At 40.1% G+C, this 267,506-nt stretch overlaps 14 protein-coding genes across 18 annotated transcripts in view; 5 read left to right on the top strand and 9 right to left on the bottom strand.

The window, feature by feature from the left end:
• Window positions 1-5,255: 5,255 nt before the first annotated feature.
• On the bottom strand, window positions 5,256-6,941 carry LOC134878984 (zinc finger MYM-type protein 6-like). The gene is made up of 2 exons (XM_063905187.1): window positions 5,683-6,941; window positions 5,256-5,544 (listed from the first exon to the last, which is right to left on the bottom strand). The coding sequence occupies exon 1, from the start codon at window positions 6,850-6,852 to the stop codon at window positions 5,686-5,688; it is 1,167 nt and encodes a 388-aa protein (XP_063761257.1). The 5' UTR covers window positions 6,853-6,941; the 3' UTR covers window positions 5,256-5,544; window positions 5,683-5,685.
• A 7,188-nt stretch (window positions 6,942-14,129) lies between these two features.
• pah (phenylalanine hydroxylase) lies at window positions 14,130-26,288 on the top strand. The gene is made up of 13 exons (XM_063905833.1): window positions 14,130-14,345; window positions 15,865-15,981; window positions 20,112-20,295; window positions 21,329-21,417; window positions 21,997-22,064; window positions 22,621-22,817; window positions 23,300-23,435; window positions 23,521-23,590; window positions 23,833-23,889; window positions 24,299-24,394; window positions 25,001-25,134; window positions 25,250-25,365; window positions 25,753-26,288. The coding sequence occupies exons 1-13, from the start codon at window positions 14,274-14,276 to the stop codon at window positions 25,797-25,799; spliced, it is 1,383 nt and encodes a 460-aa protein (XP_063761903.1). The 5' UTR covers window positions 14,130-14,273; the 3' UTR covers window positions 25,800-26,288.
• An 844-nt stretch (window positions 26,289-27,132) lies between these two features.
• th2 (tyrosine hydroxylase 2) lies at window positions 27,133-31,466 on the top strand. The gene is made up of 12 exons (XM_063905605.1): window positions 27,133-27,366; window positions 27,914-28,088; window positions 28,259-28,347; window positions 28,443-28,510; window positions 28,593-28,643; window positions 28,724-28,869; window positions 29,391-29,526; window positions 29,613-29,682; window positions 29,768-29,824; window positions 30,335-30,430; window positions 30,635-30,768; window positions 31,002-31,466. The coding sequence occupies exons 1-12, from the start codon at window positions 27,133-27,135 to the stop codon at window positions 31,165-31,167; spliced, it is 1,422 nt and encodes a 473-aa protein (XP_063761675.1). The 3' UTR covers window positions 31,168-31,466.
• Window positions 31,467-36,274: 4,808 nt separating this feature from the next.
• On the bottom strand, window positions 36,275-49,223 carry nup37 (nucleoporin 37). The gene is given in 11 exon segments (XM_063905738.1): window positions 36,275-36,401; window positions 36,403-36,435; window positions 36,527-36,620; window positions 36,845-36,895; window positions 37,009-37,190; window positions 38,314-38,404; window positions 43,523-43,617; window positions 43,859-43,931; window positions 47,412-47,533; window positions 47,618-47,791; window positions 49,140-49,223. Coding segments are annotated over 10 exon segments (978 nt in total). The 5' UTR covers window positions 47,774-47,791; window positions 49,140-49,223; the 3' UTR covers window positions 36,275-36,320.
• Window positions 49,224-49,467: 244 nt separating this feature from the next.
• Window positions 49,468-61,019, top strand: parpbp (PARP1 binding protein). Of its 2 annotated transcripts, none has more exons than XM_063906005.1 (11): window positions 49,468-49,534; window positions 49,857-50,012; window positions 50,712-50,948; window positions 51,049-51,153; window positions 51,826-51,996; window positions 52,132-52,286; window positions 55,115-55,298; window positions 55,417-55,598; window positions 56,269-56,350; window positions 59,538-59,724; window positions 60,250-61,019. In XM_063906005.1, exons 2-11 carry the CDS (start codon window positions 49,863-49,865, stop codon window positions 60,570-60,572), a joined length of 1,776 nt encoding a protein of 591 aa, XP_063762075.1. In that variant the 5' UTR covers window positions 49,468-49,534; window positions 49,857-49,862; the 3' UTR covers window positions 60,573-61,019. The 2 variants fall into 2 exon arrangements, with proteins under 2 accessions (XP_063762075.1, XP_063762074.1); XM_063906004.1 differs by having other exon boundaries at window positions 49,485-49,736.
• On the bottom strand, window positions 60,977-63,213 carry pmch (pro-melanin-concentrating hormone). The gene is made up of 3 exons (XM_063906007.1): window positions 62,908-63,213; window positions 61,514-61,655; window positions 60,977-61,186 (listed from the first exon to the last, which is right to left on the bottom strand). The coding sequence occupies exons 1-3, from the start codon at window positions 63,142-63,144 to the stop codon at window positions 61,137-61,139; spliced, it is 429 nt and encodes a 142-aa protein (XP_063762077.1). The 5' UTR covers window positions 63,145-63,213; the 3' UTR covers window positions 60,977-61,136.
• Window positions 63,214-68,902: 5,689 nt separating this feature from the next.
• Window positions 68,903-83,808, bottom strand: igf1 (insulin-like growth factor 1). Its single transcript, XM_063905568.1, has 5 exons — window positions 83,407-83,808; window positions 81,940-82,099; window positions 73,050-73,306; window positions 72,419-72,454; window positions 68,903-71,554 (listed from the first exon to the last, which is right to left on the bottom strand). The coding sequence occupies exons 1-5, from the start codon at window positions 83,452-83,454 to the stop codon at window positions 71,495-71,497; spliced, it is 561 nt and encodes a 186-aa protein (XP_063761638.1). The 5' UTR covers window positions 83,455-83,808; the 3' UTR covers window positions 68,903-71,494.
• Window positions 83,809-89,675: 5,867 nt separating this feature from the next.
• LOC134879514 (zinc finger protein 665-like) lies at window positions 89,676-91,820 on the bottom strand. The gene has a single exon (XM_063906061.1). It carries the CDS (start codon window positions 91,818-91,820, stop codon window positions 89,676-89,678), a length of 2,145 nt encoding a protein of 714 aa, XP_063762131.1.
• Window positions 91,821-91,993: 173 nt separating this feature from the next.
• On the bottom strand, window positions 91,994-95,944 carry LOC134879474 (TERF1-interacting nuclear factor 2-like). The gene is made up of 7 exons (XM_063906017.1): window positions 95,808-95,944; window positions 94,448-94,650; window positions 93,917-94,018; window positions 93,728-93,823; window positions 93,488-93,598; window positions 92,569-92,692; window positions 91,994-92,259 (listed from the first exon to the last, which is right to left on the bottom strand). The coding sequence occupies exons 1-7, from the start codon at window positions 95,833-95,835 to the stop codon at window positions 91,994-91,996; spliced, it is 930 nt and encodes a 309-aa protein (XP_063762087.1). The 5' UTR covers window positions 95,836-95,944.
• A 1,243-nt stretch (window positions 95,945-97,187) lies between these two features.
• On the bottom strand, window positions 97,188-227,407 carry LOC134879143 (ankyrin repeat and BTB/POZ domain-containing protein 3-A). 3 transcript variants are annotated; one of them, XM_063905483.1, is made up of 17 exons: window positions 226,227-227,407; window positions 138,960-139,109; window positions 122,547-122,757; window positions 118,557-118,709; window positions 117,262-117,427; window positions 114,032-114,121; window positions 111,737-111,838; window positions 110,953-111,046; window positions 109,285-109,420; window positions 106,957-107,189; window positions 104,303-104,481; window positions 103,965-104,070; window positions 102,712-102,814; window positions 102,541-102,622; window positions 101,979-102,047; window positions 101,772-101,885; window positions 97,188-101,255 (listed from the first exon to the last, which is right to left on the bottom strand). In XM_063905483.1, exons 1-17 carry the CDS (start codon window positions 227,089-227,091, stop codon window positions 100,992-100,994), a joined length of 3,117 nt encoding a protein of 1,038 aa, XP_063761553.1. In that variant the 5' UTR covers window positions 227,092-227,407; the 3' UTR covers window positions 97,188-100,991. The 3 variants fall into 3 exon arrangements, with proteins under 3 accessions (XP_063761553.1, XP_063761554.1, XP_063761555.1); XM_063905484.1 differs by having other exon boundaries at window positions 97,188-101,222; XM_063905485.1 differs by lacking the exon at window positions 111,737-111,838.
• Window positions 227,408-230,854: 3,447 nt separating this feature from the next.
• Window positions 230,855-241,824, top strand: LOC134879002 (cryptochrome-1-like). The gene is made up of 14 exons (XM_063905212.1): window positions 230,855-231,764; window positions 236,309-236,417; window positions 236,504-236,646; window positions 236,796-236,980; window positions 237,066-237,154; window positions 237,380-237,520; window positions 238,038-238,349; window positions 238,680-238,831; window positions 238,981-239,183; window positions 239,800-239,907; window positions 240,012-240,110; window positions 240,263-240,325; window positions 240,573-240,675; window positions 241,039-241,824. Exons 1-13 carry the CDS (start codon window positions 231,607-231,609, stop codon window positions 240,671-240,673), a joined length of 1,863 nt encoding a protein of 620 aa, XP_063761282.1. The 5' UTR covers window positions 230,855-231,606; the 3' UTR covers window positions 240,674-240,675; window positions 241,039-241,824.
• A 244-nt stretch (window positions 241,825-242,068) lies between these two features.
• Window positions 242,069-245,272, bottom strand: LOC134879004 (transcription termination factor 2, mitochondrial-like). Its single transcript, XM_063905213.1, has 3 exons — window positions 245,214-245,272; window positions 244,858-244,914; window positions 242,069-243,835 (listed from the first exon to the last, which is right to left on the bottom strand). Exon 3 carries the CDS (start codon window positions 243,826-243,828, stop codon window positions 242,689-242,691), a length of 1,140 nt encoding a protein of 379 aa, XP_063761283.1. The 5' UTR covers window positions 243,829-243,835; window positions 244,858-244,914; window positions 245,214-245,272; the 3' UTR covers window positions 242,069-242,688.
• Window positions 245,273-245,309: 37 nt separating this feature from the next.
• On the top strand, window positions 245,310-250,898 carry tnnt2c (troponin T2c, cardiac). Of its 2 annotated transcripts, none has more exons than XM_063905215.1 (2): window positions 245,310-245,511; window positions 248,473-250,898. In XM_063905215.1, exon 2 carries the CDS (start codon window positions 248,930-248,932, stop codon window positions 249,764-249,766), a length of 837 nt encoding a protein of 278 aa, XP_063761285.1. In that variant the 5' UTR covers window positions 245,310-245,511; window positions 248,473-248,929; the 3' UTR covers window positions 249,767-250,898. The 2 variants fall into 2 exon arrangements, with proteins under 2 accessions (XP_063761285.1, XP_063761284.1); XM_063905214.1 differs by having other exon boundaries at window positions 245,310-245,536.
• A 9,537-nt stretch (window positions 250,899-260,435) lies between these two features.
• Window positions 260,436-267,506, bottom strand: part of syt10 (synaptotagmin X) — an 11,093-nt gene continuing 4,022 nt past the window's right edge. Inside the window, exons 3-7 of the mRNA XM_063905698.1 lie at window positions 267,015-267,506; window positions 265,812-265,932; window positions 265,378-265,549; window positions 264,354-264,483; window positions 260,436-262,458 (exon numbers count right to left, since the gene is read on the bottom strand). The exon at window positions 267,015-267,506 is cut by the window's right edge and continues 70 nt beyond it. Coding sequence (XP_063761768.1) covers window positions 262,387-262,458; window positions 264,354-264,483; window positions 265,378-265,549; window positions 265,812-265,932; window positions 267,015-267,506 — 987 coding nt within the window. The 3' untranslated portion in view covers window positions 260,436-262,386. The remainder of the gene's footprint in view (window positions 262,459-264,353; window positions 264,484-265,377; window positions 265,550-265,811; window positions 265,933-267,014) is intronic.

The raw sequence follows: 267,506 nt of genomic DNA, 5'->3' as shown, positions 1-267,506 counted from the left end.
GTCCCTCTGTGTTTGCTGTGGGACGTCATGAAGGTGTTGTCAGGTATTGTGTGACAAGCGGCACGAATGTCGGTCAGTCACAGAGTTCTCATTAAGTCTCCATGTTCCCCCGCCTACAGTACCAGGGACGGCTGCGTAAACACTGACCTGAGGACAGCTAAGAAGGCAAACGCATAGGAGATGAAACACAGCTGATGACTGAGACTCATGTTCCGGACATCACTGACCGATAGAGTAACACCTTACCAATCTTACTTTTTTGAAATATACAAACTCTTTCTTGCGAATAGTTAGACGAGAAGCTTGATGACATTCCATGTCTGTAAACAAATATGAATATCATCTATAAGGCTACAAAACAATTACAATATGGAACACATTCCTGTATTGTGAACAGAATTGAAAGAGGGCTGAGATAGCGCTGAATTTACACATTTAACCACAAAAATATAGTCCTAACTATTTTTGAATATTAGCAAGACATAGGAAGGTACAAATGACTCCCAAGGTGGTGTAAATGTGTCATAAGACATTCATTGTTGAGTATTGGCCTAAAATACACACACAAGTTTTGATTCAACAGGAGAGTTTAAACTTTACTAAAAGCAGCTTTTTTGCCCTTACTGTAATATCTTACAGCGAGGACAGAGGGCCCTTCAGGAGGAGCCATTAGCCGGCGCTCACCTGGAGCCGCCCTCCACAGAGAAAGTCTGACTGACAGGTGAAAGTGACCACGGCTGCAGGGAGGAAACACCTTTTGTGTTTGGTCAGAGAGCTGGAGAGGGCAGTGAACCAGGTCCCCCTGCTGACGGGTTCATCAGCTTGAGGCCACAGAGGGAGGGTCTGGATCACTCTCTCCTCACATCAACAATACACCCCCTAACCATAGCAACCTTAACATGTCATCCCCCTCAGTTAGGGACCTCCACTCTCTACACCTTAAAACACTCTAATCTAATCTCCATCTTTACCACATGTGTAGGAAACAAGATGGCACTACAGACAGAGTCCACCTGCAGGTAACACTATGCCTCTGTTATCTGTGGCACATCCTGCAGAGGTGAGAAAACAGAGACAAATCAGAGGCATTGATTAAACACAAGGATACTCACAAAAATGTCACAACATATTTGGTATAGTACCTGGGAATATCTCCACCACAGCTTTTTGGATTTTCCAAATTAGATATTTTTAAAATAATGTTGGTTGCCATCACAGAAAAATGGCTATTCAAGAGCCTCCTACACAAACTGACTGGTTTAATGTGATGCACGACATTTTTGTGATGGAAAAACTGACATTTGCTTTAAGACTTAAGACAGACGTATATGACAAATGGATGGATCAAGTTTATCAGCCCGTATAGAGCAGATTTTATTTAAAAGAAGCATACATCGTGACCTGCAGCCTCCATTCCACACAGACCTGGGCCCTTTTTTATTTGTATTGTATTTTGTCTTAATTTATCTATTATTTCTTTTTTTTCTGCTTATAGAAAACAAAAATGGATAGCAAAATGTCAAGTGTTTGCTCTCTTGTATGTGACAATCTGCTATTTCAATAAAAAGAAAATAAATAAAAAAGTCTCCTGCACATCATAACACCACTTCCCTCTTAATTACTAAACTACCCCTCGGCCTGCTTGAGACTCTCCCTGGATGAGATGTTGATCCTGGGAGAGTTCCTGTCAGGGCCACGTGTAGCGGGGCCCCGGCCGGGGAAGGGGGTGACTTTTCCTGGGTGTAAAATTCAATTATCCAGCGGGTGAGCGTGTCTGAGCGTGTCTGTTGTGAGCGGTGGGCGCACGACTGCCCGTTCCCAGCATGCGACAAGGGGGTTAAGAACCACAGAAAGACCTCCATTATCCCGAGTGAGAACGGTCCATGTGGCTGGCTGCACGGCCCCCGCTCTCATTCACTCCCCTTTACAACAGCACTGCCGAAAGCCCCAAAGTTTAATTCTCTTTTCTCTGCTCCCACTCCTTTTCTTCCACCCTCCCCTCCCTCTCTTGCTCTCAGAAAAGAACCTCCACAATGCTGCTGGAAGGCTGGAGTGGATTCTTCAGCACCCCTGTGGACAGTGCACATGTGGACTACATTCACTGGATGTCCGTCAACTAGTCCATTAATCAACAGCATCTCATGAAAGAACAATTAGGAACATCACAACTCTATAACAGATTATCATCTCTAAGCACCCCTGCTACTCCTCCTGCACAGCAATGCTCTGTGCTGAAGTCGTCTTAATGCACTTTTTCCCTACAATTTTATCAGAAAAAGTCACAACAGAACAAAAATGTGTTTTTTTTTTAAAGTGAGGACAGCTGCAGTGTGTAAAAGAGCTCATTCCTAGCAGTAAAAGTGACTTGCATCTGGCTCATCATTAGTGTGAGAATGGATCTTCAGTGTGTGAATAAGACTGAGGCCCTATGGAGAGAACCATTGTAAACGCACACTGCTCCACTTCTCGTGATAAATGAGCAATTGTCTCCATCACCATTAAAGACACTAAATGACGCAGTGGGGAGCTCTTCATCCACTGTACAATATGAAGAGGACGCTGAAAAAACCATGGCACTTTCATGTGACATCACGTCCCAAATTACTGACTGCTGGACACAAGCAGACGACCAATACAGTGGCCCATTATGAGTCCTGTGCAAGAAAAAAGTGGATGCTACAGCATGTTTTTATGTGCATTTTAAAAAGGCTAGTATGCTCAGCTTGAAGCTGTATCGATTGATATTTCAGTTGGCAGACCAGCAAGCTGGAAGCACATAATGTGCGTAAAATAACCTTATAAAGATGATATGGTTGATTTCAAGGTTTCAAGGTTTCATTTGTCATATGCACAGCATATACAACGTATATGTTGGCAATGAAAATCTTATGTCCCATGCTCCTCCAACAACTCAACATACATGGTGCAAATAAGATAATAAAATAGTGCAAAAAGAGAGAAGAATATTTACAATAACAACAATAAAGATTTGAGGATGTGAAATATATACATATGTGGAATACAATGAAAGTATGTAAATACTTTACACTGTTGAATGAGGAGGTATGGGCAGATGCATATATTATGTATAACAGATGTATATGGCAGATATGTATGATATATAGATATGTGTACTATAAACAGATATGTATGGCAGATGTGTATAATGTGTACTATAAAGAGATGTGAGTAGACATTCACAGAGCTCAGGAGTTCAGCAGTCTTATAGCCTTTGGTATAAAACTGTCTCGGAGTCTGGTGGTCTTGGTCCGGATGCTGCGGTACCGTCTGCCAGACGGCAGCAGACAGAACAGATTGTTGCTGGGGTGATGGGGTCCTTTAATATCCTACCGGCCTTCTTCCTACACCGCTGGGTGTAGAGGCCCTCCATGGATGGCAGCTCCGTCCTGGTGATGTGCTGAGCAGTTTTCACCACCCTCTGTAGAGTCTTACGGTTGAGGGCGGTGCAACTGCCATACCAGGCGGTGATGCAGCCAGTCAGGATACTCTCGATGGTGCACCTGTAGAAGTTGCAGAGTATCCTGGAGTCCATGTTGAACTTCCGCAGCCTGCGGAGGAAGAAGAGCAGCTGTCGAGCCGTCTTGGATATCACCCTGGTGTGATGTGTCCATGTCAGGTCCTCACTGATGTTTACCCCGAGGAACCTGAAGCTGCTGACTCTCTCCACAGGAGTCCCGTCGATGGTGATGGGTGTGTGTGCCTCTCTCTGCCTCTTCCTGTAGTCCACAATCAGCTCCTTTGTTTTGCTGACGTTGAGGTGGAGGTTGTTGTCCTGGCACCAAGATGTCAGGGCTCTGACCTCCTCTCTGTACGCCATCTCGTCGCCGTCTGTGATCAGGCCGATGACGGTCGTGTCGTCAGCAAACTTGATGATGGTGTTGGAGCTGTGTGTGGCCACGCAGTCGTGCGTGAACAGGGAGTAGAGGAGAGGGCTGAGCACACAACCCTGAGGGGCTCCGGTGTTGAGGGTCAAGGTGGAGGATGTGATGTTCCCCATCCGCACTGCCTGGGATCTGCCCGTCAGGAAGCTCAGGATCCAGTCACAGAGGGCGCTGTTGAGCCCAAGGTCCCTGAGCTTAATGATGAGCTTGGAGGGCACAATGGTGTTGAATGCTGAACTGAACAGTGAACAGCATTCTCACATAAGTTTTCCTCTGGTCCAGGTCATGATCATGTGTTCATGGCGATCAGTGCTTTTTTGTGCAGCTAAGGGGAACTACAGAGCTGTTGACAATTTGCTGTGGGTTATTTTTATGTTTATACATGCAGGCTTTAGTCATTTGACACATTGTTCATATGACGGTATTGATTACAGCAGCCAACTAAATTTAGTATGGATTTGAGCATTACATGTAAACATCCTGAATAGGAATAATAAGCGAGCATGACAGAACACACAATAAAAAATAAACACAAATACCAAACAGCCGATGAAATGAGTCCAGAAGTTAAACCAACAAAACTAAACACTTAACTATCAGAAAAATGTGTATATTGTCCCATTTCTACATGAGGGTTTATTTACATAACCTGATATAATATATTGAATTATCTTGTCAACCTATTTAGATAAAAAGTAGCTATGTGGGACCTTAAACATAAAACCTGTAACAGTAAAGAAATTGATTCCCTTTGTATATTTCGATACTTAAACTGCACATTCAGTTTATCAATCAAATAAAAAGATTCCAGCTAATTGCACAAGCTATAATATATCTTTATTTCTCAAATACAATTTGGGTTGATCAGAAGTGTATTACTGCTTGAATCTGTCTACTCTGGGTCAAATGTGTTTCTCTGTGTGCTGGACTTTTTCTCTCAGAATTATCAAACCAACACTGCCCTCATGTGGCACCTGTGGGTCTCCTCTGTGTCAGGTGTGGTAGTGGGAGTATGTGCTTCTCCCAACAGTTTTTTGGTATGGCTGTAGGAGTATGGCTGCAATTTAATTTTCTTCAACTTTCAGGTGGTAGTAGTTACCTTTGTTTTCCAATAAAGTGAACACGTTCTTTCAAACGTTGTTAGTTAAACACCTGTCTTACCATGATGAAGTCCTATGCCAAATTAAGAAAAGTATTGCAGGCTTACAAACGCAGGTAAAGAAGAGACAAAATGCAATCAAATAAGGCAGGGGTTTTCAACTGGTTTTGTCCCAGGGACCACCATTCGGACTAGAAAGCAATCCGCGGCCCACTGATGTGCCTGCGCAATGCATGAAACATGAAAGAGAGGCCACGCAGATTTTATAATAATAAAAGTAGATTTATTAAATTAAATTAAATTAAAGATTATTTTAAAGAAAGAATAAAGAATAATAAAGTGTTGTGCAATTCAGTATTGGGAAAAGTAACTAAAAATGTCATGCAAAGTCAGTCTAGGTGTGTGACAAAACAACAACGGAGAACAAAAATCCAACAACACCGGAGAACCAAAATCCAACAAATGAAGACCAAGGCAGCCTCAACTGCTGGCTGGTCAGGGCTTTTATAACCCAGCCAGGACAGACCTGTCACCAATCACCTGCTGTAGAGACAGAGAGATTGAGAAAAGCAGAGAGAGATTGAGAAAAGCAGGGAGAGAGAACAGGCTTACCATTAACACAGGGCGGGGCCTAAACCCGCCAGGGTCGTAACAGTGAAAACATGGGAGAATTAGGCCTACCTGTCAGTGTGATATCTGGGCGTGGTGAAGTCCACACAGCCTGTCTATTCGTGGCGAAATGGTAGACAGAGACAGTCTCATGTCATTCTCTGGATCCCTGTACTTATTCTTTAAGTACGCCAGTGTAGAAAAACCACTCTCACACAGGTATGTGGTTGGAAAGGGCAAAAGACACCTCATTGCTTTTGCAGCAAGCTGTGGAAATTCTGTCTGGCAACTTATCCAGAATTTAACAAGGGGCTGTGTGTCGTACATATGCCTCCTGACAGAGTCTGTGGACATCTCAATCAGCTTATCCTCTTCCACAGCCGTCAGACTTGACCCTACTGATGCATCGTCACTGAATGGGAGCAGGATCCACTTGCTGTCACGGCGCCACTCTTCCGAATCAGTGAAGTACTTTGCGAATTGACGCACAAGCTTCCTCAAATGCTCACATATAGTGTCGTTGATGTCAGTGCTGTCAGGGTATTCCTCAACTGAAGGAAACATCGCCAAGTTATTGCTCTCCACTCGTTCGATCCACTTTGACATTTTTTTCACAAATGCGTCGAGCTTCTCGTAGAGCTGCATGACGTTTGCATCTCTCCCTTGCATGGAGCTGTTCAACTTGTTCAGCTCTGCAAAAACATCTGTGAGGTACGCCAGCTTAGTTAACCAGTAACTATCGTTGAAATTGGAAGCCAGATCAGAATGCTTCTCGCACAAGAACTCGTAGATAGCTCCGCGTAGTTCAAACACACGGGCGAGCACAGCGCCGCGAGACAGCCAACGCACCTCTGAATGATAAAGGAGAGAGCTGTGTTCACTTCCCAAGTCATGGCATAGGGATGAAAACAGGCGTGTATTCAATGCGTTTCGTTTTATGAAGTTGACCGTCTTGACAACGACATCAAACACACCACTGAGCTCAACACTGAGATCTTTGGAGGCGAGAGCCTCTCTATGAATCAGGCAGTGTGTCCAAATTACCCCCGGAGCCACCCTCCTTACATGCGCAAACAGTCCAGTCTTGCTGCCACTCATGGCTCGGGCCCCATCGCTGCATAATGCAACGCACCTCTGCCACGAGATATTGTGCTCCGTGAAAAAATCGTCCAGTGCTTTAAATATTTCTACACCGGTAGTTCGCCCGGGCAGTGGTTTGCAAAAAAGAAATTCCTCGCACATAGTGCCACTGTCCTCGTATCGCACAAATGTTAACAGTTGCGCATCATTAGTAACATCTGTCGTCTCGTCGATTTGAAGGGAAAACAGAACTGTCTGAAGTTTTGCCATCAGCTGGTCTTTGCCAGTCAGTCTTCCATTTTCCCCAATATGCGTCTCTCCGATTCCGTCGTTTGTGAAGGATGTGTGTGTATTTTCTTGCCATCTTCCTTACCATAGCTCTGTATTTGCTGCTTGAGATATAAGTTGCCTGGCAATAGTATGGGGCTTCTGCCCTTTTCAACCCTGAGACGCGCCCTGATACCGATGCGTCGTGCGTTTTCAATTATTTTTGCACTGTTTCCACGGCAGTCCTGCGTGAACTTTGGAATAGAGAGGGCTGTTGCATGTAGGGCTCACGGGTTTGGCCTTCAAGTGGACGTGATGCGTTCCATATACCGCTCATGATTCGACAGGCTTCAACTTCAGTCACAGAGGGATTGTTGAGCATAGGTAACCCAGCTTTGATACCTTTCACTGCTTTGTCTGCTGTCAGTGAATCAATTCTACATATTCCTCTGGTATTTTCTTTTCGTCAGTCTTTTTGGCGAAGTAAGGGTTTCGAAGCTTTTACATTGCCCTATTTTTTTTGCAGGCTAGTCCCTTGTTCTTGGCAGCTTTCGCACCCTAATTGTATGATTGGCAGCCTGTCCCTATGGCAATTCCATCCACTACAAAACAAAATCCATGTGGTCCAGAATTAACTAACAATAACATAATAGTAAAAATGATTTGCCTGTACTGATTACAACCTATCTTAAAATTATCTTGTACCTATGTTATAAAAGTGCTTGTGGACTAACTTTGTAACTAGCAATTGATCTGTATATTTCGATACTTAAACTGACACTTATCAATCAAATAAAAGATTCCAGCATTGACAGCAATTATCTTTATTCCAATACAATTTGGGTTGAATCAGCAGGTATTCTCTTGATCTGTTACTCAGGGTCAAATGTGTTACTTCTGTGTCTGGAATTTCTTTATATATTATCAAACCAACACTGCCTCATGTGGCCCCTGTGATTCTGTGTAAGGTGTGGTTGGGAATGCTACTCCCAACGATTTTTTGTATGGCTAGAAAATAAGGTGTTGTTAAAACTAAACTCCTTAACTTTCAAAATCGACTGCAGGCTTGTTATACTTAAAGTGCGCACAGGCAGAAAATGTATGTCTTCCAACAACTCAGCACATCTGATGCATTTCTCTCTGCCAATGATCCAGGCCCCTCCAAACAAAGGAAATAAAGATATTGTTAGATTTTATTTTGCTTGGATCAATGGTTGTCTTTGCTGTGAAACTATTCAAACCTTGTTTACTTGGCTGACTATGGGAGCTGTACCTTGACCCTCAACACCGGAGCCCTTCAGGGTTGTGTGCTCAGCCCTCTCCTCTACTCCCTGTTCACGCACAGCTCCAACACCATCATCAAGTTTGCTGACGACACGACCGTCATCGGCCTGATCACAGACGGCGACGAGATGGCGTACAGAGAGGAGGTCAGAGCCCTGACATCTTGGTGCCAGGACAACAACCTCCATCTCAACGTCAGCAAAACAAAGGAGCTGATTGTGGACTACAGGAAGAGGCAGAGAGAGGCACACACACCCTTCACCATCGACGGGACTCCTGTGGAGAGAGTCAGCAGCTTCAGGTTCCTCGGGGTAAACATCAGTGAGGACCTGACATGGACACATCACACCAGGGTGATATCCAAGACGGCTCGACAGCGGCTCTTCTTCCTCCGCAGGCTGCGGAAGTTCAACATGGACTCCAGGATACTCTGCAACTTCTACAGGTGCACCATCGAGAGAATCCTGACCGGCTGCATCACCGCCTGGTATGGCAGTTGCACCGCCCTCAACCGTAAGACTCTACAGAGGGTGGTGAAAACTGCTCAGCACATCACCAGGACGGAGCTGCCATCCATGGAGGACCTCTACACCCAGCGGTGTAGGAAGAAGGCCGGTAGGATATTAAAGGACCCCAATCACCCCAGCAACAATCTGTTCTGTCTGCTGCCATCTAGCAGACGGTACCGCAGCATCCGAACCAAGACCACCAGACTCAGGGACAGTTTTATACCACAGGCTATAAGACTGCTGAACTCCTGAGCTCTGTGAATGTCTACTCACATCTGTTTATAGTACACATATCTATATATCATACATGGGTCATTTCAGAATTGCGGTTACATTTGGTGTCCCAGCAAAAACAATGTTAATTATTTTCTCCTAAAAAAATATTTTCAGACCCTGCTTTCAATATTATCACTAAATAGACTGTAGCCTATGTAAAAAAAAAAAACAATGTTTGGAGTACATTTTATGCACAATTTATTTGTTAAATATTCATCAAATGATTCCCACACCCTCCAAAACCATCAAAATTGCCTGTCCCAGGACAGAAATTCACATTTTCAACTTGAATAAATATTACATAATTCACCAAAATTTGCAGATTTTTTATGATAAATCTATAAATATGTATATAATCAGTTGCACAGAATGTTATTTTCCTCTAACACAGCTGATCTTGATATTTAAAAAATAAAAAATGTACCTGTCCCAGAGCTCTGTCAACTCTGTTATGTCTGGCATAAAACTACATAAAAAAACCCTATAGCATTCAAATAAAACCATGTGACCTGCACCAAGTGATGTCACTTCCTTTTCCTCTCTTCCTTGGAGGGAACAATGGTATGTTTATCTTTCTCTCTTAATAATTTGTGCAAAATGTTGAGAACAAACCAAGAGTATATTTATTAAGCGTCAACTCTGTTTGTATGATGTTTTAGTGAATCTCTCCATCATTTCTTAAAAAATATATATATGATGGAAATTCATAAAGTTGTGGTTTTAGTCATGGCATGTGTTGTCTGGTTCTAAGATAGCACATGGAGTTAGACACAAAATGGTGGAAAATGTCAACTCTGTTACATTTTCATGATAACAGAGTTGACAGCGACTAACAGTCACGTTTTCAGTCACTTTTGACCATTTTGCTGTAGTTAATATATAATTGAGAGTTATTTTTCTGTAAAGGTGAGATGTGTGATGTCGCTTTCCAGGTCATTAAAATGTAATTGAAGATGGTGTCGGCAGCAGAAAGGCAACGGCAGTACAGGGCACGGCGAGAGGCTGACCCTGAAAGGAGGGCAGCGAATTTGAAAAAAGACAGGGAGAGATGGATGAAGAGAAGGGATGCAGGGTCAACTGGCCAAGTGGCTACTCTGACTGAAAGGGGGAAGAGGCAGAAGAGGAAATATTGGAGAAAGGCTCAGCAAAGATGTAGAACAAGGAGTTATTTGAAGCAACACCAGAGATTTGAAACACCACCGCAGAGTCCTGAGCTAGACCCTGAGCCAGACGCTCAGCCAGACCCTGACCCAGGGCCATCCAGGTTAGAATGGTTAAGTGAGAGAAGTAACTGCAGAAGCAAGGCCTATCCCATCAAGCAAGGCTATGAGGCTGGGTCCTCCGTAAAATTTGTTCAGTGGACAATTGAGCTGGGAGAAAGGAGGAAGAAAAACAAAGAAAATGAGAAAGAAAGTAAAAAAGAATCACAACCAGTCCGAATGACTGTGAATTTCCTGTTCAGCCTGTCCTCCCTGATAGCACTGAAGAACAACCCATGCCAGTCTCCTCTGATTGCACTGAACAGCAAACAGCAGAAATCAAGTGGGGGAGCAAAGACATGATGACTGGACAATGGTGCGTCATTAAATATGACGATGACGTTTATCCTGGAACCATTCTTGAGGTCAATGAGACGCATGCAAAAGTCACATGCATGCACAAGGCTGGGAAAAATAGGTTCTACAGGCCAATTCGTGAGGACACTTTATGGTATCCCTTTGATGATGTCCTCAGAATCATCCCACAACCTACCCCAGTGACAGCGCGCCATGTTGAAATAGACAAAGAAATATGGTCTGAAATTGCTGAATATTTTTTTATGCAGGGACTATTATTTTGTTGCATTGTTATTGATCAAATCAATGAGTTTATAGATGAACAGGATGGTGGCCTACAAGTGGGTTGGGGGTGGAGGGGGTTCGTTATATTGTGATTTTGTGACAATGTAAACAAATTTACAACTTAAAATGTACAACTTTATAGATGTTGCTACCAGTCATGTAAAATGTGTTCACATTTTTTAAAGACAAGTTTTTAAAATGGCAATGTTACTGGTTTGGACTTTAGTTCATGGTGTGTCAACTCTGTTATGTCAACTCTGTTCGAGTCACGTCAACTCTGTTTGTCCTATGTTTTGTTAAAAAAAAAAGACAATTAAATGCATTTTATTGTCAACAAAAAAACAGAAGATGTGTCATGACTAACTTACTCATTACAGGACATTTCTAAGCATTTGATTAATTTTTAAATCTATAATTATGAGAAAATGAAAGGGCCCTTGGCAACTTTTCAATGAAACGTCTCAGTGTTTTAACTCCTGAAAAAATAATATTAATCCTAGAAAGCTTAAGTTTTAATTAATTGATATAGGGACAAATGTTCTCTCAGGGAAGACATCATTTAAACATGTATTGCATTTTAGTACAATAAATATTCAACCCACTTTGTCCATAACAGAGTTGACAGATTTTACTCTTAGTTCACCGATTATCTGTTAAAATATTAAAATTCTTACATGATTAAGCGTGGCAAATACTGGAAGAGTAAAATATAAAGTATTCTCTCTGAGAAATGAAAGAAAAAAATACAGAAAAATACTTTTTTTTTCACTCTTGTCTAAACTCAAAATGTACCCACAATTCTGAATTGACCCATGTATCTGCCATATATATCTGTTATACATAATATATGCATCTGTCCATACCTCCTCATTCAACAGTGTAAAGTGTTTAAATACTTTCAATGTATTCCACATATGTATATATTTCACATCCTCAAATCTTTATTGTTGTTATTGTAAATATTCTTCTCTCTTTTTGCACTATTTTATTTATCTTATTTGCACCATGTATGTGGAGTTGTTGGAGGAGCACGGGATATAAGATTTTCATTGCCAACATATACGCTGTATCTGCTGTGCATATGACAAATAAAACCTTGAAACCTTGAAAGCTAAAGTCACACTGACTTTAGATGCAATCATGTAACATCTTTAAAATGTTAATATACACTATACATTTTTATTTTCCTCAAATACCTTAATCTTAAGGCGAAATAAATGAGAGAATATGCTTCAAGTCTTCTTATTCAGTTATGGCACTTCAATATGCCATAACTGAATTTACTCAAACATATAAAACAAGTATTACACTTACAACTAAGTTCTTTAAAAGAATGTTAGGATGTTTTTCCGATTAATGAAACTTAGTAAAAACAATTGGTGTAGCTAGTAGCTCTGGGAGTTTTTGCTCATCTTTCCTCACCTATCGTTTTTCTGTTTCAGCAGGAGTTGCTGACTTTACTGAAGCGTTTTTATCTGCCTTTGTAGATCGATTTAATCAATGGCAGTTTCACAATATTCATGAAATATTCGTAGCCTTACCAGCTTTATTCAATGCTAGCTGCTAGCTTCTATATTGGTCTGTATATATGCAGTGATGTCGGTAACGCGTTACATGCGTTACTCTAATCTGACCACTTTTTCAGTAACGAGTAATCTAACGCGTTACTATTTCCAAACCAGTAATCAGTTTCAAATTACTTATCCAAGTCACTGTGCGTTACTATTTTTATCATTTTCCTAAGATATATTTTTGCTTTCTTGTTGCGTCTCGGGGATCGACGTCTATGAGACAATTAAGTCACGTTTCCAGCACGAGGACAACTCACGTGTAATACCACGCAGCAACACAAACAACAATGGAGGGAGGAAAGAGATGCGCGCTTTCTAGCTGGAAATACAGTCACTATTTTGAGTTTGTGTCAGCTAAAGATGACAATATTAAGGTTCGTTGTACAATATGTCCTGGAGACAAAGTGCTATCTAGCTTCAAAAACATTACGTAAAATTTGAAGAAACATTTGGAGTCGCAGCACGGCACATTTTAACAGTGTGAATGTAGCCTAACTAATAAAGTAACTTGTAATCTAATTTAGTTACTTTTAAAATCAAGTTATCAGTAAAGTTACTACATTACTTTTTAAATGAGTAATCGGTAATCAGATTACTTTTTCAAGGTAACTATGGCAACACTGATCATATTTTAAACAGATGTTTTTTTCTAATTTGTAAATAGTGGACTATTATAGCTTTATATAGCCAAAGAAGTGTAGAAGGATAAACTGCGTTAAGAGTACATTTCCTGTATTTGTGTCATTTGAGATCACCAGTTCCGGAACAGGCTAATTATTTCCTAAATAGAAAAATAGTAATAACAAATTACAATAGTAATTCCTGGAATAAATACAGGTTATCTGCATCTAAATGATGTGTATCTGCTTTTACTGAACAGCTTGTAGTAGACTAAGGACATACTTTACCATTGTTTGTGGTTAAACACTAGCAATCATAAGGTTTTCACGTTGATATAGTCAAATGATCCGTCTCGAATTTCTTACAACTTGAGAACAGCCATCAATGCAGTAGAGACTATAATGTAGTGAAGTTGTGCATGAAAACTGAATATATTCTACACACTATTGGAAGATCTCAGTAACGGTTGAGGTCATTTTCTCTGATCATGTAATGCTATGACAGTAATGGCAATTTAATGTAATGTTAGTATTGTTTACCATAAATTGATTAGTTGCGGTGTGATTCAGAGCTGACCACGCGTGATCCTGTGAGGAGTCAGCCCTTTATCTCTGAAGACAACACTTCTTCATACTTACTTTATGTATGCTTATATTGTGTATGTTGCGGTATATAAATTATGAATATAACCTTATACTTTTTTGTTTAGTATTGTCATAACCTGCATCACCTTTCAAATATGTCATATTCTGTAAACCTGTCGATGTATATGTAATGTATAATAAAAATAAGTAGGGTACTAACATACAGACTATATGACTTATTTATATTAGACATTCTGCATGATTATACTTTTTGGGTAGGCTATTACAATTACGTTGGGATCCCTTCCGTTTTGTACTTAAAACCTATAGCCTAATTTAGAAATATCTGTGAGTTACGTAATTTTCACCACAGACTTTAGAAAGTCAGATGAGAAGCTCCAGGTCAGCAGCAAAAGGAAAATATTTCAGCAGTGCCGGCTCCGGGTGTCGCATAACAAAACCTAGATGTGATTGTAATTCTCTTTCACAGCAACAGTCCCGTGACATACCTATACACGGGTGGGTGGGGGGTCACGTGGTCCGAAGTTACAGCAGACTTACAGGCAGGAGCCGAACTCACAGCCTGTCAGAGTCCAGCATCAGCACACTATTCACCTGAAGAGCAAGAGGATGGACGCAGCATACAAGAAAGTGAATGGAAACCATGGGCAAGAAGGAGAAACAGCGGACCCAATAACAGGGGTAAATGTCACGTTATGATACCTGCTATAGGCTATAACTTTAAAACTCCTTTGCATCTGGCTTTTTCATTTCCAGAAATCCAGCTAATTATTTTCAGTTGTATACTGTACTTAAATACCATTTTGAGAGACGTGTACTTTATTTAAGTATTTAAATGTGTTGCTACTTTGTACCCCACTACAAGTACAAGGGTAAATCGTGTATGACTCCACTATATTCCGTACCTTAAGTCACTGCAGATTCTGTTTAATGATATAAGATATAATCAACACTTAAATAAGACTTTAGTTACACCTGGAGTAAAATTCACAAACTACCCTGCAGTATACAAAGTCATTCAAATTACCTACACCTTCACCAGCTTTGATAACACTTTAATGCATCAATAATTATAATCAAAACATATCATATGTATATTCTGAAATGGGCCAGTCTGCATAATGAGTATTTTTGGTACTTTATGTATATTTTGATGCTTATACTTTTGTTCTTTTACTTGAGTAGCAAATTGAATGCAGGATGTTTACTTGTAACAGAGTATTCGTACACTCTGGTACTTCTACTTTTACTTAAGCACAAGATCTGTGTACTTTTCCACCTCTGATTATTTGTATTGTTCTGTTATGACATGGTTATGTTAGGTAAACAAGTTATCTGAAATAATGTTCTATTTGGTAGTCAGTTTTAAATGCAACAATAGAGGCAGGCTTAGCTGGAATATTCCAGGTATGCTTCAGCAGACCCTGCAGGAAAAGTTGACTCGGGGAAAAAGAGGGCAAAATACAAACAGCTGATGGTCCTGAAAAAGGACAATTTGTGCTATCATTAAATACCTGGAAGCAGGTATTTGGGCAGCCTAGATGAAAGAAATGTCCTGTAAGTTATGTTTGTAAAAGCCAGAGCTTTAGTCGACCAATAGAAAAATAATCAGCAACTGTTTTGAACATTTTGAACATTCTAATTATTTTCTAAGACAAAATGTCCAACGTAACATTGTTTAAGCTTCACAAATATATGTTTTCATGCCATTTACCAACTTTAACTAAATATTAAATGTAAAATATTGGTCCTGATTTTTCTGATGTAAAGACTCTGAGATAAATAACAATCGGTCAGTGCAGGAATTCTTACATCTGTAAGATATTCAGATTAGCTGTTAAACACCTGGAAAGTTGTCCTGTGTTTATCACAAATCCATGTGTGGATCAGATGGTCTGTGTCAGCATAATAGCGGAAAAGGTCTGTGTCAAAAGGTTCAATGCGTGAGGCTCTCAAGCTGTCATATGAGATGCCTTTAACTGCCATGCCTTTAAACTAGATTTCATGCACATTAAATGCATTCAATTTAATTACACATGGATTTCCTTAATCACACATGTGAAGAATTAGATCTTTTCATTCACTCCTGCAGTAGAAGCAGTGTAATCGGCTCCCGTGAGATTCTGCTTGTGTAAATCAAAATGCCTTAAGCGCATAATAAAACCCATTAACTTCACTTTAATGTTTTCTTCCCTCTCAGCGGAGAAGGGGTTCCATGTACCTGGAAGAGGAGACCAACAAGTCCGAAGTGATCTCCTGCATCTTCTCCCTGAAAGAGGAGGTCGGAGCTTTAGCCAGAGGCCTGCGGCTCTTTGAGGTATTTCTTTTTTTTAACTGCTGACCAGCTGCCCTGATGCTTGAGAAGAAGCATCTTGCTTTTTCATCTTCAAGGTCTAGGCTTGCAAACAATCAAACTGCCACTTATATAGCTTCATCTATCATTAGAAGATATAGCTTTTCTCTATGGTCATGACATGAATTAAAGGGAAACCTGGTCTGAATTTGCCACGGCCTTTACTGCATTTGTTCAGGAGTCAAACATGCTCCTGCAGCTAAGGAATGTAGTTTATCACTGGGGTTTGTTAAATCTACTCAAGCTGTGAAGTGATGTCATGAATTTGTAAATCAACTTTTTCTAAGAGTTAGTTGAGGAGTCTTAGATGAGCTTGGCATTATAACTGAAAAAGGGGAGAGAAAGCTGCAGATATCCACCTAAACTCACATCTTCAGGCCTTTCATCTTTATAAAGTTACTGATTAACATTCAACATGACAAGTAACTTAAATAATACATGAATTTACATCCTTAGTTTTTATTAGTTTAGAGTATAACAATATCTGGTTCAGTATTAAAAGTGATTGGATTTGAACAATTTTAGATAAGAGATAAGTAGGTTGTAAATATATAAGTATCTTCAGTTGTTGCAGTTTTCCTGCTGCTGTGACCGTTTAAATAAGAGAGCTAAACAAACTGAACTTATCTCATGTGTTTGTGTGTCAGTCGTTTGCAATCCTGACGGTCGACTCTTTGATCCAGTGACCTCCCCAGGGCTACTATGAAAATAAATCAGCACTGGACTTGTTTCGAAATAAAATGACATTCAGTTAAATATTAAACATGTGTTTGCCCAGGCTTGTGATAAATAAATTAAACGTAATGTTTAAAATGTGGGGATTGTCCCTTTTAAACATGTTAATACATCAGTTATAATAATCCAATATAATATAACAACACTACGTTCCATTTTTGCATAATAGGACCTTTACATTACTGATGATAGCTTTGTGCTCTCGGTAAGAAAACAGAAAGGGAAATTTCCCAAAACGTCAGATGGACACGATGAGCCTGTGGTGAAACTTTGAAAGGTCTTTTATCTATTTATTTAAGTTATTGATTAACATAAAATACCATGAACAGTATTTTTGTTTGCCTCTGCGTACGTGACAGTTCGAAGGCTGAAAGTAAACACTGACTGGCAGCGCTTTTGTTGTTTAATCTTCAACATGGACATCATATCAAGTTTTTCACCTGCGGACAAAGCACAGTTTGGAGGGTGGGCGGGGAGACTGTTTTGAATATCAACAATGTGCCAAATGCTGTTTTCCAAACGCAGCAGTAAACATAAAGACCCTCTTTGAACCTATGAGCTCCCACTTTCGTGATCCTCCCCCTGCTCCACCCCATTCCTCCCCCAAATATCCTCTTTTAAAAAAAAGATGTAATGTTAAACATGTTGGTCCACTAAAAACACAGCTTTGGAGAGAACGTTCTGCACTTGTTTCTCCTTCTCCTTCTCCTTCTCCTTCTCCTTCTCCTTCTCCTTCTCCTTCTCCTTCTCCTTCTCCTTCTCCTTCTCCTTCTCCTTCTCCTTCTCCTTCTCCTTCTCCTTCTCCTTCTCCTTCTCCTTCTCCTTCTCCTTCTCCTTCTCCTTCTCCTTCTCCTTCTTCTTCTTCTTCTTCTTCTTCTTCTTCTTCTTCTTCTTCTTCTTCTTCTTCTTCTTCTTCTTCTTCTTCGCCTGACCATGTGTTACCGTTTAGCTCAGCACTGGCATCCTACCCCAGGTTTGTTTTCATCTTGTGAATGTCTAATCTCCGTATTTCAGTCAGAAGGTTGCACACTAACTGGAGCCCATGTGACACGGCAGCATGGCTTTCATGTGACGAGTACGGAGCCAGTGGCCTGCTCTGACCCTGCACCTCAGTCAGGGCGACAGGAGGAGGGTTAGTGTCACCTGCCTAACTTAGAGGGAGGCTCGGAGTTGCACAGAAATCTGACAGAATGACCCCTGCATCCTGCAGGCTTCAGGATTTAGGCTGGGCTATGTTAAGCTGGACCAGGCACACATGTTGAAGTATTTCCCTTTGTGCAAAGAAACAGCAATTTCCTTGAACCTTATGAACTATGTCTGAGACACATACTTTAAAAATACAGGAGTGTTATTTTGATTTTATATGATTTATTTATATCCCAAAGCTTCACTGTTCTTGTTGGTAAATGCAATGAAGGTAAAAAAAAATAGGCGGAATTTCCAAAAAATTAATGCGCAGTCAATACACAGTTACACCATCATATCTTAACTTTCTCAAAGTTAAAAGGTTGCTGATCATTTGACAGAATAAATGTCATCCATTATAACTATGATAGATGTAAAACAAATATATATATGTGCAATGCAAAGACTGCATACATAATATATTAAGTGTTGGCCATAGTAATGTTCTCATAATAATGTTCTTGAACAATTACAGTAATAAAACTGAATTCTGGATCATTTCAATTTGACAACATTGCTATTTTCCCCTCATATATGTTTGGAACACTACTGTTAATGTGCAGGCAGTGAATAGATAACGGCACATCACAAAAAGCGAGTTCTTTTTTCTTTCCAATGGCAACCATCTCTGTACTGTAGTCCCAAGGGGTATGTAGGAACACATGGGCCTTTAAAAGCTGTAAAAATGTAAAATAGGATCCAGATGGGAGCAAACAGGAGACCCTCCTCTTTGCTTAGCCTATAGTAGACTGAGAACAACACACTCCCTCTCCCTCCCCAAAGTTACGTAAACAAAAAATAAATTTCTGTTGGTTATAACACTTAAATGTAGTCACGCTATCCACCATGGAGCTGCAGCCTCTCTTTATTGTGAACAGTATTTAGAAAAACGTCCAAAAGAGTTTGGAAACATCCCAAGGACTTTGTGTTCGTGCTGAATAATGAGAAAAGCCTAAATGCAAAAAGGACCTGTTGAATTACTCTGGGATGTTGCACTAAACCACTACAATATTTCCTTTATCAAGCAACAGTGTGTCCGGCTCAAGTTCAGTTTGCAGAAAAACAGAAAGAGAATAATAAAGAAGCAGTTCAAGGTGGACCATGACCTCCATGGTGGACTCAAAACAGGACCGATAGAGGGAATCTTTCCTGCCTAAACCAGTTACCCTGTAGAACACCTGCCCTGTGGCGAACAAATAACTCACAGCTTCATAGTTTATTCAGAAGCTGTTTTTTTTAATCCGGACTCCACTTTTTTTTGCATTTAGTTTACCCTGGTTTATATTGTTCTCACACTGTACCTCATTGCATTTAAATATAAGATATTTAGGAGCCTATGTTTGTATTTTGTAAGTAGTAAGTTGATCTCTTAAGAGTTGTAACCCTGTATATTTATATTGTGTATTCAATAGTATTCTTCTTCATATGTATTTATTGTTTGTTGATCATCTATTTTATTTTTTAACTCATGTACAATGAAAATGCTGCTCCAAGAAAACTATTCAAACATGGATCAATAAAGTAAATCTAAACAAGCATCAGTTTAGTTACAACACGGCACCCTCTAGTGGTAGAACACTGGTAGTGCTGCAGCCTGTTGCAGAAGTCGTGCGTGCATCTTGCCTTCAACAAACGGAGAATTAGATAAAATGTTAATTCAATAAACAAGCTCATAAAAGACGCAAACAAATCCGGATGCAACAGACCATGGATACATGTTTTTTGTGTAGATCTTGGATCTAAATATAGGGGGAAATGAAGGCCCTTCTAATTGAAAAATGTAAAACCCAAGCATACAATTCAAGGTATCATAAAGGTTAAAGTAGTAATGAGATATAAGTGAATATTAAAGTATTTTAAAATTGAACTTTTATTTTTCATAGTCATGATTCCAGATGGTAGCTGTTTCTTAAAAACTCAAACAAATGAGTGTGACACTGAAAAATACCAATCAACACAGGGGTTTGCATGAAACGTCTTAGAAAATGATAAACCAATGGATATTATTAAATGTATGTAATCAGTTGAAATATTGATACTGTATATGCAGTAAATGATATTAAGAAACAATTAGGACAATTGAAAAGCATTATACATTGAAAATAACATAAAAAATACGTAAATGCGACAAATCAGGACTCACCATTGTCTCCTTCTTCTTCTGTGATCCTCAGGAGAAGGGCATCAACCTGACGCACATCGAGTCCCGTCCGTCTCGGATGGACAAAGCCCAGTTCGAGTTCTTCATCAGCGTGGACTCCAGCTGCTCTCAGGCCCTGGACGAGGTCATTGACAGCCTACGGACCCAAATCAGCGGCCACGTGCACGAGCTGTCCCGCAACAAAGAGAAGGACACAGGTTGGCTCCATTAATAATAAGAAGAATAATGAGAGAATGAGCAATTTTATTTTAGAAGGTATACCATGTTCTCCATATGAGTGTTTGAGCATACTAACCTCTGCTTAATACCTTAACAATTGAGGTAAGGAATGTCTCATTTTGCAGTGAATAGATGTTAATCTGGGTCACAGTAATGAACCGTCTAACCAATTCTGCCATTCCTGGAGCCACACAGCTAGCATGGTTAAAAAACTAAATTAAGTAGAGATCAAAACAGCTGAATTGTCCATCTATCAACTGCACTCAGTGTTGGCTGATGCTTCATGACCCCCCAGCAAGACCGGGTAATGGACAGCCAGTGTCGCCGATCAGACTGATGGCCCACGGCCCACATCAAGACCCCCTTATTAGTTGTTTCCAGAATGACATTAGTTTAGCGTTTGAGGACCAACAGGCTCGGCAGGAACAGAGGAGCTCTGTGTCCCGGGAGAGAGAACATGCCAAGGTCACGCCAGGGAGACAGACAGGGCCACCATGGATCCTCCTTTGACCTCCCTGTAGACACTGAGGGCTGCTGGTCATGGTCAAGTGGACCAGGGGATATTTACAGCCAGTTTTGTAGCCTGCCTGTTTAAAGAGGAGCCTGCTGGGGACATATTGTCTTCCTAAGGGCCTCAGGCTGGACCACACTGCACAAATGTAGATTAATGATGGGGCCCCAGTGTTGTTGAGTGTCATAAATCCATTTGAACAAGCAGATGACCCTTTATTACTGTGCTGCTCAGTGCCAACATGCCATAGATGGAACTGGAGGAAAATCCTATTGGTGAAATATATGAATATGAATATAATCTGTTCATTTACATCCATCAACTATCGTTATAAAATATATAAAACGCATCGTCACTGGCACTACACACTTGAATTATCTAACACACAAAATATAAATTAAAGTTTCTTCATTTTTCGGGAAATTGTTTGTAGAATACATTCTTAATTAATTTGATCTGAATAAAATATAACCTAAATGTTAACTGTCATTATTCTCCAGTGCCATGGTTCCCTAATGACATCCAGGACTTGGACCGCTTTGCCAACCAGATCCTCAGCTACGGCTCTGAACTGGACTCTGATCATCCGGTAAGGACCGACCCATCCATGCACATCCTGCCTCTGCATGCGTGTGTGTGTGTGTGTGTGTGTGTGTGTGTGTGTGTGTGTGTGTGTGTGTGTGTGTGTGTGTGTGTGTGTGTGTGTGTGTGTGTACGCCCACTCACGCCCACATGTCTAATGAAAGCTGTGGAGATGACAGGCCGCACTCTGCCGTCTATTCTAATGGAAACTATCTAGACACACAAATTGATGTCATTGCTTTAATTGAGCCCCTATAATTATAGATAATTGCTCCCTTTTGCCACCGCCATTAAAGCAGAATATTCATCATAAACAGGAAAACACTCTACAAAGGCTTCATTTAAATATGTATTTGCGCGCACGTATTGGAGACGGAGTGCATAATGCTGTCAAAGGCCACAGGGTTTAGCCTCAGCAGAGGATTTCCTCTCTTTGATTTAGCTGTGAGTGGCCAGGCTGCGATCATGAGATCTAACATGGCTTCCCTTTGTGTGTGTGTGTGTGTGTGTGTGTGTGTGTGTGTGTGTGTGTGTGTGTGTGTGTGTGTGTGTGTGTGTGTGTGTGTGTGTGTGTGTGTGTGTTCAGGGTTTTACAGATCCAGTTTACAGAGCCCGCAGAAAGGAGTTCGCTGACATCGCCTACAACTACAGACAGTAACTACTCCTAATTATATATTTATTTTAACTCCATCTCTCTCTTTTTTTATACATTGTGTGGTTATTCTGGTTGATTTATTTCTATGCTTTGCCTTAAATGTTATCATCGACAAACACGGACATATTACAGACAGTCAATGATGGATTTCAAAGGCCCTGCTCTTTGTGTATTTTAAGAACTAGTCACAGGCACTACACAGAGAGCCAACCCCAATAAAATATCGAGTCAGGTGCCTCACATTTACATACTACAAGAATAAAAAACTCAATCAACAATTGAGACATGTTTGTTAGAAGATATCCATAATATAAATATACTATAGTACTATAGTAATATTACCACCATACATGTGAAAGATCTTAGGCAAAAAGTGGTGTATGTGTAGCAATGTAGTTTAGCTTCTCTACATACTGTCCTTATGCAAGTCTTGCAGGTAAACTTATGTACTCACCCTTTTTACAGTATATAACTACTCGTTCTAGAATGGCCTTTTACACAAAACTCATATAAAGCTAAGCAAACATGCTCATTACACTAATGTCTTCGTCCCAGTGGCCAAATCATCCCTCGGGTGGAGTACACGGAGGAAGAGAAGGCCACATGGGGGACGGTGTTCAATGAGCTGAAGACCCTGTACCCAACTCATGCCTGCCGCGAACACAACCGGGTGTTCCCCCTGCTGGAGAAATACTGCGGCTACAGGCAGGACAACATCCCCCAGCTGGAGGACGTGTCCCGCTTCCTGCAGTGTAAGCCTGAGTATTGACTCTGAGGTCTAACAGGTCAAAGATCCAAATATTTATTGTCATTATGCACAATACCTAAAGCACAGTTGTTGAAAATGTTAGGTCGTAGGCTACTGTAGGCTCTTCAACATACAATATACTTAAAAGACAAAGAAATAAGGAAATAGTGTAACACTAAATTGAATGCAATGCATTCCTAACAAATCCGAATACTTGATTTATCCCAGGGGAATACTGGGTTTTGTGACAGTTGCTCCATTACATAAAAGATTAAATAAAATAGAATATCTGGGGCACTAATGATGTTCAAAAGGTATGTATCGCTTTAATTGGGATCTTGTCGTATTTCAGGTTTCCCATACATTTCTTCTGATATCACTATATGAAACCTGATGGAGTTTTCATTGACATGAAACCCTTGTATCATTTACCAATGAGCCCTGACTCCTTTTAAACACAGTTAACATTCCCCTCTCTTCCTGCAGCGTGCACAGGCTTCCGGCTGCGCCCCGTGGCCGGTCTGCTCTCGTCCAGGGACTTCCTTGCTGGCCTCGCTTTCCGGGTCTTTCATTCGACGCAGTACATTCGTCATGGCTCCAAGCCCACATACACACCTGAGCCGTGAGTGTCTGGAACTCTATGCATAACACAAGGAAATAATACGTAATTTGTTTGATTTTTAAGATTATTTTGGTGTCTAATGCAGGGACATCTGCCACGAGCTCCTGGGACACGTTCCTCTGTTTGCCGACTCCAGTTTCGCCCAATTCTCACAGGTAAAGACGGCAATAAAAATACAACTGAAAACAAAAAGTATTATGACTTAGGGCAGCATGATATGAGGAAATATGCCTCATTGTTGTAGAATATTGTGATACATTACCTGCAACAATTACATTCTTTCTGCCTGTATGCTGATTTTTTCACCTTTTTCGTTCTTTGAACTGTTGTAACACCTTCTTTCCCTGAGAGCAACAATAACAACTCAAATCTTCTGCTTTGATTGTACTCTGTGTAGGAAATCGGTCTCGCCTCCCTCGCTGCTCCTGATGAGTTCATTGAGAAACTTGCCACTGTGAGTATTGTGTTCATGAGAAACAAAGATCATTTTGATAGGCTGTATTGTTTTCAAGTACAGGACCCTCAGAAACAAAAACATTAGGTCTGGTTTACAGCCCCTGATCCTATGCAGGTTCAGTTTACCAGCAACATAAAAGAGTAAATGTTACATGCATGTGTTTATTTTGCATAACTTAAATACATTTATGTGAGAGTGTGAGCTATCTGAGGTATCTGTAGTACTTTGTGTGTAGTGATGACTATATATATATAGTGATAGCATTCATGTGATTACCTTATGTGGCAAGTTCCCCAAATTACAAAAAAAAATGCCTTAAGTGGGATTTAAAATGCATTTACTTTTCCTTATCCTTGTAAATTTCTGCCACAGAATTGTGAATGAATTATGGTTTTTGTGTCCTCAGGTGTACTGGTTCACCGTGGAGTTTGGCCTGTGTAAGCAAGGCTCAGAAACCAAAGCTTTCGGAGCTGGCTTGCTTTCATCATTTGGAGAGCTGCAGGTAATAATTTAAGTTCCTGAGACTAAAATCCTTCACCCGGTTAAAATATATACTTAAAAACACCAACATCTTAAGTTAATCTTGAAAATGTTAAGTCTACTTTTGGCAGTTACAGTACATGTTGCCATTATAGGAGCTTAAATGAAACAAAGCAGATTTGCTTGGTTTAAAAACAGTTGGAAACATTTGGGATAAAGTAAAAACACAACTCAGCAAAATATATATGAAAGGTCAACTCCTTTTCAGCTGACAAGTGACATACTATACTGTACCTTAAAACAGCTTGTTGCCCAACAAAGTGGGTAAGTAGTTCACTGTGATTCTGGTTTTGTGTGTCACTGGTAGAGTGGACTCACTATCCAGCTGGGTGCATTTAAACTAGTTCAGTAGGTGAGTGGGGGCAGAGAGAAACAGAGAGAGGACTTACATCTCGCTATCGAGGTCACCCGTTACATCAGCATCTGTAAGCAGAGGATGTGCACTCTGTCACATCGAGCCCTGCATCATGCCGCACTTCCTGTTCCCTGCAGTAGTGATGGGAACATAGACACTCTTAGAGAAATTGAAATGAGATATATGTAACACTTTTTCGCTTTTATTGTTCAGTACTGCTTGACAGACAAGCCCAAAGTCCTGTCCTTTGACCCCGCCAAGACCTGCCTGCAGAAATACCCAATCACTGAGTACCAGCCTGTGTACTTTGTTGCAGAGTCCTTTGAGGACGCCAAAGAGAAAGTGAGGTAAGAAAATGTTGTTTTTTATTTTTAATTTGTTCCTGCATATAATTGGATCCTGCATATAATTGGAGTTTAGATTTAAACAAAACATGTAACATTTATGTCTGTCTGCCTGCAGGAAATTTGCAAACACCATCCCAAGGCCTTTCAGTGTGCGCTACAATGCGTACACTCAGAGCATCGAAGTGCTGGACAACACCCAGCAGCTCAGGAACCTGGCTGACAGCATCGGGAGTATGTTACTCATTTCATTTTGGAGTGGTCACTGAAATATATGATATTATAAAGCTGGTTCCAAACTTCTAATGTCCACTTGTGGCCCATCATCCATTCCAGATGTTAATAACTACAGGCTAATTAAGATAACTTGAGAAGAGTGACTGTAACACTTAATACGCCAGTTTAAAGAAGAAGAACCCATCAAATTCATCTTCTGTTTTGAACCTCTGACTGTAAAATAGCAAAGTAACATCAAGTTAAAGTCAAATGGCTGATGGTATGGTCCAGATGGATGACATAACAGTGCTTGTTTCTGTTTAATCATTCGAAAATAACTATTTTTGATGACGTAGAAATGGAGCAATTAATGACATTAACTAAATTTGATCATTTTTATTTCAGGTGAAATGGGGAAACTGTGCGAAGCCCTGCGGAAACTGCAGAATTGAAGTAATCTGAGCCGAAACCTCTTGAGAATTCCTTCATTTCTTCAATAAAACGGTTTATTGTTGGACTACTTGGAGTCCTGATTGGCGTGCTTGTTACTTAACTTTCTTTCTATTAAAACTAATATGCAAGTCAAATAATGGCAGTATTAATGTAATTCCTGTAATATTTTAGTTAATTAAATAGTGTAGCCTGTTTCGTAGGATGATAATGAATGTCCAGCTCGAAATGTCACAGTCAATATTAAGTGTTAAGAAGAGAGATGTTTTTTAAAGAGGCTTTGTTAATTAAAATCTCTTATTAGTGAATTTTATTCCTAATATTACGTGAATACAGCTGAAATAATCAGATTTATTTCTATGCATTTCAAATCCAAAGGCACCGATGGTTTTTGTTACAAGTTTAATTTTTGCTTTGGTAAATGAAATGTTTTGTATATGCATGAAATTATGTATTGAAACAAATACAAGTTTTTCTTCTCTCTTTCCCTATTCCTTTGTCATTGATTTTTTTTCCTTTATTAGTATTTACTTCTCACATTTTTTATTCTGAATCATAAACCAAACAGATAATGAAGAACAATATGGTTAAAAAAATAGATTTGTTCAAAGGAGATGTTAGGTACTCTATTAACTGCAATATAGTTTGTTAAAGACTATACAAAATATATATATTTCAACCAGCTTATAAGTGGAGGGTTAAAGAAACGCAAACACCACATGGTACATTTGCGCTGTTGGTCATTTAAAAAAAAAAAGATTTTGCAATTAAGAATATTGTATAAATGCATTTGGGGCCTCTTTTCTATATATCTAACCACTGTTCCACCCGCATGATTATGCTTACTTAGGTTAATTGGCAAAACTTTCATTTATCATGTATGGAATATTGTTGTATTTCTACCTTTATTGAAATTGTATGAAGTACCACACATACCACATTCCATTTGCTATGTACCATACCTGCATATTATATTATCCCATATAAATGACCAATAAACGTTATGATATAAAAAATAATATATCATAAAGTCCTTCATGTGCAACACTATGAACTTCGAATAACCTAGTTGTATTATCTTGTAACAGTTATGTAACCCTGACCTGTTTTGCGTGAATGCACCGGTGTTGGTGTGGCCATTCCTCCCCTAAATAATAGAACTATTTTAGTCCTTTAAAGAGATGTAATCATGACGCAAACCAGGCCTAAAAAGCCGAACGTGACGCCCTTGCACACCTCATCTCCATATCACCCCCTCACATATCCGGGTATTTAAAGTGTCAACGGAGCATGGAGGCGCACACACTGCGGTGAGGCTCCAGCTGCAGCGGGCCGATGAAGACGGAGGGCGGGGTGCAGCCGGCGGCCTTCAGCGGGAGGAGGCAGAGTCTGATCGAGGATGCCCGCAGGGAGCGCGGCTCCGTGGGCTCCCCGGGGGCCCCGGGGCCCTCCCGGTACGGAGACAGCTTCGTGTTCGAGGAGAAAGACGGCAGGGTCACTCTGAACCTCCTCTTCACTCTCAGCAATGAGAAAAACGCAGGATTCTTCAAAACTGGTAAAATATTCGAGGTAAGTCCCACATTCAAAGATGTATAAATGCGCAAAACTAATGAATCAGTGAAAATACCATGTTACAAGAGGCTACATGGACAATCCACAGGTTTATAAAAGTAGAACGATGGACTGAAGGTTTAAACATAGTGTTTAATAACTATAACTGATTATGCAATCGTATTTTCTGTTTAAGCTGGTAGGTGTAGGGCTGCAGCTATTGATGTATATGTGGATTCTTTTCCTGAAATATGTTTGGTCAATAACTTATCTACAGTCTAAAAAAAAGGAAAAATGTGTATGGTTATGATATCTAAACCTGAAGCGTTCAATAAAAATGTAAATTGGATTAATTGGGTTAACTTAAATAGGTCTACAAGTTCCTTAAACAAATAATGCAAAAACATGCATTTCTTCATCATAATGTCAACAAGTAAACTATATAAGTACATTATGGGATGAAAGAGCTTCTTCTCAATATCAAAGCATTGATTAAAACTGATTAATGTGGTGTTTTCCAGTGTCATTTTTTAAAATATTCTACTCTTTGTTTCATCTTTCACAGACGTTTGAAGCAAAACTTCTTCACATTGAGAGCCGGCCAGGGAGGAAGTCAAAAAACAGCACGACAGACCTGGAGTTCTTCATGAAGTGTGAAGTTCACAGCTCTGACCTGGACGTGTTCATCAACTCACTGAAGAGAGTGGTGGACGACGTTCGCTCCATACCAGAGGAAAAAGGTGCAGGACTTTATTATTGAGCACTTTATGCTTTTCATTAGACCTATTCAAATGTTTACGTAGTGGTATACGCTTATATTAGGGCATGACATGCAATTTCACAAGTCTTATGTTACATGATAAAAAGGCCAATAACAATGGCACTAATTCATTATTTTCCCTCTCTTTAGTTTCCTGGTTCCCCCGACAGATAAAAGAGCTCGACAGATGCAACATGCTAATAACCAAATTTGATCCGGACATGGACCAGGATCATCCAGTGAGTGTTTACATATCTGCTGCAAAACATAACACTTTTAAACCATATTTATCAGAAACAAATCCAACTTAGTTATGGTCACTAATTTGTTGCAGGGATACAGCGATCCAGAATACAGAAAAAGACGGGCATTCATCTCTGAGCTTGCCTCCAGATACAAACAGTGAGTCAGATATTTATCCATCTCTTTTAGAAAATGAGTACCATTTAAATATTCTCTTATTAAGTGATTTTCTTTGTCACAGAGGGGACCAGCTGCCCACAGTGCAGTACACAGAAGAAGAAGTATCCACATGGTAAGAATTGGCCACAGTCAGTCTGAATGTAGATGCATGTTGGAGGGTTAAAGTGCATTGATGTGTTTCTGTGTTTTAAGGAGGGAGGTTTACTTGCAGCTGAGGAGCATTTACCCCAGTCTGGCCTGCAGGCAGTTCATGGACGGGCTGCAGCAGCTGGAGAGAGAGTGCGGCTACGGAGAGGATCGCATCCCTCAGCTCAGAGACATCTCTGCCTTCCTGAAAGGTGACAAACACTCAGTCTTCAAAAGATAATACCACTCAAAAAAGTAGAAAGGGTAAATGTTTATGTTCTAGATTAGCTTTTACATAACAAGAATTATGATAACTTCTGGTTTTCAGAAGATAATCCACATTTTAAAAGTGGAATACATATAGGTTGAAAAGTAGATTTAATGTTAAAAAGATAATACAAAAAAATCAATCAAATCTGGAATAAATTAACATTAATGCCCTACAGTATATCTAAGGAAACTAAGGATATGAAACAAGTATCTTTCTAACATTAAATGGAAAACAAAGTATGGAAACACCAACACCAAATTTAATTTTTCATGACTTGACGTGGGGTTTTAAGGTATGTACTTTATGTCAAAATAGCAATGAGCTCTGAACAGCAATACAATTGTGAAAAAAAAGAGCGTTTGAAGTTAGGACCCAGAGACATCATCAATGTACTGCTCTATATTACCATGCATCCAGTGGCTTTACTTTGCTGTGTGTTTCAAAGTGTTTCTCTTGTTTCAGAGAAAACTGGTTTCCAGCTGCGACCGGTGGCTGGCCTGCTGTCAGCCAGAGACTTCCTCTCCAGTTTGGCCTTCAGAGTGTTTCAGTGCACTCAGTACATCCGCCATGCTTCAGCACCCATGCACTCCCCTGAGCCGTGAGTGGAAGTTTTCTGGGACCTATTTTATTCCTTAATATATTCAGCTGCTTTTTCTGTCATTGACTGTGTTCCTGCTCCGACAGAGACTGCTGCCATGAACTGCTCGGACATATTCCCATGCTGGCGGATAAAGAATTCGCCCAGTTTTCTCAGGTAATGGTGCCTCGCTTTGATTTGACATAATAAGAGAGCAATGTAGTTTAATGGCCTTTAACACAACTCAATTGAACTGTTTCAGGAGATTGGACTTGCCTCGCTTGGAGCTTCAGATGAAGACATTGAGAAACTGTCAACGGTATGTTTTTAAGCTGAAATTAGACCATTAGAATTAGAAATTCAGAGATCATTTTTTTGTGTTGGAACCCTTAAGGTGAAAACATCACAAAAAAAGGAAAATATAGAATTTAAAATTGTGTATCTAAACATATACATTTTTGGATTATAATCTTGCATGCCCTTTATACTGTGAAAATGTGCTTATTTAATCCTGTTTTTAAACACTGCGTTACTCTTTTCATTTTGAAAACATGCATATTTCACATATTTCACATATTATTTGAATGTTTTATTGTATGTTTCATTTTATATACCTAGTTTTTGACTTGCAGTATTTGTATTTCATTATGCCCCTCAATACCAAGGCAAGAGAGAAGCTTTTATTATCTGAGGGATCCATGGGCTCTCTAAATTTAGACTTTCACTGCCATCTGGTGGCTTAAATGAAGGACTGCACATTATGTTTAATCATGCTATCTTTTAGAATATATCTTCCACTGACTTTCTTTGATGTGCTTTTCCTTTTCAGTTATATTGGTTCACTGTGGAGTTTGGCCTCTGCAAGCAGAACGGAGCAGTGAAAGCTTACGGCGCCGGACTCCTGTCGTCTTACGGAGAGCTCGTTGTGAGTGTGTTTCTTTCAAATATATCTTTATAAAACAACATCCATGCATTCAAAATGCATTATCCTCAACAAAAAAAAAGAGATAAAGTATTCCAGATATAAACTTTTTTCCATCTGCAGTCTGTTCTGTTCACAAACGCATTTGCTTCATATTCATATTGCTTGGTGTACTGACCGTCTTTGACCTTTGACCTGTCTCTTCAGTACGCTCTGTCGAATGAACCGGAGTATAAGCCATTTATCCCGGAGGAGACAGCAGTTCAGCCTTACCAGGACCAAACATTCCAGCCCGTCTACTTCATATCCGAGAGCTTTGAGGATGCAAAGACCAAAATGAGGTATTTACCTATTACTATAATGCTGTTAAAAAAACTGTGTGCAATTTCATTAAAGCTGTTCCTTAAACAACCTTCTACCCCAAAGATACAGTAAACTGTAAGTTGTATGTTCCTTGTTCAAAGCTATGGAATAACGATTAGCATGAACATCTCTCATGAGTCTAAATGAATAGCTTTAATAATTTACCGAATGCTCCTAATAATCTGCCCTATGCATTCATTCACTTCAACAGGAGATACTCTGCAAAAATCAAGCGTCCCTTTGCAGTTCGCTATGAGCCGTTTACCTGCAGCGTGGAGGTTCTGGATCAGCCCAGCAAAATCCAAAACGCCCTGAGCCAGATGAGAGACGACCTGAAGACCCTTCATAGTGCTCTGGAAAAGTTCAGTTTGTGTTAAGACCTGGCATAAATTATCTGCAGAAAAAGGAGTCATGCAGAAAGAGGAAAAGATAGAGACTTGGCCTGTGTAAATACTTTATATAAGATCTATTATCGTGAACAACATGTACAGAAAAGCACAATGTAGTCAGGTTTGTGAGTCTCAACATGGCCATTTGTTGTGTGGAATGTATTCTGTAAAAATAAATAAATGTTTGTTTTCATGAATTCTCTTGGAAAGGGTTTTTCATTCAAGAGAAACAGAAGAGAAGTAATCAGACCACAGTAAAAGCACAATTCCCACTTTCAAAGTCTTAATTTAGTCAAAGTATTTGCAATATTTCCTTGAAGTGCCAAAAATAACAGTGTATAATGATCTCCATCAGTGTATAAAACGTTTTTGGACTGATATAACTGCTGCAATAATGAATAGGTTGCACTTTTAAAGACCTAAGATTGCGTAAGAGGTAGGAGAACTTTTTTGAACGCATAAAGGAACCCTTCATCCCTTCATTAAAATAACTAAATTGGGGGATATGTGTTATTTTACTGGCAGGAAAGTTGTAATACGAAAAGGAACCAAAGCTGTCATTATGTATTTCAGTAAAAAGTATTTGCTTCTGAAATTTAGCAGAGTACAAGGATAAAGTTGCTTTGAATCCAAAAACTTGAGTACACAATTCCTACTTTGTTATCATCCTATACTAAAGATAGATAAAGGTTTGAAAGGGTTGTTCATTGTTTGCCAGCATGAGGAATAAGAGCAAGTGGACCATTACAATACAGAGCATGAAAGTAATAATCTAGTTTTAATTCCAAACCAACTATTTCCATTAGGAACATTCTCTGATGCCATGTATCTTCATGTGTTATTAAGCAAAGGGAAGGATCTAATTATGAATGATTTAGGTATCATGTTGCAGCAGTGAGGCATATCAGCGGGGCCAGGTCACCAGGACCTCACAGTTGACTATAGCAGGGTCTGCACCGCTGCACTGCTGACAGATGCTCTTCTCCCTTTATTTCCCTTTCTCTACCCAACAGCACAATTTGGCCTTCCGGGGTTTTTGGACAGACATCCAGTGTTTTGATCTCCACAAAGGCAACAATGCATATCAGGGCTGCGCACGGCAAAGCTTTGAAAAAAAATCTCCATCATCTCCATCTGCAGCACAAATAAAGCGTCACTAACATCAAACCCTCCCATCAGCCACCGTGTAGGGAAACTTTCCCATCCCACAGGTCCACTGTCCAATGAATCTAACCCTGTTTGTTATAAAATACATAAAACTAAATAAATATATGAATGGAAGAGTTAACACAAACGTGTGTGTAGATAAAGAGTTTGGGGAGGGTGGGGGGGCGGATAAAGCAAGTCGAGGGAAAGAGTGATCTAATGCTTGACAAGTGTGAAAACACACCCACACATGTATTCTTCTTTTTTTCTTCTTGTATCTTATTCCCCTTCCAGCACTCTTTAGCCTTCAAATCCAGACTATACCAGTGCCAGGCTCGGAATCTGCTGAGCACTAAAAATATGCATGCAAGCAACGGCATGAACTGTGAGGGATCCAACTCGAGTACGTACTGCGAATCCCAAAAGCTGTATCATCCCGAGTCCAACCATAAGTGTTTCCCTCACTGATGTCAGGCGGGAAGCAGGGTCATGAGGTTCACTCTGTCAATGGGCTTGAATACTCAAACAAGTAAGATACTCCATGAGATGTGAGGGAATCAGGGGATTTAAGGCCTAAAAAACACTGAATAGCTTTAATGATACTTAAAATTGTTTACCAATGCCTTATATATCCGTTCTAAGCCATTAAAGGGACAGTTTAACATTTTGGGAAAGAAATCAGTTGGATTCAGAAATAAAAAACATACATTTTAATGTAATTTACTTATCGAAGGATATATAGGCATTGCTTCCATCATTTTGGTGGTCTATAAACGACATATATGTGGTTTATCATAATTATTTCTTAGACATAATGTCGTACGACAGAGGTAGTTATCATGACTGCTCTATTATTACTATGTCATACCTCTTTTGTAATATTCATCCAAAAAGTATAAATATAAAAAGGACAATTTTGTGGCTTTAAGGAGGAGTTGTATATATTAATTTTGACGTTGAAGAATGAAGATAAAAGCTGGAGATCTAGGGAAGAATCTGGGAAGAATCTGGGAAATCTCTGGATGCATTTTCCTAACACTGTGACATTAAGAAGTCTGACCACTGCAGGAAAAACAAGTCAACCCAATAGTATGGTTCTAAATGCGTGCATAACACGAAGACAACAAACTATTGAAGTATTTTCCAAGGGAAGCTTGACAGATTTATGTGGCATCTTCTGGTCTGGCAAGGGATCACAATCACTGAAACATTAGCAAGAACATGATCACAAACAAGGCAGAAGCTAGACTCAAGAGTGCTCCAAGCTAAATAAAAGTTGTAAGACCAAGGTGACCTGGCAGAGCACTTAGACTGAGGGGGTGAGGATCCACTTCATGCCAAAGACAAGCAATGACGAAGGTTTATGTCCCACAAGGGAAAAAGAGGAAAAACGAATTACAAAGCAAGGCCAGCTGTTTCCCCTTGTTTCAGGGTTCATTCCAGTTTCCTTCTCAATTCATCTTTCCTCGTTTACTCGAGGACGTCCCAATTCCTTAAATGTAATCAGAAGGTCGAAAATGAAGCTTCCAGAGATGAGCTTTATTATCACCCGACCTGGCAAAATGTTAACATGCATTTGCTGGACAAGCACAACTTTGAAAGTCTATGTGCACACTGTAGATTTCTGTCAAATCAATGATTGGTGATTCATTTCCTATAGTAATATTTCAGTTACACAAGCTATTTGTATACATATTCGTCATTATTTTAACATGATGTTCTGTTAAGTCGTTGATCTCATGAATATAAAGAGATAGAGGAATCATTTTCAATATACAAATTACGGGGAAGAGGGTTTATTTCGGGTTAAGCCCACTGGTGTGTGTGATACAGCTGTTTCGGTCTTTATACTAAGATAGTCTAACATGTTCTGATTCCAGCAAAGATTTGTATTTTTCATCCCTCTGGAAAGCATCAATCCCAAATCATTGATTCATTTATTCCGAAAGAACAACATTTGGGTAGCCAGGTTATGAAAACAGCTGGTTCGATGGTTTTTAATGTTCCCCAGCATGACAGCTGCTTTCTCTGATGAGCTATCTGTAATATAACTTCCTCAATTATCCATCATAAATAAATGAATTTCTCATATTCCAATATGTCATTATGAATGGGTCCCAGGTTACAGTCAACAGCAAACAACTAAAAAGTGATGGAGCACTACTATCTCTGTTTGGCTCATCAATACCAACACAATTACTTCATTCTGGGAAAAGACTTGCACAACAAAGCAGCCCTGAGATTTAATCAAACACCAGCCTCAAAGAGCTCTAATCTCTGTCTTTGTTTCCCTTCATATCATGCTCCTCATTATTTTTATTTGCTCTATTTTTGTTGAGCCTGGGCTTAAAGTTGGCAGGGCTGCTGAAGAATTATCAGAGAGGGAAGATTAGCAGAACGTTTTAAGGCGATCTGATCTCTCTTTCATCCATTTCACTGTTTGTTGTTAGTCCACACGGCACAAGACATCCAAACTGTTTGTGAGGCTTCATTCAGGATATATTGAGGGTAACGTGAGGCCCAGGGCAGTCACATCTGAGGATGTGTTTCAGGAAAGGTGAGTTTATTTGATCTCCAAGATGTATCAAATATTATAGAAATAGTCTCCAAAGATTAGAATTCAATTGGGTTGCTATTCTGCTCATCAGCCATCAGATGGTGTTCTTGAGTCACTGGGTTTCAAAGGAAGGACAGGAAAGCAGAAAAGTGGCTCAGCTATCAATTCAAGTGCCCTCTGAAGGAGCTCCTATACTCTTTGGAAAACCTTCAGTGTGCACGGATGAAAATGGCATCCTTACACATCTCTGTGTTACATGCAGCTGCTCGGGCACCACTTGCACCTGAAGCACAGCAAACGTAGAGAGTGGAACCACATTGGACTTGTTCAAACAAAAGTGCGGAGCAGGAGAGCAGTAGCATGTTATGCTTTGTGGACGGCGGTTAACACGTCCTGTCCAAGAAATATACGAGGCTGACGAACCGGTTTGAAAGAGTGGAGGTCTCCACCTGCTATGTTCTGTCGCACAGAGGCGATGCTGTACAATACAACCTAGTGTTTCAGCTGACTTGTACATTAATAAAGTACAATAAACGCCTCTGTTAGACGGCAGAGTATGAATGCACACTGCAAGATTAAGTTCATCTGCGGAAACGAGTGATCAGCTGTCTTCTAAAATGATTCATGATCAAGTTAATTAAATAAATGCCCTCTGCAGTTTAGCGGCCATACGACCGCCTTGAAAGTGGATATGGTGCTTTCTCAAACATTGCATTCCTGTGACAGTACAAGGAGTCTTTGTGTAACCAAAGGGGAATTGCAAGTTTCTGCCAAATGATCCCTTGTCTTCCATGTTTGGTCTGCGGAGCATTGATAATTATACCCCAAGGTAAGTTGATGCACATCTCTTCCTCTCCCAGCATCCTCATGACTTGCTCACTTTGCATGCCATGGGGTTGACCTGAAATGGCCCCTACGCTTCCCAAAGCTCTTCCTATGATTACACTTACAACCCCGGGCTTATCTAACAGCTGGAGCATGGCCAGACCTCCTAGTTTTACATCAGAACCTTCCTGTGGATCTTCATGTCTGCGGTAGGTGAAACACAAACATATATTATTGATATGATGCAGAGTCGCATCATTGATAGTGAGAATGTTGAACACCTGCAGTACAACGATCAGTTGTCTGATGATTGGGAGAGTTGGCGCCGACGCCTCGAAGCATTCCTTTGAAGAATAGATTTTTTGGAAGAACATAACAGACAGGTAATGTAACTTACTCCAAGAAAAAAGTAAAAGTAGCTCTGCGCAGAGCCCTGACCAGCCTGCTGTTTATCTGTAGCTGTCAGAAATGAGAAAGAACAAAGCTCAAGCTCACAGCCAATCCATCAAATTCCATAAAACTCTGTAGATACTAAGAAAAAAATACTTGTTTTATTGAACAGAACAGAAACACTTAGTTGGGTTATCTAACATGGAAGGTGCAGTACAGATGGCTACATCTCAGTCATCCAAAAGCAGAGTTTCCTGTCGCTGCCGATGACACAGAGGGGGAGCGTGCGGTGCCAGCTGAGGCCCTGATCCCACTGTGGCAGATCCAATAGTAACCGGCTGAAACAAGACCAGTTTTTGACATGAGATTGGAGCTGCGGGAGAACAGTAAAAATCGAATGATCATAACAGTGAAAAGAGTATTGCTCACCTGCGGGTGACCAAGATGGTGAATGAATAACTGACTACAGATCTTTCCTGGACATCCAGTGGTGGCAAATAGGTTTTGATTGGCTCGAGACCACCTAAGGACGGGTAAAACATCTCTTTAAACGGCACCACACAACAAAATCAAACATTTGAAAAATTACTGGCATTTTATGTACATTAACACAGCTGACAATAAACATAACTCCATATGAATATGTTTCAAGTTCAACAATGTTATGTATCCATGAAACTAAGCCAAAACTAACTAAGTCAAAATAAGCCTTACAACAAAATAGAGAAGGAATTATTTTTTTCTTACTTGAATAACCTTGCCTTATCTATATGGGCTGGTCGTTTCTCTTGGGGGTAACTGCAAAGAATAAAAACAAGTATTAAAGCACATCTTATCCCAGAGGGCGCCATAAAAAAATCAATCCATCATTCATCATAAGTAGTACATATTTCCCACGCTCCCCTGGTTACCTGGAGCGAGTTATGTCCCAGATGAGCCAGTCGTTGCCCGCCACAGCCCCCACTTTGATCGTGTTTGTGAGGCACCAGTCTGCCGACATGAGTGGGGACTGACCACAGTCCAGAGACAGAATGGCCTGCTGGGTAACCAGGTCGTAGAAGCGAATAGTTCCCTTCTTCTCTGCCACCATTAACTGGAGCACACAGACGGGTCAATTCAACAATCATTATAGTTCATGTTTCTTTCTTTCCATTACAGCTCTGTCTGGACTACAGCTATATGAAGTTTTTGATTTACAGCTTATGTGCGATATGATAGACATAATGCATTATCATATACCTGTGATTCAATGTCACTTCTCATGCATTTTTTAAATACAACAAACAAATAAGTGAGTTTATAGTTAACTAACCACTATAACAATCTTGCCCTTTCCCATTGTAACTGCACATATTTTATTTCTATTTTTACAGGTCTATCTTTATTCCATCCAGATTCAATGTAAATATTGCTATATTTGAATGTTATTATTTTTCTTATCATTGTTTTATTTGTATGTGTGTACGTTTATGTATGCGACAAAAACACCAAGACAAATTCCTCAAAGATAACCTACTTGGCAATAAACCTGTTTCGGATTTTTTTTTAATGGCGGCTGGTCAAATGGGCTTCTACCAATCATAGGATCCCTGGTTCGATTCTCAGCCCCTGTCGTTGACATGAAGTAGCGTCATTGAGCAAAAAACTGAACCACAAATTGCTTCCGTGGGATGTCTACAGTATTGAAGTGTATGTAAGTCGCCTTGGCTAAAAGCTCAAACTAAATAACATGTAATGTAAATGCAAAGCAGGCTTGTTCCTTCTGAAAAAAGCTAAACTTGCTAAATGATGATAAAGTGAAATGAAAAACCTTATCAAACATATTATCCCATTTACTGGATGTAATTGTGATTTAAACATTGATTGCTAGTTTATTTTGACCCTTTTGGAAAGCATCTACAAATCAATGTTCCATTAGAGGACATTTCACAGAGCCGTTTCCATTTTGTGTTTGGGCAGAATCTTAGCTGTGCTCGTTTGACCCGTCACAAAGGTTTGTCAAACAGCAATAAGGATGCCTGAATGAGGATGACTCATCAAAACTTATCTAGGAGTGCCAAATCACCTGACCTTTCTTCTAGTGGACACCTAGCTTTAGACACCTACATTGCTTTTCAGTTCACCTTACTTCACACCTGATCTGTTTGGAATAAAGTTTGCAGTTCAAGAGTTTGACCTCAGAATACCAGCATGTATCTGAAGCGAACCCCTCTTACCTTAAAGGCTTCCTCTGGGTGCCAGCACACGCTGATGCCCGGGGAGCGAAGTCTGAGAGTCGCGCTTTCATTTCCCTCCAGGTCCCACACCCTGTAGGGATAAAGTTGAGCATTCAAATAAATAAACAATGACATTATATTTGCACAACTACTTTATTTAACCTGAAAGTGTGTGTCCTGTTTGTTACCAGCTTCACAATGACCTGAGAACTACATGTTGTTTTTTTGATTCAGTTCTCATTAGTATTGTTACGGATTGATTAGACTTGAAGTGTGAACCGCTCTTGGCAGAAAATCCAAAACTAAATCCACTACCTCTTAATTAACAACAAAGATGGGGTTTTAAAGCGGTTCCAAAAATAGCATCAGTGTTGCACCCTGGGAAGCTCACATTGAAAAGAGTTCACCTTCCCAAGGTTTTTTCTTTGTGGTGTTGGAAACTAAATAACGTAGTCCAAACGGGCTCAATGTAACACATACAGCCTTGATCTGAACAAATATAAGTTAACAAGTTTCCTCATCACCCAATGCCAAAACATTATTTTAAAAAAAGATATTTGGTCATTTTTTCGACAGCATTCAAGCTAGTTTTCAATACAAAACACACAACTATGAGGCTTTATGGAACACAATGTGGGCATTTATTCCTCCAACTTCATGTTTTCTCATAATTAATCTGACGCTTGCTTGCTGCATGCCAGTCGTGTGCAAGGTATTTCATGGTTTTTCAGGGAAAAGGGGCTTTTCCCCTCAGATCGGTGAAGACAGACAGACTAATGCTGGAATCCTCTTTCAGGAACAACGCCAGCTTCACATTACATTGAGCTATGATAGCAGGGGCAGGAGGGGGGGGACATCACCCATGCCTGAGTCGACGTTACGCTCCACTCACATTACAGAAAATGTTTCGCTGTGGGCGGCCGGCTGCCATTCAATTTCTGTGAGAACAGAGGGCAGCAGGATGGACGTCAGCTACGGAAGATCAGCGGAGGAAAGTTGAAACGCTTTGTGCAAATAGGGGGGGTGGGGGGCTTCTAAGCACAACCAAACCAAGATTTAAGGCTTGTGTGAGGAATATGACCAATCGTAATTTTAATAATAGGAGATTGTTATCTAAATAAGACCTATGATAGCAAAAGCAGCTGAGAAAGACCACGGATGTAATGAATCAGCTGGATGGAGAGAACAGTGGGTCCTGAGACCTGGATCTATGGTTAACCACATCTGAATGAGAAGAAAAGGTGGGGATGGGGCCACAGAGGTGGGGGGCTGCAAGTGTTTCTGGGAATATTAAACATTGAGAAGCGCTGACTGATGAGATCATGCAAGAAACATCATTTAATAAAGCCCAAAATGTACCCCCAAAGATTATCTAAATGTCAAATGTGTTGTTAGAGAGATTGATGTCCTCAGTGGTGCGGTGTAGAGAAGGATATGCCCCGTCTCAGATGAAGACCTCAGTAAACACTCAACTTTTCCTGCCTCATCTCCCTGCAGCAGGACAGAGGCCTGTGGAACTCTGGGAGTCTTTTCTCTGCCCGTGTAGACTCAGCCAGAGGCTCCATAAGTGAGAGCGAGCAGGAAAAAAAGAGAAAAACCCCCAGACCACACCAGCAAAACAAGGACTAAACCCTATTCTTTCAAACCCAGAGGCCAAGCAGAGCTCAATTGCACGCTACACCACCATCGGCCAAACTGTGGTTGACCACTCTGCCCTTCAAACGGAGAGCCCCGGCCCCCCACAAAAACATAACCTCCGCCAAACGAGGTGAAAGACATGAGACACGAAAACACGCATGACCGCTTCTGATAAAACACTGCGTAATTGCATAACACTACATCAAGCAATAACACTCTGCTTCCATGTACAACAGAGTTGAAAAGGACATCTGAAGTCCTGTATTGTGTTATCTCAGGGAGAAAGCAGCGCTACAGTTTGTCAACGTTTCCCATAAGTGGAGGAAATGGGAAATGCTGTTAGCTCTGCGTGCTCTGATTTATTGTAGAGAGCAGAGTAAATAATCCGAGGTGACTCTGGAGGGAGCGACCTGGAAGAGGAAAACAATAAGATCCCATCACAGTGCCTCGCAGGGTGGAGATGTTTGCATCAGCACCTTTTTAATCTGGACCTGCTCATCATTTTTCAGTCTAACATCCTCTGTATTAAAAATGAATCCCAAACTTCTACTGTTGAAATAGTGAAATAAATCATCTGACCTATTTATTGGAGTGGCTTCTTTTCACCAACACACCCGGCAAGTTCATTGATCGAGTTTTGCCGACGGGACAGAACAGTAAATATATTTGAAGGGCTCAGTCTAATCTATAAAACAATCAAATTCTTCGTTTCATGTGATTATACAATAACTACACTATAGTTGTGAATATTATATTCCCTTTGGGCTAACATATCTCCCTTAATCCTACAAAGGGGTCCTTAAAGAAGATAAACACACGACTATGATTAACAGTTTGATGATTACAGTTGAAACAGATGGATCAAAGCTAAGGAAAACGCTTGACAGCTAAAAATAAACATAAACTATTAATGACAGCCTCATTGTATGAAACGTTTTCTAACAATATCTATGTTTTTATAACTAGTTGTGTTTCATACCATCGAGTCAATGACCTGTTCTTAGATATGTGTTAAGATGTGAAGGGTGGTGTTGATGAAGGGCAGGTAACTAAGTACAAGTTACCTACCTATAATATAGAGATAATTATTGTACTTTGTACTCTACCTCATTTGGCTGACAACTTTAATACTATTACTGAAGTGAGATTTTAAAGGCAGGACTTTTACTTGTAGGATTTTTACAGAGTGGTGTTATTACATTTACTTAAGGAAAGGTTCTGAATACTTTTTCCACCACGGAAGACGGAGTACTTGAGTTCATGAGGGGTACTTCAGTCCAAGAAAGGTTGGGATGGAAGACACATTGGAAGCATGGATGAGATATCAAGCTGTTGTAATTTCTTTCAATTGCACAACATAAGGGATCAAGAAAAGCAACAGATTAGCACTGAGAACAGAACAACATGCTCAAAACCATATACATAATGCAGCAGCGGCGGCATGCCGGGTCGTCAGATCATCTGTGAACTCAGTCAACCTCAAATCCGCAGCGGGATCCTGCAGTGTGCCCTGGTGATCTCTAGGTGGCATATTTCCCCACAGAGTCAACCTGCTGCATCTGCACTGATACCCTGAGATGTTGAGGCTACATGAAACGATTGTAAACTCTCCTGAGGGGAGGGGGAGTCTGCTTCCCCACCTAGATGCTGCAGCATCAGGTTGCATGTTGGCTACAGCCAAGTTCCCACAACTGCAGGGGACAGTGATGACAAAGCTAAGCAAACTTATAGTAGAGGCGCCGCTGCCAAACCTAACAGAGTGATGGAGAGGTCAGGAGCATATACATGCAGGTAAACACTCCCCTCCCTCCCTTTCTGCAGGACGAGCTTCCTCCTCTCATATCCAGCTTCAGTTTGTGTGGGCTGACTGGAAGGTCCTCTCCAGTTAACTTGATCTATCCCTTGTTCCGCCTCTGTCTTCCTCTGGCGTCCCATATTTTCTCAACATGACAGAAATTAAATCTTTCAGCAGATGGAGCACACTCCTGTTTTCTCTGGCCGGTCAGCGGAGGAAGGGGAAGAGGAGAGTGGACGGGAGTGGAGGAGACTCAGAGGGCCTGATGTGGCTGTCAGAGGGTCACCGCTTCATGTGGTTGTGGATGCTATTGTTTTTTATGAAAAGGCCAAATGACCTGAATCAGAATGATTTGAAGTATATTACTCGCCAGCTGTTTTGATGGTTGATTTTTAATTAAAAAATTGCACAAAATCTTGTCACCCTCTGAAAATATGAATTATTCCTGAACATTTCTGAATATATGATATGTAACTGAATATCTCAGATTGTGACAATAAGAGAAGCTGGGATGGAGAATCTGCACTATTTTCTGTCTTATTTAAAGGCCATCAATTTATCGAGAAAATATTTAACAGGTTAATTAAATACATTTAGAAGTTAGTTTGCCTCATTAACTGAATACTTTGGGGTTTGGTCTTGGAAGCCATTAAAAGACACCACTTCGCATTCTCCACTATTTACACAAATATAATAACGATTTATTGGCAAAATAAGCAGCTATGGTCTTCACCTCTCTGCAAAGTGAGGGTTAAATCTTAATTTCCATCCATCTTCTCCCGCTTTTCCGTCAGGGTCGCGGAGGTAACAGCTCCATCAGAGAGCCCCAAACTTCTCTTTCCCTGGCCACATCAACCAGCTCTGACTGGGGGATTCCAAAGCGCTCCCAGGCCAGCGAAGAGATATAATCCCTCCACCTGGTCCTAGGTCTACCCCTCGGTCTCTTCCCAGCTGGACGTGCCTGGAACACCTCCCTAGGGAGGCGCCCAGGTGGCATCCTCACTAGTTGCCTGAACCACCTCAACTGGCTCCTTTCAACGCGAAGGAGCAGCGGTTCTACTCCGAGTCCCTCCCGGATGACTGAACTTCTCACCTTATCCCTAAGGGAGATGCCAGACACCCTGCCCTAAATGTTAATTTATATAAGTAATATCTACACATACTGTACATGAACAATTTTAAAATGGGGTCCAGCACTGCAGCATAGGTTTGCATGGTGCAGGATGAAGAGGGGGGTGGGGGTTGTCCCTGAGCTGACCCTGGTTACTGACACACTTTTTCCCTCCTCTAGCATTCATTTAAAAGGAAAATTTGGGGCCCCCGTTATAGGCCCCCCGTTAGAGAGGAACATTTTTCTGCAGCTAATTGGATTTCCATATTTAACCAATTAGCTAGAAAAGCTACAAAGAAGCTCTGTGCTTACGCAAAGTCACACCGTAGCATGTTGTGCTTAGCATCATGTTTCACTGTGGAAACAGTCAGGAGTTTCTGCACCATTAACAGAGAACAGAGCTGAAAATCAGAAGCTGGGAACACACACACACACACACACACACACACACACACACACACACACACACACACACACACACACACACACACACACACACACACACACACACACACACACACACACACACACACACACACACACACACACACACACACACACACACACACACACACACACACACACACACACACACACACACACACACACACACACACACACACACACACACACACACACACACACACACACACAATATTTTGGACCTGCAAGTGTGGTCATCACTGACGGAAGCAATTTGTTTCCCTTCTGTGGGTTCGAACACCAAATGGTTAATGTAGCTGGTGTGGCCCTCCATTACCTAGGAAACGGCACAGACAAACACAATGTTAGCCAAACAGAAAACGCATGATCAATACACAGTTAAACAGATTAGCATTTCTAGGAAACTTGTGATTGCTTCACAGGCCACAGCTCCACTCTCTATGTGCACGGCTACATTTCCTGTATCACTAAGTGCAAAATGTCAGAGGTAAATATTGAGACTTTGATGCCAACTGACAAGTGCAGTTCTGGCCAATGTGCTCCAGATGTTGCATTACCTTGACTTCATGCCTATCCTGAAGATCAGAAGTCAGCAGGCGTAGCTTTCTGTCAGCAGCAGCAGTGCAAAATCTACAAAGAGAGAGGAAAAAGAACGGGAGGATGTGAAAACAAACAAAGGGATAACATCAGAACCGAGTCAGACTGTATGGACACAATGACAGATGACATCTCGTCCTACATGCATCCCTGCAACCGCCTGGACTGACACCTCTGGAAGAGTGTCGGTGTGTGTGGTAGAGACTTGGGCAGCCATCAGTAGAAACGCTGCCAGGGAGATTCTAATTGCAAGCTAAGATAAACACGGAGAAAAACAAGATTCCTCACGCCATTTACGCAGGTCTCTGTTGAAAAACCTGTGTGGAGCCAGGCAGAGGACTTTCCCTCTAATCATCGTAGTATACACCAGTGCCTGCAATTATTCACACAATTACACTAACTCACTTATGACAAGAAAAACACACACATATCACCAGAATAAACAGACAGCGGTCCACACATTTTCAGTCGCAGGCACAGATGGGTTTGGCATGATGTCACTACAAACACCTTTAACGTGCTTCGGGGCATAACTCCTACAGTAGATTAGATTATATTAGGATAGGCCTTGATAACCCTACAAATTAGTGTTGTACTTTGGAGAAAAGCATGGAACAAATTCTGGCTGTTTTTGCCTTTTTTATTATTTGTTTTTACTTAAATGTCAAAGCAATTTTCTTTATTGATCTCCAACATGCTTGGGAATACCAGTACATTTCAGCTTTGTTTTTGTTGAGCAGTGTTTTTGTTTCAAAAGAAGACAAAGATGAGAAGTTGAGGTGATGTCACCACAAAGCACACCTCAACAAAGAGACCTGGCAACACAAAGTAAATACACAAATACACAACAGTTGACTTCTGCAGCCTAGCACATGGTTTTCCCCTTGATAAATATCCTGTTATCTTTTGCCAAGAGAAAGAGGAAAATATTGATGCCACCTTTTAATCTGGAGCTACAGCTACCAGTCAGTTAGCTTAGCATAAAGAACAGAAACAGGAAAAACTGCCAGCCTTTTTTCTGTGAATAAAAGCTGTGGCTAACACATAACATTGAACTGATGCTTTTTCACTTTTTTAAATAATCACAGACGTTCCTTTTCTGACATAAAAAATCCCTGACATTGTTCCAAACCATGTTTTTTTAAACCAAAATACTTCCAAATAGCGTATGTAACATTTGTTTTCCACAACAGCTCTTCTTCCTTGTTAGCTTGATTTTCCATTGTATTCTGAGCAAATGTGCTCTGAGGAGAATTGTGATTGGTCAGTTGCTGTGCAGACACAACATGTGTGCAATAGCAGAGACCAACCTGTTATTAAACAAGGCTGTAGCTTGTTGTATGGGGTAGACAGTTTTTCTACGCGATCAGCCATGCCACAGCAGGTTTTTTATTCTCTAACAAGCAGTAAATTGGTATGTTTAGTGCAAATTGGGTGGCCTTATTTGTCTTATCAGATGTGACAATGCACGCCTGTAGATCGCAGAATAAATGCTGAAATTACATGAGGTTTTGTGCTTTGTACCAACTGTAAAGACTAAACAATGTATATTTGGAGGAAGTTCATTAATATGTGGTGTGTGACTGGTCTTTGTAGGATTCAATGTTCTTCACATATTCCCATTTGAAGCTGCTGTAGTGGATGTTGGCAGCTCGAGCCCCCTCCCCTCATCTTTCTCACTCTTTGGGCCCCTGCTTGAGGCCGGCCGTGAGAACGTTGTACTTTTCCTGGAAGGCACGGCTACGTGCAGATCGAAAGGCGGGATGGAACCTGAGCGGGCAGTCATCAGCACAATAACATGTGCGCACGTCACAGTGCTGGCTGGAGGGCCCTGTGGAGTAAACCACAGAAGGCCAGGAATTATCGCTGCCTTTCCTTTTCAATTACAGAAAGCCTAAACACCTCCGGGGGGATTGTGGAACCTTCCCATCTACTGCTCCAATTAGGAGGAAACTCTTGCTTTCTAACAATCTACAGTTAGGCTACTTCCCTCCTGTCCAACCGGCCACCTGAAATAACTTGGCTCATATCCTGGCAGCTGCAGCGTGACAGGGAGAGGCGGTGATGACTACTTTCACACAACGGCTGCTGTGCTTTCTCCACAACTGCCTCTTGTTCTGGTCAATGGACGAGTGTTCGTGAATAATTATCCTGTTGTGTTAAAGACATAGATGTCAGGTTTTTGATGTGGGAGTGAAGTATGGCTTTTTTACTTCCTAGTCCTAATATAAGTTTCTGATGACATTACAAGAGGTTCTAGAGCTGCTGATGTCCCACCATGAACACAGTCTTCTGTTAAAAGTCAGTTGTGCTGATACGGTTTTACCTGAATAATGACTCAGCAATTTGTCAGCACCAGGTTACATAATAAATGAACAATTTAGCTGGTAGAGACGCAAGTCCATCATATGTAAAGTTGGTGGTTTGATCTCAAACTTGAGCCAGAAATTGACCCCCTTACTTATGTTTCTGAAAATGTTTGCCTCAAGTTTCAATACATTTTGTCTGGTAATGCTAAATTCTGAAAGAGAAAAGATTGAAAAGGAGGTGTGGTAAGCTTTGGTGCAGAAGCTGTGATTTGTGAGTTATCAGCTTAAAAGCATGGCATTCAAAATGTAGTACCTTGAAGGCAGTTAATAGTCTTGAAAATCTCTCAACTTGCTTTCCCAGTTGTGTATTACATGAGTCAAGCCCCCTAGAAGGACCAGATTAATTTACCATGGACAAAACTGTATTCAAGATTAGTCATGAGCAACAGTTGCCAGTATTCATTTTCTGTCAAGCAGTGATACGTTTTCCTTAATGTAACAGAAAGGGATTCATTTGCATTTTTTACAAAGCAACAATTTCATGTGCATGCATTGCAATTTTGATGCTGCAACAATTTACACATCTCCAAAATCTTTAACCCTTGTCCTGCACCATGAAACTTGGTGGGGACATACACTACCTGGCCCAAAAAAAAAACACTCTAATATTCGTTGGACCGCGTTTAGGTTTGATTACGGCACGCATTCACTGTGGCATCGTTTCCACAAGCTTCTGCAAAGTCACAACATTTATTTCTGTCTTGCATTCATTTTTCGCCAAGATCTTGTATTGATGACGGGAGATTCGGACCACTGCGTAAAGTGTTCTCCAGCACATCCCAAAGATTCTCAATCGAGTTCAGCTCTGGACTCTGTGGTGGCCAATCCATGTGTGAAAGTGATGTCTCATGCTCCCTGAACCACTCCTTCACAATGTGAGCCTGATGGACCCTGGCATTGTCATCTTGGAACATGCCCGTGCCATCAGGGAAGAAAAAATCCATTGATGGAATAACCTGGTCTTTCCATATATTCAGGGAGTCAGCTGACCTCATTCTTTGGGCACATAATGTTGCTGAACCTAGACCAGACCCACTGCAGCAACCCCAGATCATAGCACTGCCCCCCACAGGCTTGTGACCTTTTTTTGTCCGGGCAGTGTATTAACCCCACACCAACAGGTGATGGGAAAAAGAAGCCATACCTTATAGTGGGTATTCTGTCCAGCCGGGACTCTGGGCTCCAGGCAAGAGCATCGACACGTAATTCATGATGGAAAGCGCGAAGAACATTGAATTCAACCCCTTCGATCTCCATATCCTCCTCCTGTGGGAACATGTTTGTATTCAGAATATTATATACTGTGCATAAATGTAGGTAAACCAGGATGAGTGAGGCTGCGGCGCTAACCTGGAATAGGCACGTGCCCACCACCACATATTGGTTTCCACCGTAGGCCAGGAGAGAGGCAGGGGTACCACAGCTGAAAGGACTGAATTCAACCACATGAACATAGTCCTCGCATGTCACGGTGTAACTAGGAGTGCGGCTGGAGTCTTCCTGCATCCTGCAAACTGGCTTCAACTGTAATAAATCAGAACAAAGAAAACAGAGAATCATTTGTCTTATAATCAGAAAAAAATATATATTTATATATATATATTAATCACCAATATGTTCAGTTGTGTTATCAATACAGCTACTCCTAGTTAGTCCACACATTACTGTTACAGGAATCTTTACATAACCTTGTGCAATACTAATGTACTAATATAATATGTAATATACCACATTTCACTCTACAGTGCTACTACGTATTTAATTAATACTGCTGCTACTTGAATGTGTACTTCTGTACATTCTAATCATTTTTACTTTAGATACTATGTGCATGGCTTTATATAGACAGTAAGTGTTCTATTTTCTTCACCTGTATCTCTCCTTTGCCCTTACAACACGAATTCTGCCACCGATTAGTTCATAAAATGGGCATTATTCTGAACTAATGTAGACTGAAATGACTACTATATATATATATGAAATAATATAGCTTTGAAAACTGCAATAAACGTTGACACACCATTTTATCAAGGTAGCCATTCCTTTAATATCTGTGCCAGTATTAGGCACTAATGTTTGCTTAATGTGATATAGTGCCTTTATGTGTCAGGTCATTCATAAAATGGATAAGGCAAAAACAGACAGATGCTGACTGCCTTTATTTAGTTAAATGGCATGAAAAAAATGCAGTTACTTCAGCTGTCAAACTTTAAGTACTTCCTATATGTGTGAGGAGCAATACCCTCATAACATATGAATGCACCTGATTGTTGTCAGGTTGCTTGGATAGAACATCAAACCAAACCTTATTCAAATATTTCCGTTTAATATATTGTTTATATACTCTGAGGAAACCATAAGCTAGCTAGTGGGGCAAGTGGGTATTGTTACTAAGGTATATAGACAACCATTCAATTCAGCAAACATCACACCCACAAAGCAGTGCTTGGTAGACCTGTTTAACTCAGATGTAGATAATACCCGAACAAAACTGAGACCGACAACGTTACGTCCACAATGAGGCTCTCAGTTGCCTATACGTAAATAAGGTCATTTGGTAGAAGGCAAGCTAACTTTATTTTGATTGGTTATCTTATGTGAGCTTGCTTTGCATTACTGGTACGTTAACAGCACAGCTCCAGTGTACGGTGTACTAACGCTACACAGAACGGTACTGTGACACCGGCTAAAGAGCTAAAACGTGACAGATACCTAATGTTACAAGTGAACAGCAAGCTAGCAATTAGCCATAAAACCGCTTTATATTACCCACTGGTTTAATGTAATACTCAGACTAACAGCTTAATATTTACTTCTAGGTGAAGAGAGAATAGTCCGGTTCAGAACATATCAATAGACTGATAAACCTTACCACTTTATTTTCAATTATTTCTTCAAATCAAACGGAGCGCGCGTTTGACATGTTTTCAAGCTGCTTCCGGGTACGACATGGAATGTTCCAATAAATACAAAATGTGAAGGGGGATTGTGCGACGCTTAAATGAAAATATCTGAATAGTTTTCCGATTAATTTGCGTAGGTGAGCTATAACCAATATCGTACAATATATTAACATTTATTCATAATCTACCACACATTTATTAAGAATCAACGTAGTAAAGAAACACTTTATTTGGTCGAACACCTCTTGTTGCATACTTAAAGCTGATTGGTCAAGAGGTATAAAACGTCATCGGCAGTTTAAAAATTCGAAACACTGCTTGTTGTTGCGGCCGTCTGTTCTCGGAGAAATCTACAATATCAGAGGTTTGCACCCTTTAATCGACATTGTATTTCATGTTTTAAAGCCATAAACATATGATACTCTCGTTTATATTTGCGCATTTTATGGGAGCTGGCATAAATACTCATTTTGATTTTGATTTAGAAATATATTGTAAGTTGAGTTACATCGATACAATGATGCTATCGAGGCCAACGAATCTGTAGGTTTTCCTTTCAATTAAAAGTGAGTACATTCAACTCTGTATGAGAGGAAGTAGAGTAACAATATTTCACAATTCACTATATTTGTTCCATAGTTTATTAGGCACGCTTTGATGAATATTTTCCTTCACTGTTGTTTAAGGAGAAAATGGAGTCCCTAGGGGGGCGTCTGAAGGTGATGGTTAAAGTGTTCAGGAGAGAGTGCCAAAGCGTTTTACACTCTGAGAGGACCACCATTCATGGAGCTGATGGCATGCTGATGATACTGCAGCTGGCAATGGCAGAAGTTAACAAGCAGGTAACAGAGTTCATTGCTTTATATAAAACAAAATCTTTCTAATTTAATTTTTGCTTAAAGGCCTTATTCCTTAATGAGAAATGTGTGGCTAGAAAGTACAAACATGCGGACAAACAATTTACTCGCTAACATTAAAATAGTCTAAAATGTAAATATGATCATGTGAGGACGGACCAGGAATACAAAAGGTCAGCATTATTCAAGAGCACTAAATCATGTTATATCAAATAGTGCAAGTGCAAAAACCATACACAGGATGAACCCATCCCTTTTTGTACTGTGGCTACTGATAATCTTCTATGGACTAATTCAGCTTTAGGAATGAGAAGGGTCTCTTTGTTTTTCTGTGAGGCTTACACCACCTTTTCATAGAGATGTGAACCATGAAATTAAATGACATTTTAAATGTTCGAGGAATAAAACACAGTCGGTATTCCCATGTATTCTTGCTGTAAGTTATCTGGCCCTAAAGCAATGATGTAGGAGCCCAGCTCACATATCATCATCATCATGGCATGATTCAATTGAACCATCAGGCGAACTGTCATCACATCTAAAACTGATGGCATTACCACAGGTTTCCGGCTGATGACCCATTTTTGGACGATGTGAAAAGGCCCTTCTGCTTTGAACTGATTGGATCCAGGCCGTCAGTAATTATGGTTGCTGCTTTCACTGTTTTCTCTCTTCCTGTGACAGCACGGCCGAGAGTTCAAAGTGGCCCTGAGTGATGTCCTGATGGCCTGGAAACACTTATTGTTAGACAAACTTCACCTGCCACCCCCCAACTCTGCACGCATGGAGAACTATGATCTCATCCTGGAGGCATATGAATCCTTCCTGAAGCGCTCCAACACTGTGGACCTGATTGATATCCTCTCCCTGTACAAACAGATGAGATTAGTGGACTCGGACCCAGAGGAGCCTTTGAGCCCGGTGAGTGGAAATCAAACTGATGATAACTTTGGATGATCACATTAGCTACTGAGTAGATCAATTTATCTTTCTAATTACTTTTTTAAATTCTTTTGTAAAGGTTCAGCTGTTTGAGTTCTTATCGAGCAACAAGGAGGTCTTGGAGTTTCCAGACTCTGCAGTCCCGTCAACACCGTCTAGTAAAATCAGACCCTGCTGCTCACAGGTAGGCCCAGTCCTGCTTTCACACACTCATAAAAGGTGCAACTTATACAAAACACTACTTTTCACTCTGCCCTCTACCCTCATACAACGTTTTTTTTTCAATAAAATCAAATGCTTTCTCTCCAATGTCCATGTACTTTCCGAGTACTACATTTCTGCTTGGAAGACATCATGCTGTTATTGACAGGGACTCTATATCATATCACTTAGATTTATCAGCGCAATGTGAATTCAATTATCCTGCAGATGTTTAAAGCAACACAATGCCAGGCTGGACAAGAGCTTCTGTAACAGTGTCTTAGCTCCATTTCTTCTGTCACTTGTGAATTTATGAGTTTTAAGAGGAGGCTTTCTGCTGCACACTAACTCAAGTGATGTCATTTTTGGAGTTTAATACGGGCTGTCAGCTGCTGTGTTTAGTGGTTTTACCAGTTTTTATTAGTTGCGGTAAAGCTAATATCCATTGTAGGTAGTTTATGAAAACAAACTGGACTGGTCTTCGATAGATATTCGAAAATACTATAGTTTAGCCTCTTTTCCAAGACTGGTAATAGGCTAAACAGCTAGCATGGCTCTCTTAAGGCAGCAGAGCCAGATTTAAAGATATTTTATTTTATGATTGAGTTTTCTAACTAAAAATGGGAACGATGCTTTCTATCTTCATTATCAATAGGTGAAAATTGCAGTGAGAAGAGTTTTCTGCTCCTATCTGAATTTGCTTGTGAACGTCAAGAATGACATCGCCTTGGCGCTGACCCTTGACGTCCCTAGTCGTGCTCTCGGACGTCAGGCATTTACCGACGTCAAGCATGCTGCACAAAACAACAGCACCTCTCTCTTCTTGGTAAGAAACACCCACACTCAGCAGGTTTAGCAATGATGTATTCACACTTTACTTCACTTGAAACCAAAGTCATGACGCTTAAATTGGAGTAATTCTCTCTGGCTGAACATTTGGGTCTTTTTCACGTTTTTGTAGGCTGTGACATCTTTTGTGAGGGCCATCCAGCTCGGAGGCAGAGGCTACGCTCCAGCTGAGTCTGACCCACTGAGGAAACATGTCAAAGGCCTGTCTGACTTTGTTGAGTTTTTAGACAACCTGGGAGAATTACTCGGGGAGATACCCGACCCAAGGTACACAATATGCCTAATCCACGTCCAGTAGCTCCCTGTCTTTCTGATGCTTTCGAAGAAATGACTCCCTCCTTGTGACAGAAATTGGCTGGTAATGTTGGAAAGCAGAGATGTTTCCCATTCAGTACCAAAACAATATTCTTTATTCTATTTATCTGTGGTTCTACAGTGTTTTAAAGTATCTTGTTTTAGATCCAGACCAGATTAGGCAGCAACTCTGGATCGCCACAGGGCATGGAAAGTTCTAGGAAAACTCATTGGGTTATTTCTGGTGAACTGATCCTCATGCTTCAACAAGAGACCGTGAAGACGCTTAGAGTCGTTCAATCTTCTTGTCTGTGGTCCACTCGGATGCTCAGAATTTCAAACAAATGACTGTATTGTGGTTTATAATCTTCAGTGGTTTTCAATCTTTTAATTAAATCAAATATTCAAAAAAGCCTGGCTCTGTCCAACGGCAATTAAAATTCCACCTACCAGCACCTTCAAAGCTCTTTTTAATAATACGTTAAATAATGTTTCTTCGTTACGTCCAAGAACAAAAATGTAAAAACGTCATTTGGCTGTTTGACAAGTGGTTATGTGGCTATTCCTTGGCCTGACAATAAGCTCCTGGAGTCTCTGACAGTGGTCCCCGATCATAAGTCCAACGAGTTTTCCATGATTTGTTAAAACACTTGGGCAATCTAGCTAAATCTACTCAAACTGGGGACTATTTTCAGTCGCTGAATAATGTACATCTGTTGCACTTGTGAGTATTTCGAGCAGCAGAAGAGTGTATATGGGATTGAGTCTAACTGAACTAAAGACAGGGTCACCAATTCAATATTGGCTGATCTTAAACCTGCACAAAAAAATCATCACATCATTTTAATTAATGTATTGTTACAAAATGCTGTCGTTACTTTTATTGGATTCTAATAATCTAATATACACGTATTCCATTTCCAGAGAAATCACCCTCACCTGATTAGGGGAATACTGAGAGTCCAAGAAAAGTTGAGCATGTTTTGGTATCTGGCAGCAGCTCAAGAGGAATGTTCTTTGAATTGCTTACTTCTTTCTGCAATTCAAGTACAGGTTAAATTATATTTCCTAGCAGGTTGGCCAATAAAATTATTTTGAATTGAATTACATTCTGCTATGTGGGGTTCTCTGCTGCTACTAACAGTAGGAGTATTTACAGTCTGGATGACACTTTTGCACGTGAATCACACCTGTGGTCATTAAATCCATCTGTTCAGCCCTTTATTATTTCTTGCAAATCCCTGTAATGACTTCCATCTAAGCCTCTCATGATAACCCTTTGGATTGCTAAAGCATGTTCATCTTTTCCACATCAAAGCCGGTCTCTGTTAAATAACTTTTTCCCCGTTTAGAGCTCAAGGTTTGAGGATAATTCATTTCAGAAGGAGCTCCACAGATCACTCTCCACACCATTACAGATTATATTTCGATGTCAAAGCATTTGGCACCACAACAAAAGCGGTTATCAGGAGTGATTCTGTTGTTTAGTCATGTGAGGCTTGAGCATTCGAGGTGAATCTGTTAAAGGCACCCTTTGTAGCAGCCCCAGTAGCCACATTAGCTTCAACACATTGTGATGTTTGTGTAGCAGTGGATTCAACTCACGCTGCTCTTCTGAGGGTTTTCAGTTCATGCAGGCTGATGAGGCACGGATGAACTCGGCCAACATGTGTCTTTCAACAGGCAGTGCCTTTACGCTCTCAGTGGAGTACTGTATTTCCTCATACAAACACCTTCTATGGAGAGTTCAGGGCCCCTTGTTCACTGAACATCTGTTTTCCCAAATGATTCTGTTACTGAGCCCCGCTCACTCACATCAGAGCTGGGTCAGGGTGGGACCACCGCCTCTACACCTAACTACAAACTCTTCTAGCATACTTTTTCCCCCTGCATTATTTTATTTTTTTAAACATCGACAGGATTACAGGACAGATTTGACAGGTTAAACAGATAATGACAATACTAAACAGAAATGTACGCAATGCCCGATTTGGAAGAAAAAAAACACCTAAATGAAATTCAACTGATTTTAGATATAGATTTTCAAGTATATTTTGGGATTATCTATGCCTAGAATGCTCAATGCAGGTGAGATTTTCACTGTTCTACCAGTTATGTCACTACCTCATTCTGGAATTTCTGAAAAAATACACAGAAATGGTGGATGTTTGTGCCTTGTTATTTTGTAACTGTTCCAAAACGTAAATCTTCTAGCATGCTTTAGGGCACGTGCCTGTTAGAAAAGTAAAGAAGTGATATGTTTCTATGATTTTTGGACATGCAGCGCTCACCGTGTGCGAGCATGGGCGAAAATCTCTAAAACCTATAAAGAGGAAAATCCTGGAGTTTGTCTGCTGACAGTCTATCGCAGAGCGCAGTCACCGTGCCCAGTGTGACTTTAACAGGGATTTGAAGTACATTTTCGGCTTCATACTGTAACTGTTAACATTGGCAAAGCACAGTCACAGAGGAAAAAAGAGTTACTGGATGTTACCACTGAAACAATTACTCTGAAATCTTTAAGTCAGTGTCGGATTAATTGGAAGTGAAGCTGCAGTATATCTTTTTAAGGCATTCAGAGGCCTGGCTCTTCTATGCTTTCAGTTTTAGGAGAGAGTTATTCATGTTGGCAAATACTGGCTGAACTCTTGAACACTATTAATTCCATCCAGATGAAAACCTGTATGTGTGTACTGCAGAGGAATCTATTTCTTTTCAAAACAAAGGTAGGTTTTTGTCTGGACTTGCAAACCAATACGGCTCTCCCTGCATATTTTGACTGTCATTGTTTTTATTTTCAGTGTCTGTGGAGCCAGGCTGGTGGCTGCCATCAGGGCGGTGCTGGTGAAGGGACGCAGCAGTGGAGATGCAGTGTATGCTGCGGCTGAGGAGACGACAAAGGAGCTGAAGGAGAGGATTTGCCAGCTATATCAGATCCAGAAAGAGATTGCTAAGGGAAGCGGGACAGGGATCAGCCCTGCCAGGGTAATGCATAACCTCTGCTCGCAGTTTTGCCTTTTTTGGATTCCATACAATTATACAAAACCCACTTCATCTTCTCCAACAGTGTACTGATTGTGGTTGTGTTGTTCTTCCTCTTCAGCCAAAGGCGCACACAGTCAATCACTGCACTGCGTACGGTGGTCGGGACACTGTGAAGGTGCTGCTGGCTCTGTTGGATGAAGAGGCCCTGACTCCCCCGTCTCAGAACAAGGCGGACCTGCTGTCTGAGGACCAGCCCGTCCTTAGTGAAGCAGAGGGGACCTGCATCCTCAACTTGTTCAGGTTGGCACAGACGCATGCAGTGGAAACTGAGATTTCACTGACATGCCCTTTGTATTTTTGAATAGGAGCATTTTTTTTTGGTTATGGTTGTTCCCACATTGGGCATTGTCTTCCGATTCCTCACTTGCGCAGCTCCTCTGCATTCTGAGAGCACTGTCCTACATACATTTTATCTAAGCATCCTTATACCGTCTGTACACCTTAGATGGTGAATTTCAATAGGTCTTCAATGATAAATTCAGTTATTATTTTACTAGGAAAAAAACAGATGGCTTTAAATTGGATTAGACTATTTATACTACCACAGGAGTCACTCAGAGTGGGAAAGCCCCTGAAACAGCCATCAGACCAACATGAGACTGACTGTACAACGCTCCACTGAAACCATATGGAGGAAAATCCTCCCACACCACACTGGAACAATTTCTCTGGTCAAACATCTGAAATAAAAATAATAATATGAATAGCCACTGTGGTTGGTACGGGGCTACATTATGTTGGAGGTGAATGACATTGAATGGCTGATATCCAATTTGTTGGAAATCATCTCCGTCTGAAGCGAAGGAATATTTTAACATGTTGGAAATATGATTATTTAAAGAGAGAACAGTTTTTGGGACCATGTTATCTTTTTTTTCTAACTCATAAAGCTCCTGTCTTTACCCTTCAGATCCCCTGAAGTGTCAACTGGAAGCTCTCCAGAACCTCTTAAGAACAGAGTCCAGAGCCGGCTAGACCTTCTCAAGCCCAAGGTAACATGGGCCCCTTCATCCAAGAGCCCCAAATCCAAACCATCAGTTACTACAAATTGAATCAGATGTCCAAACATTGAAAATAATGTCTTTACATCCTGTAATTTCTCCCTGGTATTATATTATTTATTTTCTTAGCTGAAGCTCACATCTTAACTGACTTCCACCGTTCCCGTTTGCACAGCTGTGTTTTAGCTCTTAGTGTTGGTTTGAGGGTGCCGTTTAAATCCATGGCATAAAACGACTTATTCGTGGGGGATTCAAACCATTAACCAGTCCTGATGATGATAAGTTATCCTGTTCCGGCTCTGGTCAATTTGCTTACACTGCACAATCTAACACACTGTATATCTGATATCAATACCTCCTTCTTCCTTCCTGGCTGTAAGCTCAGCTGTTCTGTTTTTGTTCATTGATATTTTTTGAGGTCAGCGTGAGAGAATCTGTCACTATGATTATGCAGCCTTGGTTGCAAAAACAGTGTGCCGACATTTTGAGCAATTAAATCGGAGTAAAGCAAAGAGATCTATTTAATCAGAATTGAATTAGAACTTGGAACTCTTCTCAAACAGTTTAATGGTTAAAGTAACATTTAACTAGTTACCATTTTAAGGTACCGCTATACAAGTAATTCTGTTTTTATGTTATTTTATGCTACTTTACTTTATAATACTCCACGAAAAGGTCGATACTTTAATTAAAAAACTGATGCCTTTAGTAAATGTGTAACATTAGCAAAAATCTGTAGAGAAAATGGCATAATATAAATATACTGGGTTTGTGATAATTACAGTTTTTCTACAAAAGAGTATTATCTTGTTTCGTCCTGTTTTTAAAGGAGAAACAAGTTTTACACATTAAAGTCTCTATGCAGTTCTGGGTATGTGAAAAGAGTTGTATGTAAGCGGATACTATCATAACACACCTTAATGTCCAAACAATCTGTCAGATATGCTTTGCATTATGGGTAGTGTAGGCACCAGGCTTAAGTGATGTCCCCCAATGTTATAAAGGTACAATACTGAATCAGTCTATTGCTTTTTAAGGGATTTAAATCAACCTTCTTATTTCCACCACTGTATACACTCTACAATTGCTGAGTCACCCAAAAAACACTGACAAACCTGCTTTAGATTTGAAGGTAGGACTGGTCTTTTTGAAATAAAGCAGCTCCACTATGAACTCCTATTGAACATGTATGCTAAACACATTTTGTGAAATGGCTCCTTTATTTGATTGCGCTAGCAGATGTCATTTTAGCTCCCCACAATCTGGCCGCCTTCCTGTTTGAGTGCGCTGTAATGGTCCCTGGGCAGCTCACCGCTTCCTGAACTCGGTGAGCGGAAGCTTTCTGCATCAATTTCACTTTGAAGACGCCATATCAGTCGCGTAATTCGACTAGCGAGGGGAAACTTGAAAGGTTATTGTTTCCTGTTGTCTGCTGAACAACTTTATCCCAGACTTCTCCAGCGGTTTCATCATGCACTGACGTCAACTGGCACATGTAGAGATGGACAGATTTAGTTTCTACTTTTGGATTCTTTCCAAATCGTTGTCTCTGTGCCACAGACGATCCAAACACAGATATAACTATTTATTTTGTTCCTCTGTGACGTCAGTCAAGGTGTTTGTGAAAAGATCCATGCCATTATCTGGTATCAGTCTCTGATGGTGATAATATTAATGGTGCACCTGTTTTCACTTCATATACCTGCGTGTGAAGACGCTCAAAGATGGAGAAATTGCTTGCACCTGCTTTGGAAGTACATCAGGAATGTGTTGGTCAGGTGTCTCCAGCGTGGGGTCAGTCGGTGTGCGAGGTGAGGTTATTCAAGGACAGACATCTTCTGAGGAACGAGGGCTCTATGACCACATGGTGCCATGTTACGCTCCCACCTGTTGTAATTGGATTAGACTTTATCCGTCAGTCATAGTTTGGCTGTGTTCACTCTTCCATCCCCTCCCATTGTTTTAGGGACATTCCAGATATGTTTTATTAGCATGCAACCAGGGCAGCATACATTTTTAGCTCCTCTATTAAAGTGTGCCCTGTTCCTACGGTAGCTGTTGTTTTAGGTGCTCCGTTAAGAAGTTCTTTTGAAAAGCTCAAAGGCTTTGATCCCTTTGTGCTTTATGGACCCACCCAGCTTTATTCACTGTATTTTTCCCTCCAAATTTTTCCTCCCTACTGTGGCCCAGTGGCCTGAAGGGTGAAATCCTTGGATTGTGATAATCCCAAGCAGGCGTAGATCAAACAGTGGTTGTAAAGCTGTGGATCTGCGTGCCCCAGGGCCAGGATTGTAGCCTTCCGTATCATTCACTTTCTTATAACTAACTAGGCTATCCAAAGAGGCTTCTAATGAGGTGCTGCTCTGCTGCCTCAGACATGTTGTTGTGATAAGAGTGGAGGAACAGAATGTTCCTGTTTTAAGTGCTGTAGGGCTGGGCTAAATTATGAAGCATCAACCCTTTTATCAGTGAGTAAGGCAACTGAAAAAGATTTGAATGATTATTTCATAGATTCATCTATTAATTTTTGAGTTTCAGAAAAAAAACAAAAAACATTTCCACCCAAGTTTGATCAAATTACTAAAGAAAAAGAACCAGGAAACTCCATATTTAGAGGCTAAAAACAGCGTTTTCTGTAAAATGACTTTACTGTTTGATCGCTTATCAAAATATGTATTTTTGCTGAATCAATTTATTATTTTTTTATTCATTGTTGCAGCCTTTATGTGGCCTTTTATTTTTGTCTTGCATATATATAAGTTTTTATTTATTTTGTTTGCCTCATCCTCTATTTGAAAATACCTGTTCTTGTAATTTAGAGTACTTTTTGTGTTTCAGAACAAGAAAATAAATGATTAACAACCATGTTACCAATAACATTTCTGTTTTAAGGTGAAATCTGTTTACAACTTCTATGGGTTGCCATGAACTTCAGCACAGATAATCAAGGTTCCTGGAGGATGACTTTCAAGGGCTTTGGGGATCCCCTGCCATTTTAATTCAGTTAGACATACTTAAAGAAAGCGGTGTGTTCAAGGATGCTTTTTAGTTTCAAACACCAATATAAAAGCCGGAAATCAGGGACAATTAGGGCCAGCTGCATTGAGTCATTGATAATGATCGTCAACTGTGTGACAATATATATGATGGACTAACAGGTTTCTTTCTGTTCATCCAGCCCAAAGAGGGAGTCATTCGATCCCAGTTTGCATGCACATACAAGGATGAAGAACTGCCACTCAACCGTGTGCTGGAGTTCCCCAGCAGCAGCCAGATGCCCACCTGTGTGCACCCGGCACCCAAACCCAAAAACATCCCCCCTGTGGACGAGGAGTGCAGCTCTGATGTGGAGGACAAAACCAAAGGTACAAACTGAAGCTTAAGCTCCTCAAATCCTACAGTTACTTTCTGTGCTCCACTACATGCTGAGAAAAGCTTAAAATGTCAACACAAGCGGTGCAGCGTTCCCTTTCTGCTGGGATAGATTTCTGTTTCCTCTGACGCACACAGCTGGATGAAGGCCCAGGCACGCCTTCTCAGCTCCAGCCTTGAACCTTTCACAGCCCCGGCCCTGGGACTGGTACTTACCATTACCCATTAAACGAATCCCCATTCTATAAAACCGGTTCACACCCACAACTGTAGTAAAAGGCACACACATACACACACTCGCAGACTTTTTGCCCATTTCCCCTTCTGTCTTTTGTTCCGTGGGAATTCAGGCTCCGCTCCATCGAGTTGCATGACAAATGTTAAATTTCAGCCCCACAGAATAAACACACCGCCTGCCTCCACTAACGGCTAACGTCAGCAATTTCGTCACAGCATTTTCCTCGTTTTTTCTCTACCAGGTTGTCACACTTGCTTTTGCTTTCTTTCAATCTTTCCAGCCAAGTCCACATCTGAATGCCTGAATAAAGAGCAGAGCAGTGTGCAGCGGGGGGCTGCTCTCGGGCCAAGAAGTGGAAATGCCCAAAAAAGAGTTGCAGGCCTGGGCATTAAAAAGAAAACTGGCACTCGGGCACAAGGAAAGGGCAACAAGAGGAAGCAGGTGGATTCGGACCAACATGAAGGATCGGAGAACGAGCCCCCAGAGAAGAAGCAGCTCACTGGTGTCTCACTCAAAATGCCTGGCAAGAATGTCAGCAAGGTCTTCAGTAAGAAGAAGCTGATAGCTGGACAGGGAAAACTAACAAGCTTCTTCAGGGTCTAATGAATCATTTTTAATAGTTTTATGATGCAGCTAAATGTTTTTCAGTGTGTGAATGTTCCAATTATGGCTGCAACTTATCATTACTTTCAGTCTCAGTTGATCTGGTGACTGTTGTTTTAATGAATGTTTGTTTACTTGCTGAAAGATAGATGACTGTATGCTAAACTTTGTATTTTTTGTTGAAAAGTCAGAGATGAATTTCCTATGCTACTCATGGTGTCCTCACCATTTTACCCATAAAACATGAAACATGTGGGTGGGCTTAATGTGAATATATCAGTTTGATAGCAGATCATTGTTAACTTGGCCAGTACATTTTCTTTCATCAAGAATAGTCCTACTTGAAATATTTAATCACTAGTTGTACAGTTTATTTAACTTGTTCCTCAGCGAAATCAAGTGTGTAAGATGCAGGCTTTCACTTTAATAAACTTTTATTTTGTTTTACATGTTTGTGAGCTCTCATTTTCAACAAGGGGATGTATTTCAGTTTAATACATGAGGAAGAATTTTACAGCACTTTCAGTGCCAGAAGGCAGGTTGGGGGGGGGGGGGGGAGACCTTTTATGCTTCCCAGCAGGGTCGGTACACTCTTCCTATCATACATCGCAGAACTAGAAGTAAAAAGAAAAGAAAGTTAGAACATGGCATTTTTAAAATATTTTCTAAACCTTGATTTTGATTTCATGTGTTCCACAAAGTGCAATGAGAAAAAAACTAAAACAATGAGACAACCATTATCACCTAACGAAACGGAATACAAAAAAAATACATTTAAAATTGGACAAATATTTGTAATTTAAAATATCCAAATGACCGTAAGGATAATGTAAAATGGGTCCTAAAATGCACATTTCTGAACATAGCAGATATGAAGGGCACAACTCTTCTAAATCTTTTCTTCACAATAATACAAAATCATGGGTTTGGCAGGTACTTACTGTCAAGGTCAGTGTTTCGGCGGTCAATTTTCAAAGTGTGTTCAGCGGGAGTGCGACTCACGCTTCGGTCTGTGAGCAGAGGAAAGCTGCGGGCAAAGGCCGGGTTCAGACCACGAATACTTTGTCCTTTCAGCCCCATGTCCTGAAACCAAGCAATGATCAGTGATTACATGTGACACTTCAAGACCACACACATTTCTGCACTGCAGGATATGCACTCTGGATCATCACATTTGCAGCAACAACTTTTAAAGATGGTCTTTTTACTTGCAGGAAGCACAGGTGTTGGATCTGCCTTAACCAGCTGATCCAAGCCACAGGAACCCCAAATGGAAGAAATGTGTTCCCCCATTTTTTATTTTATCAGAGTGGACCGTTTCTTCCACCCAGATGGCTTTGTTCTCTCCAACATGGCTGCCTGTTCCCCATTACCGCAGAGATAACCACCATGTTCATGACACACAGGAGATGCAACCGCCAGATAAACTCTTAACACATCGCAGCCAAGTGTTTGAGGGAGCACTGATATATCATCATTCTTCCCACTGTGATTCCAATAAATCTTTATAGGCTTGTGATCATTTGACCTTTCTCAGCTTTACCGGTTTTCCAGTGCTGCTGTAAAAGTTTTTTATAACAGTGTATGAAATATTGACTTAACAGTAGACATGGGGATGGCAACCCATTGAAAGGGTCAAATGTTCAGTCGGAGGATGGAGATAATCTGCTCTCTGTTGTTTTGAACTACTATTAACTGCGGTTGTATATGGAAAGAAATCTCATACCATAAATAGTTATGATGCTTGACTGTTTTGGTGGAGTTCAGTGGGTGCAAACTGAGACTAGCTAGATTCAGTACATTTAGTTGGAATAAATGAACCAATAGCATGACAATTAGCTGGTCAATTTAGACTGGATTTGAAGTTGAGATAATAGATTATAAGGGGTTGGTTCATTCAAACACCACAAGAAAAGATGCCGATGGCATTAAAAAATGATAACTTCTCCATCCATAAAGCAAACGTCCACACAACTATATGTTCTGTGTGTTTTTAATGCCATATGAAGCATTAGTAGGGGTTTATCAACAACTAATAAAGATAATTGCTTAATACTCATATAGCCATTCTGCTTCCTAGATAAACTTCTGAAGCGTATGTGAATTAAAACACACCAACTTGTGTTGGTGGAATTACTTAGCAATATAAATGATAAGGTTGGAAAGGTAGCTTTGTAACTGCAAACTGATACTAAACATTTCCAGGTTGCATTTGTAAGTTGATTACTTTTTAGAATTGTGTATCTTAAATTTGAAAGTTTGTATTTAATGCATGAACGAAGCATTTTGTTAACAACCTCAAACTTGAAATCATGCAATGCAGTGTGACACTTACAGAGATGATGATGATTTTAGGACTCCCGTCTTCATCCCTCATGTTGGTGTCCAGCACAAGATTCCGTCTGTAGGCAGGGGGAACAAAGGCGGGCTCAGTCAGGGGTTCGTCCTCCAGGAAAAAGCCATCCTGCTCCAATCCTCCGTCTTCTACTTTAGCTGCAGGCATAGCTACAGTGACATAGTGGCTGCTCAGCTCTGAGAACAGCACCAGGGTGTACAGGAGAGAGTAGATCATGGTATCTACAGTGTTTAGTTTTGCCGTCTTTGACTGATCTTCTCTCACCTGACGAGTGGTGAAACTGGGCTCACAGGCGTCTTATATTTTCAGGGAGAGGGTTGTTTGCTTACAATTATAACTGTGAAGTGTCAGAAAGTATCATGTCACCTGCAGAGGTGCATCCGTCTTAAAAGCCGAAGGTCACAGGAAGATTAAAGGTCATGTCATTTCATTGATCGGTGTTCCTTCATGGAGAAGAAGGTGAATGGCTCTATTTTAGAGATGTGTTGAATTCAAATGGATAATGCTGGTGAAACATGGAGGGCTGTACTTTTCAAAAGATCACAGAGCAGCGTCAAGAAGGCTCAAGCAGGTCAAAGGGCAGGAAATAATTATCAAGCTTTTTTTATCAGAATCCGCATGCTGAAATGAACCCAGCAGGTGAGAGGACAAAGTCATTTTCTCTGAATGGCATCAGTGGTTGTGTAATGGCTTAGAAAGACCCTACAATGAATCATCTACAAAGGTCATATGAATGAAAGTCTCCAAACTTTAGCCACTGCTGAGACCAAAGATGACTTACTAATCCAATAAAAGAAAATACATTTGAAAGGACACTTTAGGAATTGCCAACTGGGAGTCAGAGTTAGCATGCTAACATGCTAAACTGCACTGGTGGGTTTCCATTAGCTTGGATAAAGCTGATGGAAACCCCCCAAAAAAGCAATGCTGCACCATCCAGTGGAAATATGGGGGGGGGGGGGGGGGGGATTTTTCTCCTTTTAAGTACCACTTGTTTTTGTTCAGATTAAACCAACAAGATATGTTTATTGGAGAGCTTCGAGATACTATAAGTGATGGTTGAAGCCTTATATTTAGTTTACATGTGAGAGTTATCAATCTTCTCATCTAACTCTCGACAAGAATGCAAATAAACATATATCCCAAATGTGTAACTATTCATTTAAATAAGAATTTGATACGCTTCAGCTCTGTAATCAAGCCTTGGGAGCGTTTGATCGACAAGCTCCCACACCATCACCAGCTAACGATATTAAGGCGGAGGCAAGCAGAAACCAAAGGGCCTTAATGTTGACATAGGTTTTCGCGGCTCAAAAGGCTTACCTTATTAACATCACAGGAGCCGTAGCACAGGGGATGGAGAGCCGGGGCATGAATAATAGCTATTGAACTCAGCTGAAGTGATTTTACTTGGAGCGGTCAGCCTTTATTTTGTAAGTATTATTGTTGGAGGGCAAGGACATCTACTGAAGAACTGAACTGACTCCACAGGGGCATGGCCGTTCCAGAGAAGCACAACTGAACTTGTGAGCTTTATGCTCTGTTGTTGTAACCTTTTTTCGCTCTTTCTCTCGTTCTGATAATCTCTCCTCCCATTTTCCCATATTTCTCCTGATATAGGCTGCATTAACATACTGATATGGACAGCAGACAAATCAATGCCTCCAAATCCAAAGCCTCTTGGCTCATCTTCCTTTGCACTCTCTGGGAAGATTCAGTGAACTTTGAGCTGTGGTGAAGGACATAATCTGGTAACTGTGATTTCTCCCTGGTCTGGATTTTCTTAGAAACCATTACCATAATTCTTTAACAAAGAACATTAGCAAAAAAGCCAAGAGTCAAATAATCTTATGAGCACCAGATGTGAAATCGGTGGGTATCCAGAAACATTATTTTCTAAATCTTTGTTTCCACAACAAAGCCCACAGAATCTTTAACATGTGCCAGTAAAGTGTATTTAACTACTGACTGCGCTGTCTCTTATTCATATTTGGTCTTGTTTGTATGCTGTGGTAATTTGGTCCAGATTGGATTCAGCATCGTACATGGTTTAAATTTTGAATTTGAAGAAAGCTGCAGGGTAGTTTTTTTTTTGGCTGCTTGCATCACCTGTCAGTTGCCAGTGCTGTGTTTTATTCGCACCACCTACAGCTTTTATGCATCAAGAGACCTATGACATCAGTAGCAGCATTATTTTATAATGATCAGGGGAAACGCATACGTTTCTCTGCCTGTATTGACATACTGCCTTTTATCACAGACCCTCGTCTTCTGATAGGAAATATAAAACAGTGGCGCAGCAGAGGGAAATGTGATGCCCTGGTGTTCCATGCATGATGTCTGATATCTGTGTGTTACTGCTGAGGAGACTTGAGTTGTGCCAGAGGCCAGCGTGCTGCATTCAGCAGAGATGCGGGTGCAAACAGAGGGGACCACATTTTGGGCAGGTTTTTTTTTTTGTTGCCCAGAGAACAGGCCATGGTTTCCTGGAACAATGCAGCTGATGAGAGTCCCTCCAAGGAAAATAAGGCTCTGACATCATGGGTTCTTAAAGCACACAGCTGAGCCAACACTCGCTCCTGCTATAATCAAGCCTCAGTGAATTTCCACTGTCGACTGAAATTGAGAAAGAGGAAGAATCTCCTCCAATGGCTTAGACTCACACTTTTTTTTCTTTCACAGAAGCTTTTAACAAAGTCCTCACATCCCGTTGTGGCACGAGGCTCAAGGTGCACTTGTTGGACTCAATGTGTATCTGTTTCCTTTTACATCTGGCCCCGGCTCACATTAACAATAAAATCTATCACAGGGCTACATGTAAATTTGTAATGATCCACTCATCACAAGCCAACGCTGGAAGCTAGTCTTCAGATTTGAGAGTTTTTGTGAAGAAACAAATGCTGAGTTGGCAAATCGAGTAGCATAAGTTAAACGTGAAATCGTGTGTGTTTTATTGGAAAAAAAAATTAATGGTTGAAGACTGATGAAGCCTTACAACCACTTTTCCTGTAAAACAACCAGTAGAATAAGTAGTCAAATTGGTGAGTGTAGTAAAACACACCACAAGGTCATTCAAAAGACAATTGTGTGCTTAAGATGAGGAGTTGAAGAGTGTGGGGAGATTGTGTTTCACAGCTTGGTCCAAAATCTGTGTCCTCAGATGCACTGTATCCTGAGTGTACGCTGATCAATGGGAAAACGATTGTTTTTTTCGTAGTGGCTTTGAGGTTCTTAAAACATCTTTGCATTGCACTTATTGAGTCACCATGTAATCCAAAATTAGCACATATAAGAGGATAAACAGAGCATGTTTAAGGCATTCTGGGGTTTGTATTTTATTATAATTACAACTGGATGATACTGAAACATCCGTATTATATTTTGGCTTATTTGTGATGGCTTGGTTACTCGCCACTGGACAGGACTCTCTGCACACATTTTCTCTCAGATTTATTTGAACTCTAAATCTTGCAAGCTTGCAGCCTGCAATTGGACCATTAGGGTGAGATAATTGATTCTGTATTAGTCATAGAGACGGATGAAATAACATCCAGGATGGCCGGGACCTCGCCAACCTCCCTGCTGCTGTTCCACATTTTGATATCCGCCGTCTGCTGTGCACCGGCCAAAGAGATAATTTATCAGGGTTTTATTGTTGTCCAACATTCATCCGTTGAGAAGAATGCTGACAGTGAGCGAGTTAGAGCTCGGTACTGTCACTGCGAGCATCCTCCAAAGAGCTGAACATGCAGCTCCGGCCTCAGGGAGCACCACGCCCCGCTGTGTTTGCTTTGGCAGACCACGCCACCTCTTAGGAAGTATCACTTTTGTCATTCAGCACACACTCAGTTTCACAGTGCAAGATGCAAAGAGATTCAGCTTGAGTTACGGCTTCATATGGCCAAAATATCTTATAAGATTTGCACATGCTTAAGAGGAAAACCTCAGTTTTGGGATGATCACAAAGGTTGTAGAGTTTACCAGTATGATGTTCAAAAAATGTACCTTTAGAGCAAGGAATTTTGACTTGCTTTGCACAGGGGAACTATTGCAAAATGAAAGGGGCTCATGGGCAAGTTATATAGTCTATAGTCCACTCTGGGCATAGTATTTAGATTCAATGTACAAAATTAGCGTTTTGAATCAATTTATTTTCATTCTGCATTTGAAAATGGTCAGTATGCCACTTGCCTGCTATTTTGAACCAAATGTGCCCCCAGGTTCGGAATCACTTCTTTACAGGATGATATTCCAAGGAGGTGTTAAGTGTGCACTGCAGTCACGAAGACCTGAACCTTTTCACATTTTGTTAGGTTTTAGCCTTACACTAAAGCCCTTTAAATTAATTTCCCACCTCATCAATCTCAGCTCAATACCCTGACAGATTTTTTTCTGGGGTATAAAGCAACAAGCTAAAGGAGCTCTGAAGCTCAGTTAAAGTTCATTTCTTGGTCACATACCTTAACAAGGCCCTTCACCCCCTCATGTTGAGTTTTGGCTTATGGACAACTCTTTAGGAAGCTACTGTGCTCTGAAATAACATTTTTCATATAGCCTTTCCTATAGATCTGTGCCTTGACACAATCCTGTCTTTAGGCCCAGCAGGTCAGATGTGAGGCCTTTATATAAACAGGTGTGTGCCTTTCCAAACAATGTCTAATCAGTTGAACTCACCACAGGTGGAATCCAATCAAGGTAAATGTGAGGCACCTGTGTCATTGCAAAGGGCCTGAATACTTGATTCAATGGGAAATTTCAGACATTTCCCCCTTATAAATCAGAAAATATGTATTGTATGTTCATGCTGCATTAAAAAAAAACTCTCCAGGCATTTCTGTGATGTTGACAAGTGGTTTATTCAGCAGGAATGGTGAACAATTTGTCAGTATTTTTTTCTACAGAAGGCAATAGAGCACCAAAAATAACAGCACTCTAATTAAACAGTTTTCTTGGACAGTGAGCTTCATGAAATTATGTTTTCTGGACACCTCAAAGAGTAGTGGATTTTTCAGTCCCACTTTTTAGGCTTTATTGATCATTATTTCACACAGGTCAGCTTTCTTTAAATATATCAGACACACAGAAGGACTTTTGTCGGGCTAACCTTGCTATTTATGACATGATAAGCTATATTTCAGGTACCAGAGACTAGCTTTTGCAGGGAGTATTGCAGCTGCAGTGCACTTCATGCGTCAATTGATATTTAACTATTTGGTTCATGGCATAATAATGCTGACCGAGGCTTTGTTCTTATTAAAAAGTCTTTGGTTTGTACTTTATATCTGAAAATCTTGGAGAAACAGAATTTCTCTTAAAAACAACTTATTTAACATTTAAGCTGCCATGTCGATTATATCATTTGTAAAGAATTAAAGAACTAAAGTAAACTAGCTGATAAAACAGATAAAAACAGACTTTTTCACATTGATCGTTGAAAATATGTTTTCATTTAGCTGATATTAAGATGTTTTAGCAAAGATGCTTAATCATTTCCGTGTTTTAGAACACCCAATATCAAGCTACATCTAGAAGCTGGTTAGCTTTGTTTGGCATAAAGAAGGAAAGAAGCGGGAAACCGCTCTGTTGCCCACCAATAACCCTCAAAGGTACATACTAATATACAAATGTGGTTGTTAAATCTGTAAGAAAACCACTGAGGTGTAAAAATGACACAATTTGGCGTATTTTATTTTCTACAAAGCCACACTAGATGATCCTCCTGTTTCCAATCTTTGTGCTTAGCAAAGCTAACCGGCTGCTAGCTGAAATCTTGTGTTAAACAGAAGAATCTGGACTTCTCATTTTACTCTCAGCAAGAAAGAACACTTCCCAAAATGTCAAAATATTTTTTTTAAGCTAGACAATACTAATAATTAAATTGGCTGACCTTATAGCTCTTCTCTAATTGTGCTCTTGATACACTACAGGTTAGCGTGCCACAGGAAAACATAATGGTGTCGGACTCAGGAAGATCTTGGGAAACAGAGGCAAGTTTAATTTGCATTATTTCATAATTACAACTTGTAGCCACAGTGGCCGCTGTTCAGCAAAAGTAGTGTGGTCTAGCGGTAAGTGTTTTTAATAATCAATACCTTGGCTTCCAGTGAGGTGCATGTACACACACATCTTAGGACAGACAAAAGCACACCATGACTTTTATCAATCTCAATACAATTGGAAGAATCACAGTTCACAGTACTTTTGTCAAGTTATTTGGCATAAGGGATCTATATTGAGAAAATAATTCAAAAACAGTAGAAAAAATAGCATTTTGCCTTCTTGGGACCACAACATGGTATTTTCTTGTCTTTTTTTTTTTCTCCATGCATTCACAGATTTCACACAGATACATTTACTCGCTTACACTACTACCTTATTTAAACAGCTTACAAATAAAAACACTATTAAAATGGTGGCCACAAGGCTGTGCAAAAGGGAAGACCTCCAATGTAAGCCCTGCCATCTGTCCGACTTAGCCATCTCTTGCAAGTAACAAACTACAAAATAGCACCATTATACAGTGGATAGGATTCTTAATACAGTTTTATTATATGAAACTATCATGTACAATGAATGATAGCAATGCATAGGTATAACATAAATGGGAGTACTGTTTGATTATACACAGGCAGAGGAGGCAGAGATGAGATGTCTTGGGCGGTTTGTGCAATAAATGACTTTAAACCTGCATGGAGGCTTGAGCAAACAGCCGGGATGGTCCGTCCTCATGCAAGGACTTCTTAGAACTGGCTTATCATGAAACGTCTGTCTGTCTGTCTGTCTGTCTGTCTGTCTGTCTGTCTGTCTGTCTGTCTGTCTGTCTGTCTGTCTGTCTGTCTGTCTGTCTGTCTGTCTGTCTGTCTGTCTGTCTGTCTGTCTGTCTGTCTGTCTGTCTGTCTGTCTGTCTGTCTGTCTGTCTGTCTGTCTGTCTGTCTGTCTGTCTGTCTGTCTGTCTGTCTGTCTGTCTGTCCGTCTGTCTGTCTGTCTGTCTGTATGTCTGTCTGTGTGTGTCTGTGTGTGTGTGTCTGTGTGTGTGTGTGTGTGTGTGTGTGTGTGTGTGTGTGTGTGTGTGTGTGTGTGTGTGTGTGTGTGTGTGTGTGTTTGACCCTTGCTCAAAGTTACACAACTCTAATTTACTCTGTGTGGGCTTTGTCAGTTTTCTTGTTATATGTGTATCATATCTCATATCTCCAGGAAGACTTCTCATTTTGATTTCGCAATATTAACATAATTGTTTTTTCATGTGGACTTTACAACAGATGCTGTGGAGTTTTGTTGGTCTCAAGCCGTAATGGCAGGTGATGCAGTCCAAGTGACAACTGAAGTATCAAGTTCCTCGCCCTATCGAAACTAACAGAATGTATCAGCCCAAGATCGATCGTTAAACTTCCCATCTTTGTCCCTGTTGGACGAACTTAACCTTCTTTTGCTTCAAACGCAGGTGTTGACAGATTTTGGAAAATATTGTTCCAGTAAAAATGTTCTACTCTTTTCTTTAAAAGCTTGTTGACTTGCCGTGACTAAACTTCTATGACTTGCGCTTAACCTTGAACCCAGGCCTTCACTCAGGGACTGGATTGGTGACAAAAAAAATTGATTTGGCCACAACAAACATTTTTGCCTGATTATCGGTATTTGACGTATTCCATTGACGTATGCCAAATGCACTTTGAGTCCAGTGAACGACCCATTCTAAAACCAGACAAGCACCATTTAATGAATAGCCAATACACTGTATTTCAATTTATCTTCAGGTTAATACTTTTCTGGGTTTTTTAAAAGTCAGGCAAATCTTTTTTCTTTTTTTTTTTACTTTCAGCCTATAATTACTCTCCATTTGGGATTTGGATTAGACTCAAACCTTTAACCTTGACAGAAGAACTCTGCTAGACTATAAGAATAAGGGATTTAAATTTGGCCCCAGCTAATATTACTACAACAAATGTTAAAAGTAAACCACCTGGTCTTTGTCCTATAGAAAACCTTGATTTAACTTATTGAAAAAATGTCATGGTGCATAAAAACTCTGACGGTAAGATAATCAGATGTTGACTGGGATAGTAACTGTTATGACCGGTGATAAAGTGTCCTGTGAAACCAAAGGAGTGAATGAATCCACTCTCTCAGACTGAAAGAATTCACACCTGTTAAGTTCAGGGGACAGGATGGACAACTCATTCATAAGCACAGCCTGCTGCTCTCTGATTGGCTAATGCTAAGATCCATTCCAACCTTTTCTGAAGCCAGGGGGATGCTGCAGCCAACACATGGAGATATAATAAGCTCTTGTTTGTGTCTCAGCAGCTAAACTAGTCTTTTACATTGCATTAACAAAGAATTCCTCCCGATATGGAATGGTGCAGTGTATAAAATAATCACAAGATTCCTCATCAAACCTTCAAACACCACTTAGCTTTCAGGTTTTAATCATTTTGAAGAGCTTTTTGGACCTCTGTTAGCATCCTTTCTGTTTAGTTTTACAGTGAACCATTCCACAGGGGTACCAGGTAAGGCCACTCCCTTCTCTCTTCCCAAGCAGCTGGGCATTTGTCCATTCGCTTCTTCCCTACATTCTGTAATTTCTGCCCCCCGTGTTGCCTCGACTTGAGTTCTTCTGATGCACTTCCTGTGATGAAAGAGAAACTCATTTTAGACATTGAACAAGGACACCGTAGAGACAGGATAAAGTGAGCAGGCTTTGGGACAGATGTAGGATTTCTACATGCTTTGGATGGGGAAAACAAAAGTTGCTCACAGAGGTAAGTACTTTCCTAAAGTCGGGAACTTTTTAACAATGGGCCTTCGAAGCAAAAGGAGTTTGCCATAAGGATAACAAGATGTTGGATCAAATGTTTTTAAGTCCAATGGGGCATTTTCCCGATTATTGGGCTATTCAAATAAATGGCCATTAGAATAATGGGCCATGAGAATAACGGCTAGTACCCATTTTTACATGTCCAAAAAAACATTTTTATTCGATGGAAAAGTAAAATGTGAGGGGAATTCACATTTCAGTTTGACTTGATGATTCATACAGCTCTACCTCTGTTTATAATTCAGCACAATGAACAGATTAACAAAGAGATGAGTGATTTGAAAGCCACTGCACACAGACATGCACTGAACGTGATAGGCTTCATATCTGGACCATGCATGTGTCAGTCTGTTTATGGTGAGATGCCAGAATTTCAGCACATAATGTACAGCAGCAGAGTGGAAATTCTGCCTGGGGAGCGGGAGTGCTACTGGGTCTACCACAAAAAACACTTAGTTCTGTCTCTTGCTAATGGTTTTCTTTTTTGAGAGAAGGGCAAAAAGCAGAGTCGAATCTTAAAAGGATCACACTCTCCTGCTGGTTTGCAACTCGAGGATGAAACAGAGTCTGCATTTAGATCTCACTTTGTCTTTCTCGGGCCAAGAGATAAAGATTTCAGAACAGAGATCTAAAAAAAAGACATGTACAAAAAAAGGTAGCTATCAACATGCATACCTTGAAGGATGAATGACTATGTCCAGGTAAAGGTCTCTGTGGAAGGAAAAGGAAGCCATTTAGATCAGATGTATTAATGTGTCTTTAATTAAAGTAACTGAATTAGATAAGAAGTTTGAGACCACTCCAATTTAAAGCTGAATAAACACTGTAACTACAGCCTTCAGCTAATTAGCTTAGCTTAGCATAATGACTGGAAACAGCTAGCCTTAGTAGGCTATATGAGAAAGTGCACGGCATTTTTTCCACTTTTCATTTGTGAGCTTTGGCTAGCCTTGTACTGACCAAAGACAAGGAAACAAGACCTAAATCTCACTAATTATTAACAAAGGTTTGCTGGTTTGTTTATCCATTTAATGAAAGAATGTAACAATTAAAATGTTTCATTTATCCAAGTTTTATACACCTGTTGGGTTGTGTTACTTTTAAAAAAAATGTTGAATAAATCTATTAGATTGGATATAAGAGTGGTATCAATCTTCATCTTACTCTTAGCAAGAAAACTAATTCTTTAACATCACATGATATCAGGTATGCATGCTCCGATAGAACAAAACATTGATATTTTCTTTTTCTTACACATTTCCTGAAAGTACATTTTTTACAGAGTACAGTTTGGTGCTGTGCTCACCTTCTTGTTTTTTGTCTTGTCTGGCTGCTGTGCTGTCCTACGCTCTGTGCCCTTGTCCACTTTGTGCCCTGCGGTACTAACCTTAGGTGCTCTGGGCAGGTCTGTGTGGCGCTGTGCACGCACAGAGCGGGCAGACTTCTTAGGCTTGACAGGTGCACAGTACATCTCCAGGCGCCGCAGCTCACAGCTTTGGAAGCAGCACTCGTCCACAATGCCGCGTGACCGCCGTGCATTGGGGCCATAGCCTGTTGGTTTACCTGGTTAACAGAAACAGCAGAAAGAGACAAAGTAAATTAGTTTTGAGTAAATACAAAGCTGGTGATGACGGAAACTGCCCACTGTTCTGATGGCCCATTATTACAAAACCCCAATGTAAAGATGCATGATCGATTGGACTGAAAACCTGTTTGTCTGAAGTTTTGCTTTTGCTGAAGTCAAGAACTCATTGTTTCTAAATGTACTAAAAAAAGTGTGTGGTAAATCTCACCTTGACAGAAAGTTTAACAGGCAACAGTTACGTAGGGGTTTTAGAGATCAACTTAAGATACATTGCTTTATCACGGTAAGCAGATTCAATCAAACTAATTGTGACTAGTGGCAGAACCCTATGCTGGTAATAAAGCAGTGATAATGGCCAGGTCAGGGTCTGATTCCTCTGATGAATGAACAGCCTTAATGACATGGACTTCTTCCACGTCTAGTTTACAGTGTATCACATTGCACACTATGGACACTTTTTTGGCAGCTGCTTCCCTGTAAAAAAGGGGCCGCAGTCACCCAACTGTTGAGAAAATCACGCTCAGCCATTTTGGCCCAGGTATGTTTTACACAGAGGCCCCTCCAGCAGGGCCAAACCACAGGCCCTCTGGGTCTGATCAACCTGCAGAAACCGGCAGGCAGTCTTTGAGGCCCCACCCAATTGGCTATGCCCCACTGTTCATTCACATTTTTATTTGGCAGAAGCCTGAGCCCCCTGGAGCCCCTCTGGTAGAAAATGGGTGCAAAGACGGTGGCATGATGCAGCGTGTGTACAAGGTTGGAGATGGGTGGAAATGTTTTATTTTTTTATCACTGAAAAAATGTATAAAACATTATTTAATGGTGTGATATTCTATATGATCACATATGAGTGGCCACATCAAGTTACTATGACGCAAATATTCACTTCCTCTTTCAACTCCCTTACCCCCCAAAACCGCCCCTCTGTTGGTGGCCTTTGGAAAAACGCAGACTCTCCATTAACAATTCCCTTTTCACCTTGAGCAATATAGCCCTGATGGGCTTTTTTCTCTGTTACCAAATAAAATAATAATAATTTAATATGGCATTTACAAGGAGGAAATGCCTTTCCCTCTCAGATTTAATAGCTCTTGGCTCAGAAGCCTGCCAGTGCTGACAAAGTGCATTAACTCCTGCTCTCTGTCTGCCTTGTCCTAACAATGTTGTTCTGGACAGAGAGAAGCTTTCATTCAGAAACAGAAGCATCTTTCTCCTCGGACCCCCAGACACAAAGCAGAGTGGAAGGTCATGGAGGTGTGAATGAGAGGGAGTGAAAGTGGGTGGGGGGGAGTCTTTCATGTTGCACATCAGGTGGAATGATGCTAAAAATACATTGTGCACCTGCATTATTTAGGGAACAGGAAGAACCAGAATCACCCAGATCTCAAATTGCCAAAAGGGATGGATTAAATGAAAAAAATCGTATTCAGCTTTTGACTATCCCAGGTATTCCACTTATTATTTCTTTTTCCCTGCAGTTTTTTCTTTGTATGTTACATATTAACACCTGATTCAGAAAGAGAGAAACATGAGCCCTGGCTAACGATTATATAATATCTGCTGAAAGCCAAAAGAGGGGCCATGCCTTGTTGCCTGGCCTGTTTTTGCAATTCCTCCCAATAAAGCCTTACAAATTAACATCCGCTATTATTCATGAAATAGCTTGCAACCCTGCTGCACAAACAGCTGGAAGGGAGAGAAAAATCAGCTGGCACTGGTTGTGACATGTAGGATCATCAGCTGGGGCAGGTTTGGGAAAATCATGCATATAATAATAAGGTCTAAAAGCTTTGGAAGGTTTTAAATGCTTCAATGGCATGGATAGCAGCTGTAATCCCTCATAAAAAGGGTTGTGGCTGTGACTGTTGTAAAACAAATAAGGGTAAGCAACATTTCTGCCAGTGATTCCCGCCTCGCGACCCCCTGCTGTTTGAAATGGACTCTGGATGAGGGACTCACGCACGTTGGCGTGGGAGGGTTTCGGGTCGGATTAGAAAGCGTGTGTCAGCATTTAGGCCATCATGACGAGGCAGAGTGAAGTTAGTGGATTTCTGTACTCTTTACTTGTTGTAAGGGGAAAAAGGCAAACGTACTTTACCCTTGCGAACCATATGCAGCATTACGTAAAGAGTCAGTTCTGTTCTGCACTATTTCTGTACATCTTCAAAGTTATAAAGCACCACCAGAAGTTGTAACGTGAGGCTTGGAACATGGAATGAAGAGTCCAACAGTGTTATAGAAGTGCATTACTAAATGGGAGTACTCAAGGGTCTGCATTGTAGGGGCGAGCTGCTTTGAATACTGATGAGATGATGCAATACACTCCAGAAATGTCTGTTGGAGTGACACATGTTTGAGTTTGAAAGCTTGTCATAATCCAACCCACTGTACACAGTGCTTCTTATTTTAACACTGTGAAGAGTCAACATGGTGACAAAGATTCCATCCTCTGTCATGACATGTTTTTCAATGATCCACGCAGCACCTACAGTATGCAGATGATGTTATATTGTACTGTGGCAAAAGTTGAGTCAGGAAAAAAGAAGATGCTGGACGCTGCACTTTTTGTGATGGATTTTCCATTAAAAATGAATAAGGATGTTTTATGAATACTGTTTGATGCTCCAGTAGTGTTTTTTTTTTAAAGTATAGTAGATCTTTTTTTATGTTATTTACATTTTTTGTTTGGTTTTGTGCAAGTCTTAGTTGCATTTAGAATAAATTGTATTCACTGAGAGTCTACAACCGTCATCCATATGAGAAGGCTAATAACTTTTCAGAACCAGCTTCAAAATGCTAAATACTATAAAGAGTTTGTCTTTGAAGTGGAATGCCAGTAGCCTTTTAACAGAAACCTAACTGTCAAATTTAGTGTAGACTAAGTGTTTCATCTGATGCCACTCCACTGCTCCATCTCACATCTTATGCTTCAGTGTTTGACAGCCTCAGCAAACATAGTGTTCATTCCTCTAAGGAGCGGCACTGGAGAGAGATGGCTGGATTCCCCCATTCCAGAGCGGCACAGAAAGCATCTGAGTTTTACAGCTTTGTCATGGTCAATAAAAACCAGTGGGTTCTTGGAGCCTGTGCACTGCTCTTCCTGCGCAGTGTCAAGCAGTTTACAGCGGGGAAGGGACTAAGTGCTGCTACAGTACTGGAAACTACCTCTTTATCACTAGTACCACAAAGAGTTTATGGAATGAGTGAAGCGTTCCTCACACTAATGGGCCACTAGAATGTTATTCAAAGGCACTGGTCACAGCCTTATAAATATAGATCAAAATGGATTTATTACAAGACATCATTTAGGATTAATGAATGGGTGAAGTTTGTGACTAAGAGATTGGACAGGGTCAAAAAATGCATGGGGGTCTTAAACCTAATTTCAATGAATAAAGCAGGAGTTAGGGGGGGAACAGTTCTCCTGACTGAGAACCAAAATCAAAAGATCTGCACACCATTGCTAACATGTACAATATTTAGAATCATTGGCAATCCTATCGTTTTAGTATAAGGGCGTGTTGGATTAATAGTGGGCAGGATTCTGTGGTTTGGTAACAGGAACAGTAAACAGAACAAAATGATTGAGACCACCTAAAGTTAAGAAGAAAGAATGCCAGAGAGGTCCAGGAAATCAATCATGAACCTTGGTGATCTCTGCACTCATGCAACTAGATACGTCCTGGGTTTCTTTGTCAATGTCCTACAATATGTGGTGGGATTAAACTGATGATGGGTTTCAAAGGTATAGTACTGTTTGGTCTGAGTGTCCTCAAATCCCTCGGGTCTCAACTTCAGCTAATGTACAGATCTAAGTCTGGAGGGCGCCTGCCTGTTCTTTTCATGAGACGCCTCTTTGTTCCGCCGAGTAGTAATTCACTGAAGGGTCTGAGATTTTTAGATCAGGTCTTAATGGGAAAAGGACACCTTTGCTCATAATGGAGAGGACACAGGAGGTCTTTCTTCAGATCTCAGAGCCTTCCGCCGTGTGTTCAGTTCCAGTGTAGAACTATGGAGGGGAGGGAGGGGGTGTCCTGATCATCCTGTAATCCACATAATCCCCTGCTGCTAAGGGACAAGACCTAGCTATGTGTGTGTTTGAGTGTGTGCATGTGTGCATGCACGCAAGTGACGTGCTGTTTGCAAATTCTAGCTCCCACCAGCTCCGGTGGCTTTGAATAAAAATTGACAGGGACAAACAGCAAAGAGGAAGTCTCATCAATGGCTGCTAAAGGCAATTTTCCTTTTCTTTTCCACTTTCAACTCACATGCCATCAGTACAAGCCAAAACACCTAAAATGGTTTCACCAGAGTTGATATTTGGCCGAACTGTTTTTATCAAAAATGACCTCTTGACCCAACTTGATAGATTATTCTATATGGTCCTAATTCAAGAGAGTTTGAGCATCAATAATTTCACAGAAAACAAGATTATGTATCTCATGTTCACTCTAGAATAAATGTGAATATTTTAGCAAGAACTGATAAAATATGAAGTGATTTAGGACTGGGAGCCACTTAGCCCTCATACTTGAGCCAAAAAAATCTCATAACAGATCTAATTCATGGAATGAACTTTGAAGTGAAATAATCCCAAGGTCCTGCCTGCTAAAGCATTACAAAGACAACTGAGGATTTCTAGGTCAGGCTAATAATTGGAAAAACTGACTACGGTTGTGGGTTTTTTTCAGTTTCATAGACCGCAGTTTGTTTCATTACGTACAAAAAAAAGAAAAAGAATTTCCACCAACTAGTATTTAGCATTTCTGTCAGGGTTGGAAAGCTGCAGTCTCTAAATGCAAGCGTGCTCTTTTACTGGTAGCATGTGTAAGGTGGATTGGCAACAGCACTCTCAGCACAGAAAGCCCACTGTCGTTGCAACACTGTCTCTGGACACATTATCAATCAGACGGCTGCCAAGTTCAACACGGTCAGACTGGAGGGGAAGAGTTCAGGGAAAGGAGTATGCCTCCGTTGGCCAAGCTGTTACGCTGCCGGGTCCCATAGACGACAAATGGTTTCTCCAGATATTTTTACTCCAACAGCCACTGTGGCGACCGAGAGAGAGAAAAAGGAATGACAGAGAGAATATGATAGAGCGAGAGAAACAGAAGAAGACAGGGAGCTGCATATTTTCCAAGGCACAGCACCCTGCTGCTCAAACCTCATAGTCTTTTCAGAAAAAGGATGGAGTGTTCGTGAAATACACCTCTTTTTCAACACAGGAAAATGTGGCATTGATAGATGGACACTGTGCAGTTCAGTGACTGCACAGTGTAAGGTAATGCGGCAAAGACAAATATATTCTATGCACCACAAAAAGGTCTGTTCCTGTTTAAGAAGTCTATCCTACAGAAGGATTCATGAGTTACATTGGCCTCCATTCAACACTTTCTCTTGAGATGAATACGGACAGTACTGCTACACTTCTATAGCCTGTGAGAAACATTTACAAAGGCTGTAGTCAAACTCAGCAGTAGCCAACACGTTGTCACATTCTCACATCATCCAATCTCTGAACACTCTCATACCTCGACAAACATTTCATCAGCTTTACGCTACAGCTGCAGACACATTTTGGAACATTTTACAAACCTTCAAACTGAGATTTGAATCATTAACATGGGATTTACCAGTGAGCAAGAAAAGATTGACCAAAATTGTATTGCAATCCATCTAAGAAGAGAATGACAGGTTTCAAACCCTTGCAACACAAAGATGCTAAATGTGACGCATGATCTAAGGAAACCCTCTCTTTGATCAAACAGTCCATGATCTTCCACCGTCTCTCAGCTTACAATGAAGAGAACATGGTCATATACGCAAGTGAAATGCTGAAGCAGAGGGAATCCACAGACCAAAAAGTCTTAACTGGCAGAAATCTGGCAATGGAGCAGGCTGTCATGACCACTTCACAGCATGCAGGGGTTGCCAGCAGCATCTGGATGAACAAGACTCGCAGCTTTGCAGCAGCTTGGTAGCTCTCCAACAAACTCTCTGGCAAACACTGCACAAAGAGCCTGATGCAGAAAACGATGTTGACTGGTCCTGGAAAAGCTGCATGCAGGGGTGGAGGAATGAGGCTGTGGCATGGTGGGGTGCAGCAGCAAGGTGCATGGTGTCACATCCTCACAAGACAATTTGTTGATATTGGATGATTCTGGATAAACTACAGGATTTTTTAGAATGGTCTACTCAACCGTTTTATAAGGTTAGTGTTGGATTTTGACTGGACACAAAAACTGTAATGGAACCCATTCATAATCCCAGACTTTTATTTTACGTCTAGCTACATATAGAGAGCACTACTTCTCAACTATCAGTTTACATTGGACATGAATTGTGTAACCAAATCAACCAATATAATATACTTGGCTTTGCAGTGACAAGCCTGTATACCTTGGAATTCCCGATATATTTGGCTTAAATGTAGTGTACATCTAATCCAATATGCAGTTCTAAAGCAGAAAGTGGTGGCCTATTTACGTAGGCACATGCAGGGAGGTTGGGCTGGTGGATAATCGTTAAGCACCTTCTTCAAAATTTGTGTCAAGTTACAGACATGCAATTCATGTTTTTACCACGGCCAGAGTCTTTCCCTACCCTTCACCATACAAACTGTATACAGAAATCAAACATCTTTTAAACTGTTGACATTGGAAAAAAAAGTCCCTTAACATAACCTTGGGTTTTGTGGAATTGTCCAACAATTTTGGTACCATGATCATCCGACCAACTGAGGCAAGGCAGAGCCATCAAATCTTCAGCTGTCTTGTAACAAGAAGCTATGTCCGAACCATGTTTGGGTGCTGATGACTGTAGCAGGTGTTATTTGCAAAGGAGATAAAGTCTACTCAGCACCACAAATCACCGATTGGGTTTAAGCGATCAACAAAGATGGTCAGAGAGTAAAGCGAACTTAGGGTTCATGAAAGAATAAGATTGAAAAGCCAAGAATCAAGAGCATCCCATGCAGGCACTGGATTGGTTGGAGTTCCCACCCAAATGGACTGTCAAAGATTCACTAGGCTATGAAGCTCATCATGGGGTTTTAAAATAGCCATAGACCTAGCAGATGATAACTCTAGATGGATGAAACTTTGTATAGACATTCATGGTCCCAGAGGATGAATCCTAATTGCACCACCATATGGTTGTGCGAGAAATGTCTTTATACTTAATAGTTGGATTCAAACCCAATGTCTTCCCCTTCATGATGAACTGTATCAACGTTGGTGATCTCTTTGATGTTCCTAAAGCGCCCTCATCAAGTCAATGTTTTAAATTTGAGAAACACTTTGGTTTGATATCACACTAAACTTATGCTATCCATATTAGCATTAAGCTCAAGCTCCATTGTGCAATACAGTACAGTCTCACAAAGCTAGGAGGGCTATAGACTACTTCGTTATTATCTTGCCAATAAATTGTATTTAAGTTTTTGGCTTGTACAGTACTGGCGTTTGATTGGATATATTATAGGTTACATGGGGCCACTACTACATTAAATTCCTTGCTGTACTGAGGCAAAGACTGGCCCCTTCCTGGCCCCTAATCTTCCATCAGTCACCAGGTTCTCGAGAAGGTGTATCCTCAAACCACTCCAAGTTCAGGTTCAAGTTCTGGCAAAAGCAATCAATTACTGGAAATATAAAACTATAGATGCTGCTGATTTCCCACAGAAATCTTATATCTTCTTCTTTCTCTTTTCTTTTTGAAATTGGCTACTGACAAAGTCTACCACATGTGGAAAATCTTTCATAACTTTGGGCCCAAACCAAACCATTAATAATGGATTTGTATGTCAAACCTGCACGGGAGTCAGCGGGACAATCAATTATTAAAGAAACTTTAAAATGACTTTCGTGGCGATACGATGCTCCTCCAGGACATTCAATGCAAATTGGGTTAATTGGATGGAGGTCAGCCAAAGAAATGTGAATAATGAGGGTATAAACCTCAGCCCTGTTGTGTGTGAGCCAGCTATACTGCTAATGTACAATCACTCTGTTAGTCTCTGACAGAGGGATCGGGATACATGTCCGGACAAACACTGGCAGCCAGTGGAACATTGCACCTAACCTCGGTAGCTCCATATATCCTGTGCTGCTCTAGGCTTGGTTGTACCATTAATGGAAAAATCTGAGATTTAAATCCTGGATTGTTGGTGGAGGGTTTTCTTTGGGTTGCGTTCCCTTCTCTGGTGGAAAGAAGAAAAAACTGCAACATTTAGTTTCTACCCCTCCTCTTTTTTTGACATAGTCAGCCAAATTCCACTTAAAGCTCTTTGCTCACGGGCAAAACTGCTATTTGCCTACCAATAATATAGGTAATTAGGATTATTCCATAGTTCATTAACATTTGCATGTTCAAAATATGGTAAGCTGTCCATCAATAAGAGTGGAGCATTACAAAATATGCGCAGGGATGAATGTGAACTTTAAAAAAGGATGTAAGAGGAATGATTGAAGGAAGAAAGGGAACATTAATGCAGGGAAAGTCAAGACAAGATGTCAAACCGGCTGCTTTTTTATTTATGAGCTCGCTGGAGGTGGAGAGCTCTGGGACAGATACAGCCAACCTTTATGAATAAATAAAAAGGTGCACTTACTGAAATAAAAGCCTCTCTCTCCACAGACAAACTGCAGCGTGTCGACCAGCTCCGCCCCGCACAGGGTCTCTGGGCCCGCCCCTGTTGGCGTCGGAGTCAGGGTGAGGACGCACAGCAGTAGTGAGAGGGTGTGGCTACAGGAGATACAGCACATCGCACTCTGCAGCACAGGGAGAGAGGGACAGCTTTAATATTTCCACTGCTGTTAAACACAGAGCATCATCACAGACAGATTTCCATTTTAATGTAGGGGAAGTCACGCTTTTTAAGCTGTCACATAACACTGCTGGCCACTGAACTTATCTGATGTGATAGTTGGTGGCCCAGTGCCTTGCTCAATGACACATCAGAGGTGGAAACACTAAACATTTTCCCACATAAGATTTTTCCCAGTGAACTGAAGCCTCGTTTTCCTAACTTCCACTTTGCGCTGATAAAAAGGAAATAAAAAGAAGAAATAAAAGTATCCGTGGCCACAGATGGTAACTTTACGGGGTTTTGGAAAATGTATTAAATCCAAACTTCTACTTGGTGCCAGAGTCAAAGAGTGAAACAAGAGGCTGGGCAGCTCTGGTGCTCCGGAGCGCCTGTGCGCAACGAGCAGAGCGTGTCCAAATTGAAAAGACACATTTCATCTTATCATCTTGCCACTCAGACCCTGTATCTGTCATCATAAGGTAATGCAAATTATATGAATCAAGATCATTTAAAAAAACTCTCATTAATCACATCGTAGTTATGAGGCAGCGTTTTCCCTGTGCCAAAACCAGCTGTATGCGCATTATTACGCACAGACTAAAAACTTCAAAATTCAAAAAGCAGAATAAGAGATGCAAAAAGCGCCAGGGATCTTTCCGATCCAAACTGGGAGATGGAAAACGGCTCTCCCGCCAAACCCGGACGAGGAAGCTGAGTGGGCCAAATATACATAATAAAACGAATAAACATAGGACACTATCCATCTGCATCCAAACACAAACCGCACTGTCACGACGCCCTTAAGTATGTCATATTAAGCTCCTCTGTCTTAAACCCACAGCCTTAGGCTAGATATTAAGCTCGTAATAATGCAGACTCATCAGTTATTATGTGAAAGTTGCAGAGCTGCATTAAGACTTTCTGGAGAAAAAGAGCGCACAGACGCTCTGAGGATGAAAACCCATTCATCCGAGCAATGAAACTCATGCACGATTCATGTCAACATCTCCAACAGCAAGAAATAGTCAATTAAAGCACAAGGGACAATTTCTAGTTAAAATCAAACATCATTAAAGCGTGCAGCACAGTTTCTCTATAACTGAATAAAATGGTTAACATATCAAAATAAATCCACATTTGTCATGCATGTAAAAGCATTGAAATGATCTGAAACTGAAACAAGTATTCTTACAGTTAAACCTGAGGATGCTGTGTGCAAATAGTGAGCAAGTGAAGGTGAATATATAGAAAGGAAAGCAGGTAAGTTACCTTGAAGACATCACATAAATGCCACTGAAAGGAAACAGCGCTAGACATCCCCACGGGTCTCCGCAAGACAAAGCCCGGCGAAAATGAACTTGTTTGAAGTCATTAAAAACGGGGAGAAAGAGGATGAGATGCGGGCAATGTCACATCTCAATATTCCGACTTTGTTCCATTGCGCAGGCTCGTTTTGGAGAAGTGAGATTTAGCGAACAGGAGACGGATTTAGAGAAAATCCCTCACATTTATCTACATTACACAGACATTTTCAACAGGAAACAGCTGGGGCAGCATTTGCCTCCTACTCGTCCTAAGTTATTCATTAAGGATTTTGGGCACATATTCAAATAACGTCATTTCTCTTTTTTTCTCAGAACGGGATTGAATTTTGATCTCTCTAAGACTTGGTTAGTAGTTCAGATGTAGATAGAAAAGCGGTGCTGCCCCACCAGCAGCAGCTCACACTCACACCACAGAGTATTCTATGCGCTGAAAGCTCATGAAAGAGAAGTTAAAGGCGAGCTGGAGGTTTTCATATGACTGCTGGTTGTTGTGCGTAATTTTGCACTGCGTAACCCAACTGCCTTTTATCCAAAGTCTGATATGATGAAAGCTATAACAAGCCTTTAAAACACTTTGAATAAGAATTTTAATACAAAATAAACAAAATTAAAGAAGCTGAATACATGTGTTTTGAAGTAAATAGAAAAAATAACATTTAATTGATATACATATAGAGAATATAAACCAGATAGAACCAGTAACGCTGTCTTTTGAAGCCCCTGAGCTGTCTAAATGCTATGCTTCTGTGTAGTATTTGCTGCTTTTTTATACCTTTACTCTTTAATTGAATAATTAATTTAAATGATTCTGTTTTCGGTGAGGAAATTAAGTCAAAAATATGAAGGTTTACTTGCAAATCAGATGTGATGGCATGTGATGCTTTCATGAGTGATCTGAAAACAAAAGTGTGAAAAACAAAAAAACATGTGACGAATAAGACATTTTTCTCCATTTTTTCAGATTTCAGCCAACTTCTTGGCACAGACTATGGCCGGATGCTTTTCTCCTGGGCTGACAAACACTTGATGGCCCCCGCTGTGCAGAGCCACATGTTAAAGTGAGGGCCCCATGTTCCAACTGTTCCACGCGAAAAGAAAAAAAAAAACAGCCACAGCTTCGCACGGAGCGGGGCTTAACAAGACTTGTTTTCAGCAGGGATGGCAAATAAACACTCATCCAAGCACTAAACATGAGATAAGTGCTGCGACCCAATCATAAAACAGGACATCAGCACATATCCCAGCATGCTCGGCCAGTGTGCAAATGCATCACAAGCAGGCCGGGATCCAGAGGGGGCCGAGGATCAAGACACGCAACAGTTAGGGTTGTTGGGGTAAAGTGGGTCAGAACACAAGCACGCGCAAACGTCCACACAGGACACCGAAACGCACTGAATCACACGCCTATCCAAACTCAACTAAAAGACTGGTTTACAGCATGAGGATTGGGGGGTCATAAGGGGTCAAAGGATATTATGTGAGGGGTCATGAGATGAAAAGGTCAACATTTGACTTTCTTGGGAGATAAAGGATTGTTTCATAACAATGCACAATAGTAACGTTTGCCACACCCACAGTTACAATGATGTAGAATACTTAGATACAGAAGTCAATGAAAAGTAATCATTGACTTCTTGGTTAGTGCCAACTGGAACAAATGACAATATGTGCATTAAAATGATCCCTATGAAATGTTAAGTTTGCGATTACAGTAACTCAACCAGCCCCAGGAAGGTGAAGAGTAGTCCAAATCTGGCGAGGGAATGGCGGACTCCACCACAACCAATACACAGTAATATGTAAATAAATAATTGCTGTGTAAGTTTACTGTACGTTTAACAACATGGAGTGGCTGTTGTAGAAAATAATGCGGAACAAAAATACAAAAAAAAGATCTTGTTTGATAATTAGGAAGACATTCTTATCTGCAACAAATTTGATAATAAATGAATCATTCTAAACTAAAATAACTGAAAGCATATCAAAGGGGAACATTTGATTTCTTATTTGTCTCAGATAGTATATTCATCATCTTTTGGTTTTTGGACTGTGGGCAGATAACTACTGATAGTAAAATGGGTTTCTTATTATATGATTGGTAGACATTACTTATTATTTAAACAAAATGCTGAGGGTCACTGCATTAAATGACATATCTGAATTCAATATCTCAGCTTATGTCAATGTCATCTCCCTGTGCTGCTTGAGACACCGGGCAGCGTCTCCATTTGCCTCCCCTGGTGGATTGCGTCACCATGAAGAGCTGCTGATACAACGTGGAATATGATGATGATGATGATGCTCCTCTGATTATAGAGACAAAGCTGCTTTCAGACCAGAGGATGACCTTGTTAGCATCAGATCAGGACGTAGCCGGTCACTGATGCCCATAAGCCTCTCTGTCAGTAGCTCATCTTGGATGTGAAATTCTCATCTTTCCCTGACTCTTGACATTACTATAACCCTCCATGTAGCGTGTAAATGCTTCATCACACACTCTGCTGTTATCACTGTGGTCTGCCAGTATTGATGATGGGCTTGTACATCTGCTGATGCAGGAGTAGGAAGAAGAAGAAGAAGGGGGGGGGTGTGGCGGGGGGGGGCTGACCTTCCCTTGTTCGCCGTCTCTAATACCCTTCGCTCTGAACCGTCTTGGTGCCAGGTTTCTCTCCCTCCCTCCCTCCCGTCCCTCACTCAAACTCGCTTTTCTCTATGGTTGCAAGACTTTTGAACTCAACCCCCCCCCCCCCACACTCTTTCTCCTCCTCCCCCCTCCCCTGCAGCCCTGTCTAAGGAGACGTCCGCCCCAGTGAACTCATTGACCAGGGAAAGGCTTGTTTTCACTCCCTTTTGGTGTAGAAAGGGGAACGTGTTCACTGCAAAAAAAGAAGTGAAATGTGCATCTTCGCGATAAAATGTGCGTGAGATTTGGCAGCAAGCAGAGTTATTTCTCCCCATTTGGAAGAGAGTTTTGTGCATTAACAAAAAGGCATTAACTGTCAAGAAGAAGATAATTTTTGCAGTGTTAAGAGCATCTTGTCTGGTGTCTCCTGCCAAACAAATGTCCAAGTCGGAGAGAAACAGATACAGGCAGCGGTGCAGAATGCAAATGAATGAAAGTGGATCAAAGAGAGGGGAAGGGGGGAAGAATTAGAGAGTTTGAAAAGGAGATAAACCAGTGTTAACAGCACGGCGTGGCGGGAGGATAGAGGGCTGGTACCCAAGATGGGAGGGAATGTGTGAGGCCAGGCACACACACAGGTTCACATGAGGACACACATGCAAGCAAATGTACACACACTTGATTAGTATAATCCTTCTCTTTTCTCATGATTAGTCTGAGTGTCTCAGCTCAGTGGGTTCTCTCTATGCGTTACCTTCTTTATCATTGACTAAAAGGAAAGCTTGAAGGAAGGCTATACATTGCAAGTACTTTTTCTATGTGTGTATTACTTTTCAAAGCTGGTGGTTACACAGGATGTGGTAGTTTGTGTGACTCTGTTGTCCATGCAGTAAAGGCGGATATTGTTATCAAAGCCCTGTTCTGTGCCATACACTGTTCATATGGAAGAAATAAAGGTGCGTCATGGAGCAAAAGCAAGAAATGGGGCGCTTGTTTTGATACGCTATGTTTCCGTAGTAACTCGCAGGGGTCAAAGTATTTTGGCAAAAAGGCCCGGAAATTCTGTGGTGCCTGTTGATGATCAAAACCTACTTTAAAAAAAATATCTCTGGGACAGTTTAACTGTTTGTGATCGCTGAACATGCGGGAAGGGACTGGGTTTTCATCAAATCAGGAAGCTAAAGTTGGAGGCTGCACCCCCTGATTTACTGCTGATGAAAGCAAAGGAGCCACATGCTCGACGTGGACTCCCAACTGCAATAAGCTGGTAGTTATTTAATGTATGCTTCTCTGGTAACACCAAGTAAAACTAATGTGATTAGGCCTGTGTAGCTAAACTAACAAAACAATTTAAAGCTGATTAGTTACCAGTTAAAGCTGCACAAATCAATATCTTTATACAAACATGGACTAAACCTCAGAGAAACCAACAGTACAGTGTCTGCTTAGCACCAAACGTCAAAATAAGAGATTAGCTTTCAACTGGTGAAAATAAAATAAAAGACTCTAGATAAATGATTGATTTGCTAGATGTCAAATAAAAACCTGTTTGCAAACAAGGTCATCATATCAATTTGCAGGGTAATATGTCAGTGTTGCGTCTTCAGCTTGAAACACTGCCTCTATGTGGACAAAAAATGTTATTGCAGCACTGTGCACCGTGGGAAAGATCTCTCTTACATTGATACTGCAAATGTAACAGCAATTAATGCCCATTTACTCATGCAAATGACTTCCTTGAGTTATTCTTTTTCAGCTTCTTGAATATAACTCCAAAATGCACTCGTCTTTTATCTTGGTCTCCACAAACTCCTGTAGAAAATATCTCTACTGTTCAACTGTAAATGCCCTGTTATGTTCAGCAGTGCTGTTCAGGTTTACACTGAGTTTATCCAAGCTTTTTTTTTCTGAAATAATGCTCCCTGTTGCAGCTGGAAAGAAAGTGAAAATATCTAGTATTTTCAAAAGGAAAGCAAAAACTGAGAGAAAACTGAATTAAGTCCAACAGAAATATTGTCTCTTTTCTATAATACTTGTTCATCTTCTGACCACATGAACTGCAGGTGCAACGCATTGGCACATACTGCAAAGACAATGGGTGACTTATTCGAGGGGTGTTTACAGTATTTTGTGCACAGTAACCTGGAGACCTGTCAGAGCGTGCAAGCTTGTCTATTAGAAAGTCCGGGAATGTTCCACTGAGTCACGAGACAAAAACACAAAACAAATACTAAAACAATAGCATGTTCAGTAATTGCAGAGCTAATATGTGGTTCCAGTAAACACAACTAATCCTGGAGGAACAAACCAAGTGCTCACATTCAGGACTTTTCAGAGTGCCATGATTATGTGCTGCCTCATTCGCTGTTAGAGCCGAACGAGGGCCTGGAGTGATACCCCAAAGCATGCAGGGAAGTGTACTGTTTGAACTGTGTACTTCGCCCATGACGAGGAGGAGGTTTTAAAGGGTGAGGGCCATCTCTCTGGGCTCTCTCCAGCTTGTGGGGTGCAGTGCTCCTCTCCACTCTGCCCACCACCTGGCAGTCGGAGGCTATGTCTAGGGAAGAGACCTCTGCCAGGCCTCAATTACAGGGGGAATAATCCAGGACACACTGAAGCAATTACAGCCCCATATAAATCAATATGCTTCGGGTTAAACAGTGATGTGCTCCCAACACTCTGCTGAAGCTCTGACTCAGCCGGCCTTTGATTTTTTTTGGAGAGATTGAAGCAGTTTCTCTGGGATTGGGCAGGGATGCTTCTGCTGCTGCTGAGCAAACTCAGGTGACACACTGTGAGGAAGAGCAGAGTATAAATATTGATTTGTGGACTCTGAGCCTCTATAAACAATCTTCGGGAAATTTATGTTGCACAAAGTAACACGCTGCATAAATAAAACAAGCGTCCCCCTGCAAATGACTGTGTAAACAGATGTCTTTATGCATGCTGTACTTGAGATATGGATGCTAATGAAGGATAAACAGTGTGATGGATGTGAGAAAGAAAGAGCCTCCAATACAAGCTGTGGCAGGGGGAGGTGAGGGAGGGCAATTCTGACAGCTGCTGAGGCCAGCTGCTTATTATCACAGCTGTACTGCCATCTTCTGGTTCAACAGCAACACTGACTAAATGTCCTGTGGTAAAAACTGCTTTAAAACCTCCAAAGGTCACGATGCAATCTAGAGACCTCAAACAAAGACGCTTAAAAGTCTATCACTCAAAACTAAAAGCGTTTACCTATTTTAACTTCACAATAAAAAGGAGAGCACCATTTTGAGAAGTTTCCAGAGAATAAATAAACGTTTCTTTAATTCGACTGAGTTTCTTCACTATTTTAACATAACAATGAAGCGAGCAGGAATAAAATTCAAGTTAAACTTTATTTCAAAAAGCCATTTTAGCAGAAAATATTAATTGGCTTTGAATATATACATTCCAGATAGATCTTTAATGTGGTTTACAGAACATACACAGTTAAGCAATAACAGGGAAAAGAGAACGAACTAACACATTGGTCAAAATCAAATAACGAAGAGCAAGTGTTTTTGGTGACGATGATTCCAGTTCATAATTTATCCTCGTATAATATTCTATTGGAATTCTATTCTCACTTCCTCGGTGAATGTCGGTTCGACTTTCACTTCGTGGCTGAGCGAGTGTTCCCAGAGGGACTTTTTGTGGAGGAACGCTAACCCGCAGTCCTCACACACGTAGCTCTTTGGCTTCCCGGCGTGCGTCCGCCTGTGTTTCTTCATGTGATAGGACAACCGGAAACCTTTATCGCACACGTCACATTTAAATGGCTTTTCTCCTGTGTGGATGCGCATGTGCGACTTCAGATAACCAGACTGGATGAAGGCTTTCCCGCACTCCTCGCACTTGTAGGGCCGCTCCCCGGTGTGGTACCGGTTGTGGAGGCGGAGCTCGTTGGCGGTGAGGAAGGTCTTCCCGCACACGGTGCACTGGTGCGGCCTCTCGCCTGTGTGGATGAGCTCGTGCCTCTTCAGGGACGTCTCCTTCATGAACTGCTTCCCGCAGCTGTTGCAGGGGTAGCGGACACCGATGTGAACCTGCTCCACGTGGTTGGTCAGCTGCAGCTTGGTGCGGTACGCCATGTCGCACTGTGTGCAGCTCCAGGGTCTCTCCTCGGAGTGAGTCCCCATGTGCACCGTGAGCTCCGAGGCCGAGCGGTAACACTTCCCGCACTGCCAGCACAAGAAGGGTTTCTCCCCGGTGTGTTTCCTCAGGTGCACCGTCAGGCAGTTGGAGGACCTAAACTTCTCGGGGCACATGCTGCAGATGTACGGGAACTCCCCCTTGTGGATCCTCTGGTGGATGGCGAGGTATGAGAGCTGGATGAAGGTCTTGTCACACTGTGGGCATGGGAACGGCCCGGTGAACTCGTGCTGCTTCTCGTAGTGTTCCCTCAGGCGCCTGAGCAGAGTGAAGGTCTTGTCGCACATGGTGCACTGCATGGGCCGGTGCATGAGCTTGTGCCTCTCGAAAGCCGGATCGTTGGCGAGTATCTTCCCGCACTCTTTGCAGTAGAGGGGGTCGTGGATCCTCTGGTGAACTTTGAGCATCGTCATGCTCTTGAACTCTTTCCCGCAGTCGCCACATCTCATGATGTCGCTCATTTCTACTTTGCAGACGTTTTCCTGGTGCTCCTTCAAAGCGGACGGGTATTCAAAGTGTTTGCCACAGTTTGAGCACCACACAGGTATTTTCAGAGGAGTCCCCTGCTGTTGCTGCGGGTCAGCGCCGGTCACCTCGCTCTGGCTGGGCCCGGCTCGCTGCTCTTTCTTCCACGAGAAGCGGGTGATTTTCTTGTGACAAATGGCATAAATCTGGTGTCTTTTCAGCCCATGCATGTGCTTGAAGCGCTTCTTGCAGTGGATGCAGTGATATGGACGGTCCTCTGTGTGACACTGAATGTGCCTGTTCAGAGTCTTAACACTGTCAAAGCCCCGAGAGCAGACGGGGCACACTTTGGGGCCTCTTTTCTTCACTTTTTGCACAGAAGCAGATTCCCCAGAGGCTTCTGCAGGTACGTCCAGATTGATTTCTTTTTTATCAAGGTTACATAAATCGGCTTCAGCCAAAATCTGTTCCACCGTCATGCACTGTTCCTCTCGGATCCCCTCATGACCGTGGATGATCTGATGCTTCTTCAACGTGTCCTTGTACTTGAAGCCCTTTTCACAAGTAATGCAGATGAAAGGGCGCTCCTCCGTGTGAGATCGCAGATGCTTTGCGATGTCTGCAGTGCACGGTAATATCCTGTTGCAGATAGGACACACTTTGCCCTCCGTCGACCCTTCCGCCGGTGGCTGTGGAGCCGGGCGCTGCGTCTCTTTCTTCTTCGGCCTTTTCACCTCTCTGCTCTTACAGATCTCCTGCTGGTGTCTCTTTAAAACGTAAGGATTCTTGAACTTCTTCTCACAGAAACAGCAGTTAAACGGCCGGTCCTCTGAATGGGACCTCATATGCCGCTCCATGTCTACTTGACGGCCAAAATACTTCCCGCACAGAGCGCAGTTTTTGTTTTCCGACAGCTCTGAAGTGCTGGGATCGGCTTCCTCTTCCTCTTTGGTGCAGGTACCGTTCTCATCCTTCTCGTGGACGCGCATGTTGTGCCGGTTCATGTCGTAATGGTCCCTGAAGCGCTTGTCACAGTTGGCGCACTTGTACTTGAACTCACGGTTAGCTGAGTGAGTTTCCTGGTGTCGTCTCATGGCTGCCGCCCGCAGGAAGATCTTATTGCACACAGGACACGTTTTATTGTTGGGGAACTTCTTCCTTTGCCTCTTAGCTGCCGCAGAGTCGCTTTCTTTTTTAGCTTTTCTCTTAACCTGGAGCCTTTTGCTTTGTTTCAGCGGTCGGAATGCTGCTGGCTTTAAAGCGTCACTCACATCCTCATCTGTTTCTCTTCGTTTATTTCACGTTCCTCTTCCTCGTCAGGCTCTACCAGACCTGAGGGCTGTTCTATCTGAATGTAGTCCAACAAAGTCACAGTTTCCCCTTCCACCTGCACGGTCACGCAGCCCTGCATCTGCTCTGACTGAGGCTGTAAGTGGATTTGGTCGGCGTCAATCACGACCTTCTCCAGCTGAGGGAGGGACAACGAGGAGAGGATGCAGTTCCCAAAGGAAGAGGGAATGCTCTGAGTTTCATCTGTGGGGGAAATAAGAAACCCATCAGTTTTATGGTTAGCAGCTTTAATCAAAAGAAAATGAGATGAGAAAAATATGGTAAATAATTACACTTAGTGGTACCTAAATTAAATGTTTCTATCTTAATATCTGAGAAATGTCCAAGCTAGCCTTCTCACTTTTTCTCACAGGGACTGAAGATGAAAGTGGCTTACTCATATTGAAATAAAGCATGTTTTCTGACAGGAAATACAGGAGACACCTGATTAAATGATGATATTATAACTGATTGAATAGAATGGTTTTGTTATGCATGTCAGAGGTGACTCACCACATAAATCGTAATGTCCCAGTGTGGTGTGGTACATGAGGACGGTCCTCAGGTGCTGCGGGTCGGGAACCGAGTGCACACACTCCTCCAGAGCAGACGGGACCGCACTGAGCATGGATGCAGTCTGGAGAGGAGGTACAAGATTACAGAAAGAAAGAGGAAAAATGTAGCTGAAGACAGGTATATATTTTACGTGTAACTTGTGTGTTACACGTAAAATATATTATTATATTATATTAGTCACATACACAGCAGAGTACACACAGTGAAATTGGTCCTCTGCAATTTAACCCATCCTAGTACTAGGAGCAGTGGGCAGCTATTGTGCAGCGCCCGTGGAGCAATGGGGAGGGGGGATTGGAGGTGCCAGGTGCCTTGCTCAAGGGCACCACTGCTGGGTATAGGAGGTGAACTGGGACCTCTCCAAGTAGCAGTCCACTTTCCATATTTTTTCAAGTCTGTTCGGGGACTTGAACCGGCGACCCTACGATTCCCAGTCCAAGCCCCTACTTACTGAGCCACTGCTGGACATACTTTTGTATAGCAAAAAAAAAAAAACACTTAAAAGATGAGTGTACAAGTGTTACAGGAATAGAAGAAGCATGTTGATGAGAAATACTTAGGTTTAGTAATGACAAGAAAAATTGGCAGTGAAAAAGTTCTAATTAATGGGTAAATGCAAACAGGAAGTACTAAAAGTCAGTGAGATTCAGTGAGCCTTCACTTTAGCCCTATATGTTGGCACAATTTACAGAATACAAAAAGGGAAGTTAGCCTTTCCTACTGGCAATGTGCTCACAATGAACAGAACATTTACGCTGTTTAACTTGAAAATGAAACAAAATTATAAAACATATTGTGTTGGGGCTGTAAGAAGCTTTTTTTTTTTTTCTACGTATCCTAAGCTGATTTATGTTACCTGTTGGATGTCAGGTACAGGTAGAAGCTTCTCCAGCCTGGAGAGGAAGTCCAGCATTAGCACCTGAAGAGCACTGTCATAGTCAGGCCCAAAGTCCGTAGGAAAAACATCCTGGAAGAAATAACCATGGTTTAATGCTCATGTGCCTTCAACCACTATTATATATTCTGTCAAATTCAAGTTTGCTTCAGTAAATAAGGAATCAGTCCTATCATTGGAAAAGTGAACATGAACTCAAACCTGGAAAAACTTCTCCTTCTCTTCGGGGTCTTTCAACAGCAGTTCAATTTGATCCGCAAAGTTGGATTCTGGAAACTCGACCTCGGCAAAACATGGCTGGAGCAAAAATACGCACAGATGTAGTTCAAGAAGACACATGATAATTTGATGAAAAACGTGGCAACACATAACATATTTGAAGAAGCTTACCTGCGCTGCCCAAGTGGAAACCAGGGTCTTGATCCGCTCCAGGTGCATCTCGATGGTTTCTGTGTCTTGTATCTGCTCTGCACGACACAACTCCAGAACCACCTGCAACACAAGTTCCACCTCAGGGTAAACACATCTGACAGCACCGCACCTGGAAATATCATTCACTCAAAGGATCCAGCACTGGAACATTTTAATCTTTAATAACTCCAACAGACGAGACCTACATTGCCTTGCAGGTGATGCTGATATTTTCCATCAGAAGAGATATTAAAACCCTTCATCAGCTGCACCTTGACAGGCTGCCTGGCATAATTTTGCTTTTTATGGTGTAAATGAAGTGAATTATGAGGTCATAACCAACTGAGCTTTGGGAGACTGCTAGAATGAACAATATATTTTACACCTTGTTTTGACAGATACACTTCTGCAAAGGAGAAAGCCAACTTCAGTTTTTCTTTTGTATCATTTATATTAACACAATCAAGAGTTTTTGCCAAACTCTCAACCAAAAATATCTTTCAGTCTTACCCGGGCTCGGAGTCCCAGGAGGAGTTGAGCTTTCTGATCAGCGTTCAAAAGATCAGGGACAATTTCTGAAACTGTGCTGATGAACTCCTCCACCATTCCATAGTCCTGCACGCTGCCCCTCTGCACCACCTGCCACATGGCTGCAGACACCAGGCGCAGCGGGGGGATGAAGAGGCGGAGAGACGGCAGCAGAAGAGGGGAGTCTGGAAAATATTTTACAATGTCAGGATCTGAATCTAAATAATCATATTTCAAGTTAAGCTTTTTCTTTAAATCTAATTTGACTTAGTTCATTACAATTACTATCTGTGCAGACAGCCTTTTATTTGAGCTCTTTTTGATATGAATTATATAAAAATAGGAATACAGAATAAGTATATTGCTGTTAAAAATAACAAAATTAGGAACCACTGAATGTATGAAGATCATTCAAAATCAAAATCCTCAAAAGGTAAACAAAGTCTATCAACTATTATTAATGTAAAATTAACGACACAAAACGTGAATTAAAGCTGGTTTTCTTAATCGTTTATGATAATACCATTATAAAAACAATTGATAGCTTCAGCCAGCTTCTAGTACAGTACACACAGCTGGTTACTATGGAAGCTCAAATAAATATTGACTCAAATGAAACACGGGTAACATATATTAATTATTATATATAAAAAAGATGTACTTAGGAATATCAATTTCTATCTCAATATCAACTAATATAATGTCTTAACTTAACTGAAATGTTCCGGCAAATGTTCTAACATATTCCTGACTAATGTTTATCCTGGCCATGGTTGCCTTCATGGACTCGCATCTGTGTCGTAATTTACATTCACCACGCATGATCAGCAAACCAAGTGATGACTGCGAAAGTCGTTACTTTGCAACACAAGTAACTGGAATAGTAGGGAAGTTGTCCCTTTTTGGTAATGTGCCATGACTTTCCTGTAGCTGGAATGACAAACATTAGCTATCTGTCTTGTATTTTTATTTTGAGCCTCTAGCTAATGTTTGCTATGGAGTTTGAGTTGTAGCCTCAAAGGCAGCATCTGTCAGCCGGTTACACTGCTAGCTTTCAGTTGCTAACTGACCTTAATGCCAGAAAGATGCCACAAATTGTTACGCTAAAGCATAATACTAATGATAAAATGCCAGAATGCATTAATTTAGCAGCTAGCTAAAACTCGCTTAGCTAATGGGATGCTAATTATGGTATCTACCGTACACATCGCTAGTAACTTAGCACAAAGCCACCGCCATCTCACAGCGGCATACGCCATGTTCAGAATCGGACGCACACAATCCAAAAGAAAACCCCATAACTCAAGATGAGTCATACATGTTTAAACTATTATTGGCTTACCGTTATCACAGCGATACGGGCTCTCCATTTTATATCGGAAAATGTTCAATAAGACTGACAAATGAACTCGGGGTTGTTGTGAGTTAACGTCCGCCCGACCCTGCGGCGCGAGCTGGTGGGGAGGAAGGGCGGCTCGATAATCGGCGTGGTGCAGAGTGCGCATGCGTAGTAGACGCAAACACACTGGTTCCATTCAGTAATGGCGGTTAATTACGGGTCTGTGTTTACTCATATAACCTGCTGATACATTTCATATGTTAACCAGTAAAGAAAAAACAAATTTAAATTATTTAACAAACTTTAGAGTTGGCTGCATAGGAAACATCTTCTTCCTCTGCCTAAGGGGAAAGTCAGGCTTACATAAAACTGCTCTGGTGATTACTGCCACCTAGAGGCCGTTTAAAGAACTTACCCCTAAAATTGATTTTTAAACCATAGTCTTCTGGAACTAAAATAATTAAAATATTCTCATTTGCTAAACTGAAGTGTTTTCATTAATAAACCACTTTGCCATATATGTCATGAATTCTGATGTGTTGTTTGAGTTATTGTAAAATCAGAATAAGTATATCCACTTACTTTCATGTGAAGTTATGGCAATGACAATGTAATTGTCCTTTTAGTCCTCATCGATTTATGAACTTTGTGTTTCAGCTCTGATATTTATATTATATCTACTAAATTCTGCATAAATAAATGTACCATCTAGCACTCTTTTATTACCTTTTCAGTTTCCGTTTGCATTAGTGCCTTCACATCCTCCAGTTGTACTCATAGGGAAATGTCAGACGTATGCAATGTGTTCTATTGTAATGTTAATGGTATGTTATTACAACCTTTATTACTTTCACCTTACTATCTACTGCCAAATAAGACATTACCCAAAATACTTATTCTATTCATATGTATAAATGAACAATTATTAAACTTGCACAGCTAAGGTGGTATAATTATTTCATGGATGAATGGCCAGTTCTGTTGTTGGTTCAATCTATTCCTGTGCAGACAGAAAAAAAACAGGAATCCCCAAAAAGGGGGTCACAGCCAAATTCTCCCGAAGCCTTTTTATGACCTTGTTTTTCTTCATCAGTCTCACTGTGACAGTCCGCTGACTCTGTGAGGACACTGTCACGACTTTAAGTACTTTGAGTCATTTGCTCGCTGGAAGTAAAAGGATCGATAAAACACCCTGCTGCTGGGCTCAAGCCAGATATGTCACATTTTCATTCAGCGGATGCTGCAGTGTCCTTGGAAAAGAATACATTTATTCATAGGAAATATTGCTTTACTTGCTTTTATCTGTTATATCTGTGTTGTCCCTAAATTGTGTCCACATTCTAAGGAAGTGGTATTATAAATAAAGCCAGAAAAGACTTACAGTTTAAACTCTGGTCATTTATTAGCTGTCCACAAAAGCATGTCATGGAACAACAGAAACTGCAGCATGAGTGTAACATTCCTCTGTGTTGTTATACTCTACCACATCCCTGCTTCTCACACCATGTATAATTTATATTTCATATATATATTTTGTACAATATACATGTTCTCATCAAAGGAAAAAATAATAGCAAAAAAGTTGACCCCCCGTTCCCCTCATTGATTTGAAATCTGGTGAATATCCCATGCATGTTTCCACTGCGTCTAGGAGAAGTGTTGTTTATTACCAGGAACAAATACGCAGGCAAATAAATGCTCAGACAAACTAAGAGGAGAGTGTTGTTTGACAAAGCTGGTGTACAAAGCACATTCTCAACAACATTAAACAAGAACAGCCATGCAAACCCACATTTACTCTACGGCTTTGACCCAGTTTCTAATCAAATGGCAGCACAGGGGCAAGCTAACGTTAGCCTTTTTAATAGCATCACATTAAGACTAAATAAAACAAAGATTCTGGCTTGCTCTCTTACTCTAAAGCCATATTCAGCTGCGGTTTATCACAACAAGTCTAAGCTCACTGTTATAATGCTTCTGAACGTGTGTGAGTAACACTTGCACAAAAAGTGCTTGACATCATTATGAACCTTTTTATCTCAGTGAAGACAAAATGGTTTGCATCTTTAAGTTACATTTACCTTTTAAATAGCATGGTTCAGTTAAAAGGCGGGAACGTGTGATGATTCAGTATAAAGGTAAATGCTGATTATTTCAGCTTCCCAGTGTTAAATCAACAAACTGGCACCCTACAAGTTAGACAATTTCTTTTTAAATGAGGGAAATACATTTGAAAATAAAATCAGTGGGATGTCACAAAAATATAAACACAACTATTATATTCAGGGGTTTTTCAGTCACTCATTTGTCTTTGTGATGTGTTGTTCAATTCACATTTATACTGTAGCTCAATATCCTGTGGCATATAATTCACTGTAATACAGTTTCATGTAAATATTGCTTAATTTCAAAGCTTTAAAGCATCTTTTTATATAATTTTTTATAACTTTTGTAAAACAAAATAGCTGTGGAATGTAAAATAAAATATAGTGCTATGTATGCAGGTAAGAAAATAAAGCCGTAGGATAATATCTATATTTCACCTTCTGTAACTATTTACAGAGCTTAAATCTAACTGTTATATGCCTATATGTTTCTGTTAAAATCTTGTTTGGCCTAACATACATATAATTTATTCATTTTGAGTGTGCTACAATATTTTAAGATTTGTCTAAAGGTAGAGTGGTATTCCTGTAGAAACAAAATCACAAATTATGAGGGTACAGGAGACACTGGAAACAAAAGGATGTTTCATTTTTTTGGTATGCTGCTGGACTGAAGATATTGCACATTTTGTAAATATTAAACCTCTGTTGCATTGTTACATTCAATAAAATACAGTAGGTTCAAGGATTCCTCCTAAATACAGATGGTGATTGGGCTCATGGTAAAGGCTGCTGCTGAAAAGAAATGTGGCCAGTTTAACATTTTGGTCCCTCAGATGTGATTAGCATTATATAATCCACATAAGTTGATAGGTGTGTAGAAAAATGCTATTATGTGGAAAAAAAGTTTGAATTCCTGCACTGAGTTTATCAAAGACACAATATTTCAGTAGCAGATGTTTCCCAGGATTCACATTATTAACACATCTTTATTCTGAAGCCGCTGGCTCTAACTGCTAAATATAAAGGAAGCAACTGTCACACCTGAGACAGATAACAAAACGCCTGGAACCATTGTCCCATTAATAATTTATATAAACATCTGAATGTGACAACCATTATTTGTTAAAACAGGTTGAATACAAATGAAACCTGGTTATGAAACTTGGACTGGCTGTTGTCAGATCTGCCTCTCTATTTGAATATTTATTGTTTGTCTTCTTTTAAGTATTTTATTTGTATTAATAGTTGACATGGCAATAGTCTCAGGTGTTTGACATTTGGACCTGTATTTTTGGTTGAATATAAAGATGTGTTGTTATACATTGTACATTTGATGACTAATAAGGGTCAAAGCTGCAAGGTGTGAGGAGCTGCCGGTCAGAGAATTGTTTTTCTTCATTTTGTATTTAATTAAAAAAGGCTTGTTTAAAAAAAAAAAAGCTATGTTACTGAACATAGACACATTGGAGACTGCTTGGTAATGTAACAATCCTGTTTGTTTATGTTTAGGCCTACAATTTTAACTAAATCAATTTGGTTTCGGAAAAATCATGTTCGTATTTTGTCTGTTTGGCATGGCGAGAGGCGCAACGTTTTTCTAACTACTGTAACAGTAGAAACCTTGGAACCTTAGAAATTTAGGGCGTTTCCATACATATTTACATACAATTTGAAAGTTTGGTTAAAGCAAATGGAAGGGATGCACTACACGTATGAGTCAAAATAACTGTGTCTCTAATAAATTCAGTGCCTACAGTGTGTTGGAATTTAACCTATCCTCGATGTGATTGAGAAATTCAGCTGGTGAAGCCTAAAACCAAAAAGTGACTTTTAAATGCATCTTTGTGACCTACCCTGATCTGAGGAAATGCGTCAGAAAAAGCAAAGTAATGGATGGTCTTTTGACTGGTCTTTTTCCGGAACAATCCACACGCTGCTCAGCCTACCCATCTACACGGAAAGCACACCTAAAGCGAAACGGAGGATTCAAACAAACAGATTAGACATGCAACGTTTGCATCAACAGACACATACAAACTGTTCAGGAGAACATTCAGTGAGACCGGTGTCATCAGCCAAACGAGAGGGGGAGTATACTGTACATCAGTTTACAAAAAGAACGACCAGCACGATGACTTTAAGGACGTATTTACACTTTGCTTTAAATAAAGTCCCTGCCAATCCAAATCCATCTCAGCTCAGTCAGTTTTGCAGAGGGTAGAAAGTTAATAAGCAGCGTTTTCCCCTTCTCCCCCCTCTGCGAAAGTAGTCCGTGAAGAAAGCTCTGCATAAAAAGCAATATCAGGGCAGCTCAGTTGAGGAGGTGTCATGCAAAGAACAGTGTTCGTGGAGTTAACACAAGTTAATTTCCCAGTTGGACATCCGTGTTTCAAGCATACGTCAGCATAGATTTCACTGAGCGGTGAAACTTCCGCCCTGCAGTGAAGGATGCGGTGGAAGTTCCTGTGATCAGTTTGGCCTCTGCACACAGTAGATATAACACAGTGAAACGTATCCAACATAGAAGTGACAGAAATGTAAATAAGTCCACCTAAAGTCCGTCTGCTGGCATTGCTACGAGTCACTTTTATTGGTTGTATAGTAGGATTATATTTTGGCATGTGTCAAACTATACTGCGATGGCATCCGCTTCCATAAGATGATGTTTGTAAACCTAAAGTCTCATATCAGAGATGATGAGAAAGCTGCTTTTATTGAGTGAAAATTCTACTACTAGAACCTTTTTAAGAGAAAAAAGGTGTACAGAATGAATTCATGCATGTATCCTATATGAATTTCATAATCACAATTAGGTCTAAGTGAGACTGCTGAGTTGTCTTTGACAGTATTCTTCTGACAAGAAGAGAAAGTCCTCTCTCTGATTTTGTCACGTATGCCATTTTTATCCCTAAAGAGGGGGGGGGGGGCTGCAACAGGCAGAATTAAAGGGAATCCCTGACTGACATAAAAACCTCCAACAGCCCCCCCCCCCCCCCGCCCCTGAGAAGTGGGGGCGGGACAGGTGTGGCTGGATGCTGGAGGCGGTGTTACATGGACGCTGTGCCTGGATCGGAGGGCTTTACACCACGGAGCCCTTGGAGGTGGAGAGGTGGATGGAGTGGATGCGGGTGGCCAGAGTCTTCTCCAGGTCCAGGAGGATGTCGGAGCAGATGCCGGGGCTTGAGGCGGGGCTCTCTGGTGGGGGGGGCTCATACAGCAGCTGCTTGAATCCGTCCAGCTCAATCAGCAGAACCATGTTCTTCAAGAAGTAGCCCTCGATGAAAGCTGTCAGCTCCGTGGCACCAAGGAACTGTGGTGTAAGAGATGAGGGGTTTTTACTATTCTGAAGGGTGATAAGAACACTAGTATGAGATTTTTCATACGAATGAAGTCATTTTCAAATGATATTACTGGTCTTTGTGTTTGTATTCCTGGTTGAAATCAATGCAGTGTGGAGGGTTGTTGGCTTTTTCTAATGTGTTCTGCACATTTTGTCAAGCTCCCCTGGAAACTAAACTTTTACGAACATGCCACAGTGACTATGATCAGCAGGTTGTTGTTTTTGAAAGGGTAAAAGCCAACTAAAATGGGTTGAAACAGAATATCGTTTTAATTATAATTATGTTATGAATTTTGGAAATGGTTAGGACTACAACTGTCAGTTTTATTTTTTATCTGAATACATTTGGACTTGTTGACATAACAATGAGTCATTGGACATGTTTGGATTGGTAGCTATGACTAGAATATAATTCCGCTAATACAGTATGTGTTTAAAATCTAAATGAGTGAGAAAATGCTTAATGCTCCGTGAAAATGGGCGATAATTATCTAAAGGCTTGATCTGAGGGCGTCTCACCTTGGCGTGCTTGTAGAGGTCCACGCAGGTTTCCGTGGTGATGTTCTTGGAGCAGATGATCTCACAGTGTCTCTGTAGGGCCTCAAGTTGGAAGAATTTGGCAGCAGAGAGGAGCTGCGGGGAACAGTAGAGCCACACAGAATGAGGCACAGGACTCGGGATTAGATAATACTGGCACTCGGCAGGCTGTGAGTGAGCCTCTCTTACCTCCATCACTTCAGTGTTGCGTATGTGCAAAGACTCAGTGCCTCCACAGTACAGATACTGCATGACCAGCTGAAACACAGAGGATATGGCTCAATCAAGCATTAGACATTAAATCCATAAATCAATCCACAAACAAAGAATCACTAGGCAATACTTTTGATAAGTGAGTAAAGTTTAAAAGACTGTTTTCAAGCTAAAATGTTAGAAAATGCAGTTTTTTAACCTTTCAAATATGGAGATTTCCTTCTTTCCTCTGTTTCATTTTACAACAAAGCTGGTATCTTTGTCTTTTGGACTGACAAAAAAGGCATTTTAACACGTCACCTTGGATATAAGGAAGTGGGATGGAAATGTTTTTATATTTTATGGCATTTTATGACCCAAATAATTAACATATTATTCACTGACATTTTAGTTGCAGCCCTAACCTATAGCAATTTTTATTTTTAAATCTTATTGTAAATCCTCTTATTGTAAATGTGTGACTTCCAGCCCTACTAACTGCATTTTAACGAAACCACAATGTAATGACATGGGTTTTATATGATAACACATTTCTTACATGGAAAATATTGTACTTGACGTGGCTGATCTCGATGCAGGTGTTCTCTGCTGCTGGTCGGTTTTGAAGCAGCGACTTGAACCTATATGAAACAGAAGTAATAGGTAGTACAGCTGTGTAAGGAAACAAATAAAATAATAACATGATAATACACTGTTAAATCATCCTCACCTGGCTGAAGCTGTAAACAGCAACACTTTATGTGCATAAAATGGTTTCCCCTCCACCAGGAAAGTTACATCAGACATGTCCTTGTTGTTGAGGAAGTGGGGGTCTGAGGGAGACGACAAAAAGATCCAATAGAAACACAAAAGATCTCTCATTACTCAAGCCTGCTAAACTGCAGAGGCAGAACAGCAAACAACAAAAGATTAAGCTAATGTGGTCATTAATTCTTTCAAGGGGTGATTCATCACTCAGCTATCAGGGCAGCTTTATCAAATACAACAATTCCCATTTCATTAGCATTCTAAAAGGCAGGCGGAGGAAATTAAATCCGCTACTTTTAGTGACTTCTTTAATTCTAACATTGAACATCTTGATAAATGAATGAAGGTATGATTCTCTGCAAACACAGAGTAACACACGTTATTGTAAATGATCTGAATACTGATCATTCAAACACTAGGTGGTGCAGTCGCTACATGTCCCTTCCCATGTCCTAATTATGTGAAATTAGAAAAGAACTCCAATGTGGAAAAATCTGTGACCTTCCTAACTTTAAAGCGGCTTTCAATACCTGATCAGACTGATAAATTACATCATCAGAGACATGCAAATACCTGCTGCCACAACATCATTTTGATTTTATATATGTGTGATGTCTCCAGACAGCCCGCAATCGCATACAAAAAAAATAACATTATTGACTACAGCAAGCAAACGAAAGAGTGAGACTTTTGTAATTGAAATGTAAGACTTGTTAATACCTCGCAAAGGTTTTTATTAAGCAATGAAAATTGAATGGGTTTTAAAAGTTGGTACAAGAAACCTCTTAATTAAAAGCGAAATGCCCAAAACAATTTGATGCATTTATTAAACAGAGGTAATAACAACTAGGTGATCTGTGTTACATAATGAGTTTGAATCACTAGTCTGTGACATTTTGATCAGTATATACAGTATTTGCCATTTTGAAGCGATGCATTACAAAAGCCACCCAAATTATAATCAGCTAACAAAAGCTGGAAAACAAAGACACCGACTAAAGAGATTTCATAAACTGCAACTCATCTCCTAGAAAGTGATTTACAGGTGATCTCTGACCTTTTAGAAGTTGGCGACATTTTCTTCCCAGAATAACAAGAATCTCTCAGGTTGCCACTTTAACTCTATAACCCTGCTGTCAGGCCGTCGCCGCTCAGCTTCATCAAAGCAGAAGAAGACGTCGAGGAACAGAAACTATTTTTAACTCGCTCTCTTACCTAAGCGCGAGGTTTGCTTCTTCTTGATCTCTGTCAGCTTGGGGATGGGGAAGGGTCCGTAGCACTGGGTGAAAATCACTGACAGATGCTGGCTTATTACCTCGTTCTGCAAACAGGAAAGGATAGAAACTATACTCATTACAGTTTTCTGGACGATTTTCCATGAGCATATGTAGATATATGTTAATTTGGTTTGGAGTGCACCTAAACATATGCAAATATGAGAGGTAATGTCACCCTAGTACATGAACGCAGGACAGTTTGTTTTCCCAGTCTTATTTGTCTGATGTTTTCTGTAACAATTTGTTTACATGCACATGAAAGAAAGCTGCTGCAACCTTGCTGGACCGGAGGATCTGGAACATGAGCGGCAGGCCGAGCGTAATCAGCTCCTCGGTGTACTCGTCCTCCTGGATGCAGCTGAAGTCTTTGAGCAGGCCCTGAATCAGCGGTCGGCGGTGCTGCATGAAGCAGGTACGCAGGGACTCGAGCCAGGTGTGCAGCGTCCAGGGAACACCTGGGAACACCAACGCAGCGACAGTGAATACACACAGCAGAGCGACGCGAGTCAGGGCAGATTCAGGGGCGGCACCGACCATGTTTCCATCACTTAGTGTGAACTGAAGGGCGATCGCATGGTAATTAGTGGAAAATCAGGCTCCAGTGAGAATGTTAAACACGACTTGTATAATTAAGGAGTGTAAAAAAATGGCTACAATATGATGAGCAAATATATGTGTGAGATTAACATAAATAATGATATGACAGCAGAGGCTTTATGTTTCATATCTGCTGAAATGAGCAGTTGATTAATGCAGTAGAAAGCTATTTTTGTGAGCCATTTATCATTTATCCAGAAACATCGGCTGATTCCAGCCTCTCAAATGTTTGTATTTGCTGTTTATTAACGTTGTATATAGAATAGATTTGTTATCTTTGGAAGATAAGACTTTGGTCCGCGAAAACAAGCAATTTGAAGATGTCACCTAAGGCTTTGGAAAATTGTGATGTTTTTCCTATTACATTTTTTCCATTAAAGTTCATTCTTGAGCTTGGAAACAGTAGTTGACAAAACAATCTCACCACAAGGTCCATTTAGAAGCTACAGCCAGAAGATGGTTAGCTTAGCTTCACACAAAGACAGGAAACAGTTAAGAGTTGAAAACACTTGAATACATAAAGCGGCAGACTTGCACACAGACAGCGGACACACACGCACACTTATATACAAGAAGTGTTTGCATACAGAGACACGTTCTACACACTAGAATGATGATGGGGAGCTCCTGACAGCCAGAATTGGAGTTCCTTTGCTGGTTGTTTTTGGCTGCACAACATCAAAGTCAAAGTCCACTTTATTGTCACAGTTTCCACATGTGTTATACATACAGAAAATGGAAACACCGTTTCTGGCAGTCCCACAGTGCAAATATAAACAAGAACATACAACATAAAAAATATGTTATATCATATTTTTTATATCATACATGTCAATGTGAGACAGCTTTAAGAAAATAGGAAAATATAGTCCAAGAGTCCAGTTTACTTTTCTAGCACAGGTTAATAAGTATGCGGCTATGGTCCAAAACTTTGGGTGGCCCAAGGATATCAACACAGGGGTCCACAAAGACTGTTGCAATCTCCGGCAGATGATAAAACGTACACAAATTCAGCCTACCAGCATCTCCAAGAAACTTTTGTATCTCTATTCTTATCGAGTATTTCTTAACTAAATATTTACATTTATAGCTTGCAAGTTATTTGTCTGTCAAAGCGTCATGTACCAGCTGGTGCCCATTGCACCTGGGACAACTAGACACTACAAACATAACAAACATTAGGGTAACATATCGAGAGCTAAAAAACTAATTGATACACCTACATATATTAAGTCAAACCAAGTCCAACACGATCAAACTTCTTTAGAAATAACAGAGCTCTGAGGCACAGACGGCGCCTTTAACACATCAAACATAAAACAACTTGCTACTCTGATAGTAGGCATTTTTAACATTCTGTAAAAAGTTACGAAGTCTACCTTCAACAGAAACAACTAATGAAGACATTCTGCAGACAATTCAAGATAAAGCCTGAGTAAGATGTGCTATAATGGACAATAGAACAAAAAGCACACCTGATTTAAAAAACCTCTCCCAGATCTCACAGGTTTAACATTTCTATAATTTCAGGAAAGTTGTGGAAACTATCTGCTGTTGAACGATCCAACCAGAAGGTCAAGAAAAGCAACTAACAGGTTCTTATGGAGAGACTGTTTTGTCAACTCAGATAAACTGGTCATTAATCCTAATCAACAGCCACCTCAGTTTAATGAAGTGGAGAATGTTGGGGTGAAAGCTGATGATTGCCACATGTAAAAAATGAGCTTGAGGACACTTGACTAAATCATCTTGTTTACACTTTTAACCCAAGTTATAGAGTGTTGCAGGAATGAGTCCGAAGACCCGGGAATGAGTAAGCATTTCGCCACTTCTGGTTCCCTCTTTTTCAAAGTCAATGTTTTTGGTTAGATGCCTGAAATACTGTCTGAGGTAAACACACAATTACAAATGTTCAGCCCACTGTGTGTCTGAAGCTATTATGTGTCATAAAAACAGCGGTGGCTAATAAGTAGCTTAATGAGAGTAACTAACGTCATCATGCATCAAGAATATTAGCCACAACATAAGATAATATGTACTTTAGTAATCCCAAATGTGTCCATGATGTAGTTTATGGCCTAACGTAAGCTATCATCTAAGTATCATTAAGATGTGATGTGTTGTTTATTTAACTTACGGGTCAGCCTACAAAAATACATCATCACTGAACCACTCTATTATCACCTTGGATATAAAAAGCCAGGTTCCTACGACTGTTTGATGGCTGGATGAGTATTGGTGAGTGCTGAGAGTATGAGCACACCTCAAGGACAGCTGGAGGCACAGGACAGCCATGCATGTGTGCCAGTGAAGCATGTATTAGTAAATCTGACCTAAGCTGCGGATGTCTATGGTGATGTCCACATGGCCGTGCTCTGCGCTATGGTACATGGCCTCTCTCAGGGCCCTCAGTCTGGCCTTTCCTGTTCGCAACGTCCCTCCTCCGTTGGCCTGCGGCGCCAACCTCTTCTCCCCGTGGTCTGTACTCTCGGCCAGGATCTCCTCCAGGGACAGCACGTCGCCCTTTTCCTGCTCTGACTGGGACAGGAGCTTTCGAAATACATTCCTAGAGGAAAAGGGGAGAAAAGTTGAACCCAGACAGAGATGATAAGACACATTTTTATTTTTGTTTTATGGTCAGGGTAAGGAATAAAAAATAATCATGTTGTAGGAGGGGGAAGGAACACAAGCACAGCCTGGGGTCAAATATGCTTAGAGAAGTTGTGAAGTGGATGATCACAGAGCGGAAAATGTTTCTAAATTAGGCTTACACATACTGTGTTAACTCGACATTAAGCCTATACAGCTCTCCAGTGCTGATGACACTCAAAATATTCTCATGGGCTTAATTAAGCATGATGGTGCACTCTGTTTCTTCAGTCACAATATGTTCACAGCAAATTCATACGTATCTTTTTATAACTTTAAGAGCAGCGGCACTTGAACCAAAACAGTAGTTGAAACCAGAGGTGAGACACAAAAAGAAAAAAATAATTATATGTATTTATTGCTAAATTAATTATTTGTATATTCTTTAGATTGTGGATTGGGAGTGACAAACAGTAGCTATTAGAACGTTTTTGTAATTATTTTCTGTTTTGAGAAGTACTCCCTTACAGTACTTACTGTAAGGGATCCTGATTTAACAAACACAGAGTATAAAAAAAAGAAATATATGAGGTGAAGTTAAAGATTTCTTATGTAAAAAAGATGCTAAAGTGTGAAAATGTCGTAAATGAACACTTGTTTTAGTCTGCAGATTTCTTAGTGCTGTTTCTGCAACAGAATGATGTTCCTCATAATGTATACGGTGTGATTGCAAGCAGGAGGATGCAACTCCACACCATCTGCTTTAGTAAAGGGGGGGGGGGGGGGGGGCAAAGATCAGCACGACATCATATCTTGTTTGTGAGATTGTTTGATCACACAGATGACAAGTTGGTGGGAGGCCCACTGCCTTCACTTTGAAGCAGTTCATAAAATGTTGTTAGGTGTCCCTGGAGTTCGAGTGTACTGCAGCGGTATCTTCTCTGGTTTACAACATCGATCGACATTACATGGGCAAAAATATAGATACCAAACATTTTGTGCTATAAAAACCTCCCTTTTTTTGATTTGGGAGCCTTCTGCAGGAATTCAATCCCTTCAGCCATGACAAAACTAACTGAGACCGAGCTCAAATCTTAAAAAAGCAGCCATACCAAATGCACATTTTGTGCAGTGTCCTCCTATTTTTTGCCATGCAATGCCTACAATTACATGGCCAAAAATAAGACGACCAAAATAGTTAAAGGAAATAAGCTTATATACATTACAAGATCAGCCATTGAAGCATTTTGTAATTTTAATGATTCAATTATTTATTTAATGAAACAGCATAGCTTCATTTAGATAAAACCTCCTTTTCAAATTCCAGCTGTTCGTCCACATTCATGTGAACTTTGGCTAAACCTGTCTTAATCCAATCTGCCAGACTAACTCTAATAAAAGCACAGAATAAAATGAACGTCAATATTCTTATCTAACTTACAGTAAGATAAGAGACATTTCTGAAAAAGTTTAAAGTGTAATTATATTTTCTATCCTGACGTCTCATTTCCAATTCTTCCATTTCTTTTGCCTTAAATAAGAACTTCACGTCATGTGACAACTTTTACACCCACCCATCTCAAAACTAATCTTAATGCAGTTTGAATGCGCTCACGACACATTGCTGCAGAATGATCGTCACACTATAATTGACTGTCTTAATAATGCTGTGTTGTGTTTTTTGGGTAACCACTTCCTGACAGCTCTGACGTCTCTGAAAGTTAACAGGCTTTATCTCACTCTGCTGCGGGGTTATGATGTCAAACTGACGCCATAAGTGCTGCTGAATGGACTGCAGCTCTTATCGTGTGCTGGAGTCTGACAGCGAGGGATCGGCCTCTCATAATCTGCAGGACTTTGTGAGAGGCAGATGGACCAGAGCACAGTGTGTAAATGGATCAATACTGTGGTAATAGATACATCTCTGCTGACTGGCACTGTGTGTTTGTGTGTGTGTGTGTGTGTGTGTGTGTGTGTGTATGTGTGTGTGTGTGTGTGTGTGTGTGTGTGTGTGTGTGTGTGTGTGTGTGTGTGTGTGTGTGTGTGTGTGTGTGTGTGTTTTCCTGTATTACCTGTGGCCATGTGCTGCTGCCAGGCTGAATGAGTTCATGTCGCCCAGCGGGAGGGACGAGATGCCGTTTCGACACATGGTCCCGATCATCGGGTCGGCCCCTCTCTCCAAAAGCAGACTCACCAGCTCAAAGTTACCTAACCAGGATAAAACATGAATAAACATTGAATACACTAAAGTACAGCTTTCAGACATATTTCTCGAATTTTCTTTCCATTTGATGCCACTTTATACTCCAACTCCGCTGCACTTCATTATAAAGCACAACGTTAAAATGCTTATTCATAACATTTTGCATAATGAGTCATTTTGACTTTTTAATAGTCATGACATGGCTTATTTAAAATATACTGAAACTTGCATCGCTTACTTAAGATTTTATATCCTTGTTAAGTAAAAGTGACAGTGAAAATAAAAAAAACAGCAGAAGATGAGCCTTAACCTGCATAAGATTATTCTGTGTTCAGTAATTCTCTCACTTATTGCTATTCATTATCTAAAATGTGCACTCGGATTATGGTCTTTATTTCTTCTGCAATATTTATTATTTAATGAGCACGACGTTAATAGTGTTCATTATCTGAGGCTGTGTGTTTTTAATCAGTTGTTACTGTGGCAATGTGGCTGCCTACACTTTTTATGAGGTCAAAAGTAGATTCACTGCTGTTTGTCAACTTGGATAGTTTTAATTAATGTTGAAAACACTTCAATTAGGTATAAATGATATAGGACAGCATCAGTGCAGAGTCCTTTATTCTATATAAAGAGCCAATCATTGGGTAAATATGTGAAGTATTTAAAGGAACAGTTTATTTCTGTCAGGTTTATTTGTGGCTACAGCTAGCAACCTGTTAGCTTAGCATCGAGGCAAGAAACAGGTGAAAGCATCCAGCCTGGCTCTGTCCAAAGTAAAGAAATATGCCTACAATCACAACTAAAGTTCAGTGATTAAAAATGTATATATATATATATATATATATATATATATATATTTTTAATCTAACTGATAATAAAACCATCTGAAATCATCTTTACGAAGTTTTCGAAGTGTACCAGACTATTTATTAGCTAGATTTTCCACTGTTGCCTGGCTAACTCACTATGATGACATGACCTCTTCAGTTTGGATAGAGTGTTCATATGTGATTTAATGTGATTTCTGTATGCTTATTTTATTACATTTGAACAAGCCAGGCAAGTTGTTTCCCTCAGTTTCCAGTCTTTATGCTAAGCTAAACTAATAAGCTGTTAGCTTTAGCATCACATTTAAAAGGATCTCATCTAACTCTTGAAAAAACAGGAAATACACTCTCCTAGGTGTCAAACTTTTACTCAAATGCACATTTGCTTCTGCTTTGACAGATATATCCAGTCAGATTAATAATACATTTGACTGAATAGAAATACCTGTCATAGGTTTATTCATGTGGCTGCACAACAACACAATAATGAGCAGCAGCAGTTTCAATTCACTGCATTCACGAGTCTCAGATAGTAATTGAAAGTGATGAATTAATTAGATGACTAAAGCAGAGTGAGAAAGCCTTCTGGGGAGCTAATATTTAAAGCATGTCATGACTCATCCTGTATATCAAGAACAAGAACACTTGGGTCATATATGAGCGCCTGGAACTCTTAAGTGAAGGAAAAACATTTGAGCCGCTTGTACCTGCAGCAGAAGCCAGCTGAAGCGGGGTCTCTGTGTAGTTCTCTGCCCCATCCTGCAGGGCGCCCTCCACATTCGCTCTGTTATCAAGCAGCAACTGTGGCAGGGAGGGAGGAATGAAGAAAAGGAGGGAAGAGGGAAAAACCAGGAGGGAGGGCAGGGAGGGAGAGACAGTGTGTTACACTCATGTTGGGAAAACAGGAACATCCTCAACTGTGAGAAACCAAAATCAGCTCATTTAGAGATTAACTCTGGACACTAAACACTCCCCTACCCTCACTCCCTCATAGCTTCTTTTTGTTGGGGATGACATGCCTGAGCTGAGAGAGGAGGAACATGGTTTCTTGTTCTATCCCAAAAAACATGTTGATTATTAATTGAAAAAAAATCCTGAGGGTGAAGCTGCTCATCAGACTTGCAGCAAGTGTCAGCTCATAGACTAACTAATGCAACACAGTGTATTATATTTTTAAAGAAAAAAACTAAACACTGAAATCAGGCTGGCCTCTGGAGGTTTTGTCGGACCAATACTCAGATCAGTTCTGGTGAAAAGCAGCGGGCAGGGTTACTACACATGATAAAAGCATATATTAATAAAAAAATATATTGGGAAGAGGTTTCCTTTTCCACATAATTACTACAGATATAGGATAAAGAATGGCAAATAAAAGATATATGGCATTAAATATTGTTATTATTATGATGCACCATAGTTATAATCATCATTATATCTTGGTGCAGATTTCAGGGACACAGGTTAAGGGTTACAGGTCATAATTGTCACTACCTGCACAACAGGCACGTGTCCGTGTAACACGGCGAAAGTGAGAGGCGTCCCCTGGCGCGTTTCAGGATAAACTGAGGGGTGCTTGTTTACTGTGCTTGGCACCTGGGAAGTCATAGGTGAAGTTCAGGGAGAGAGATATACAGCCATTAACATTCACAGCTCAGGGTGGGATATAGAGGGGGGAGGGGGAGCGAGAAGCATTGTGCAGTAGGAGAAGTGTAAGCAAAGAAGGGCAGGGTGGCACAGGGAGAATTTTCCCTTTTGAGTTTCACAGAGAAATCTGGAGAAGCGTGACTTCTATGTTTTCTCTCCTCACTCTTAGGAGAATATTTTCCTAGGTATAACTTGCTGACCACACTATCAGCCTAGCTACAACTTTTAAGAGTGTTTCATTTCAAAGGGGAATCAAACCAGAGAGCAAACCCAACATTGGCAAAGACTAAAAACACTGTGGAGACGGGCGGTGCTGACTCATGAACAAAGCGGCGGTAAAATGAAATAGCCGTTCAGCCCTGATGCTGATGTGATTTCTAAAGTGCCTTTATCACAGAGTGAAGTGCAGAAATTATTCCTAAATGTTGCCAGGAGGACGGCCTATTTTCAAAAGACGTTTAATGTAATGTCACATCTCATTTGAGCGCTGATGCTAAACAACAGTGGACTGTTTTCTTTATTCACGCTGATGAATTATGAATTAGTTTTAACGCAGAAACCGAGACTGCAAAATATCATGACTCTAGAGAAGTATTTCAACAAAAGGTTTTAAATAGTGGAATGCTTAGTCAGTGTTATGCAATATCATTTCATTCACTCAAGGGCTCAGTTCACCCGAATTACAATCAGAAAGACGTTTTCTCACTTGCCCTGAGGTGTTTTGAGCCTTCTTGTTTTACATGTCAAGGTTTAAAGATTCCTGTCAACACCTTAATACAGTAGAGGTGATTTGATTTTACCCGAGTGACCTCGCACCTGATTTTTTACCCACCACTATTTCTACGTCCCCACAAAACCTGATACAAAAAATGAAAATGAAACATGTTTAGACAATACTTATACTCTTTCAAAACATTGCAAATCTTTTCTAACTACAAAATAATATTTCACATGCTAAGCATCCATTAGAAAAACAAGAAAAATATGTTGCTTCTAATGAAGGTAAACTGATTCTTAAAATATTTATTCTGTAGATTCCTACATTTTCACAGGTAGCACTTTGCTTTAGAGTCAACACATCTGCACTGAATACAGCCACTTAACAAATGGAGAAATCACAACATAACAAAAAGGTAACTATGGTGAAGAGACAGAATCAGGATGTATGTTTAACAAAGCTTCACTGTCACTTTGAATGCTCTGAGCTCAACACAAGTGTAATGAATGTCATGCTTCACGTGGTAGCAGGTTACACTAAGTGCACACACTTGTACAACAGTAATGCATTACTGATGCGGTTCAAAGCTATTTAATGCCTACAGTGTAACATGTAATGAAGTAAGTGGTACACTGAGGGACTATCAGTGGATCATAGAGAGGTGCAGTGAGGACCCGGAAGTCAACATCGCGAGGGCTCCATTGGATTTCAGAATATTGGAGCTTGGTGGCAAACACACGTTTATGATCATTACACCTATCGTTCAGCAGGATAACCTCCACTAATAAAAAACAATGTATACTTTTTGAAGCTTCAATGCATCACCTGAAGTAAAGTGCTATAAATCAAGCACATGACGGTCCCACCACTTTACTTTACAGCCTCTGAGCTAAACGTGGCTAATGTTTGTTGTGATGCTGTTTAGTAGTCTCATTTAGTTACTTGTTGGCCGCCATTGTTTTTAATAAACCTATACGGGTAAATACGGGTATTGACTGACATTTGATGCTGTACAAAGAGAACCTGAAAATCTTTCAGTTGTGTTTTGCCACAGACCTAATTTCCTGCATTCAACTAGAAACACGTTCAAAACTAGTTGACTTTGAGACGATGGAACCGCAAGTGGTTAAATACTGACTGATTTCTAGGTTTTGGGATCTATTCCTGCACCACTCTACTTTTCCAAATCATTGCTACTTTGCAAACTTTCCTCCTTTATTGTTATTGGTGCACTTGGGGTAATAAGCTGCCAGGAGAAGGGGGAGCATGCCGACAGCAAGGGGGGAAGACAGAGAGGGGGGAGAGAGAGAGCAACACAAAGTGGGTTCATCGTTTTCACACAACAAATGTAAATGAACATTTTGGACGAGAACAAAAAACATGAAATTTGTGTTCCATTTTGAGGGTATCTCGTGAGCACTGACCTCACTGTTGATGTCGGCGCCGGCGTCGAGCAGCATCTGAACCATGGCCTCGTCACCGCGGACGCAGGCGTACATAAGGGGGGTCATCCCCTGTGGGAGAGAGGGCAGGATTCATTTATACAACTGTAGAGGAAGGGTGGTGCTTTGAGATTGTTTGCAGCCAATCACAGACTGAATCTAATTCTTATTTTCAAAATTGTAAACACGCTTTATTCAGCAGTTCTTTACATTTGAAAAACAGTGATTCCCAGGGAACTACTCTCAGTTGTAAACAAAATGTATATTATGAAAGATATATTTAGAAAAAGGAAATCTGTTTAACACAATCACAAAGAACTTTTGAGGATAAGAGTGGCAACAGTGCCCACAACAGAAGATGTAAGTAGAGTTTGGATCATCATAAATTACATTCATTATATACAACAATTAATAATCAGGCTGGATCTAAACCAGCTTCATCATATTTTACTCTTTTGGAAAATAAACTGTAATTATGACATGGTGAAATTATCGTCCAATTAAAACTATTGAGAGTTATAAATGTTTCATAGTATAACAGACTTTGTTATAATACAATTACAAGGACTACTTACACAAGGCAACCCTGGCAGATACAAAACAAAAATAAATATAGTATTTTATATATGTATTATCACATTTTCAGATGGTGAAAAAATACGACGATGCTTTCTCTGTAAAGAAGGATGTATGATTTTTGTCTGTTCATTCCCAAATGACTGTGTTCAAGTGCTTTTTTATGGATAAACACCCAATTACTTGTACGTACTCGGCTGCTGGAGTAGAGCATGTTGATTCATGATCAAAATGAACAAAACACACATGAGTCTTTGCTCATTTCTCTTTACTATAACATGAAAAATGTGAATTTCAGCATGAAAGCTCTTTAGGGACTATTAGCAGATCTTTAAGCAGCGCAGCAACAGCTGTGCTTGTTAGTTCTATAGGTAACCATGAAACATCTCTATTTATGTTCTGTAGCGTTTTTATGGAGAACCTTTGAAGTGCCATATGTGCATGTTCACTAAGACTAAAAATCACACTTAAATATAGCCAGTGTTCATTCCTGCATGCAAATCAATGCCAATTTCCTTTTCATCTGTCAGAAATGAGTGTACGTGTAAGAAGCTGCACTCCTAACATCACATTTTATATTTCTAAATGCGACCATATGCACACAGTTACTTTTCTTTTTTTACAGACATAGTGCAAATGACATGAGGAGATGCTTGTACAATTAAACATGTTGTATCCTAGATACTTTCATACGTGTCTATTCTGGACAATATTAGGACATACATCCTCATTGGTAATACAAATGTTATATCACATAAGCTAGAGTGCCAAAATAAAAAAAACGGCCCTTTTCTTGACATCAATGTATTGACCGCACAATATTAGCCTCCTAATTATATTTTCCTAACAATAACCCATTTAGAATTTGAGTTTTGCTATCCCCTGTATTATTGGGGCCCATCTTTCAGCACTATCTGTTTAACTTTAATCCTGCTGTAATCCTTTCATTGTATAACATTTTCTACCTTGTCTCTCCATTGCATTATGCTGGTAGGCTGCGTCTTCCACCAGGTAACTGTTATACATTTGCATTTATAAGCAGAGTTCTCAGTAAGGGAATCACATTTCTATCTTTCACATTACCAGGCAGAGTAGCATGAATATAAAGGGCTGGGACCCTAAGTGGAGGTGATGCTCAACACCTGCTGTCATTTAAGTGTTATTGCAGAGTGAAACATAACAAAAGAACAGGCAGGTGGTGAGTTTTCTAAAATTTTTCAGATTTACTAGTCTGAAACAAAACCCTGTTTTAAAGTGGGCAAGCTTCCATTAAACAGCCTTCAATCATAAGCCAAATCTGGGCCATTATGTTCAACAAAGGCCTTTTACGACTCGCTCATAACACGCCGGAGCACTTCATGTCCAAGACTGATATCCCTTTGTGGTGATTCATTCTTAAATATTTCCTGGACGCCGATCCACTTAATCAGCAGACAGCTAAAGGGCGATATGTACGGCGGACCCTGATGATCATCGTGATGACTTCAAACGCCTCTCAGCCGTGATGACAGACCACAGCTTTTGCTTTATTAGCCTTGTAACGCTGTCTGGCCCACTGCACCGTTTAATGGGTTTTTACGAGTGAATAAAAAGTGTGTATGTCACCACGGTTTGTTATTTATGTAAGTGAGGCAGAAAAGTGTCAAATATAACTTGTTATACTCAAATGGACCTGTTAATACTGAAAACAGTGAACAAATATGACTGAATGTAAAATGAATCAACCTGCCAAGAGCCGGTGAGAGAGGTGAGGGCCTCCGTCCACACATATATTCTTTATATGGGTATAAAGAATAGAAAGAGTAGAAAGAGCTTCTTTTCTTCTAATGAACTCAAACAGGCAATGGCTTCTCACATCAGAAAATCAGATGCAGTATAAGCTCCCAATTTGAAGCCCGAGGAATAACCAATATTTCCATTGACTGGGGAAGGTGGAAAATCCCAAATGACATTAACACATGGATGCAGTAAGACTGAATATCGGCCTGAAGGTGGAATTCAACCCTAGGCTCAGTCTGGAAACAGTGTTGCAGTATCAGGTACACATGGACCATTAGAGCAGTCCTTTCCTCTTCACTTTTGGGATAAACAGGGATGTAACAACAGCTACTATTAGTCTCTATGATTCATACTGCAAGCTGTTAGTAATCGTGAAAGACTACTTTAATATCAATCCATTAATCTTGAGTAATTTTTTATGCAAAACTGCCAAATGATGATTACTTGCAGAATTTGAATTGTGAGCAAATGCTACTTTTATGTGATAATAAACAAACTATCATTGGGTTTTGAATTCTGGAGCAAATCCAAATCAGGTGGAGTATAAATAAATGCTATCAACATCTCACATTACGCCTTAGCAAGATCAGCGCTTCTAGTTATGTATTTATGAGTGATCCTCAATGGACAATAGAAATGCTGACAAAATGTGGGTTTAGTTCAAAGTTAGGATGTTTAGCAGGTTTAATTTTCACAGGAAATTAGCAAATATTCAGATGCTGTATGTGCGTTGTACCGTGTCATACGCCTCTAGCACATTGCATGAGCCAAGCATCTGTGTGGACTGGTATGGACGGCCAGGTAATACTTAAAAATCCATTTTGTTTTATCTCTCCGCTCAGTTAAGTGTTCCCGACCTGTTCGCTCATGCTGTTGATGCCATCAGGACCCAGCAGGTTCACGGCCTGCTTCACCAGGTCCGTCCGTCCGCAGTTGAGCATCCTGAAGCCCAGGTCCTGCAGGAACTTGGCCTCTGTGGAGGCGGCGTCCAGCTTCCTGGTAGCACAGAAACAATCCTCCGCTCTGCAGAGGAAACATTACTGTGAGTATAGAAGGTACATCAGAAATGAATTTAAAGTGATCAGAAGGAAACAGAAAACGACTGCTATGCTGCTTTTCACAACTTAAACCCTTTTTATTGTAAGCCGAACCTCATCTTTATAAGTTTAAACATTGTTTGCTCAGCAGTAGTTTGCCATGCAATCAATTTGTCTACTTATTATGCTTTTACATTTAGTACTTGAAGTATATTTTGGTGCCCTTTCCTACTTTTGCTAAGTACTTACTTCTGAATTCAGGACTTTTACTTGTAACAGAGTTTTTCTACACTGTGGTAGTAAAATATTTAGGTACTTCTTCCAACCCCGGCCAGAGTCCGTTAGAGAAACATGAGAAATTGTGTTTAGGTCAACTGAAGCTTTAAACATTTATTATTCCCATTAGAATTCTACTTAGACAAAGGCAACACTTAGCTTTAAAGCCAACTCACCTGCGCTGAATACAGGCAATAATGAAATGGAGAAATTACAACAATCAACTAAAAGGTCACGATGGCGAAGAGATGGATTTATAATAATAAATGCACTGGGATGTTCAAGTATAATTAAAGTATTGAGCTGTTTGCATTAAAAGTAAATATTCTTATCTGCTTCTCTTCTTCCCTTCATTCCTAAAGTAGCTTTTCTCCAGGTAAGGCTTTTGCTATGACTCATTATTACTCATTCCTGTCTCCCGTAAAGCCTCTTAAGCCTGTGAGCAGCTGTCACTGCTGATGTTGCCACAGGGTCACAGAGGAGCCGTTTCATCATGTTTGTCAAATGTTACGTGACAATTAAACCTGACATATGTAAAGTGATGTTAATTGGCAATTCGCACCTCTCACCGTTTCATTTATTATTCCGTGGTGAGTATTTGACATTTGATTCTTAACCCACTGACACAGAAACAACGTCATGGACAAACATTGTGCCAGGATGTGTGACTGCTGGGGCGTTTTACTGAAGGAGAGAAGAAGAAGGAGGAGAAAAACATGCAGAGAGAACATTTATTCCAGAGTCACGATCTGCCTGGTTTGTCCTTCCTGCTCTACGAGCTTACTGCCAATCAGCTCCCTGTTTGCTCTAAAGCCTAGGTTTTAGCATCATATTCTTACTTTATTTGTCGCGGTTCGCAGTCCACTCCGGGGAGCAGCAGCCTGGCGGCCTGCCTCACATCGTCACTGTCCACAGAGAAGCTTCTTCGATGCTCTGTGTGTGCGACCGCCACCCTGATCCATTCCATCAGTGGAGGCAGCACCAGGAACGGCCTGCGGGGGAAACAAAAGTGTGTTCTGCTAACATCAAGTGTGCAAATCTTACATACATTCTTAACTTATCTGGGAGCCTTATATGCTTTTGATGGAATGACAAATAAAACAAGATGTAAGGATACAAATGAAACAAAGAAGTTACAGAAAAAGGGATTTTTGTGTTACGTACTATGATACCACATGAACACTCTTTCTTCTATCAAAGGTAGAGCAGGTTGGGGATTTTTTTTATGTTGGAGATTACAGCTTCTCAGCTCTTTTCAGCTTTTCCCAGCTCTATTGGTCAGGATTAAGTAACATTTGAATCAGACTCTCCTTATGGTAGGCGTGTTGTTTGGTCGCGCTCAATCAAATCTAATCAACCAAACATACAATGTTCTGGTGAAGGAGATTGGCTGAGACTAAGAGTGTTGAAGTCTACTGAAGCTTTTGAAATAGCTTTTAAAAAAAACTGTGAATCACTGTAACCATGAGAGTTTTTCGAGCATACAGTCATAAATATGCAAATAAAAGCTATGACTAAAACATAACTGTAAAACACAGAATAATGGAGGTCACATTCGTATAATGATTAACCTGAATTTAGTATGTCAAAATGAGTAAATACCACTTAATCTTAGAACACACTGCTGCTACGTTCACCTTTTAAATTAAATCACCTAATAGAGACTCTGGTACAAGACTGATAGCACACAAACTTTCTTATTAATGATGCCCTTACAGATAACTGAAGCCACACCGAATCAATATTCATAATTAATAACTCATAAAGTCCAGAAGAGAAAGAGAGATATGGATGCTGCAACCGCCCTAAACCTCGTTATTACCTTCTTTAATCAAAATCAGTAATGGGTCTTGCCTAGCTGACATGTCCATATTTCATCATTTACTTCCAGAATGAGTGTGTGTGTGTGTGTGTGTGTGTGTGTGTGTGTGTGTGTGTGTGTGTGTGTGTGTGTGTGTGTGTGTGTCTGTGTGTGTGTGTGTGTGTGTGTGTGTGTGTGTGTGTGTGTGTGTTGCAAATCACCTCATCTTTTTCTTTCTTTATTTGGTCTGTCTGATATTCATCTTCCCCCCCCCCCACAGAGTAACAGCAGCAACATTCAGGTCAGTCATTCATCAGACATTTAATGTCAGTTCATCACTATTAATCAGTTAGCTTAGCCTGGCATAAAGATTAGAGGCATTACGAAAAAGCTATCCTTATCAAAAGGTAGACAAAAACAACCACAAATATGTTTTTCTTTAACACAACAAAGACATCAAACTCTTTACTTGACTTGATGAAGTTCATAGATCTGAATTATTGATACACCATCTGCTGAAGTCAATCCCTTACCTCTGTATAAGTGAACTAATGGCAAAAAGAACATCCTTGGTATACAGTATAGGTCTTATAAAGGCCTTTTGAAGTCCCTATAATTAAAGCAGGTCTTATATAAATACAAAAAAAAACTTTCACTTGCTTCTCATTTAGCAGGTATTAAGCTTGACGTCTTTCCTTTTTGTACTTTGCCATTATAACTGTGACCCTATGAACTCAACTACTCAGGATACCTCAAGCAGCAAATGCACTTACAAGGAACATTTATTACAATAGAGCGAAGAGTCACTCTGACTCACCAGATCTGAGTTTAGAAGATAATAAGACTGATGTTCCTTTAGGGCTTTTAAAACCACAAAGCAGATGCACATTAGGAAACCTTACAAACCTTAAATTACATTTTCTAATTTTCACAGCCAGTTCAACTATATTAGGAATCCATCAGTAAAGGTCCCTGTAGAGCGTTATTCCTTCATGACCCTTTGGCAACCACAGTTTCTCAAAAAGTGATTTGAACAGAAGCACGTACCCAGCTGAGAGAAACCATTTGGGATTGTTGTGTTTACCGTGCATGCAGCTGCCTGGTCCTTCTGTGGTTTACTGTGAGCACATGTTTAATCAAGGCAGCAGCTTTTATATATTGACACACTGTGTTAGAATTCTGTGTGAATCAGATTCCACAACCAAAGCTATCCTCGTCCCTACACCTACAGCCTGCCAGGAAATGTGAACTCTGGCAAGGGCTTTAAAAAAAGCAAGGTCTCTGCTGGTGTTTAGCAGTTGGCTGACTAATGTTCAGACCTCCTCCCTTTGCTCAGACCTTTTGCTTTAACTGATGTTTGCCTCCCCAATAGACAGATCTGGCTGTTGAAAAAGAGGGAGGCAGAGGCTGTAATGAAAACAGTGAGGGGAATTTTATCCAATGATTCAGACGGCAGGCCTGTAGCGACAACACAACACCCAGAGCTGCCGGTGCAGAAATCCTTCCTCCTTGGAAGCATGGACCAAAATACAGATTATATCTACCTTTAATCTCCTGCAGCTCAATAGCTGTATACAATTCATCTAGATTCTTCACCTTTCTTACAATTTCATACATTGGAGTAATAAACTAACTTCTTCTAAGGGTAACATCAGGTAATGTTATGAAGAATAATTTACGCAATGTATTTCCCTTTAATAATTGCTCCCCCTACAAAGGCAGCTTCATGTCTCTATGTCTTTATTAGGATCCCCATTCGCACTAGCATGAGCATAGGCTGTTCTTGGTTGTTCAATAAAGGATGGAAGTGAAAAACATCAGGCATCATGATGACAAAGGAAAATGAAGCATCAAACAATTTCCTCAAGAATTAATAACACATTTTCTCAGAAAAATAAATAGTAAATCATGATGTTATTTTAATCTTGTGCTTTCAGTGCAATAAAGTCCAAGAAAATATGGTATTAAAAAGAAAACAACAAACCCTAACTCATATAATCATATTCCCCCTCACTCTTATTCCACTTTTTACTCTGCTTCAACGTTTTTGCAGAATGCTAAATAGACTTTTCTCTCCGGGGAACCGAGAGTCTGCTGACATGTCACCCCGCATGACATTCCCGCTGCTCCCCAGGGTCGTCAGGATGGAGTTTTATCTCCTCGGATTGATGGAAAGATCTGTCCATCTGTCCATCCGAGTGAAGTCCCGTTGGTTCCCATCAATCTGATCGGGAAGTGCCACCAGCCCACGCAGCATCTTATAAATTCTAAATATCTGTACTAACCTTTTAGTCCAGTAGAAATTAATCTAGCTCAGGAGCGGCTCTAACTGACAGAGGCAATATGGTTAAAAGGATATATGTGTTTACCTATCAAGACGAAGAGCTTTTACAGTGTGTACAGGGTGCCAGAAATGTTAGTGATGGATGTTTTCGGGAGATTGGATTTCAACTTACACACACATTTCTCACAGATAGAAATCATCTTACTGCCTGATTTATAGCTTGATGAGAGGAGGGGAAGCTTAATATATCATAGTGTACAAGTTAGCTAATTGACACAATGTAATGGATCAATATGGCTCGTTTTTTTGGTCTCTTTGGGAAACTTAAGTGTATGCTGCGGCTTGTCCTATTTAAATTGAATCCCAGCCAACATGGGTAAATGTTTTTAAATTGTTCAAATTATCCTTGAGATGAGATTATTTTTGCATGAACAATACCAAGTAGCCTTGTTTTACATGGTTTAACATCAACCACATACATGAAAATATGTTCCCTCCAGACGTTAATGATTTTGCAGTTGAGTTAAAGTACATGTGAATATGATTTTGTAGGAGAAAAGATGTGAAAACTATGTTTAGCTCAACAAATAAAATAGCCATTTCAGTGTCAACATTGGTAGCAAGGCCGATTGTACATGCCATTGTGTGTAGCAAACAAGTTTATATTAGCAGTTTTTCCATCAAACTGTTCCTGTTTTTAGACCAAACCAAAAATTGTGAAACCCGGGTTACTGTTGGACTCACCTCTCGGTCTGTAAGGTGACTTTGGAGGGCTCAACGTTGGGGTTCTCCCATTCCATCTGCGGGCAGTGCATGAAGTAACACAGGGTGTAGAGGGCCTCGGGCTCCCAGTGCACCGTGGTGTTGGGGGTCTTCTGGTGGACTGGAGTCCCGTTGCTGGAGTTCTTGATGTGCAGGGGCTGCAGGTGGTGCATAGCCCGGGATACCAGATCACCTAAAAGATATGTTCATACATGAGAAGAGTGCCTGGAAAATAATACATTACAGAAATAGAAACTCATTAAAGATGACGTGTAGCACCCCGAGGAAAGAGCTACTCATAAGGCTTTTTCCTACACATTATCAGAGCACACATTCATTTTCTCCACCACTCCTTTGTCATGAGAGTTCTCAAAGCACTTATGTGTTGAAATAGAGACTCACTCCTTTATATGCACCCCCTCTTTAGTCATACACATATGCCAACACACTCCTTGCTGAGTAGGGTATTGCTGCCTGGAAATCGTAGTATGCTTCTCCCTCTTAAATATTAGTAAATTACTAAGAAGGATGAGCTCTTACATGTGTGGGTGCAAAGTCTCAAATTAAAGTGGAAAGGATTTTTTAAACCTTGTGAACTTCCTGTTATGAGAAATGTGAAAGTACGCTAGGATAGGAAAAACAGACTTACATGTGTTTAGAAAAGGAGACAAAGCAAAGTTAGCCGTGCCCCCCTGTTTACAGGCCTTGAGCTAAGCTAAGCTAACACCTACTGGACATACAGTATATGCAACTGATATCAATGTAATAAATAAATTGATATGGCCAATGATTTGCAAAAGGAAGGTATTATCCCTAAAATGTTGACTTATTTTGGTTTTAAAGTTTGCCTAAATGTTGACAAAAAACAAACGAGTATTTGAGGAGGCATAACTCAAACATTTTGATTCCGTATATTTTACATAAGATTTTATTCATGATCAAGATCTTGAGGGCTCACACAGAAAATAGTCACTTCAAACCTGAAACGTGAGCAAACCTTATATACTTATATTTATTCAAGAACATTTCCTGATATTGTCTATGATAACTTTGGTCCATTACTTTTTTCCAGCCGTAACTCTGCTGTTTGGTATGCTCTTGTCCGCAGCAGGAGCATACCAAATGAAAGTCATTTTTTACAATAGTTCAAAAACACCAGAGGAGGTTTGAACTTCAAAGTGTGAAAACCTGAGGCAGATACTCAGCACTGACATACAGAGAGTCATTATTCTGTGGTCTAGGATTTTATCGATGAGTTCATTAGCGATGCATTTAAGAATAACGATAAACCTCTGGGAGGGAAAATACTGCAGTGAGAGCCTGCAGTGTAGAAAATAATATCCCCATTGATTTGTTTATTTACTTTATAGGAACGCTGGATGTTACATGAGAAGAAGACTCTGCATGCACGACTAATAAGTGAATAAAACAACATGTGTGAAAGTGTGAAGCTCTGAGCCGCAGCACAGCCTGTCTGATCTTGTTTGACTGTTTGTTCCAAAAATACCCAGGCTGCTGAAAGTTGGCCTGTCTTTAAACCTCATAGCTGCGACTGAATGACACGGTGACAGTGTGCTTTGAGATTCTCCATCTGTCAGACTAAAGGCCCCTGACAGAGTTCAGACGCAGACATTTGTAAACACAGTGCCATTCTCACAGCTAAGTTTGCACTCTGGCTTCAGGGAGCCACGTAGTCATCTAGAAACTCATCAAAAAATAATTGTAAACAAGGAAAATCTGGCCCTGTTTCTATGATTCCAGACTCCCATCTTCAGGTATGAAGACCCTAACCCCTATCGGACAACAATGATTAGCTAATGCTAACACCAGTGCTACATATGTCAATACATTTGGGACAGTTAAGTTGAGGTTAAGGAGATGTTATGATCAACCTTAAGGCCCTGCAAATATATATTTTCATTGTGATCATCATGAGTGCAACATTCTTTACCTAAGTTCAAATAGGTTTTTGTAATTTACCATTAAAGTTTTCTCCATTTTTTGTTTTGTCTGGCACTTCTGAATGATTGGAACACTTCTGTGCACTAAACAGTATTTGGCAGCATTTTATAAAATATCTCAAGACAATTGGAGGGTTTTTGTTGTAATCAAACCACAACCAAACAGTCCTGATTAGGCAGATTAGGGGGAATTGTGAGACAAGGTTTACCTTTTTTTGCTCAAACATTTAACCTTTAGGGATAAAAAGGTTTTGAATGACTAAAACTGATTAAGATGTTATTATAATTTAGTCAGGAATATTCCTTAACCTTAACCATGAACACATCAGAGGAAAAATAACATTTTGCATTTTGAAAGGGAAGGACAAATTATAGCAGATCAAATAACACATACTAATCATAAGGCAAACTAAAATGCCATCACTGCTCCAATTACGCAACGTAAGTTTGTATTGATTGTCTGTTTAAAACTATTGTGATTTAAAATCCTTTTGGGCTTTAAACTGCTGACTAGAGGCAACTAAATAAGTCCTCCTGGGCTTTTTGGAACAAATTATGGCAATTTTTTCACAATTGTGTAACAACAAATCAATACATAAATCATTAACTGCAACAATCGTTACTTGCAGCTCCCAAGAAACGACAGGAATAAATGAGACATGGTTCCCAGCAGCTTGCAGATTGTTTGCTGGGCATGTTTGGTACTCAGCAGCACTTATTGGAAACATCAGCCAAGCGGATTAATCCAGCAAAGAAAACCTTTCCACTCTAGGTACAAAAAAAGTCCCCATGCTCCTCAGTGTGAGTTTACACAGTGTGCTACTGGCCTGAATATTAAGGAGATTAATCAAAGATATGCATTCAATTTACAAAACCTCCTGCTAAGAGAGAAACAAAAAATGCAAACCATCAAGAAAGCCGGAAAACACCAACTCTGTCAAAGCTCCCTTGAGGTTTAAAAAAGCAGAAAACAAAACTCTGTACCCAAACCACGTCAAAAAACAAAAGGCATTTCGTTTTTTACCACAAAAAGCAAATGTTTAAACCGCCACGGTCCCTCTGAGCCAGGGCTGACAAACAAGCTTTCTTTTCATCATTAATTGTGACTTTGGTTATGTCAGCAGGACAACATTTGCTCCGTTCTCCTTTGTTGTAAATATCCACCCTCCTATAGGGTTCATGCTTCATCTCATTTGGCCAATCATAGGGGAGAGAAAAGTGTCTTGCTTTACTCCTAGCCAACTCTTCTCCTCTTAGAAGGACACATTAAAGGACAACATTTGTTATTTGTTCCCCGAGAGAAAAATGTAACAGCAGAGAGCAGAAAGTCCCTTCTAATATGTCAACACTGTAAATTCATAGAGAAGCTAAAAACCCTGTAATTAATTTGTCTTTATCTACTGCATTACAAGCAGGCAGATAGGAATACACATTTAGGGTTAAAAGTTATTATCAGGATAATATTTAGGGGGGAATGTTAACATGCTGATACTTTAAAAAAAGGTATAATTGTCGCCATGTTCATCCTCTTAGAAGAGCGTGTTAGCATGCCAACAAACATGAGTGGTGCAAACATAGTTACCTAATGGCTTTTTAGCACTTTCAGGTTCACTCGTCTTGAAGTCAATATTTTTTTGAATAAGGTTTGGTTAAGATGTCTGAAGTAACGTCTGTGGCTAATGCAAGCTTACGACAATTGCATCAAATACGTCAATAAATATGAAACCTCTCGAAATCTTTTTTCCGTGTCATAAAAATGGCTGCTAACAAGCTAACGTCATCACACCGGACCTTAGCTGCCTTGGCGATGTGAAGTCATGTGACCGTGATGTCGTTTTTTTATAGCCTACTGTAGTGTTAACTTTTTTCTTCATGCAATTGCATTTATGCTTCAATTATTTACAGTGGTGTTAATATATCGAGATTATCCTGCCAAGCAAAAAGTTGCAGTATCAAACACGTGTTTGCCAAATATCTTGTTTTTGGAAGGGAGGAATCCAGGGGTCACTTACTTCCGAGAAAAACAAAAATACAACACTGCACCCCTCTATTGTCACCAAAGTCCCTACTATGGCTCACCCTCATTTATTCTGGTTTAATAGTAGTCAGCGAGCAGGCCTGTAATTCAAGCAGACAAAGTGCAATGAGCTAAATGTGAACCGAATCAAATGTGACCTGAGATTATCCCGGCGAGACAACTGTTGTGGCCCTTAAATGAGGACTGAGATGGAAGATTCTTCAGCTGTCCTCTGACACACTGTCACGGCCCATAGCTCCCTACGGGCCGCACCGAGGACATTTAATCATCACTCGCTAATACGACTCTGCCTTTGGGGCACATTAGCAATTCCATGGCAACTATTAATCACAGTCAATTACAGAACACGTCATCATGCAATATACCATTGGTAGGTTGAGACTTCTCTGCATCCCAACTATACTTCATTATTATATTTTCACATGTTCGGCCTTTACCAAATATTGTGCTTACTGCAATTTTGATTTTGCTCTAGTCCATCTTGCGAATACCAGCCTTATTTGCAGTCCTAACTGTTTTTAAGACTGTATATTATTGTTCTCATCTTGGTGGTTTTGTAATTGAGTAACCTGACAAGGATGTATCGCAAGGCTGAGCGACCATCTGGAGCTTTTGGTGTTTACCTGCAGCGCTGGCAACAAGATAAACAGGAGTAAAAGAAAAGGGTAAAAATATAACAGGTTCTTTCTAGACTCTTCTACAGGCACCATAGAGGGAGGGTTGGGCACGAGCGTTTCATATTCTATTTTATGTTATTTACACACTGAACTCAGTTCTGAGTGAAACCATGCAACATGGAAAAACAGCAGGACACCATCTGCAAAGTCGGGGATAAAACATATAAAGAGCAAGGCTACACATGCTACACAAAGATGTATCAACTCTGGGTAAAAACAGACGTCAGTGCAGCATTAGTGACGTTCCAGCCGTTATACTGCAATTAAACCCTGCTGAAAATATCATACATTACTCACATGGTTTGTTCATGACCAAACAACACTATTTAAAAAAATATTTAACAGTAAATATAAAACTTGAAAAAGAAGAAAGATAATAAATGAACAAATTGATGGCATAACAGACACAGGTGAATGTTGAAATATACACAAAATACCTTACAATGTTTAGGCTTTATTGATTGATGAACATATTTAATGTCAAAGGGATCAATAAACGGGAATCACTGTATATGGTAACCAGTATCTTTGCATATCTAGCTTTTTTATCCTGTTTTAGCTTTTTTTGTCAGGCTAATGTATTTGAATAGGTTTAAGTTGAACCAGTTAAATGTGTTCGTTAAAAGAAGACAATCTCTGATGCCATGTTACACAAATCTGAAAGACAAGTTAATACCTAGCAGCCATAGACCTATTTTTCTGTTGGTACATTAAAATTAAGAAAATATTGGACTTTCATTTCTCATTTGGCCAGATACAGGCTCAATTTAATGCTAATGTTGCTACTTGTGAGCTGTGCAAATGGACAAATCTTTGCTGCATGTCAAGGATTTGCTGTGTAATAAGTGTCACTTTTCCAAAGGGTTTTTTAAAACTTTTTAAACAAGCTTTTTACTGTGAGCACATCATTTTGTTTCCATCATATGTTATCTTTTAAATGTGATTTCTTTCTTAGTTTCCAAAATTACTTTGGGCTGTTTCATTTCCATTTTATTTGTATTGTTTTAATTGATTGTATTTAGTCACCGCAGTCCTAATTTTAAAAAAATACAAAAGTAATAACTTTTTATGGTGCTGTATAAAATATCATAATTATTATAAGAATTCAAACTTGGTTAATGTGCAGTTTCTAAGCAGCTACTCCCTCGTAAAATAGTTCTCTGGAGGTGGGGGTGTTAAAGGGAACAGTTGCAGGCAGCAGCAGCTTGATGCCATCTGTTTTACCGCAGGATCTTTCCACATAACAGTAGGGTACAGAATAATTAATAAAAATGTTAAGCTTTTCATTACCTTTATCGAAAAAGTATATACTATTCATTTCAGAACTCTATTTTTATTATAATATAAAGGTCTGCCGGGGTCAAACGCTCAGAATTGTTTTTTTTACCCCCCAGCCTCCCTGGAGGATATTTTGACTAAATAAGTGGAATAAAGGTTCCATGATGCAAGATGCTGCAAATGTCAAATGCTGTTCCTGTTTTCTATGTGATAGTTAGTGCTGTAGAAACCGAAAATCTTTTTTGGCCATTACGGCGTCAAACAGAACCCCCTGTTGGTGGCAGCTGTGCATCCTGGACTGATGACTGTGAGCAGAAGCAATGACACATCACCAGAAATACTCAGGACGAAAGATGTTATGGCTCATTTGTCCCCGAGCAAGTATTGTGACACTGTGGGAAACAATACCAGACTTCTCTCATCTTCTCTTAGTTTTTCCAGATATTACCAGTCAGTGGAGACTGAGCGGGAAATTACACAAACGTACTCTCCCGCTCTATTGTCATCATCTTTCCGGCAACTCACAGGAGGGGACTTCTGAATGGTTGCTACTTTATTATGTCTAATGGCTCTTTTAGGGACTTTAATGGTCCTTCTGTGAAGACTGCAGCAGCACCACCACTGGGGCAATAGTATTATAAATAATAAAACTTTCCCATGTGTGGTCTTGATTATCTACTGTATCAAATATGCTTAAATAGCACTGCACCAGTCATGTTTCAGCTGAGGGCCTTTTTTGTTCCTTTTTAAGATGTGCTTCCCAATCCCATCTCCGCTGCGAATTACTATTGCTGCTGTTTACCGAAACACAGCAAACCATTTAATTCAATTTTTAAGGCAAACTCTAGGCACTTGTGTGAACTGCAAGGCAACAGCTCATGAAATACAAAAAAGAGGGTATAATATAAGAAGACTCTGAACCCTGTAATGATGTACTTGCCAACGGCATCTTGCTAATTATTGAGCAGGTTTGATTACAGTGATCTCCTCATCGTGCTAGCCTTTGGTAATTAGAACAAAACACAATGCACAGCTGAGGCTGATGGGAATGCCAAAGGTTTACCAGTGAAGTGAAGATGACATTTTATTTTCGACCTGATGATGACACTAATGGAAATGGGAGTTGGTGACCAAGTCATTATCAAAATCCATCCAACGCTTGGAGATGAATCAGTCTGGACGGCATAGGGGGACCAACCAACACTAAAAAACACACATGTTTATGTCATGGAGGTGCTAGCGGAAAAGTCATTAGAAATAATTTTCAAAGAGTAATGAATAGTTGTTGAGATATATCAGTCTGGACTAAAGTGATTGAGCAACAAACAAACACACAGAAACAGATTTCCCCCCTTAAAGATATATGCTGTCTATAAAAAAAAGGTAAAGGCATTCTCGTTGTACATTCATGTGCATACATGTGTGTTATATCCATGTAAACTGCCCTATGTAAACTTTATGGGTAAATAAATTACCAGGAAAGGAAAAGAATGTGCAGCGTCAAACATAAAGACAGTTGAGAGACAAGTGTTGGTAACTTGCTGATGAAGGTCAGGCAGGAGAAGAAGTTATGATTAGATGTTGATTTTATTATGCACATTTATCAGTCTATTTATTTGAAAATCTATCACACTGAAGTTTTATTGCCCTCTTTTAATCTTTATCTCTTTAACATTGTCTGTCATTTTCAAAATTAAAAAACTAAATATATATATCATGGCCGATCAAAGCATACAAATTGATAACCTGTAGCAAAGTCATTTAATTTTTTGAAACAGAAAATAAAAGGTAGACTATCATGGAAAGAGTCTTAGTAAAGCCATTATATACCCAGTTTAATTCAAAAATAAGAATTCACATTAACATATTGAATTATAAGTACTCATTCAAGCTGGGGTTTAACTCAAACCCCTCCACCTTCTGTATCAGTTACCTCCTAATAATGCTAAATAAACAGGGCTTTTCCAACACCACATGGAAGAGTCTTCTTATTGCAAATGATTGATGAGTCACTGATAAACTGGCTGTGTGACCCCAGAGCATGATACCCTTCTTATGACAGAAGTTCAATCTAAATACCAACAGCTATCCGGCCCTTTTTGTGAAGTCCTCTTTCATCGAAGCACTGCTGCAAACAGCTGCTCTGTCTTTTCTCCTGTCCTTTTTTCCCCCGGAAACACTGAGGTGAGAAGTAGAAGTAGTCTGTTCAATTCACCGCCTTATTACCCCAAAACTTCCATTAGCCTTCTGGGCTCTCTGCAAAAACTCTAATTTAGTGAGCTTGCATTATCCCTCAACAGCACTGCTGTGAAGTCTACAGCCTAATGTCCGTCATATTATTGCAGCAGGGCTTCAGAGCACAGTGAAAATTAAACTTCAGCTTGCCCAAAGTGGTGAAGGAGCTGAGAGAGGCAAGCTCAAGTATCATCAGCTCTCACATGTCGGGCTGATGGGTAATAATTATTAATAAAGAACATCTGCCTGTGGGTGTTGTACCTCTCCGGAGAGGTGTCACACACTTGAACACTCAGATGTCGGTACAGTGGAGTGGACTCATCAGCCTGGTTGAAAATACGATACGTTCAATAGACTTTAATTAGAATCCAAAACATGGGTTGCCCGACAACATGGCAACAGCAAGATCAAATTACGGCATTGACAAGGGACGTCAACAGAAGACGCTGACCTTAAAGACGAGCAGGAAACAAAGTAATCAGCTCTTAATCAGCTTAAACAGCATTTGGGGGTTATTAACTTGAAGCGTCCTCAGTCCATGTTTGTGTCCTTGTGAAGGCTCTCAAGAACATGACAAGGAGGAAGCGTTGTTGCCTTTTAAATTGCTCCTGTGTTTGATGTTGTATAACAGTTGTTTCGCCGTGACAGATCATTCTGTAAGTGAGTCTTTGGCTCTCCTTCGCTCTCCCCCTTTCGTTGCTGCCAGCCATGTCTGCATGTGATGTATTCTCAGTTGGCAAGTGAAAGGCTGTAGTCTCTATCCTCCATCCGTCCTTGTTCTTCCTTTTTAGTTTTGGAATCAGCTTTTAGATATTTTGTCGATGGATTTTGGAGGACTAAAGGACAGGCGGTAATGCTTTTAAAGAAAGACCCAAGGTGATGAACAAATACAAGAAGCAAAGTGGATACTTGGAAAATATTCCTTTTGGATAGTCGATGAAAACATGGTTTATTCTTGTAATTAAAAGTCAACGGAAAAAAGAGTGGATACAAATACAGCTGTCACCTGACATCTGGTAGCAAAGAGCTCAGTGCAAATACAATGGCAGTCTGAGATCGGTCTGTGACTACCGTAGTCGATCTTTTATTTGGATAAATACTATATCATTGTTTTAAATGGCATTTAAGTGCCTATAGTTATGTGTCACATCATCAAGTACTTATACAACTAGTTTATGCATTTGTTAGAGGTACACTTAAATATTGTTTGTTTCATATATAGAGCTTTCAATTTCTTTAATTCTTACATTTGTATTTTCCTGTTGTATTGAAACAGCTACATTTTACCTGCTTTGACCTTGAGGTCTTTTTGACCTTGAAACACAATGCTTACAGTAGGAAAAAACAAGAATGCACACTGAGGAAGACTCCAAGGGTTGATAGATTTAGCCCAGATGAAGTAGTTTAAGATCTTCCTTTTGAAAAATACTCGAGCTGTTCCACAAACAGGTCTTTAATCGCTTCTCTAATCTTTGCAGCCCTGCCATGAGTGAGTGGGATCCTGTGGCAGGTGTCGGGGGACATTAAAACCATTATACAATAATGAATCCAGCTTCGGCATAATTACTACAGCAACGGCCTACAAGTTTTTCCAGCATGTGTCTTTTGTGCGAGATGAAGAGGTGTGTGTCTGGAGGACTGTGAGGAGTGTTGTTTATGTCAGCATGCCCCCCCCCTCCTCCTAAAGGTGCTTGGAGACAGATAAGGGAAATGGCCGCACCCTGTTCCAGTAACTGAATGAGAAAGCATCATCTTTACCGCCAAGTCAACAATTTTCTCGTCTTTGGATTTTTTTTAAAGCCATGGCGTCTCTAAGATGGACGGACATTGAGGGAACGGCACTGCAGACCTCTGAGAGGACAGAGAAAATGAAATGAAGAGGACTAAATGACAGCAGGGACCTTTCCCAGCACATTGAGATACTGCTCTGCCTTGACATGTCCATTAGATAGAGACGGAAAAGGACATGAGGGTGACATTATCATGAGTAGCCGCAGTGGTCCAACGCAGCAGAGAAAGGCCACACTACAGTTAAAACACATCACCCTGTATCTGAATGTTGAAGGCTTTTATGAACTTTTATTAACTTAAGAGATAAGAAGTCTGACTGATTCATTTTTCTTCTTTTTTCTTTTCTATTACCTGTGCCAAGAAGTGGGTCAGATGTGAGATTAGGAAAGATGATGCATGGTGAAGTTTTTTAAAATCTAATATAATGAAAAATGAGAATGGCATGGACGGCCTCAAGATGAAATGTAACACCTCCCAGCAAATCCCCCTGCCGAGTATATATGTGTGTGTGTGTGTGTGTGTGTGTGTGTGTGTGTGTGTGTGTGTGTGTGTGTGTGTGTGTGTGTGTGTGTGTGTGTGTGGTGTAGCTAACCCATTATCTTGCATCTACATAGTGAGTGTGGGACAATGGAGCAGAGACACTACGAATGTATTCTGGAATATTAATGAAATCCTTTCGGAATGTAAGGTGCTAGAGAAGAATAGGAAGGCTTAGCTTATTTCAGTGAAAGGTCTATCGCTATAATAATGTATGTTTACAGATAGAAATGTGAAGCACATGTACAGCCAAGTCAGGTATTCAGTTAGCAATCACTCCCTGGAAGAGGTGAAATATCATCCCATCGCTCTGCAATTTTCTGAACCCTTTCAAGCCTGTGAGCAACTGGTGCAGCTCTGCAGGCGGAAAGGGATTCCTCTTTGTGAAATCCACTCACCCCTGAAGAATAAGCACTTTTCCTCTCTGCCTGTGCACTGTACAATACACAACGACTCCTTGTTCAAGCAAGCAATTGCCAGACCAGAAAATACAGAGCGCGAGATGCCTGAAAGTGTAAAGGTCATGGGATATCCAAAACTCTCCCTAGAACCTAAATTACAATTTTAAATATGACCAACTGGTCCATGTAGCTTAAAGTTGTATTCCTTTAGATTCTCAATGTGGGAAATGTATTAAAAGCAGGTGTGTTTTAATACATGAACAAACAGTCCTTGAGCAGCTTTTTTAGTCGTTTTGTCATTTTGCCAAGTTTTTCTTAATGATGAATGTTAATTAAAGTATAGAACAGCCCCATGTTGCGGAGTTTGCTTCTCCAAAGCGTGTCCCAGAGGCTCGGCCTATTTAGGATCACGACCCGGGGTATCCTGCCTGTATCTACTTAAATATGTAGCTCAAGCGCAACGTGTGGTAAGGGTCTGCCATCAGTCTCTTGGGAAATAAATTCCACCTGTTGACATTTTAGTTGGTTGTGTAAAAGCGATAAAACAGCTCTGTATGGATGAAAGTCCCTGGCAGAAAACTGAGGTGACATTTGAATATAAAACACTCTTTCTATCTATAGTTAAGTTAAGTATTAACAACATGTGAAGAGTTTTTGGAATACGGCCTCAGATATTGCCTGCAGCTCTCCAACTTCAATGCTTTCAATATGAAGCAGCAGCAGTAGAACATATTTTTTAATTAGCAGTATTGTAATCCAACTCTGACACAGCTGCAGGGGAGCAAACAGTAAACAGGGAGGCTGATATTAATGAGACCAAATTAAAATCTTTGGTTGGATGCTGCTTTATTTGTATGAATTTAGAAGGGCTGCACAGTTTGAAAAACAACGTACGAATTTTCGATTAATTTGAATGACATTGCAAGTGCAATGATGCGATAACAGAGGGAATTATTATTAAACATATATCAAAATATATTAAAAAGTCTGTATAGTACCAATTGTAGGCCACGACTCCAATTCCTTCAGAATGTTCAGAATTTTCACATAATACCAATCAATAATACCAGCTACTTGATAGTGTTAAAAATGCCTCACATATATGGAATGAAATATTGAGTTTATTTAATTCTTAGCAATCCTAACTATAACATAGTCCATTCTTCAAATACTTCATATGTGACGGGGTGAGGCCCCCCCCAGCTTCAGGAATGGAGGGCCCCATTGTTAGAGGCCTGCACTGTATTACATTACGCTGTTTATTTGCCTAGTGGCTACTCTGTGACCCGCGGGGCGGACGCTGTGCTGACAGATGAACGGCCTTCCTCCGCCACACCTGGTCACAACATGTCACACACACACACACACACACACACACACACACACACACACACACACACACACACACACACACACACACACACACACACACACACACACACACACACACACACACACACACACACACACACACACACAAAGATATGAGGAGAAGTGCAAGCAAACAGAGCTCAACCCCCCCCCATCAGCAATCTGCTTTTATCGCCCAGACAACGAAATGAAATATGATTAGGGAGATAATGGTGACCTCAGAAAAAATGACTTCTTTCCACCTCTAGAGAATGAAATCATGGATAAAGTGATGAATGTTTCTCTTCTATCATCCAGTAATTATCAAGCAACTCAGTTGTGGAATTGCACCGACAACCAGCTCTGCGTGGCTGCTTAACTTTCAAGTGATCTTGTTATTGTTCAGATATAGCGCTAACGGCTTGAAATTGATTTCAATTTAAACTATGTCATTTGTTGATACCAAGCATCTTTATAAGTAGGTACACAGCGTCTGACCATGAAACGCCTGCTCGCTATCCTTCATTTGTTCAAGTCTCTGCTGTGATATTACAGTGTGTGTGGAGCATTTGCACACCAACCTATCATTAGGACATTATTTCTGGTTATGGACATTAGTTGAATTACTGTATACAAACCAGGCGTCCGCTGAGACGACTGGCAGCCTCAAACCTACACATACTGTAACTCTGAGGAAATCTGCATATTCTCATCATTTGGCAGTAACCTGAAACATTCTAAGACATGTGAATACAAGAATCCTAATTGGAATTTTTAACACACAAATGTTCTGGGCAGTTATTTACATGAATATTTCAGTGCATCACTTTGCATTCAGAATCAGTGCCCAAGGAATGTCATACTTAATTGAAGTGGAGCTGCAGCAGGAGGAAATGTCCAGTGTGCATTAGCAGCTCTGACTTCATCATTTCCAAACACAATTTAACATTTTCTCTCTCTAACATCACTTTTAACAACTTCCTCTTACTGTCTAGCTCTAAAATCCAGAGGAGGAATGTTTTTTTAATCAAACTATCAGTTTTAAGAGACTCCAGGTTTCCTCTCAGTGGGTAGGTTTTAGACAGTCTTATCAAAAAACTGCTATTCCAACTGTTCCACAATTTTTTAGCAATCATTGGTGAAATGGGAGTAATTAGAACATTGGGGGTCTATTTTATGCTCTGGAATTATACACATTTGTTGCTAAGACTTTCCCCACACCAATGCTTTAAATGCATGGGGAGAGAGAGGTTGATATCATACTGCTGCGTTTTAGATTACACCCGTTTCTGATAAATAATAACAATACAATTTGGAGGTGTATGGAATAAGATATGAAAGCTCTAGAAAATCTGCTCCTTAAGTTTCTGGCGCAGGCAGATGGTAGAACATGCTTAAAGTGGCACCTTTAATGCAATGTTCGTGTACTTGATGAAGCAGATTCACACTCATGTTCCTTAGAGACTCTTACTCTTTAGATCAATCTGTGCACATAGCGCTACAAGAGGAGGAAGTGATGCCACAGAATCCACTCATAATCCACCAAAATGAATGCTGGCATAAAACGTGTTACCAGCCACAGGTCCACCTCTGGCAGTGTTCGCCTGTAGACCCTGGAGGTGAGGGAGTCCAACACACGGTGCATCAAACAGGAAACAAACAGCAACCTGTGCTGCGTTTCTGATGGACAGATGTACCATACTTAGATGATAATAACTTTACAGTATAAGTGGTTATCGTTGCATCTGCCACATAGCAATGTTAAAAGCATCCCAGTATATTTATTCCTAATTACACAGAACAGTTTGCAGCTGACTGGTACACAGACAGTGGATTAGCTGTCATTGAATATTGGACTTGCGTTCAGCAGATGGAAAATAAATATAACTCTAAATGTAAATGGATTGGCTATCTGTGTAAATACACAACAGTTTGCACACAGCCCCAAAAAGTGATCATATGTCAGTGTTGTGTCGAAAAACTGTTTAAGTTATTGCATTTATAGAAAGGATATTGGTTTTAGTTGTTTTGTACATCTTTTTCAGGTTGTTTCATCATGGTCGTTATACTGGTGTGTCTTATAGGTCTTTCTTTTGTCTAAATCAAACAAAAAAATCATTATCCAAGTCAACTATTTCCTAGAAAATTCTTTTACCACATTGTTCTTGGGGTTTCTTTAGCCAGGTGAGCTTCCTGGCCCTGACAGGCAGCATCACTGTCAAGGTGTTGAAAATGCAGAATGATAATAAATAACAGATTTCGTAAAATCACATTACATTAATTCATCAAGAAATATTCATGTGATTTTGCGACTGTTTCCAAATTCAGTCATGGCTTTTAAGGACAGATAGTTGGAAAGCTAAGTGATTGCAATGCATCATAAATATAAATGCATCACAACACTGCTTACAGGCTCAATCAGTGACAGAGCAACTGATACAGACACAGACTGAATTCCTGCCTTAAATCCATGATGCAAAGCGAATCGCTGGTTTGTGATGCACTATTTGCCCAGAACAAACAAGAAAAATGTGCACGGACACAGTGTTACTGTGCAGATGTCTAGGGGGGACAGCATGAGCTAATATGTGACTGTGGAGAGGGTGAGGACAGGGGTGGGGAAGCAGATAGTGGGAGTTAAAGGTGGAGTCCTTCCTTTCAAGCTGAGGTTAAAAGCCTTTGAGGCGGCGACCTTGGTTTTAAAGGTCCCTGGGTGTGACTCATAAACAGGTGTCAGAACAGCTGTAAGAGTCAGAGGGGGAGGGCGGGGGAGATGGAAGAGAGTACAGCGGAGAGACGGAGGATGGGTCAGACCACCATGACAACAGGGAGGGTGCATTCCTTCACTCTAATGGGACTATTTGGCAAAGAAATAGTCCCTTTAGATGATTAGATTTATCGTGCATTACAATTACAATGCTGGGTGTCTAAGAGCCGATCCCTGTGGCCTTAAAGAGCTCATATATAAGAGTTCAATGTTTAATGTCTTGGAATTTCACTATTTAATGTCGTTTAAGGACACTTCAGCACGGTAGAAAAAGGTTTCAATTTTGAATGTAATAAAAAATAATACCATTAAGGGTCATTTTTAATCTCTATATCATATTCTGCTCTTTTGGCAGCTCTGAGAGGCGGGTTTTATCTCAGGGTTAAGGCTGCACTAAATTATGGTGTTTGATCATCAAAGAAAATAATTCTTAAACTGTTTTACATAGAGTCAGTGCAATGTCTCTGATCTCCTATGTGCAGTATGAATCTTATTAGTTGTGACTTCCGATTTGGTTTGCATACCTCAAATGCCAGAGGGAGCAATTAAATGTCAACCACCATCTCTCTGGGGACTGTTTTGCTACTCTTCTAATCTTATGCAATCATGACTTTCCATAAAAATGTAACTGAGAAGGTTACTGCATCTAAAATCATCGGAAACAAAATTAAACTATCCTACCCAGCATAGCACGCTTTATTGAGCAACATGTTTTCGGGATTATGTTAGTTGGCAACTTCAGATATTTGCAGTGTCATCCAGGCCTTTGCATTCTATTTGGTAACATGTATACATAACTATCCTTATTGAAAGCTGTTAAACAAACACGAAAATTAGATTTTTTTGCCCAAGCCTCGAAAAAGATGTATAATAAAAAGCAAGAATCAGAGCAGCATATTGAACTGTAAACATTGAGGAAAGTATGCAGCGGCAGAACTAAGTACATGGACTGAAGCACTGCACTTAAAAACAAATGTCAGGTACTTGTAATTTCCATGATAGGTCAATACTTTCTTCGACATTTCAATAAGAATGCAGGACTTTGACTTGGAAGTGATTGATGTAAAAATGTTCTTATACTCTGGTTTCATAGTACTGACTTATTTAGTTAAAGTAAATTATCTCTACTTCGAAAAGCCATTCACATCTGAAGCTGAAGACAATGTGAGATACTTATATATGACTTCCTGTTATCATGTGATCAAAGTTTCATACTTAGGGGAGGTCAATGCTCTAGAAAAAGTTGAGTTTAGCATATTTCATTACAGCTATCTTCAATATTTGTGTGGGGTGGGTTGGTAATGTCTCTAAAGTGGCACTGTGTATACTGTGTTGCGTTGACTGATGGTTTTGTACTCACTCAGCTCTGCGATGCTGCCCACCCGGGTTGCGAGCAGCGACTGTTCCAGTGTGCGCAGCTCGGCCTGTGAGTAACCCTGACCTTCACCCCCCCGCCCTGAGCGCTGCTGGTCGCGGTGCAGGTTCAAACTCTCGGGCAGGGTCAGCACACCTGCAGGGCAGAGAGCACAGACAGGAAACATTTACGCACACGCTCATGGTGAATATTAACAAAATCTGTTTATCTGCAGCACATTTCAGCCTCCTACTTTTTTTTGGGGCTGACGTCAAATTAATCACCAATGCTGTGAAATAACAGGGGAAAGCAGGCGAGGAAAAAAAGTCTACTGAAACAGGGGGAACACATAAATCAGCACTTTTAGTTTGATATTCTAAACAGAGTTAGTAAGCTGGATGAAACACAAACATTCAGAGCATCTGGAGAGGGGCTAAATGTGTTTAAGTGATGAAACGAGGAGAAAAAGATTGCAGATTAACAGCAAAATGTAAAATGTTTTGGTACAATCATCACTGCTGACATAAACATAAACCCAACATTTAAATGAATGGGAAGCTGATAAATCACACAAAGACTTATTTATGAAAGCAAAATGATTGCAATAGCAGAATCGCTCGTCATCATTGAAATAAAATGTTGATACAATGACTTTTTGAGTGTCTTAGTTTGATCTCCTCTTGGCTTTACATCCCATTTTTAGTTCCACGTTTGTGTCTTCAAAACTGTGGTGTGTATTGTCATGTGATCGCAAGTGTGTTCTGTCCCCCCCCCCCCCCCCCCCCCCCTGCAAACAAGGCACAGCAGAGGATGTTGGCTGACGATGATTAATCCATTACGGTGGCGTTACTGCAGCCAGCCTTTGTTTAGCTGCAGTGAGAGACTTGTGACGGATGGGATATTGAGTTTTTTTTTTTTGCTACAGGAAAATGGGAAGGAACACCCCGCCGAGTGCTAATCCTAATGACATGGCGCAGTGGGATCCGCCGTTTCTCAGCAAACACTAATTACAACACGGAGGAACTTAGTCAATTTGTCTGTGCGATGCCAGCATGTCAGAAAAAACACTGAGCAGTTTCCTTCCAGCTGCAGATTCCTCCCAACGTGTCCTCCACCCACAGTGACCAGCCCCAGAATTCCAGTATTCCCCAGTCAGTGTCCCGCTCCCTCTTCCTCCCACAGCCTTTTCCTGGAGGTCAGATTTATTTGGAGCCTCTGATAATGATAACAACAGACTTTTCTATTACTGTAAAAGCGCTGGACAGTTGGGATGGAACAGCTGCTGTTTGGGTGTGTCTCAAATGGAACAACTTAAAAGATAGTGGATGTTTTGTTTGTGTATTTCTATATTTTGAAGAGAAGACTACCCTCCAAGAAATGATTGTTGATTTGCAAGAAGGTGGACGGATTTGGATGTAACCACAACTTTTTATATACATTTAACTCTCTTCCAATAGCATTTAAATCACTCAAATTCAAGGAGTGACTTGGAGTTACTGTAGCTCACACTCAAATATAGCAATTTGCATGCTGTAGAAGTGGTTTTATGTAACCAAGACCTTTAAAAATTGAACATGTGACTTTACATCTTGTCTTTGGACCTGCAAATCACAGCATTGAGGTTTAACAAAGAGAAAGTATGCATAAAGGAAACAGAAGGTCATAGATCAAGACAGACTTTTTTAAAATAAAAATGTGCAAAGTAAATTTTACTTCGGTGTTGCAATGCACTGCCAATATCCAGGGAAAGCAAAGTCCCAATCATTCTGAAAGAACACTTCAGAGTGCCTAAAAGAAAAGGAAAGCTATCCATCTCCTGTGCCAGGGTGCAGCAGAGAAGGCTCCTCTAATCATCCAAAACTATATTTTCAGTCACGTCCACTTCTGCAGGAGACTGTGTATTTTTAGGGGAAACCAGTTTGAATAATTCACAGTGTTCCGTAATCAAGGCCTCCCATCGTTTCCGTCACCCCAACTTTATCTCCCCCCACTGCCCTAACTATTGTTTATTATATTCCCGGGCTGCCAGGGAACCCTTTGCTGAATTATTCATCCTGTCAGATCAAGACATATAAACAAGTCTGCAGCTCTCTCTCCCCACCTTCCACTCTCTCGACATGTTATCTCTCACCAACACTTGGCTCCCCCTGATTGAAAAAAACCCAAACAGAAATATTTGATCCCAGGAGCTGTTTGTGTATTAAACATCACAGTTGAGAAAGAAGGCAGTCGGAGGGAGGGGGGATGCTGGCTAAAAAATGACAAGCAGCATGAGACTCTTGAGACGTGTTTATAACCTCATATTTCTGAGTCACTCCAACAACATCTTCCTGCGACCCCAGGGGCTATTCCAGGAGTTTGTAGGTGTTTATATATTATACTTGAGAAACAGCCTAATCCCAGATGAACTGATATAACCTGTGTTTTCTATTCTGGGGCTTCCTCATCTCTACTGCTGTCGGGCAGATGAAGCAGAGACTGGGTCAGGGGGACAAGAGTACTTTAAGATCTGAGCGAGTCACAATTTCCCATGAGTCGCCTCCGTGGAAATACTGCCGCTCGTGCAAGTCCTCATAAATAATGTAGAAGATATTTGCAGGTATTTGCTTTCTGTACGGGGGAAAAAAAGATCTTCCAAGAAAGAGGATGGAACCTTTAGAGAAATGTACGTATCCCAGAACAAAGCAATACATATTACTGGCACAGCTTGGAGCTTTAAAACAAAGATGCTACTCTTTGATATTTCCCAGATTTAAAGCCCCCCGCTGCCGTGTTAATGAAGCAATTTCTCAACCACACAGACAGAGCGGGCTTCAGCTCAGTTATAGCTTCCAGGTGTGTTTCGGAATAATTCTTAATCATAAAAGAAGATACTGGAATTATATTACCTTACATTTTGTTAAGAAACTTTTTTCGCATCACAGATTAGACACATCTGTTGTTGGTGAACATCCTTTAAATGGAAAAGTCTAAAATAATGTTATCATAAATTACAAGCTCACCTGAGTAAAAATACAACAAAAACAACATTATGTGGTTCTGTTCTTTCTAAAGTAGTATTCCTCTATATACTCATTTTCCAATTCACAACAATGATCGACAGCTATACAGCTTTTTGAAGAAAACAACTTAGGATATTCCCGATTATCCCGATAACGGAAATTGACCAATTTTAACTTATTGTGATTATTTTTTTATCATGATCAAATCCTATACTGTATATCCTCTCGTTGTTAGGTGTGTTTTTTACCTTTTGAGGAATTGAAGCTAGCTGTTTCCAACTGCTTTCAGTCTTTATGCTAAGCTAACAGCCTGAAGGACGGTAATGGAGTGGTGCCCATTCTCTGTTCTCTGCAAGAAACTGCAAATTAAATCAATTTGATTTAATACAAATAAAATCAATCGGTTCAATTCTTCTTCTTCTGCTACTGCTGCTACTGCTGCCGCTGCTGCTGCTGATGCTGCGGTGGTCGGTGAGTTCAGTGGACTGAAGGCTACCAAGCTTCAAACAAATCATTACGCAGTGTTTACTGAACCTTGATGGAGATGGATGCAAGCCTGACCTGCAGGCGTAAGAGCTTTTAACCTTGAGAATGTCCGAGTATCAACCACCAAGGGAGTTGAGGAAAACAGCCATGTTTTCAGCCTCATAATGGAAGACTTTACCATCATTGATCAGAGGGTTTGGAAAAGGTTTTACGTGAGAAGTTTTCAATGATTCAGCTGAAATGAAAACCACACAACCAGCTTTATAGTCCCTAAAAGTCTGACAGCATTAAAACTCGAGTTTCTTCCAGATCCAGAGTGACACAGGATGTGTTTTGTACAGGGAATAACACACTGCTGGTTTACTGGGAGACATTCCCCTTTTGGAGCTCTTTTAGTATACCTGAAACGTGTTGCCTTAAACAAAAAGTGAAGACCTTTCAATATTTGTACATTACTCAAACAAATGGTCTTGTTTTAAGTTTTTAAAAACAATGCATTTAGGCAATCAGGTATCATTTTACCTCAGCAGGAGACATTGTGAAGCTTGAGGCTAAAGTGAATATTGTTAGCTGTTTTTATATTTCGTAAATCTAATGGCATCACATATATTATCTGCTAATTGTAATATTGATTAAAAAGCAAATTTCTTCTCCATTAATTGTTTCATCTATAAACTGTCTGTCTCAAAAAAGGTATAAAAAAGCCAAGGTGACTTTTTCAGAAGTGTTTAGACAAAAAGCCCTAAATGCCCTAAATCCTAATCACATAACACAAAGAAAAAAGGAAATTGTCATTCCTCATTGAGAATGTTTATTTTTGCATTTAATTGACGTTTATTTTCTGTCGATTGACTAATTATTTATCGATTTACATCTGGCTCTTAAGTATGTGGTTTTATATGCAGGCAAATGCATGTGTGTGTAATGGATGGATGGAAGGAATGGCCATTATACAGCCTTTCCTGTCTCTTGCAAAGCTCTATTTTAAAAAGGTCTTTTCAGTAGAAGAATGGGAGAAAGGATTGTGACTGTTGGAGATCAAGCCCTGGGCATAATGGGATTCGTGATCAATGCCATCCCTTTTTAGGATAGGCAGCCAATCCTTCGTCTGAATGGCTTCACCACTCAAGAGCAAAGAAAGCTCAATCCCCTAATGCCCGACCTTTGAACAATCTCCTCCAGAGAATTCTCTGCTGAGACTCTTAAGGATATGACTGCCCAATAAGAAACGAACAGCTTGATGAGGACTAGATGACATTTTGATTTGCTAAAAGCCACATGCACAGATACTATTCTATTCGAGAAGGACAAGTCAAGGTCAATTGGGTTACTTTGGCGCCATAAAACACGAGCAGCAACATGTGCAGGTAATGCCGCACCATTCACCCGTAGACCACATGGCTCAGCTCGATTGTTTTCCGCAGGAATGTCCAATCGATTTTCCTGTTGTGAGAAAAGTGGTCCCCCCCCCCTCCATCGTTGGTGAGAAAACTCTGCCTGAATATTAACAGGTAGTTGCCATGGCAACAAGCGACTGTAATTGCCTGAGCTGAAAAAAGCAGCATTTCTTTTTCTGTCTTCTTTTTTTACTGTAAGGAAAAGCACACACATGAGGAAAGTCTCTCTGACTGTTTTAAGCCCCGGAGCCACGTATCCCCACATGATCCAGCCATCCAACAAAAAGCATCCCATCATCACTGCGGGTTGATACAGTTGGGTAATTGCTGTATACCAGAGAGACATTTATTCTCTCATCAATAATGAATGAATGTACTTGGGACTCAGACCACATTAGCGGTGCAATGGCCAAAATGATTAAGCGGTCGACCCAACTGGCTAACTGCAAATGTCAGCTGCAGATCCATGACCCACACAGAGGGGGACAGCAGGGACACGCTTTGTGGGCAATGAACAACACTAGATCCAATCGGGCCCCAATGTGCATTAATGGCTACGGTGTGAGGGTTTAATTACACATTTTTACATTATATTTTTGAAGCTGTTAGGCTTCAAAGTTCATCTGCATCCCGCATCTCTTCAAAGAATAATAAACCACAGGGCTTGTCGACATCAGATCATAATGACTCACAATCATATACAGTATGACTAAAGACCTATTGCCATATGGACACACACATTTTTTGAGAAGACCTTTTGAATATATCCACACTCTGAATGCTGTGAACAATACCTCAAAGTCCCAAAAGATGATGATGAATTATTTTTATGCAAAAACAACTCCATTGATAATCCATTGAGGGTAATAATCCAACACCCTCAAGGACTTTTCAATGATTTTGAGGCCCGATTCCCTCCAATTCAGGAACCCCACATGGCGTAGATTGAGACTCAGATCAAGGTCATGTGTAATCAATTGACACACAATATTTATAAAAGCATCAGATGTGATCGGTAGATGACACAAACGTGTGTCACACTTATTATTAACAGCCCTTAGAAACATAAGCTGTATGGACAAGGTAATAATTTGTGGCCGCAGGATAACTCTAACCCAGATGTAATCTTCTGGGACTTCAAAGGCTTTGTAACAAAACATTTAATAATAGTTGAGTAAAAGGAAAATAGATAAACACACATTTCTGGATATCTAGCATTAAAGTAAGGCTAATTCTAACAGTACAATATCTCTTGTAGCTCTTGAGAGAAAAGTATTGCATTATCGGAAAGTTTTTTGCTCGCAAATGACATATATAAGATACATGACCGTTAAAGTAATGTATCATCACCCAGAGTTTTCTTGTTATACATTATTTCCACCACCTCTGATTTCTAGTAAAGTGCATGTATGTCTACTCATGGTGACAGTAATCACAAAGTAGCACCACTACATCAGGGATAATAGCTCAGCTAGGTGTTATAAACATTTATTTCTCCTTGCCTGTTCGCTCTGCAGACAGAAAACATACAAAGTGTCAGAGCACCATGTATGTTGAGTTGTTGGAGGAGCATGGGACATAAGATTTTCATTGCCAACATATACATGCTGTGCATATGACCAATGAAACCTTGAAACCTTGAGAAAGTATCACATTTATCTTTCTCACACAGCGTGACAGCAGCTCCTAATGGAAGTCTCTGCACGCTTGCACCTAAAAGGGGTGCCATGAAGGTCCTTTAGCTTTTATGAACGTTTAAACTATGACTTAAACTTTATGTGAGAATGATGGAAAACATGCGACAAAGAGAGACGAACCATTCTCTCAGAGGGAAGATTCATTTTATTTCTCAAATGTTGTTCCAGCAGAGCTACATTTTATGCAGAATGCTCGCAATTTAGGGAAGTAGAAAAGTTGTATAGCATGTCGGTAAGGACGCTGGACTAACTTTGAATAAATATGCTGACAAAAAAAACGATTTCCATTCCCTCAATCCCCAAAAGCCTCCACTACAAAGAGACTGGGATTGCTGAAATGGTCCATTTCACACCGGTGACACATTTCCACTTTCCCAAAACCTCAGTCTATGACTAGATAATGTTAGCACCTCCTAACTGGGGAGCAATAACTCATTATTCCAAATGATAACAAACAGCTAGCATTACTATTGAGCTCAAATTAACCTTATTTTCATCTTTTCATATATTGCAAAGTAGTATAGGTGACTTTGAACCATGGAAAATCGAACCCACCATTTTCATTACATTTATAATGCCTAAACTACATTTCAACAATAAAAGAGGAGAGAGCTGCATGCCTGTGATTAGACAGGAGGTCTTTAGTAATGTGGGCACAAAAAAAACACAACCCAGGAAGTATGCAAAATGGCTGCTTGTCATCAGATACCACATGAATGCAAGAAAAGATGAAAATCAATCAAGTGTTAAATGTGACACTACAGAGAAAAGTTCCCCTGTGTTTCTGTGCAATAAGTGTTTCAGCCTCATGGGGCTGCTGGTGTGGTTTAATAGCTGTATTCCTGTTTAATCTTCAGTTGCTGCTCAATAACCTCAACATTTCTCAATCTGCTCATTAGCATTCGAATGCTCCACTGTTTACCATCACTCCATTCCAGTGAAAAATTCCTCCTCTCCTCGAGTCAGTGTAATATCTTCCAACAAGATGAGCCCTCACATCCTCATAAATAACTCAAAACAAGAAATGTTTCCAGCCACGTAATGAAAACATGCAGATGTGTTTGCTATAGGTTTTATAGCATATGCTCATCCACTGCAAACCGCACGTTTTCCTCTCTGCATGTGTGCGCCCTTAAACAACTCAAGAAAAACACCCTGAAAGAACGTTTACACACATTTCTACAACTGGAAATGAAATTTGCTTCAAACTGGCTTTTTGTTACAAAATATCTTCCTGTATGCTGAGAGTAGTGAGTGAGCTGAAACAACCGCTTTAAAGCTGAGAGATGCTGCATATTAAAAAAGGGATGATTTCCATTTAATACATTATTACCATAACAATAAGCAATCAAGCTTCTTCAATTATAATGTAATATTCATTATCTATTATATTGTGTTTTTGTTAGTGGTGCTTGAAAAGTATGCATCATATTTCATTTATTGATTATTCATCTTTTATGTTACATCTTAAATCTTCAGGGTAACAACTATCTATAGCTAATGAAGTTGAGAAAACGGCAACTGTTCCCAGTAAAAGAAGTAGCAGTGAATGCAAATACTCAAACTAAAGCTCAAATAGTAGTATTTTCCTCTCAACCTATTCACTTGTAACATACTGCACATGTAAAGCACTTCAAATTCTTATTGTTAGTGGTCTGATATTATTCAAGGACGTCTATGGCAGAGAAACCTTCTTCTGACAAGAAAAGATTCTTGAGTCTGACATCAAATCTATTAAACCTGACCGGCTGATAACCTTTGTATATAAATGCACCCTGGAACCCTCTGAGAAGCCACACAGTATTACAGTTCCCTTGATAACATTGAAACTTTTAAAACCCCTAATTATAATTTCCTTCACTTGTCGCTCACCATAAATGGCTACAGATAATGTGCATTGCAGAAGAGATTGTTTTTTAAGGTAAAAATTGTTGCACCAGATGGACTTCCACCCAATTTCTTGGTCCTGTGCCAAATCCGCATCGGAATCATCAATTGAACGAAAGCCTTTGTATTTCAATTCCATATGTCCTGCATTGTACTTCAGAGAAACCCCACAACATGATCATGGCATGGTCTTTGAAGGTTGTGTCTTTGCTTAATCTATCTGCAGTGGTCAACATTATCAAGAGCCTAATCCCTCATCATTTGGGCATCCTTATCACGCCAAGAAATATGGACTGCAGGTGGCCCGCCAGATGCCTTTGCTTTATATAAATCTACATTCAGAGCCTTACCATAGAGGGAAATTAAATGGGCACACAGCCTCACATCCTTGTGTCTCGCCCATCTTGTCAGTCAGTTTGTTGTTTTTGCATTATGCAGATTATGTATTATTATTATATTATTATATATTATTCCAAACGAGTGGTCTGCAGTTCTGTCTGTTCTCAATGGAGCTGTGACTCATCCTAATCTCTGGGGGCGAGGAGGCAGAGTAATGCAATAAGACCAACAAAGATATCAGCCAGCGTGTAAAGAGAGCGGGCGACCAGGAGGAAAAACCATGGAGTCAAACAGGGTCGCCATTAAGTGGTCAGACAACAAGAAACAGAACCCAGAAACCTTTGACGCAGTTATATTACTTACAATTTCTAGCAGATATTCAAAACTGAATTGTCTACTTTGAATGAAACCTTTTATCTCACTATCACTACTGATGATCCAGGAGCAGCTTGACCTGACATATTGTTATCAAGAAACATGATTACCCCACGGTTGGTTCTCTCTTTATGTCGTAAACCTTTAACAGAAAGATACAGACAAACGTTGCTGACAACATGTACAGGTTTTTTTTTAACGCTCTTAATGTCTTTCATGTTTGTAAAGCACTTTGAATTGCCTTGTGTTGAAAGGTGCTATATAAATAAACTTGCCTTGCCTAAAAAATATAGTATGAGGGCGCTAAACAAAATTACGACCCGGCCCACTTTCTGGTGAAAATATTGCATCAAATAACGGTTTCTTCATGTCTTAAAGCTGCGGAGTCATCTATTGCACCTCAAACAACAAATAAAGCCAGAGTTACGGTTACTTTACTCCCTCTACAGAAAAAAGGACAGTAAAAGGAACGATCTAATTCAGGAATCACAGTTTCAGTGTAAGCCTGCTGCCTGCCCCTCGTCCATCGGCAGACTGATCCGATATCCATCCCCTATTTAATCGAAACTCTGTAAAAACAACTTTGACACAACGGAAATATTGTTTTGTGGCAAATTTTACAGGGAAAATCTGCATCATCAGGAACAAAAAAATCATTCTCAATTAAATAAGTGGAATAAAACGACTAAAAACCTGAAATATTCATGTCTCTGATTTCTTCAGAAATTCAGGATCTCTTTGTGCCGGAATCAAAAACATCAACAATAAAATAGCTACTAGCCATAATGAGATAAACCAAGTTTTACACCTTGTTGTTAGTAGATTTTACAAGAACAACACCTCTTAAATCATCATTATTCTTTGAAACAACATGACAAATGTGTATTCAACTTAACACACTGCTAGCCCTAGCTTACATGTTGCCAAAACAAGTGTCAAAGGGATGGATGTGTCTGACATGAAAACATACCAAGCACAGGTTCGCACAGACAGTGAAGAGTAAAAGGTGGAATCATTTCGCGATGCAAAGAGAGACAATATGCAGGAAGCCAAAACTTATTTTTTAAATGCAACTTTCTGTGCAGCTTTGAATGTTCAGCCTACTACAGCTTGTTTCCAGGCGTGGTTCTTGTGCCAGAGGAAGACAAACAAGATCTTCAGGGACAAAAAGAAAAACTGAGCTCACTTCAGAAGTACTTTGAATCAAACAATCGCCCATAGTCCAGGCAAGATAACAATCCAAAGGCCCTGAAAGCTACAGTCTTTCAAACTTCTTGTTGTGCAGGATGAGGTGCGTCTGTAAAGAAACACACAGGGCAGTTTCTGGTTTCACATGAGAGTTTTGTCTGTGATCTTCTCACTGTTTTTAGGGGATGGGGCTACACTAATTAACATTTAGCACCATTAAAATGGGATGCCAGCACTGGGGTTCTTTACTACACTGACAACATGTTGCCTGTTGTGCCTTTAACGCTTAGAAAAAACAACTTTTCTATACTTACATACAATTCTATATGTGTTTGAGATGTTGCAGCTTATCAGCCAGACAATGACAGAATTTGTAAGTTAAAAACATGGCTGGATTAATTGTCTACCTCAAATGTATTGTCAATGAAATGTGGTAAGAGTTTGAGTGGTATAAGATCATTCAAGCACAATTCAAACGACAAAATATGACATGGAATAACTCTATACTATGAGGAATATTAAGCATTTTAAGGTGTGTTAGCACAAACATCACACAGGCATTGATTCAAAATGTTTGAGGGTGATGTAATATGGCCAATTTAGGGAGATTCTGCTGCCTCTACCTTAAGGCTTCCTCACTGTGTTTCCGCTCTTAATCAAACAGCATTTTACAAGAATTACCTGATCAATAGTGTTGTTTTTTGAGGGGATTTTTATTTCCCTTATGCAGAGTGATCAGATTGGACCTGTTAATGTGGTTAGACGGACTAAAACGTAGGTGTTCAACATCTCAACTGCTCATAGTCCCAAAGGATGAATATTATATTACAGCCATCAATGTTATTAATTTACAGCAGCAAAATGACACATTTACACCTTTGTTAAAGTGTATAGGAGACCATTTCCTCTGGGTTTTCCTGCAGGAATACACCTGTTTCTCACCTCGATTGGGCATTTTCACAAAGCCAGGTGTAAAGAGGTGGATTAATACCATCAGACCCTTACACGCCACCATGTGTCCCCAACTACCACACGTCTGTAATTTGGCAACAGCAACTCTGACATTTGGATCCTCCTCCCTGTGGGAAGGGTACACACCTGGCATTAGGATGCAGCTCCCGTACAACACCTGATCTGTTCTCTGTGGCCAGCACTAGATCAGTCAATGTAACTCAAACAAAAAAATCCCCTCAAAACGGAGCGACAACGATTGGGTAATTCTTCCTAAATGCCTTTCCATTGACAGCAGTGTTACACAGCAGGAAAAGACGGACCGGCTTCTGAATACTGAGCGGCTTCAGCTGGAATCTTAAATTAAAGTACCTTCCAGTAAGACAGTAAACCTCTTTAGGCTCCGGAGAGCACAAAATGGATAACTCTGTAACAAAACAACAAGAAAAGGATGAATTCCTAAAACAAAATATGGACAAGATGTGTACACTTGGAGTGTTTCAGTCCCCACTATCATATCCCTTCTATGGAAGCCTGGAAATTCCGAACAACAATACAAATTAAGCACCCTGGCTTTTTAGTAATCATTTTACCAAGTCACCTTTTAGTGAAACATTGCATTTAAAGTTGGATCAATGACCTTGAACAGTGACGAGACGCAATCCAGGTTTGTTTGGTTGAAACCAACTTTTGTTATACCAAGTCAACAAATATTGGAGCTCTCACAAATATTCCAGCTGTGATTAAACTCATTGAGTAAGGCTTGCTGTGTAGAGAGGGAGAAGAAGTACATTACCTCATACATGAACATAGTAACAGGTGTTTTCACTTAAAGCCTGATTAGCGCTCCTCTCATTATGTCATTTCCAACTTCAACCGGACTAATCAAGCGGAGGATTGAAAACACCTGTGTGCATCAGCAGGCCACTCATTAATTTGCTGTGAAAAGTCCTCTAACTGGAATATTCAAACTGTTACATCTTGAAATACTGTGTGAGAATCAGCATATTAAAAGAAGGACTCTTTACAATGTTGAACATAAGATTAAAGAGAAATATTTGGATGACCATATCTGCTTCTGATGTCTCTATATTATACATGTTGATGTTGTGCTGTACTCTGATGGTTGTGGTAGTAAAACAACAGGAATAACATTATTTTGGTTCCTTTTTAAGAAACTAAAAAAAAAACGAGTCGCTAACACATTTTCAATAAAGATCTAGTAATGATTTCCAGTATAGTTTCTTTAAAAAATCACTTAAATTGTCCCGTATTTTATGAGCTGAGTCTTAAATGGCATACAACCTATTTATTTGGGCTTTATACCCAAATGACTATAATAGAAGGCTGCTAAAATAGAAAAGCAGCTCTGGAAAATAAAGGCTGTAATAATTGTTAATGATGAACCTTATCATCTCACCCACAGATGGTCTTTTGAGGCAGTTATTTATCTATTTACTACAGCAGTCCTTTCTCCTTTGGGGATATTTTCCAAAACAAGGCATGAAAATCCACTTTGACCAGAGACAATAGCCGTGACCCAGGTACAAAGGGAATCAGTGCAGATTTAGTCTGGCAGCAGTATATTTGGAGGCGATATGAGTTAGTCTTGATGTAAAGGTTGGAGACATGGCCATTGTGAACATGCAGCGTTATTGCAGGTCAGCAGGCTGCAGGGGCATTGTGGTTGGTTGGATGGCTGTGGGGGGCGTTTGAAGTCGCTGAGGTTACACAGCTGTGACTGACCGGAGACCAGTGGCTAGCCTCCAATCTTTTCACACGTCCCTGCGGAGCTCTGATCCCACGATAAAAGAACGAGAGCACGACAGAAACGATCAAGAGAGTGTGAAAGTACTATGGGGGCGATCTACAATGAACCTACAAGATAACGTCATGTAGGGAAACGTTAAGCTATTGAGCCAGAGTTTTAAAATGACCTGTAACATCACTTCATGTTTGCTCATTTATTACTTATCAGGTTTATGTTATACGTTTCGTGTTAAGGTTTTAGTTCATGTTGAGATTTAGATTAACGTCTCCCTTTGTCCTGTGCCAGTTCGTCTTGTGACGTCAAGAGAGCCAGCTTGACGTACCCAGGACTTCTTTTTACTAGCCACATTTATTTAGTTGTGTGCAGTTTGTTTTTACTACATTTTTTGTGGAACCTTGTTTGTTCCTAAAAGAAAATAATTTTGTGTTTTGAAACCTGGTCGTGCAATTGAGTTTGTGTACTTTGTTCACGTCCCTCACATAACCGTATTTCTAGGGAAAATGATCGTACACAATTAATAATCACAAGAATAAAAGCAATATTGTCATTTTAGAAAATTGATTGTTGACATGCTTTAAAAAAACAACCTACATTAAAACTAAAATGTTGATATCATTGATACAAAGCATGATGAAATGGATGTGAAACCAAAATACCCATCCTTTCAAATCAATCCCACACATCAAGAGTGGCCCACCATTATCATTGTTTCTAAAAGTCATGCAAGAGCGGGGGGTTTATCAGGCGTGCAGCAACAGCTGGAGTGATGTACCTTTCCTGTAGGGAGATGCTGCTCTTTTAAACAAGCGCTCCCAGGTGAGTAAAGGACGAGACACAAGTCCTGATCATAGAAAATGTCAAACCTCTGCAAAATGTTCTAGTGTTAAGCTGCTAAAATCTGGTTCATAAGATCTGGAGTGGAAGTGGTGTGTGTTTGCATCATTGTGTGTGTGTGTGTGTGTGTGTGTGTGTGTGTGTGTGTGTGGGTGTGTGTGTGTGTGTGGGTCGGGCAGAGGTCATGTGTCATGCTGCGGCTTTTTCTCACGTTGCCGTTCCCAGGCCGCCTGCTCCGGCGTTATTAACAGTTGCCCGTCTGTCCTCTCCTCGCCGCAGAGAGGGTTAACGTGACTTTCGGCCCCTCGAATATGGCCCCGTCACAATGTACTGACTTCCCTGCTCCTGAGCAGATGGTCACCATATGTCTGAGCAGCACGTACAGCCGGCCGGGGACAGACAGGGTGGAGGAGCGCCGGTTTCTGAGCGCTGTGGTTTGTTTACCCCTTCTTCCCCTCTGGTGTTTGTTCTTGACATCTTATATTATGTGCAAATAATGTATAAACAGTACAGCAAACAGAGGGCTCAGTCCTCCAATAACAGGAGTCTATCCTCTTTATTAGGAGCCTCATTAGCACTAGCATGAGCTATTCTTTCTGGGGTCCACAATTGATTCACCGCTATTATTTTTTCTTAAATGTAAATGAAGACTTCAGCCTGTCCGACTTTGAAACACCAGCAGAGTCTATGTTCTTAGAAAGGAAAGATGGGTTTGTGATCATTACTGTATAAAATGAGCTTATTATTATTCAATGTGTTCATGTTCACAGGTTGTCTATCATGTTCAATTTGCTTTAATGCTGTTTTGTAGTTGTGGTGGTTTACACTAGAAATCGTATTTATCTGCCAGGAGAGATTAGGTATCACAGTATCCTTGAATATTAAGACTTTTGGCAATTAACCCTTTAAGTAATTGATTTGCTGACTAACTTAGTACCTCAACTCTTGGCATAAAGTTAATGAACACACGTATAAAGTAATGAAATGTATTAAAGTTTAGAGCAAAATGTCAAATGCTCATGCAAGATTTAAACAAATGCCAAGTTTATTCATATTATTAAACCACATATTTGGAGGAGAAACCCAATTGTTGTTTGAGTTAAATTGAAGAGAACGAGAAGCGAAAACAAACATGTATGAGGATATCTTGGATAACATTGATTAAGCATAATAAATAATAATAATAATAATAATAATAATAATAATAATAATAATAATAATAATAATAATAATAATAATAATAATAATAAAGTATAATAACATTGGGGTTTGTTAACAACTTTTAAGATTGTTGCACTGCTGAGAAAAAAAGGAATCAAAATTTTAAACGGATTTAAAAGAATTAGTTTGTCAATGTATTATTCAATACAAAAATAATTTTGTTAGTTCATACATTTTTAAATCAATGATTTGCTTCATTAATTTTCTCTAATTGTGTAATCTCTGTCCCTGTTGTTTGCAAATTGAATCTCTCTTAGTCTTGGTTTGTTAATTGGCCCAAATAAGTGTCACCTTGGGATTCTGGGAACGTCTGAAGGGCCTCTTTCACTATTTGCTAACATTTTGAAGGCTAAACTAAAGGTCTTACTCACAGCGTAGTCAAAGCATGATTATGTTAGCACGATGCTAGGACCTGGGACTAAAGCAGCTAAATGGAACTCAGCCAACAATGATCCTATTACTTATCTGTGACATTTTAAAATGTCTTCTATGAAAAAGGGGGATTAATTGAGAAGAAATAATCGACCGCTTGATCACAGCACACGCTAATGGAGGCTTAACGACATTTACAAAGATTCAAGATTCAAGATTCAAGAAGCTTTATTTATCCAGAGGGAAATTGAAACTAAACCAGAAATGAGAAGGGGGAAAGCTTAAAATCAGTAGAAAAAAAACACGTATTCTAACATCCAGTCAATTCTAACAAGAAAGTAAACAAGTTCAAATGGTCAAAATGGACTGAAGAGACAGCAAAGTGACTTTAATTAAGATAAAAAGGGTTTCAAAGGGCTGCAAAGCAGGAGTCAGCTTTTCTTTACAGATGTCAGACAGACGTGGTGATGCATGCCTTGGAGCAGCAATACGAGCTGGCTGCATTTACTGCAATTACTGTCTCAGTGACATCAATTCTAACGCCTCTATACCACCAAGAGACGACACCTGAGGAGGAGTCACAGCTGACAGCAGGTCTGATCATGTCTGTTGCACACATTTACAGATGCGAGGTGCACCACCACTAAAATCATATGTAAAAAAAAGGGATATTTAACCTAAAAAATCCATTATAATAAATGAAACATCAATAACACTGTAAACTGATGTACTGCCGAATAGAGAGACTTATCTTCAAGAGAATCCTCGCCCGCTATCTGATAAATAACTTTATCAAATTCATTAATCATAGAGCAAGCTCTTTCAAAACTCATAAGCAATGTTTCATCACATTTAAAATGAGTGTAGAAATGAAATAAACTTTTGTGAGGACAAGCCACATTTGATATCATGAATATATGTATATATGATTCTCCACAGGACTTCATAACTCTGGGTGGAGAGAAGTGAACACAATTGACATTTAGGACGTGATCTCGAAGTCATGCAAGTCAGACGAGGTCAAAACTATAACTAAATGCTAGCCAAGAGACAGATGTATTTGAATGCTCAGGTTAAGGCTGCACTACGGAAAAGAAAGGCCAATTGCAACAAGGGTACCAGACTTTATAATCTTGAGAAAGTTACAGTACTGTTTTAAAGTGTTGTTACCAATCACTGTTCGGAAAAGACGACTAGAACCCTCGACAACTGGTATAGGGTGCACCCTTTCAAAATGTCCTCACTTTATCAAATCTATTCTGTAAGACATTTGTGATAAATAAGCATTGTAGTTCTTATAGAAGAGGGGTAACTATGTCCTGACCAACAGAAAACAAAAGTACGTCTAGCGTTTGTGAGAATATGATTCTATTCATCGATGTTTGAAAAGCAAAAAAAGGAAATCACATTTGTCTTTAGGCTCCATTTACATCTAGTTACATCACAGTGACCTTATATTTGGACCAACTAAACAGAACAGATCATTATTGAGTCCAACACATTTTGAGGATATTTCCTAGCATTCTTGAGAGTTCTGAGATATCACATTCAGCAACAAAATGTACCAAAGGATAACCTGAGGACAAAATGCCTTCAGTTCTGGCTCTCGTCGCACAGAGGCATAACAATGGTATGAAACAGTTTCAATTACTGCTGAAACGCCGGCTTATACTGGATGTTTTGCCAGGAAATGCTTATAAGGAGAACTTCATCGTCTTGAGTCTCCAGTAACAAATCACACAAACCCCCCCACCTGCCCCATTACTCATTAATGCTGATGTGTCCTCAGGGTCTCAGGTGCGGTCGTGTTATCACGCCCCACTCCCCTCAGTGAAGAACACCGTGATATTACAAAAAGTTTTAGTCCCTGTGCTCCGTCTCCTGCTTCAATTATGTTCAGTGATTACTAACTGGATCCCCCAGATGCTGCTTTGGAGTGCTTATTTGATTCTGTGATCTTGGAGGCATATTAATGTCAGAACCTGTGCAATACTGTTAAGTACTCCTGCACCAAGTTCCTGTAGATTTGGCATAAAAGAATAATTTAAAGTAGTTCGTTGATATATATGTTGGTAATTCTCCTTGCTGTAAACTTTCTATATATATATATATATATATATAATTCCTTGCAGTGGGAATTCCTGTCTAAGGATGGACTGTTTCTTGGCTATCACAGGTCCTGAAAGCTAGCCGATTTAATTCAAGTCTCCTTCGAAAAACCGTTATTTTGTAACTATTCCTCCCTTTGCCTAATACATATAGCAGGCTATGTAATCCCTGTCTGGATTATTTTCATTTGAACACTCCATAGAATTCATTTGAAAGATATTGGTTGGGTGAAAAAAATGCAGGGAGGCTGTGTCCTAGATGTTATCGGGTTGAGGTTACTTGAACTCCTGGATACTGTCAGGTAAAGATTGTGGTGTTGGTGAATTATTGATATTTTTGCTGTTGTAGAGAAGGTAGACCAACAAAAACACAAGAGACTGCAGCTAACAGGAACTTCAATAATTAAATGTCAGGCCACGCATCAAAGATTATAACAGAAATACTGAACAGAAACCCGATGAGGAGGAAGTGCAGGTGGGATGGGAGAAGAAGCTCAGGTGATGGGAACAAGGTGATTAGTGAGGAAGAAAAGCAGCGAGCTGATTGCCTGACCACTGGGAGCAGGAAGGACTAACAAGGCTGCCTTAGAACAGCAGGACAGGAAACCCAGAAAACCAATGTTTGGTTTTCAAGAAAGCCAGCATGACAAAGAAGAAAACTTCAAGAACAGCGGATAATATGTCAGTATGGATATCCAATTTCCCAAGAACCACATTAATTGTTCTTTAGAAGCCTTACCCAGACATGTTTTTATATTAATAAATCTATTCATTTCATGACATATTCAAGAGATTATTAAGACAAGTTGCAACTCAGTGTTGCATTACATATAATAATTATCACATTTGTATGATTCTTCTATCTTCTGTACCTTCAATGATGCCCCAAGTGCTAAAATGTAAAGCGATTTGATCATTTTGTTGCTGTATATTAGGAGCTGGCTCATTTAAAATCATATCTAGGAAGCAAAATATAAATTCTGTGGCTCATCTTTTCTCCTGTAACACTACCAGCACAACAAAAACAAGTACATTTGTAAGTTTGTAAAGTTCAAACATTGTGACTTGTAAAACTCACATTAACCAGTGCATATTTGTAGTGGTGGTTACAATAACTATCCACCAAAAACGGTCATTTCAATCCTCTGGCCGAAACCATTTCCTGTTTGGCTATTCTGTTTTAAGTCTAAAACTGAAGCTAACACCACGAGGGATGAAGGATGCAGACAACGTTTTCTCCAGTATAAAAGGTCCTGTGATTTGTAGTGTTTACCATCCTTCACTTTTTAATAACTTGAATTGAGTTTGTTAAATGTGATTATACAAATGTTAAACAGACAAGGTACAGATGTAGGAACATAAACTGTGTACTCTGACAGTAAATGGGCAGATGTTGTGCCACAAATCTGTTTGAAACTTGATATTTACAACAGGAAAAATAAAACTGTTACCAGCTGCCTTAGGGTGAAACATCTACAACAGCAGCACCATTATTTATTGATGTATTTATTGATATAAAACTCACATTAAAGTGAACTTTCTGCAAGTTTAATATGTTAAACTCGCTGAAGCAGAGCAGTAAGAGGGTCTATCTGTCTTTCATGGTGGCTTGCCTATCGTTCCTCAGCTGCCTTCTCAGGTAGTAATCTTCGATTCCTCCCCCCTCTTCTCCCTCATAACACCCTTTAAGAGTGAGAACCAAAAGCTAAGTGAGACTCCACACACAGAGGTGGAGATGCGGTTGTGTAATAATACCTCAGGACCTGCGTCAGCTCCATCCCCCTACAACCTCTCCTCGGAGACAACTTAACTGTGGAGGGAGGGAGTGCATCCAGGGAGGTTTGGGAATTTAGTAGAAGAAGCAGCATAAATACCCCCCTGCATGTATCACATGTCAGATTAGCATTAAAGGCGGAGGGGAAAATTATTTGGCATGAATATTGTGCTTTGAAATCTGCCTGCGCGGCTCCCTGTGCCTCCTCTGACAGCTGCCCTTGCATGACTTTGCAGAGCTGACATGCCCCTCGCGGTCTGTTAGAAAGGAGATAAACCCACGATGGGTGGCAGAAGAAGGGGAGATGAGGAGCTTAGTGTCTGGCTCTGATGGAGCCTTGAAGCCCAGGATGGGCTCTTCATGAACATGACGGGAGGAGTGGAGTTACACGGTGACCGACCCGCTGCCTGTCGGCTCGTATCTGAAGGCTAGTGAGACTCCTGACACTGCTGCAGAGGTGTTATTACACTATCAGGTTGCTAAGAAAAAAGGAATTCTTGCAGATGAAAAGAAAACCTCATTTGACTTGAAAACATAATTATTTTACTATGTCTAGGCTCAAACTAAAGTTGTGCCTTGAACTGAACATTTTTTTTTTAACAAATATATTTTAGCAATGGGATCATTTGCAGTCGAGGATCCTCAAAGAGTTCTGACTCATCCTTGCTGTCCCCATCAGCAAGCATTTTAGCATCTTTCAGCTTGTTGTTTCAGGTGTTCAGGCCCTTTCAGCCCCGAAGTCAACTATTTTAGGTTTATAATCCAACTGTACGCTATCTGGACAGCAAATAAAAATGACGGCCAAATGAACAATTAACCAACCTCTAACTTGCAAAAAAAACAAGCAGCAAATAAACCAATTTATGCAGCTTGAATTGAACTAATACAATGGTGGCAGAGACCCCTTAAGACATATGAAATCAGATAAATATGAAATAAATAAAAACTACTAAATGATGGTGATGGGTGTGAAGATTAAACAGTGGAACATGTAAATTAAATTAAATGATTTTGCATATTTCGCAATGCTTCTATAGTGCTACAGAATATCAATTTACAACAACAGAAAGTCAGAGGGAAAAAAGCTATTTCTCCAGAGAAATAGAACAGAAATATATGTTTGGATGAGTTCACATTTCCTGCTCTGTTTGATACTAAACTGAATATCTTTACGCTGAAAAAACTGAAACGTTGACTTTGACTAAATGTGTTATGTCAACAAATTTGACATAACTGTATTAGGTTGGTTGAAAGCAATAATATTACCTTAAAAAAAGTTCAGGCTTGGTTTAGCTTTATAGTATTGCTTTCAAATTATACAGCTATGTCAAATTTGTTGAAATAATACATTGAATTGAAGGTTGAAAAGGTTGGGGATCACTGCTCAATCACCTTCACCAGGATGCTCTTTTGTTATCTGCAGTGCACATGGCTGCGTCATAACTCTGCAGCAAGATTTGGCTCAAGGACCCGAACAGTGACGACAAGCCAGCCCTCTTGTCAGGCACCCGGCTGACAGCAGATAGTGACGGGTGGTGCTGACTCGTGGAGAGGCCAGAGGCTGCAGAAGAGCCCGGGTCAAAGCTCCAACGTGTGTCACATCAGGGCACCATCTCCGTCTGCCACTTACTGTCACTGCTGTGCCGCCCAGGGGTATTATGGGTGACAGGGCATGCTTTTAGTGCTGCGGAGAAAGCGGACGTGTCAACTCTGACCTCCGCTGTCACCTCTTAATGGAGGTGTCAGGTGAGAAGGAGCCCTCACTGCCTCTGAGGCTCTTTTACAACCCACATCTGACACGTTCATATGGAATGGCGCCACAAGTTAAACAAATAAAAGGATGGGGGGGTGGGGGGGTCGTAAATCTCTGCAGGGCTCATATTATCCACCTGCTGATGCTTTATTCTGCTGCGGCGTCCTGCTGCTATCAGCCAGGATTAGCTTGCGGGTTGACTACAAAATGAGACAATTACTGTGCAAAAATGGCAGAGCGAGACTGCACAGTAGCAGGTGCGTCGGCTGTCAACCATGAAATCTCTAAATTGACAAAGAGAAAACAATCAGAAAAAGGGCACCGTGACTTCATTTGTCTTCATCCGTGTCTGGGTTTAGATACAATTTTCAATGATGGAGCATTGCGGCATGGACAAAGACAGATGGACGAGATTCTAATAGAACACCTATCATTTATTTAGCAGTATATCTGCTCAAGAGAGAGAATTCTGTTGGTAGTTTTCATAGGGGTCAGTCGACATATTAATAGTTCTGTTCCTTCAGGGACAAATTTGGGCTATAACAAATTATTATTTACGGTCTGAAATGATTGATAATTGGTCTATAAAATGGCAGAAAATAGAAGAGATGTACCCAAAGTCCGAAGTTAAGTCTTTAAACTCGCAGCTTCAACCCTTTCAAATAAAAAATAAATAAAACATAAGAATATCTCCCCAACCGCCTTCGACTATTTTTGCAAGAAATAATTATTGTACTGACTACAGTTAATCAGCAACTATTTTAAGTTGAATAATTGTAATTTTTTTAAGCTATAAACCAAACAATCCTACATCTCAGTTTCCAGATTGTGCAGATTTGCTGCCCTCTCCGTTTTGTATCATACCAAGTCATTATTGGCTATGGGAATGTGTGATGGCCATCTTTAGTTCAAACTTTAAACTTGAAATGGACATCATTTGACGTAAGTTCGACCAATCACATCAAATCCTTTTTGTTCCTTTTAAATTATACAATCTTTAAGAGGAAAAGTGCAAACATCTCTATCTAAAGCAAGATACCTTGAGTGGCAGACACATGTGACGAACAAAAGGTTTAATCCACAAAAGTAAGTATTTTTGCTGCAAAGACTTTTCTGTTTTCAAATATCCATTCCGATCCTATCAGCTCAAATAACAATCTCCTCTACTTCAAATGCTATGAATTTTCTCAATTTGCCTGAGTCTATTTCTGGTATAATCACTAGTAAAGAATCTCAAACAGCAACTCAACACTGTTTCTCAGCTTACATAAAAACACTCGAATAAAAGGAATGAAATCAAAGCTCTGTCTCAGTTTCATTTGAAGCCACAGAACTACAAGTTTGTCTGTTAGTGCAACTACTTAGAGGCCGAAGTCTGCACAAAATGTCCCACACTGTCTATTTTTCCGATCAACTGTACCACTCACAGCTGTGATGGTCAAGGAGACATTCTGTAAATCCACAAGCTGTTCAGTTTGAGGCGGGTCTCATCAAACTCACCTGCCTGCTCACATTTCCTTCCTCTTCCTTCCTGCCGGGAGGAAGAGGAAGAATCAACCTGACAAAGACAGCTTGGTTTATACATGAACTCCAGCATGAATTAAACATGAGGACAATCCCAGGAACTGTGAGCAGACACCTTCTGAAACACAAACAAGACGTGGGAACACACAGGTGCAGCCGCACGGAGGCAGCTGTCCAGGCTCAGGTCATCCCACGCCTCAACTACTGCAACTCCCTCCTGGCAGGTCTACCTGCAAACGCCATCCGACCTCTCGAGCTAATTCAGAATGCTGCAGCCCTACGGGTCTTCAACCTCCCCAAGTTTTCCCACACCACACCTCTCCTTCGCTCCCTTCACTCCGCTTCAAGACACTGGTACTGGCCTACCGAGCTGTGAAGGGATCAGCCCCTACATCAAGGCCTCGGTTAAACCATACAATCCAGCGTGTGTACTTTGCTCGACGTCAGCCAATCGGCCTGCTACTCAATCCCTGCAAGTGGGAACCAGGTACCCATCAAAAACACGCCTGTCTGCTATCCTTGCTCCTAAATGGTGGAATGAGCTCACCATTGACTTCAGGACAGTAGAAACTCTGCAGATCTTCTGTCGCAAACTGAAAACCCATCTGTTTCCATTGTATCTTGACAATTCAATTCTTGAAAGAAATAGTTAGCTTAGGCCTTGTAACAAATTCACAAGCTATTCCAATGGTAGGACTTGCTTGAAGTGAATATATCTGCACTTTCCTTGTTGTTCGGAGTTTGATTCTCTATGTTTATTGCGCTTATTGTAATCCGCTTTGGATGAAAGCGTCAGCCAAATGTAATGAAATGTAACTGTGAAGCAAAAATTAAAACTTGTTACACACTGAGGGGCAGCCTGAACAGTAATGTAAAAATAACCTGCCTATGACCTTGTTACGATTTTTACTTCCTCTAGATAGTCAAGTTCTCACCATGATGTACAGTACATCAGGAAGCAAACGTGCAGAGTAAGGACGGCATCAAATCTCATTTATTCCAGTGTGGGGGCGACATGACTGCTTATTAAAATTCATTACTCTGACCTATAGTTGTGACGCCCCCCGTTGAGCTTATCAGTAAACACTACATGGTGTGAATCATTCCCTCAAGTTTTTATTCAAAATAACAAACAGATGGATAAACCATTAAGGCATCAGTAAAGGAAAAACACACATAGCTCGCACTGTATGTACCAGCAAAGGTAAATATAAAGGTGAGAACACTACGCCTACTCTGCAATCACAATATGGTAAATAATCCCAAGGGGGAAACAGAAATTAATTATTTATTGACTTAAGCATTGATTTATGCCGCCCTTCTGCATATTAAATAACATGAATTTAATACTTCTTAATCCTGTGAGTTTGCATCGTTAATCAGAGTGGAAAAAGTGCAGTACAGGAAAAAAAAGCGAGTATAGGTGGGTTTTATTGTGCCTGATCATAAGCCAGTAATCTTAGTGACCCAGTTCTAGGCAGAAACTCCCGAGTGCACTTCTTTTTCAACCACCATATGGCAGGCCGCCCGACTGTGGGAGTTTGGGAGAGCCAAGAAAACAAGTGCCAGTAGATATGTGAAATAACTCAGCGAGAGGATATTCCTTTACCACAAAAACAAAATATATATATCTAAAATAGCCAGCTTGGTGACAGCGCCGTGAGCGAAAAGCCCCTCTTCCAGAGTCTGCTAATATGCTCGTGACGCAATAAGAGGATCTCAAAAGTCACAGTCTCCTCGCAGCATCCTCTGCAAACCCACCTCCGCCGACCGGCAGGGCTGTTGCCTAGTTACCTGGCTCTGCAGAAGTGCAGTGAAGCATTGTGGGCCAACGTGGGGACCACTTCACACCTACTGTGTAACTAAGAGAAGAAGTGTGTCAAGTTCTTTTTCTTCTAACGGAGGTATATATTAAAAGCAAACAGGAGACAGGATAGCGAAAAATAGAAGTATGACATAATATGCAACTCCTGCATGAACCCATTCCCCTTGTTCGCATCCCAAACGAGTTTAAACACATTTGGTGATAGTGTGGCCTTTAATTCCATATTACTGCTGTTTAAATGGGCTATTTTGAGAAGAAAAAGGTTAACCTACAGAGTATTACCACCTAATTTCGATTCCGGGCTTCAATTGTGTAGTTTATAAAGACCAAAAACAGAGCTAAAAATAAAGTGAATACTGAAATCACATTCAGCAGGTGCTATTGGTTGACTTACAGTATTATTTTCAGGGCAGCCAACTGGCTCAAAATATTAGATTAGATATACTTCATTAATCCGAATTTGGGAGATTGAGACATGTTACAGTGTTACAGGCATGTCTGTAGTTACGAAGCCAAGATGGAACAGTTTCATCAGCTGCATTAAGATAGCCGTTATTGTTTAACTGACACGTGTTTTTAACTAACTTGATGTCGATGTCGTTTAGTATCTCAGAGGGGAACCAATGCAACCAACACCGCAGTGAATAGAATTGCTTTTAATAACAACCTCTGGCGAAGGACACACATCATTTTATTAGATGTAATGTCACCTCAAGAGGCAGATTTCCTTCCCACACCATTGTTATTGTATTCTGCTGTGATTATTAGGCCTCCTGAATTATCTCCCTTGTTGTCTGAGGCTCCCTCTTGTTTGAACAGAACCACTCAATGTGATCATTTTCACAAGCGAATGCATCTCCCGCCGTCTCTATGGACTTTCCTCACATGAAATTGGTTTGAATTGCTCCGAACAGGATTTCAGACGAGACACGCAGCCAGCCAATGTGACCACAGATTGATTTTACGGTCCTTTTTAAAATAAGATTGTAACCCAAGCTCCTAAATACCCGATGGGATGATTAGCATATACATGAAAAGGTAGCTGTTATTATAATATGTCTTGTCTCCATTAGATACGTTCATCTCAGGTACAAGAGAGTCTGCTCTGAAATGCATTACCCATTTATTATCCTGCTCCCCCCCCCCCCCCCGACTGTCAAGACTTGATATAATGACCATACTCAATCACTAAATTTGAAAGTAATGAGTGCTATTAATATTTATTTTTGAGCAGAAACAGGTGCAGCATGAAGACCCATTACACCAACTGTCACTGACACTTTTATTCTTCTCCTAATTACTCTCAAGTTAGTTTGTTTTTCATGAAGAGGATGAGAAAAAACGCATAAAATACTTCTATTTGTCCAGATCTGTACAGTCGAAAAATATAACAAAATGATAGTAGCGATAAAGATTTTTTTTTGTTGCAGTTTTGAGTTTGACTTAGGCTATTATTAAGATGAATGTACGTTTTTGCTGTAATTTGTTTATATGCTTTCTTTCCGAGAGAATAGTCGATGCTAAATATGAGGCTAGAGCTAGCAGCAAGTTAGCTTAGCACAAAGACTGAAAGCAGGGCTGCTGTTCGATTCAGCTTTTGGCAAAGAATTAGTTGACACCATGTTTATTTGGTCACTTTAAAAACTATGAATACAGTGGTGTTTTTTTTGTATTTGTTGAATATATGTTTTGGGGTTGCGATTAAAGTCTATATTTTAACTTTATGCTGTATATTGCCGTGTGTACAATGGTGTAATGTTGGAAAGGGTTGACCACCACCACAAAGAATTTCAGTCTCAGGCCAAGGCTTATTTGGCGAACATGGGGGAAAATGAGGCTGTTTTCTCTTTGGTTTTATATAGATTAGTTCAGAATTTCTCTCTGAACATGGACATATTTGATGAGGCTCCGTCTATTCAGATCATAAATTGTTATTTATTTTTTATATATAAAGGCAGCCTCCTCTGTAGCACTGTAAAGCCTTCCATTATTGTTTTTATCCACCTTTTGGAAGTCGCAAGATGAAAAGACTTTATTAGCGCTGATGATCTATTTCATTCAATATTATTCCTCAAGAGATGAAGCTCTAATAAATGAGCTTTGGGTTTTCCATGACTGAATACTCCCAGTTAGAAAGCAGAGCTAGAGTACTGTATAATACTCTCTTAATCGAGCAACTTCAGGAACCCTGACTGCTTCTTTTCATGCTATAGGTGTACGCCAATGAGGCTGCGAAATGCCTTATTTGATTTGAAAGTAAATCAGGACAGCTTAGGCTCGCTGAAAGGAACAATTGGGAGATAATCTCCCTGTCACTGCAGTGCCAGAATATCATTCATTTCAGAGGCCTGGCTTTCACTTTCACTCTGAAGGATACTGCTGCAGCGCTTAAACAGGCACCTCATTCTTGTTGTCATTAAAATCCGTCGCCTCAGAAAGACAATGTAAGGTCGGGAAATTCTCTCTTTCCTTTTTTTTGATATTCATGCCGTCCTTTGTAACCGGGAAAATGTGTTTCTTTCTTTCCGTCTACAAAGTCCTGACTAAGTGAAGTGTTCCCCTCCACCGCCTGCTTGTTGGACCAGACCCAGGAGTGTAAACACATTAACCAACAAAAAAACCCTACGTATCAAAGCGATCACTTACCTGTTTCATCCCAACCCTGATTTATACTTTATGATCCTCCAGGCTGTTTTATTTTATCTTTGTTTATTCATGAGACCAACCTGCCTCAGCCGTGGACTTTTATCATCACACAGCTGAGTTCACAGCGAGCGGAGACGCTACTGTTCTGTAACGGGTAAATTACGTTGCAAAGGTGCAGTGACAAACTGAGGCACATAATTCAACACTTACAGTATAATGCCCTGTTGCCATCCCTTGGAGCCCTATTGAAAAAAATATCCAGTCACAACAAATTAAGCCTAAAAAGTCTCTTATTCCCCAAAAACACCTGGCCTGTATGGCAGCAGATTTAACAAGACCCTCTAAGGATTTAACCTTTTTAAAGCCTGCCAGTTCAAGGATAAATACAAACAAGTAAATAACAGCCATGAACATTTTAAGAAAATAATATATCCTACTTTCCAACTCATAGCTGTAAATGTTTGACTTTTTAAGGAATACATTACAACAGAAAACAACAAGTACTTTATATTTAAATGTTCACCTTGTTGTTTGACCAACTGCTGTTTGTTACAAGATCTGTGGTAAACAACATCATTTTTTATGACTCACAAGCAATCATTCATAACAATAAGGTAGGAATATGTTTTGCCCTGCCTTGTTATTGCGAGTTTAATATTCAATCTTCTTTGTTTGTTTGTTTTCCAAGATATTTCTGGAGCTCCCTCAACAATATCCACAATTATTGTTTTCTTTTTTTCCCGGCTATGAGCAGCGCAGTGTATTGCATTGTGATGATGAAAAATCGACCATAGTTAGTATGCAAGCTGAGCTTAAGTATACCTAAAATTGTCTGTAGACTAAAAACCTGCTTAGAATTAATCTGAAGTACTTTATGGACTATTTGCACGTGAAAAGATTAACCAACTTTCAATATTTTTGAAATGTTAAATTAAAGCCCCATTGCTATTTGACTTAACTATAGACTTCTCATAATGGTGTATGCCAGACAGCAAGCTCTTTCCAGCCCCTGAAACACTCTACCCTATACTAAAACTATCCCCGTGATGACTCTCCTGATAGAACAGAAAGGGGCTGGGGGGGGCTGCTCTGAGCAGACTGTAGGCTGTCGGATGCTGGTGAAACTAATGAAGTGGATTCCAAGACAACATTAAGACTATAGAGCAGCACTACTTAGGAAGTTGTTGAGAGTCCATCTGCAAAATCCCTTGGAAAAAAGGGAAAACAAGAATGCAGCTCCGAGCTGTTGGCAAGGACAACATGCACTGTCCACTGAGGAAATCTCTGCTACCAATTAAAAGGGAGTTGCAATCAGGCTTGACGCTTGAGAATAACACTGTGAAGCTTTTGTGTTGTCAGCATGCTTTGTGTATTTATCACAAACACTATTTCCACGACAGAAAAACCTCCAATTTAGCCCTGAAACCCCCCCACATATCCATGAGAGCAGTGCATACACACACTGTCTTCAAGTGCACTGGGAGAGTCCAGCTTATGTAACACTTTCCAATTAGGGAGCTGGGTCAGCTGGAGGAGCGTGTACAGCGGCTCTCCTCTCAGGGTGCGGCCATCCCTCTGCCCTTTTCCGACTCGCAGCACTTTGGGGTCTGAATGCGAATAGCATGAGTCAAACGTCGAGCCACAGCAGAGGACAGGAAGGCTGCTCCAGCCTGACCTCATGCACTGCGTTAGCATACGATATACATAGATGATCCATAAATATAGAAAAACCGAGGATGTGGCTTTTGGAGAGGGAAAAAGAGGTCAGCTGAAGTCTGCAGCAACTTAATGTATGTTTATTTTTTCAGATCATTCTGTTAATGAGCAGCTCTTACTGCAGATGTTGCCTACGACTCATGTGAACACATTAACAAGCAGCTTGTCTTAGCCAACATTTGTAACTCAAGCCAGTACTCGTGGATAGGAAACATATTTTTTACTTCCTTTTCCAAGCAAGAAATACCAAATAATCCATAGATCCAGTTTCCAAATTGTACGAAGTCGCTGCTTTATCGTTGTCTTGCGTTAAAACTCACAACTCCATTGGGTGTCTTTGGGTCTGGTTTTTTTCTAGCTTTTAAAAAGTGATAATGTGTTGCTTTTCTCTGTTTTATATCATTATGACATAAATATTATTGCATATTGGACTGTTGGTGAGAAAATCAAGCATATCGAGAATGCCAATTTGGGCTTCAAGAAACTTGGATGGGTGTTCTTTACCAATTATAACATTTATAGACCCACCACAGGTTATAATCGGCAGGTTATCTGAGAGATACAATGGCACTAAGAGAGCGCAAACCAACGCCAAGGCCAATAGTGATGCTTCTCTACTCCTTTATTTCAGATTCAGAAGTGTTATGTGCTCGTTCTTGATACATACTCTACCCTTACAAACCAATCATCATCATCATCATATATATTGGGGCAGTAATATTTCCCTTATTCTACTGACAGGCAATCTGTAACCACTTTGGTGGGAGAAATAATCTTTGGATGCAGGAGTAGCTAATGTTTTAGATACTCGAAAATATCACCAATTATAGCAGATGCCAAAAAAAGATACTCCCTCGCTAAAGGAACACAGACCCTACTTACTTTTTGAGTTGTTTTTCTTATTGAGGTCAGAGAGCATCCGTGAGAAACAAGAAGCTCTGTTGCTGTAGGGCTGCTCGCGAGATGAATACACCGCCAGTGCCTCAGCTCATTATTCTCAAAAACACATAGTAAATTCCCCAGCATTGCCGGGGAGAGCTGCAGACAGGTAAGCCCTTTAATGAGACACCAATTCCTTTCGAAAATAAATCCTTAAATGTGGCCGAATAACAGCTCCTCATTTGCATAAGGTGTTGATGTATCTCAGCACCGCCTGCTGTGCGACATGATCTTGCTGTTTCAGGTGAGACACAACCTTCCCTGAAGTCTTCCAGAGATTATTGAATGATGCAACTCAGTGTTATTTGGCTGAAAACTCAAAGCAGGAAATAATAACAAATGGCGTGGCACCATTAGCTTTCCTGGTGCGTGGAGCATAAATATTTCACTTTGAACGTTTTACATCTTAGCTCCAGAAGGATCCTCTTACCCTCCTGTCCCGAATCTACCGCAGTTACTAATCTGACCCTATATACCCTGGAAGGGTGGAGGCTTTACATAACACCCACTCTCCTTGCAAAACACACGCTGAAGCGAGAGAGCGGCTACAAAATGTGCCACAGCTGGCCCAAAAAAACAAGTCCCTCAAATAACTCATGTGATTGTATTTTGGTGTAAAGAAAAAAAGAGGGTCTGAGTTTTCAGCGGTGGCCATTAATCAGTCTAGAAGGGAGGAAGGAGAAGAAGAAGAGGTCTTCAAACTGTTCTCTAAAGCAATCTCACTGACATAGGTATTTTTATGTAAACCAATCCACGAGGGTGTTTCTTGTAAATCCATTGTCAACATCAGAGAGATCACACAGTCAGGAGGAGATATTGTTTTTCAGATACACATCTTTCCCCCCAGGGAGTGAATTGAGAGGATAAAAGAGAAGCTGCGTGCTGTTTTCAAGCATCTTCTTTCGTCCTGTTAAGTTTTCAACTGAATGTGTTTTAATTCTTTAAATGCTTTACTAATCCAATTTGTCGGCATGCTGGTTTATGGCAGCATGAACCTTAATGAATAAAAGGCCCTCAAGGAATCCTGTTTGTTTGTGTTCCTTAAGAAGATGAAGAAGAAAATTCTTCTTTGAGACTGTTAACAATCTCTCTGCATTTACCTCGCAGCTGCTAATAAACCACGAGGCACCAGATTACTTTAAACACCTGAAATCTGAGTCATTTTCTTTTCTTATTTTGCTTCTACTGTTGTGCTTACTTCAAAGCAAAAGTCGATATAAAAAATATATATTTGTATTACATCAATAAACAATATAATAATTGTGTTTGGTAAAATCATTTGAATTCATTCAAGGCTTTATTTGGCCAAATTATGGTAATGAAAACACTGTACTCAAATAAGTATTATCTTACGTATTGTACAGCACATTTAAAACAAGTACTAAAAATCAGATATTCCCTTAATTTTGTGGAAATCTTTTTATATGTTTTCCTTTTGCATGGATGTTTCCTCTGACATATGATATCAGATTTCGGTAAAAGAGTCCTAGAGGGGTAGATTCATTTATTTAAAGTCAAAGATCAATCTAGTTTAGCATGTACTAGATGACTTTGTCCAGGGTAATTATTAAATACCTTCTCTCCTACGGGAATAACATGAGAAAAAGGCGCTTCCAGTCAGGAATTGAGCCATATCAACTTCCTGCCTGCAAAGAGGTGAACGACTAATTCTGAGCTGGTGTGATATGAAAACTAAGTGGAATCCTTTCTGCACTTTTCATCACCGCTCCAGCGATTTTAGAATCCCCCCGCCCATTTATGATGAGAGAAATCTGTCAGCGTGAATATAACACAGCAAGAGAAAAAGACTTGGTGGATTGAATTATTAAATATGATCATTCTGGTCTCATTGCGGTAAAAACATGGCAGAATAATAATGAACACATCAGATAGAAACCTCTGACAGTGTTTTTCCAACAGATGTTATAAGTTATTAGGCCACAAACTTTTGACAATTATTAATAAATGAAGGTATAACAAAACTATTGCACTTAAATCCAACCCTGCTGCTCTGGTATTTGATTATATTCGACAGTTAAAGAGTGTAGTGTATTTAAATTGATCACCTACAAGTGCATGCCAAGTAGCTCAGTACACATACTTTAGATCGAGTTAATCCCAACCAATCAATCAACAAATATCTATCAGCAATGGGTTTTTTTTCCATTGTAAGGGAGGTAGTGTTACCAAACTTGATGTTTTTATTTCCTGCAAGATAAAGTTGTATATTTTAATGACGTGTTTGTCATGTGCTGGTCACAAACCAGAGTTAGTAGTGTAGAATGTGTCGTATTTTGTTTGATTGGGTCTTTTTTTAGTTGAGAACAGCACTACTAATGAAGTTTATCTGGCATCAATGTGGTTACATTCTGGTACATTGCTGAATTATGAATCCCAAAAGACTGAGATTTCTCTCTTAATTCCAGGACAGACACGTGAGTTAAGCAGACACAAGGGGAGGGGATCTGGTCAACTTGGCAGTAGTGTAAACGCATGTCATTACAGCTTGGTTTGGCAGGGCATGGCATAAGTGAGTGACCCGGGCCTGTGGAAAAACCCTTAAAGTCAACACTGAGACCAGAGAAAAATAATCTTTACAGAGCCAGAACAAGCAATCAGGTTCCAGTCCAAATATGAGGAGGATTTTCCAAATGAGCAGCTGCCACATCTGCTCGGCTCCATACAGAACCTTTCGAACATCCACAAAACAAAACAGGCTCACCTCCAGCTGGAGCGGCACATTGCCACTCCCTCCGCTCCTTAACGGTGTGTGCAGCTCACCAACAAAGTGTCTGATCACAGACTGTATGTCTTCCTCATAAAGCCTTTGTTATCTTACACCTCCGATCTGAGCGCCTTCCTGTCCTTAGAGATAAGAGCGGATCAAAATGGCGACTTCATATCAACACAGCCACCGTTGATACAGCAAACCTAATGTGGCTTGACAGGTGGAACCTTCAACTTTTATACAGAATATATTGGCAACATGTGGAGAATATTATCATATCAGTGAAGGCGCTGAGGTCAAATGCAGGTTGAATATGCTTCTCATAATCCTTACAAAGGATGCTTTGTGAAAAAATACTATGAATGTTTATCTTTTGCAGCATTATTACGTCATACATGGCTGCAGACCTCCCTCTGTTTCTGGGTTTTCTCTAACAAACTTCTAATCAGCTCTGATTGTTTTTTTTTCTTTTTGGCTAAAAGCTAATGCTAAGTGACAGATCCAGATCCTGTACACGCCATGCTTTCCTAAATATGCTCTCAAATTACAGGTTAGAAACCGCAGGGACCGTAAACCGTTCCCAGCATGGGGACATTAAAAATCATGGCAGGATTTTAACCTTGGAGCTTTATTTCAGTTTTCAAACTTGCTCCAGGGAATTTTTAAACTTTTCATCTCAAAATTGAATACAGTCCCCTAATGCCAAATCTAAATTAGTCTGGGTTAAGTATTTGGCAGGTAGTGGTGCGTGTTATTACATTAAAGGACAATCTGTAATCATGTATTAAGTCATTTGCTAATTAAAAGGAAAGTTATGTTTTTTTCTTTCATTCAAGCAAAATCGAGAGTCTTTCTTCCTATGTTGCGTTTAAAGGGATGTATTTTTGCCTCAGTTGGAGATTCCCTCTATATAATTGTCCTTTAAGTCACTTTCAAGTTCTGCTGATTCTTTTTGCTGCTTGGTTTATACACTGTTACAGCTTTCACTTTTACAGTAAAACCCTCGGATGTCTTATATAATGCTGACTGAGCTGCCAGGTGAATTAGAGGCTGGCGCTTGACGGGGTAAATGTTTATGAGAGGAGCTACGCCTTGGACAGAAAACCCCCCATGTTGGCCCACAGAGAGAGGGAGAGCGAGGAGAGAAGCGTCCTCATCAGCAGATCTGGAGTGCTGCCACGGTCAGGCTGGGTCACAACTCACAGCGAGCTTGCTTTAATCAGAGGTGTTCTTCCTTCCCCACCGCCTTTCTCTTGCACTGGATTGTGGTGTGCAAGAAGGGAAACAACGAGATGGGCTTCGCTGTAGCAGGAGCTCCGTGGGACTTGTTCAGATTGATTTGATGAACAGCAGTTAAGACGTTTGTTCAGCTGGAATGGCTGATATTGACTGGTGCTAACTGAAGAGAGGACAGGAAGAAAGCAACTGCCCACTACAGAGGAGTCGATACACTTGGAGAGTTGTGTAATCGAAACATTTTACCCCAATAGAAATAGAAGGATTATGGAGAAAAAACGCCTCTAGCAGACATTTCCCTACAATGATTTCTTTTAGATTTACTATAGTAAACAGAAGCACTTTTCTAACCAGTGTTAGCATATGGGCTGATACCAAATCTGATACCAAATCTTTTACTGAGTCCAGGTGAAAATCCAGTCAACCAAAGTTCCAATCACCCCAAAAGTTAGGGTTGGATTTAGTGAAAAAAAGTAGATTTCTCACATTGAGTAATATTTCATTCTGGGTCTCGTCCTCAGGGCCCATCAGTACATCTGGGGTCCAGATGATGAACAGCCCTCAGCAGATCCACAGAATCACTGCAGACTTTATCGCTCACGCTATTAAAAAAAGAAATCACTCTGCAGAGAATAAATATTTGCTGAGCAATAAAAACTGTACCTGAAATGACACTTCCTGCAGGTGAAATACGACATGATTTATAACTTTCAGGGTTCATCTGATATACCTCAGTGTGAAACTTAATGTCATCCAACTTAATATCCTGAAATTGTGAATCCAGAAAACTAATGAAGAAGTTTGATATTAGCTAATGAAATGTCAGGGCCAAAATTAGGCCCATACAGGAGGTTATTAACCAGGAATAATTAACGGTTGGTGTGACAGGCGAGGAACAACAGTGCGATAACAACCCATATGACTGTGGTACACTTGAGGGAACAAAATGAGACAGGCCTCGCGATGACATCCTGCTGATTTTAAATTTTTCAGGAGAGAGCAATTTAACACGTGGAGTGTTGCTGTTGGAAGCCCGCTGATTAAAATTAGCTCTGTGTATTACCCAGCGGCCACAGGCTGGTATCCAGAGACAGTAAAGAGACATATTTAAAAACACAAACAAACTGAGTGATGGCCCAAATGAATCGGTGCTCATTGATAAAGTATCGAAAATGAATTTGAATGATTTATAAAGCAGAGATTCACATTAATAGTTCCAGCCTCTCAAATCTGGAGACATACTGCTGTTCTATTACTTATATCATAATGAATTGAATATCCTTGAGATTTTAATAGTTAAATCGGACAAAACAAGTCATTTCAGGAGGTCACCTTGACACAGTCGATGGGTGTTTTTAATGTTCACTTACATTTTGACTAAAAAAATCTGAGCCTCCTCACACACCACTCATCTGGCATATCCTGTATAATATGCAAAGACAGCAAGTGTTGTAACATCATTTCACACATCCATGTCTAAATTTGTTACCTTTTTATTCACAACTTTAAGAATGTTTAGCTACTTAAGGATTTAGATATGTGTAAGCAATAGTAGTTTTTTTTCTATTGTCTATAAACTCTCCATACAATGAAAATTTGCGCATTTATTAGGATTTTTTTGCATATTTTTGCATAAAACAACATATTTTACAACCTGCACAGCTCTTTTATTTTAATTCAGATATATTGTACATTTATATATTAAGTATATATTCCTTCTACTTTATATTTATGTTTCTTAATATTTAAACTTTCATTTTAACCACGTTCCTGGTATGTAAAAACTTGACAATGAAACGTATTCTGACTCTGACTCTTGTGTTATATGGTTACTCAGCTCTGGTGGCCCTAAGAGGACAGATCACTGCTATTTGAGAACATGTGAAGAGACAAAAAAAAAGGGAACTTCTTCACCAAGCTGACAGGCAGAGAGCAGCATTTAGAAAATATAATGCTGAAAATAAGTAAACGCGGCAAGCTGAGCAAAAGCAGGCAACATAACAGAATACAGAACATACTACGGTCGAATACCATTGGATGTTATTTGAACAGTAAGACTGCATAACCCTAATCCTATTACGGCGAACATCTTTATACACTTTGTATTCTGCAGGGGTATATTGTGTACGAGCTAATAGAGCCTCTATCATGCTTAGTCATGGAGTAAGAAACTCCATTAGCACAAAATTGCGTCTCTCATCAGTTCTTAATTTCCCCTGCCATTCTTCTTTTTTTGTATCTCCATGAGTAGTCTGTTGTGTTTCTGCATGTGTTTTCTTTATTGAGGCATGTTAAGATCTCAGGGCCACTGTGAACAAATGAAACATACGTTTTGGCGCGCTAACCAACAATCATCTGCCTTTTTGCTCTAAGCTATTTCTGGATGGCACACGGAGATACAGACAGACTGCCGAGGATATTTAATGGACCGTTGAATTCTGCTCTAATTCTGCTAATTACCGAGCTCTGTTTCCACCAGCGTGCTTTTGTATAATAATCCGATTAGGGGGGCTTTTTTCCTCCCGCTATGCAAAACATGCACACACACACACACACACACACACACACACACACACACACACCACACACACACACACACACACACACACACACACACACACACACACACACACACACACACACACACACACACACACACACACACACACACACACACAGACCACATGCATTACAAGCTTTGAATTTAGCCAAAAAAAATTCACTATTGTAGGCTGTAATTGTTTTGACATTTCAAGGCTGAGATTTAAGTTATATTCTGACCTACAGCGAGACAAAAAAAAAAAGGATTTAACAGCAAAATGATAATGCAGAGGATCCAGAATTCAGACACATTTGTCTTGCATTTATGGAGTAAAAGCAAAAACATGTTTTGTTATTATTCAGACTTATACATCATAATTTAATAGTAAGAAGTTTGTTAATAGCACAAATAAAGTGCGTTACCAAATCTCTTCACTTTCGGGACTTTTGTGACCGTCTAGTGCCCCCCCCCATCTCCCTGAATGGTGCGTCACCCTCTAAAAGGCAGGAGCTGCATTAGACAGCAGTGTTGCCATGCAAGGCTGGAGCAGGAGTTGCCGCTGTTGATAGCTGCTGTGATATTAAGGGAGGTAGACAGGGAAGAGACAGCTCATAAAGACCCAGGCTGATCTAAGGCGTAAAGGCGGGAGGGGGAGGAGGGGGGAGTTGGGGGCCCAGCCAAGGCGCAGGGATACCCCCATAAACCTGCCCCATAAGTCTGGCTGAAAGCAGACACTGATGTCAGGGCGGCACACGATAAAAATGATCACGCTTTCTCCCCTGTCGCTGTTCACCAGATATAACAACCGCTCTGCTAGGATCAAATTATCTGAAGAGAGCCTCGTTGAAAACAAACTCCATGTTATTAAGCAATTACTGTCTATGATAGAGTAGAAAGCCCTTTTTCCCAAACAAGGGAAAATATCTGCCATTGCGGGAAAAGAAAATAGTAAAGTGCGCTGGTTAAGAGAAATGATACTTCACTCTGAACAACTGAATTTTAATTAGAAAGTCTGTGGTCCAGTCATGTATCATTTTAAGGCACAAACTTAATTAGGGTACTACTTTATTAAAAACAAAGAAAAGGAAGGAAACTAAACCAATACAATTGAACAATATGTGAAGTAAACTTTTCTTTTGGTATTAATTCTACTATTACAATATTAATACTGACAATTGATGAATCCGACAAATAAACAAAATTAGTAGAAGCGGGAGGGCAGAAAGCATTATACAGAAAGTGGCCCTCCCGTTAATAGTAGTAAAATATATCTAGATTTTTCAGATATTTGCCAAAGTGTTCGGGAAAAATGGACCTGGCCTGGTCAACATTTTTCTTTGAACCAATATAAAACTTCTTAAAGTGTCATATCTGACACGAGGCCAAGAGCTTGAATAAAATCGAAAATACTTTAACAAGTTGATATCCATTTAAAAAGTTTGAATTGTTCTGACGGCACTGCGGATATTTTCCTTGCCATAAGGAAGTAACAACGAAAGGACTCAATTTCCATACTAAATTAAGTAGAATTAATAAGTACTGTATAAAATACAACAACTTTGAAATACCTGTACTTAACTAAAGTGTTTATCGGCTGCTTTGTTATGAATTTCCTCCCCTACACAGCAGAGGAGAATGAGAGAGTATATCTCCTAGTTACCAACTGCAGTGTGTTTTCCAAACAGTTGGTAGACAGCCTTTTAAACAGCGTTAGAAACTCTGATACTCCGTTGTGAAATTGCTCTTAAATGTCTCCGTAATGAAAGCCTGCGAGCATGAGAGGCGTCCTCTTTTTAATCCGCCTCTGTATTCTATGCTCTAATTGCGCCGCTGATCAGAAACTGTAAGAGCTGTTTTTGTTGGAGCCCAGCACAGTTTGACTCAAATTACAGCCTGCGCCCGGACTCATGGTGAAAATGACAGTTTTGACTAATGGAATGAAACAAAAGCTCATTTAAGCATTGTGTCCATCGTGCAAAACTATAGCTTTGATTTGTTTGTTGTAACTCAAATAGATACCATTCTGTGAAACGGGGGGAGTTTCTGTGTGAGACGGGTGACTCAGAGATAATATTTCTATTGGTGGAGAGGGATCAATGCATGTTTCCCTCTGGGCAGTGTCCACTCATGCTGGATGGCCTGAATGATTTTTGCCATAACATCCCGCACAAGATCAATACCTTCCCCTCCTGCCTCACTCATCATCACAGCACTGTTTACAGATTTGTTTTTTTCACTCCTGATTATCAGGCGAGCTGCAGTCACCGCGTCGGGTCGAGTTGAGGTTAATTGCACACTGGAAGGCAAGGTGATGGTGAATAATTATTTTCATATTTACACAACACGGACTCCATTCAGTGACAATGTCGGGCATGAACAGTGCAGCAAACAGTGAGGGGGGTTCAGGTTTGTAATTTGAATCTAAATTTAACCAATGGTGTAGACCATTCAGACCGCAAGAGAATTCGTTGTGTTCAAATGAACAATCGAGATAAATATTGTGACAAGTTCACAGTCTAATTACTAATGCATCATACACTTAGAGAGTATAAGAGGACTGGGCTTCACACTTTTGATGGTGTTCTGTGGTTTGACTTTACAAGACTCCCACCCCAGAAACAACAAAACACAAAGTGTGTTTCATGTGTGAATAGTATAGAATGGTACATAGTTAGGATATATTTATAAATGTCATGAAGTGGTATGTTATTACTTTTAGTTCTTAAAGATGATACCAGCAACTAAATCTCAAGATTCATGGGATTGCACACCAAAAATCAAGGTGACGTTTTGTTTCGCCTACAATCCAACACATAAAACGAGAAAAAACCCATTATTACATGTTTTACCTCATGTCAGAAATTGAGAATTGATTGTTTTAATTAATTAAATCGTAAAAAAACTGTAAATGTGGGGAATTTGCCCCACACAGATTAAAACGAAGATGGTCAAAATCAATATTTTTGTCACTGTTAGACAGTTCTAATGTATCCTACAATTCCCACAACACAACTTGTTGGCACCTTTTGTTAAACCCAGTTTCGAAAAAAGTGCATTTACGCAACGGTTTTCAAGGATAGTGAGGCCCAAATGAAGTCCCAAAATAATCATACATTTATAAACTAAAGTCCAACTGTATGTAATAGAGAATGCAATGTTTTTGTGTTATGTGGTAAATCTGTCTGTTTTTGTCCGGAGAATACAACTCGCCATGTGTTTGAAAACAAAGGTCTACAATGCTTGTGGTTTGTTGTGAAAACCTGCTAACAGTGATGTGTGGTGTTGAATCCACAAGGCTCAGCAACAACCTACAGTTCCCTTTCCAAACAACATGCATGGAAAAAAATCCATCAGGTCAGGTTATAGGTGGCTGGGGGCATACTGGTTCTATGATTGGCTTTTCACTAAGGCCATTGTTCACTGTCATCGCTCTTCTAATCTCATTTTCAGATCAATATGACACAGCGCATATTTCAAAAATCCTGCCATATGAAAATGTCCCTCACAGAACCTCTGGTCTATCCCCACATTTTCTCTCCCAGGAGTTCCTGCTGCTGCCTCTCTAAAATCCACAAGTCAAGCTGCGGCGGCTCCCTGATCACTGCAATGTGAGACCTTGTGAGTCACGGCTGATTCAATTGATCCCTTTCACGGGAGTCAATCCTGACTCAGTGAAGCCAACAGGGGCGGCCCAATCCTGATTAATACCTCTGCTGGATGCTCAGCAGCAGTTATTCACTGCCATAGAAATACAGACGCATCCCTAGACAGGGTGAAGTAACACTCCACTGCAGGGGGGGGGGGGGGGGTAACGGAAATTCCCTTTTTTTTTAAAAACTTGATTGTTTTCTCCATTTCTCTCCATGTGTCTCTCTCTGCATGTGCGGGCTGTGAAGAGGAAACGAGGGGGGGACTGCGACAAATTCTAAATCCAGCCCCTGCAGCAGCGCTTCACTCCGATCGATCTCTTATCCCTCAGCTGCCTTATCTGCTGGATCACTTGTCTCAAGTGTGAAAAATCAAAAGCTGCCTTGGCAACAGAGGATAATTAAGAGATTGGACAAGCAAGAAATAAAAGGCGATGGTTTCAATTATCGGAGGAAGAGGGAGGGGTCTTGTGAGGGTTTAAAAAGTGGATGTGGAGGATATTCAGTGCACTTATAAATGCAAATACATTTGTTGGTCAGTGTGGGGAATCTAAGTGGAAAAATGTATGCACTATCTGGTATGTTAGACTCGATTCTGTTGCTATGTGGCTGAAAGCATTTGTCTGGCACTCTTTGTTATTTCTGGCTTTTAAATATCTTCTCTTTATACAGACATGATAAAAAATATAATTACATTTAATAAATGCTTTAGTTATTTGACATTCACTTTTTTCTTTTCAGTCATGTAAACATCAGAGCTTCCCAATTGATGCAAATAAGCCATGAAGATGCAGAAATAACATCTTCAGTCTTGATTTAGACATATCTGGCTGCTTTGAGACTTGACTTACTTTAGCTTTGAATCCCTTAAGACTTCAGTTGACAAACTAAACCAGACCAAAGCCTTTCACAAGTTTTGACCTGAAAAAATCAAGATAGCGACAGGCAGACCTTGCAGAGCCCCATTGGATGACACAATAAACGCAGATTTGGTAGTAGAATCATAGGAAAATACATGTTAATAGCTCATAAAGATGTGTTACAGTATATCATTTGGATTTGCTACGCCCTTTTGATGTCTTTGACAAAAAGTCCTACAAGGTGGGAGTTTTAACCACTGCAGCAAAACAGCTCTGGTAACCAGGAGTTAGGACCTGAGGCTGCTTAGCAATATGGGAGTGTGTGGGTGGTTTAAGTCAAGTAATTGTTGAACTCTATAGTTAGGGGTCATGGTTCGTATGTACAGTGAGGGTAGATAAGTACAGAACATACGAACAGAAAACTTTCCTTCTACTTTTCCAAAGATATTGACACTTGTGACTCATTGTGCTCACACATTAGCAACTGGTCAGTAAGTCTATACTGATATGATATTCAGTTGGTACTGTGCACATTTCTCACTATTTGCTGAACTGAAACGAACCACGGCGGAGGGTGATGGTAATGTCATTAGGATTGCAAGAGTTGGAAGAATTGGAAATTGTCAACCTGCAGGTATACGGAAGGATTCATCCTCTGAGGATCATGAATGGATGTATAACATTTTTTGTAGCTATATTAATTTCTTGTGTCCTTTGGGCTGAACCAAAGTGGCAGACTGACCCATTATAATCCAGAAACTCATCCTTCATTATCAATGAAACACTTCTCCACTAGAGTTTATAAGAACCCAGAAGACTTGCATCGAGAACAAACTAAATGGATTTCCGTTTTAACTAAGGGCTCAGTCAAAATCAATGACTTTCAGTGAAATTGAGCAGTAAATTGCAGAGCAGCCTTCAACTTTTTGACAAGTCAATTTGAGCTACTGACTTGTTGCAAATCTTCTTGACAGTGCTGACCTTTCTGGCAATGGAGAATTCACTTTATCAGCAAGCCTCAAGTACTACCTGACTGTTTGCTAATGCATATGTGTATGAGCGTAAAGAGTTGTTGAATTGGATCCTGATATATAAAACAAAGCAAATATGTCTGAAAAATTGTGGATGTGACAAAAAGCAGAGGACATGCCCTCCGTTATGTCCGGGAGACATACTAATTAGAAACTAAAGAAGTTTCCAGAAGCATGTCATCTCAGGTGAAAATGGAGATATTTCCTGTTGCCGCCACACGTGCGCTTATGCAATAACACGCACACTTTATGTTTCCCTGACAGTTATGAGAGAGAGGCAGAGAAACAGTAGACTGTCCAGCCGTGACCTCTTGCCTCACCCCTCCTCAACCCGCTGATGTAAGGGATGCTGACAGCCCGGCCCAGAGCAGGGAGACAGCGAGGCCACAGGGGCATTCTGGGAAGAGCCCTGCTTCTTCCCTAGTACATCAAGTCAACCAACGTGCTGGAAATACAGCTCACAGAACAATTATCATTTCACAGTTTTTGACCATTTTCATGGCTTATTTTAAGCATTTGAATGTATTTATTATACCTTTATAGTAGTTTTCATTGTTAATCTGTCTGAAATGTTATTGATTACACCCTTAAAGCCTGAACATCTTTCTTGTAAAGGCACTTAAATTTGTATAATAACTCACAACCTAAACACAGAATGCAGCCCAGAGCGAACGTCTGAAAGATAAATATATGCAATGCAACGAGAAGGGATTGGACCAAATGACGATTTATAAGCTAAGATAAATACATTCCTGGCAGTCTAATAGAGCAGAAAATATGAATGCCGATGTGGATAACCCAAATATCACGACATAACAACAATATTGTAGCTTTGATTATTGGTGCTTTCACAAAATATTTACACACTGAAATGTGTTGAAGAAGAATCATCATTAAGTTTATATGATGGTGGGTAAAGACAAATAATAAAACACCTAGAACAGGCTGCTAACTTCAGAAAACTACACTTTTGTGATGTTACAATATCAGGACTATATCTAGCCTCACATCATGATACAGTCTGTATCAGTATCGATATCTTCCCAGCCCGAACAGAAATCACAATTTTTAAACTTTTCTTGCATCTTTCAGTAGAAGTTGCACTTCGTGACTTTGACCACTGACCCTCAGAGGGCAGACATCCAACAATATCCCGCTGATAAAGTCTGCATGTTGTACAGCCAAAAAACCTTGTGTAACCGTGGCGGTGGGGGATCTCTGCGTGAACCCCGGGTGGCCAGCGCGCTGTGTCCTTCACCGAAAAACATGACAGCAAACACGTAAGACGAGGGCTGCGGCTCCTGCATCTTCATGGTAGCAGCTGAATTATTCAACGGGAAAGGTTCAGAGCTGCTTCTAAAATGCTCTGCAGAATATTGGCTCCTTGAAGTGTTATGTAACTTTGTTTACAAGTCCAATGCATTATGGTCCGCGAGGAGGCGCAGGTAACTCATGAGATGAAATTAAGCAGGTGGAAAACATTACGATAAAGCTAATACTGCAGCAATTATAACAGTAAGTCCAATTTATTCTTTTACATTTTCTGTCCTAAAAAGGGAGCATTAATATTAGATAGAAAACTTTCAGCTGAATAAAGTATATTCAGTCTCAACACATATTGCATCTTCATTGTATCATTTATAAGCAGTTGCTCCTCTGTGTGCTCTGGCGTTCATTTATTCAAGGGGCTCTTTAAAAGCAAAAGGAACAGCAGCCAACATCCGCCGAGTTAAATCATATTCCGGATAAATGGAATTGAGGGGCTGGTTGAATATTTTGACTAGAACTAACTGACCTGATCCAGACATGCTCCATTAGCTAATTATATCCCTTCGAATGACAAATGCAGAAGTGAGAGGGCAGCCACCGCATGAATACTAACAGGAATTGACCGTGTGGTTATAAGCAGGACTTTAACATATAGCCAGGAGAAATGATTGGAGGGAAAGAGGGAAATGGAAGAGAAAAGGCTCCCTGCTGCAGTAAAATATAAGGACCTAGCTGTTGCAATTGAATGTGATTAGGCCGGGAGGAAATAACGACGGTGGAAAGTGGGAGTGAGCTGAACAAAACTCAATCCTCTAATGTGGTTCCACATCATGTGAACTCTATCGCTTTCCCTGTCCCTCCAGGGGGTGAATAATAAATCACTTTTACTCTAATACACTGTGTAGGAGCGGCAGCATTTCAACCATTTCTCCAGCAGGCTGAGGCCACTGGTAGAAAGGCCACTACACCTGGGATACAGGTGGGAACAGCAACACCATGTGCTCTATGAAAGAACAAGCCAAAGCTATTCATCATTTTTACAGGACCTTTTCTTTGTATCCAACAGATGTAAGAGCATATTTCTTCAAAAAAAATGTCTTCAGTTGCTTGAAGTGGTGCAGTCGAAGGGTATTATATTAGAATATATAATAAAAAGGAATTCTTGAGGTGGTCCATCGTACTGAGACCTTGAGCGGTGGAGGAGTTAAGTGAGCAATTGTTGGTTTATTTATGGCGGCACAAGGAAAGCTATAGTGTCATTACAGGAAGTAGAAGCAGGATTTATCACCTCCTACTTCTGCTGTATACGTCAATGTATAGAGAGCAGACTTTTTCTGCTGCTCCCTTAAATATGTTCCAATTTCCGATCTCACTTCAGATGTCTTTTCAGACACACAATGTTTGCAAAATGCTTAAATGTCCTCCTTTAACAAGTCAGACCAACACGACAGCAAACATTTTACAACATGAGTGGGAAATGTAGAATCTGTGCCGTTTTTCTTTTTATCTGTGAGCAAATATTGGCCGAGTGTAATTATACAGAGAAAGAGAGCCTCTTGCTTTGATGAATAGCCCTACGGCATTCATACTAATTCCAGCCATCGAATGCTGAAACGCCTGTTGCGAGTCATGCTGCCCGACAGCCGGAGCCAGAAACCACAATTTACTTTCCATCCCATCTGCAAGGGACAGGTGAACTGAGAAATGTAACATCCAAACATATTTTTTACTGACCATTAAACCGCATCTGAGACTGTGTTGTTTGTTCAGCTGAGACATTTGTGTTGTGGAGCGTACAGGCTTCAGGATTTATTACAGTTTGGTTTTATTTCCTAACATCCTAACATGACATTTTTTCAGTGGGTCATAAAAGGGTCATATTATTGTTCCCACATTATCTCCGCTGGTCAGAGTAAATAAAACGCAGTGATTTCAGCCTGGCAGTGATCTCCAAATAAATTACCACCCAAACAGCCGGTGACCCCATTTTATTCTCCTGCCAAAGACAATTTTGCCTGCGTTTGGCGCTCAGTGGGCAATAATATTGAATGTCGGCCAGAGCACAGTGTTGCTGCAGGATCAAAGCTCCAAATCCTTGCTGGAAGACACATTGAAGCAGATACAGGAGGCACCATGTAACAGAAGCATCCAAAACAGCTGAAGGGAATCCTAAATGAGGACAAGCAACTGAACCAATGTTTTAACCGGGTCCGACGTCATTAAAATCAACTTACAAAGTGCTGTATCCGCTCCTGTTTCCTGTACATAACTGTGTGATATGGTACTAACAAGGAAGAAGGAGAACACGTTTTGAGAACGTTTAAAGAAATTTGTATTTGTAAGAGGCTTCTAGAGGGATAATCTTGAAAAACATGCTCCATTGAAACACAAAGTTCACATTTATTTTGTACTCAGTGTTGCTGGAGATATAGTTGTCTTGTGTCCTTGACTCGTGTCTGTGTGTCTCTCTCTGTGAAAAATGAGGTACTTCCATTGCATGCATCCTAGGTGAACTGTATCTGAAAAAGTATGACATTTCTGCCCTGCTTAAAGTATCTCTGCTGCTTCCACATAACTTACCTTGTGTTTCCTTTTTGGCTTTGTTGTTGGTGTAAAACATTAGCTATCATTTCCATTCTTGTGTTTGTGTGTGTGTGTGTGTGTGTGTGTGTGTGTGTGTGTGTGTGTGTGTGTGTGTGTGTGTGTGTGTGTGTGTGTGTGTGTGTGTGTGTGTGTGTGTGTGTGTGTGTGTGTGTGTGTGTGTGCTCTGCTTTTAAAATAATTGTTACCATAGCATTTGTGAATTGTAATACGAACCTGCTGTGCACTGCCAAAAAGACTCTTTGGGAAATTGCAAAACATTTGCACTTGACGGTTGCATACATGGTATTGTGCTGAAAGAATGAAGCAAAGGCAGACCACCACGGTCAATGTAGAAGATAGGGTTAGGCTACATTGAAATAACGAGCGGACTGGAGTTGCTGGAGTGTAAATTCCTCCAAATTCAATAGCAATTGCCTTTATATTTTATATTCTAACAGATTTAAAGTAAGAGTCTAGCAAAGCATTGCCCAACAATGCTCCAAGCATAAACCTGTTGAGAACCGTCTTATTGGTCGGCTAATACAATGTGTACTACAATGGTGGAGTCTTTGGCCAAGTGTGAGGAATATTTCTCCAAAACCCCAAAGAGCCTCAGCAGCTGTAAAGCCCATTCTCCAACAGAAATATTAATGAAGAAAGAGAAAGGTTTGCATCAAGCTGACCCTCACAGCATCCCGAGCACTTAACCGTTCGATGAGAGTCAAAATGCACAACCAGCTGTTAGAAAGAATCTCATACCTCCATTGCTTTGTTGAAATTTGCTCTCACGATTCTTGGGGAGTTTAAAATCACAGATTTAGGGGCACAGCTGCACACGTTTTTCACACAAGGTGGCTTCTGAAACCTCAAGTACCTATTCAACACAATTGCTATTCATCTGGTGCACTCTTTCCAGATCGTACCTGTTTGGATATCGTACAACAACCCGCCAAACAAGGATTCACAAGATAGAAGATAATAAGGAAGTGCAGATATAAAGAGGATGGTTTGAAAGGATCGCAGTCGCTTCTTTAATTAATTAAAGCAGGAACTAAAGTGTGCAGCGCTTCACTGAAGCAGGGATTAGAGATAACGAACCTCCTGAGATTTAAAGAAAAAAAGCCAACAAGCAGCAAAAAAGTGGCCTGTTAATGAGATATCACACACTAAACTGTTAAAAGATTAAAAAACATAATAAAAGGAGTAATCAGCTACAGCCCCATGAAGACATAGAGTCACACAGAGAGCTGTTAGGAGGAGACAACAAGAGAAAAGGATTCTCGCTCCGCTTCCTCTAATCTGTTACATAACACACCAACTAAATAACATTTACTCTTCATGCTGCCAACTTCAGAGCAATGAAGGAAAGCCAGCACGTCCACTGGCTGAAATACAGTTGGAAAATATACAGATTCCAATTTCACAACTTGTTAGGCTGCGGTAAATTGTTGTTATGCTTTGGCAAGTGGCCATAACACTGCGAGTTTACTGAGAGAATGCTGTACACCCGATGTTAGAGCAACACAAAGAGGCTTACCTGGAGTGGACAGCAGCAGATCAGGTCCGGCAGCATGGAAAGAAGAGCAGAGATAATTATGTTAGCGAGGATTACACTCTTAAATCCAGCAGAGACTCACATTGTGGGATCATTGCGATACATATTGAAGCTGTAACTCTGGATCTCTCAGTAAGAATAATTCACCACATGGTTCCGGTGCTTATATTTGAAGGCTGCAGCATTTTTAAGCATTCAGATTTTTTCAGTTTTGTAAATTTCAAGTGGATGGAATTCAATTCTAGGAGGCAATAATTTATTCAATGATATCAAGAGCATTAGGGCTTGATGGATGCCCCGTTTTATATTCAAGGCCCCCAGTGGAAGCTATAACTGTTCATAATCAGAAAAAAGAAATGCCCCATTCATGTCAATTCATTATTCCACTTTTTTTAATTGAAGTGATAATCATTAAGGAGAATTCCACTCAACGTCTTGCCTAGGTTGCTATGGCAATGTTTGCAGAGCCATAGCATCATTTTAGAAATACTAAGGCCATGGATCAAAATCAAGTCATAACAAATTCAAATGGGATTGCAGCAAACAGAAGAAAATCCAAATATATTTCCAACTAGAGAAGCACTGTGATTAGTCACTATTTCACAAAGCTTTTTGCACAACCTATATTCATGAGGATCGGCATACGGCGCCTACGGATCACTAATCTTCTTTTTTTGTGATGTATTATGTGTTTTATCTAGGGATTTTGGTGAAATACAACAGATACCGTCAAAGAACAGTCTGCTGACTGTGGTGGATCTGTCCTGATAGAGAGGCGCCTACTGGGGTCAGAAGGTCAAAGGGTTGGTCTTCATGGACGTATAGCAGCCAAAGTGTATCAGGACATTCACCAGGCAAACACTCTTCCCAAATTCCCAAAAGATCTTGATGTTCATGTTTGCTTTCATTTAGAAATATACTCAAGAGTAATTTCATGAACAGCTCAAGGCTTGAAATGTGCAACTAGGAACCACAGCTAGGGTCTTAATGTAAACACAGTAATGAGTAGTTCTTCTCCTTTTCATATCTGAAACTGTTTTTTTAACTTTTATTCTTATATTTTTAAACGGTCTTTAGGGTTTTGTCTAAACTGGGTAACAAGGGCGCTGCACCCTCTTACTTTCGGTGTGAGCCCTCATACCAAAATACTGATTTCCCCTAGTAAAATGTTGAAATGAGGCAAGAAAACAATATTTCTGTTCGTCAAAAACGATACAATTACTCCAAAGATATGAGAATTGTGTCAAATAGACCTTCAGACGGCCTAGATAGCTTTGTTGTTTTGGGGAATAAATAGGGGATGGATGACTGGTCGGTCTGCCGGTGGAGGAGTGGCAGGCAGCAGGCTGACACTGAAACTGTGATTCCTGAATTAGATCGTTCCTTTTACTGTCTTTTTTTCTGTAGAGGAAGTGAAAAAAAATGTAACTCTGGATTTATTTGTTGTTTGAGGTGCAATATATGACTCAGCAGCTTTAAGACATGCAGACACTATTTTTTCCTGCTTTGCTTTAATGCATTGTTTGCGCCAGAAAGTGGGCGGGGCCATTATTTGGGCCGGAAGTGAGGTAAGCACCTTCATACTGTATTTTTCTAGAAAACCCTGGTCTTTTTCTGTTGTAGTTTGTGTTTGAATTAAATGGAATTTGTAGAATGTGTTTCTGTTGCACTATTTCTTAATGCTTTTAAGCTTTTTTGTAAGCAGTTTGAAAAATGCCTTGTGTTAAAATGTGTTTATTAAATCAGGATCAAATCTGCTCATGTGTTGAGTTTTTAAGTGGTGCAGTATGGTCACGTTTGACCGCCAGAAGAACTTTGTCACTTAGACGATAGTCCCAGAGAGATGTTTTTCCGTTCACGTCTGTATAAATTCATCAGCTCTGAATTTTAATGAATAATTTGACAGAAGAGGTTGAGGGGAGCATATTTGCTAGGAATTGTGATCCATGTAAAAAAAAAAATTCACAGATGTGTCAGAGCATCCGTTTCAGGCCAAGTATTTCCCGATGCAGAAGTGCCGATGTGAACATAACTTAACCTGGATGTCAGGCTGTCAGAGTAGAAAATCCCTTCTGCAATGTTCCTGTGTCCAATTATCTCCCAGAAAATAATGACATTTACTTGACTCCCCACGGATGCACAGCAGTACCCATAAGACAGGCCTGAGAGGAGATTTGAATACTAATGGGAACACCGAAGAAGCACTTTAGTAAATCAGCAGAAAGTAAAAGATTAGCTTGTATAGAGCGTTGTTTCAGAGGCCAGCTGAACCAAAACATGGTCAGCGATTGAGCTATGCTTGTATCAAAAAAGGAAGGTAGAAGACTCTTCGGAGAACTTTTCCCATCTCTATTGAATCAATGAGGCATCAAATATTCTCCAGTATAATAGAAACTAGACCAGAGAGAGCAAAGAAGGACAAAAATGAAAGATATTTTAGCTGCTTTGATATTTTCGAAGAGCTTTGCATATCCAGGACAGAATGTTTCTGTGATGCTTGAGTAAGTCTAAAGGAAGTATTGAATGAGTGAGGAAAGTTTTCTGAAAGAAGTGAGACTTTGAGGCATTCAGTGCTGACTCAGTGAAACGGGAATGCAAATGTAAAACTAACACAAGATATAATGAAGAGGATAAAGGCCAGAGAACATAATTTCATTCTGAATGTGAACAAATCAAAGGTTAATTGTGCCTTTTTAGGGGTTTCAGATAAACGTTTTCTCCAATTAGACTCAGGTAATTACTTGGGTAAATGGCTTTAAATGTATTTGAAGTTAAAACTCAACAACACATTTTCAAAAAATGCCTCGTAATGTCTTGACCTTACCTCTAGCATATGTGTTTATGTGAATTGCTGATGCTTATTACTATACTTAGTACAGATGTTCATCACAGGTTTAATTGTAATCACTTTGATCTATTACTTTGTCATCCAGCACCATTATCAGGTAATTTATGACCGTATTTATGCAAAACTGATAATATTCCCATCAGCCTCGGCTGGTTTTTGTTTGGTGCTAATTAGCAAATGTTATCTAAAAAAACAAAGCACATTAGCGCAGTCATTGTAAGCATGTTAGCATCTTCAAATTAGCATTTAGATGCCAAGGAACATCTTCAGAGAGCTTTAAGCCTAACTGTAGACAGTTTTATTTTATAAGCCTTTTGCTTCTGTGGGGAAACTAAATTATGAGGACATATATAAGGACAAACTATTATTTCATTGTCATCCTGGCTAATACAGCTTGGCTGGTGTAACATTGACACACCACAGTTTTCTTGTTTTGTAAGCTTACCATGAAACAGCCAGAGCATGAATCTGACCAGGGAGCTTTATTTATCTCCAGTTATTCCCTCCTCTCTCTGCTGTAATTAAAGGCAAATAAATGTAAAAAATAATCACAACATGACTGTAATTTGTGATAAACTGCCACTGCGAAACCAAATGGAAATCTGAATTTGTCATCATCTTGTTTAAAACCCGGGGCGCCTGTTAGTCTGCTCGCCTACCGTGGGGGAGATAAGCTCCAATATGGCTGCCAGAAAACCCCCACTGTACATGTAGGTACTCTCTGTGTGTCCCTGGTGGCTCTCTCCGCCTCTTTTTTTAAAGAATAAACCAATGACAGTCTGACCTTACCAAACCCTAAAAGCTGACAACATGATTTTTACTCGCTGCAGATGAGTCTATTTGGCACATCCCCCCCCGACTGTATAAATACCTTCAGACAACCTCCTCTCCTCAGTTGAGCACTGTGTTGTACGCTATCACAGCTTTCTCTTTGAATCAGGGCATGGATGTGATTTTTTACTTTAATGTCATATACATTTATATTCTATTCTATTTTATATTCTATTGCATATATTAATTTAATATCTAACAAATAAATAAATATTTGTATTCATTTTAAATTACGTATTCTCTTTTGTTGTATCCATCAATAGAGGAGTTTTTAAATGAGACAATACTTAAAAACCTGACTGTTTAGTTAACCTTTATTTTAGCAACATCACAGGTTTTGAAAGAATGGCTGTTAGAACTAGAAATATCAACTACAGCTTAACCCCCACTTGTGCTATCACCTTTATCCCACTTAGTTGTAAAAAATAAAGCTATGTAAGCTACAAACTTTTCCCACTGAAGCTAACTACTGTGAGCAGCACAGGCTCCTGCAGCTGTGACCGCTGTAATTGAGCTTGTTAGCTGGAGTTGAGCAGAGATAAAGGGCTGCTGCCTCAGCGGTGACTCCATGGGTGCAGGTTCCTGTCTTTTGAACTGGACTCTCGCTCCACTGAGCTCTGACTGAGAGTCGGCCGGTCCACCTCCGGGTCAGACAACAGGTGATGGAGCTACAAAGGAAGAGACTCCAGACATTTTTAGTAACATTTTGTAAACATTTACGCACTAAAAAGTGCATAAAAGACACAACCGATTGTGTTGAGTCGTGTATGTTTCCAACAATCTTAAAACGTATACAAATCTGTTTTGTTGTTTACCTCCAGCTGCAGAAAATTACATTTAGTCCCTATATGTGACTCATCACGTTCTTCCCATGTTCCAGTGTGTTCCTGATTTGTACCTCACTCACATACCTTGATAACCTTTAACATTATCCTTTGTCTTTTTCACTGAATACAAAAGGTCACTCCTTCACCTGCATGTGTTAACATGAGTCACACTTCCTGCCATGTTCTCTTCACACCACCAGCCACAGGTTCTCCTCCTACCTCCCTTTAAATGATTTCAGAGTCTGTTGATGTGTGTGTGTTCAGCAGAGAAGCCCATGGCTCTGTGTTGTTGCCGTGGACACGTGCTAGCTGCCTGTTGCCCAAAGATAGTAATGTCACACTCACTCACATGGGACATTGATCACCAGCACTTGTTGGGTCAATGATACAGTCCACATAAAGTGTGCAGGGGGGGGGGATTACCAGCATGCCTGTCATTATTTCATCCAGACTTGCCATTATCTGTTTATCGACTCTGCATTAAAATGTAGCCTCAGCGTTACAGTGCTGGCACAAAAAGGCAATACTTGCAGTAATGCACTATAGCTTAACTTCTTACAGAGTTTTCTGTAACATAGTAGCTGGATTTCTCACTAGATTCCCAGAGGGTTTATATGCATATAACTAAAACCATCTGCTCTCCTCTGGACGTATTCAAGCAAAGGTTCTGATTGAATTATCCATTGCAACACCCTAAACATCAAGCCTAACCCAGAGATACATTATTGACCTCAATATTTGGACAGTAATGCAGAGATCAAATTCAATAAAGAGAGACAATGACTAAAAAGGAGGCAAAACAAATATCGAAAGTGAGAAAGGTAGAGAAGAATAAGGTGTACAAAAACAAGAAACATATAGCTGAGAATATTAAAACGCTGCTCAGAATCCTCTGACACCTCCACCTCCAACGAGAATTAAAATAATTCTCCACCAGGAGAAAGGAGCTGAAGATGCTCTCCGAATGATCCCTTGTCCTCATCTATAGGAAGTTCTTCCAATAAATAAAGGTGAGTTAGCAGTTGCACTCCAACAAGGCAGCTGAAAACAAAAAAGGGCAGACAATATATGGTCCCTGACCCCGCTCACATAGACTAAAACTATCCCGAGGAACAGTGAAGTAGCTCCTTCTGCCCGGCACCACCCACCATCTCAACATCCGCTTCCCTCCGGGTGTGTGCACGCTCAGCCAGCCATACTAATAAGTGAGAACTGGCAGAGGAGCCTTCCCCGGTGGGCGTCTTGCGCTGTCTGCTCCTGCATTATAGGGGGATGTGAGAGCCTTTGTCCTTGTGCTGTTAAAGCCAGTAAGTGCAGTCTTACTAGATAGATATATAGGAGATAAATCCATAGTGCTATAAGGGTATGAAAGGAACCTGAACACTGTGCCCCGATCAGTGTTTTTTGAGTGGGAAATGGAAGAACAATTTGTTGTAATGTTTAAATATTGATTCCAGAACAAAAAAACATTGCTCCACCAGCGTATTTGGCTTCAGCCCAAAATTGACTTCAAAGTTATTTTGCTCATAAAGCTGTATTTCTTTAGCTCTGTCCACCACTTAGCGTTTACCTATATAACTCAACAAAGTTCCTTTCACCCCTAGAGCATGTGTGCTTCCCATAAATTAGTTTTCGTTAATGAGTAATTCAGCCATATATCGCTACTTCAAACAATTAATATTCATGAGGTGTTCATAAATAGAGACTTGAGACTAGTTGTCCCCTTAACGGGCTGCAATTACCCCATAATTACCCATAATTCATCACTCCTGAGACTCTTTTTATTATGATGGCTGATCCCGCATGGTAGGGCGTGTGCTCGATCAGTGTGTGAGTGTGTTGTGGCATCGGCAATATCTGATCTGCCACATTAATCGCAAAATGTACAGCGTTGTTTTCCTGCCAGAGTGGGGCTGTGTTGAGGGGAAATCAATTCTGACTTACACTGTGTTTGGAAATAAGCCCAGCCGAAGTTCTTATGCTCTACTTTAATTGCATGATGTAATGGTGAGTGATGAGCGACGCTGTGTGTAAGGGAAGGGAGGTTTTAGTGTGTGTGTAGTCTTGTGCTTATGTCATTGAGATGACCATTAAATTAATCCTAGACATTTTTGGGGGAAAGTCAGGACATTTTGGCCACTCCTCACTTCTTTAAGGGGCTTAAGCGCTAAAAGAAGTCATTCAATATTTTCCTTTCTTGTCAGGAGATGAGATCACTAGCTATCTTATTACTTTACCACTTGTCTGCAAGGTAGATATGAAGCTAAAGCTAATTAGCTTAGCATAGACTGAACACAGATACAGTACCATTGCTTTTATATCTTGTTTGTTTTATCAATTCAAAATGAAACAACAGGTTGTCCTTTTTATATACTAATTTTACTGTGCAGCACATTGGCAGCGAATGAAAGTGTATACTGATGTCTAACTTTTCTCCTAATTTAAAATAGGTTCCATAAAATAAGGAGTATAATAATAGGTGTAATGCATATCTTTGTGATGGATAAGGTTATTCGTAATTTTTTGACAGTCTTCACAAGAATGGTACTACATAAATGTGTGTGTGTGTGTGTGTGTGTGTGTGTGTGTGTGTGTGTGTGTGTGTATGCATGCTTGCATGCTCAGGTTTTTGTCTTACAGTTTATTCGCTAAGGCAGAGTGACAGATGATCACCAAAGATACCGTACAGCTTCAGTCTCAGTGCAGCGATAATGAAACCAGGAGTTCAGACATATTAAGCCCTGCAATGTTAGGAATGATTCTAGAAAAATAATATGTAATGTAATTTTTTCTTCCTATGTCTAATTGCTGCTGGGAAAGTTTTTATTTGCAAAGTTCCAGCCCAAAAACTTCCCTTTGAAAGCAATAACTCAAATGAGATGAAAATCCCGGCGGCAGCAGCAGAGGAAGAAGACTCTGCCAGATCTGCCAGATCTGCCACCTCGTTGCGGTGCCGAAATTTGGGAGACTCTGGCTGCGGGAATGAGACTTTCTGATGTCATCCGTGACCCAGGTCATCTCTCAACTCAGAGTGGAGCAGTAATGGCCTCCTCCACAAGCCATACGCTGTGGCTGTGATTTAAATTAAGAAGCCATAACGGGCCCATAAATTTAAAGGGGTTCTGCTGAGAATGGTATGGAAAGGGCCAGAGAGACAAATACGAGCAGTTCAGCTTTTAGAAGCTTGTGTTTCTTTTTGTAAAGACAACACACTCTCCGTAAAACATAATCAGATTTCTTTTTTAAAGAACAATTTAGAAAGAGAAAAAACATTGAACAATCCATCAAACCAGTAGATTCATGACTCAGTCCCCATTTTTAAATTAAATAAATGGCGGTTTCATATCCGCACAACCCCAACCAACTATGACTACACTCCCACACACTGTAATGAAGGTAATGTTCCCGTAATTGCCCCGATTCTTTGCACTGGATTTGGTCACCATGGCAACGCGATCTAATGTGCTGCAGAAAATGATGAGAGAGAGAAAATGACTTTCAGAAAAGATTTGTCTTTAAAAACTTTTTTTAAAGACATCAAGTGCTCTGTTACTCCCAATTATAATACAGATTTTGGAAGATTTGAATACCCCTCTCCCTGTTCACTATGAATACAGATGATTTCTTTATTTTGATTTGACCTTTACAAGAGATCCTTGCCTTTTATTTTACAGTTTAATTTAAATACATTGGTACAACTCAGTGAAAAAGCTCTAGCAAATGATAATTGACCTGAAGTACATCAATACAACTCTGTAACCACTGATTTAGTATTTTACCGGGTTTCTCCCTTTTATTTGACACTTCTTGCTGCTTAGGTTTAATTTATCAATAATTAAATATTAGAGTTGCCAGTTTTTAAGGTTTCTTCTCTCTTTAGTCTGAAGCAAAAAGAGCACTTATTGTTAACACTATCATTTATTTATTATTTTTAATATTTATTTGTATTAATTTTATTATTATTTATTTTGTCATTTATTGTATTGTTTGTTTTTTTTGAGATGTGCATTTATTTAAATCACTTAAACAGTATGTGTTTACAGTTTTATGTCTGATTTAAAATAGTGACGATGTTTGTTAACTGATCAAATCCATCACAACTAAATAAGTGAATTATCGCTGTGTGTGTAAAGTATATCATTTCAATTGCTGTATGTAACAGTGACTGTAATGGTCAAAGAAATTAACACACACATGAAAATGAACACTACTATACTATCGCCAGTCATATTTGTCGAACAACGATACATTTTTCTCGCATTAGTTTGATTTTTCCACGGTGTTTGCCATTGATTTGCCGAAATAGCCTGAACAAACATGCTGTAAAGTGAACAAACAATAAACCCCTGCAGGCGATCCCCTCAGGTCACTCTGTTGGTCAGTGTGTGATTTGAGTCAATTACACACACGCTGTTTAGAGATATTTGGAGTTAAAATGACAGCATGAACCCTCAGTTAAAGCATGTGAGACAACTGTAGCGGAGAGCTGCTCACGTGTAAAACCGATACAAGAACATGTGGAAATGTTTCCGCAGGGCCCAGTGTTTATGTGCCGCTCCACATCGATAGTTTGCTTCGTCAGCCAAGTGTGTGTACGTGCTGTGGTTGAGCGGTGACTTCCTGCTGCTGACGATTTAAGGTCATGGCTTTAATGTTTATCTTCATGATGACAAAGGCTGTATCACCAATTGACCCTTCACAAACTTGTTATACATACTTACTAATAAACATTTACTTAAAGTACGTGCCTTAAACTGTTAAGTGGCCAACTTTAAAAATGTTTTAGCACTACGAGCAATATTAGGCTAAGCTTGATTGGAGAGCGCAGACCTGAATCGTGACATCACCCAAATTGTGGGTAAACAAAAATTGAAGTACATAGGATTTATTGTTTTTGTTTTTAACGAGGTATCAAACTGGTATCGGGAAACACATAATTTCCCCCGAATTGTAATGAACTACAACATTCCTCTTATCACATCCGTCCTCATTACATTGAAAAGACATCCCCATCGATGCACATGTCTTGCTGTTTTAGTGCCCAGTGATTCACTGAAGAGCTAATAAAAGTTCGGGAGGTGTTGGTTCACTTCTACACACTGTGATCAAATTAAAAGCACTGAGACTTACTAAGCCTGGACTTAATTAAGAAGCCATCAGGATCTGCAATCTGTCTGCTTCCAACATTAAACTTGAACTGCTGGAAAATGGTGCTATAAATGTAAGACTCTTCACTGTGACTGCGATAACGAAACTCACCTATACAACCAACATTTCATTTAAGTCATTTCTCCTTTAATAGTTCCGTGAGCCTTTTTTTGTTCACACAGAGAATCTAAAAAGCAGAAAATAACTGAACAGGATCAACTATGCTCTTGTTAGCAGGTTGCCGGGTTGACTGCAGGTATGTGGTGGAATTTAGACTTCTCTTTCAACATGATTTCTTCCTGCTACTTCGTCATCGAGCGCTCTTTGTGAGGGTAATGGTTTCATTATGGCAGAATCCATTCTGCACTCGAGCATGCTCATTCAACAGGGCGCTCTGCTCTCACACGTCCCTCCATTTGTCAATCCTGCAACCTCCTCTCCCTCTCTTACCTTTTTTCTTATTCTAAATATCTTTGTAGAAGGGCGTTCTTCCTGTTTAACATGTACCAAAAATGGGAATTACCCAAAAAAGTGACGTTCGTCACTTCTTTATAAAAACTCATGTGAGATGCAACACGTGGACATCATGGAAACAAAACCAAAAGGCCATACTTGTTATAAAGTAGCCAGCTCAGAATGATTTCTTCTTTTTAGTAAAAGCTATAATTTCCTTTGTCAAAGACTCAGATTACTCAGATTAAACCCATTGTCGCCCAAATTTAACTTTGCTTTCTTTTTGTGTTCTTTAAGTTGAACAATTGTGGAAGTCACACATAACTATTACCTCTTTTTTGTTTACCTTGTTGAAGTTCAGCATAGAAAACGGTTTTGACTCCTTGTGTGTGTGGCGGTTGCAAAATGTTTTTGCTGAAATAATTAGGTGCTGGCGTCGTAACGTGGCCTGTAGTGCATTTTCAAACAATGCCCCGCTTAATGCCATGTGACTACAGCTATCACAAAGACAGAGCATCCAGCTGAATTCTGCGTGTGGGCGATGTTTATGAAACAATTTATCTCCTCGGAAACATCTAAAGCTTCTTTTTACAGATTACTCAATTGGGCCGGGGTTCAGTTTTGCAATTTCTGAACAACTAGCCAATGACATATGGTGTCCTTTAGGGCTGAAGAGCACAATGACAGCCAGTCAATAAAAGATCATCAGGGGGATTACAGTGAGGTCCTTCTCAGGGCAGAGGTTCATTACTATTTCCTTAAAAAATGTCCACCACTTGCTCATCACTCTCTCTAAAACCAATTTTCAGCTCTGTATACTTTCCTACACACACTCTGAAACAGATGCACGCAGATAAATACTTGACCACTGCAGATAAAAAGCTGCTCTCTGAATCCCATGAAGCGCAGTATGCCGGGGATGGATTGAGCCCACGTGGCGATAAGGGGTGTGATTATTCATTTGAGTCAGAGATCTAGTGCCTGGAGATAAGATGGGCCCTCGGCAACAATGGAGGGCCTCAGAGAGGGTAGATAATCGAGCCACTGACCCCTGTAGTATGCTAGACTCAACCACTCGCCTGCTTCCTCTCTGCTTTCTTTCAGCGGGCTTATCTGCTGGGAATAGCAGAGCGTTGCGTGCCTATCTTACTGTACCAGCTTGGCAGCGTTCCTACACGGCGATGTCAGTCCCCAAGGTACAAAAGCATCTGTACAGCTTTACAGCTCGTGTGTAGAAAAGCAAAAGGGGGAGCGGGAAGCACGGGGCGAGGGTGGAGGAGCTAATCTGGCACATGGTTCATGTTTAAGGCCTGTGGATTTGGAAATGAGCAGACAAGGCTGCAGAATCATCAGATTTCCTTTCCCAATTATGGTTCCCTGAGGTCATTGAGTAAGAGGAAAAAATCGAAATAAAATAAATGTCCCATTTGCTAAACTGCACACGTTTAATTAACAAATAATAAAACAGGCCAATCTTTTTTTTGCTAGATAATTAATTACTTTTTAGCTACGCTTTTAGAGTGGCTCTCAGCTCCGTCTGTTAGTTGGTCCACCACTTTAGACTTAGACTTAAATACCTCAACAGCTATAGGATTCATGGTCTCCTGAGGATAACATCCAATGACTTTGGTTTATCCTCTGACTTCTTCCAGCTCCACTAGCTAGTGGGCAGTTGTGGATTTTGGTTGAATGTCTTAACTATTGGTCTTGCTTGGTCTCAGGATGCTTTATGAACAGACAATTTAAAGATTGTCATTTTCTGTCAATTGACAGCTCAATTAACTTACTAATTGTAAGTTAATAAACTATAACTAAGGGTTTGCCATCTGTTCTTATTCACTACTCATGATGCAGACAACAAAGTAGCCACTTGACATACAACACATTCAGATAAGTCTTAATAAAATGCGACACACTATAATATATATTACGTGTGCAGTGTTTACATTTCTTATAATAATGTGGCTCTTTGGCCTGTTTGATGCTTCTTTTTTGCTTCTTTGCCCTTGCCTTTATCCTATTTAAGGGAGAAGTGTCAGAGAACCGACCCAAACACCAAAGGATAAAAGTCATAAAAATAACCTACTTCAAGTTGCGTTTGACTTCTATGAGTCTTTAGACTGACAGCACATCACCTGCTGAGCAGTGGTTTATTTTAGTAACGTTAATATATATCTAACACCTTGAGGCAGAGAGTCAGCGAAGCCTCTAAAGGTTCCCCGCTGAGATGTCTAATCACATGCTCCAGGAAAGATTCCCAACCAAGAAAAAAAACAGGCTTATAAATGACCTTTCATCTTGTTGTTTTGTTGAAAGTGTTTCAGTGTTGCACAAACTGAAGATGCTATATTTGAGACTCTCTCTGCAAACAATCTCACAGGTGACATGTCCAGCATACAAAAAGCCTCATTAGAGTCTGATTTATGTCAGTGTGGTGGAACCTGAAACCACTAAAGCAAGGGGTTTCAGGTTGTGACAAGGATGGGGAAAGTAAAAGTGAAAGTTTTATTTTGTGATTAGAAACAGGAACAGAAAGTACACTAGAACGATTGCTACCAGCACATTTTACACAGACACACACATGTTTCATACAATAAGCAACAGGGGAGACAGTGAGGTTAAACATTTGATTTGTACTTACTCACGATTCTGAATTGATTCACAGTGTCGATTCAAAGTGATTTTAAAAAACCTGTCTGTCCTGCAAAACAACCTAAATATGGAATCTACTAGACAGTTTACCTTCACATAAAGTCACAATATACCCGCTTCCAAGAAATCAGAAGGCAGATCTGGATAGCTGCCAATAAGCTTATGAATATTTATTTTTGTTGTGTAGGCCTATAACTTGAATTTATTATTCTTGAAGTTGCTAGGAATGAGAAATACTTAAAACATTCAAACCAAAAGTGTTTGTTTGTTAGATTTAGCATACAGAAAGTTTACCTTTTTTGGGGGGGGTTTTCCTTCGTACTTGATTTTTTTGTAGGTATATAATAGCTGTCATCAGCTGATATAACTTCTTCAAATATAAAAGCTCATTTGATACACACTGCCTTTAGTAGTTCACAGCAGCCTGGAGTAAATCCTGATATTAGCATCCCTATGTGGGCTACTGAATCAAAATCAATTGTGAATCAGTAATTGTTTTGGAATCCAGAATCAAATTGTGAATGATCAAAAGATTCCCCCCCTAGTGCACAGCAGTGACACAGTTTTACAGATCAGAGTTTGTGTCATGCTTGACAGAGGGTAGACGCAGCTGGAAGTTTTCTGTTTTCTGCATGAAGCACACAAAACACCATCTGCACGACTAAAGGCACCTTTAGGGAAATCCTGTTCTACATGCCAAGGACAGGTAATAATCTGCATGGGTGACAGTGCTGCCTTTGTATTTTTGGGATATTCATTAGTTATGCAACTCTGTAGTTTTTACGCTAATCTGCCTGCATTTGCATTCTATCTGCATAATCATTTCTACTTCTTTAGACAAACAAGAATGAAGTGATCCCGTCTCTGTGACCTACCCAAATAAGTATGTCACATGCGTTATTCCTGAACCACTTGGTGATTTTGTTTTACAAACGCAAATGTCAAGATCGGCTATGAGTGACCCGGCTAAGGGCTGCACTTGCCATTCACAGTAAAGATCACATGCATGCTTAATCAGGTGTGAGTATCACCCAACAAAGAGGCTACATCATCTCAAGAACTGGCCTTGGGGCCCGTGTTCTGGTCAATTAGAGAATTAGAAGTGTCAGGCTGGGTCGTTTTGCCCCGCTCATTTATTCATAAGGCTGTCTGGAGCCGCTGGGTCTGGACTATGAAGCCGCTGGGGAAGGCTGTTGTTGAATTTAATATCTCTGTCGCACAACTATACAGTTATTCTGCAGGACGGCAGTCATTTTGGTCCAACTGCTGGTCTGAAATGTTATTCTCTGAGGCAACACTGAACGTCACACTCCAGCAAGAGCCTCTAAGCTTTGAAAGCGCCCCGGTACTCACAGGGAGACAGCCTCTTCACCTTCAACACATCATTTGGTGGTGACACTAACAAAAATGTAATGCCATCTGTACTTTGTATTTGAGATACTTTTGTAGTTATCTGTCACTAACTAATGTTACACACATTACCTCCTAGAAATGCTGCTAACCAAACATAATTAGCCATAGCCTTTTCAGTTAGGTACCTAAAAAGCGTTTTTTAGAGACTACACCTTCCAGTGCATGCAACTTAGCCATGTTTTTGCTGTGGCAACTCTTTCTGAGTTATTTCAAAAGAATTTCAGCTCACAGCAGCACAGTACACATACATAGGAATATGGATACTAATGTTGTTTGTAATCATTATACGGACGATATACGGAAAACAAAATCAAGATAGGACTCATAACTGTTATATCAGTCTTCATGTAAGCATACTGTTTTGCGGACTCCATGTTAGCTAGTCTTACAAATGTTGAGTTGAGTTGAATACATTTAAAGGAATTGAAGTCATATTGCGATAAAAAAACCTTGTGGTTGCCTGGCTTAAAGCACTGGATCAGAAACTAGAGGAGGCCTTGCAATCCTTGAACAACTTCAAAAGGTAACTTTAAACAGTCCTTATTTTTAACTTAAGATAAGGCACCCTGGAGATTTTACATCTCCACAAACTATTTCTGTTTCATTCCCTGAAGGAAAGCAGCCTCGTTTCTCCATAATTCAAGAACTGACACACATGGATACACAAACACACTCACGCACACTTTTTTAAATGTCCTGGCAGCTGAGATGCAGATGTGCTGACAGTGGAAAGGAAATGTGTGAGGCAACTGAATTTAAACTCGCATCATACATTTCATTATGGCAGAAAATGTCTCCCTGCCGGCAGAACTATTGACTTTGCCATCATCATCAGTCACACTGTGTGTAGAAGTGCTCTCAGCATGCTGACACGCTGACCTGCTATTCAGAACATGGTAATCATTAAACCTGTTAAACACATGCATGTTAGCATCGCCATTCTGCCTACATGTTAGCATGCTGATGGTAGCATTTAACTCAAAACAGTGCTAGGTATGTACCGCCTTACACAGCTCAGACACTCTTCCTTTAGTTTTTTATTTAATCTAATGTCTTTTTTAAATGAAAAAAATGAAGAAATTACTGTCTGTATTTTAAAAGGCACGATTCCTAACCAGAATTCTAAAAAGTTACAACTGAATCCAGACCTTCTTTAAGCTAAGAAGCAGGTTATATCTACCTCAAATTAAAGCTTAAGGACAAAAGGTCACCTGGAGACATTAGCACTGAATCAATTGAACTATTCATCTGTGAACTAAATATAAAAACTGCACAATATAATATTTTATCAAGGGACAGAGCTTCACCAAATGTCAGTGTGCATCATGTCGAGTTTCCTTCAAGAAATACTATTTTCTTCATTAGATTTGTGACATGAGCTAATGTACCTCTCCCTATTGGCCGGCTCCTGCTGAAACTTTTGATGGCTTTATTCATCAGCTCCATTATGCGCTGGATTTAAATTGGACACCGATATGCCCATCAGTCACTTTTCATCATCACTGACATGTTGACTTAGACATCTCCGAGCAGAGCCTGCTGATGGACGGCAGGGCTGCGGTCCTGCCTACTGAGTGACACACAATCCTCTGCGCTCACTGTTGGCACACACTCTCTATCTGCAATCTGCATCATACTCTCTAATGAGTCAACACACTTTGCATCCAATATGAGCTGCGTTTAATGACACTAGACTCCCACACACATGCTTACACACACACACACACACACACACACACACACACACACATGTCCTGCTGTCTGTCCACTAGGGTGTCTATACACACCTTTCAGCAGTCAAACATACATGCCACACACTCACAAGACTTCTTAATGTATGTTTTCAACACTGCTTTGGATTTCTGATCTGCTGAGTTTAGCTAAAGGGCAGCTGAAAACACCAAAATGCTGTGAGCTTGTTAGCAAACAATCGCACATCTAACAGATATGGAGAAACAGTGGCATCCAATTGGAGTCTTGTTTGTGTCCATGTAATGAATTAGTCCAAATTTACTCTGGGCCGCTTTGTTGTTCTGAGGAAATGATCTGGCACCCAACACGAGTTGGTTAGCAAACAGTCTCTTTGGGTTAATCACTACAAATGATCCACCTTTCATATAAAAAAACACTAATATAATCAATTTAAAGCGTTTTAAAGTGGGACATCTCTATTGTTACTTATAAGGGAAAGTCTTATAATGCTTATTTTAAAAGGGCCCCTATTATGCAAAATGCACTTTTTTACTGTCTTTTATACATAAATATGTCAAAGAAAATACAACCCTCTCTCTTTTCCTCCTTACCCACATCTCTAAAAATGGGAGTGCAAACGAGCTGTTACAGATTTGCTGCCGATATCACGTCATATCGGAAATGTGGGCGGGCTTTACGTTGAACTCCTGGCAACATCCCGCCCACGTGACACGTCTCAACCTATCGTCCGCAATATACAGTCACGAGCTGAATCCCCCTCCGCAGCACCTCTGTGTGTCTGTGAAGGATGTCTGCAGGAGGGACTTAGAGTTGTTGTATATATAATTCATATAATGTCACTGTTCTGTCAAGTGTTTCAGAACTAATGATTGTTGTGATTTGAAACATAATATGGCGTTTAATCACGGCAGCGTTTAGCTGAGTTTCTCCATTAGAAACTTCTCTCTTCGGACAGAGAGATGATGATGCTCCAAAGGAGCGTGGCCAGCTTCAGCTCAGCTCAAATTTAAAGTGACAGTCACAGAATCAGCACTTGCTAAAATGCATGATCTGTTTGCTATTTTGAGCAAAACACGTCAGAGACATGTTTTTTTATATACTTGACACCTATACTATATGCCATAAAAGAGCGTAATAGGAGACCTTTAAGCACAAACCGTCAAAGATCCAAAGCTGAACCTAGAGCATCTTTTGTTTGAACAGCTAAAGCACTCAATAGTTGATTGACAGATTATCTGTGGATAAGTTATGGAAATGTGGCTGTGGGAGGCCCGATCTGTTGATTTAGGTTAGTTGGACTAACATATCTTTACACAAAAAACCTTTCCTATTGCAGCTTCAACCTGCTGTGAAGGTAACATTTAAATCATTGCAAATGCCTTTTCTGTCACCTGTCCCTTTAAACCATCAAGTAAACGGATTGGTGGGATTTTGTGGCGCGATGGACATATCTGGATTGGGCAGAACTCTCACGGAGAGTGAAAAATAAGCTCTCCCTTGAGGCCTTCCCCCCTGGCAGTTAGTGTTTACTGCCTTGTTTATTACTGTTGGCTGCTGATGTCCCAGCAATGGGCCCACGAGGTACACTTCGGGCCGGGACACAGTCCAGCCAATTAGAGACTAGGCCTCAGATTCCTTAATACAGTGTGGTCAGTCTTCTCCTACATTATGTTTCATCGAGTGTGACCCGGTGCTAGTATATAGGGGCATGTTTAAGAGCAACAAGGAAGTATAGTGTGTCTATTTTCTAGACAGTTGAACACGCTGCATTTTGGCAGCAGGACAGGATTCGGGTTATGGAGGTGCAGTACAACAGATCAAGGTTTTAAAAAGTAAGAAGCGCTGGACATTTATTATGTCAATGAGCACAAGCAGATGAAAGCATGTCAGCAGGATCTCCATATTAGGAGTTGTTTATTGTTGATGACGTTCTACTTAGTTATGTTGCGCTTCTAACTATATGTATAATTTCAGTCCTTTAATAGTTGGACCAAAGAACTACAGTCCCTATAGGAGGTCAAAGCTTAGTTTCTTGCCAGTTATTTAAAGACACAGTCTAGTATCTTGACTGTCAGTTATTCACGGCAGCTAATTATCTAAAGGCCATCGAAGTTCACCTCAGCCGTACGAGCCTAAGGCTTTGTAGAGCTATGGAGTCTTTGTAATTACATTTCTGATGATAAGTTATTTCTATTTAAGATTATAGTCAATATATCATGAGTCAATGTGCACTTTTCAACCTCCTTCTATTCCATCATGTTCACTTCCCATTTAATCCAACATGATGTTAATGTGTTACTGATGTTTCCAGCTCATTGATGCCATTCTCAGTCAACCCAGAAGCAGCAGTTATGGTAGCTTGAAGCAGCTGACATAACATTGTTCCATCAAAAGGAGAGTCATTACTCCAAAATTAAAGTTGTATCTCCATTTGCCTGGCTCTGGTTCAATAATGTTGTCCCATACTTAATTTCCAACCAGGGAAACAACATCACAACACCAGATGCATAAAAAAATGTGCGATATCATGTGGGTGACAACTCAGAGGCGTGTAACCAGGAGGAGAGCAGCTCTGCCTCCAAGAAATATTTATATAACATGTCACCTGTGTTCCCGGGGCAAACTTTTGTTCTCAGTGGTCATTAACGACATTTTTGTCGTCAGTCTCCTCTGTATCTCCAGGTACCCGGCTCTGACCACCTGCAGCCCACTGCTTTCTCTGCTCACATTCCTCCCCTCGCCTCCCCTATCCTCCCTCGCTCCCAGAGGAGTGTGCTCACTGTGCGCTGCCATCCATCAGGCTTGTCATCGGTCGCTCCGGGGCGCTTGGCGAGGACTGCGTGGGACTCGGCTCATTTCCCTGCTCTGATTATCCCGGCCTGCTCGCTGGGAACGGGGGCCCCTGCCACTCGGGCCTTCACCGCCCCCTCTTCCACCTCCTCCTCTCCGTCTTCCTCATCTCACCTCTCCTCTGTCTGTGTGCGTTAGTTTCCCCTTCAGTCAGAGCGATTATTGCATTTCTACCTTATCTCGTCACCTCTCCACTTTCCTTCCTCCTACACAGTAAAGATGATGAGGAGTGATATTTGCCGTGTCTATGTGTGAATACATGATTGCAATGAGTCTCTCTTTGTGTTTCCCCGGACTGCGGGAAAGCGTTTCATTAATAGATCTGGCAGCTTGGGATTCCCTGACTGTTTAACAGCTATCGCTATTTCATCATGGAAGCTGTTAAACACTCTCCTGCTGGATTATGACAGTCAAATAAGTGGAGTCAAGGTCCTGTTGCGTGCGTCAGGAAAAATGGATCCTTTATTTATGTGAAATGGAGACATTGTCAAGGAAATATTCCTCTGATACAGCTGCTGCATTTGAAATTCAATAGCAGTTCAGTATTCTCTAAGAACATGGAAATATCAAACTTAGAATCTCATTTAGTAAGGATTGTAGGCCTGTAAGTGATTTCTTGCTCTTCTAAGGGGAATATCCTCCTCGGTTAACCGGTAGTTGCTGAGATCAGGTAAATAATGTTGGTTTGGTGTGTTCCCTGAACGAACATTGCTCAATTACAATTACATAATGTATATAACTGTGTATAACTATGCACTTGCCCCCAATTTCAAATATAATAGCTACTTTTAATTTAACCTACTAAGTGCAACCCACCTTCCTCTTACCACCATGAGCAGATAAATTAAATCAAGTCAACGGCAGACTCTGGGAATGCTGGACTTTATGAGATATATTGATATGAGTATTCAAGATTCACATAAATGGAGTTTGATCGCTGAAATCTCAACCTCATGTACATAAATGATCTCTTCTTATTGAACTGACATTTAATATAATAGACAGAATAGTTGATCACATTTCTCATCAAAAATCAGCTGCACAAAATATGAAGCTTTTTGCACTGCAACTGATGTAAACGACACTAAGAGAGATTTGCTCTTGCTGCATTTGGAGTGTTTCACATGGCCCTGACAGCCCGGCTCCCCGGAGGATGCTTCCAAACGCTGCATCACAAGACAACAGAGGAGGTTCATTGGGTTCAAGGCTGCTCCCAGGCATGGGCTGTCCCACTTTAAAACCCATCTGCATGACCGACAGGCTGAACTAGTCTGGCCTTCCTTCACCTCCCATCCTGCTAGCCACCATGTTTGAGCTCCCACCAGAGGCTTGGAAGATCCACCGAGGGTCTGCGTCAGGTGAAAGCATGTCCTTGCTGTCAGCTGGTCCATTCAAGCTCTGCTGCATTCATGACCCCATCTGTGGCTCAATCGAAAGCCTTCCAAACACGCACATGGGCACAGCAGGCCACCGTGGACATGTGGGGCACTTGGATGGATGTAGCCAGAATAAGCATGGAGAGGAAACATGCATCAGTGCATCAAATTACTGTCTGCAAGCACATTTTCAGCTGTAAAGCAGACAGTCAGTTACTTAACCTCATAATGGGGCACAACAAATGATTTGCAGAAGGGTATGAAAGAAAATGGCACAAACTACAAGTTATATCATCATAAATGACATCCTGTATTTGTTTTGGTCACAACAGTTGTAGAAAATAAAGAAAAAACACACATGTGGGCCTTACTGGATATCTAAAGGTAAAATATCTCACTTCAGATGTAGCAAAATACAAACCTCTTCTTAAAATCCCCTTCAAACACATCCAAATTCAGAATTCTGGGTGCATGCTGCATTCACAAATGTTGTGTTTTCAAACTGAAAAATCAAGTAATTTACAATAAACAAACTCCTGAAAGATCCTGAATGAAATGCTTTCTATTTGATAATCAATACATATTCCAACCCTGACCTGACCTACACTTTGATAAAATTAAGGGAGAATGTTTAAAAGTGATGTTTCTCCTCCAGGTGTCTGAAGCTGCTGGTTATTTAACATGAAGAACCAGTACCTTTAATCCTCTTTCGATCATCAGCATTCACCATGCCTCTTCATACCTCAGTGATGAAGGTTTTCTGCGCATGTCTAACTGGAAAAACACACTGAAGCAGACTCAAAACACACTGGTTGGATCATATATCCCATCAGGCCTGGGAATGTCTCCAGATACTTTAGAATAAGTCATTAAGAGAGGCTATACTGCTGGAGGAATGTATCCATACATGTATTATTTCTAGCGCTGTGTTCCATACTGTATTATGCAACGAGAGTCTTTTGTACTCACAAACAAGAGAGCACAAGAACTGTTGCTCACAGAGCCAAGGTTGCTTTTATGAGATTTTGACAAGTGCTGTCTCACCCCCGACACGACACGATGCTTGCAATGCAACAAAACAGCAGGAGCATAGCAACTGCAGCGAGCCTGTTCCTCCGCAGCGATGACACGTGGGTGTGATGAGGGTGACGGAGTGGGTGTATGACAGATAAGTCAGTTTGACTCAACTACTGCTATTGTTTTCCAAAACCTCCTGAATCGGCACATGGCACAATGAGAAATTGCTGAAATGTGGTATTTCCAGCTTCCAGCTGCTCTGTGGGGGAAATGAAGGTGATATTTGTTTACTGAAATGTTATATCGGCAGCTGTGTTGCTTAATTTAAAAAGAGAAGAGGAGTGTTAAGACAAATAAATCTCCCTGTTTTTGTTTTCCTGTTAACACTCCTTATGAAAGCCTTGTTTTCGCCCGCAGCGGGCAGATGTTTTCAGCAAAAAGCTCTCAAAGCCATGCTGTACACTACCTGTTCAGCCTTAGACAGCGCACACACGCACGCACGCACGCACGCACGCACGCACACACACACACACACACACACACACACACACACACACACACACACACACACACACACACACACACACACACACACACACACACACACACACACACACACACACACACACACACACACACACACACACACAGTGAATATAGTGAAGCATTAAGCATTTAGGGGTGATAACTCTCTAAGGAGTTAGTAGAAACCCGAAACAGAGCTAAAGCAGAGGGAATATTAGATCAACGCTCGCCACAGTACTCCAATAACTGCTTTTATTGCTTTGATTCAACTAGATTTGTAAAATATGCCCCACATAGAGCAAGAAATATAACTTAAATCAATATGCTATTCAAACCCACCCTACACCTTAAAAAAAAAAGGGGAATATTTTTGACAAACTCTGCATGAAAAAACGACCTGTATCGGCCTTAACTTTTTTGTCTTATTAATTCTATTCCAATTATAAATGTTCTGTGTGTAAGCTCCCCAAACTGACACTTGAACATACTGAGATGTTGGATTACTGCCTAACCATCCCTCAGAAAAGTCTTCCCACATTATTCTGGTCCCAATTACTGCTGTCCTGCTGAAGATCATGATCACAAATAAGCTCGCACGACTCTTATGTTTTTGAAGCTGTCAATTTGTGCATTAGGTGGAGAATTTCCACCGTTGGGCTTAATTATATAGGAGACTTAAGATTTCCAAAGAGGGTCTCTGAGGAAGCAAGAGATTTAAAGAGCAATTTGGAGACATGGGGAGATGTAGTCTTTCCTAAGTCAAATCAGGAGGCTAAAACTGCTTCACTTTTAAAATGATCACTAGACCGGATCAAAGGGAAGCTTGATCCCATTATGAACTGTGCAAAAGACTGGAGTACAAGCCTGGAGAGCCTTGACATGACTTAAAGGGAGACAAACACAGTCTCATGTACAATTATTGGCAATTCCGAGCCTTTAGTCCACCAGCATGTGTTTTGACACCCACATGAACAGAAGAAAATAATAGGAAAACAAGACAAGCCTATTGTACCTTCATGTCACCATAGATACTAGGTAAACATGTTTCAATCATCTCTCTAAAATACTTTATTGCTTACACAAAATATAAAGTGTGCTACCGGTTGATTCAGACATGCAAGAGAAAAACAAATGGCTGTAGCTCATAACAACAGGACAAGGCTGTAAAATGTGCTAATGGGCGCTAATCAGGGCTAATTGATGAGGGATGGGAATGTCATTACATTTGTGGATAATTAATCATAAATTAGTGTTGGAGAGGGATCATTTGAAATTGATGGTGGGCTAAAGGAAAGTCTAAGTGTCCATTCACAGGGGGACATACATGTCTATCATGGCAATCTGTTCAATATTTGTATACCTGAAAAACCAAAAATGTCAACTCCATGAAGTGTCCAAAGTCTGGGATCGATACAGTAATTAGGACCATTTAGGTCTAAACATGTAATGGCAATCCATCCAATAGTTGTTAAGATATTATTGTCTGGACCACAGTGCTGGCCTAGAAAAGCGTTGGAAATCCAGAATGCATTCCTCCAAAGAATGGGACAGTACAACTATCTTTGTAAATCATTGAAAACAATATAATAAAAGTCTGCAGAAAACAAGTGTGATTTATGAACAGCTCCAGCCTAATGTTACTTTAGATATTGAAGAATAATCCCTGTAGTTCCCGACACAATATCTACTAAAAAACAACTGAGTTATGGTTTTAATATCCATATCAGGAGCAAAAACAGTTGGATTTAAGTTTTCCTTTCTGCCTGCAGGCCTGTCTCTCATAAATCGGTTGCATTGGAACCACGCCGATAATGCAAAGTAAAGTTTCATTCTGACAATACTAACGCCATTTTCACTGTGTCTGAACAGTTCAGTGGTATTCAGAAACGTCTCAATAATGAAACCAGCAGCTGTCTGTTCACACGCTGCTCCACCTCCCAGTACACATGACTAACATGTGGTCACAGTGGAAGTAAATCATGAGACGTTGTGTCATCACGGGTGCTGTTATTGTGTGTGTTTGACAGTTAATAAAGTCATAATGCAACCACACGGAAATGATGCACCCATGCCTCTTTAAAATCAGGCGACCCAACTTCCTGCAGCTGCATCAGGTGCTACTGAGACAGATCATAAGATAAATCTTCTTCCAGATTCAGATTTCTTTCTTGATCTACCCCCTATTGGATCTTAAAGGTTTTGCATGTAAAATGTCAAGAGAATTGGCTTTGTGATATCTTAACTTGCAACAAAAAGACACTAAAGCATCCAATTTTTTGTGTGCTGAAGCTGCCAATAGCTTCAGGGGGGAAGCTAAAACCAGCAAATGTTTGACCTTTTTTGCCTGACACTCTTCAAATGAAACAACATGCTAAAATGAATCCTCCAACAATCAGCAAAACAGACAACTTTTTTTTTTTTTGGTTTGAGATCAAAAGCAGTGTTTATTCTTCGGGGGGGAGAGCCTTTGATATTTTGTGTAAAGACTCTTCTGTGATATCAAAGGTGCCAAAAGTCTTTGACTGTAACAGCAATGTGTGTTCAATTGAACAGGTTTCTGCACAAACAAAGAGAAAACCCCAGCAGAACATTTGTCTTTCATGAGGAAGGTGATCAGAGCTGATTCCTGAGCGGCAGCCTAAGGGTCTTTGTCATTTTCTCCACAGAGGAAATCTTTTTTTTTATTTCCCCTGGTGGAATTGGTGCATGAATGCACATTAGGCTGCCTGTCTGTATACCTCAGTGATGAATGGTGTCAGCACCACAATGTCTGACAGAACAGTATCTGCATGAATTAAAGGCTCCTGCAGATGAACACACACAATGACAGCGAAGAAAAGCGACCGGCACATGGGAAAGTCTGACAATGAAAACTGAAATTGGTCCATGAATACATCTGCTGGCAAAGACTGCCATTAAAGTTGCAGCATATTTATTTCTCAGCTCAGCGAGGCTACAGGCTGCAGCGTTTTCCCCCATCCATCACACAGTAAACTCTGCTCTGCATATCATTTACTCTGTCAGATCACATTATTTGTCGCCTGTGTCACCTTTCTGACAGCTCGATATAAACATGGGAATTATTTAGGGCAGGTCCGCTCGCTGCCGGCGCAGTGATGAAACTCTAAGAGACGAACAGCGAGGTATTTATCTTTTGGGGAAAGGTGTAGAAGGTTTTTGTGGCTCCTTTCATTTATTTATGTTTCATTTTCAATAATAGTGGTTTTAGTTCATTTGTAATGCTTATTTTTCATGTTTAAATCGTTTTTCAAGTTTAACATTATTGATTTTTTTATATAACGTTTTTTTTTTTTAATGTAATGCGATGATTAGGATTTCCTACTTTCTAATTTGTATTTTTAATTGTTTCTTGCATTATTTAATATATTTATTCTCACTTTGAGGTAGGTAACAGTAGGTCCTGATTATTTCATTTAAATATATTACATTATTATTTAGATTATTAACAATATTGATCTTAGGCTATCTCAATTTTATTTTATATCAATAGGTCGCATTAATTGTTTCAATATTTAATTCAGCATTTTTTAATATTACATTTTCAAATTCTGAAGTTCTGTGTACGTTAAAATCTTCATATTTAACAAATGAATGCTTGTTCATATAAATTATTTCAAATAAATAGCTTAGGATATTCTATTATTACCACATACTACAACATTTTGAGTCAGGGTTAAAAAAATTTATGAAATTCAGACATTTATCCATCTCCCAGCGGGGAAAATCTCTGTTATCAGCCACATATCTCCTCTTTGTTACATTGGCCGACTTCCAAAATGAGCTTTCTGAACACAAAAATATGTCAACATCTTGTTGCACTACAACTTATAGCAGAGCACTCTCAACCCCCGTGAGCATCAGGGATTTGTGCGGTGGAGAAGGCACTCAAAGAGAGCAGCATAAGAACACTCTGAGAGCCACCAGAGACAGAGGTCAGGGTGTTAGCCTTGGAAATGAAGGCACAATTTATATTTCCGAGGCCAGTTCACAGCCCTCCACCTCCAGCAGAGAGGGAAAGAGAAATCCAGAAAATGTACACTTGAAACTACAGCGAGCTTGAGTCACTTGAGATGGGAAAGTGTAAATGTACTTTCAATAAGATATTACTAGATGACAAGTGGAATTCAAAAGTTAAATTAATAACATTTTACACTGTAGCGCCATCAATCAAACATTAAACTCAGTCTTTCACGGAACGTACCGGTGTATTATAGCTTCTGTTTGCAAACAAGTGGCCATATCAGCTGTGTGTGATATATTCACTCAGTGTTTACAGCTCGCTCCCTGAAGTGCCCATAAAATCTATTAATGTGGTTTTATGTGAGTGTTAGAGAGAAATAGACAGGAACACAGTGAGACGTGCTGAACGGAGATGATCAGAAGCCAACTGATGTCTCGAATAATAGACAAGAAAGGTATTCACATTTCTAAAACACATAATATGTAAAAGGGATTAGCCGTTACGATACACACACAAATCATAGGCCGGATTAATTTGAACTTGTTCATTTAAAAAATACCAGATATTGTGTACCATGTGGTTTAAATTCTCTGTTTGAAATCTTTGTAAACTGAATATATGTATGCTTTAGGCTGTTGGTGACACTAATTAACCAATTTGAAGAGGTTTTGGAGACAATCTTTTAATGTTTCCCTCCTTTCTGATTCTTACAGACTATAGTTCAGTGTGCAATGTATGCATATGAGCTCTATCTGACTCATTCACACCAAGCTTCCACATAGCAAAATGCAGCTCAGGGAGATATAGCTGTTCGCCCCCCTGATGATGCATTCACTGGCGGAAACAAGCCAAAAACAAACTTTATCCTGACGGTAGCGGGCAGCCTCTGGGACATGATGGTGGATTATGGACACTGATGAGATTGAGTGACTGATTTACAAAATTGTGGGAGAAATCTGCTGCCGTACGTAGAGCCTCGGGATTATCTATTCTGAATGTGCGGGAGCAGGAGTGGTATCATGCTGCTGCCTAGTGTGTAGGTGTGCATTAGCATAGGGGAATGAGTTCTAGGGTGAATAAACTTGGCATTGCTGGAAATGCATCTCTCTGCACTAAATGGTTGCACTCTTAGGAAGAAGCTGTTTGAAAGCATTTAAAGACTTGTTTTTCCGGTTACTATAACATGTAATGAAGGTGGTAATGTGGAAATCTGTTCCTGCATTCAACAGAAACAGAACATTTTTAGCCAGGTCATGAAAAGTACTTTTGTTATCAATGGGTACAGCAACAGGTTCATAACAATGCAGCATTGTTCACTGACACTCATAGTGTGTGTGTGTGTGTGTGTGTGTGTGTGTGTGTGTGTGTGTGTGTGTGTGTGTGTGTGTGTGTGTGTGTGTGTGTGTGTGTGTGTGTGTGTGTGTGTGTGTGTGTACTTGTAAATCTGTCTTTGTGACTTTAAGCTTTAGAATTTAAGGAAAGTGAGGACTATCCCCTGCCAGATACTAAATTACTAAATCGATTAATATACAACACAGAAACATATCTTAAATAATGACTCCTTAAATGTTTGCACATTTTTACTAATTTAAAGCTGTTTCAGGGTCACATTAAGGTCAAGCCTCCGAATTTCGTTTATTGCATCCTCCTGAACCAACGTGTGACATTTCCTGTTTTTTTCCCACTGCAGTATTTTTCACAGTGAAACAGAATGCAATACGGTGCAATAATCCCAATGTGCGTACGTGTGTACAGACACCTGTGGATCTGCTGGTGCATAGTGAGCTGGTCACGATGACTTAGTATCAGGTAAGCAGGAATTGTGACGCAACGCTACTAGCTGTTCGCTCTGCTTAAACATGTCTGTAACGTAGGCCAGAGGATGACACCAAGCAGGTCCAACCAGCCAGGTGTCACAGGGGAGTTAAACAAACCTCAGACAGTAATTATGATGAGTTACCAGGAAATATTGTGTCAACGCTACAGACAGGTGTACACATGTAGGAGAGACTGTGTAAACAGAGGAACCAGGCTTGGCAACAAACTGAAGTGGCAATGATCGGGGGAAAATATTTGATTCGTACACATTCAGTCAATCAAATTCCTCGGTTTCACTTTCAACTTCGCTAAAATTCCTCTATTGCGTTGCTTTGAGCTGAATGTCTGACTCAGCGGGGGTGCAGTGGCACTTTTTGTTTGCATTTTGTCACAGAGAACCCTGCTGTCTATTGATTTCATAATCCCCATTTTCTCCCTCATGAGTGTTCCTGCTTTCTTTACACACAATCCATTTGATCCTGATCAATAACCTGAACATAAACAACAACGAGATCCATTCATAGCCTCTATCAAACATTTTGCCAAATGTTGAGAACAGTAGTGTTATTGACACACACTGATATTGTGTTTTCTCACAACAATGCTTCTGTAAAACCTGCCTCAGGACAGCTAACACACTCAGGTGTATTTTTGGCGCCATTTCACAGTAGTAACCACATGTTTTCTAAGCGGTAACATCACAAAACATTAACTACATGCTACATGCTGTCATTTCTCTCGCTTCCCAATCCAAATAAAGCTTCCCTCATTAAGGAAGAAAACAGCTTGGATATGACAAGACATCAGTCTGAGATGGCATCAAAGTCTAATTTAATATCCTCCCTTTGCATAAAAACAGGCGAGCGTTTGAGGCGCTGGTGGGGGCAGCAGCCATAGAGTGATGGCACAAAGATGAGCCGCTTTCTTTTTGTAGCTTTCTTTTCAACGTCTATCTTGTATCAGTTATGAAATGCTTCATGTCGGTGGGAGGAAGTGTTCCTGCCTACACAATAGCAGTGAACAAAATTGCTACATCTTCACATGATTAAAGTTGTGATCCACTCAAAATGTCAGAAATACAGCAGTGGGACCGTGTCACTGTTTCTCAATGAGCAGTCATTGAGAAACATGTGGGCTTTAAAACCACAACATAAAGAAGGCTTTATTTTTCTATGGTGGGCTTTGTGAGTTGGCGTTTGCACTTGTCACGTCAGGATTAAGTGGTGTTGACATCCAAAGCAGAACAGGGGATGGAGGATGTGCTCAAGTACCATTTCTTGTAGAAGTGGGTCTTATTCAAAAAGTGTATTTCCCTAGACTGCATACCCAGAATGGCAAAAAATCCCCATCATCGGTCTTCTTCATGTCACTCTGGCACCAGATGGTTCTCCCCAGAGCATGGAGCCTAATTTCCCATCACCACCTGGGAACAGCTAGAAACTGATCCCTCGCTCACCCCGCAATCATTTAATGCTGTAATGACATGAGGGAGGAGCTGCCTGTCCATGTCGGGTTTCACACAACTCTCGGACCCTGTGGTTCGTTTGAATCGTTGACAACTTTAATGAGCAGTGCAGCGTTTTATCCCTATCCTCGCTCTCTGTACTGCTATACTTTGATCGTTTGTGAATAAAAAAATACGAAAAACGTTCTGCATTAGGGAAGCACCAATTATTCATTTTAACTTGGGAATTCAAGCTGAGAGATCTGTATTCAAATTAATATCAACAAGTAATATTTACTTTCATATAAAATAATCAACTTTAACCATGTTGTTATGCATTACTTTTTCAAAACACAGCTTTAAAAAAAAGCCTTGTTTCGGAGTTCTTTTAATTCAAAACAACTTAATTTTACAGAAAGGTGACACACTATAATCATGTTGTCTAAATTCAACCACAAAGAAAGTGGAAAGATGATAATATTCGGCTCAGGTCTATAAACAATACAAAACAATAATGGAATGATGAAATTGCTCACATAAATAAAACAATAGGTATATAGTAAGGTAACAATAGCTTAAAGTTTTGCTTCATCTCTCGGTCAGTCTCACTCGTCTTGGTATCAGCACTACTTTCCAGGGAGTTTTGGCGTCTATATATTTATAAGAAACACCAACAAATTAAAACGTATCAAGCAGTCGACACTAAACTACTGGTGTGTAGATTTCAGTTTCCCTCTGAAATCATCAGGACTACTGTGCTACTGATTTGATTGGCCCCAATGTACTGCAGGGTGATCTTGAACGCATCATTTTAGGCTGCATGGATGTTGCTGTGATTCCTATATTTTAAAACTATTTCTGAATTAATCAGACACCAAAATTGTGATTGAAGTTGCTGTTGTAAACTTAATGAAATATTTGTTTGTTCCAAGAATTACTGCTTACAAATTGATTTCAGCCAAATCAAAAAGGTACTTCATTTAAAGTTCTAATCTGTACAAACAGCTAGAATTACTTACAGTCTGTAAACTTGAAAAGAAGACTGTAAGTTCATTTTACAAGAACTACACAATTTAATTAGACCACCAGATGATGTGTTCTATAAACCGTTGCAAGGGGATTCACCACAACTGCAGTTTATGAAATCATCCAATTTGTAAAAATGCTAATATTCATCTCTTAATCTCATCTGATCCTTTAATCCAACGTATTCCAGCTCCTCCACACTTAAAGTTAGGCTGAATTGAAGTAAACTAAATGGGTTATTGCCTTTTGGTTGGATTGATTTTATGTCAGAAGTCCAATGGAAGTCTAAATACCGACATGCATTAAAATAATGTGAAAACGTTTCTTGTGGATTCTAGCAAAGCCTTTAACTCCTCCTAGAACACGAGGCACCTAGAGGAAGCCAAGTAACCATGTTATAGTTTGTAGTAATCTGTGCTTATCGTGGCTGCTCTGATTCGTGAGTGAACAGAGATGCGACTCGCCGACAAGCAGCCATACAGGAAGGCGTCAACACAAGCAGCAGGCCAAGGTCAACTGAAGACGCTCTGAGTCACCACAAGCACACACATTAAAGACTTAGTAGGGTGTGTGAAGGAGTAAGACACAAAAACTTCCTGTTTCAGCAGGAATTACCAGGAAAACAGAGAAGAAGAAATGTCAGCTTGAAGAGTAAAAGGGCAAACATTGGAGAGAGAAATCTAGATGAGATGGAGGGTAAGGAAACATATTTTCCCCTACCCTATATATTTAGAAGAAGATAGAACAATGTACCCCATAAACACTGTAATGTTGCAAAAACAAAAATGTTTGGTAAACTGTACATTACTTAGTCAATGGGCTAAGGCTATAGGACTACCTGTCGCGTCAACATTTTCTAGTCTGCTGCTTTATCATAACAAGCATTATGCTGGCCTTCCTTCTGGGTATTGTACGAGACAAACAGGAAACTCGACGGCTGAATTCCATCAATTGCAACTACTATGTGCCAAGGTCAGATTTACAGAGGATATGGCTGTAATGATATTGCAGCACAAACACACCAATAAAGTTTTGCAGATAACTGAAAATTGCTTTAATATTTTACGTCTGTTTGCAATTTGCTAGGTAAATAATGTATGTCACTAAGCAGGCAGAACAAAAAAAGGGGTGCAGGAATGAGTTCTAAAAACGGGAAAACTTTTTTTGAACAGGGATTTGGTTAGATGCCAGAAACCAAAGATTAAAAGTTTTTCCCGTTTGATGAAATGCGTCATTAAATACCCAACTGCTGAAAGTCTGAAGCTTCTATGTTACTTAAAAACCATTCTTAAATCCAAATGAAACTCATAGATGTCATCATGCTGTTCATCAGCCGCCCTAAGCTTTGTATAAAGCCTAACGTGAGCTTTTTACTTCTTGGGATTGCATTTATGCTTCAAGTAGCTTCATTTTCGTCCTAGATTTGATTTCCTCACTAGAGAATTTTAGACACAGGAACTGTCAAATTTCAGTTCACCTTCAAGGGAAATTTGAGAAGGAAGGGATAAGTGGGAGAAAAATAGTCTGAGGAAATAAGTCAGTGGCTAGATAAGCATCTGCCCCTTTGATTCATTCTGAGTTTCAGTCAGCACTGAGTATCAGTAACGCATAGTGAGAGCAGAAAACTCAGTGAAAGCACGGGAATATAGGGAAGAGTAAGATACATATGGCTTATTTGAGATATTAAATGTATTTGTCCACACAAAACCTTTTAAACTCAAATTATTTGTGATAATAAGTGTGTTGACTAATAGCATGTGAAGACAATAAGAACGAGGGAGTTCAGATTGAAGCCTGCTGACTCACATGATCCTGGAACAATGTAAGTCATCTGCCCCACTGCATAATTCAAAATCACAGGGGCTGAAGGTTCGTGAGTTTCAAAAACTAACATGAATATATTATTGAATTGATATGATTGCAACTTCCATTGCATTAGTTGTTCTCTAACAATTGATTTAATGAACCATTACACTCAAGTGAGCAATCAGTCAGTAGTCGGTTTTATTTTTCTTCTGACTAAATCTTTTGATTTAAGCCCACTTTAAGCTTTTGTTCAGCTGATTTATTCTTGACCCACACCAGAAATTTCTTTTGGGACAGCATGAAAAAAGAGGAACCACATGAGCAACACAAAGAGTAAGTCGTGCCACCGCCTGACGGGACACTTCAGGCGGCAATCATGAAAAGTCCCACAAAGCTAAAATACAATCACTTACACAATAAATGAGTGTCAGAGTATTTGATTTTATTCAAACAAACATTATCACTCACTGTCTAAGAATGACATCCCTATTACCAGGAATAAAACATTTCACAACCGTTCGATGGCTTGACTCATATAATAATGCTTGAGTTTCAAAACCGGTCAATACATTTCGTCACAGTTGTGTTTCTAATATATTAGCAGCTGATTCCATTGAATGCTCAAGTCCAGCATTTGTTCAAGAAATATCACAAAGCACAAAGAGTCTTCAAAGAGTCAAACACTGTTCAGCTGAAGGTGTGATCAGAATGCAGCGTGATAGGTTTCAGAGAACAACCACAGGCCTGAGTGTACGGCATGACAATGGAAATCGGAGACACCTTGCAAAGATGGAAATAACAGTAAAGCTGAAAAGACATACTGTGGTTTCACTGCAAATGCCACCTGCCTGATGTAAACCTCACAGTTTCGCAAACTACGTGAGACAGCAGCTATATAAAGTCTCACTTTTGATTTTGTATCACACCAACAGTGTTTGAGGGTAGCCTTTGCAGTAATCGCATTTGGCATAACTCTAGTAGGTGCAAAATGTTTATTATGCGTGTAGTTTCTTTGTTGCAATAAACATGATTATTAAAGTATTCTTGAAAGTAAATGACATCCATTTATTTTAGTCCTGATTCAAAGCAGAAAGTATGTATTTGTCATTTGGTGAAACTGAACCAATAAAGCAAATACAGAAAACGTGATTCTAAAGATTGTTATTACTTGAAATCATTTAGTTGTAAATCACTTAAAATGCAGAAGCAGGGGGAAAAAAGCCCTCTGATCTGAAACCAAAACTGAAATAGAACTTTCAGCATGGACAGAAAAGTGACGGTTTTGTAGGAGAACTGAAACTTTGAGGCATCTTGTGAGACTGTCAACATCCTGCAACACTAACCTGCAAAAGTCCTTGCTTAGAAGATAATCATCACAACTGATGTTGTTTGATGAAAGGAGAAAACTGTTGAATTACGCTTGTGTGCTGCAGACAGATAACATCAAATAAAACAGTATGTTCTGACAGCCGCTGTCACAAGTTCTGTCGACATCAAAGAAGCCAAGCGATTCTCCAGACTTTCAGGATGTGTTATCTCATCTCACCATGGCATCACTTGGATGTATTTGCTAACTTGGGACTGTACAATTAGGTCATTTTGACATTGCACATGCAGATTTGTTTCCATTGATTTTCTCCTGAGTGTGTGGGTGTAAGAGGATGAACTCCATCCAACACAGCCAATTCCAATACCAATCCGCCACCTGTTACAACTTCACACCCATACCACAGGGTCAAAGGTCAACAACATGGAGCTGATTGCACGCATCACCGCCAGCATCTCTTTCAACATGGCCATGATTAGGTTGTTGAAAAATGAAAAGAGAGAAAAGGATGAAAGAAAACACAGACTGCACTGCAGAGGACCCAAACACTCAAAAAAGCAGCAAGTGTGCACCTAATGCACTGCTGTCTCTTCCCCATTAAACAAGTTCATTCCACTGCGCTCAGATAATACGAGGACTATGACCAACAGAGGCTGGGATACAGAGTGATGGGATACAGCACATTCGTACAGCCCTATCAATTAGAGAAACAACCATTTAAAGGTCAGTAACAAGTTATTTGAAAGAACAGACTTTATATTCAAGATGAAAACATGGCTACCTAATCACGTACCCAGCATGCATAAACCCAAACAATTCTTGACAAACAGTTTGGAAGTGTTGTCTCGTCTTGTGGTTGTTAATGTTTTTGTTTGTCTTGAAAATGTGTTTTTATACTGCTGCCGCTACCAACCAATGAGAGCACGAGACCGGAGCATGTATTATTTTGAAGTTGTTTATTGTATGGTCGGAAAGGGATGGTTCTATAAAACATGTTTGTATTGTGAAATCGATCTCTCTTTTGTTCCGGACCGCCAGACAGTAACTACTGATGAGCTCCACTCATTCAGCGGCCTGTGGACGCGTGTACCGGGCTATTGAGCCACAGCTGTGAATTTGTTGTAAAACCTACCGCTGCATCCTTTTAATAAATACTGCTTTTAAACTTTCATGAGGAGCTTCACTTCGGTTTCTTTTCAATCGACTCCTGGGCTTCGAAGAAAAGAACATTTCCTACAATTGTAACTAGCGATAATGTGTTTCTATCATCTTATAGTCTCAGTGCAGCAAATACAACATGAAGTTAGTTTGAGGGAATTACCTTATGCCTCATTCTGTCTTATGGGACGCTACATAAGAAGCAAAAATGGTAGCTAATGTATGACTGTGCCTTGTATAAATTGATAAACACATTGCAGCACTACAGACAACATGCTAGCAGTTAGAAAGCTTCTTTTTTAGCTTTTTACTCACCATTTAAACAGCTAGCTGAAGGCCGCAGCTGTCCTTGATGAACCGTGGAAGCTAACGTTAGCCGCTAACTTATTAGCTCGGCAGGTAGCCTACTGTCGGTTGTCTCTGAACTACGCTGGTTTTCGTCTTGCACTTTTTCGGGGCTACATATTTAGTTGCCTCAAAACCTTGTCTTCGAACTGCCTCGTCTTTTCTTCACGTAAAAACGTCATGCTAGCCTGCAAGCCAGCTGACTGAATTTAGGTAAGTGGCATCATTGTATTCCTGCAACTTTATGGAGTTGACAAACTGACGATCATTTGAGGGCCTTTTTGAATACTTGTATTACTTTTTTGTGTTTTTCTTATTGACATCTGTATATATTGATAAGTGTCTAAAATGTCCATTAGTTTTTCATGAATATTTTTAATGAATCATACTTTTTTCCTCAATTCATTTGTACGTGTTCATGAGGTTTAAGTGCCACAGTTTCCTTCTGATATGTTCATAATTTCACAGACAGTGATTGATATTAAATGGTGTTTCAGTCACATAGTTTGTCAAAGGCAGATGAACAGCACATTTAAACAATGTGGAGTCACTAGAGCCCCACCAATGAATTACCAGGCAGAGATCTCAGGCTCAATGATAACTGTTCATCATGGAAATACCAGCTCCACAGTATTTTGTTTTATAATTGTATATGCTGTCTTGTGTTACATAGTGTTATATAGCTTCTTGTTTCATTTCAATGGGTTTTACGTTGTCACATTTGTTTAAAAAAATAGTCCAGCCTGCATTTATTTGAAAGACATTTTAAGGCAAGCGCACGGACATTTGTATGTGTAAAATGCTCCAATTGTACAGATTTAGTCACAGAAAATACTTTTCCATGTTGTGTATTTAAAAAGGTATTGGTAAATACATCATTGGATTTAAAGTAATCCAGTATAGGTTGTGATATAATTCATAATGACACTTGACCTTTCTGGATTAGATAAACAGCCAGATGTGCTGTATCAGCCAACATTGCAAATGCTGACTTGCATTCACATGCTGTCTTGTGTTGCATGCTGTTTTCTGATTAACCATGCAGGCATTTATTGTTAAAGGTGTTAAAATTAGTGATTCTTTGTGGCACTATTCAAGAAGGAACCAAATAAAATCAAAAGCTCTGATTTCTGTAAGACATTTCATCTGGACCTCACAGGCCAACCTGATCAAACACACGGACGTGGACCTGCACAAGGGGTATTAAGAATGACTGAAAGGAATTACCATCTTTGTTCTTTGCAGATCCCTGGTGTTTTCCACTGCTAATTCCTAATCTTAATGACTAGCAGATAAGCACAGGCGTTGATTAAAGAGAGCTGCATAATAATATCTCTGAGGGACCTGCGCCAACCACCTCCACCAGCTGACACTCCAGCCTGGTTTCTCCTCACGCACTTTACTCCCTCACAACATTAAGCATTCACTGCTCTCACACTCCTCTCATTATCTCATCCTGACCCAGTGCTTTCACCTACTTTCTGAAAATGGAAGGGGATCCACGCTCCAATGACATGGAAGTAATAAAATCACAACATCTCAGCCCCACTTGCCCGGAGCAGAGTTATAGGTGTTGGAGGAGTCCTGACCAGTGTAATCACAGCGAAGAATATGAAATGAAATTCAATGTTTTCAAAAGCAAGCAAAACTAGTATTGGTTGCCGCTCATGAAATAAATCTTGGCCCGGAAAATAAACTTGCATAACTCCACATACACTGATCATGGCTGGAAGTGTGGAGGTTTGTAAGTGCTGCAGTCTTTGGTCTTATGAAATTAGCATGACATAAAAATCCATCACAACTAGCTCGACTGCCCGGGTACTCGCTTCTCCAACAGAACGACGGCAATCTGTCAGCTTGTCTGCCCGTCCACCCCAAAGGAGGGGAAGGACTGGAGGAAAATAATACCAGAATGGACAACAAACGGCTTTGCCAGGATTGTGCGGATATGAGTTGAGCTTATTAAAAACCACAGTGGAAAATAAATATGCAAACATGCAGGCCGCCCTCTAGCAGGCAACACAATACAAGAGGGTGTGAAAGACAGAGAGTGGAGAGAGAGCAGAAACCCCACCTCTAATTTAATAGACTGACTATAGCAGGCTACGCAATTCCATTATGTTGTGTCATCTGTCCTGCGGGGCTTGGATAAGCTCTATGGGGAAGGTCACGGCAAATGATAATCACAAACAATCAAGTCATTTGGGATCCCAAATTTAAACGCCGCCCCCGTAGGTTTGGGATGATGGTCAGGCTGTTTGTCTCTGACATCACTTATGGTGGTTTAACATAACTGAGAAGAAAGAGTCAGAATACCCGTCGAGAAATACAAGTCAGACTGCAACAATTTGACACAACATATTTTGACCAATATCTCACAACTAGGTAAACTGCTTTGTACCATGCATACGTGTTGCTTTTGTCTGTGTAGCATTACGTCAAACCAGCTTTCAAATGCAGAATGAACTCAGGATGTGGCAGTCCAGTAAACAAACATTATCAAACTGCTGCTTTTCTTGAGAGTTGACCTACGTCATTGCTAGGAAATAGGACAGTGGCATGTCCAGAGGAGTTCATGTTGATTTGTGATGAATCAAGTTGTCACTAGTTTTCAGGCTAACAAAAATAAATCCTGCGACACTGGTATTTTGTAAGAACATGTTTGTCACTCCTACCTCTCAAAAGCATTTGGATACTTAAATCAGACCCAAAGAAATGTTTACTTTCTCATTGTTGGTAAGATTATTATTAAACTCATCAAAAACTCGCCCATCACACAAATCAGCACTGATATTGAATCTGCACCAAATGTAATAAGAGCTAAACGTAAGAATGCCGTTCAGACAGCAAAGGAAACAAAGGAGGTGAAGAAAGGTGAAGAGGCTGTGACGAACCTACAGCATGTGGGAGTCCAGAGAGACGTGTGAAGGTTCATTATGGGCTGCACTGCAAATTTTGTTAATCAGGTAAAATTAAGGCAAGTAGTGCGACCACGCCCTCTTTTATTAAACATAATCTCATAGTCTCAGTCAGCTTTGTTTGAAAAGGCTGGAAACATAGAGGAATATCAGAACTAACAGACATTTGAGTAAATACTTTTCCTTTTCAAAGGTGACATTTTAATGAGTTATTCTTCTCTTAGTTTGGTCATGAACCCAACAGTGACAAATCCAGCTTATTGAAATGTTGGACGTACAATGGAATGTCACCATAAAAAAAAAAAACTGCTTTGCCTTCCTAACTGTCACAGAATGGCATCATGCAGTTTTGTGTGAGTGCAAATTGTAGCCTCCTCTGCACCATCACTCCGGGTGGGAGTGGAGGGGGATGCACGCTAGGCTCTGCATCCTGTCTGCAGAGGAGTCCCCTTTCTCTGCTGCAATTTCAAGACAAAGCAACGGTCGTGAGCAGCATCTGAACCGAGGCCAATTATCAGAGTCAAATGATTTTTTAAAAGATGATGGATGAGAGGATATCAGGGTGAGAAGGAATGCCTCACGTCCAGTTTAGAAGTAAAACTGTGATCAGCATTCTGTCTATCACCAAGACTATTTTTCAATTGATTAATTAAGAAAATAATCAGCAGGTTGATAACGAAAGTTCTATTTCTTTAGTGTTGCAACTAATGATTTTCATTATTGATTAATCTAGGGCTGGGCAATAATTAAATATTATAATGTATCATTCATTGAGATATCCTAATACAGTTTAAAAAGTGAATAAAAACTAGCTCAGAAAATCTGATCAAATTCAAGTGTAATCAAATGTATTCTTATTTGGGTTACTAGTTTTGGTTTACTTACTGTATAGCTGGACATATTGTTTTAATTTTGACTTCCCAAGAAACCTTGATTTACATGTGGCTTTTTTTACATTGAGTTCATTAGTTTGACCTTTTTTTGCAACAGACACAATATCAAAGGTTTTCAGTTGGTTATGATGTAATGCAGCAAATGTTAAAATCAGAGAAGCTTGCACCGCTCTAATGTTTGCCATTTCTGCTTGAGGCATTGACTAAATGCTTAAGCTCTGATCTTATTGACATTGTGGTGCATTAGGTTGGGGATTATTGGTCTATGAGTTCTGCATGACACAAATTGAAGACTCTCGATTCTAGAAATTAACTTGTTGTGTGAGAAATCCATGACATTGAATCCCAAATCACGTCATATCCCTGAGGAACCTAGTGCTGTTTCAGATCAATATTTTCTTCTGAGTGGTTCTGGAACAATCTTTTCTGCTGCTGTTATAGACGCAAAGCTCATCCAGAAGACATATTCCACATGTCCCCTGAGCATCTTTTTTTCCACCTCTATTCAGTTGCTGAAAGAAAAACAATGGTGCTTCAACAATTAGCAAAAGAGCTGCAATATGATTCTTTGGTCAATATTGCAAGGCCCAGCTTGGCTCTCACTGGAAGAATAACATTTCAACTCCCTTCTGCTTTATAGTTCCAGCCAACTCATTGAAGGCTTTGGATAAGAGGGCCAGCCCACACTGACAGCTTACACCTTCTGGAGAGAGACAGTAATAGCATAACCAACGAGGGCAGCAAACAATATAAACACAAAGCCTGTTTCAGCTAAATCACGACACACATATCATCTATTACACACGCAAGGCAAAACAATCATTAACATTGATGAGAGCACAACAGCTTCAAACTAATAGAAGTTGGAGACTTTTTGATCTTTTTCAACCATAAATACCTATTCTTGCCCAGGGGCTTTGATAACAAAGATAGGCAGCTCCTGTTTCAGAGGTGGGCCTTGAGGTCTAAGCTGGGGGTAATAAATATTCAAGAAACTGTCAAGTCCTTTAGTTTGGGAGTAAATTACACGTGCTAGATAAGCAGTTGTTTTTTGCTAGCATAGTTACACAATTTGCAGTAACTCCATTTCCAACTGGGCCAATTATAATGTTCATGCAGTGGGAAAATATCCTCACAGTCAAAAATGCTATTTGAAATCATACTGTCCTCAAAACATATGAATACCACTTCACATAGAGGTTTATATTTGTGTTATGATAGAAAATTCAGTTCTCGTCTGTCAAGACTCATCACGTCTAGCTGAGTCACCATTTTTTTGTTTAAAGATGCAGCCACTTGTATCTAGATGTTTATGTCAACACATAGACATTCATTAGAATCAAGTGGAACTTGTTTCAGGGGGAAAGTGAATAGGGTTTGGGTTACATGTAAGTGTATTGAAGGACTTGGAGGTAATGTCAACATTTTTTAAAGATGCTGTCACTCGTTTCAAGATATTTCTTGTAATTGTAATGGAACTCCCTCTGAATTGGGTGGAACTTGTCTCATAGAAAGTGATGTTAATTTAGCTTATATTGTGGATGTGCCATATTGACTGGTGCTGGGCAGAGAGGGGAAAAAAAGTGTCCAATCACATTCAAGAGGATCATATTTAAACAAATAAACCCTGACTGGCATTGAGCTTACCACTTGAGTTCTTCCCACAGATGAGGTGCTGATATGGCTGCAGCAGCCCCCAGATCTCAGAATCGTTGTTGATGGCTTGCTCCAGAGACTCCAGCGTAAACTTGGGCACGCCGTTGTCCCTCTCCACGAGCGCGCTGCGCAGCACGCGGCTGAACACCTCTCTGAACAGACTCTCCATGCAGGCGGTGAGGTATATGGCAGCGTGTTCGTGGATTCTGAGCGCCACCCGGCTATCCACCATCCACCTGAAGAACTTTCCCACCGAGAACACCATCCCGCAGCGCGCCGATTTCCCGCGGCTGAACTTGTCCCCGGTGCTCATGTTGTAGAGGGACAGTGCGCTGAGGGCCGCCGTGATGCAATTCACTGAGATGGTCCATGAGAGCACCACCTTGATTGCGCTCTGGATCTCGTGTTTGGTGCACTTGGCGTAGCGCAGGCTGAGCCGCTGCGCCTCCCGGGCCACCCTCACCAGAGCGCGGCTGATGAGAGCGGAGAGCCGTGCCAGCACCTCGGGTGGAGGGTCGCCCACCATCAGCTCCTCGTCTTTCCTCAGTGCGCCCTCCACCTCGCCAAGGCTCCATGGCACGTCCTCCAGCTCGGGCAGCTTGGCGCACTGACCCGAGCACTCCAGTATGTCTGTGTCCTCCGCCAGGACGGTGTTGACTGTCTCCAAACTGTTCTGTCTGCTGTGCATGGACTCTGTCAGATGCCAGCAGTTATCCCCATGCACGATGGACTGATGCGTGTCGGAGCAGCACAACGACACGCTGGACGACCTGACCGAGTCCGCGGCTCCACCATAACCAGAATCAAGCGTTAAATCCTCCAGCGTCCTCACGACTGTCTTACCATTGCCTGCCATAACTGCACCGCATACTGTTGGGTATGCTTGGTCTCCCAGTTAAATGTCACAAACTCGTTTTCTTGCTGTTTCCCAACCGCTGCTTGGTTGTATTTCCCAGATTTACAGAGTGAAACGTCAGAATAGAGCATCTACTTTCCTCCTACTCTAAGTGGCTGCGTGTCTTCGATATCCTCCAGTCCACAACTTCACATGCGTAACCTGAGAGCGCACACTGCAACAAGCTCAGGACTCAGGAAGGGAGGAGGAGCCTGCAGCCCCGCGGGCAGAAACAAGCCAATCCGCACCTCCATCAGCTTTAACTGACATCTACCTACTGCTACCTTTTGAGCAGAGTCTACCTGGTGCTGCTGAACCTGAACTGCAGAATCAGAAATGCAGTTGCTGTGCCAACCAATCTGTTATTTGTGTAGCTGCAGTGAAGGGATGGAGGCAGTGTCAGGGTGAGAGGAGGTTTCCCACTGAGAAGACACATGGTGGAAACGTGAATGCACTCTTGATATTCGGAGGAAAATGTGCAGGGATGACAAGTAACAGCAGGAGAGAGGAAAAAACATGTCCAACCTTTTATTTGAATTTCACAACTTGAAAATGTCACATCGTTAAAGAGCATTAATGGCTTGGAAGGGACACAGACATACATGGGGCATTTTTGATCAAATAATTAATTTCTTTGGAGGTCAAAGGTAATTGACATGTTTACTCTCCTTCAGCTAAATCCTGATTCTTATGAGAAACACATATCTTTTATCATATTGCCGCGTGCCTTTTTGGTTTTAAATGTTTAATTTGAAGTCTTTATTTTGTTCCATTATGGTCAGCTAAAAATAAAAATAATATCCGTTTGACTTCCAATATGTTTTTGCATTCTGGATTTCTTTCGAAGGAGGTATTAATCCAACTATCTCAAATGAAGGTGCATCACTTATGTCTTGGGAAAAGAACATTAGACTATGATCAATACATTGTGAGGCTGAGAGCAGTGTGCAGGATCTTCATTTTCAAAACTCCATTGTAATCTTTATAAAATGGAACATTTCACATTGAAACCCTGCTGTGGAAAGTATAGTTCTTCCTGAATCGTAGAATAAGATAAAACACATACCTCTGTCCTGCAGTGAAAAGCTTTTTTGGCATGCTGTGTACTAGTGATGAAGTAAGAAATGAAAGGGACTGCAGCAATGTCTTGAGCAACACCATAGGCTTTAATGCTAGATCATAAATAGTTTACTGTCCAGAGCACATGTCCAACATCTGATACATTCCTGCGTCAAGGTTTATCATCACTTTATCATGATGTTGGATTTATCCTCCACATTACATCTTTTTATTTGTCGGGCCATAACAACAAAGAGTGGGTGATTCGGATTCTGAAGACATGCTGAGGGGAACAGTTGGTGGAACGATGATTCATGCGTTCTGCCGGGGCTTTTCCTTGTACGTCTGAGCTGGACCAACCATCTGTCCACACTGCGTGCCATGCCACAGGCCCTTTTATATTTTCTTTGCATGACATTGCAATACTTATGCCAGCACTGAACAAAAAAAAACTCATTCCATTGGAGTTTACAGAAATGATGCAACGCCCACTCTGGCAGAGTGATTGACAGAGAGGAGTGTAAAAACGAATCATGCCAGTGTGTAGGATTGGCTTACAAATGATAATTAAGCATTTCCACACTGCATAATGTATGCTTTAAAGCAGATCATTTATTAATACCGGACATGGAAATACTTTGGGCCTCTGAATATTAGTGGATAAGACTTTTTCAAGATAAGAACCAAAGACATGTATATATTATTTACCTGTCAAGATAAGGGGGATTGGGATAGGTAATGAGAAGAAATACAGTGATAAGAAAAAACAATGATTTTTGAATTAACTCCATAGAGAAAGTCATTTATTTTTGATTAAATTATAAAATGCATGTTTCATAAGACTTATTCGTATAAATATAAATAGTTGCGATCTGAATGTCGCCAATAAAACGTCCTGTTTTCCAGTGTGTGACATATACTGAGTTCCTCTGAGTGTGCCAAAGCTCTTGATGCAATGCAGCATATCTTGCTGACTAACCCAGGTGAGAGCGGTGAAGGTGGGCAGCTGCTCCTCTACATGCACCGTGGTCCTCCAAAGCTTGTCCTCACGACGTATTATGCCTTGGTTGCCTGGTAACAGCAAAAAAGATCATGATTTTCCCAGCAAGATGATAGATTGCTAGTATTTTGCCAGCAGAATGACTGTATCATATACACTCAATTCTTTAGTCATGCTGCTCTGTTACATTTTTATTTTATAAATTCACACTGTGTTTTGGTGGATGTTCCTGCGAGTGAAGAACTGTGTTGTCTCTATATTTTATAAACCCTTTTGTTTGATTTACGTTCACTATTTTGTATATTTGTGTTAAGAGACTCTGAGAAACGTTGACTAATATTGCATTATTGTACATCATTATACATCATGTTTATCACCATATTATTCTGTGGAAACGTTGGCTCATGAAATGTAGAAGACAAAAGGAAAATAATTAGTGTTCTCATGTATGGATGAAGTGCATTAAGTTATCATCGAACTAAGAGGGAGGGGTTAGTGGCATGATACTATACTGCCACTCAGTGACATAAACACGGTACTACTGCTACAGTCCAAAGGCTGCATTTCCTGACTTTCAAAATAACAATATATTTATCTTAAAAAAATATGTTGACCCATCCATTATTTAGACTTTGAGAAGCATAAAATATAGAAAAATAACATAATGTAGTGTATCACTACTACTACTAATTCTAAAGAAAATGATCACATAAAAATAAACCTCGTATACACTTACAGTAAGGCTCTCTATGTAAGGTATGGTAGGTTTTATAGCAGCTTACCAATTACATCAAGGTACCTTTATTTCTATAGCATCTTTTAACAGCAAGGCAAATCAAAGTGTTTGACACAAAACACAAAATGGCACTAAGAGAAGCAATTAAGAACAAAAGTCAACATTAAAATACACAGAATCTTGAAATGATTATTCCTTAATGTTTAATAATATCAGGCATTGGCATTTAAACAGCACGTCAAAGCAAACTGTAGTGAGGAAAAGTTCAAATATAGGCTATGATTTGTACTGAACAGCCCAGACTCTGAACATGCAGTAGGCTATACATATTTTAGAGGTATTTACAGATTTCTGTCTGCAAATAGTAGGGCAAATTGAGTGCAACACAACAACGTTTCAGTTATTCGTGTGCGTAGGCTACAACTGCAGCTCTACGATGACACACACACAGACACACGCTCACAGACGCGTGACCCACTCCTCATGCCTGACTTCATGTGCTCATCCGGGTTCTTTTACCGTAAACAAGCCAGCTGGATGTGAAGGGGGTCTGGTTTCTGTTGGTACGTTTAAAGTTGTACGTTTTTACACGAACAATATGTCTTCTAAGTGTATGTGACACATATTATACAACTATTAATCATTAAACGATATTATTAACATGTCATACTTGTAGTCAGTAAAAAAAAACAAATACTGTGTACAGTGTTTACCTTTGTCAAAACTGGCAGTAGTATATCGTTTTTAAAGCAGAGCTTCGAGAATTAGCCTGCTAACATGCGGGGGGTGTCAGGACTACCATAACAGGTTATATTTCAACATTTTAAACACATGTTTTGCATGTGCAACAGTGTTCAAGAAAGCACGCTGCAGAAACGTGACATCGCTGAGACAACGCACAGACCATGTTGGACCAATCAGATAGCTCATAGCGTAGTGTGGGCGGGGTCACGCTTGTAGGTGCGGCGAGAAGATTGAGCAGCAATTCGTGGACTTTGAGGAGAATTTACTCAAAACATCCGACTGACAGTGCAGGAGAAGACTCAAGCGGAACAGAGAAGGATTTATAAAAGCGACTTTTATGTTCAGGTTGTTTTAGGACGACTCTCTTGAGAATATCGAAGGAACTGTGTTTACATAACCAGCTTCCCCTCTAACGCAGCGAGGAGCAGCCTGTTTCCACGGTAACTTCTGACTAAGGAACAACTTCAATTTACAGGCTATTTAATTCCTCTGCTACGTTATTGATATTCAATTCGAGTGCAGAAACGTTTTAGTACATGTATTGTTGTACAAGCTTTTTTCATCTTTCAGAAAAACAAGTTATACAACGCAAAACGAGGTTACTGCCTGTCAGCGGACTGGGTCCTAAAGCCGATCGGGTTGCACATCGTGCCCAAATGGTTCAGCAGACTACTGTTCTTAAATTCTTTGACATTATGGAAAAAGTTCTGTTAGAACAAGGTTAATTGCAAACTTGGACTGCGTCACTAAAAAGCAACGAGCCGTATGCTTCAATAGCATACGAGCTGAACAAGCCTACTTTTCTTTTGACATTTGGATTCGCTGTGAACTGATTTCCCCTTCTTGGATATACTGTTTTGTTTAACAGTGAGTCGGAGTAAGAAAGTAGACTTCTTAAATAACAAAAAAGAAAAAGTAGGACTCGTCCACTTGAGTAATGGTCATTAATACGATCCACTGGTTCAGGAAGGGCCTGCGGCTCCACGACAATCCGTCGCTCAAAGACTCCCTGCTGGGGGCGGATACTGTCCGCTGTGTCTACATTCTCGACCCCTGGTTCGCAGGATCCTCCAACGTTGGGATCAACAGGTGGAGGTGAGCATCCACCCACGTGCATTTCATTGCATACAGAAGAGGCACCATACACACACAGCCCATACAAAATCCCTTACAATCATTACCCTACATGCAGCTATTGCATGCAATCTACCTTATTTGCATAATGTGTTTGTGCTTGTATCAGATTTGAATAAGAAAATAAATATATCGTTTTATGAAACAAAAGTATTAAAACAATTCATATATTCTCTGATTCTAGCCTCTCATACGGATGGAAATCCTGCTTATTTGTATCATATGTTATTGTACTATTTGGCATTTGACGTTTCATATTCTAAAATGAATATTGATACGTTTTTTAAATGATGTGCAGATAAATCAATAATCAATGCACAACTGGATGCTGTGATGTGTTTTCATATAATTTAAAATCCCTGCCACTTGTTACTCTTCTTGCACCAAATGCATTTAATGTGCCATATTTGCATTGTGTTTTTGTGCATATATCCGATGGTTAGTCGATAAATTGATCAGTCAATTCAATTTTGAGCATTCAGTCAATATTTCCAGTTACTTTTCCAGCATCTGCTGCTTCCAACCTCCCAGATATGATCACTTGTAGCTTTTTTTGTGCCTATAGAGCTGCAATGATGAGTCGGATATCATTTTTTTCTTTGTTATATATCATATTAACCCCTCTTGACCCCAATGATTCTTATAGTGGTTTATTGTTACTGTTATGCAATATTTGTTATGCTTGTTGGTGCACACAATGTCTCTTGACGCTTTTCATTGACCCCTATCTATTAAAAAAACATTGTTTTGTGTTACCAAACAGACAAAGCATGTGAAACATGCATGTGGCATTTGTTTAGAGCAGGTTTCCTTGAGGCGTTGACTGCCACTCTGTATGTTTTGCTTATTATGGCACAGAAGGAAATTGTAATCCCCTTAAATGTTGCAGAACATAAACATTGTCTGTTTCTACATTCAATCAGATAATATTATAAACTGTTTGCTTAACATCATCTGGATTATGACTATCACAGATCATTTTGATATTTGTGTTAACACCTTAATGAACAGCCTTTGATAAAAGTGTCAATAAGATGAACAATAAATGGTTTGCACCTTATTACGTCATGATTACTCTACCCAGTAATCATCATAAAACCAAACATCACTCGACTTTCACATACATGATTAAATGAGGCAAAAAGTAATGGGTCGTTGCTCCTTTAAATGGCGAGTAAGATCTCAAATTGGGTAAACAGTATGTTTGCATGTTGATCTTCACCTCCCTAAATTGATTGCAGTCTACAAACTGTAAAGCTGTTCACTACAAATGTTCTTTTACAGCAGCAGCAGCAACACGGTTACTGGACTGAAACAGTGTAAAGGGCATTCATTATCCATGAGGATTAGACACTTGGCAGAAATGGACCTTTCTACTCTAATAAGTGACTAATGTGCTGAAATGAAGTCCTGAGATAAAAATAGGGAAATGTCTCTGATTTATTTTTGGCCAACCAGAATGGTAATGTAAAAGTAAAGAAACAAAAGCTATTGTTTCAGTCATTTTTTAAAGCAGAAGTCATGAAAAAGTCCCAATATGTTCCGATGATAGCCTGTCAAATTAGAGGATTTACTTCTTTATGTGATATAGATAGTATATTTGCATATTTGGACTATTAGTGGAACAAAACAAGACATTTTAGGATGTCACCTTACATTTGAGGTTTCATGGACTCAAACGATTATTGTATCATTTGAAAAATGATCTGTCATTTCAGCACTCACTCCATTGGTAATGAGTCAAATCATGATTTAATAGTAGTATTTCGAAACGGACATTTCCTGAATTCAGTAAGTGTGCACGCATGAGGTCAGTATAGGGACAATATTTTTAAGTCTGGTGTATGAAGTCGGTAAGATAAGTGTGAGGTGTTATGTAAGTGTGCAAACTTACAACCCACTGGCTTTGCCCTCCACCTTTCTAACCCTAAAACCCTTCCTGCAGACAGTCTGAAATGACCTTCTTTGTTATATAGGAAGTGTTCCCACTTATAACAGTTGACATTTCTTTTACCCAGCATGCTCTGTGTGACCCAGACATTAATTCATCACCATCCCATACACGTGTGCTGTAGCCTGCAGCCAGCTTACTGCCTCTGTGTTGGAACTCCGGCTTGCTATTCACACATGCAGCTGCAGAATGTTAAATGCTCTAAGCTTAACAGTGCAGTTGTTGTCTGGCTGGATGTTTGGGTTTCCTCTCCTGCCTGCTGTGCACACTAGTTTGCATATTTGTCCTGACAGCTTATTATGGAGCGTGCATGTTATCTTCCACAGTTATGCAACGGCAGTCTGTGGTGACGATGCAGAGCTCCTACGCACATCACTCAGTATCCCCTTGATTCATTCCTATAATAATTCCAATTCTCTCTTTTGTGTTAGGTCAAACAAAATGAAAATCTGTCACCTTTGTCACTTAATACAACTCAACAGTGCCACCAACCATCTCTAAACTACTTACAGTTCAATTAAAACCTCTTCTAAAGGATTTCAACAAAACTTCAACATTATGACTTGCATGTTACACGTGATGATGATGCTGTAGGCTCTCAGAAGCTCACTATAGCCTGTGGCTTCTTTAATTAGCGCTTGTTCTTACACTCCCGCTATCATTAGAGTAGCTTGTGAATCAGTGAGCAAATGCAGGGACCAATCCTCAGGAGGCGGTCAATAACAGATTGCATAACCTCCAATAACTTTCCATCTCCAGCGACATCTCCATGCATTGCACACGTAGGTCAGTGTGTTAGTGGTGGACCTTCTATAGTCATTTTGACCTACTTTTCCTCCTCTGCTACTGCTTACGACCCCTTATCGCTTCCTTAACAGCGTGAATTAGGGAGGAAAACAATAATTGGAATCCTACTATGGACTTATGCAATATCCAAATAGCAGGAGACAATATTTGTTAAAAAGCAAGATATGTCTCAAAACCACTCTTAATGAAGTATTATGGTGCTGCAGAGATGTCACGGCATACAAATCATATTCTATTAAATAATCAAAAAGTCATCAGCACCTGCAATATTGTGAATCATATCACAATTATCCCAAACTACAGCTGAAACTAACAATGATTTTCATCGTTTTGGAATATTTTCTAAATTCATCAATTCATCTTTAGTGTAAAATAGACACAGATGAACTTTTTTTTGTGCTCACAGCTTTTTTTAATTATCTTATCACCCTAGAGAAACAACACTTTAGCCTTGCTGCTTATTTTCTAGTCTAATGGTCTGTCTTTGTAGTGTTAAGCTGACCCTGGAGTTCAGAAGAGCTTATTTGAGATCTATAAGAGATCTGCCGGGACTCAATACCGGACTGGCAGGATCGATCTGGGGGCTGAGATGTTAGAGAGCTTTCAGTGGCCATCAGATAAGACTGGGTCTGTAACTGCCTCCAGATGCCTCCAGTGAGCAGGCTTTCATATCAGTACAAGACATGATTAGACCTGGATGATACAGGAAGCCTCCACCTACAGTGTGTGGTACCTATAGCAACAGAACGGGAAGCACCACAATGCCGCTCCGAAGCACGTCACGTGAAGGTTCAATTTTGTCGTTTTCTGAAGGGATAAGGGTATCGGAGGAAAATTGGTTCGATCAAGACAAAACATTGTAGTTCTGCTATATTCAGGTCCAAAACTCTTCAGTGATAAGGTGATGGGTGAATGTTGCAGAAAGTTATTTTTAATTGGGAATAATAGCCGTATCAAGGGAGATACCTGATACACACTCCTTCAGCAGCAAAAAGATGGCTGCCTCACTTGTCCTTGGCTTCCAGACATTATCTGGGTCAGACCTTTCTGCTCACGTTGTTGAACCTTCGAGTTATTTTGGGAGACAGATTTTAACCCCCAGGCGAAACATCGATGAACACTTTTCACATAACAGCAAGTTGTCAAAAAAGCATGCACACAATGCCTGCAGATTGGGTGTAGAGAATCTAAATGCTTAAGTCCCTCCTTTAAATTCTATTTATCTTGTCTTATATCCTCACTAACTTTAATAAAATGGCATTAAACCTGCCTGATGCATGTTATGTGCAAGTGTAGTGCTGTTGAATTAAGGGAAATCAGATCGGCATTTAAGAAAAACATCCATTGTTCTTTCACGGTACTAGCACTTCTCTGTATCCTTTCGCAACTAAATAAAAATAAATAAAAAATCAGGTCACTTTAAATCTTCAGACTGGAAGATTTCCTGTGTCTGCACCATGTTGTGGACGCATGCATATCTTTTAAGTTCTTAGAGTACGTTGTCTGAACACAATGTTCTGTATTCAGTTAACTGATAACTTGACGTAATATCACACTCTGACATAACCCTTCGTCCTTCATACCCAAACAGAGCTTCCTCCCCCAGCTGTTTAACCTCCAAACTTTGATTGCAAGTAACACAATGTCTTCTTCCAGCTTCCACTTGTGTCATGTTTTTGAACATTCAGCTGTATGTTGTTACTCTCAACGTGTTAACATCTCGTTATTTGTTCCTGTCGTCCTTCAGGTTCTTACTGCAGAGTCTGGAGGACTTGGACTCCAGCCTCCGTAAGCTCAACTCTCGACTGTTTGTGATCCGAGGCCAACCCACTGATGTCTTTCCCAGACTCTTCAAGGTGAAGTCTGATTCACCAACAAAGCTTTAATCAAACCGTGTTAAGTCTCTTCTGTTGCTAACTTTAGTTAATTCCCTGTTCTCCAGGAATGGAATATTTCTCGTTTGTCCTACGAGTACGACTCTGAGCCCTTTGGGAAAGAACGAGATGCAGCGATTAAGAAACTGGCCTGTGAGGCTGGAGTGGAGGTGACCGTTCGCATCTCCCACACACTCTATGACCTGGACAAGTGAGTTAATGTCACCTCTGACCACTTCACCCCTTCTGCTTTCAAGGCTTTTTTTTTGTTCTGCATGACATTTTAAGGCATGTGAATTAAACTTTATCTCTGTTTCTATTTGGTATTTGACTCTTTCTCTTCTCATTTCTCTCCTGCAGGATCATAGAGTTAAATGGGGGCCAGTCACCTCTGACCTACAAGCGGTTCCAGACCCTCATCAGCCGGATGGATGCGGTGGAGGAGCCTGCAGACTCCATCACGGCGGACATCATGGGGAAGTGCAGGACGCCGCTGTCCGAAGACCATGATGACAAGTTTGGCGTCCCCTCATTGGAGGAGCTGGGTGAGAATCAGGAAGCTTTTTGTTGCTGTTTTGTGTTCAGAATTATAGGCTGATTTTATATCATTTTTAAATCTGATGCCTCCAGGTTTTGATACTGAAGGTCTTTCCTCCGCTGTGTGGCCGGGGGGAGAGACGGAAGCCCTCACACGACTTGAGAGGCATCTGGAGAGGAAGGTCAGTCAAACCAGATCAAAACAAAAACCTTATTTTTTATTTACGTTAAAGAAGGACTCTAGCTTCTGTCTTGTTATTTACAAGAAAAACAAAGTACTTCTAGCTAGTGACAAAAGATGTTCTTAATTATGTAAGGTGTTTTCGATAAACCTTGCCCCCTGTTATGACATAACACCCAGCTGTCAAGTATTTTCATACCTGATCCTTTGTTTTTGTTTCCTTCAGGCGTGGGTGGCCAACTTCGAGCGTCCCAGAATGAACGCCAACTCGCTGCTCGCCAGCCCGACCGGCCTCAGCCCATACCTGCGCTTTGGCTGCCTCTCCTGCCGCCTCTTCTACTTCAAACTCACCGACCTCTACAAGAAGGTCAGTCATTGAAACACATCTGAACATTAGAATGAACAAATCTAGCATCTAGAATAACTGCTGAAGACTTTATTGGCCCAGAACTGCTTGTAAAAAAGAGGGATTGCTTATATTAGGGCCAAAAGAGTTATAAAATAGGTTTTCACAATTTAGTATTATTTTTATTATTATTCAGCAACATTTATATTATTTTGGATTCGCTGTAAAAAAAAAGAATGTATAGAAGTCTACTGCATCTTTTGGCACTATGATTTTCTACAGCTGCTATTTATATCTCAAAGTCTTGCTATGTTGCGCTAGCTCACTCTTGTGGTGGGATGATGAATTCATACTCAAAATCAAACGTTTACAGTCACAAGTAAGAAAGTATGATTAAGGACAATGTATATTTATGTATGACATTAGTCGACCATTTTTGTGTTTTGCCCCCGTACATGGTCTGTCAGCTCTACCAACTGAGCTGAACAACGGCTAACACACTAAACAAATATTGATTTAATTTCTCCTTCCCCCTCAGGTGAAGAAGAACAGCTCCCCTCCTCTCTCGCTGTATGGTCAGCTGCTCTGGCGCGAGTTCTTCTACACGGCAGCCACCAACAACCCTTGCTTCGACACGATGGAGAGCAACCCCATCTGTGTCCAGATCCCCTGGGACCGAAACCCAGAGGCGCTGGCCAAGTGGGCGGAGGGCCGCACCGGCTTCCCCTGGATCGACGCCATCATGACGCAGCTGAGACAGGAGGGCTGGATCCACCACCTCGCCCGACATGCTGTCGCCTGCTTCCTGACCCGGGGAGACCTGTGGATCAGCTGGGAGGAGGGCATGAAGGTAGAGCATCTGCTAGTTTTGTTATATACATTGTTATTTCTAAATGCTATATGTACTTTTTATTCAATTTATTCAACAGGTGTTTAAAAAGACTTGTAAGGCATTGAATCCAAGTTTATCATTTTTTGCTCAATATCAGTTTAAATGACCAAGTTTAATTATAACAATGACTCACCGTTATGAATCATAACACATTATACAGGACAATATAGGGATTTGAGTTTTTTAAGGTATTTCTGGTTATAGAAGCATGCAAAAAATGTATAAAATCCAAGGATATGAATTACTTTCTGTGATATTAACCACATCTTGGCTTGTGTGTGTGTTCAGGTGTTTGAGGAGCTGCTGCTGGATGCAGACTGGAGTGTGAACGCGGGCAGCTGGATGTGGCTCTCCTGCAGCTCTTTCTTCCAGCAGTTCTTCCACTGCTACTGCCCCGTGGGCTTCGGCCGCCGCACAGACCCCAACGGAGATTACATACGGTATGCTGAGAAAGAGCAATGCCATATATACCTTATTATTATTATTATTGCTGGGATACTAAAATGATAGCTTAATAGCTAGTGATGTCATGAAATGTTACCACAACGATAAACGCACCACCCTAATTTCTCTTCATCCCTTCACTCAGGCGCTACCTGCCCATTCTCAGAGGCTTTCCAGCCAAGTACATTTATGATCCGTGGAATGCTCCAGAGAGTGTGCAGAAGGCAGCAAAGTGTGTCATTGGAGTGCATTACCCCAAACCCATGGTGAACCATGCAGAGTCCAGCCGGCTCAACATCGAGCGGATGAAGCAGATCTACCAGCAGCTGTCCTGCTATAGAGGCCTCGGTAAGGACACACCGCGAGATGCATCCATTTCTTAGAAATCTTTGTTATACCACCTGAGGATCAACTTGAATGATAGCTATCTCTCAGAGGAGAGTTAGTGAGTTTTAAGAAGTTAGTTAAACAAATAATGCATGTTTAAGTGCAGAAAATAAAGAACGCTTATTTTTCATTTAGACTTGAAAATGAGTTATACCATTTTGCAAAACAAAACCAGAACAACACAAAACAAGTTAGAGTAAAATCTCAGTATTAAAAAAAAATGAAAACAATGGAATTTAAGAAATCAAAATAAAAGAGATACTTATACTGTAATTACTAATATTGTAAAACTACACGACATTAAGGCCTTGATTTTTACAAATGAAATAAGGCTTGGTCCCAATTTCAAAACTGATTGGTCATGGCATTCTTGACACCATTGACATAATTTGGAAAAAAATGATCCAACAAAAACCTTCCTCGGGCTACCTGTCTAACTCAAGTGGCATTTAAATATTTTAACATCAACATTAAAACTAACCGTAACTGATTGTTGACAATAAAGCTAGCAGTGATTTGCATTGATTGTTACTTATACTCTGTATTAGCTGCTGACTGTCTGTGTCTGTGTCTTCAGGCCTTCTGGGTTCAGTTCCCTCCACTTCTAACGGTAACGGAGAGACGTCCTCTGACGGGATGGGATTCTCTGCTGAGGCTACACACAACACTGCTGCAGCTCCATCTGGTGAGTGGCAAACGTTTTTGGTTTATCTATATAGTCTCTGTACGTGCACTGTAGATGAAGTTGTGACCAAGAACAAAATTAAAATGTGTTGTTTATTCTCACAGGCTATCAGATGAGCGTTCACTCGCAGGGAGATTGGCAGAGCGGCGTCATGACGTTCATGCAGGGCGACACGCAAACCAGCTGCAGCTCACAGCAGCAGGGTAGGATTCCTCAGCTTTTTCACTTGTCCCAATGCCTAATGCTGAATTCCCCCTTTTATACCAAGTTTGTTTTCTTGATTTTGTCACCCTTATGTTGTTGTGAAGCTCTTGATAAATTCTTGGCTAATCCTTGAATCTTGCTTGATTTCCAGGTTATGCAGGCACCAGTAGTAGTATGCTGTGTTACACCCAAGGTGCACAGCAAATTCCAAAAGGTGAGAAATCACATTATTGTATACCAAAAATGGTGCACAACCAAACATTTTCCTACAGCGAATTATACATTTAAGTCAAATATGAATTGATTGAAGGCTTATCTTTTCTTTGGATGAAAACTCCTCCTTAGACACAGCCTGTGAAGTCCAATAACTTTATCAGGATCTCTTTTTTGTGATAAGTAACAGATATAATAAAACTGTATTTCTGGGGCAGCTTCCTTAACTGTTCTGTTTGTTGTATCAGGACCTGAACACCACGTCACCCCTCTGTCCGGTGGGAAAAGACACTGCGAGGACCCTGGGAATGGCAGAGGCTCTAAAATCCAGAGACAGAGTACACACTAAGCGTAAGTTGGAAACTTATTCAAACCCCTCAAGAAATTAACTTTTAATGCAGACATATTGGGATATATTATAGTAAGGTTTTAGTTTAAATGCATATCACTGGGAGGATTTTGGATTCTTCTTTTGCACGTGAGAAAAACAAATGAATTGCATTAAGGTACCACAGGAAGAGTAATTGATATACAATTATTACTTTTAAAAGCTACATTTATGTTAGAGATCACTTGACGTATTCATATTTTCCCCAAATGTATCCTGTAAAGCTAATATCTTCCCCGGCCCAGTTTGCATTTATCAGGAGTGATGAGTCAATTGCTGAATCATTTTTCATTGTCGGTTAATGTGTGATTTCTCTCTCCTTACAGGAGTGTGTGCAGTCAGACCAAGGACACAGCCAACACAAAATGGACATTTTTGTCTCAGCACTTCAAGATGAGCAACACAAACAAGACTGAATATTATAATGTGGACTGCACGGCACTGCGACGTGCAGACGACTCAGAAGCAACTCTGTTCTTTTCTTTGGGTTAACATAGCCATGACAACGGTCTGTGTGTATATAATGAATTTGCTCATTTGACATACAACTTGTACATATTTGAATATTGTATGTGTGTTTTCTCTCACTGTGTAGCCATAGACCCATTGATATATTTTTGATATATGAAATCATTGTGGATGGATCTTTGTTTTTTTTAATATTGATTAAAAACAACCTTTGTAAAATGTCTATTCAAGAACAATTCAATTTGATAAATCTTGTATCTATCTTAATATATTTTTCTGTTCTCTTATTGTACTTTCTATTATACTCGAGATGTATATCAACAAGTGTTTCAATCATTCCCTTTCTCTTTCTGCTTCTGACTTTAATCCTCACCACTCTAGAGGCAATATCAGTTTAACATCAAGTTGTTGCCAGATCTGCTGTTACTGAAAGAAGCCGACAGAAATACATGTTCTTCATATCATGGTGCAGCCCCTGCCTCCTTGTATAAGCTTCAGTAAATGTAGTACATAAGCTTCTTTGGGCACCAGGAAGAGCGCTATATAAATACCATGTATTAGTATTATGACATGAGAGAACTGCTTTACTTGCGATTTGTTCCTTCTCAATGTGCTTCTTTAATAAACTGGGTTTAATATACAAATGGTTTCACTCACTATTCTTTAAATGTAGTGTTGGGAACTGTCAAATTGTAATATTTGTTACCTTTAGAAAAAAACTGAAGGAATATTAAAATATTATATTTAGTAAAAACATTGCGCTGTTGACTGTACACATCAAGACAAGTGTAAGATTGCTCTGAATATTGACTTTTCTAATTGAGTCTGATAAGAAAAGCAGCTTTTAAAATCCCCAAATTATAAAAAAAAAAACCACAGACAAATAAATAGTTAAATGTGCCATTTATTGCACATCATGATATGTAACCACAACCATTTTGTCAAATACAGCAGTAAATAAGGATGGCACTCATTTACGTGCATCACTATTTCAATGTTTGTCATATGATACAGTACTTGGTGGTTTTCTGTAGATGAGACAGTGTCATATTATCCCTCAGCATGATGAAGGCCACAGGTGGAAAGGTATTAGTTTCACAATAAAGTTATTCCATAGAAAGTATTGTATTGCTAAAGGTTTGCTTTTGATTTGAACCTGCCTCCCTCTTTATTGTGTCTTGCACGAAGGCTGAATTTGTAAAGCCCTCCCAAAATCAGCATCAAATCAAAGTCACGATACAATTTTTCCCGCCAAAAAACTCACTTTATAAACAGCATGTAGATTGAGAGAAGGTATCAGCAGAAAAATGCACTATCATCCTTTTCGGTGCCTTTTATATGCAGTTTATTTGTTCAGTAAGACAACAATTTACTTTAATTTAGTAATTTCTTTTACTGAAAGCAGCAGAACCGAGTACACTTCTCTAAATCGTTATCGCGATATTCAACAACTACTTGCATATTTTCCTCATATTGTGCAACTGCAGCATATCGACAAATTGTGTCATTCAGTCCTCAGCAGATCTGAGAGGAGCTACAGGGTTGAAGAGCGGCCTCTGCCTCCTGAGCTGCAGCTTTCCATAACTCATCTCAAAGTCCTTCTTAGTTCCCACGATGACGTCCAGGCTGCCGTTGCGCACGTCGTACCCGTAGGACGCCAGCTTCTGGGTGCGATACAGCACGATTTGCGTGGTGAGCTCCAGGACATTTGGAGATTCCTTCACCTGCTCCATGCTCACTCCAACATCCATCAGTCCGTGAAACCGACCCACCAGCGTTGGTAAAGAGTAGTACAAAATGGCAGGGCAGTGAATCACAATTAGCTTGAGTTCGTCTTTGGAGCATGCGAGAGCATCTTCGACAAAGGCGAGCGCCTGCTGCATGCACTCAGGCTGCAGCTCTGCGATGGAGGCCCGGAGGCTGGAGACCAGGCCAAGGAGCTCCTGCGTGGTGAAGCCCTGCTCCCTCAGGAAGCCAAGGCTGTCCCTCCAGGCCTCAGCCGGCCGCAGTAGGATGAAAGGGTTCTGGCTGAGGAGCTTCTGCAGCCAGATACGCACGTTGCCTTCATCTCCGCCCAGGTCCAGGTAGGTCTCCCTCAGCGTGTGGATGACCTCCTTGTTCAGCTCCACGGGTCGGCTGAAGCTCTGCGGGGCGCTGGCAATCAGCTTTCCGATGATCCTGTTGCTGAGGCGCAGGCTCTGGAGGTAGAGGATGTTGTCCCGCTGGTTGCTATAGTGAGTCAATGTAAAGAAAGAGGCTGGGAACTTCTCGATGATGCTCATGAGTTCACGCTTGTTGGGGCACACGGACACCCAGAGGTCCCGCTGAGCGGCCACGTCCTCAGGCCGACAGAGGACAGCCTCAGGGTGAGTCTCCAAGATGAGAGCGATGGCTGCTGTGTCCGCGCCCATGTCCCTCAACAGATCGGCAGTTTCTGACACATACGAAGATTTCTCAGAAAGAACCCAGGCTTTCGACTTGCGCACCTTCCGGATGTCCACTGACAGCTCATAGAGGGAGTCTACTGTGAGCTGGTTCTCAGGTTTTTTGTTGGGGGATGTCACTGTGAAGGCTGAGGCAGAGTTAGGGACAAGCAGCCTTATCCTCTGGCAGTAGGTGCACAGGGAGGCAGTGGTGACACGAAGCATAGTGGATCTGCACAGAGAACAAAAACAAGTTAGTAAATCGAAGCTGTAAGTGCAGCCAGGTAAACACTGTAGACCTTCATTAAAGGGATGGAGGGAAAAAAGGATTCATGATATGATTGCCATTTGTATCTACTAAGATTCTGAATTGATTAACAACTAAAAATATGGATTTTTTAAAAACTTCTTTGTTAAAAAATAACCTAGATATTGCTACTGATGGATAGTAATCATACACGCCAACATATTTGCTTTACAGTGTTTGAATGGCAAGTTACTTAGAAATAAACAAGCAACTGGGCTGGGCCTACCAAATATTTGGTAAAAGGAAGTATTTCTTTGTCTGAATAAGGTTTGAATACATTTTAAACGTATTCATGATCCCAAAAATCAGGACTCAAAACAGGGGTGATTTACCATTCAAAAATGTTTTAATCACACCCAAGGTCAAGAAAAACATTTAAATCTGACATGCTGGAGAGTGTTTAGAAATAGATCCAAATGACTTGCATGAATGATTTGAAAACAGTAAACAAAATGTAAATTACAGTCATCACAATGGAATTGGGTAAACGGGGATCCCCCTATCCAGACAACTAACACAGCCTTGTTATAATACTTAGTTATAAGAAACAATGACACTTTAAAATGAACACTTAAGATATGACCCCATATGACTTCATGGACACATGAATACTGTCACTACACTACACAGTCCTATAACCGAAAATAAATAAAGATATCAGTACATCTATTAAATGTTAAGATATGTGATTTAATAGTAAAGTCTGACTTAAATGCATGAATAATGAATGTTCTCAGTATTCGGAGGCTGGAACAAACAGACGGAACACTGTGTCCTGAGTGCTGGCACAATGCACATAACATGTATGTGAGGGCTATTCTCTTGCATAGGCTATGGTAAAACCAGTGCCACAACACTACACACAGGAAAAGCATGCAACATGTTATGACAGCGCCAGAGAAAATCTGTTTTGTGTGGGGAAATAATCATAAAACAGGTCATTTTACCAGCCGGAGGACTCCCGATGTGTACACTGCCCTGCTTTCATAACATGAGAGGAGCAGCTGGGCGGAGTCAGAGAGAAGAAACACATTAGAGACATGTGAGTGCAGCCCGGAGGGGGGCGGTGTTAAACCATCAAAATTCATCTACCTGACTCTAATAAATATAAAAAGACAAGTATTATTTTAAAACCTATCCATCAAACTGGGAACCAAAGATGTAATATTTTACATTTCACAAATAGTCAACATATTTATCAAGCTATCGATAATTGTGGCTAGATTCAGGTCTGTTTCCTGTTTTATTTTTGAAATTATACTCACCTCCCTCCTACGGGTGTTCTCCAACCAATTTTGATTACCTGCCACAGCCTAATGAGTTTCACCTGTCTCCCATTGGCCCAGCAGCCACCTCTTGTCAATCCCCAAATTAAAGAGTCTACAAATACCTGCCCTGTTGCTCGATTTTTTTCAGTTTGTAGGAACTTTTTTGGTTGAAATTCGATCACCTGTAGCTAGCTTTCAGCGTTTTCTTTCGGATCTCCTAAGTACTTGCATTGTTCCAGCTGACAGTAATTAAACCGACCAGACATGGACCCAGCAGACTCAATTGGCTAACTGGGATAGCTGCAAATTCTCTCCTGGCTTCTGCAACCAAATGTAAGTTTGCATGTGGTTTTGATCGGTGAGTAAAAATGTGTTTGGTTTCTCAAGTCCTGTTCCATTTGTATTTTTGGTGTAGCTATGGCTATTTACATATTCTTTTATAGAGCATTTTAAGCAGCAATGGGTCAGTTTTTTTTTTTTTTTCAGGTCACAAGCCTTTAAACCTAAAATTAAAATAGGTTTAGCTAAATATGCTATCATCTATTAAAATGAATCAGCATGGACAACGAATGTTCTTAATTTGACAACAATGTCAACTGTAGTGTAATGTATACTTCTGACCAGAGGAGGCCGCTGTGCGCCCAGTGTTTGCTCCCAAAGTGCTGCTTCCATGATGGGACAATCTTCTGGTCTAACTAAAGTTGCTTACTCAAACTGGGGGAAAACACTGGCTTGATTAGGACATGTCAAATGACTGCTTTACCCTGGATCAAGGAAAGTCAGGTCAAGTTTTATTATATATAGACATTTTCAACAAGACAAGTTGCAAGGCTAAGTACTTTACACAAAACAATAATTGAGAGCAAATACAAAAGAAACACCTTATTGAAGGACTTCAACTTGATTAAAAAGAGTAATTGAAGTGCTGTTTTTTGGATAATCAGATGTAAGTACTTTATATTGATGGAAAATGTGTTTCATGATGGTTGCCCCTTTTTAGAATGGAATACAATAATATATAAAAACATTCAAAGGTAAGGATTTTAATTTAAAGACAACATAAGTATATTTCTATCAACATTAGAAGTTAGAGGAAAAATAAAAGATGAAGAAAAATATCTCTATAAAGTAGTTTTTGTCAACCTTCAATTGTTTAACTGTTAAATACCTTATTTTATTATCAATTTAGTAATGGTGTTTTTTAGTAGTGTTCCCTAAGTAGACCACAAACGGTTGCATTGAGTTCTACTGTTTCTGAACAGTATGCATGTTACTCATCTGTTTATTTTGGACTGTATTAAACAGCAGAGGGTGTTTCTATTAATAGCACGGATCATTTGTTGCTTTTCTTTGCTGATGGACACAGTTGTCCCCTGCCACCACTAAGAGTGCTTTGAGTATACAGGAACCACCTGCTGTCTCCTGTAGTGCACAGACGTGTTTAATGTGGAAAACACAGCCATGGGACATTTTAATAGGCATCATCGAAACATTTTGTTCGTCTTGAGGCCAATTACCCAACAACAACTTAATGTGTGTTCTGATTTACTCAGTAGTGCACAAAGTATTCTATAATACAACACTTTTTAAAGAGCACTTAAGGAAGTACTTTTGATACTTGAGTACATTTTTGTGATACTACGTCTTTACTTAACCTAAGTAACATGTGAACTCAGGACTTAAGTATAGTACATAATGAGTGTAATACTGTTTAGGCTGGTATTACTACTTTTACTTAAGTAAAGTATTTGAAAAGGAACGCTATCTTAAGGAAGCACATGTGACCCGTCAAATGAGATTGTTGTGAGTTACTTTTTACATAAATTACCCAATGTCTTTTATATGGTGTATATATACTTAGTTGTATACCAAGTACATAAATGCATGTATGGATGTATGGATAGTACTTTTACTTTTTTATATACTTTAGAACATTCTTCTGATAATAATAATAATAATAATAATAATAATAATAAATCACATTTATATAGCGCTTTTTACGGTACTCAAAGACGCTTATAAGACGATAATACTTTTACTTGGCTAACATTCGGACACCGGACATGTAATGGAGTATTTTTAGATTTGTATTAAGTTGTAGACCAAGTACATATACACATGTATGTATGGATAGATAGTACTTCATTTCTTTTATACTTGAGTACATTCTTTTGACAATACTTCTGTACTTTTACTTGGCCTACATTTGAACTCTGGACTTGTAATGGAGTATTTTTAGATATGTGTTACTATTTAATCGTTTTGCCATTATGCGTTTTCTGCCACGTACATGTAGCAGACTAACGTCAGGAAGTTCATCCTGAGGAGGCGCATGAAACTCTTTAATTGGGATTCTCAGACACAGAGCACCTGTCTGTCTCCATCAGTTATCTCATCCTCTACAAACTACGCTTCACTCTCCACTGATAACTCAAGACTTGGAAACATAAATTCTTGACATCAGCGTTTAAGTGTTGCAGCGTAGGGGCAATTACACTTTAATCCACACAGTGCTGAAAGCTGAAAGCCTCTAATAGCAAGAATGTTTTAATTACATTCCAAAGTGGAGACATGGCCGGAGCAGTAAAGCTCATCTTGCACGTCATTGTTCTTACTGAGGTCTTTAGTGGGGCTTTTTAACTGTTTATTCTTCAAATAAAAGTTGTTATCCATACTTTCATGTTTTGAAATGACTGCTATAATGGTTACTTTACAACATTTTTTTTTAGATGTATACAAAAATATAATAGTTAACTTCATGGTCCTTTCAGTTTACTTATGTTACTTAAATAATCAAAATTCTCCGTTCAAAACTCTAGATTTTAGAATGTATGATGTTAAGAGATGACAGATAAACTGTGTTTTTTACTTGTTAGTTTTGTTAATGCTACAGGGTTCAGGATGTTCAAGTTTTTGACTGGCGTTGGATTTTGTGACAGCTGTAACTTCCCGTCATTAAAATCCTCACCAACTGTGACGTACTTAAGAGATTGCATCGTGCTTTGTTAATGGAACTTCTTAAACACCACATTGGCTTTAGAACTAGCATGATAGATTAGCAAGTCCCCTAATGTGCGCACGCTATTAAAGCTGTCTTGGCTAAAGGAATCACATTTCTTGATTTCTATCGACAAAACTGTAAGACTGAGAGACTGTTTATCCACAAAGAAAAGGCCAAAGCATCGGTTTAAATGTTGTGTTTACCAAAGTTATTGGCAAAAACTCAGCTAAGCTTGGGCAGCCCTGTGTAAAATATTTATTAATTACTCTACATTGTTCTCTATTGTACACCAGATTCCACATCGGTCTCCGGTCAACAACAGGGGCTCAGAAGACCTCTCAAGTATGACTGTTATTTGTTCCTGGGGATACTTAGTGTTGCATTGTGGGCCTGGAAAGCACAAGTGTGTGTGTGCGCATCTGTTGTGTATCTGAAATAGTCCCTCATCTTGTCCTTACAAAGGAATGAGGAGGCGCTGTAGGGTCAGAGTAGAGTGCGGGGGGTGGGGGGGGAGTAAGGGTGAAGTTCGGTGAGGAGAAAATAGACCCTTCCATCTGTCTCAAAATCCGCCCTGCTCCTGACCCACACTCTGGAGACTTTGGTCCCTCTGATGTCACATGTTGAAGGCAAACCTTTAAAACCCCCCGCTCTGCACGCCCGAGACTCCACTCATCTCCTGTGTGCACAACACCAGCTGGTCTTGGTGTTCATCCTGCTTTCTCTTCCCTGGAAAACCTCCCACGTACCATCATGTCAGACAGCGAGGAGATTGTGGAGGACTATGAGCAAGAGGAGGAGGAGGAGGTGAATGACGAGGTTGAAGAGGAGCAGCAGCAGCAGGAGGATGATGAAGCTGCAGAGAAGGAAGAGAAGCCTGCAGAGGAAAATGAGCAAGAGGAGGACTCCAAATGGCGTCCCAAGACAACCTATGTTCCAAATATCGCTCCTCCAAAACTCCCTGATGGTGAGAAGGTGGATTTTGACGACCTTCATCGCAAGAGATTAGAAAAAGACTTCAACGACCTGCAGACCCTCATCGAGTCCCATTTCTCCACCCGCCAGAAGGAGGAAGAAGAGCTAATCCACCTTCGTAGCCGTATCGAGCATCGTCGTTCAGACAGAGCGGAGCAACAGCGCGTGCGCTCCGAGCAGGACCGCGAGCGGCAAGCACGCCTGGCCGAGGAGAGGGCGAGGCGCGAGGAGGAGGCAGCCAAACTGCGCGCCGACGAGGAGGCCAAGAAGAAGAAGATCTTTACCAACAAGTCCTTTGGCGGCTACCTGCAGAAGGTGGACCAGAAAAAGGGCAAGAAGCTGACAGCACGGGAGGAGAAGAAGAAGGCCCTGATGGAGCGCCGGAAGCCGCTCAACATCGACCACCTGAACCAGGAGAAGCTGGCGGAGAAGGCGCAGGACCTGTGGCAGTGGCTCCACCAGCTCCACGCAGAGAAGTTCGAGCTTGCTGAGAAGCTGAAGAAGCAGAAATATGAAATATCGGTGCTGAGGAACCGAGTGAGCGATCACCAGAGGGGCTCCAAAGCATCCAAGACCTCCCGCAGTGCCAAAGGCAAGTCTGGATCCTGGAAGTAGACTACAACTGGACTGTCTGGACTATTTGTCGCCTATTTGCGTCCTGTATCATAAAATCTCTCTGAGGGATTGTGTGGATTTGATGGGGGAACTCGTACTGAAGTACATGAAGTTAACCAAGCCTTGAATGATGAACAAATATCTGATTGTTCTAACTTTATGATGCTTCATTAAATCTGATTGAATGTGGTGGTGTTGATTTCACTACTCGTAGTATGCAGGGCTTACTGGTCTGATCTTCAGAAGTTTCCTATTTTGACCTATGCAGTTGTTAAAGATTATTTTTATCCACATAAAAAGTTTCCATAAGATATTCTATAATCCATTTCATAAACAAAGTACATGCAACATAACCCAAGACACCTATGTCACTGTTATTTGACAAAGTTGGCCCTTAAGGTAGAATTGTTAGCTTGAATGACAGTTAGTGTTTTTGTAGCTCTAGCTGTGTGGGTGAGGGTGTGAAAAGATGGAACAGTTGTTGCACAGCTGACTTTTTTAGGATCTAATTTAGTCTCTGAAGCTCAGGACTAGCGGTGCAGGTTTTTTAGAAAAACCCAACTGCTGACTGACGGGTCAAACCCCTGACCCCCAGACTCTGCAGAGCGGAAGGAACTTCTGAGGAGTGTTGTCGTAAAAGACCCTTGTCCCTTTGCAATAAAAGACCCCACAGATTTTACAGCTTTTAAGTGAAACGGCTTTCAGGTAATTCTTTGACCTCTAACTTGGCGTCAGCTGGATAATTAATATGGACCAAAGTGACCTATAAACTAAAGGAGGAAGTGTAACAGGCTTTTTATCCACTCTTCTGCACAATGTTTAATGATTCTCTGGCAGGTAAAGGTATTAAAAATACTCATATTTGGTTTTATTCAGTCCCTTTTTAAGTATTCTGCAACACCTGAAATTACAAATGTACAAATATTGTGTTAATCAGATCATCATCAATCAGTTTTATAAAATGTAAATACAGTATATTGGCAGAAATCTCTTTACATTTCTATCAAATATTTCATCTTTTTAAAACTTTCTGGACCTTTTTCCTTTTTCAGAATCACAACTTTCATAACATTTTTTTTTCAACAAATGATCAACATCTTTGAACATTAAAAAGCATGTAGCAAATTAATACAAAATATATATATATAAATACATGCATATTAATACAGTTTCAGTTAAATGCTTAGGAGCACACTGCAGTTGTATGAAGTCATTGACACACATGACAAAAATGTTTTCATCCATTTGTCATCTTAAAATACATCCTATTGTAGGTCAAATAAAGGTCAAAGTATGCCGTGTTGAAATGTTATTACCACAAGATGGCACCAGTGTTTCTTAAACCCCACATAGTGAATATTTATTCTTTGATTTAGTTTCTTGACATTTTGCGGCCACAAGCGTATTGGATGTTGATCTTATTTCAAAGCATTACATATTGAAGTAACATTTTAAGTGGCTCTTTGACTAGCCAACGCTTACTAGACCTCTTGTCATTTCCTCTGTTTGTTCAGACACAGCAAAGAAAGAAGAAACAGCAGAAAAACACTTTTTTTCACCAACATGATTTGGTGAACTGCAGTGCAACGTATCAGACAATGATTCAGGGACATTTTTCCCCCCCTGCTGCTTCTGATCGTCACTTACACTCTGACTGTAGATGCCTCACCGCTGTTTGCCTCTCAAGGCCTGAGACAATCCATTTAAGCCTTCGTGGAATGGCAACAGGTTACCATAGAGACAGGGAGAGGCGATCTGTGTGATCAGGTCTATACTAACCGTATACAGTCTCAACACGCCCACTGTATTGAAGATGTGTGAAGGATGCCTGATGGTCCTGACACACTGCAGCAGGAATCCAATATCTGGGTCCACATGATGTTCCCAGAAGTCTTAAGTTAATTTGAGCTGTTTCTGAATGTTAATTCAATGTATCTACGAACACGGATTATGTTCCGCTAGAGATGCTAGGTAACAGATTATCAGGATTTTCTTTAAATCATTATTTTAATTTATATATTTGCAGCATTTTCCTTACTCCCTCCATTACAGTCTATTATGTATCAACAACCATTCTGGACCTAATATCTTTAGGGTCACAACTATACTCATTTTAGGGGCCAAAATTATCTAAATCTTTGAAAAATCCTATAATGAATTCAAGCAAAAGTGCTATCAAACCATTGTTACTGGATGATGTGATGGCTTTAACTACACTGAAGATATGTTTAAACATAATGCAGGAATGACCACCTGTTGGTTAAAAATGAAAGGCAAATATGCTTCTGTTATTCAGGATCTGTAGCACCACAGATGCTAGTTAGAACTATCTATATGGATTTTCTTTCACTTATTCTTTTGACATTGGCAGCATTTTACCCACACCCTCAATTATAGTTTGGTTCTATCAAGTATTTAAACCATTCTTGACTTATTCACTATCCTCTTTTTTTCTGGCACCACAACAATCTTTGTTTTTAACCCTTTAATACATGCATGCATGCAAAAATGCTCCCAAACCCCAGTTGGCTGCCACTGTTATGGGAAGATGTATGTTTTATTATACACTTTATGGCAATGCACATGGAGGTGGACAATTGCTGCAGCTTTTCACTGAAGTTGCATTCAACAGTTTTTTCACAATCATTCTTTGATGTATATATGTTGGCAGCATGCAAAAATAATAACACACAATGTGTTCTGTTCTGGTAATACACTGTGGTGCTGCAAATGGAGTCAGAATATGTTCACTCATAGTGTGTGTGTGTGTGTGGGGGGTGGGGTGTGTGTGTGTGTGTGTGTGAAGGAGGAAGAAGAAGAACTTTATTAATCCCTTACACGAAAATGTCTTTCCCCACTCTTTACACACAGGGAGGATATATATACATACACAAACAACCACACACATGCAGGAGAGGTGGCAGAGCAGGGAGGCTGCCAGGCACCCGGCGCCAGCGAGCAGTTTCAGGGTTTGGTGCCTTGCTCAAGGGCACCTCGGCAGTGGCTCAGGAGGAGAACTGGCATCTCTCCAGCTGTGTGTGTGTGTGTGTGTGTGTGTGTTAGCAGCTGCTGCAGGCTGAGCGGGGGGGAATAGCTTGCTCATTAGTACCCAGCAGAGACTAGAGGACAACGTGAGCAATGCAGGATTCACTGTTTCCAGTCACACTTTAAACTTTAAAGCCTATGTGATATTTGTATTTAAATAAGAATGCTGCAGATATTATTAACTTCATTTGTATAGTCCTTGTCTAAAGATGATGTATACAATAAAAAGCAGCAACGGAAATAAAAGGATTTATAAACACACACAAGGTATATGGGTACAACTACAGAACCAGATACATTTACCGCAATGTCAGTATAATTTATAACAATTCAAGTGTTTTTATAGGAATGGTTTGTGCTTAAAAAGTGTGTCGATTCACTCGGTTAGGATCATTGGGAGTGTTTTCTGCTTTTCAGCAAATGTTTGAAGCATGCCAAATGTAGCAACAGGAGAACAAAGCAATAAGAAATTCTTGATTCAGTCTGAGTTTCCAGGATTTCTGGGTGCCTCTGTGTGTATTTAACTGCATAATGGCTTTCATTAGCCGATGAGATGTTCATAGTTCCTATTAATAATTTACACATTACTTTAATGAGAATTAAATGACATTATGCCTGTTGGAAATCACCATGAGCGATAAAAACACATTTCCACTCTTCCTTAATGATACAGCAAAGTGCTTCAGGATTCAATTTTAAATACTTCTGTTTAATCTGGTTTTGGTCTAGTGACCACTTCTGTATGCAGAAACATCTGTATTTTCAAAAAGCACTATAACAGTTTTTACGTCATGAATACAAGCAGGGTTGTTAAGAATGATTTCACCATTCCAGGGACCATCATTAAATTACTGTTTGAATGATTCAAACTATGTTTTATAATCCCTCCATGCTAACTCGCCGTCATTTGAAAAGTGTTCAGCTCAGTGTTTTTATATTCCATATCATCTGACCGAGTGACTCCAGTGACAAATCAGTAGGTATTCTTACTACACTGCTCAACAATTATCACATAGGTCCAATAAAAAGAGGTGTAACCGACTTTTCTAGTGTCGGAAAACAATTCAGCATTGATTTGGAAGCTATTGATAAAAGTTTTCAACTAAACTGCTGAATCCTAATTATACTGGTATAAAATATAAGAATCCCTAAATGTTGTGTGTTCACTGTAATAACATATTGTATGGATTGAGAGTCAGTGGGTCACAGGATGTAGATTCTGTTGAAAACAAGTTATTTTAGCAAAACAAAAAAGGGAACGGTCTTTTAATATGTGTACAAGACAGAAGGTGTACTAAAATAAGGCCTGTCCTACTCATCCAGTGTAGGAATAATATCTTCTATAGATTTATATTTACTAAGTCACATGAAATGCAACATGATCTTCTATTAAAACATTTCAGTAAAATCAATTCATGACAAATTGGTTAAAAAAAGGGTGCAACAAAGGACCCTTTTTAAAATGTGTTTGCGTGTTAACACAATGATTGGCCTGTTTTTAAAGACAAAGTATGTTGAAGTAGTATAAATATATACTGTTTTATTCTGTAAAATGTCCAACCATCATTTTACTTTTATTTTCCCCTCTCCACTGGCTGGACTTAATTTGGCATATTAACCACTTCAATTAACTGTAGTGGTTAATGGAGTACTTGAGTTTGTTATTATTAGGGAAAGAAATGGTTACTAAGTAATAATCATGATTATGCCACATGACACCCTATTGAATCAAATCCACAAATTCCTGTAAAAATACTAAGAGTAAAATGTATATGTAAGGTTTTCATGTGTTTCCCTCCTGGCTAACAGACTTTAATGTGTTGTTCAATTTAAACACACACTTGCACACAGAACACCAGTGGGAATAGCTGTTGCGGCAGCTCTCTGGATGCCGTTAGCCTTAGGATAAATGAGCCTTCCCTGGAGACGCTGCCGTTTGCCTTCTCTCCAGCCTCTTCCAAATTGAGGTGGGAGTTGGTGGCAGCCAGAGGTATAAAGGAGATTTAGCCTATCCGACAGGGCATTCATCTCCGCAGCTCCTCGGCATCCAGCAAGTTTCCCGGTCGCAATCCCTCCGGACATATAAACATGTGAAGTCCTTTCAGCACTTGTTACCTCTAACCATGCTGCAGTTATCAAAATTAAAACATGCAGTTCATATATATACAGTCTTAGCAGTACTAGGCTGTATTGTCACACACAGCACAGTAGCTACAATGTAGATATGGCAATGATCATCTTGGCTCATCCAAAGTTAGAGAGTGCCAGCTTTATGCTTTTTCAGTAGCAGTTTTTCAGTTTCAAAAGTAGACTTTATTGCCATATTGCCTCAAATCTGAAGCTGAATCACTTGTTTAATAATAGGACTCATGGTCATGAACAGCTTTGAAAATACAGATGTATTGGTACAATTCACAGGGCCAGTGTGTGTGTGTTTGTGTGTGCTGTTCTTGTTTCGCCCCCAAACACACTGTACGGATGTAGGTCATAACTGTGACTCATCGCTGGAGTGTTGGAGCTTTTCATTCAGAAAAAAAACCAATTAAGAAACAACTCTGACATCACACACCTGCAAGCTGCTGTACATAGAAGCAGGATTCATACATCACATAATAGTTTATGCACGTCTGTTTTAAATGTGTTCTGCTGAAAAATGTGTCCCGGCCCACCTGTGTCACTTGGACCTTGGAGGTGTCTGCAGATATGAATCAGGCTCTGCAGGATGAGTTGTACCTGTGATGGCGTGAGAGGCATTTGATAAACGGATGCATTTATATTCATGCGCACATCCTCCGTGGTGTCCTCTACGCCTCTCTGGTGATTCATGCCGACTCCTCCACCTCTGCTCGGCATCATGTAAATCAGCAGCTGTAGGGTCCTGTTTGCAGACACAGCCCGTTATTTCCACTGTGACATGCTCACACCTGTTGAGTGTTCTCAGTGGCGGTCACAGTGTCCTAATTACCGGCCTCCGTCTATTTTTGAAACGGGACTTTATACCTGTCTGAATCAGAGGCAAACACAGCAGCAGGGATGGATAGGAATTCTTTTAAGGGTCTTGAATGGCTTCAGTCTTTATCCCTGGAAGTGTGAGAATGATCAATACTGATTTATAAGAAGGGCTAAACATGTGGAGGGTAAAGGAAAAGATGTACTTTTTTTTTACTCTGTACAAAAATTCAGTTTGTTCTTGGCGTGTGAATCTTGAACACAAGCTTTTTTTATCCAAAGCTACATAATAAAAATAGGCTTTGCTGTTCAAAAGTAGCTTGTTAGTGTCTTGTTAGATTGTAAAGGTCGTTTTAATGGAATATATTCTGCGGTCCCTCCTTGTGAATAAATAGCCTCTGAGGTTTGTTTTGTTTGTTGACCTTCCCACCTGTAGCAGTTAATAACAGTGTTCTGGAACTGACTTGGTGTGTGTGTGTGTGTCTGCAGCTTATTTCTTATTCTATTGGATCCATCAACCCTAATATTGTTTGTTCACATTTATGATTGAATCCTCAAGGATCTCTCCTGGTGATTTGCAATTTCTTGAAAAACTCTTTTGTGGAAAGTTTAATACCGTGATAGAATGCTGACTCATGCGTTTCCAGGAATCGGCTACAGGCCTCAAATGGGCTTATGTCCTGGCTAAAAATCTCACATCCATAGAAAAGTGTTGTTTCAAAAAAGCCATTACTTACAGTGCTTACCAATTCATCAGCATTAGCCAAAGATAGCTTTGACATATCCCTCGCTCTTTCAGATTTGCCCTGATATTGTCAATGTTCACCATACACAACATAATGAACATGAAACTCTCCCAGGGAAATCATCACTATAAAAGAAATGTGCAATTGCTTTAGAAAATATCTGGCACAAGCCTGTTAATAAAAAACTTCAGAAATTGGATATCTATGTCTCACAAGGCACATCTTTATTGAGAAAAAACTGAATTAATCCAAAGGTCTGCAAAGATTATCTGAGTACCATCTTTCTTTCTTTATTTTATATGAGGATAAAACTAAAACACATTCTTACGGGAAAACAGAATGGGGGAGTCAGTTCTTCTGGTCTACTCGCTCCTTTTACAAAAATGTGTCAATATAATGTGTATGGTAATTACATCTGGGTCATTCTGAATGCCACAATTAAAAACATTCACACATTTAGGTTCAAAAGTTCCCCTGCAGTACTGTTTAAAAATAAATGCACATCATGGTTGTTGTTAGACATTTCTGTCAAGACAAATCAATTGAAGGAAGAAAAGTAATGAGAGAGGATTCCTGTGCTCTTACCCATGGGGTAAAACATCTATTTATAGTCCCTTACATCAATATGTAGCCTCCTCTGTCTTCTTAAAGAAGATGTACTGCCTTTTATCTCCTCCGCTAGTGAGGGTGAAGGCTTGTTACTGTACACAGAGGCTTTCAGTTTCCTTTTCTGCATTTTTTTCCAAACGCATCAACAGGTTTTATAAGGTTTCCATGAATTTAACCTTTCGCTACTGATTGCCAAAATGATTAAAAATGTGGTGTTCTTATATTTCCAATTATCATTTTCTGGAGAGCAATGAGGATGCATCTCAGCTAGCACATCTATGGCCTTCATCCAAACACAATGTCTCAAGGTTCCTATTCTTCCTTTATTCCGTTTAGGATTTGTTTCTAAAATCCTTTGGTTGGGCAATGGTAATGGCAAGAGGTCCAGGACAACAGAGCTAGTAGCTTCTAGCTTTTAGCTTCTTTACATTAGCTCTCTGTTTGTTTTAGCATCGTCTTATTGAGGAACATTTTTGAAGTTTTTAAAAGATGATATTTTAGGACTTTTAATCCCTTATGAACCCTTGAATAGTTAAAGATTCTTGGGGAGTGGTCCTATGTTACTTTTCAGAGTTTTCAGAGTCCAGGCAAAGAAAATCAAAGGGGGCAGAGCTTTTGCCATCAGGGCCTTGAAACTCTGGAAGAACCTGTCTGAGTAAAGAAGGCTGTCTGTGTCATTCTCCTTTTTTAAAACTTATGTCAAGTTGTCAATCAGGATGTATCTGTTTCGACCCTTTAATTTAATGCCCATTCAGCGCTGGAGGCTGTAAAGGTGATCAATATTCACAATAAGTCCATCCCACTTTCACAGGAAACGTCTTATTATTCCTAAGGACCTGAAAACTTCAAATACAAGTGTTTAAAAAAGTTTCGGTCTTGGGTCCTTTTTTCTAACACCCTCCGGGCAAAACCCAAGCTGTCAACTCTTCTGCTGTTCCCCCCTGTGTAGAGAGACAAGAGAAGACTGGTAATGTGGGATCAGTGATCAGGATTTAGCTTCTGAAACTCTGCCAGACAGAACTCATTACGCATCAAGCTTTGCCCGACTCACCACAGATGTCCGTGCATGTCAGAGGGTGTTACATTCACTTCATGGACGATGAATAATATTCAGTGGTCGGAGTACTCAGATTGATACTCTAAGTATTTATTGTGGCACATTACAGAAATACATATGATAAATAACTTCATTTTGACTATATACATTCATTCATGTTATGTGGAGCTTATTTTAATTCCTTTGTATGCTGCTGCTGGATAGCTTAACCTATAATATTTATCATAGTTTATTTAACATTTATTTGACAAACAACACTAAGAAAACACCCCCACCTTTCCAGATCTTCTTGAAACCATATCTTTTATACTCATGCTGTTATCCAACTGTGCTCTGAAATTGTACCTGAGAGCCATGAGTTTTTTCTTTTTAATGGAGACATAAAAATGACCGTTAAGCTGTAATGGCTGGTGGCGTTACATAACTGTCTGTCCATTACCCCTTTAACTGTAATAGTTCCAAGAATAAAAGCAGCCCTTGCTTCCTCGGTTTTAATGAGTTGACCTTCGACCTTTTGTACTCAACACGGCGTGGAAAATTGAGCTATAACAAAGCAGACCTGTGTGTGCATAGCGATATCTTCGGCTGTGAGGTGTTGTCTGGTAAATAAAAGCAAACGGATATGTACATACAGCTCTTGCTCAATATTTCTTGATACATTTAAAATAAAGGTCATTACTGAGGCTCTTTGATTCGTTTGTGATTGATAATTAAATGTGCCAATTTCTCTAAATAAGACACATCTTCTAAGAGTAGAATGTGAAAGAGGCTCATCTTTATTTTGAATCCTCTCTGTTGACAATTCAAAAACTGTGATGGATAATTTACCCCCAAATTATGAGTAATCCTGCTGATGCTTTGTTCAGACCAGTCCAATCTCCCTCTGAGCCTTCATGGATCAGAGGTGTTAAACACCCAGCTCAAACAAGCATTCAGGAAATGACAAAGCTTTAATTACATGCATCACCACGTGGAGCTATTAGCCCCTGCTAACTGAAGTTACAACTCCACTCTAAATATGGGTTTAGTGTTTGGAGAGTGGGCGTCTTTCATTGCCAGGGAAACTAATGCAACAGAACCCTTTTGTGTGTTTCAGTCCAATATCGCGGATCAAAAGGAAGTAGTTGTGCTGCATGTCACGCTGCACGAGAGATTAAAATGTTCCCTTCATGTTTCACCATCAAACGGATGCAAGATGAAAAAGAAGGTAGCACCTATCTGACGAGCTTCTTAAAAGCATTTCACAAACTCTGGGCTCCATGTAGCTCAAAGGAGTGGGTTTTAAAATATGTATTAATGGGTTTTAATCTTGAGTGTTAGCCGTGGGTGAAGGAGGCAGCATGGTGCCAGGCGACCACATGTATGATATGCGAGACGAATGTTTGGACAAAGGGCAGCTTTACTTTACTACGAGCAAACATTGAACTTATTCTTAGTGTTTATACCGGTTGTTCGTTTCCTTATTCATTTTTATTGGTTATAAGGTAATAAATTAATTTTATTTTTTATTTCTAACTGAATGTTGTCCATTACATTTTACTGTTGATCATAATGGATTCTTTTTATTTAAATTTTCCTACTTTTAACATCCTAATTTTTGTTGGTGACTTGTAAAGCACTATAAAGAACATCTGATTTGTTAAAATATTCTATACATTCTATAAATATGTAAAGAAGAAGACTATGAAACGCTGCACTTTATTGGGGAAATCCAGCAAGAAATGTCTAATTTTCAATTTCCTGCTGTTCACCTCTACAAACTGAGTGACTCTTGTCTAGATCAGTCATTCTTCATTTTCAAATTCAGACAACAATGCTTCCTCTCCAGTGAAAAAAAGAAAAGCTTTTCCAATTATTGTTTTGACAGCATGTTGAGGAGCCACTGACAATATGCTGCTTCAAACAACACTACAAAAACAGCAAAGAACAACCTAATATGCATAATAATCAATTATAGACTGAATGTGAAGTTCATTTTCACCTTGTTGTTGGATTTGGATTGTACCTTGTTAAAAAGGCGAGGTATTTAGATTTGACTGTTACCAGTGGAGTAGTAGATATGAATGCAACCTGGAATTTGCCCCCCAAAAACCCAAATGAACACGTCAGGGTTTGTAAAAATGACACGCACTCAACCAAGTCAACAAAGACATAAGAAAGACACATGCTGTGACTCTTCATTTTTTATTTATTTTGTTAAAATACATATGAAACAGATACAATAAATCATATTCCAAATGTTTACTTTGAAGTGTTACAAAAGTTATCACAAACTGTACACATCATGACAGCAGTTGCAGTTGTTCTGGCTCAATATACTTATATATTATTAGATATAATATATAATGAAACCAATATGCAAACAATCACGACTCAAAGCTCTAAACTCCTAAACATGTAATAAGTTGATAAGATAGAGTTGGCTTCACTGGGTCTCCTTTTTTACTAATTGTTCACAACTATTACACAACGTGTATAAATATTACTCAATAAGTCTGCTGCTCAAATGATCACCAAACAATAGAAATACATTGTGATGTCTACCTCCATAAGTTCACAACAACTTCTTAATTTCACTTTTTAATATGTACAAACAGTGCCATGGACAAGAATATATACATATGTAAACACAACGTTTTTGAAATACTCTTATTTCTTTATTTTCCCCTCATTGTGTTTTTAAGAGGTTTTAGGCAAGCTACAAGTAAAAATATTTCTTTTATATATTTAGGACAGCGTACGGGGAAAGCATCATCATATGCATGTGCAGGTAACAGTACACAGCCTTTTATATTTGCTATGTTGGTTTCTTAGTTTTATATTATTACTCGCATGTCAGGAGAGACTGAATTAATGTCTGTCAACTTACATTGTTATGGCTTGATGGAAAAAACATGTATAATATTTTCAAATGTTTTATGAATTATAATTCCCTGAATTATAAACTGCTGAACAGTTGTTGTAAAATTTATTTTGGCTTCTTGTTATTTCTAGTTTTGAAATAATATCAGTAGTTACTGTACTTTGCTTTTTTGGTGTTTGGCGTATTGTTAATTTAGCTACACTCTCTTTAGCTACCGTTGCATGTTAAGCTTTCTATTTTTAGAGAGCATATCCTGCCGTTAACAATGACAAATGATGGCAGATTAGCTGCTATGTTTCTCCTTACAAAGGGCCCCCTAATTAGTCAGAGGTTGACAAAACAGACTCTCGTTTCTGTATGATTTATGTTGCTAGCAGATAAAATCTGCTAGCTATCTAATCAAGCTAACGTTAGCTACATGAGTTAGTTGAATGCGGGCTGCGGTCAAAAGAGGCTTTTCCGTAATACTTTTACTAGCCGTGAGCTCAAACTTCCTGAGCAATAAAGACCGCAGCCACTGTTGCTGCTTTCTAACCAAAAGCCCGATGACCACATACAGTACTTGATATGATGCTAAAAGGCTGAGGCTTAAGAAGCCAGCCCAGGCAGAAAAGTCAGCACCCATACCATGAAAAAGACATCGTTCTTGTATTTCAGTGTAGAGATAGCAGTTATGATAAGAAAAATGTAAGACATGACTTTTTCATTATGTCATGTTGCTTGGCTCATACACCTCTCTTGGATTAGCAAAACAGGTTAAATGTAAATGCTTAATTCATTGCATTTTCAACTTAACAAGAGAAAAAGTATTTTAGGATGAGAGCTAACCTCAGTCACATGCATTCTTTAGCCAACACCTGAATCAAGACTCAATGGATTTATTGACTGTGTTCTATCTATGTTTTAATGGCATTGAGGAGCGTAGCCCTTTAACTTTGTGCCATTTTCAAAGCAAAATGCTAAGTCCCTACAGAGCTCTAGTGCCCGAAAAAAAGTTTTTTGAAAAGGTTGATCACCAAGGATGTCTTGCAGGGAGGCCTACCATTCATGATGTCTGTGAACATTTTTGGATATGTAAGCCTTGATGAGAATTTCAAAGCAGGTATATGAAAATAAAACGTTAAACTGCATGACAGTAAGTGCTGTGCATAGCCAGCTCAGAGAGCATGTGAAGGACCCGAGTTCAATTTCCATACTAATTTGTTTTTCATAAACATACACGAGAGTCATCAGAATGAATTGTCATACAACATGCTCACAAGAGACTCATAAGCTACAGAACTTCTTAGCAACTCTAAGCAATTGCCTGCTTCCTCACAGGGCTGGTGTGTTTCCACTCTACCTGTGGTCATCAGGGTGTCTGCGGAGGTTTGGGAGAAGGACACGAAGCTTGACTCTCAAAGCTTGCTGCTCTTCCAGGCCACTGCAAGGTAAAATATCACAAGACACAACACGATATAGAGACTTTTTTTTCCATCAGTGTGTGTTGACTACGCAAGTAATTTCTCTCTCATCAGGGTGCACTGTGATCATAAGCAAAACAAAAGGTTGGATTGACCCTTTGTGTCGGTTTTGTGAAAAAACTACAGTACAAAGTGTAGCATGCATTTGCATCCACATCATTTGTAAGCTTTACTATTGCAGTGTTGACCATTTCGTCCTTTGTTTGCCAGCACTTTCTTTGTAATTATTTATCTGCAGTTAATTAAGCAGCCTATTAATTAGTTTTGTCCTCAAGTGGGGGTATGCAACAACCAGTGGTGGAAATGAACTAAGTACGTTTTCTATAGTGTCGTAATGAAGTTACCTTTTGAGGTACTTTAGTTGAGTATATACTGCTACTAACTACTCGCACTTGTTGCATTACACAGACTAACTGGAGATTAGACTAATGGAAGAACATGTTTAAATCAGAAAAATGCTTCTTCATGCAACAATTTCACAACCTTATGAATGACAAATCACATATGGACGGCATTTTTCTGCAGAACGAGTGCTTTTACTTTGACATTTGGGTGCATTTGATTTATATACTCAATCTGTTTTGACATGAAGGCATACTGTAGGCCCTTTTAGTTGAATAAAGCATATGAATACTGAAACATCGGCTGTGGCAAGATAAAGTTTTTGAGAAAATTGGCCAAAGGATGGAAACGGTTTCATTTTGTAAAGACATGCAGTGAATAGTGACGATACAATATGTCATGTTAAGAGAACAGTGAGCTAGAATTTGAGGCATTCACAAAAGATTCCAGCACAGGGGGAAAGAAACGATAAAGATAGAAATATAACTCAACTGATCAACAAGTGGGATTTTCAGCTTCACAATCTCAATTGTTGATCCAGTAAACTCCTCTTCTCTTTGCCTACTTTAGTTTTAAAACCTTCGTAATGTTATCATTGCGTGCTTTGCAGGCTGTTTCATTTTGCACAAGAAAATATATATATAAATAATAAATATAACAAAAGTTAAGGCTGTATACCCGAGTGCTTTGTACAAAACAATGTTTGACAACAGCCACAGAGGACATTGTTTTTGCTTATGATCACAGTTTTTCTACTATAGCTTTTAAAGTAGATTTACCACTGAAAACGTGTAGTCACCTGTATCTTCCTATTCGTCAGATGGGGGGATGGGTGTGGCATAAGAGGAAGAGACATTGATAACATTTAAAATATGAAATTGCATTTGAAGGAGAGAGGGGTTGCACAGTTAGGCTGTCTTACGGTATACAGCTGCAGAAAAAGTTAAGAGACCACTTCAGCATTATCATTTTCCCTTGTTCTATTATTTATAGGTTTGTATTTGAGTTAAACAATTTATTGTATTTTAGAAACTACTGACAATTTTTTCTGTGTTGGAATTCAACAAACACTGGACTGGCTGCCATACTATACATGTAGAGATAACGATTTAAGAAAAAATTGGACTGATCTCTTAATTTTTTCCAGAGCTGTATACGCATGGTATCTTTTGACTGTTTAACTGCTGATTTAGGTTGAACATCGGCCAGGGTCTCTTCGAAATTGAGTTGTTTTTTAATCTTAAAGGTAAGAGTGAAATAATTTTTGCACAGCAAATGGAATTTCTATTTTGTTGGTTGTTTATAACTTCAATTTCTGAGTTATTCCAGTATTCTTTCCTCAGATTTTTGGAGAATGGAGGAAAAAGCTTGACTAATTTGATGTGTTGTTTCCTTGCATTGCATCATCTGTCGGTGTCACATTCAGGAGCTTCTATAAAGCACTGTATATACAGTATGAATTGTATGAGATTGAGGAAAATAGTCAGGGATGGAAAAAAAAAAGTGTGTGTACCTCTCCCAGAGTGTGCCAGTGTGTGATGGGCTTCCGCGGGTAAGCCAACATCTCGTTCCAGTGATCTCGTCCAAGACCCTCTGCTTCTGGCCCGGCGTGACACACACCAATCACCTCATTGTGTCCCACCCTGTTGTCAGTAGAACACACACATTAACACACATTTTGATGCATCTTGTACAACTCATACCTAATATATATCTTGAACATCGACAAAAGAAAGTGCATTTTTATCCTTTTTGGATAAACAAATGAATGGCAAAAGAGGTGGAAGTTCTTCAAGGTTGGGCAGCGTAGCCAGAAGCTCATATATTTATGAAAGGACCGTCATTTGGAAAAACCTTCTGTGAAACAATCGGTGGTGAACTGCAGAGGAGTTTTTAAAGGTCAGGGCTTAACTGATGGTTAGGATGACCAAAACAAATGGCGGACAGGTTGTGGGCATTTCACTCTCAGACTGGGTTTAGTACAATGTTCTATACTAGCAACAAACACTTTTCCCACTCAATCCACACTTGTCCAACATCCAACATTTGGCATGGATGTCAAGTCATAGTGAGGTTGTGTGTGTAAATGCATGCACTCATGTTATCACAGCTATTAAGAATTCACACTTTTAGTGCTGTTGATGCCTTTTATTTTTAGCTGTTTTATTGGTCTTGAGTGTTTTCTGTTTTATTGGTCTTGTGAATGGTTTTCGGAAGTATAGATTGTTAAGAAACGGAAGATACTATGACCGGGTTACGAGGGTTTTGATGTTCATTTTTGTTTGATAGGATGTCCATGGTTTTGTTGCCTGTTTTAAGGATTTTGTACATAGTATGGGCGATTGACCGTCTTCTTTTGTCTTCCAAATCTATAAATTAATTAAATCAATACATTTCTTCTGAGCCAAAAAACACCTTCTAAAACCAGTCCATAAATCCAAATTCTTTTCCTTGATTTTGAGTCAGCACATTTGCATGTATGTGTGTATATATATATATATACAGTGTTTACAACATGTACTGACTGCTCCACTCACCGATCATAATCCATCACCATGATAGACAGACTGACTTGTTCCACGTTCTCCGGGGGAATGTCGAAGATGATGGCCTCGTTGTAGACCGGATTGAGCGTGCTCTTCTTGGTGGTTGTTTTTCGCTTTTTTAACCTTCGTCCATCACATATCAAGTAGACCTTCACATAAGGGTCTGGGAGACATGTTTACTGTCATGTGATGATCACATCAAAAACAAGTAATGCTGAATGTTCCATGCACCTGGTCTTTTACATCAGCTCAACAGCAATGAAACCTTCAACAGTTACAAGTACAGCATTAACTGACAGATTACAATACTTTTGCTAATAAAATGCTTCCCTTCTCTTCCATATTATCGTTTCTAAGTGAAAGAAAGTTAGATTTCTTTTAGTTCTTTTGATGTGAGGCCTGTCTAATTTGCTTTTGGGGATTACCTGAAGAGCCTGTGATGTCCATGGCTTTGAGGTTTCTGCATTTGATGACAGTTAGGGTCATTCTGCCTGCTGTGGGGAGGTAGCACAGCGAGTACATGATCTCACCCAGGTCAACACTCTCCTGGAGGTCAAAACAAAAAGAAATGCGTTAAGGCTATGATCACCTTTTGTGAAATTATCAGCAAATGGGGAGGAATCATTTTGATAGCTGGGACTTAACATTTAACAGCATGACAGGCTACTGTGATATTTATCTTGTTCTTTGCAGTTTCTGGTCGCTAGTTTCTAATGGTTGAAATGAGCTATAGCCACAGCTGTCTCTCAGGGAGGCAATGTAAGAGAACTCACCACTTTGATCTAAACAGACAGACATTTGTGACCTCGAAATGGTTTGGACCTAGAATTGTTCTTCTTTGGATTTAGCACACAAATAAAAACATGTTATTGCCAAATTTTACTTAACTCTTAACTCAAGGAATACATCTGTTGCCCACTACTAACACTGCCATTCATCTACCTTTTTATATCAATAAAAAACCTGCGGGTAAGCTAGCAATTCCATAACTAAAATACAAAGCAAGATGAGGACAATGGATGCTTCAACTATAGAATATATAATGTATATAAACTTGCTTTCAACATTGTATACAGAAGCTATTATGAACCTGACAGTGGCTCATGACAATGTAAATTTTCTTAAACTAACCCAAGGCTCTTGAGTAAACAGTGATAAGAGTGGATGTGGGAGAGAAATTTATTCTGGGCTAAATTACCCCTCCCATGAGAGGATGCTATCTACAGAATGCAATACCCTTGTTTATGTAAATAGTTTTAAGCTTGAGAGAATTATGCTGCAGTTCATGCGTCTTGTAATTGGATAATTTTACTCCCTGTTGCTATATTTGTATGCGTGGAATACCCAGCAGTTGCAAAATGTGTGGGTGTTTGCATAATTCATGCTCTGGGAAATGCATTTCATCAGCCAATGTGTTCCACCTGCCATTTTTGTCGAGCGTTGTTGATGAATTTGGGCTATCAGAAGTGAATCAGCGCAATACTTCATATTAAGACCTTTGAAAGGACAATATAAGTTTCCATTTACACAGTGATAGCAAAAGAAATCTGGTGAAATATTCCGTAAATAGCAAAAATTGTGGCCATATGTCAGGATTTGGCAGTGTGTTGGTGTGAACCCCAACTCACCGTAGTTGCTGCATGAATATCCTTCCACACTACAGCCTCCCTGGAAAGATCAGAGAGTTCAAAGAGGTTGTCCACCACCACCTCGCCAATCATATCGTGGCTGGTGAAGCGGTCAAAGTCGTAGACACTGAAGTGCAGCTTGCGGTTACAGATCTCATCATAAGACACAGGGAAACAGAAGCTCTCGTCAAAAGTAGGGTTCAGGTTCTTGCGATGGACGCGCGTCTGAAACTTCTTCTTCCTCTCTGGTAGAAGGTAGATCTTCACGTAGGGGTCGGACGTGCCTGTGAAGTCCTTGGCAGGCAGCTCCAAAGCCTTGAGGATTGTCACCACCAACGCCTGCTCCTCGTAGTCATAACGCAGCGAGAAGCTGAGCTTTCCGCACGTCTCAACAGGCTCTTTGGCCCCATCCTCTGAGTCCACCGATTTCTGCTTGTAGAGTTCCGGTTTTATTCTTCCAATGCTCACAGTAGAGGACTGGCGAAGAGGCAC

This window comes from Eleginops maclovinus, chromosome 17, assembly GCF_036324505.1.
Source record: "Eleginops maclovinus isolate JMC-PN-2008 ecotype Puerto Natales chromosome 17, JC_Emac_rtc_rv5, whole genome shotgun sequence".
Taxonomy (NCBI): domain Eukaryota; kingdom Metazoa; phylum Chordata; class Actinopteri; order Perciformes; family Eleginopidae; genus Eleginops; species Eleginops maclovinus.
The sequence above is the reverse complement of the archived record's forward strand: the minus strand, read 5'-3'. Positions and strand labels throughout refer to the sequence as shown.

Coding starts and splice junctions, on each gene's coding strand:
- LOC134878984 (XM_063905187.1), bottom strand. CDS start 6,852: ATGTGCGAGGAATTTCTTTTTTGCAAACCACTGCCCGGGCGAACTACC.
- pah (XM_063905833.1), top strand. CDS start 14,274: ATGGACGCAGCATACAAGAAAGTGAATGGAAACCATGGGCAAGAAGGA. Junction 21,418..21,996: donor AACTGGACTCTGATCATCCG/GTAAGGACCGAC, acceptor GTGTGTGTTCAG/GGTTTTACAGATCCAGTTTA. Junction 25,135..25,249: donor GACGCCAAAGAGAAAGTGAG/GTAAGAAAATGT, acceptor GTCTGCCTGCAG/GAAATTTGCAAACACCATCC.
- th2 (XM_063905605.1), top strand. CDS start 27,133: ATGAAGACGGAGGGCGGGGTGCAGCCGGCGGCCTTCAGCGGGAGGAGG. Junction 28,089..28,258: donor CTCCATACCAGAGGAAAAAG/GTGCAGGACTTT, acceptor CCCTCTCTTTAG/TTTCCTGGTTCCCCCGACAG. Junction 28,348..28,442: donor ACATGGACCAGGATCATCCA/GTGAGTGTTTAC, acceptor AATTTGTTGCAG/GGATACAGCGATCCAGAATA.
- parpbp (XM_063906005.1), top strand. CDS start 49,863: ATGGAGTCCCTAGGGGGGCGTCTGAAGGTGATGGTTAAAGTGTTCAGG. Junction 55,599..56,268: donor TGCATCCTCAACTTGTTCAG/GTTGGCACAGAC, acceptor TTTACCCTTCAG/ATCCCCTGAAGTGTCAACTG. Junction 56,351..59,537: donor TAGACCTTCTCAAGCCCAAG/GTAACATGGGCC, acceptor CTGTTCATCCAG/CCCAAAGAGGGAGTCATTCG.
- pmch (XM_063906007.1), bottom strand. CDS start 63,144: ATGATCTACTCTCTCCTGTACACCCTGGTGCTGTTCTCAGAGCTGAGC. Junction 61,656..62,907: donor CTAAAATCATCATCATCTCT/GTAAGTGTCACA, acceptor GCTTGGTTTCAG/GACATGGGGCTGAAAGGACA. Junction 61,187..61,513: donor CCGAAACACTGACCTTGACA/GTAAGTACCTGC, acceptor TTTTACTTCTAG/TTCTGCGATGTATGATAGGA.
- igf1 (XM_063905568.1), bottom strand. CDS start 83,454: ATGTCTAGCGCTGTTTCCTTTCAGTGGCATTTATGTGATGTCTTCAAG. Junction 73,307..81,939: donor AGAGAGAGGCTTTTATTTCA/GTAAGTGCACCT, acceptor TCTGTTAACCAG/GTAAACCAACAGGCTATGGC. Junction 71,555..72,418: donor ATAGTCATTCATCCTTCAAG/GTATGCATGTTG, acceptor CTTTCATCACAG/GAAGTGCATCAGAAGAACTC.
- LOC134879514 (XM_063906061.1), bottom strand. CDS start 91,820: ATGAGACGACACCAGGAAACTCACTCAGCTAACCGTGAGTTCAAGTAC.
- LOC134879474 (XM_063906017.1), bottom strand. CDS start 95,835: ATGGAGAGCCCGTATCGCTGTGATAACG. Junction 93,599..93,727: donor AGAAGGAGAAGTTTTTCCAG/GTTTGAGTTCAT, acceptor TATTTCTTCCAG/GATGTTTTTCCTACGGACTT. Junction 92,693..93,487: donor CTGTACCTGACATCCAACAG/GTAACATAAATC, acceptor CCTCCTCTCCAG/ACTGCATCCATGCTCAGTGC.
- LOC134879143 (XM_063905483.1), bottom strand. CDS start 227,091: ATGGCAGGCAATGGTAAGACAGTCGTGAGGACGCTGGAGGATTTAACG. Junction 118,710..122,546: donor GTCACCTTACAGACCGAGAG/GTGAGTCCAACA, acceptor TTTCCCCCGCAG/GCCGTTCCTGGTGCTGCCTC. Junction 114,122..117,261: donor TCAACAGCATGAGCGAACAG/GTCGGGAACACT, acceptor TCTCTCCCACAG/GGGATGACCCCCCTTATGTA.
- LOC134879002 (XM_063905212.1), top strand. CDS start 231,607: ATGGTCATTAATACGATCCACTGGTTCAGGAAGGGCCTGCGGCTCCAC. Junction 231,765..236,308: donor GTTGGGATCAACAGGTGGAG/GTGAGCATCCAC, acceptor GTCGTCCTTCAG/GTTCTTACTGCAGAGTCTGG. Junction 237,521..238,037: donor TCACCGACCTCTACAAGAAG/GTCAGTCATTGA, acceptor CTTCCCCCTCAG/GTGAAGAAGAACAGCTCCCC.
- LOC134879004 (XM_063905213.1), bottom strand. CDS start 243,828: ATGCTTCGTGTCACCACTGCCTCCCTGTGCACCTACTGCCAGAGGATA.
- tnnt2c (XM_063905215.1), top strand. CDS start 248,930: ATGTCAGACAGCGAGGAGATTGTGGAGGACTATGAGCAAGAGGAGGAG.